General features: G+C 38.1%; 1 protein-coding gene across 1 annotated transcript; it reads left to right on the top strand.

The window, feature by feature from the left end:
* Positions 1-82,284: 82,284 nt before the first annotated feature.
* On the top strand, positions 82,285-202,572 carry LOC149180941 (Acyl-CoA N-acyltransferases (NAT) superfamily protein). The gene is made up of 4 exons (XM_089416392.1): positions 82,285-83,608; positions 83,997-84,049; positions 201,913-202,098; positions 202,188-202,572. Exons 1-4 carry the CDS (start codon positions 83,144-83,146, stop codon positions 202,420-202,422), a joined length of 939 nt encoding a protein of 312 aa, XP_089272518.1. The 5' UTR covers positions 82,285-83,143; the 3' UTR covers positions 202,423-202,572.
* The last annotated feature ends 85,786 nt before the right edge of the window (positions 202,573-288,358 follow it).

Below are 288,358 nucleotides of genomic sequence, written 5' to 3'. Positions count from 1 at the left end.
GCAAAAGTGTAAATCAAGTGAATGACTGTGTCATAATTTGGCCACCAAACCAAGACATTGTTCTTTAGAGAATAAAAAAGGAAAAAAGTGTCAAAATGGGTTTTTCTCTGAAAAGTTGTAAATAGCCTTAAGCAGGATAAAGGATCATTACTGGGTAATAGGTAACCCTGTCGAGGCTATGGACGCCTGCTGGCAGCAGAGGCTCTACCTGCGACAAAGAAGCATATTTAAAAGGCTGCTACACAGGGAAGACTTTATTTTAATTTTCACAAGACCAAGTAATGGCTGATGTAAATGCAAGGACAAGCTGAGGATGCAAGTAATTAAAATAGAAAGAGGTTGAAACAAAATATCATTGACAGTTTGAAGTATAATATGCTTTATCTTTTTATAATAAAGTTTAAGTTTTCTGAGAAAAATTTTGTTTCGGAAGTTTGAAAAACGTCAATAGAAGATCAGAGATAACTAGTTCTCCCAAGTGAATCGCCAATTGTTGCGGCCGGAAACACCCCCCCCCCCCTTTGTTTATTTAAGTGTTGTCCAAAATACTAAATGAATGGGGACCCTTAGTTAAATTTTAGAAAAAAAACAAGAGTTTCCTTTTTTCAAAATAAGGTTACCATCGTAAGCTTAGAAAGGTCTTTTGAATATTTTTAACCTAAGTCTATGATAAAGGAAATGTCTTTAAAGCCATGTTGCAAAAAGATAGGAAATGCCTCCATTTCTCTATAAAATCGGTATGCGCAAGACTCTCGTGTTAAGCATAATATCGCATCGCAATAAAGTAATACTCATAAGGAAAAAACTTCAAGATTTACCGATCTGCGATAACACCAATCGCAAGATCGCATATCGCAGAAATGAGCTGACAAGATTCGGCAAACATTAAACTTCTGTGACCTGCGATGTTGCGATCGCTGCGATATTATATTCGTATGTTTGCGCGACCTGCGATGTTGCGATCGCTGCGATGGTGCGATTTGCGATGGCGCGATCTGCGATGTTACGTAAGCAAATCATAAATCACTTCATCACGAATCCTTCGGGCACGCTATTCAAAGAAAAGCCACTTACCATAATCTGACTCAAGATCATGCCCTTTTAATGATAGTAAATGAATTAGTTGTCAGCTATTAAATGAAATGAAGACGCGTGCTTTTGTAAAGAATTACTTCACGTAAGGTGGCATATTTGATATATCTGTTGCATTTAAAACTCTCCCATCACCTTTCTTGATCAGTCATTTCCATTTCACTCGTAATCTGCAGGAACGAAGAACTAAAGACGATTCAAAGCCAAACGCAGGAAGAAATGGGAAAGAAAAATGAAGCTCAAGGCTCTGAGGCGAAGGAAAAGACGAAGGAGATGGCGCCTTTGTATACAGACACAGCCTGTAACAGAGACGCAGGGATATCGACATGGGAAAGCATGTACAGACTGCTTGAAGAAGAGAATCCTGGAATAATGAAGGTTGCTGCTGTCGCGGGCTCACAACGGTCTTCCGAGGCGTCCTTAGAGGAGCTAGCATGTTCATTTCTTCACCGGATAGCAGCAAGGCCCAAAATTCTACCATATACGGATATGATCAAGTGGATACTTGACAATGCAGAGATGAACAACAAACAATTCAAGGTTCAAGGACATGGGCTCATCAGATCATTCGTTGCGCAAGATTTAAAGCTTATGTACCATCTTCCTGAACCGCAGGTGACTTACAATGCACAATTCGTTAAGAAATTTGTGGCAGAGAACCCAAACCTAGCAGAGACCACTAAAGATTGGTCCAGAAAAGAGGAGCCGCTCAAAAAGGACAAAAACGGTATGTACAGCACTGGTTCCCTCACCTCTCCGTATTATTTTGCTGCGGCCATGCTTTGTAGATTATTTGGAATGCCGGATATCAATAAGTTTTCATCTGAATGGCTACCATTAATAGATGCTGCCACAAATGCCGATATTATGGATTGGGCCAAGATATTTTCTGATAATCTATACATGGCTATTATCAATTACCGGTCTAAAAGATCCTTGTCTCAAAGGATATATCCTCCTTTTTATCTGTCTGCTTATGTTATGGATTCTATTTGTTATGTGTCTAAATTTCCCACTATGGGTTGGAAATGGACTACCCAGGACCCATTACCTATCCATGTTTATCATAAGGTGTTATGGGATTCTCAGTTCGTCCCGCACTTCTACCAGATTTGTCACGGGCTTATCTTACCCTTGTATAGAATGATGTATGATGAAGACCCCCCGAGGTGCTCACCCGAGGCACAGATAGACATCATCCCCATCGCAAGATGGTTCGGGGAAGAATGGTTCACCTATATTAGAGTGTTTGGAAGCACTGTACCTCCTCATGTCCTGCCTCTGTATATCCCCGATAAACTTTTGGCTCGGGAAATTGCATATCAAACCTGTTCAGAAGGCGGCCTGACTAAAGACCTAAAAGACAAAAAGAAGGCCATATGGCCTCAGTTTCCTATAGCTTGTGGGGCCTTTTCATTGTTCGATGTAGGACACGCTTTCACCGAAGTGGAGAATGTGACGTGTCTACAATTATTTAAATTCCCAGCGAGGCCATTTGACCCAAATGATGTTTCCCAAGATTTCACAACGAACGTCAAAATAAAAGTATTCGTTGGAAAGAAGGATTTGTTTGATGATTTGTTTCAGAGTATAAGCTCACTCCAAGAAATTTTGCAGGAAGCTCGGTCGAAGTTGTCTCCAGATGACTTCCAAAGATTCATGTTATATAGGGAAAGAAGACTGGCCAGTGTTCCTCTAGAGAAGCTGCGACTGCCTGCCGGAGAACCAACTCCAAGCGTTAGCCTCAGTGGAAACTCTAGCACTTCCAGATCTAAATCTAACACTGCGCAAGGAGTGCCTGAACATTCTAAAGGGTCTGGAAGCGACCAAGGAAAAAACGAAGAAACAGCTAAAGATACAGCTCAGTCAAGTGCAATGTTGCAACAGCAAGTTATCGCCTCCCCGCCAAGAGATGTCCCCCCTCCTGTCATTGAAGCGCCACTCGTCACAATAGAACTGGACAAAGAATGGGAAGCCTTCAATGAGCTGATCAATCTTGAAGGGCAAGCCCCAAGAACACCTATGAATAATACATAGGCAGCGCAAGAAGTGGTTTCGACCATAGTCAGCAGTGTCATAGAAACGGAGCACATTCCTATCGCTCCACCTTCTGAGCTTCTACTTAATGTAGAAGAAATTCCCCCACTGGATGTATTCTATAGTCCCCAACATAAAGCAGTTGTAAGGAGACAGAGGAAGAAAAGAAAACTAGAAAATACACTGTCACAAGATGCTGAACATTTGGACGTCTTATGGAAAGACCCCAACAATAACCCAACTGAAAATCTCACTAAGTTGTCTCAGATCGCATGAGCATATGCTTCTGCAACTATTGACAAGGCATCGGAAGTTTAGCAACTGTTGAAAGAACAAGAAGATCAAATACAGCTACTACAATGACAATTTCGACAAGCCAATGCTAATATTGAAGCTTCCAAACAGCTCGAGAAGTTGCAGGAAGACTTTCAGTAGATGCAGATAGGCTATCAAAGAAATCTAGACGAGAAAGGAAAACAATTGCAAATTTTACAAGAAATGCATAAAGATGAGCCTAAGCTGGCGGAATTTATTTCAGAATCTATTGGCTTAAATGAGCAACTACTGCAGCAACAGGAAGAGTTGGGATGTAAAATATCACAGTGGAGTCACTGTTGCGAGCTGAGCGATAAAATCACCAATCAAGTGGTAGACTTGTGGAGTGACTATGATCAAAGTGACAAACGAGTGACGGAATACTTAGCTTGGAAAGATGAAGATGAAGGGAAAAGAGCAAGTGCACCCAGAATAAACGAGAATCATAAAGAATTGCTCTTTAATAAATGGGACGATCAAATCAGGCAGGCGGAACAAGCAGCGGAGACAGCGGCCACACAAGCAAGCATTCTAATCGACTGTGTAAATGAGAATTTACACAGGGCCAATTTAATCGAAGAGACCACCCCGGGGTACCTACCAAATAAGCTACAACTGGAAGCAGAATGGAAGCAGAAGGCACAGGAAAAGGGAAAGGCGATCCAAGCATTAAACAGGTTGAATTGGGAGTGTTACTGGGCATACTTGGTCAAGCCGCATAGTCAATGGATGACTGTGAAATGCATCATAAACGTGGCCGAAAAAGTAGTGCCAGCTCTCATAGATTTTGTTTTCGCAGCCCAGCTCAGCGCAGAAGTCAGCCAGCCGACTCTCCTCAAGCCTATGATGAACACTTGCAGCTTTAAAGACCAAGTTCAGAAGTAGCCTTATTTTAGAATGTTGTTTTTTCTTTAAAATTAGATTAGAAAAAGGACGGTCATTTGAAAACCGCATCCTAAATTTTGTAAAAACACTATTATTAGAATTAGGAAGTAGTATTTTAACCCTTCTCATGCATTTAGAGAATGGTCCAGAAATTTGTCAAAAACTTGTCCTCGAAACATGCACTTCTGCACCCTCAGAGGAGGTTTTGATGAATGGATGGATCAAGATTTATTAATGTTTGCATTTGATGTCTGCTACTGATGTTGCACTTTTGTACTCTTAGTAGATGTTAGAACAAGTAGAGATAAATCGTTTTTGCTTGAAGCTTATGAGTAGGATTAGTCATAAATGGTACTTTTATCTCTTGGCCATTTCTGCTTATATTCTTAAAGTGATATACAGTTTTCAGTTGTTTATATGTTACTGCATGAATGTATGAGTTACCATTTGGCACTTCTGTACGGTGGAGTCATGTATTTATGTTTAATATATGAATAACTTATTATGCGATATGCTGTTCACAACTGTTTTGCCTAACTTTTTATGCAAAGTGGTTTATCTTAATTGATTTCTATTCTTATGATAGCTGAATGATCTTTATTACCAGTTATTGTTTTAAATCTCTTTAGATCGCATAATAGAAGAAATACACCCCGGGTTAGCGTAGATTAGATGTGTTGTTTCTCATTAGATTACAATAGCATAGAGTTAGTTTAGAAGTTTGAATTAAATTAGCTTTAAGTACTCTTAGATCAGCATCATCCAACTCTACACACACACACACCCTTAAATTGGGAAACTGGTCCCATTATCCCCAGTCGCACCCGCTATACCAAACGGATAAGGAGCTGCTAACCAAGGTCCGGACCGGGTGGGTATCCCCCTTGTTGTCGACCCGATTTTCGGGGCTTCAACACCTCTCTACATAAGAATCCTTCCTCTTCTTTCGCCTTTATTTATTTATTTATATAGGATTGTGCATCGACACTTATTTATTTCATGTGTGGAAGAGGGATCTCGAATTATTGAGAGAAAAAGAGGTTGTCCCTTTAGAGAAGCATGTATAAGACATGTATAAGACCTCTGATATTGGTTTTCTTATTGATATTTTCCCCTTGTCCTTATCAACTTGATTGGATCATCCTGAAAACACGAAAACATAAAAACCTGAGTGCATGCATGAGATTTCCATAATAGACATGGAGGTCATGATTCAACACAAGGCTTTCTTAATGCAAGGATCATATTTTCCATCGAAACATCATTGACCAAAAGATGTAACCAAGACAAGGAAGAAGGACAGAGAGTTAGCCAAATTTTGCAGTGTTACAAAGTCCTTTTCTATTTTTCCACATTCCCTTTGAGCCAACAGAACGTCTTGATACACTGTCTCACAAAACGAAAGGAAAGACGACACAAAAAGGAAACAAACCAAAAAACAAGACAGAAAATAGCTAAAGGAAAACCATGATATGACACCAAAACCAGAAAACACAAGACAAACTAAAGGAAATGAATGCAAGATGGATGTGCAAGTAAACTAAAATGTAACTAGACCTACTCCTAACCTAACCAGCCAGAAGCTTGGGGTCACATAAAATGGAATTTCCAATGTAGCCATCGTAACTGTTCCTGATATGCAATCACAAAGATGTGATCAATTAAAACAAATATAAAACAATGTCAATATGTAAGAGAAGAAATTGAATAACTTGCACAAAAAATTGAAGGTCTTGCCTATCAACAGAAAGATAGGCCATAGCCACCACTTCTAACCAGTTTATATTCTTACCTATTTTATGAGAACCATCATTAAACAAACCTATTAATCTTACCACGAATGTGTCTCCATCTACACTGAACTTCTTAGCAAGCATGAGGAAATATAGAAATTTTTTATCTGCGACGAAGCTTTGCAAGTAAGACTTTTCCAACCATTAAGTGATTAGATGGTAGAATTCATGATAATCATCCTAAAAACCCCGAAATATTTGAAAAGATGAATTTTAAATTATAGGCATAGGATTACGATGGAAATCTTGTGAGGGAAAATAGATCTAATCATATTCAACAGTCATGTCAAAATAGTGAGGACCTGACATAGCCATCAGTGAAGGCTGAAATGCCTCAACCGTTCGACAAAAATTTGAATAGTGAGATATTGAACGATGAAGATCGAAGGATGTGTTATCACTTAAGAAGCAATTTCTAAATTGTTCGCATCAGTCTGATTGTAAAGGTTAGATGTTTGTCTAAGTTCAGTCTTTCCATGTTTAATGTAGCGTCTAAGCCTTACGAGTCTTGTTGGTATGGTTAAACAAAGGTCAATAATCCATTCTTATTCATCACTGGTCTCATAACTCACATAGTTTCCATGTATCAGCTTTTTTCAAAGGTTCTTATGTGTTACGAACCTGTTTAGGAGTTTTCGTAGCGCATAAACTCTGTTTAGGTGTTTTCGTAGCGCAAAACCCAAATTTTGCACTGGTTGCGCTACGAAATCGGGGATTTGTGTGGATTCGTACCAAATCTTGCTCAGCTGTCATATCTATCAAAATTTGTTATGATTACATCATCATTTTTTAGCTTATACACTTTGCCTATCATGTCCAACCACTTATCCTCATCATTAGAGTTGTTAGGTGCCTTGGTACACTCAGATTTCAAGTTTCAAGAAGAGCCAAGTATTCACAGTCATGATTTGTGGTTGGATTCATGCGTAAGGAATAAATTTTCAAGTGTTCAATTTGAATTCCTTGAACATCATGCGAGCCAACTTTCAAGCGAGGCAGCTTTCAAGAGAGGCAGCGATCGAAAATTGAAACAGTGCCAGTCTTTCAAATTTTCATTCCGTTGGAATCCCATGGAGAGGGCTATAGAAGGAAAGGAGCACAGGTCAGGCAGGTGCTTGAGGAGCGAACCTAAAGGTTTAGACATTATCTTAAAGAACAAAGAAGTTGAACACGCATTCAAGCAGGTTGGCTGTTGGAATTTCTGCGAAAAGCTTCAAGGAGGCCATATGAAAATCACCAAGGAGTTTGTGTTGAATTTCACAGGACTGAATACAAAAGTTCGGATGCTTGAATTGCCAATCACTCCAGAGGTCATATCTACAGTCACTGAGATTCCGCGGGGACAAGAGAAATGGTTTAAAAATTTCAAGTTTGACATGACCCCCTGCAAGGAATTTCTGAAACCGGAGTTTATTGATTCAGATTTAAATAAGTCTATGCCAAGGCATTTTGTCAAGGACTCATATGCTAATTTACTTACCTGCATGCATAGGTACTTTACCTATGAGGGAAGGTATCATAAGGTGTATTCATATCACTTCAAGCTTATACTGCATTTCACAGGAAAGGTATCTCTTGATTTACCTTTCTACTTGTTTCGTAGCATAGGCAAAATGTGTGACAAGGTGCAGTTAAAAAGGGAAGCCTGTGAGACCTCATTGTTTCATCACGGCTTAGTTAAATTAATCGTTTTGCATGAGCTCCAGAAAGTAGGTAGGGACTGGCCCACGTTCATGTTTATGTCTAGTTTCAAGAACGAGATTGGTCTCAGTCCTCAAGCTGCAAAATATTCTTCAACAGCGACTGGCCAATGTGCAGAAACAAGATCCAGGAGATTTGTAAAATTGAAGGCTAGGAAACAGGTAAAGGAACCCATCAAACCACTGATAATCCAAGACACACCCCAACAGTCCCAGAAAGAGAAAACTCAGATCAGAGAGGGTGTACATGAATCATCTACAGGTGAAGTAGTCCAAAGAAGAATGACAAGGAGCCAATTAGCTAAGGAAAAAGGTAAGACAATGGTTACTGAGGAAAGCCCGGTTTCAAAGGGAAGTCTTAATGACTTACTGCAAGCTATTTATGTTGAAGAATCTCCCTTGGTTCGAGTAGATTTGATAGAATCTAAAAAGGACAAGACCAAAAAGATCAAAGCCTCGAAAAAGCTCAAGTTTGAGGATCTGGTTGCTAAATTTGTCTTAAAGCCAAGAAGACCTGTGACGAGGCATTCAAGATAGGTACAAGAGACACTACTAGAATCAAGTGAAACAGAGGAGATAGCACAGTCTCATGAAGGACTCGTGACTTCATCAAAAATATCATCTCAGCTACATAAAAAAGATAAAGGTAAGGCAGTTATCCCTCAAGAGGAATATAGTGTTGAAGAGTTAAAAAAGAAGTTGAAATTAGCAAACTTGGAAATTGTTAAACTAAAGAAAGCCTCAAGGAAACATGCAATCAAGGAAGCTCATTTTAACAAAATGGAGGCTCTGTGGGAAGACAAAACAATTCAAATACCCGAGGTGGTCGACTGTCATGCTCAATACTACACCTGGTCAGTTCCTGCAATAAAGGAAGCAAAATTCATCAGAAGAGTTAATACGAAACTGAGAGCTGGGATTAGAGTTATGAAGAGGAAAATTGAGGATTTGAAGATGCAGCTAAGCCAGCGAGAAATATTTCCTTAAGGAAATCACACAGCAAGTAAGGTTATGTCCCAAATTTTGATGATTTACCTTGTTGCAGTTTTTCTTGAAGAATGATGCATCTCCATTCAGTTTTGAATAGCTTCAGGGCAGTTGAAAAGTACATTTCAATATAAAGAGGCTTAAAACAGTCAAATTTTGGTATTAAAACTGTGTTTTGTGATTACACAGCAGTTTCGTAGCGCGCTACGAAACTGTTGTAGCTGCATATCATAACTCAGTTGACAAATTCTGAGTGACCAAAGGGAAAATTTTTGAAAAGAAATCTTAGAAAAGGATCATTTACAATATGCAAGCATCCAGCAAGGGAAAAACAAGCGGAGGAACTCTAATCTTTTTGTTATACAAATGATCACAATTAGTATTGTCCATGACATTTCAAACGGCTTTGAAGAGGTTTGTCTTCATACGAGTATATGGGAAGGGTCTACAGCACATGAAGAATGTGGCACTCAAATACAATTTTGTGTAATCAAAGAAGAACAACATGGTCAATTGGTTTCAAATATCCTTGAGGAAACCAAAAGCAGAAAAACAGGGGCAGTTTCCTACTTTTCAGGAGCAGTAAAAGAGATGAGGCATTAAGGGCCAACAAGGAGTTTTGAACATCCACCAAAGCTAAACTGAAGGAGACCACTTGTCAGAGAACGAGTTTTGATTGTAATAAATACTATTACCAACATGATGTGGAGTTAGATTCCTAATTGTCTTAGGTCTCTAAAAACTTCCAGTTAGTAGTATGTTGCATTTAATAGTTAGTTAAAGTTTGAGTAGGTGTCATAGCAAGCAGAATTCGAGTTCCCCTCATGCTGGAGGAGGAATCTCAAGAATTCTATATATAGGAGAGAGAGCAATGTACCAGGGGTTGGAAAATTATTGAGAAAAGCTCTCATATTGTGCTTTGTGTAAAGACTCTGTTTTCTAGTAATACAGTATTGGCCTTGCTTCTCAGGAATCAAAAGGAATTCGATGTTCTGAATGTCTTGTGTTGTCTTTTTCCTATTATCTACAGTGTTATGAATGTCTGATTACTTAGAAATCACTAACAGTGCTCTAATTTCCTTCATACATTTGTAAACTGTGTTGGTCCTCTATGTGTTTGGTGTGTTTACATATGTTGGATTCTGAATGCCCTGACTTCTATGCAAAGCTAACCTTACTATCAATACTGAAACATATCTGACTCCATAAGCCCAAAGGATACTTTTTAATTGTGTTTCAACCTCTTATACTTGTTCATTTTGTTTCATAGAGTTAGCCATTTTATTCATTATCCAAATCGTTAATCTTGTGAGAGAGCCCTCTTAGGTTGGGGAGGCTAAGCCTCAGCCTAAAGTAGGTTTGAAATAGTTACTTAAAGTCTACCTGATCACAGCAGCCTATCAGGGTCTGATTTTGAGATAACAGGATGTAAAACAGGTTTCATTGGATATACTTGTGGGAATATGATAAAACGAACGACTATCATTAAGGATAGAAAAATGATCAGGTGGGTTGATTAAAGCATCGGATTCCCAATTCGCAGTATACGAAGATAAATCAATTTGAACAATTCCACAAATGCTCTGAATAGTAGAATCACCTTCCTCTCGTGATGAATGTGAGAAACTATTTCTTTTTAACTGGTAACATATTACACTAGCATCATAATCATTGAAATAAGTGAAAAGGAATGCAAGTAAAATAAACACATGAGACTAGCTAGGACATGGTGAATGGAGAGGAATTTGATTCGCGCAATGCTTCGTGCATTCATTATCATTCAAGAGGAATTTGGGTGCGATGAAGGGAGAGATTTTCCATATAACATTTGCAAGAAAAACTGAGAGCTAACTATTAAGAGATGAATCTGATAGGCATGATCCCTTCAGCCTAAAATGGTCTTTGGAATAATTAATTTCGCAATTCCATGACTCTATGAGAGATACACATTCCAAACTCAAGTTTGATGTGATATATTTGCATGAATGTGAATCAACTAAAGAATATTCCTGAATATGATCAAAAACCAAATATCGAAAGTTTGAAAGATTACATCTGAAATACCAAATATCTTTCAGAAAGAGATTTACATCAAGTAAAACCATGTAAAGAGAAGGATTGTTTAAAAGAAAATAGATTTGGCTTAGTCCGGGGGGCTTACCAAAGTCGCAAGATCTTGACATAACCATCAATGGAAGTTTAAGTGCCTCGACTCCCTGACAAGTCCCGAAACTATCAAGGATAGTGAAATCGCATTTTGAAGACTAGACCAGATCAGGCATGGTGTGAGGATAGTTGCTACCACTGGTTCCAATAAGACCACTTCTCAACAGATGGAAGCCATCTTTGTCACTGATTTTATCGGAGTTTTCAACTTCAACAACCAAATTACTCAAGTCGAAAGATTCTTCTGATCGCAAATTCAAAGATGGATGAATCGGGGAAATTTTGTGAGAAATTTGATTGGAAGAGTTATCTTCATGCAAGAGAGGATATGATGAGGGATGGGATGAGTACTCAATGATTCGATTGTTTGTAATTGAATCAAGGATAATCTCATCACCTTGTGCTAATTGAGAATTTAACTCATCAGATGAAGGACTTGAAGAGCATGGAGTATCTTTGTTGTGAGTAGATTCATCGCCAACCGTAGAGCACAAGCGATAGTGAGATGAAGAGGAAGTTTTTATAGGCACATCTTTGATCGAATTGTAGAAATTTTGACTGTAGATTAACCTGATAATGCAATTTACTAAAGCAAAATACTTAATCTACTTCTACAATCAAACTTGCGGAAGCTTAATCGATTTGAGCAAGATCAAATAGAACACATATAACAGAGAAGAAGAATCAATACACATGAAACACAGAAGAATACTCTGGGGAAAGCCTCAGCTAAAAACCCCACTGTCTGTATTATCATACAAGTGGAAATATCTTTGGATTACACCAAGCTTTAGCTCTCACAGTTATCTAGCTCTCAGTACAATCCCTCACTGCTGCTCATAAACAGGATAGACAACTCATATGCCTTTCTTTGCCCTCCAAACCTCTTATTTCCTTGCGTAGTTTTCCCTGGGTGTTCCTGTTGTAACCTTGTGCGACACTAATCTCACGCACTGCTCCAACACACTGTAAAAGTACGCAAATCTCAAGGAATGAATTCCTTCTGCATGCAAGATATTTTCTTATAGGAAAATTCTTGCAACTGATAATACACTATCCCTGCCTTTAATCTCAACTAGGTCTTTGTCTGAACTAACATGCATGAGTTATTTATGAGAGAATATTTAGTTATATGGAGTACACTAGTTTCATGCATGCATGCATTAATTGACTGAACCCACAATTAGTTCCTCAAATAGTTTGGAACTAATCTAACTAGACTTAACTCAGTTAACTGAGCTAAATAATTACAACTCAAATACAACTCTTCCTTATCTCCTTAATTAAGGGATAATCTCCTCAATCAAACGGATAATTGTTGCATGACTTCACAAAGACTTCTAGCTTGAATTTCTCCAACTAATTAATCCATAATGAATTAATTAATTATTTTTCAAACATATGGTGAGACTAAATTCGAATTTTTAATTCTCAATTTTAATTCAAGGACAAATTAAAATTGGAATATTCTTGTTGCCACATTTCAACACTCCCTCTAAACAAGAAAGGGATTATCTACCACCCTGATCTTGTCTCTATGGAACTTGAATTTACACTTTGAAAATGCCTTAGTCAAAATGTCAGCATCTTGCTCCTCGTTCGAAATATATTGTAACAACATGATCCTCCTCGCGACATAGTCCCTATGATGATGATACTGAATGCCAATATGCTTTGACCTATCATGAAATACTAGATTCTCAGAGAGTTTGATAAAACTCCGATTATCACAATAGATCACAGTTGGATCCCATCCTCTGATCAAACAAGCCAACTAGAATTTTCCACATCCAGATGGCCTCACATGCTGCCTGACTTGCAACCATGTATTCAGCCTCTACCGAGCTAAGTGCAACTGACCTCTGTTTCCTGTTGTACCAAGAAACTGTTGCTGACCCAAGGTTGAAAATTCCTCCTGATGTGCTCTTCTGATCTAATGGACTCACTACCCAATCTGCATCAGTGAAACCCTGTAGCTTCACTCCCTCTGTCTGTCTATACCATAATCCATACTAAGATGTGCCTCTGAGGTATCTCGAAACATGCTTTGCCACCTTCCAAAAAAGCTTGGTAGGTCGAACCATAGCTTGACTCAGCTGGTTCACCGCATAGCACAAATCTGGTCATGTGTTCACTAAGTACATCAGTGAACCCACAAGCTGCCTATACATAGTAGCTTCTACTACTTCTCCTGAAGTAGCATCCTCCTTCCTCCAGTTACCTGCTAGAGGAGTCTGCATGGGCTTGCATTTCTCCATGTTGAATCTCCTGAGTATCTCATTGGCATACTTGCCCTAAGACACAAACAACTCCCCATCCTTCTACCACACTTCCATACCAAGGAAGTAGTGCATGAGACCCATGTCTTTCATCTTGAATTCTCTTGCAAGGTCCTCCTTGCAAGACATGATCAACTAATCATCACCTGTCAATATGAGATCATCAACATAAAGAACAATGGTCAACTGCTTACCTTCCACCATGATGTGGTATAGTTTTGCATCTGCTTCACTCTTTGTGAAGCCCAACTCAGTGAATTAGTTGTCGATCCTGGTGTACCAAGCACGAGGTGCTTGCTTCAGCCCATACAAATCTCTCTTGAGTCAGAAAACATGTGACTCACGATTGAAGGTCTCAAAACCTTCCGGCTGCTCTATGTACACCTCCTCCTCAATCTTGCCATTGAGGAATGCAATCTTCACATCCATATGATGGGTCTTCCAACCCATCTATGCTAGTAGTGCCAACATCGATCTGATAGATGAATACCTTGCGACAGGAGCAAAAGTCTCATCATAGTCAATCCCCTCGACCTGTGAGAAACCACGGGCAACAAACCTTTCCTTATGTTTCTCCACACTACCATAAGCAGCTTGCTTTACCTTGTAAAGCCAACGGGAACTCACAACTAACTTATTCTCTGGCCTTGGAACCACATCCAAAACATTGTTCCGAACTATGGATTCATACTCCTCCACCATAGCATCAACCCAAATCGGCTGCTGCACTGCTCCCTCAAAGGAAGATGGCTTAGTCTCAATACATTCCCCAATAAGGGCCATGTATCCAGCGTACCTATTAGGTGACCTCCTCTGTCTGCGTGAGAATATGGTTCTCCCACATTCTCTCTCGCATCCGAAAAAAATCTGACAACTTCTCTTGAGCGCTCCCGTCCATATCTGGAAGACTCTACTTGCATGGATGCCTCCAATCTTGGAACCTCTGCATGTGGCTACTCTGCATTAGTCTAAATATCCTCCTCCTTAGGAACCAAAATTTCCTCAACAGCCTATAGTTGGAGCTCCCTCTCAAGAGAAACTCACATGGCCTTCTACTCATCAAACTTTAGATCTCTGTGTACCACTGTCCTCCGACTAGTAGGCAAGTACACCCGATAGTTGTGAGGTGTATCAGTGTACCCCACAAGTATCCCCAACTCAGCTGTTGGCTCAAGTTTCTTCCGAGCATCTTTGGTCACATGGAAAAATACCGATGAGCCAAAGATCTTGAAGTGACTCACATCTGGTCTCTTCTCGTAAAAAGCTTCTTCTGGTGTCTTCATCCCAAGTATGTGATGTGAGCTTCTATTCTGCAAATAGACTGTTGTCTTGCATGCCTCAGCCCACGAATGAAGTGGTAGGCCTCAATCATGCAACATCGTCCGAGTTGCCCCCACAATCGTTGTGTTCTTCCTCTCGGCCACCCCATTCTGCTGTGGGTTATGAGGTGCCGTCACTTCCTATTAATTCCTTCTACTGCACAGAAGTCATTAAACTCTTGAGAGACATACTCTCCACCATTGTTGCTCCTTAAGGCCTTGATCTTCTTCCCTGAATCTTTCCCAACCAAAACTTTGAACTCACAAACTTTGAGTAGGTTTGATCCTTCTTCTGCATGAAATAGATCCAGCATTTACGAGAAAAATCATTAATGAAAATTGCAGAATACCTTTGTTTCGTAGTGGATGCTGTCAAGAATGGTCCACACACATCCGTATGAACTCGCTCTAAGATCACCTCAGCTCGATTGTCTCGATCATGAAAGGAAGACTTGGCATACTTTCCCAAGGTACAACCTTTGCATGTGTCCACTTGCTCAAGTTTACCTTTGGGAAGTCTGGTAGAGATCTGCTGCATTATCTTCAAGGCCCCATGATGCAAGTGGCCCAATCATCTATGCCATAACTCGCCAATGTCTTGGCTTTGCACCAATTCTGCTTTCGAACTCAATGCAGCACAGTCATCTACCTCTAGTTTGTAGAGATTCTTCACTCGAATCCCAATCCTCTTGGTCTGACCCGTGGCTATGTGTCTTAGGAATGCCTTTCCTTTACTGAAGACAACATCGTAGCCTTTGTCTTCCAACATCGCGACCGATACCAAGTTCTTCATCATTCCAGGCACATACTTCACATCTGTCAAGGTGAGAGGAGCTCCATGCTCCCTCTGAAAAGTAACTATGCCCACTCCTGAAACACTGTACTTCCTATCATCACCCATCTCTATGCACATCTTGAGGTCTTTCTCCTCCAAGGTATTGAACAAACTCTTATCGTCGATCATGTGGAATGAGGCTCCACTGTCAAGGTACCAAACACAACCCATCATTAATGAAACCATACATGCAATGAGGCTAAAATCCAATTCGAACTGAGAGGCCAGTGCCTCACCTTCTGATCCTTTCGACGATACCTTCTTGGATTTCTTCAATGGACAATTAGTTGCATAATGGCCCACCTCATGACAATTCTCACTTTAGATTTGTCAATATTCTTCCCACCATGAGAAGAACTAGATTTGGAATGGGAAGCCTTCCCTTTCCCTTTCCTTTCCTTACTTGCTAAGGCTAGATTTTATTCATCATCATGCTTAGATGAAGAACCATCTCTGGTGCTCCTCTTGATCTCCTCCTGCATCAGATCTGACCAAATCGTTCCCAATCCGGCAGTTTCTCTCTTCCATTCAGAGAGTCCTAGTAGCTATGCCAGCTCTTAGGAAGACTCACCATATCATCATCGGCTGTAGTTATTCCTACACTACCAAGCTCATCTCTACAAGTGGTGAGCTTGTTCAGATATGTAGAAATAGTGTCACCCTTTTCACACTTGATTTTCCGAAGCTTGTCCTTGAGCGCCAGTTTCCTCTGGTCGTTGTTGTTCTGATAGAGATCCTTCAATGTCTTCCACATTGAAAACGAAGTCTCCTTCCCATGGAGACTCGAGACAATATGGTCTCGAACTCCCTCCAGAAGAATCTGCCTCGCCTTCGCCACACACTTCTTCCATTTAGCCAATTCTTGGGCATTAGCTGCAGCCGGCTTGGGGATTTCTTGATCAATGAAATCCTTCAAACCATTGTCTTCTAATACCACTTCCATGTGATCCTTCCATGCTATATAATTTGAGCTACCATCCAGTGCATACTCGAGTCTCAAGCCATTGAACGCCATTGGTGAACTTAGAGGTATGATAAGAATTCGATTTTACTTCTCCAACCAAGAACTTCAAACTTCGAATTTTTCCTTCTTCAGTATACTGTTTACTGCTTCGATCACCTTTTCTCTGATACCATGTAGAAATTTTGACTGTAGATTAACCTGATAATGTAATATACTAAAGCAAAATACTTAATCTACTTCTACAATCAAACTTGCGGAAGCTTAATCGATTTGAGAAAGATCAAACAGAACACATATAACAGAGAAGAAGAATCAATACACATGAAACATAGAAGAATACTCTGGGAAAGCCTCAAATAAAAACCCCACTATTTGTATTATCATACAAGTGGAAATATCTCTGGATTACACAAATATTTAGCTCTCACAGCTATCCAGCTCTCAGTACAATCCCTCACTACTGCTCATAGAAAAAATATACAACTCATATGCCTTTGCTCTGCCCTCCAAGCCTCCTATTTCTTGTGCAGTTTTCCCTGGGTGTTCCTGTTGTAACCTTGTGTGACACTGATCTCACACACTGCTCCAACACACTGTAAAACTGCGCAAATCTCAAGGAATGAATTCCTTTTGCATGCAAGAGATTTTCTTATAGGAAAATTCTTGCAACTGATAGTACATTGTTCCTGCCTTTAATCTCAACTGGGTCTTTGTCTGAACTAACATGCATGAGTTAAATCTCAAGGAATGAATTCCTTTTGCATGCAAGAGATTTTCTTATAGGAAAATTCTTGCAACTGATAGTACATTGTTCCTGCCTTTAATCTCAACTGGGTCTTTGTCTGAACTAACATGCATGAGTTATTTATGAGAGAATATTCAATTATCTGGAATACACTAGTTTCATGCATGCATGCATTAACTGACTGAACTCACAATTAGTTCCTCAAACAGTTTGGAACTAATCTAACTGGACTTAACTCAGTTAACTGAGCTAAATAATTACAACTCAAATACAAGTCATCCTTATCTCCTTAATTAAGGGATAATGTCCTCAATCAAAGGGATAATTGTTGCATGACTTCACAAAGAATTCTAGCTTGAATTTCTCCAACTAATTAATCCATAATGAATTAATTAATTATTTTTCAAACAGCTGGTGAGAATAAATTCACATTTTAATTCTCAATTTTAATTCAAGCACAAATTAAAATTGGAATATTCTTGTTGCCACATTTTAACACGAATCATATTTTCGATCTAAAGTAATGTCCTCATAAGAGACCAAACTATCAGATGATGCACCTAGGCATTCGTGATCACATACGTCGATAAATTCATCATCATCGCAATGATTGTTTCCCAAGGCCGCATATTGATTGAAATAATTGAATGCATTTGATTCACTACCGAGATTAGCAAATTGAGAATCATCCAAGAATGGAAGCGCATTTTTTGACATGGAGGATCTTGAAAAAGAGAAGAAATATTGAAAGCATCTTCACCTTCCCACTCCTCTACCTGTATATTGTGACTGCCTTGTATCTAATCGCAATTTCAACCAACAACTCAAGAATCAAGACAGTGTGAAAAACTAGTTGGTGGAGCAGGTTGGTCGGGTAGATCATGGTACAAAGAGTCATGGAATGTAGACGATAGAGGATAACATAAATACAAATCAGATTTGAGACTAGAGTTTTTAACAACAACATCATCTTGTGGAACGGAGGAGTTATTCCTCACCATGGGCTTTATGAGCCATTATGGGATTTCCTCAATTGAATCTGAGGCATGACAAGCAGAAGAAAAATGAGAAGATGGATTAGGAATTTGACTTGCATATTTACCAACATTATTATCACTGCACAGAAACACCCTCACCAGAACTGGAAAAGGAGGAGGACAAAGAACAAAAGAAGTAGTAAATTCCTCCTCTGAAATTAGAGGTGTCTCATGATTCGCAAGAGTTAGGGAAGTAGAAACAACAGGGGGTTCAGGTTCACCGTGCAAAGGGACATGAACCAAACACTGAAACTTTTGTTTAAATAAATCCCAATCCACATCTTCTTCAAGAAATTCATAACAAAGGTGAAGGAATCAATTAGAGAAATCCTCAATTGATTCATCAAGCTTCATTCTTAATTGATTAATTCTTTTATAAACATATCAGTAATCATACCTATCAAAGGCTTGATAAAGATCCTTGAGGAAATGATGGAAAGAATGGATGGAGGCAAGTGGTAAGGTATGACACCATTGATTAACATGACCTTCAAGGGTGAGGAAGAAAAGAACACAAGCAAACTCTTCATCATCGATTTTGTAAGATTCACAAAATTTAAGAAAATCATAAATGTGCGCGATTATGGATGTTCCATCCTCACCATCAAACTTTAACTAAGACAAGTGATAGAAAGGCTCATCGGTGATTGAAAATTGATAAATGAATAAATTAGAGAAACACCCAAGGAGTAAGATTTGAGGATGAGATATTTGAGATAAGAGGTTCAAAACAGACTCAATGAACACAGCTTGTCATCTGGCCCTCCTTCTAGCACCATTGTTGACAGTGTTGGAAATCCATCAACCAAGGGATCTCCCCAATGTGAAGTCCCAATTAGACCTCACACCGTTTAGAGTAGGAGACCCATCCAGAATATCGGCCTAGTTTCCATGTATTCTTAAAGATATGCCTTAACTCTTGCTATCAACAAGAGAGAGGAGTGCGATTGTGCCTTCGAAAAGTAAGGGAGTGTGCCTAGTGAGTGTTTGATCATATGTGTGTCAAATTTATTTCACTGCAGAGGGGAGGAGAAGTGAGCCTCTAAGAGAGAGGTAGCAGTACCAACCTAGTAGAGACACACATGAACAAGAAGGATCTGTACAACATCAAGCGAAATAGTCCATAGAGATGTGACGGTCATTGCAACCAATGTAACAAGGAACGTCTATCTAATATCCAGTGGAATAGTCCACGAGGATACGATAACGATCATAGCAATTACAACACATTCATGATATGATAAGTACCAAAATAACCGAAATAATTCAACTACTTTAGCACGGATGATAGAAAACACGAATTACAAACATTCACATAACAGTCTTACAAATATCCATAATCCATGCATGAAGAACGTGTTGGTCCATAAGGCTTCTTATATTAAGTAAAATTTCCAAGACACATGTATACAATGAACATCACTAGGTCCAATAGTGGAGCGTTGTAGTCACTCCTTTCTCTTCAAAAGAATTGATTTGTCTCTCTAATGCCTTGCGGGAGGAGCCAAGGTGAAAAGTCCTGTGTTCATACAATGAGGGTGTATATATAACCAAGATGTGATGCTTCATCTTCCTTGTGACTCTTTGACTAACCTCGTGATTATTTTACTTCATGTGACTTTTTTATTTTACATGACTCTTCATATTCTAAATGTGTCCTTTGGACTTCCACTTTACCATAGATTTTGAATAAGTAATTACATAATCCACAATAATTATGTGGCATATGATGAATTGTGACAAGACATGACATGACACTGATGACATGGATTGCATGATGATGTGACAATGCCAAGATTTCATTCTTGCTACTTCTTTCTTTGTGTCTTCTTGAAAAGATGGTAGATGTTCTTCTTCTTTCTCCTCCTTATGACTTGAAGATGAGGAGTCTTCCATGTGATCTTAATTTTGATATTTTGTTATAGTCTGGTGTTCCTTCATATTTTCACCCAATGATCATCTTACCTCTTCAGCTCTATATGTATCTTCTAGCATGTCCTCCTTCTCCATCTCCCTCTTCATCATATTTCCATGGCATGATAAGGTACCTATTTATGAAATTCACTCATGATGAGACGACACCAACTCAAAAAACCCCTAGTTTAAGATTGGGCATATTGATCCATTGACTGAGCTAGAACCAAATGGAAAGTTGGGAAAGGGGTTCACTGACTACAGAGTTCAAGCAGTCAAGGGGAGCCTTCAGACTTGAGACTGCACAGTGCGCAGTTCAAGCTGGGTTGAGAGAGAAAAATACGCAATTCTAGAGATCAATGTGATAGGTTGAGGGGATGAGCACTGGGAGAGCACATTGCGCAGTTTCGAGAGACAAGGGAGACTAGGCCATCGCGTAGTTGCGTAGTTCAAGATCTCAAGGATGAGCTTAAGTCTAGAGATTGCACAATGTGTAGTTTAGACTTGGATGGAAGGCATGATTGTGCATTTCTAGGCTTAAGCAATAAGGATGTGAAACGCACAGTTTTGGGCTTGAGCACTAAGGATGTGAAACGCACAGTTCTGGGCTTGAGCACTGAGGTTGTGAAATGCCTAGTTTTGGGCTTGAGCACTGAGGTTGCAAAATGAGCAGTTTTGAGATTGAGCACTGAGGTTACGAAATGCGCAGTTCTAGGCTTGAAACAAAGTTACTGATCAAACAAGAACAATTCCCTCAAAACAAGAACTCTAGCCAAAAAACATGAAAAAACAAGCTGGAAACAAAAAGTGTTGATGCTGGAATAACAGTATTCTTTTTCGGGGTAAATTTTCAACATTTTTTAAAAAATGGAAATAAAAACCAATTTTTTTTGTACAAAAGACACCCTGAAAATGAAAAGTGTTGATGGTGGAATAACATATTTTTGTTTCAAGTTAAATTTTCAACATTTTTTATAAATGATGTTAAAGTTCCAATGATTTTCAAGCATGACATTAAAGATAAAATATCACGTTTTTGAAAAGCCTTAAAATTCCAACAATTTTTAGGCATGACATTAAATATAAAATATCACGTCTTTGAAAAACCTTAAAATTCCAACAATTTTCAGTCATGGTGTTAAAGAAAAAATACTTATAATTGTTTTCAACCATAGCATTAAAAATAAAATATCATGACTTAGAAAAACATTAAAATCTTGACAATTTTTCAACCATGGAATTAAAACCAAAGATTATGACTACAAAAAAACCTTAAGTTTTCAAAATATTTCAAGCATGACATTATGGAAAAAAATTATAACTAAAAAAACTTTAAAAATGAACACCTGAATGAAAGAGTCATTATACCAAGAGTAATTTATTTTTTAAATGCTAAATGTATAGTGATTTTAAAATCTTAGCCTAAGACAACTTGATACATTGCAACAAAAAATTAAAAATCAACCATCAAATTGACACCTAGTGCAAGTGAACTCGACCCATTGTAATGAAAACTTAAAGACCAACCATGAAATTGACACATTGTGGGGTCAGTCTTGATTCATTATAATGAAAATTCAAAATCAATTATCAAATTGCACATAATGGGATCGGGTTGTTAGTCGAGCATCAACACCTACCCTGCAAAAAAATAAAAATAATAATAATAATAATAATAAATTCAAACATTGAAAAAAATTTAAAACACCAACAATAATTTTAAAAAAAAAAAAAACACATTTTTTTTAAATAATAACAAGTAATAAAACATTAAATAATAATAATAATAATAATAATTTAAAAATATGACCCAAATAAAAAATCAAATATATATATATATATAACAATAAAAATGTAAAAAAAACAAAATTAACTTGTAAAAATTAAAATATATATATATGGGAAAATATTTCAAAAAAACATATAATTTAAGAATAAATAAATAAAAATTAACCAAAAAAAAACATCAAAAACATTCTCTTTCAAGTTAAAAAAAAAAAAAAAAATTTGCCCCTAGCGGCCTAGGTCGATTCCAGGAATCGACCTAGGCCGCCCTTAGCCATGCTCGAGCACAACCATGGCCGCCCAGGTCCGCGGGGCCTCGGGCTAGGGAGGGGCGGGGCCAGGTTCGCAAGGCATCACCTTGCCCAGGCCCAAAGCCCTGTGACCATGGTCGAGCACAACCATAGGCCCTACGGCCCTGGGCGACCTAAGTCGATTCCCAGAATCAACCTAGACCACCCAAGGCAAAAAAAAAATTGACTTTTTTTTGGTTAATTTTTTTTTTTTCTTAAATTAAGTGTTTTTTTGAAATATTTTCCCATTTATTTTATTTTTTATTTTTTATTTTTACAAGTTAATTTTGTTTTTTAACATTTTTATGGTTTTTTTTTTCTTTTCTTTTTTATATATATTTTTTATATTTGATTTTTTTTGTCATGCTTTTTTTTTATATATTTTTTTACCAACATGAAAATCACCAACATTTAAAAAAAATTATCCACACTTAACGCATTAGAAAATTTAAAGTGTAAAAAATAAGTCCTCTAAACAAAAAGGGTTGATGTTGCATCGACACTTTTAAAAAACAACATGAAAATCACTAACATTTAAAAAAAATGTTCATACTTGATACATAAAAGTGTCAAAAATAATCCCTCTGAAAAAAATGGGTTGATGTTGCATCAACGCTTTTCAAAATCAACATGAAAATCACTAACATTTAAAAAAAAATGTTACATAAGAAAATTTAAACTGTCAAAAATATGCTCCAAAAGAAAGGTGTATTCTAAATAACCACTTTTCAAAATCGGGTGATTTTTTTGCCACCTCAAAAAAACGGATAATTGGTAATTTTCTCGTTTGATTGGTAACTATGTTTTGAGCACTGAGGTTGTGAAATGTGCAGTTCTGGGCTTGAGCATTGAGGTTGTGAAATGAGTAGTTCAGGGTTTGAGCACTAAGGTTGTGAAATGTGTAGTTCTGGGAGGCAGAGATTGTGCATTAAGTAGTACCAAGAGGCAAGGTCACTACTCGAGGGCTGAGACTGCGCAATGTTCATGAGGGCTAGATGAGGCTAGGTTGCCAAGAATTTTTTTGAAATTTGGCTAAGTGTGGGACTGAAAAGATTGTTGTGAATCAATGATATGAATTTACTATGATCACACACTTAGACACTTTGACGACACAACAACATAGATCATCCACAACATGTTAAAAACATATTCCCCTCAATGCGACAACTTTACGACAAGTGTGACACTAAAGGTAAACTTTGTGAAGATTGTGACGACACTTGTGCAATAGTGCTTAAAACTTTGGGAATGAGTGTGACTGATGTTTACATGGTTATACCAACTCATTCACACAAAGATAACCTGTTGAAACCACCAGAACAAACATACATAGTTTGTGGGACAACTAACATGTGAAAAGACGACAATTGCTAAAGTGTGAACGGCTCTTGCGATATGTGAGTCAACATTGAAAGTAACACATGCCAGAGAAAATATAACATGAAAACACCACTAATTAAAGTAAAAACAAGTGAAAGCAACAACTAAAAACATTAGAATGATTCTCATGGAAACAAAGGTGCGTGGGAGCGACAGTTTACAAAACTCATCGAAACAAAAGTACAATTACAACTAGAATGTGAGAAACTGTCGTTTTCAGTGCACACTAATTATCGACATGGATTGGACATCACACAGGAATAGTCTTGATGGAACGTGTTATGCTTGTCCAAGCTTGTGTAAAATAATGCACTCATGCATTGGTTACAGACTAAGCATGCGTGAGTAAATGACTTCGACAAATCCAGTCCAAGAAGGGAGCTCAAAAACCACCAGTTGACCAAGAAGTGACTACGGAACAACTCTCGCAAGATCCACAGTACGCTTCAAAATTCGAGTGTACGCAAAATTTTGGAGGGTGTTTGTCGCAATGACAACAAATAGGGACTATGAATGTTTTATGACACTGAAATTGGATTGATCCTTTTCATGTTGTTTCTTAGAATCCCTCTCGATTTGTCGATTTCCCCTTTGATCTGACCTCTGAGTTAGAACCTCCATCTTCTATGAATATCCCAAACTTATTGGTCACTACCACGAGGATTCTCACATTATGTTTTATATATGTGACTTGTTCTTCCAACTACACAAACACTCCTTTATGGGACCTTGAGGGCTGTTTATAGGTTCATAGGCCATGAGTGGGGTTTTGTGACTTTCAACTTAACCAATCTAGATCCCCTATAACTCCACAAAATATACTCAAAGAATTCGTGCTCTAATACCAATATGATTCATAAACTTCCATGGATATTCTACTAGACAATTGGTCACATCATATCTACTAAAATGTATTAGAAAATCTGAAATCTATAGCATGAGGGTTTATTTCTCCTTAAATTTTTCGATATGTTAATTACTGTTTATTACACATGCATGCAAATTATACTTATGAAAAAAGTAGCAAAAAATATAGAAATCACTCACAAACTAGATTAACACAATATCTGACTTGGTAAACCATTTCAGGAGAAAACCTAGCTGGAAGGTGAGGTTTCTCTTCTCTCTCTTTATTTGAATGGAAATGGATGCGTGTAAAAAGAAGCGAGGCATGTGGCCCATGGGATGCTACAGTGCACAAACACTCTTTGGTTTCTCTCTTTCCCTATCCACTCTTAGCTACTCTACTCATCTATGGAATAACATGCACTCTAATATAATGAATCCCCTTTTCCTCCTAATGGCTCAGTTATAACATAGCTTGATAACCTACTAGTAGTTAAGTTCGACTCCTTTAAATCTTAACTAAAGTTACAATGTTGACCCTTTTAGAGTCTTCCTCGTCATGATCAAATGGATAACCCATTTTCCATGAAAAATGGGGGATGACGTAGTATCCTCTCAAATCACGGTGGTCAAAACAAGATGGTCAACTTCTATGTGGCATAACTTTTGCATATGGACTCTAACTGAGATGATTATTTTGTCGTCAAAAAGGTATTTGTGTGTAGAATAATGTTAGGGGGTGTGGTATGTTTTAATCCCCAAATTTCCAAACTAAGACCTACTAGTAAAAATGCTCTTGTGAGTTGATTCCTCCAGTTTTTCCACAATAAAAAACATCAATATCGATGAAAATGGATATAATTATCCAATATGGATCAAGAGGAGGGGCATTTTAATCCCTATATAAGCCCCATGTAACCCCAAAACCCCTTATTAAGCCTTAGATATTGAGTGATTATAATTATATTGTTATATTGTTATATAGGCTAGATCTAGCATAATTGTACCATTTTTCTCCTGTGTATATACTAATAATACCTGGTCTTAGGATCAACAAATATTGTCTTGTATATTGTATTCATTGTAAAATGAGGTTTCGCCCTCAAATAAGATTGTAATTATTTGTTTCTTATCATTTTTAAGGTGTAAGGTTAATAACATTATGCAAGGAATGAAATGAAAGGTAGGAAAGGAAATGGAACCCGTGCATAGAGAAATATAGTAGAGAGCATGGTAATATAGTGCAAACCCAACTTTTATGGATAAATAGAATAACATAATACTATAGAACACAAACTGGTTAGAATGGTAGTAGTTATCTCTTAGGGGAGAGAGATGGCAACGACATGCATTCATAAAAAGCTATTACAAGAGTGTGAAACAATGGCCTTTTAACATAAATGAAGAACCCTATAGGTCCAAAATGCTAACCCTAGAAAATGAATTGCCAAAAGGGTTGTGGACCTCGAGGTAGTTAGTTGGTACATCAACTTCCCAGTGGTAGAATTTTTGCATACAATGTCCATTTGGGGCGCATAGTAGATCGTTGGACAAAAATATTCAAGTATTACCAACCTTACAAGGAAGAGAAGATGATTTACTCCTTTAGGAATATGAAAATACCTCATTACTTGATTCACCAAGGACTTCGACTCTCTAAATTGAGTGTTTAACTTCAAATAACATTTATTGGAAATGATCATGAATGTAAAGGATTCCTTCTTTACTTATCTAACTATAATGATTGAATCATTGTTTCCATCACATAAATATCACATACTTTATTATCCACCTCAAGCTTAATGTCGAGCCTCCAAAATTTCCTTTTTTTGACAGTTTATCTAGTCCTATATTTCATTCATTTTGCCACTTATCTTCATATCACCATGCCTCTATTTTTCATTTAAAATCCATCAAAGCCATACAAATGAAGTAATTAGATAAAAGTCCATTATTGCTCAAATCTATACATTTTTTTTATGAAATTGACTTGATTATGCATAAGTTATAGATTCTTGCATATTCTGCAGCTCCACTAACATTATGCATCTAATTGGAAGGTTCTATAATATTCTATAAGCTATAAATTAGTTGAAGTATAAAGGAAGTTTCCAAATGGTGTCGAGATCATGATCCACCTATCAAGCACAAATGGAATTCCATGGATCAACCGCAACACTAAAGTCAAACTCTCAGTCAAAGCACTACTCGACGCATCTTTAAAAGGCATAACGTCAAGTGAGCAAGATTCTTGTAAAGTGAGTGATATCTTATGATTTAAAGAAGGCACAATATATGACACTGATGATTTCTTCCTTTCATGATTTGCTTCTTCGATAGCGAATCGTGAAAAGGAAGAACTTTGTTAGGAGTAAAGTACTGAGATATCACTTTATGCATCTAGTTTTTAGCCAATAGACTCTCATAATTGCAATTTTTTTTGTAAGCTTGGTGGTACCTTTCCATTAATTTTTGAAAATAAAGCAGGTTACATCCATATGTCTGAGATTTAGGTGGCCTCAACCTGCCTAGAGGGAAACTGTCAGTTGGCCACCTAACCACAAAATATGCCATCCAAAAACAAAAAATAATAAGTCTAACCAACCACGCTATGTAATCCTAAGAGTCTTTTTTCTTCCTATTTTCTAAATATCTATAAACATAACTGCTATTAAGCCTAGAAATTTGAAACTGGATCATGCAAACTAGAAGCAAGGATGCAATGTCGCTACTCATCATCAGCTGAATCCATCGGTGCAGGATCCTTCACAATGGAACCTGGCAGCTCCGTGTGGGGTATACAGGGGATATGTTGCTCTATTCGACTGAGTCGACCACTCTGCTTCTGTAATTGAAACTGTATAATTTGAAATTCTTTTGTGTAATCCGAATGTCCCTGAGGGGCCAAATGCATGTCAGGAGGAAACTGATCTAGAGCTTTTGCCAGAATGCTCTTCATCATCCAAAAAAAATGGATTGTCTGCTTGTATTGAGATGATCTGCCACAAGTGTGGCTTGGGTTCGAGATCACAATTTTCCACTCGTCCATATCAATTTTAAAATCCTCCTCGGTCTATCAAATCTTAGTCTCCCAATCTGTAATAAGTTTCTTGACCGGGTTGGAGCTGCTAGCATGATATGCTTGAGTCGCTTCCTGAATTATATGAGAGGCTGGCTCGCATCCTCGAGCTACCCTGCCATAGGAGTTAGGTTAACTAGTCGGAGTAGGATATGCCTTCCTCTACTTCCCACGACCATGGCCCCCACAGCCATTCTTACTTGTACCAATGGCCCGAACCATGATTTTTCTGCTGCCTAACAGAAACTACTCTACATCTACTCTGGATGTCAACCCAAACAGGGTCGCAACTTGGATGCTCGGTGCTGCCAAGGGTTGCTCCAATGTTGTAGACCTGTTAAATCAAATTCAAATGAAACCAACCAAGTAAGGAACCCACTTTGAATCTTACTGTCAACCAGCTTCCAACATAGTTTAATGGCGCCACTTTCATCAATATTCCATCTTTTCCCACTGACAAGCTTGAATTGACTAACCATACCATCCATATTAAAGACCCCTGAATTATCCAGGCATGTCCCATAATTTTTTGATTCCACCAGCAAAACGTTTCCCAAAGAATAGAAGATAAATTTAGGTCAATAGCTACTTTGAGCCCGTAACCCAGAAAGCCCCTTCCATCAAAACTCCATACAAAGAACCCAGACTACGGAAACCAAACTTTCTTATCCAAAAGAAAGATTATGATGACAAGAATTAATCCAAGATCAACCCTGATACCAGGACTGTCCCACAACCAAACAATAGCTCCAACCTAATAGACTTTATCCAGCAAGTCCGAACTGACCCTAAAAGGGTCCACTAGGGCTCTCCTAACTTCGACCCTATGACATCACAAGACATGGATGAGGTTACATGCAGCCAAGGCTCGACTTCAGGCTCACCCAAAGCCTACATATCTTTGAACCAAACAAAATTTACCACAAACCCAAATCCTTTATGGTTCATTCTTACTCGAACAGAGAGTACCACCACATATAAAACCCTCTACCAACCAAACATTGCAAGAGCCCATGCGAGACAACCAGATACCATACACTATTGACACCAAGACATACAAAATGAGAGACTCAACCCAAACCAGAAACCAATCGAGGCCATGCCTCAGGTAATTCTAATTACAGTCCCACAAAACTACGAACCCATGCATCTCATTGTTTGAAGGTCGAATAGACTCCTCCATACATGTAGAAAATGCTAAATTAAGGTCAAAAACATACTCGTGAGTGTTGCCAACACCAAGAGTAGACGACGACCACAAGATGCCTAGAACCACCAACTCAGACCAAATCCACAGAAGCCTAAGGTCGCAAACAAACTTACCTAACAAGCGAGATGGAAACCTCGCTTGTACAATTGTCATTATAACGTTGCCACCCTCAAGCAGGGTCATTAAACTATGCATGTGCACCGCCACCTCTCCAAGTGCAGCATGCATGAGGAGGGTGGCCAAAAAAGTCTGATGGATGTGCATTAAATGTTGGGCTAGGAAAATCCTAATGGAGCCAGCTCACAGCCCGATCAAGGGCTCATAATTTCTATTTTGAAAACCTTATAAATTGCTTCATTTAGAAGCAAAGAAGTAGACTTGATAGCCAATTAATTTCTAGACTTATTATTTTTTGCAAAACTTTATGTACGTACTTCAATAATATGATTTTAGTTATGGTTGCACTTTTATAAGTATTGGTGGTTGATTAAAGTTCATGATCTAAGTTTTACAATTACTCGTACATCTCAGGAGGGCCCCATGAAGAAGTACGAGCTAGATTAGTTTGATTTTCATTTAGAATTTGCTTGATTTCTAATGATTTGTTTTATTTAAAGCTTTAGATTTAAATGCTCTATTTTCATGCACTGTTTTCATACTCTTTCTATGCTCATTTATTTCTTGTCCTTTTGTAGATCAAGCACTTGAATAAAAACTAAACAACCAAAATATTTATTTAGTTGATTCTTGATTTAAATAGTCTCATATTTATAGATAATGAACAAACATGAATGGTTCTAATTTTGAATGTGCACATCAGTAATCTCAATTTGCCTTGATAGATGTAAATTTCAATTCAATCTTTTGCTTAATGCCATAGAAGAGACTGCCTTTACTTTACATAGCACATAGTTCATTTGATTTCTTAGAAATAGAATTTCATTAGCCTTCTTAGAAATATAATTTCATTTCTTTCTTAGAAACAAAGTTTTATTGCTTTCTAGAATAGAATTGTCAATTGAATTTTCATAAAATAAAGTTTATGGTTTTCATAGAATAGATTGATTTTCATGGCTCATTAGAATAGAATCTAGAATAAGAACTTAGATCTTTAAAATGCTTTCATAGCATAGAATTGTTTTCATAAAATCATATTTATTCTTGTTAGAATAGACCTGTCATTTCAATTCAATAGATTAAAATTCCATTGCTTTCTAGTCCATAATTTACTACTTTTCCTAGATGCCTTTTAGAAGTTGTGCTTGCTTTCTTAGAAAGTGTGTGTGCTCATTTTTAGATATTTTCATGACTTCAATTTCCTTCAAAAGATCAGATTTCCTTTTAAATAAAGAGTTAATTTCTTAGCATATATTGTGCAAGTGTACTTCACAAGTGTACGAACTTGGATTGACAATTTAATGTCAAGTAATTTAACCAGCAATTAAATTACCCAACATTTTGGTGTCCTTTCCAGGGAGGTATAGATAGGCACTTACTTTCTATTTAGAATGTCTTTTTGTTTCTACGAATTTGTTTAGGAGTGGTAAGATGAGAGGTAAGAACCTATGCATCACAAGTGTGGGGTTCTTCCTAACTAGAGTTATTGTAATCACATCTCATTTTAGTTGCATTCATTATTAGATACATACTTAAAAATTCATATTAAAATCATTTAGGATGCATGTATAGGGAACGAGATTTTAGGGGTAGATTTGTTAGAGGATGTAGTTCAATTCCATCATCACCAACCACCCCCATTAGACCACGTGATGTTGTAAGAGCCACACCATGTTCCATATCACACATTCCATATTTTGTAAGTAAAACAAGGCTTCCTAAGGTGAAAATATCATAAATTATACCTTGAGAAGAACCAACTTCATCTACAAAAATAGTGGTAGAAGAACATACAATCGAAGGAGTCATATTCCTTTCTTCAACAGGTGAAAAAATTATTAGACAAGAATTAGAAGTACCTAGTGAAGAAGGAGAAGAAGAGGAAGAAGAAGAAACTTCTACCATTAGATATCCTATGAATAAAACAATAATTAATGGCAGGATTACTAGATGACTTTTAATATTGCAGGAATTCAATATTATTGTTTTAGCTAGGCCAGGAAAAGAAAACACAGTTGTTGATTTCCTTTCCACGATGAAAAATGATAATATTAATACTCCTGCAGTAGATAATTTTCATGATGGATATCTTTTTGCAATATCTACTAAAACTCCTTGGTTTGCATATATTGCTAATTATTTGGCTATAGGAATGTTTCATCCTCAGCTATCAACAAAACAAAGACAAAGAGTCATCAAAGCCAACACACCTTATTCTTGTATAGAAGGAGAACTATACCGAACAGGAGTCAATCTGATCATTAGAAGATGAAGTACCTAAGATACTTAAGATCCTTGTTCTTGTGGGACCCCCAATGTCAGTGAGATTGGTCACTTTATTAATCAGAGGATTCATGAGCACTCAGCCGACATAAAACATGGGAGGACCCGGTCTTCCGCCCTGGCAGAACACGCAGAAAAGACCAAGCATCACATATGCATTGAGGAGGCCCATGTTATTGCCAAGATTGCACCCTTTCATCACCGGAAATTTAGGGAAGCCATAGAAATTGAAAAAAGGCCGATCAATATCAATAGAGATGATGGCTGGAAAATTAGCAGTTGTTGGATCCCTGCCCTCTCCTCCTAGCCTCCCTTTGCCCCCCCCCCCCCCCCCCCCCCCCCCCCCCCCCCCCCCCCCCCCCCCTGTCCCCCGCCCCTTGTGTGGTCCTTTCCCCCTCATCCTCTGGATTTTTTTTCCTTTTTTCCCTTTCTTCTCTTTGGTTTTTTCTGTAATTTAGTTATTCATTTTAATCTAAAATTCTTCTTAATAAAAATCCGTTATTCCTAAACATAGATGAAAGTATTAAAAATAAGTAATAAAAAACTTTTTAATTTAACATAATGTATAAATAAATAAAGATCTTTTCACCAGAACATGAATGAAGGTATTTCAAAGATGGGCACTAATTTATCCCGTTACATTTAATTAAATAAAATTAATTATGAATTAACTAACTAATTAGTAACAACTATTTTCTTTCTCAATAATTCTTCAATGACTTAAATCTATTTTCCTAGTGGTTCTAATTAGAAGAAATTGTTGCATTTTCAATTATTTAACTAAGTAAATTAGTTACACTTTTAATAAACTTTTATTAATTTTTATTATTTCATATACTATTATTATTATAGTATTAATATTTACGCCTTTGAATATAATTAAATAAAGTTAATTATGAATTAACTAACTAATTAGTAACAACTATATTCTTTCTCAATAATTCTTCAATGACTTGAATCTATTTTCCTAGTGGTTTTAAGAAATCGTTACATTAATTAACTAACTAAATTGGTCATACTTTTAATAATCCTTTATTAACTTTTATTATTTCATATACTATTAATATTATAAGTTTTTATTTTTCTATATAATTAAATACAATAAATTACTTTTAATTAGAAGAAATCGTTACGTTCATTAACTAACTAAATTAGTCATACTTTTAATAATCCTTTATTAATTTTTATTATTTCATATACTATTAATATTATAAGTTTTTATTTATCTATATAATTAAATACAATAAATTATTTTTATTCAATTATGGTAATAAATATAACATAACTTATAAATTAACGAACTTATTTCTCCTTATCCCTATCCCTTGGTCAAGTCCAATCAAATATAGTTGTGGATGGTCTGCTCTCTCTATTTAACATGCAGCCATGACCTGGTTCTTCAACTTGTCCTGACGATGAACCAAACTTGTTTGTTCGAAACGCATTGACAAATGAATTATAATGTGATTTCCGCCGAAAACTCTTCTCAAAATATTGATATGGATCACAAAAGCCTAAATTCAACATACTTAAAGCATGTCATAACGAACCTTGTGGAAGTCATTTTATTGACAGACAAACTACATACAAAGTACTTCTTTTGGGATATTATTGGCCTTCAATTTTCAAGCATGCCAAGGAATATGTCAAAAGATGTGATAGTTGTCAAAGAATGGGGAGACCTATTCAATCTGATGATATGCCTCTACAACCATAGATACTAATATATCCTTTTGTGAAGTGGACTCTATATTTTGTTAGACCATTAATCCTCCATCCAAGAAAAAGAGGTATATACTTGTTTGCACTGATTATGTTACTAAATGGGTAGAGGCTAAACCAATAAATTTTTCTACTAAAAATGCTGCTATTACATTTATTTTTTAGGATGTTTTCACTTGTTTTGGTGTACCAAGAGAAATTGTGATAGATCAGGGTGCGCAATTCACATCCAAGCTAGTGCAAAAGATCACGGAATAATGCAAGATCAAGCAATATAAATCCACTCCATATCATCCACAAGATAATGGATAAGTGGAATACACAAACAGATATCTTGAAGTCATATTAACTAAGGTTGCGCATCTACATAGAAGAAATTGGGCAGAGAGACTTCTAGAAGCACTCTAGGTATATCGGACCACATGGAGGAATACCACAGGACATACTCCTTATAATATTGTCTATGGGAAGCAAGTTTTACTTCACATTGAATTCCAAGTGGAGACCTACATGATAACATAAAAATTGGGGCTAGATCTCTTTGAGGCCGAAAAGCAAAGATTAACTCAGCTGAATGAATTGGATGAGATTATACAAGATCAATTCAAAGGACAAGCCTAATTAAACAACAAAGGACAAGATGGAATGACAAGTTTATCAAGGTCAAAAAGTTTAAACTAGGTGATTGGGCGCTTCTCGTTGATTCCAAATTTAAAGATTTTCAAAGGAAATTTAAAACACATTGGTTAGGCTCGTATGAGATAGAAATTATTTTCGACAATGGAGAAGTAAGGATTAAGACCATTTATGGAGAAGGGGTCACTTTTCTTGTTAATGGGAATAGATTAAAACTCTTTCACAAGCCCCTAACAAGAGAGGAATTTGTCCAAAATCTACAAGAAAGTTCTAATTTGAAATTGGTAGAAAAAGGGGGTTATTCTCTTCAACTACTAAAAGCAGTTTGATTTATTTTCTACATAAATTTAAAAAAAAAAAAAAAAAGGAAAATGAAAAAGGAAAAAATGCATAGATATGAAAAATATCATTGCTGGCATAAACTATGCAGAAAATTATGGTTGAAAACCAAGACTTTTGGCAACTTCGCTTTCCCCTTTTCCATTTCCTCTTTGCAAATAATTTTTTAGTTCAAACTAATTTGTTTAAAGAATTATAATAATATATTAATGAGATTCATCAACATCGTCAGTATCATCAACATGCATCGAGATCATCAGTGTCATCAGCATTCACCAAGATCATTAGTATCATCAACATTCATCAGCATAATCACCATTAGTAGCAGCAAGTATCCGAGAAGAATTCAAAAAATTTCTAAAGACTAATAACATTTCATAGCCAGTTGTACATTCCGTAGTTGATTCATCAGGAAAATACTTTGGACCTACAAAGAAAATCAATTTCAAAGCACAAATGTGAGGTAATGCAAGAAGGTAACATTATGTATAGTCAATCAATTTTATTGAAGTATAAACTATAGAAATTTGAGTTAATATATGGACTAGTTTGTAAATATTTAAAAGGCTCATATAAAACCATGTATTTCAATGATGACACATTATAAACCCATTTCCTACCATTTTGTTCCATCATATCCCAAAGATCTCCTTATCCTATTTGGAAAACACAAAGTTCCAAAGCCTATCTCGCAAATCAAGGATCTTATCAATAAATCAATAGGAAAATATGATTTAAACAGGAGAGTCCTATCACAACACCACCACAAATTCTCCTATTCCCATTAAAACCATTACCCCTCACTTATTTCATTATAACATCCATTTCCCCCTAATCTTTGTGATAAATTGTCAAATAAGCAATTTGAGGTCAAGGCTTCCTTCAAAGCAATGGGATTCATAATCAAACATCAACATGTAGGGGAAATGTTCTTGGTTGCCTATCCAAAAGTCAAAAGACAGTTTCAAAAAGTAGGTTGGTTGAAGTTATTTGAAAAATTCAGGGGCTATGAGACATAGCTATCAAGGGCGTTTGTAAGAGCATTTGACAAGGTCGACATAGAGATTGGAGATATCAAGTTGAAGTTGACTAAGTTAGCCCTAACAGAAGAAACACAGCTCCCCATAAACAATGAAAATTGGTTTAAAAATCAGAAGTTGAAGGATGAAACATGGAGATATTTCTTGCACAATCCAAGTATGGATATCTCAACATTTAAAAAGGGCATTCTAGTTTCTGTGTTAAAAAGAAAATGTCTCAATCTACTATACAAACATTCCTTACTTGTGATGGAAGATATAGAACTCTGTTATTTTATCATGCCCAGTTAATAATGCATTTCATAAAGGGAAAATAACTAAACTTTCCATATTATTTATTGTATAGTCTAAAGAAAATGGATTTTAATATTCAACGAGAGGCTTTGTATCATCATGGGTTAGTCAAAATACTTGTCAAGGAAGAATTAAAAGATAACAATGATAATTGGAAAGGTTTCTTGGTTAGAAATCAATTTATTGACAGCTCAGATGAAGAAAAGCTTATGAAGTAAAGAAGAAGCCAAAGAAGGGTTTCCTTAAACCCTAACCCTAAGCAAGAAATAAAAGAAAGTTAGGGTTTGGCTGCCAACGATTTGATAGAGATAGAAATCCATAATGCCGAAGATTTGGAGCAGGATATTACACCCAAGGAATGAGTAACTCAAGAAAAAAACTCAAGACGAATACATAAAAAGAAACAAGGTAATCAGGAGCAGAAGAAAAATGAACCAAAATATGTTAGAAGAAAGAAAGCAGGCAAAACAAAGGAACAAGAACAGTGGTTGAAAATAAACACTAGTAATTCATCAAAACCTTAGAGATAGAGTGCCAAAAGAAGAAATGTACAAAGAATAATGGAACTTGAAGAGAAGGGGAGAAAGAATAGAAGAATTGCAAGAAGTATGGCAAAGAAATTAGTACAAGTTTGCCCAAAAATATATAGATCGAAGAAACAAATTTGCCACCAACGTATTCTACAGCAAAGAGTCTAGAAATAGACATTATCCAATAGCATGCATATCACTACTTTGAGTCATTAGAGAAGGAGACACAACAAGAAGAGGTAAAATCTCCCATTGAGCAAGACTTATGTGATGATATTCCAATTTTTGATAAGCCTGAACCGGAAGTGAATATTCATCCTTAAATAGAATAAGGAATTAATAGAACTTTGAAAGAGGAAACATTTGAGCTTGAGTTATTAAATAATCATATCAAAGTTTAAAATCAAATTATCAAGGAACAGAATGAGAAAATGCTTACATGCATGTGTTATTAATACAAAAAGAATAAAAACTCAAGAAAACCAACATGCTACTTCAACAAAAGATCAAAGGGTTGAAAGCTAAGCTACTAATGAGGAAACCAAGATGTTTAGTAACTGTGCAGAACAAAGGAGTCCAGCATAATTTGGAAATCTTGGTCTAAGCTTCAGAAGTAGTTCTCTGGAAAAAACTACTGCAATTTTGAATTTTTGTCACCCAAAGGTACATGAGGACATGAAAAACCCTAAGAGTGGGGGAATGTCAAGCCTCCAAAATTTACTCTTTTTGACAGTCTATCTCTTATATTTCACTCATTTATCCACTTATCTTCATATCACTATACCTCTATTTTTTATTTAAAAGCCATACAAATGAAGTAATAAGGTAAAAGTCCATTATTGCTCAAATCTATATGTTTTTCTTTATGAAATTGACTTGATTAAGCATAAGTTACCAAATCTTGCATATTTCATGGCAACACTAACATTTTTCAACTAATTTGAAGATTCTATAAGATTCCATAAGCTAGAAATTGGCTTAACTATATAAGAAGTTTCCAAATGTTATCATGATCATGGTCCACCTATCAGGCACGGATGGAATTCCATGGATCAATCGTAGCACTAAATTCAAACTCTCGATCAAAGCACTACCTGTAACATATTTAGAAGGAAAAACATCAAGCAAGTGAGATTCTTGTTAAGCGAGTGAGATCTTATAATTTAAAGGAGGGACAATATATGAAACTGATGATATGTTCCTTTCACAATTTGCTTCTTTGATAGTGAATCATAAAAAGGAAGAACTATTATAGGAATAAACTACTCAAATGTCACTTTGTGTATCTAGTTTTTAGACAATAGACTCTTAGAATTGTCATTTTGAAAACCTTATAAAGTGCTTTTTTTAGTAGCGAACAAGTAGTCTTGATAGTTAATTAATTTCCAGACTTATTATTATTTTGCAAAACTCTATGTACACACTTAAGTAATATAATCTAAGTTATGGTTTCACTTTTATAAGTATTGGTGGTTGATTAAAGTTCATGATCTAAGTTTTACAATTACTCATGCATCTCAGGAGGGCCCCCTGAAGAAGTACAAGCTATATTTGTTTGATTTTCATTTAGAATTCACTTGATTTCTAATGCTCTATTTTATTTAAAGCTTTAGATTTAAATTATATGTTTTCATGCACTATTTTCATAGTATTTCTATGCTCATTTCTTTCTTGTCATTTTGCAGATCAAGCACTTGAATACAAACTAAAAACAACAAATTTTTTTATTTAGTTGATTATTGATTTAAATAGTCTTAGATTTATAGATAATGAACAGACATTAATGGTTATAACTTTGAATACGCACACTAATAATCACAATTTTCCTTGATAGATGCAAATTCTAGTTCATAGAATAAGTTGTCTTTACTTTCCATAACACAGTTCATTTTCTTTCTTAGAAATATAATTTCATTTGCCTTCTTAGAGATAGAATTTCATTGCATTCTTAGAAACATGGTTTTATTGCTTTCTAGAATAGAGTTATCAATTAAATTTTCATAAAATAAACTTTATGGTATCCATAGAATAGATTGGTTCTCATGGCTCATTAGACTAGAATCTAGAATAAGAACTTAGAACTTTAAAAAGATTTCATAGCATAGAATTGTTTTCATAAAATCACATTTATTCTTCCTAGAATAGAACTGTCATTTCAATTCAATAGATTAAAATTCCATTGCTTTCTAGTCCATAATTTATTGCTTTTCCTAGATTCCTTTTAGAAATTTTGTCTTGCTTTATTAGAAAATGTGTGTGCTCATTTTTAAATATTTTCATGACTGCAATTTCCTTCAATAGATTAGATTTCCTTTTAAATTGCAAATCAAATTCCTAAATGTATTGTCCAAGTGTACTTCACAAGTGTCTGAACCTGGATTGATAATTTAATGTAAAGTAATTTAACCAACAACTAAATTACCCAACACTTACACTCACATTTCTCTTACCATTGTACTCATATAGCAGTGGAATTTGTCACCCTACAATGAGATTCCACCACTCTTTTACACTATTGGAGGATACATTGAATCTCACACACATCACACAAAACAAAACATTTATGACAAAAATAGCAATGCCCCATAATTTAGTTGGAGGAGATAATTACGAAGTTGATAAAGGCATCTCTAAGGGTTCAATTGAATTTGCACTAGTTATGACACCAACATACCCTAGCACCCCTCCTATAGAACAACTAAAACCAACCATGAATGGAACATAATAAACCACATCAAAATACACCACAATGGGTGGAGGCCTATGCTCTCCTTTAATGAATAATAATGGCTAAAGATGCTCAGGTAAAGCATCTTAAGGATATAGGCAACCCTATGATGATAATTAAATCAATGTTAGGTTTAATCCCCCCATTATATTTTGTTCTTTGTCATGATTTCTAGAATAAATAAGGAATTGCACTCTTTCATTGATGTATTTGTTTTTGTGTATTTGGAAGCCTTAATTTAGTTGTTGACTCTTGGGATAATAAGGTTCTAGATATTGGGGACACAATTAAAAATGGGGTTCTCCATCATAGTTAATTACCCTAGAGAATTCATGGATGCGCATATACACCAGTAAATATTAGTTACATGTGATATGAAGACAATTAATCAAGTTAATGGCATCGAAAAGGGTGACCAAAGGGAATTAATTGGTACATTTTAATGCCCATAGAAATCAATTTGTACTTGTTTCATGTGCACAATGAACAATACCTAGTGTGAAGAAGAGTCTAGTTTGATTTTGTACAATTATAGCGGGATAATGGTGGATTCAAGGTGGAGTACTGAGAAAAATTTAATCTTGAAATTTGCATTGGCAAAACCCATCATGAGTCTCCCTATCATTGGCCTCATATTTGGTTTATTATGAAATTCTATGAGTCATTGGGCAGTTAATTCAATGATTAGTTAGGAGCCTAAGGTTAAAGACAAGTATACCTCTACTTACACAAATTGATATCAACCCCTATTTGGATTGCTTTCTTTGCTTTTAAAGGTTGTTTAATGTTCTATTCCATTGGGAATTATTGAAAAATGTAATTTATGCCTTGGGTTTTACTTTTGAATTCAAACTTAGTTTAACACTTGTTGGAATAATGAACTCACTTGCAAAGGAATGGAATCTATCTTTAAACATATTATGTATCTATCATTTCCAACTCTAGTTCCTAGTTTTAAGTTTTTTCCATTTTTCCATTTATAATCTTGCAGAAGTATATTCCTCTTTTTTCTATCTTGTTTCAAGTATAAATTACAGGGTATTATAGTGGCACAAATGATTTCATTTAGGTACAACCTCCTTCTAGTTAGCTGAGACAGAGCCCATCAAAATGGACAATAGAGAAATCATGGAGTTCTAATGCATTATGAGAAAGGAATGAGGAGATTACTAGTGCAAACAAGAGTACAATGTTATCCATGACAAAGAATATTGAGGAAATTTAGCAACATTGCATTTCTTAGCATGACAATATATTAAGGCTCTTGGTTCAATAGAAGTAGAGAACACATATTCTTGAAGTGGAATGCAACATGTTGAGAAACCTGGCTTGAACCTTCACAAGGAATCTCTATCTGTAGTCTCCATCGATAGGGTACATGTTATATCTACTCAAGCGAAAGGAAAAGAAAAGGAGATATCCCATCAAGAAAAGGAACCTATGGACACATAATAACATAATTCACTATTCTCAAATCCAAGCCAATGAGAAGCCAATAGCAACCAATCTTTTCAATAAGTTAAAAACCTATTTATGTCCTTTAGAATTATTAGTATTTTAGGAATTCTTATTAAGTATCTTACTTGTAAGAACACTTGGAACCAATGTTGTATGATATTTTATGAAATTCTATAGGTAGTAGCATAAAATTGTTGTTTGTGTCCTTTTTAATCTTCGGATAAAAATATGAACTTGATGTTAGCTTTCCTATAGAATTTAGCATTTTTTTCAAAGAAAAAATCATAATATTATTCAACCTGAAAACAAGGAACAAAATTACATTTTGCAGATGCTCGAAAGCATTTGATCATGTCATCTTGTCGACTGATGCACAATAAGAAAGAACAAAAAAAAAATTGTAATTTGTTGGGACTAAGTGTGACAGAAATCACTTAGTTTCCCCTATTTTCCTTTAATTTTGTCCACCTTTCACCAAACTCCTTGATTGGGAGTGGTTGTTACTATTTCTAGTTGATTTCCATTTACTTTCAGAGGGATTTCTTTATCTCAGTTCGAGCTCTTATATACATGGGATCTCTTTATGCTCCTTTATTCCTTTTCCGTGGATGTTTAAATTTTCTGCTACTATGATACCACGATCTCTATTGATTTAGGACCCCTATGGCAAGGAGCCATTGTTCTTGAGTGATCCCCCACTCTACCATTTGATTGGTCGTTAGGCTGTGTCTGTGCTTTTGTATTTTGAGTATTTTCCTTGGGCTCTTCTTTTTCATCTTTTGAAGCGTCAGGAAACTGCCATCCCCTTGGCTTAGGGGCCTACCTCTTTTTCCTTTTTGGGGCATTTTTAGCTTGTGGACAGGTGTTCTACAAGTGTCCTATTTGATGACAAGTTCGACATATGAATTCCATATTCTCATAATTTAAAACTTATGTCCACTAAAATTTTTTGTGTTTTATAAGAAGACTCAAGAAGACTTTCTCTAAGGTCGATCTCTACATATATCCTAGTAAATGTAAAGGTATCTTTTGTTGTTTTATCTAGGTCCATTTTTTTGGATTTTACCAAAGTATTTTCGGTATCCTCCAAGACCCGATGGTGCCAAAAAGGAAGAGAGAGGTTTGGTAACCTCACCCAAAATGGCAATGTTGTTACCACCATGCTTGTAGTGTCAAAATCTAAGAACCATGAGGTAAGAAAATGACCATCTCTGCCTCAAAACCATGGCCCTTAGTTTACATTTTTTTCTGTAGAAATTTCTCATTTCCCACCCCGGTTTTCAGTTTCTCCTTATTTCTCCCATATAGTTAAATGCTCTTTCCCATAACCATACATTTAACAAGCTGAAAAAAATAAATTTGCTGAAAACACAATTTCTGGAAATTTTACAGAATGCTGGAAATTGCAGAAATAAAAATCAGCAGTAATAAACAGCCATTAAAACACATTTAAACACTGAGATTTTTTGTCAATGTGACCCTGGAAAAACCCCCTACAACTCTTGGGGAAAACCAGTTTGAGAGCTCTTCTTTATTTCTGGAAAATGCCTTTTTACAGTAGGAGAAATGTTCAGCAAAAAAAAAATCAGCAAACAGAATTTTACAACTTATCTCAGCCTTGCTGATACACCGCTGCTGATACTCCGCAGCTGTTACACCGTTGCTGTTGCTGATACACAGCTGCTGATACACCGATGTTGTTGCTGATACACCGTTGTTGTTGCTGATACACCGCTGTTGTTGCTGATACACAGCTGCTTATACACCGCTGCTGTTGCTAATACACAGCTACTTATACACCGCTGTTGTTGCTGATACACAGCTGCTTATACACCGCTGTTGTTGTTGATACACAGCTGCTTATACACCGCTGCTGTTGCTGATACACAGCTGCTGATACACCGCTGCTGTTGCTGATACACAGCTGCTTATACACCGCTGCTGTTGCTGATACACAGCTGCTTATACACCGCTGCTGTTGCTGATACACCGCTGCTGATACTTCGCAGCTGTTGCTGATACACCGCCCAGAAATCTCCCTTGCTCTCTTTCTCTCCTTCTCTCAATCTGCTCATGAAAGAATTGAATCGAATGTGATCTTTTCCTCCTTTTCCTCCCTTAATATAACTCCAAGTGACTTTTGGGTGATCCAAGTGACTTTTGGGTGATCTCTAAATCCAATGGCTGAAATAGATTTAGATCAATGGCTGAGATTAAATGCTCATATAAATCTCACTTTTTATTTTTTAATTCACCCCACTTTAATAAAGACCCACTTAGTCATTTATTTCCAAAGTCTCGGCCAGAAACCATTAAATGGACAAATTAATGCCTTATTTTGTAGATAAACAAAGTATGATTTTACCTATGGGTTTTTTACATCCATAGTTGGTACCCTATCCATTTGCTTCACAGTGTAAGGTCATGGCAAATTTTGGATGTAATCGACTGGAATGACAATCTTCCCTTTCAGTGCATCCTTGAAAGACATAGAACCATTTGAGTTCCTAGGATTTGTATTAGGGTTTTTGAATATTGTAGAACCCCCCCTCACCCTCCCCCCCGCGTCCTTAGAATTAACATTATGGTAGAGTCATTTTCCATGCCATAATATTTCAGCTGGAGAGAGTCCTAGGGTACTTTTCCTACATATAACAAAACTTGATGTGTTTATGGTATTCCCAAATAATTTTTCATGCTTTGCTTCAATTGTTTCACTAGATATATGCCCCATATCCATTGGATTATGACCTTTCCATTTAAATTATTGACAAATATATGGTATTTTTCTCTTTCTTTCTGGATTTTGTCTTGTCTGGATCTACAAAATAGTGAGGAGACCAATAGAATAGAAGATTTGGAGATAACATCTGAGATTTAGAAGTTTTGCAAGTTGGATCCATATAATGATGAATATATGTTGTGAACTTATCCTTCGTCATCCCCTACTCTAAGAAATGAGCTTGTGTGCCCAAGGGAACTGAAATCCTAATGCGCAAAAGGGGAGGTGTATGTTTAATGGCCCTGTAGAGCAAGCCAAACAAGACCATAGCAGAAAAACCCAACCGTCGTCATAGATCCAACCTTCAGTCTCCTTTTTGATGTGCACTTCATTCACTTTGCATTCAAAGGGAGCCTTGATACCAATGAATTTAACAATACCATGTGTTCACTTACCCTCCTGTATAGAAAGGGAAAGCGAGGGTTTGGCCCATTCGCAGGATAACAAAACTAAATCTCCCTTCAATCCTCACTGCATAGGGAAAGCATGGCTTCATCATCGCACCATGTCTCGTCTACACATCATCTCTTGATCAAAAAACTAGACGCAACACCAGGAAGAAGGTGATCAGAAGCCAGAACCCTAGTGCAATGTAGAAGCTCCATTGTTCTCTACTAATTCCAATTCTCCTATAACATTTAGTAATATACAATATTTCAATTTTTTTTAGAAAACAAAAACAAAAACAAAAACAAAAAAAAGAATCATTTCAAAAAGCTCTCCATATTAAAACCACACTCAATCATCTGGATGCATAGTGTATCACTTATAAGTTCATATGCTAGAAAAGGAATGGCATGTAATGGGGCATGCATGAAAATTAATTGTTCGTCACTTTCAAGGTACGTTGGTGGTATTGGAGTTTGGAAATTCCTTACCATAAATGAATGTATTATGGGAGGGGTAAAAAGGTGAGCACCCCCACCCACCCCCTTGATTAACCTTTACAAAACCTACCTCTGAATGAATCCCTATGTTGGCTTGACGTTCAATAATGCTTTTTAAGCTCAAGGCACATGATAATATATGATTTTTCAAATCCTTGACTAACTCAAATGATCCTTCATGTCAACTATGATAAATTGAGATTTTGCAAAGATAACATTTGATACATAGATATGATGATGATGGATTAGTCATTGATAAAATGTCTTTTTTCTTGAGTATACTATGGCCTTGGTAGACTACCAATGCTTCTAATTAATTGTTAGTATCCCTCATCACCATAAAACATTCTAATTCTTTATCTCCTTCAAGATTAAAAATACCCTCTCCCATCTTTATCTCTCTCAAGATTAATTGTTATTTATCAAACCAATTTGTAGTATTTGTTCCCAAAGAAAAAAAGACTTGTAAATTTATTTATATAAACAAAACTGCAGTTGAAAAATGTTATAAGTATTCATATCAAGCCTCTCAAGCTTAGTAATGTTTGAATTTATCCAATCTCATGACACAATTAGTACAAAATTCTACTCTTCTCCCATAGTTGATATACTTTTCTTCCAAAAACACATTTCATATTTACTTACATATTTGTCATGATTAAAACTTTTTAGCTAACAAGCCTTGTATACTCCCTAAAAATTTAAATACTAAAAAAACTTAGAATTGAAGTACAATAATGTATTTATCAAAGTCAAGGACCATGAATGTATTTTGAGATGGTCACTCTATTCCTTTGAAACTATCTATATGCCATGATCCAACTCAAGCCTTTCTCTAGATAAGTTATCCAAAAGGATATTTCTATCCATGTAAATATGAGAAAAATAAATATGTGTAAATGCTAATTGTAGATTCAAACATAAAAGAATAATGGTTGGACTGTGAACTTTCTCATATCAAATTCTTGTTTCATCGACTTTATAACAAGAAGATAATTCAAGGAAATTTGAATATATGATACTCCATGTTCTTGAGCAAGAGTCAAAACAAACTTGAGTGCCACATGTTTAGAGAAATTGTTTGATCCATGATCAACTCCATCTTTGAAAGAGATATTGTGAGACTAATAGATGAAGAATCCCCCCTCAAGCCTTTCTCTAGATAAGTTATCCAAAAGGATATTTCTATCCATGTAAATATGAGAAAAATAAATATGTGTAAATGCTAATTGTAGATTCAAACATAAAAGAATAATGGTTGGACTGTGAACTTTCTCATATCAAATTCTTGTTTCATCGACTTTATAACAAGAAGATAATTCAAGGAAATTTGAATATATGATACTCCATGTTCTTGAGCAAGAGTCAAAACAAACTTGAGTGCCACATGTTTAGAGAAATTGTTTGATCCATGATCAACTCCATCTTTGAAAGAGATATTGTGAGACTAATAGATGAAGAATCCCCCCTACCCTCCCCTAGTGTTATCACCAAAAAATTGATCATCTAACCTAATTTACTAGATGGATCGAAGTACATCATGTAAAGCCAATTTTACCATAGTAAAATTGCTTTCACTGTGAGAAATTACCTAATAAACCACCTTTATTAAGTAATTTATAGTTAAACCCATGAAGAATAATTAAATAAATCATTATTTATTTGATTTTCTTCTAGGAATAATTAATTTAACCATTGTTTTATTATTATTCCTTGTCAAATTTGACCTAATCATGAAAAATAAACAGATAAATCATTATTTATCTTATTTTTCTCTAAGAATAATTAATTAATCACTAATTAATTATTATTCTTTGTCAAATTTGACTAAATCCCTTAGGAATAATTAAATAAACCATTATTTGTTTATTATTCCTTAACTAATTCCTTGAGATGATAAATAAATGATTTATTTATTTATTATTTCTAAATAAAAGTTTAAATACTTTTTCCCTCCTAAACAAATATAATAAAATATTCCAAATGGTAATTCCAAGAATGGGATCAATAATATTTTATTATTGTTCATTATTCGAGGATAACTCAATATTTTGTTATAAATAGGAGGGTTTTCCATCCATTATTCACTTTTTATTATTTTCATTGTTGCACTCACTGTTGTAACTCTCATTATTTTCATTGTCACACACCATATTTTTGTTGGGCTTATGCATTATAGAGGAGAGAGACTCTACAGAAGTTGAAAGCGTTTGAGGATTGCCAAGAACCCATCCCATAGAGGGGGACTGGTAACATATATTTGTTCCCTTCATAGGTGTTATAATAAAATCATTCTTTACATATCTAGTTTCCATTGGATGTTTTGGGGTTATTACTCTTTATTTCACTGTTTAACTATGATTACAACATAGATCAGAATTTTGGCAGGTTTTGTTTCTATCAATAGCTGCAGATCTACAATGTTTAGTAGTCATTTCTATTGTTGAGATCGTTTGTCATCCACGATCTTAAGTGGGTTCTTTTCATACATCATTGAGAAGAAAACACTACAATAAATTGGCGACTCCAATGGGTTTTATACTTCAGATCCAGAAACCTGGGTGACCTTTGGTTTTTAGCTTAGGGTTTCCTATTTTTTCTCTTCTATTAATGTTTCCTAGTGTTTTAACCCTAGATCTAATAAATTTCTGACTTACGCAAACTTTCAGGTCGTTTCGCAAGTCACAGGAACCAGCCGCAGCAAAGGCAGCGCTTTTTCTAAAATTTGCAGACTGGAAGTCTCAGAGCAAAAATCATAGTTTTAAGCCCAAACGGTGCGATCTAGGCTCCATAATGTAGCTTTCTGCCCAAAAAGTACGGTTTCATAAAAAACAAGTCAGAATCTGCGATTTCTAGGTTTTAGGGTTTTCTCAGATCTATTTCTGGGTTTTGCTGAGAGCTGTCTACTAGGAGTCTAACCTCTGTCTCATCCCACTTAGGCCTTGATCCATTATGTTTTACCCGTCGAAGTCGAATTTATCCTCCCTTAGGGCTTCTAGTACACTTATGCCTTTCTAGGAGGAGTTTTGCTGAGTGAGAATTCTGAGTTTCTGCAACACTTTCAGCCACATTTTCCATATCTGTAACCTTTTGTTTCAGATTTGATAAGATAGGTTGCTACCATCCATAGTTTCACATTCAAACTTGTCTGGTCATTCCCTTAGGGTCCCATCGGTTGCCCTAGGTGTTTCACCCATCTCCCTATCTTTTTGCAGCGATCTTCCACTCTAGTTTTTTGTTGTTGTTACACCACTTTCAAGCAGCTTAGATTCACTTGATCCCAATCACACCGACATTCAGATCTCTTGACTTTTTCAGTGTATTTTCCATCGGTTTAGCCACCTAGAAGTACAATGTTTGCAAACCTAGTTTGGGTGGGATTTAGTTAATTGTTTTGATGTTTATTTTCTGTTATTTATTTTAGTTTATTTGCAACAAGCTTTTTTATTTTTTACAAACACGACCTGGGCTTAATTAATTAATACACTTGCACACACAAGCATACCTTAAGCGAAGGGTGCTTGGTTTACACCGCCAAGCCAAGACTTAACATAATAAAGTTATCTCACCACATCAGAGACAAAATATATATTGTTGATCTCACTTCACCCTTTCTGTGTTCCGTGTGTCCTTCCATCATTGCACCACCAAGACGTCAATCGCGGAGACTATTAGGCCTTCATCCCCAGTTTCCGCTTGGGCGTATTACACCTCCCCATCGAGTTCGAGTTCATAACCCTTCAAGTCCCCATTCTGACTCTTCTCCTAGTCCTTCTGATTCCTCATTTAATTCCAAACCTCCTTCACCGCATATTGTCACCATGTCTAGACCCACAACAGGTTCATAACATTTAATGCTTTAAACTAATACTAGCATTAGTTTACTTTTCTAAAAAATGTGAAAGGAACATATTAATATAAAATATGATTTTAGTCTCTTATAGCCTCCCCATTTCGAGAAGAGGCCAAATAAGAATACTAATATAAGATATGATTTTAGTCTCTTATAGCCTTCCCACCTCGGGAAGAGGCCAAATAAGATGATTAAACAGATTTCCACGGATTTCCTTATAAAACTACAGTGTGATGTCTAAAGAATTTGGATAAAGTTAGCTTATCCATGACAGTGACCAACTAGAACTAATGTTAACCCACATTTTTCGATTGCTATAGTCCCTGGCCATTACCAAATGGTAGGGACTAATAAGATACATAAAGACTTGAATATTATTTGAAAAATCCACTCGGGTATGTAAAATAGACTATAAAGATAAAATAATGAAATGAAAATAAGACCTTTTAAGAGAAGTTGGAATAAAATAGATGATAAAGATAAAGTAGTGAAAAAGAAATCTAGTTTTTATTGGATGTAATTCATCGAAAAGCCATCAACAAAAATCCGTTTTTTCTTAAAAATTTGAAAGTCCCTTTTCATTTTATACTTCCCATTCAAATGAAAAAAATGGTTTTTTTTTTAAGAATTTAAACCTCCCTTTTCAATAGGAATCAATTCTTGTGATTCTTTATGATAACTGTGGCAATTACTCTGTGTAGACGTTAAAACACGAGGCAAGAGGATGACAAAAAGTTATTTATGAAAAAGGAGGAATACGAAAATTTGTAGAATTATTTTATAGAAGATAATAAATAAATGTATATTTTTAATATAATTTTATTTTATAAAGATAATATATTTTATATTTATATAAAATTATTTTATATATATATTCATAGCTTTAATAACACTTTCCTTAAGGATTTTAATTAGTACCACTCTGTCTCTATATTTACTTGTCGTGCATGCTACTTGTTTTACCATTTTTTTCACTTGCTACTGTCTTTACCATAGGACAAGGGAGGGAGGCAATGTGAGTTCCAACCTGTCACACCCACGAGTCGTGCGTGCGATGTGTGATGAGGTGGGGTGACGCGCCCTTGGTTAAACGCGATGAGCTAGCATGCGACGAGTCGATGGGCAACGAGTTGGAGAGTGGCGAGTTGGTTGCGACAAAAGTTGCGACATTTGGACGAGTTGGCATGCGACGAGCCAACGAAGATGGAAATTTGGCTAAGTGTCAAGACTCATGAGGAGGTGACCTTATACGCAGTGCGGTCAGGCGAGTGAACCCGGCGGGGCGACAAGATGGGCAAGCCAATGTTGAGTGGGGGCATGGTTGACTGGATTGGGAGGTCAGCCTGGGCAGACTGACCCACATTGAAACCATGGTGATGGGTATAAGAAGGATGAACGCATGGTTGGAGAAGACACACAACAAACTCACACAAAACATTCACAAGTGTAACTTGAAGTGCGAGTGGATGGCCATACAGAAGAAGCCGAGGTGTAGGAGGTGCGAGGCCGTGAGGAAAAGGTGCAACAGAACCGCAGAACGGACGAGTCGCGGTTCGAGTGAACCGAGCGAGCCACAGGGCGGGTCTACCCGTGGGTGGACACAGGCAGGTGAACCATGTGGAGGCGAGTTGGGCGGGCAGTTGGATTGGCGAGTCAGCGGACTGGGCGAGCGGGTAGGCAAGCCGAGTGAACGGGCGGAGTTGATGAGTTGGAGTTTGTTGGAACGATTGAAGGTGGGCAGACGAGCTGGGTGCACCGCACGACAGTGCGATGAGCTAGGCGGGTGACCCAAGCTCAGGCAGAGCTGCACGACCTCAAGCTAAACGGTGAATGGGGACGACACTGGGTGACACGATCTGCGACCGGGTAGACAAGAGCGCTGGGTGACACGAAGAATCGGTGGAGATGCAAGGTGAGAACGGGCAAGCGACACAACAACTTGCTGAACGGTGGGCAAGGCCGCACAACAAGGCGGACCACCCCAGGACAAGGCTGCACGACAGTGCAGATAGGTTGAACGGTGGTTTAAGGTGAATTTTCTAGAATTGCAATTTGGCATTGTTTTGGCCAAAGATATTTTGGGGTTGCCTTGGAGAGGTTGTTTGTATATGAACTTGTAAAATATATTGTTATATATTGTGGGCAAGCTCTTATCAGGGAGTTTCCCCTCCCTTTAAAAAAAGACTAAGTGTACTTGTATACTTGTGCATATGAATGAAGTTTAAAATGAATGTTTCTGCTATGTATTATAACTGATGAATGCTTAGTGAAGTGAAAATATTCTAAGTATTGGATGTTAGGCGTAGTCCACACTTGAAAGTATTAGTGAAAAGAAATCGGGTGGTGGTGTCGCACCTGCCTATGAGCGGTTGAAAGACTACCGCCAAGATAGGGGCGTGACAGTTGGTATCAAAGGCCTGATTCAGTCGAACGAGATTGCAGAAGTAGAGAGGTGTACCTCTACACAAGTAACGACGGAGGCTTTTGATCGGTTTATGGTCTATACTAGACTACAAAGGAAGCGAATGGCAGAACAGGCAGAGGAAGCTCAAGTCATGAAAAGCGAGTCTAGCAAGGATGCCGAGACAGCTTTCATGGATAAAGTGTTGGATCGAATGGAGGAGCTAGCTTCTAAAGTAACTTCTATGAAGGCCGAGAATGTTGAATTTCAGGATGGCTACTCGAAGTTGAAGGAAGAACTTGATGAACTCAAGGTCTGATACGAGTATACAGAATGGATGTATAAATAAACAAAAAAGGAAGTCAAAGAGATTGGAGTTGAAAGGGACCAAGGTTTGGCAAAAATCTTGAAGTTGCAGAAAGATCTTGGAGATGCTCGGAATGAGATAGCGGTTTTGAAGAAGGTTATTGGGCAGAACTCTGGTGGAGGAGTGGCTCATGTGAAAGTCAAGGAACCTGATTCTTATGACGGGACGAGGAGTGCAAAAAATCTTGGAACTTTCTATCAATACTTGGAAAATTTGAGGATGTCTGATGAGGAGGCCAAAGTCAAAGTAGCTGCTCAGTTCTTGACGAAGGATGTTAAGATGTGGTGGTGAAGGAAGATGGACCACATTGCTAGTGGCAATGCTACGAAGATCACTTCATGGGATGATATGAAGAAGGTTTTGCAAACTCATTTTAGTCCACAAGAAGAAACATTGGATGAAAGGATGAGTTGTAATTAGTTAGCTCAGTTAACTGAGTTAAGTCCAGTTAAATTAGTTCCAAACAGTTGGAGGAACTAATTGTGAGTTTATTTAGTTAATGCATGCATGCATGCAACTAGTGTTCTCCATATAACTGAATATTCTTTCATAAATAACTCATGCATGTCAGTTCAGAGAAAGACCCAGTTGAGATTAAAGATAGGGACATTGTACTATCAGTTGGAGGAATTTTCCTATAAAGGAAACTCATCCATGCATAAGGAATTAACTCCTTCAAGATTGCGTAGTTATTTTAGAGGTCGGTGTTGTGTGTGAGGTGAGAATCACACAGGTTGCAGCTAGAGGACCCATGAGAAACTGTGCAAGGAAATAGGAGGCTTGGAGGACTGAAGAAAGGCATATGTGTTGTCTATTCTATCTATGAGCAGCAGCGAGGGATTGTACTAAGAGCTGGATAGATTGAGAGCTAAAGCTTTGTGTAATCCTGAGATATTTCCACTTGTATGATAATACAGATAGCAGGGTTTTTAGCTGAGGCTTTCCCTAGAGTATTCTTCTGTGTTTCATGTGTATGATTTCTTCTTCTCTGTTATATGTGTTCTGATTGATCTTTCTTAAATTGATTAAGCTTCCGCAAAGTTTGATAGTAGAAGTAGATCAAGTATTTTGCTTTAGTACATTGCATTATCAGGTGATTTATAGTGAAAATTTCTACATGGTATCAGAGGAAGCTGATCTATAAAGAAATTTCTACATGGTATCGGAGCAAAGGTTATCATAGTTGTGAATAGTTCACTGAGAAGGATTCGAAGTTTGAAGTTCAGGGTTGCAGGTGAAAACCGAATTCACAAGATGGGACATTATGCAACTAATTGTCCTTTGAAGAAATCCAAGAAGGGATCCTCGAAAGGATATGAAGGTGAGGCATTGGCCTCTCAGTTTGAATTGGATTTTACCCTCATCGCATGCATGGTTTCATCGATGATGAGTTGTGGTTGGTTTCTTGACAGTGGAGCCTCATTCCACATGACCGGTGATAAAAGTTTGTTCAGTACCTTGGAGAAGAAAGACCTCCAGATGCGCATAGAGATGGGTAATGATGAAAAGTGTAGTGTTTCAAGAGTGGTCACGGTTGCTTTTCAGAGGGAGCATGGAGCTCGCATTACCTTGACAGATGTGAAGTATGTCCCTGGACTGAAGAAGAACTTGGTATCGATCGCGATGCTGGAGGACAAAGGCTACAATGTTTTCTTCAGTAAGGAAAAGGTTTTCCTTATACACATCACCGCGCGACAGGGGAAGCAGATCAGTTCACGAGTCAAGAACCTGTATGCTCTTGAGGTTCAAGATGCATGCAAAGCCTTGAGGAGTAAGGCAACTGTTGGAGACTTGGTGGTTGAGAGGGAGAGTACATTACCTCTCAACATGCAGCGTCAGAAGAAGTCTCAGACAATTGTGGAGGAGCCACAATTGGTGCAGCAGCTTCAGGAGGTTGTGGAGCAGCCACAACTGGAGAAGTCAAAAGGAGACCGAGTGGAGGCATCCACTCATGCAGAGACCTCCAGTAGGGGGGAATTTTGAGCCAAGTGGGCAGAGGGATCACATGCAGCCATACCTCCAGGTGTGAGGTGGGGCGATGTGAAGAGATAGTCCCAAGAAGGCTGAAATAGGGACAGGATCCTTGAGGTACCCAACATCTTTGATTAGACCTTGCTACGGGAGCCCCGACGAGGAGTAACAGGACTGGTTGAGTGGGTAGAGACAGATGCAGATAGAGTGGCATAGGGAGCTTCAACATCAAAGGGTGTTTCTAGCCCAACAGGGAGGTCAGTTGGAAGATCAATTACTTACTTCTCAGTAACTGAGTTGTAGTGCAGCAGTGGGCAGCACAATGTAACATGATGAGAGGAGGTGCAGTGCGGATGCATGCTAGGAGATAGGACTAGCAGCAGCACGGGTGCAGCTATAGGAATCAGTGTGACTGATGCAGTCATAGATCAAAATGACAGAGGTTAGTGCAGTCAGATACTGAAGAGCATAGAGGTGCAGAGTTTTCACTCGACAGAGGCAATAACAGTCAGAGACTTTGACGACAGAGGCATCATTCTGATTTAGGTTGGATATTTTTTTTGTTTCTAAGTTGCTGGAGCAACAACACTTGAGAGAAGTGTTGCATGCAAAACATTCCAAAGGTTCAGGATCGGGATCGAGTTGAATTCCTTTCTTGTTGAGAGGGAGTGTTGAAAATAGCAACAAGAAATGATAAAAATAGAAATGCTAAAAATAGCATTGCTATAAATAGCATTTCAGGATATACTCCAACTCTGTTGAAAATAACATCAAGAAATGATAAAAATAGAAATGCTAAAAATAGCATTGCTATAGATAGCATTTCAGGGTATATTCCAATTTTGATTTGTCCTTGAATCAAAATTGAGAATTAAAATTCGTATTTAGTCTCATTAGTTGTTTGAAAATTAATTAATTAATTCATCTTGAGTTAATTAGTTGGAGAAAATCAAACATGAAGTCTTTTTGAAGACATGCAACAGTTATCCCTTTGATTGAGGAAGTTATCCCTTAATTAAGGAGATAAGGATGAGTTGTATTTGATTTGTAATTAATTAGATCAGTTAACTGAGTTAAGTCCAGTTAAATTAGTTCCAAACAGTTGGAGGAACTAATTGTGAGTTAAGTCAGTTAATGCATACATGCATGCAACTAGTGTTCTCCAAATAAATGAATATTCTCTCATAAATAACTCATGCATGTTAGTTTAGAGAAAGACCCAGTTGAGATTAAAGACAGGGACATTGTACTATCAGTTGGAGGATTTTTCTTATAAAGGAAACTCATCCATGCAGAAGGAATTAACTCCTTCAGGATTGCGTAGTTATTTTAGAGGTCAGTGTTGTGTGTGAGGTGAGAATCACACAGGGTGCAGCTGGAGGACCCAGGAGAAATTGCGCAAGGAAATAGGAGGCTTGGAGGACTGGAGGAAGGCATATGTGTTGTCTATTTTGTCTATGAGTAGCAGTGAGGGATTGTACTGAGAGTTGGATAGCTTGAGAGCTAAAGTTTTGTGTAATCCTGATATATTTCCACTTGTATGATAATACAGACAGCGGGGTTTTTAGCTGAGGCTTTCCCCAGAGTATTCTTATGTGTTTCATGTGTATGATTTCTTCTTCTTTGTTATACGTGTTCTGATTGATCTTGCTCAAATTGATTAATCTTCCGCAAAGTTTGATATTAGAAGTAGATAAAGTATTTTGCTTTAGTACATTGCATTATCAGGTGATCTACAGTGAGAATTTCTACATGGTATCAGAGCAAGCTAATCTATAGAGAAATTTCTACAGCATACTTGCAGAGGTTAGAAGTAGAGAATCCTGATAGATGAATTGAGTTGATAAGTGAGGAAGAGGGAGAGCCTTCAGGCTCCACTTCCTCCCAATCTTCTTAGACGATCGTGGAGATGAGGCTCATTGTTAGCTGCTCATGGCGGTGAGTTTTCAACATTTTGAGCAAAGATCTGGGGTGAGATGACACAGATTGGTAGGAAGTGTGCATTGATGAGTCATGATGATGTAGGGGCATGAGTTCTTATGGAGGTGATGCACGCTTAGATTAGCTGCCCAACTAGTCACCAACATGAAGGGTATCAACACATGATTTCTTGCAGAGTTTGGAATATCTATGGCATGAGGCAGGTCGAGAGGTGGACACATCTGGATTACCCATACACACATTTGTGTGGATTGACAGTCTTGGCGATGGTGGTTGTCGGGATGGAGTTGTCGAGGACGACAACCATTTAGAGTGGGGGAGTATGTCACGCCCACAAGTCATGCATGCGATGTGCGACAAGGTGGGGCAACGCGCCCTCGGTTAAATGCGACCAGCTAGCGTGCGACGAGTTGGAGAGCGACAAGTCGATTGCAACGGAAGTTGCGATGTTTGGAAGAGTTCGCGTGCGACGAACCAACGAAGATGGAAATTTGTTTAAGTGTCAAGAATCATGAGGAGGTGACCTTATACGGAGTGCGGTTGGGTGAGTGGACCCGACGGGGTGACGAGATGGGCGAGCCGACGTTGAGTGGGGGCATGGTCGACTGAATTGGGAGGTCGGCTTGAGAAAGTCAACCCACGTTGAAACCATGGCGATGGGTATAAGAAGGATGAATGCATGGTTGGAGAAGACACACAACAAACTCACACAAAGCATTCACAAGTGTAACTTGAAGTGTGAGTGGGTGGCCATACGAAGGAAGTCGAGGTGCAGGTGGTGTGAGGCCAAAGTATCGAGGGAAGGCAAAGGCGCAACAAAACCGCAAAACAGATGAGTCGCAGTTCAGGTGAACCGGGCGAGGCGCAAGGCGGGTCTGCTTGCGGGTGGACGCAGGCGGGTAAATCGGGCGAAGGCGAGTTGGGCGAGAGGTTGGATTGGCGAATCGGTGGACGAGCGTACCGGGCGAACGGGCAGAGTCAACAAGTCAAAGTTTGGTGGAACAGTCGAAGGCGGGCGAATGAGCTGGGCGCACCGCAAGATAGTGCAACGAGATGGGCGGGAGACTCGAGCTTGGCCAGAGCTGCACGACCGCAAGTTGAATGGTGAATGGGCATGGCGCGAGGTGACATGTCCCGCAACCAGGTAGACAAGAGCGTCGGGCGACACGTAGAATCAGTGGAGTTACATGGTGAGAACGGGCAGGCGACACGATGACTTGCTGAACGGTGGGAAAGGCCCCATGGTAGGGCGGACTGCCCCAGGGCAAGGCTGCACGATAGTGCGGGCAGGTTGAATGGTGGTTCAAGGTGAATTTTCTAGAATTGAAATTTGGCATTGTTTTGGCCAAAGATTTTTTGGGGTTGCCTTGGAAAGGTTGTTTATATATGAATTTGTAAAATATATTGTTATATATTGCGGGCAAGCTCTTATCAGAGAGTTGCCCCTCCCTTTAAAAAAATACTAAGTGTAATTGTATACTTGTGCATATGAATGAAGTTTAAAATGAATGTTTCCGTTGTGTATTATAACTAATGAATGCTTAGTGAAGTGAAAATATTCTAAGTATTAGATGTTAAGTGTAGTCCACACTTGAAAGTATTGGTGAAAAGAAATCAGGTGGTAGTGTCGCAACTGCCTATGAACAGTTGAAAGACTACCACCAAGATAGGGCGTGACACAACCAATTCAATCCATGAGGAAGATCAACAATACAACAATATGGTGGATGACAGGATATGAAAAACCCACCTTACCCTTGACTTTCTTTACTGCTGAAAGACTAGAACATGGAGGGTTGTCCAACTCTTTCATTTTTCCAGGAGGAATAGTCAAACCCCAAATTAAGGTGGCTTTATGACAAGTCGATGTTTTTCTTTAATTAGAGATAGAGTCATCAACGATAAAGGCATGACACTGAGTAATGATCAAGTTAGCGGTGGGTCACTAGGATTGGTTCTTCATTGGAAAGTTGAGGGGATCTTACATTTTTTATCCCGCCCCTTAGATAGATAAGAGGTCGAGGGAGCAAATAATATCATTTAGATACTTACGCTCGTTAGTTCTTATCACCAAGCTAGTTGTTCTAAGCAGTGAGACAAGGCTACCAGACTCCACTTACTAATGAACTTGCTTTCCACTTGAAATTACTTACCTTCTAACTTCACGTCCCTTAGAAGCGTGCCTTAGAAACTAGCTTCAGAGCTCCAGATAGAGAAAGCGTAGAGGGAAGGAAGGAAGGACAAAGAGAAAGAACCCAGACTAGTTAAAGGAGCTTTCACTTCAAGCTCGAGAGTATTGTAAGCTTGGTAGGTCTTTTCCATTAATTTTCTATCAAAAGAGTAGGTTACATCCATCTTTCATATGGTTAGGTGGCCTCAACCTGCCCAGTGGGAAACCAGGTCTGTTGGCCACCTAACAACATTATAAGCCATCCAAAAACAAAAAATATTGGGTCTTGGTAGCCATGCTAAATACGTCTCAGTGTACTTGTTCTTCCTACTATCTAGATAACTATAAACATAACTGACGACATTCCTAAAAGTTTGAAATTGCTGCATACAAAAACTACAACCAGGGGTGCACTATCACTCTATTCATCATCAGCTGAATCAAAAGGAGCATGGTTATTAACAGTAGAGCCTGGAAGCTCAGTGTGAGGGATACATGGGATGTGTTGCTCGATGCAGCTTATGCGACCATTTTGTTGCTGCAATTGAAATGGATCTTCTGAAACGCCATGTTATAATCCAGGTGTCCATGGGATGACATATGCATGTCTATTGGGAACTGCTCCAGAGCTTTAACCAGAAGGCTCTTCATCATCCAATATAAGTGGACCATTTTCTTGTATTGGGTGGATCTTCCATGAGTATGTCTGAGGTCCGAAACCATTATTTGCCACTCCCCTAGATCAATATGGAGACTTTCCTCTTTCTGTTTAATCTCCTCTTCCCATTCTACAACAAGTTGTCTAACCACAGTTGAACTACCCGAATGTTAAGCATGGGTTGCTTTATTAATAATCTTAGATGTCAATTTACGCCCACACACGGTCCCCCCTGATGAGTTGGGCTGACTAGCTTGAGAAGGGGATGGTTTCCTCTGTTTCCTGCGACTGCGGGTTCCCCGACCATTCCTTCCTTTACCAAAGGTGGCATGATCCATTTTGTTGAACCTGCAAGTCAGATAATTGACTACGTTTATGTTTGGAAGCTGGCCCAAACAAAGTCTAAACTCGAAAGCAAGAGACTGATAGGGGTCGCTCTAACCTTGAACAGTTGCCAACGAAATTGCATAAGAGATCGAGAAATTCAGATCCAAATTGAGAGCCTATTATCGACAGGCGACCAACATAGAATTAAGGTCCTGAGACATCCATTGCTCTGACCGTGCTCGCGACGGTCGGGCCTGTAATTACAAACGAAATTGTCCACTAGGCAAAACCTAGAAGGATCCAGGTTAAGCCCACATATATTCAGTTCAAGAAAGAAACATGTGTGTCAAATATAAAGAGAGCAACGGAACCTTGAGCTGCCCATAGACCAGATCCCATGCAAAACCATGCGCGTAACCAAATTCCATAGACCATTAACATAAGAACACAATTGACGCGAGACACTTCACACAGTTCTGACCAGACCATGACATTGTGCCCACTAAAGCCGAGCTTGTAATTACAAACAGAGGTGTCCATAGACCAAAACCTTAAATGTCCAAGGCCGAGTCCACCTATACTCATTTCAAGTAAAAATTTAGCACATCGGAGGCAGAGATCACAGCGAAACCGTGAGTGGCTCATAGGCCATACCCTGCACAAACCCATGCGTGATAGCCAAATTCCACAAACCATTGACACATGGACACCATTAACTAGAGACTCTGCACACAGAACTGACCCAACCATGTCGCATTCAAAGAAATCCCCTTCCATACCCACCCGACTAACACATTTCCATTCACCCCAGAGACCCGCAGACAAAGACGGTGATCCATAGATGTAGGGATAACAGAATTAGGATTGGAGACATACCCATGACAGAAACCTTGAACAAGAGGGGACTGAGATAGTGCCTTCCCTAGGATGATGAGCAACCCGAACCAAATCCACAACGAACGGAGCATGCATACCAACTTACCAGACTTGACGGGGGGTAAACTAACCTTCACCACCTTGTTAATGTATTTGCCAACTTCCGGGTTGGCATTAAACCCTCACATGCACACCACCACCTCTCCAAGTGATTTGTGCATGTGGAGGGTGGCACACGATTGTCTTGGGATCTGCATATTAGATGGTGGGTTGGAGCATACCCATAAGATCCAACTCACACCCCGATTGGGGATAAATTTATTTGTAACAACCCCAAAACTAAAATATGCAACTAATTAGACTAATCATGTGATTAATAATCAACAACAACTATTTCACTAATTCACATAGAATTTTCTGAAAACATGAGTAGAGACGACTTACCTGTGGCGATGATATTCCTTACTTGTGAGATTTCGAAGTTGAAAGTTATTTGAATCCTACTAACCACAATGAAGTTTTGAGGATGACTCTCCACCCAACCGTAGGCTTGGTTGCACATAATCTTTCTACAGTTGGTCACCCCTGAGCCCTCAATCGACATACCACTGTCAGGGAATCCTTTGTCTCACAACACTTTTCTCCCAAGAGAATGATCACAGGAATGATGAATCTCATCTTCCTCATCCTCTGTTAAATAAACCAAACAATGGAAAGGGGTCTGCATGCACACATTCCATGTGTCAACATGCAACTTTTATTTCTTTATTTTACATTTTACTTAGTTTAATATTTCTCTTATTTAATTCTTTCTTATTTTATTCCTTTTACTTTTTGTTAACTTTACTTATTTTGATTATCTTTATAGTTCGCTTAATTTAACTCTTTCTTATTTTATTTTACTTTTTGTTAACTTGACTTATTTTTACTATGTTTATATATATTTATTTAGAACTCCAAGGTTATTATTTACTGTTTTATTTATTTATTATTATTATATTCCCTTCATTATTTATTATTTATTTACTATTATTATCTCTTCTTTAATTTTTTATCATTTATTTATTAATTATTATTTTTTCTTTATTGTTTATCATTTATTTATTATTATTAGAGGACATGACATACTCCCCCTCTTTAAAGAACTTCATCTCGAAATTAAGTTGAATCATTTAACATTTTATTTATTTAGTTATTTATTACATCATGTTTGCCCTACACCATTTGTTGAACTCGTATAACCAACAGACATCGAAAGTTTCTACAACACCCAAGAAATCTCAAGGAATCTTTGTCCTTTTTCCTATTTTCGGAACCAGACATAAGCCTCATCGGTTTGTACCATAGCCCAAGGCTCGCGCTCAACTCAAACTTCTTCTGCCCCAAGGTAGACACCTGGCTCAATACTCCATGCAGTAGTACTCCAAGTATCTCGAAAGGTTGGACCACTCCCTCCACACTCACTAAGGTGCATAACCCTAAGCATCAAAGTCCTTACACTCCCACTAGACTTCAATATCTCAATCCAATATTAGGCACTTGGTCTATGATATCAAGTACTTGGCCTCCTCAGGATGGTCCAGAGCCCCTCAAGAGCTATCCATTAGAGGCTATACACGACAAATGAACCACTGACATATGTGGTGTTGATTGAGTGTGTCCCCAACCCATGTGGTGTTACATATTCTCCCTCGCAGGTATGGGCTCCCACGAGATCATCAAATAACCCGGCCCTCTCGACCCATTTGTGGAGTTCCTGTGAGTCACCACATCTCAACATGCAACCATGCATTAGTTATAACATCATAATATCATAGAAAATAATCCACATGCCAACTCTTGCATGTCATCATGATAACATAATATCATTCTTAATCACCACATTCTGAATAGTAAAAAAAGATGAATACTCATGTATGTCATAAAATCTGCATGCAATTACCACATGCTTCACCTTATGAAATACCATCATAAGCTATAACATCAACATAGTTGTATCAAAGATATATCATAAGTTATAACATCAACATAGTTGTATCAAAAATATATCATGACATCACATAATAAATTAACCACATGTCAATATAACTTCACATCATAACATCATAATCCCTATGCCATATTATGCATATCATATCCATCATGAGTATACAACATTATTATCATAACAAAATAAGTAAATAAACACCACTTATGCATGTCATCATTAACCTCTCATCAAAATTATGTCCAATTACTGCAAATCATCACATCATAAAATATCAATATAATATTATAATTCTATATTCCTTGTTCACATAACAAATAACTAAAATCATAACCTCAATAATCTATTTAAATTTTAATCTAGACCATCTTTACGCTACATTACTATTTATCCTAAAAATATATTCAAACTCAACAATTATATGTAATATTACATATAGCCATATAAAAAATCTGATTCCTTATTTTCTATCCTAATATATATATATATATAATTTAGTCATCAAATATATCAAAATCTTAATTATATCATTAAAATATTTTATATATTAATATATAAACATTACATTTATTATTAACAAAAAAAAATCTATTAACAATATATTCATACAATTTTTATATTTAAATTTCATTTCATTTTCTATATTTATTAGAAATATATTTAACATACCTATCTTTAAACCGCACTTTTCATAACCTCACACTCCATTTTCATTCACGTGTTAATTGGTATTGGCTAGAATTAATATATTATACTCAATATATATTATGCTATTCATGTTTTAATAGTCAATATATATAGTCTACGCTTATCCAAATTAAAATATATCATTCATATGCCTTATTAAATGGAGTGGAGTGGGTATAATATTATAATAATCAATTTCTTGCAGCTTTCGTTATCAATAACAAGCACGTGCACAATAATTTAGGTTTTTTTTGTTTTGTTTTCTCCAAAGCAGTAATAACTATCAATAATTTCATATATGTAACTACACATCTAGTGTAGTGGTTGGTTTCATTATACTTTACCACGGTCTTGAGTAGAGTTTGATTTCTCGTTGTTGATTATTCTTATGGCACCATGATCATGACTTAGATTATTTTAATTTTCAAGATCATAGAGTAGAATCGTTGCCTATATGTTATACGTGATCTTTTTTTAATTTTTACTTTTATTTTCTTTTTTCTTTAATAAAGAAAAACAAATCCTTCTTAAAAAGAACTAAACAATGCTCCTTTAAAAAAAAAATCCTTTTACAAAATTCTTTTATAGATTAGAACGAATTTTCATCAGCTCTATAGTGAAACAGGTCGTTGGGCAGTTCTTAAAATGCCATGGAGGGAAAGGATTTGCTATATATGTGAGAATAGGAACATCGAGGATGAAAACCACTTCCTCTTAGAGTGCCCCGCGTATAACCACATTAGATCTCAGTTTCACAATCTTTGTTACAATACTGACCTTCCTAGCCTTTTACAATGTCAAAATTATAGTGAGCTCGGGAGGCTTCTCTCCAAGCTTTTTGAGCATAGGAATAAAATCTTAAATCAAAATAGATAATTTGTTTCTTTAGGTCCGATAGACCATTATTTGATCTCAATAGACATTAACCATCATCATCATCATCATCAACAACCTTTTATTATTTTTCTTTTATACAATAACTTTTTATAAAAACTAATTATTTTTCTTTTATATATTTAAAAAATCTTTTGAAAAAGAGATCTCACGTATTAGTTAATATCACTTTAACTTACCCTTTAAGGACTCAAAAATCCATGTGACTTTAACTTACCCTTACGCTTTGCTTTTCGACTTGCCCTTAGTCTTTTGCTTTTCACTTAAATTTTTTAATGAACCTTTGACGTTGCGGCATGTGATTTTATCATTATCCTTTTTGGGATTTTTAAAACCCTTGCTGCGTGACTGTGACTTGCCTTCATGGATTTCTTCTACTCTGCTTTAATTAATAGAACACCCACACCTTTCGATAGGGAGCAACGCCCACAGAAACCCAAAATCCGTTGTATTGTATTAAATAAGAATTTTCACTTTTATTAATAATAAAATATTTATATAAAATTTATATGACATACTTAACTATATATATATATAAAACTAATTATTTTATTGAAAAATAACTTAATATTATTTACCATCATTATAAATAACAACCAGGGAAAAAACTTAGAGTTGATAATACAAACTTTCTCTATTAAATTTTTAGATAATATTTTCTCATGGAAGTAGTAAATGGAAATTCAAGAAATAATCAAAGTTTTTTACATTGAAATGTCCATAGGTCTTAATTGTTTGAGTCTAAGCTTTGATACCATATGTAACAACCTCAAAATTAAAATATGCAGCTAATTAGACCAATCATGTGATTAATAATCAACACACAACCATTTCACTAATTCACGTAGAACTTTCTGAAAACATGAGTAGAGATGACATACCTGTGGCGATGATATTCTTTACTTGTGAGATTTCGAAGTTGAATGCTAATCGCAACAAAGTTTTGGGGATGACTCTCCACCCAACCATAGGCTTAGCTGCACATTACCTTTCTACAGTTGGCCACCCCCTAGCCTCAATCAACGCACTACTGTCAGGGAATCCTTTATCTCACAACACTTTTCTCCTAAGAAAATGGATGTAGGAATGATAAATCTCATCTTCCTCGTCGTCTATTATATAGACCAAACAATGGAAAAGGGTCTGCATGCACACATTCTATGTGTCAACATGCAACTTTTATTCCTTTATTTTAAGTTTTACTTAATTTAATATTTCTATTTTTTTTAAAAACTTGGTAGGACTACATCTTCATCATGTCCAACTTCTCGCCCTGATCAGAGGGATAACACAAGATTTGAACCCAAGACTTCTGGTTCAGTGAGACTTCATTTCCAAGGCAATTGCTAATTGAGCTACCCCAAATGGGCAATATTTCTCTTAATTTAATTTTTTCTTATTTTTTTCTTTTTTACTTTTTCATAATTTTACTTATTTTTACTATCTTTATAGTTATCTTAGTTTAACTCTTTCTTATTTTATTTTACTTTTTGTTAAATTTACTATTTTATAGTTTACTTTTATATACATTTATTTATAAATCCAATATTATTAATTACTATTATTATTTATTATTATATTCATTTTATTATTTATTTACTATTATATTTTTTAAGTATTTATTATTTATTTAGCATTATTATCTTTTCTTTACTGTTTATTATTTATTTGTTTATATTTTAATATTATATTATAATATTTATTTTTTATTTTTTTATTATAACTAAGAGACATTATATTATTTTATATTTATATTTATATTTATTTATAAAATAAATTGAAAATAAGAAGTATGACTTTTATATAAATAAATTAATATTGATTTCTTTTAATTACTTTTAAAATTATTATTATATTCCAATTATATATATGTATGCATGCTTCAAAATTTTCTATTTTCTTATTATTTTTACTTCAAAGTTCATATTAATTATACAATTCTAATTATGTACTTATATAAGGAGGTCATCAACTCCATCCTAGAAGATCAAAAGTATCTCTCTGTTTTAACTAGCTCAAAGAAGAAAATTAATATAGCCAAGATTAGAATGAACTCTCATGAGCTTTATAGTGAAACGAGTAGTTGGGCAGTTCCTAAAACACCATGGATGGAAAGGATCTGCCATCTCTATGAGTATATGAACATCGAGGATGAAAATCACTTCCTCTTAGAGTGCCCCGCGTACAACCACATTAGATTTCAATTTCATAATCTTTGTTGCAATACTAACCTTCTTAGCCTTTTACGATGTCACAATTATAGTGAGCTCGAGATGCTTGTCTCCAAGCTTTTTGAGCATAGGAACAAAATCTTAAATCAAACTAAATAATTCGTTTCTTTAAGTACGATAGACCAAAGTTTAGTCTCAGTAGACGTTAACCACCATCATCATCAAATATAATATAAATTTAAATATAATTTTGGACATTAAAAAATAATTTTAAATATATATATAAAATCGATATTATATCTAAAAAAATGAATATTAATTAAAATATTTTTAATAGACCATGAGGGTAAGTTTAAATAAATTTTGGAGATTTAAAAATTAATTTTAAATTTATATAAAATAACTATTATACTTCCAAAAAATAAATTTTAATTAAATGTTTTTTTAATATATGGTATGACTAACAATATTAAAATTAAAAGGAAATTTAAATCTCAAATTTTATGTTTCTGTGATTCATGATATGAACAATTTTTTGGAGAAATCACATAGAGAACAAAGGGTCGACGCGTTTCAAACCTAGATTTAGGTTCATCATCAGGACCAGGATGAAGAGCAAGATCAATTGATCAATATTATATAAATCTCAGAGATGCAATGTGTAACAACTCCGAAATAAAAACATGTAATTAATTAGATTAATCATGTGATTTATAATCAACATGCAATTTATCAGCTAATTAACATTAAATTTCAGAAAAAAAAAATGTGAGTAGAGACAACTTACCTGTGGCGATGACGTTTCTTACTTGTGATTTTAGGGTTGAATGCTAGTTGAATTCTGCTAACTGCAACAAAGTCTTGGGGACGACTCTCCACCCAACCGTAGGCTCAATTGCACAAAATCTTGCTACAACTGGCCACCCCCGAGCCCTCAATCAACGTACTACTGCCAAGGAATCCTTTGTCTCACAACACTATTCTCCCAAGAGAATGGATGATGGAATCATGGAATGATGGAATGTGTCTCATCTTCCTCCTCATCTATTAAATAGAGCAAACATTGGAAGGGGAACCACATGCACACACTCCATGTGTCAACATGCAACTTTACTGCTTTCTTGTTTTATTCTTTTGTTTTTACTTTTTGATAGTTTTACTGATTTTTACTGCTTTCTTGTTTTATTTCTTATTTATATATATTTATTTAGAGCATGTAATTAATTTATTAATTTATTATTATTTATTATTTATTTACTATTACTATTTTTTATTTATTGTTTATTATTTATTTAATATTATATTATATTATTTATTATTTATTATTAAGGGACATTACATTTATTTTGTTATTTATTACTTCATGTAACAGTCTCGACACCCTCTACTGAACTAGTATAACCAGCAGGCATCGAAAGTTTCACAACACCCGGGAAATCCCAGGGAATCTCTATCCTTTTTCCCACTTTCAGAATCAGGCATAAGCCTCCTCGGTCTGTATCTTAGTCCAAGGCTAGCCCCAAGCCTCGCGCCTGACTCAAACCTCATTTGCCCCAAGGCAGGCATCCGGTATAGTGCTTAATGTCACCGAGCATCTCGCAAGGTTGGCCCGCTCCCTCCACAACTCACTAAGGCGCACAACCCCAAGCATCAAAGTCCTTACACCCCCACGAGACTTCGGCATCCAAATACAATACTAGGCACCTAGCCTTCAATATCAGGCACTTGGCCTCCTCAAGATGGTCCCATAGCCCTCAAGAGCTATACAAGACAAAGGAACCACTGGCATATGTAGTGTTGATTGAGTTTGTCCCCAACCCATATGGTGTTACTTATTCTCCCTCATGCATATGGTCTCGCATGAGATCATCAAATAAACCGGCCCTCTCGGCCCATTTATGGAGTCCTGTCAATCATCACACCTCAACATGCAACCAATGCATTAGCTATACCATCATAGTATCATAGAAAATAATCCACATGCCAAGTCTTGCATGTCATCATGAGAACATTCATCATTGTTAATCGCAACATTATGAATAATAACGAACTGCATGCTCATGCATGTCATAAATTTGTATGCAACTATCACATGCTTCACCTCATGAAATACCATCATAAGTTATAACGTCAACACATTTGCATCAAAGACATATCATGACTTCACATAATAAATGAACCACATGTCAATAAACTTCATATTATAGCATCATATTTCCTATGCCACGTTATGCATATCATATGCATCATGAGTATTCAACATTAAATACCTATCATCATGTAGTAAATGAATATGTCAATATACCTCGACATAACATCATAATCATAAGGATACATCATCACTATAAGAACCACATGTGCATCATTATCCTCCTACCATTATATCACGAAACCAAATCATAGTGTACGATTTAGATGTATCATAAAGTTTAAACAATAAAACATGATTTAGATGCTCCATAAAAGTATATGTCTTAGCTAATTAAGCACTCCTAATTAGTTCACCACACTTTTTAATGATGTAAATAAGGAAAGTCATTAAAAATAACATCTGCATCTTCCCAGGTAGCTGACCCTGGGCTATATTGGTCCCACTGGACCTTGACTTGCTCAAACTCACGGTTCCTAAGTCGACAAACCCGGCAGTCTAGTATACAGAATGGTTCGACTTGAAGGAGGTTTACATTGTAGGGTAGTTTGTGATAAGTTTATTTATGGAAATATGGCTTAAATATGATGCATTTCACTGTAATGTCTCAGAACCGTTTTAATATATCAGCCACAATAAATTAAAACCACAGAGCCTTATGAAAATGACTGGTGATATAATTCTAGAGAATTTTCAGATAGCTATAACTTTGTCCTGTAATATGAAGCTTAGAAACTTGATAGAATTTCATTCTACATACCAAGAAGCTGCCTCAAAACAATGATCTAAATGAGGATAATTTATGTTTTCCGACCCAGAATGCAATATTCACTGAGGACATTTTCCCTCATCATTTATTGGGTGTTCAGAAGACTAATATAGTAATAAACAACAGAACAGGGATATCGCAGGATCAAATTCATTCAACCCTTCAATCATTCGTCTAATTTGATTCTCCACTACCATTGAAGCTTCATTTTTGCCTCTACAGACTGAAATATTATGTTGCCACTTCACGTTTTTGGCAACATAACATCATGAATTCAAAACCCAAAAAATTACAGAAATACCTCTTTACCCAGATACTGAGACCCTACACTATATAACATATGATTAGGACCCCTTCTTTTGTTTCTAACATCTTCTTACAATTGGGTGCTACAACTCTAATACATCCGAATGCCAATACTACAACACATGACATGCTCTTTTTTTTTTTAAATAAAAAAGAAAGTTGTATGGCCTCCATTTGAAGGCATTTATGCCCAAAGACACCAGTCATTGGTATCCATCTTTGACTTCTCTACCCATATTTAAACACCTGCTTACAAAACTACATAGTTCCCAACTAGCTATATCTGCACCAAGTGATTATGCAGATCAGTGGTACATGATACATCAATGTACAGTATAAAGCTGTCGTGAAACTGCCATCCCAAAATAGGATATATATTGTATATCCTGTCAGCCCTTTATGGACATCTTCCTCTGTCCATGGTTGGGTTTCAACAACTGAAAAAACAAAAAAAATGCAGAGGTTTAATGCAATGCATTCATCCAAACCTTAAAAGTAATTCCTTGTCCTCTGCCTTCCAACTGACTCCGCAAGCTGCAATATTCATTCTCTTGTATTCAACATTGCCATTAAAACACTGATTTTAATAAACCCAAAACCACTGGAAACGCCTCTCTAGCCCAAACATTGGCAACCCACCCATACAATACAATATAATGAAAGACCAAAAAATGATATAACCTTGCCACTTGTTGACTGACAAGTTTTCAAGAAATTATAATATACAATATACTCCAGATCAACCAAACTACCAGTATAACACGACATTTTTTCTTAGAACCTTCCCACAAGAATCCTAAAGCAAATTAATAGACCCCAAAATCACTGAGCCACATTACTTCACAGATATAGCCTTTCTCCACCTTTTTTTTTTAAACTAGCTATTCTTACAACTTAATAAAATTCATTATATTTTTCCACCTCTTAAATCTTTAGAAAATCCCCTTAACCGTATGGCTCATCTAAATGATATTCTCGTGTAAGTTCCTATAACCATGACAACATTAGTCCTATTTCTGTCTGAAGAACTTATAGGCTTCATTACACTCACTTGTATTACTGAAAAGCAATACCGCAACTTGACAGAATAACTGGGATGTACATTCTGCTGTATGGAACATAAACCTTTCTCTGTACTGTCACAAAAGCTCAGGAACATATTCCATTCTAATTTTTCAAATGCATATACATCCTCACAAGTATCTTGCTATGGTCAGACTTCTTGCTGATGCAGGGTTCAATCTAGAAGCTATCACCTCTTTTGCCCCTCTCTGGCACGCCTATGAAGGGTGTGCTGATATAATCTATGTTCTAAAGCTTGGGAGAAAAATATTAGAATCTTATCACCTGTCCTCCAGAAAGATTAGTTGTGTGTGCAGCATTGAAACCCAAATTCAATGGTAACATTTGTCACTGAAGCCCTTTTTGGACCCTTAAAATGAACCACTGATTGGATTTAACTTTTCTTCTTTCCACTAATTAGCCAATAAAACATAAATGCATTCCAACTTAAAATTCCTTAACCTGCAAAATGAACATATCCACGAACCCATCACAAATTTTCAACCAGGCAACAGTCTTGATCAAAACATGATGCACACCATTGCCATGAATTGGTGGGATATTCTCAGTAGCAAAACATATTAACTGCAAAATTACCCGCATCTTAACTGCACACTTACCCACATCACTCTTTCCAGTCCAGTAGCTCATCCATTGACCCATGCAGGTCCGAAACACATGGAATACGCTCCAGGAGATTGGTTGCTAAAGGCATAAACAATGTAACTGCCACTTAAAGAGCATTTTTCAATTCCAGGATCATCCGCAAAAAGTCATACAAGACTAGAGGGTCTACTCAAACTGTTATCCAGTGGCATAATCACTTATCAGGTCACAAGTTAAAACCCGGAGAGTGATTACTTGGACACGTAATATAATCACTGATGGAAATATTGAATGCACATAGGTCATTTAAGAGGATCTTGATATCTTAGTACTCCAAACTTAATCTGCTTTCCTTCTGTTGATATGCACACTAGATCCCCATAATTGGTTGCTTGTAGGCTTCTTCAAACATCCATTTATGAGCTTAAATAGGTAGCCACTAGGCAGCACATTTGATCCATTATAAATTTGAAGGGCGTGTATCAATACCTCCTACAATCCATTCGTCAACTTATAAAAACCTCTCACTCACTCACCTAGAATCTCTGATATAGCTGTGAAACTACTTCAATGTGCTAATTTACTGCATACATTTTAATTTAAACACACAAAGTTCCTGCTGCATGTATTTCAACAATTATTAAGCCTAAAGCAATATTTGTGAATGTGTGGTGAGCACTAGGCCCCTGATTTCCCTCTACCAAGAGCTCTGCTAATCTAGAAGCTGGCTTCGGGATGAAATCCCCAGGTTGATTATGTAGCATCCTCCTTCATTCCAACACTAACATCGCCTGTCGTCTGTGTGCTTTGTCGGTCCCCAAAAACCGTACCACTAAAATTGGACAGGAAACCACCACCATAATTTAGACTCCCACTTTTTCCTTACAGACTGTTATGTAACAAGTTTTCAATAGCTCAGAAATGTTATTCCTCTGTGGATGCACATCACAAATGCTTAATAGGGGCAAGTCTTTCTTGGTCATGTGAACGGTGCTTTAATGTATATTTTATTTGAATGGAGCAATACATAGTTGACTATAAACAGTAGCTACTATTTACACGCTAAAATGTTTAAGCTCTGTTTTTTCTTTAAATATGTTACAAAGTTGAAGTGACACCTGTATCTTAGGGCTGGATTTTTATAGCTAATACTACCAAAATTTATGGGTTGGGGCAATAAGTCAGCATACCAAGAAAATTACCTATTATGGAGGCAGACCTTAAGTCAAGAAAAGCAAGTAAAAAAATATCCCTTGGTCAAGATGGAAAACAGTTTTTGCAAGAGATTTCAAACATTCATGTTATTTAACATATAAATATTTTTAATCTGAATTTATTATTATTCAAACTAATTTGATTCTTCAATCTTTATTTGCCCTAACCGTAGCTAAATGGATTTGGATTTTCCTTTTATGATGTCAATGTTAAAAGAACCTCAACTCAAAAATCAAATGGAAAAGTTTACTCACCTAAAATAGATAAGGTCAACTGCAGAATATCTATCGACAATTATGAGATTAACATAGACATCATTGGGTTTTCCAGAGATGAAGTATAATGAAAGAAAGGTAATTGACCGAGATTTTATTGTCACTAAAATTCAATGAAAATTGGATCTGGAGTTGATTCTAAGACTGGCACGCAGAGAGAAGCATCTTCATCTCAGGACATGTCAAATTTTCGGTATTCTTGTTTTAAGAGGATAGCATATTAGCAAAGAAACATCTTCTCTTGTAGGTAAAGCCTTCAAAAAATGAAGCTTTCATTATGTACCAACTTTTGTAGACTTTTCAATCTCAGATGTTCTTCATGGAACTCAATTTCCTTCCAATGGCTTCTTAAAATTCAGTTACGTTGTTTATTTCTACCAACAGTTTAGAAATAGAAATCGTGTGCAAATTCATTGGTTTTGTTTTTCCATACTCTCAAGATGCATTGATAGGATCACGAACACACATATTTGATTTTTATTTATTTCTTATCACACGCGGTTAAGGCTCTCCATCCCCTCACCGGGGTGGATCTTACCACAAGTTTAACAAAATGGACAAATAAATACAAGTCAGTTTATTTCGATTGCATTCCTTATCAAATTCTTTGAGCGGGTTGTGAGATTTTCCATACCTAATAGAATTACCTCGGCGTGTCGTGGTAGGGCTTTACGAAATCAAAAATTGATTGACAGTTAGCCATATCAAACAACCAAAGAGAGATTCCAACAAAAACACACAATAAACAAGAAGAGACACCGACACCTGACCAAAATCGGATCGGATGACTGGAAAGGCTATCCCTCCCTTAAAAACACAAAATAAAATCATTTTATTAATAATATGGCCCGCCTGCAAGCGCACCCGCGAAGGCCACACCATATCAAACCCTAACAAAGCTTTAATGGCTACCGGGTTTTACATTCATCAATTACCTTTTCACTTCTAAACAAAAACTTCTTTAAGAGTGAGGATTCAAGATCGAATCGAATCCCCGCTCTTTGAGACCTACTATACACAATTTTCCATCAATTTACCACTACAGATTTCGAGATCTCGAAAAATAAATGTCCAAGATTATACCATGACAACGCTCTCTAATCCTCTTCACAGGGTTCGAAAGGAAGATCAAATCCGAAGCCTGCATTAAATAAACCACGTCCGAATACAGCAGTAAACTCTCACATGTCTTTATTTCTGGATTATCCCATCATATACCGTCATCGCATGGAAAAAGGCCTCTGGCCCCTGCACTCTGATTGCAAGTACCAAATACCCAGTTCTCCAGAAAAAGGCATTTATGAGCGATGTAAATAATAACAACATAAAGATCGAAACAAAACCAGGAAACTCTAAACAAACCTATTAGCTATAATACATCGGCATCGGCATATTTTTAGAAAAAAAATTATGAGGAATTTCCTTAAAATTCCCATGTCCAAACCCGAAAAAATAAAATAAATAAATAAATAAATAAATAAAATAAAATAATAATAATAATAATAATAATAATAATAATTCTACCTCTGTAATACGTCCAAAAGGGAATTTTCAGTCAAGTAAATATGACGGCCTCTTAATGCTTGCGACTCCTCCAAAAAAAAAACCAAAACAATTATTTTAGATGTGAGGAATGAGCTTGAAAAAAAACACTGAAACCCTAGCCGTATGGAAGAAAATTATGAAGGAATTGCAAGCAAGAACCCTCAACTTTGTAAGATCTGCAAAATTCCAAAAGACAAACAGAAGATACATGGGAAATCGACTATATACAATGAGGGTTAGGAAATCTATATACAAAGAATATTTATAAATTTACAGATTTATTATATCTAAAACGTATGAGTACACCAACCCTTCTTTTTTTATCAGTGGAAATAAGCTCTAATTTAGCCAGATTTATTTAATAAAGCACAATAGTTCAGAGAAATGGGAAGATAAATATTTTTTTTTCACTGACAATTGTCAAGAAACCTCTGCATCCCTTTTAATATTCCCTTTTAAGTGGATAGAATCATTAGGATGTGACTGTAAATTTTCTAAGGAATAACCCTCTTAAATAGTAAAAAAAAAGGAATTTAAAGCTCTTAGATAATAAAAGAGGAATTTAAAGCTTTAAGGAAAGTTTACAAATAAGAAGAAAATTTAAATACCCCTCAAAATATTAATGAGAAAAATTCTTTACAGTGATTTTATAAAAATTAAAATGATAACCTTTCTCCCAAAGGAAATTGATTTTCCTCTAAATAAAAAAAAACTCAAAGCAATTGACGTCAAAGCTCAATGATGAAAATTACGCACTAGGTAAAGTGAATAACAGCCTCAGAAATTAAATTATAGATTCCAATGCTCTGAATAATTTATTTCTCAAAATCGACTTCAAATACTGTAGAGATTTTTGCTCAGAAATGTTGACGGCTTCCCAAAAGAAATCAATAAATCATTTAGATCGAATTTTTCTATATTAAAATGTCTATAGGCCCTAAGAGTTGAACCTAAGCTCTGATACCATATGTAACAACCCCGAAATAAAAACATGTAATTAATTAGATTAATCATGCGATTTATAATCAACATGCAATTTATCGACTAATTCACATTAAATTTCAAAAAAAAAAAATGTGAGTAGAGACAACTTACCTATGGCGATGATGTTTCTTACTTGTGATTTCAGGGTTGAACGCTAGTTGAATTCTGCTAACTGCAACAAAGTCTTGGGGACGACTCTCCACCCAACCGTAGGCTCAATTGCACAAAATCTTGCTACAACTGGCCACCCCTAAGCCCTTAATCAATGTACTACTGCCAGAGAATCCTTTGTCTCACAACATTATTCTCCCAAGAGAACGGATGATGGAATCATGAAATGATGGAATGCCTCTCATCTTCCTCCCCATCTATTATATAGACCAAACATTAGAAGAGAAACCACATGCACACACTCCATGTGTCAACATGCAACTTTATTGTTTTTTTGTTTTATTTCTTATTTATATCTATTTATTTAGAGCATGTAATTAATTTATTATTATTTATTATTTATTTACTATCACTATTTTTTTTATTTATGGTTTATTATTTATTTAATATTATATTATATTATTTATTATTTATTATTAAGGGACATTGCATAATGGTAAATTCCCAACGGTTAAAGAATAAAATATAAAAGTTTTATAAAAATAAACATTAAAGAAGGAGTCAAATTAGTTAATTTTGAATTTTATTTGGATTTATTTTATTTTGAATTTTAATTTTAAAAATTGATAGATTCTAATATTTTGTTATATTATAATTTATTTATTATATTTTTAAGATACAAAAAAATTGATATTATTAATAAATATAGTTATATTAGAATTATATTAATTTAATAAAGGATTGCTTAAAGTAAATAAATAAATGATATTATCAATTAGAATTATATTTAAAAAAAAAAAACTTAAATACTCCAAGACAGAAGAAGGAAACTAATGGGGGAAAGAACAAAGAGAAGGGACCCATGAGCTGCTTAACTTCCATCCATCGTCCCTATTAAGAGTTTTACTCCTCTTTTCAATTTCAATGGCTTCTCTTAATTTTCGGTGATGGAAATGATCAACCCTTGCGAGGACCTTAGAATCCTCTAAGCAAATATGGTGCTTCATTAATTCAGCATGTTCAACTAGAGCAGAGGAGCGGGTCCTACAGTGCCTAAGGTCCGCTGCGTGCTCCTGAATCCTTTGTGAAATGGAATGACCAGTCTCACCGATGTAGGGGGTTCCACAAGAACACAGAATTAAATAAACACCTTTCATGCATTTGGGATCAATAGGGTCTTTGACAGATCTTAAAGAGCTACGAATGGTTTTAAAAGGTCTAAAGGTGGAGCCAATCTTTTGCTTCTTAAGAATTCTAGCAATCTTGTCAGTCGTCCCTTGGATAAAGGGAAGCTGGACATTAGAGGCCACCCCAACCTCTTTTTTAGTTTTAGGTCCCCGACTAGCTTTTAAAAAGGCTCTGAAACCTTGCAACTTACTATAACCATTCTTCTTGAAGACATTAAAGAGATGGTTTTTCTCATCCATCAAATGGTCTTCATCCGAAACCCGAATAGCCCTAGTAGCCAGAGTATTGAGAACACCTAGTTTCTGGGCTGGAAAGTGATGAGATTTAGCATGAAGATACTGCTCACTATGGGTTTTCTTACGAAACACCTGGTGGGAGAAAGAACCATCATCTTTCCTTGAGATGAGAACATCAAGAAAGGGTAAGCTTCCATTAACCTCACATTCCATGGTGAATTTAATGGAATCAGACTGATTATTAAGATGCTCAAAGAAAGAAGCTAACTTTTCCCTACCATGGGGCCATAAGTTGAAGGTATCATCAACGAATCTCTTCCACAATTTTGGTTTAAACCGAGTAGAAGCTAAAGCCCTGGATTCAAAGTCTTCCATAAAAAGGTTGGCAACCACAGGAGAGAGGGGAGAACCCAGTGCTACTCCGCACATTTTGTTGGGTCCCTATAATACTAGTGATTACCCCATTACTATTGTAGTTATACCCCTTATTTATATTGTTGTGCCCCTATTACCCCCATATTGTTATTTCTGTGCCCCATAGAATCCCTCTATTGTTATTTTTTGTGGCTTTATATTATTATTGTTAGGTCGGCTGGATTATATTGTGACTCCTTAGACTCCTATATATAGAAAGGAGGTTTTGTCATTTGTATCATCCAAGAATTGTTCATTTATGTAATGTAAATGAGGTTTCCCCCTCGAAGAGGCTGAATTCTAAGGCGTTGATCTATATTTTCTATATTTTCTTGAGCTGGTTTCATAACATTTGGTATCAGAGCTTTGGATTCTAGGGTTTCGCTGCTCCAAACAGGTCATCGTGGCATTTTTGCTATAACTTTTTTTCTGTGACGTTTCAGAAGTTGCAAAAAAAACCCATTTGAGAAGAAATCACGTTGAACCTTGGGTCCGAATTTCAGAACTTTTCGCGCGATATTTGCAGAGATATGATCTGAGCAAGTTGGTCTTTTTGCAGACCCTTGAATTACATTCAAAACAGGTGACCTGGGGAAAATCGTCATAACTTTCTCTCTGGGGATCGGATTGAAATTTCATAAGAAGGTACAGAAAGAGGACGGACTGTAGTTTCTTGTGTGTGTGTTTCAGATTCAAAGGTTGAAACATTGACTCGTGGCACATCGTACAAGTTTGCTCTACTGAACGAGTCTAAAAGCAAGTCACTGTGGGAGATTTCACATAACTCTTCCTTGGAGAATCCAATTTGGATAAGACTTGTGGCATTGGAAAGAGGACACAGAAGGCTACTACAGGTAGCAATTTCAGAACTAGATGATCAGCAATTACAGAGATACATCAGATTCAATATCATGCTTCTATAAAGTGAAAAAAGGTGTGTAGTTTTTTTTTTAATTTTTGTGTAAGCTTGGTTTAACGGAATTCAAAGGGCATAGTAAAGCATTATTATCGGTAATTGATGCCCCGAGGAAAGAAAATGCAAACACCTAGTAAGGAACCTGAAAGCTCTAGCATGACTCATGAAGAAGAGGAAGAAATGCTACATGATATATCAAAATTACAAGAACAAGTGCAACAAATGTCACGCTCACAAAAGCTAACAAAAGCTAAGATAAGTGGCGTGGAATCTAAGATAAATGGCGTGGAATCTAAGATAAATGGCATGCAAGCTAAGATGGAGGACTCGATGGCAGATTTGAAGATAGATTTGAAGACAGACATGGAAGAATTGAAGAAGTTGCTACAAGAAAGGGTCACTAATGGTGAAAAGGTAGTAAAGGAAACTCATGATGAGAACAAAAGAAATGTTAATCATGATTCCATAGACGCTAATGTTGGATCGAAGAATCACCATATTCCAAAAATCGATATGAGGAAGTTTGATGGCAAAGATCTCGCCACATGGATATTACAGATGGAGCAATTCTTCGATCTCAATAATGTGCAAAACACACAAAAGGTACGTATGGCAACTGTATATTTGGAACCAAATCAGTTTGTATGGTATCAATGGCTTTGCTCTCGTAAACAATTTATCACTTGGGCAATTTTTACGGAAGAATTGATAGCACATTATGAAGATACAAAAAGCAACACTTTTTTTAGCCAATTGATAAGTCTCAAACAAAGGGTTCAGTAATGGAGCACATTGAGGAGTTCCAAAAATTGAACATAAGGGTAAAAGATATTCCAGAGGAGCATAGGATTGATTTGTTCATAGGGTCTTTAAAGGATAATATCCAACATGATGTTCGCCTTTGGGAACCTGATTCATTAGAGAAGGCATTCAGGTTAGCAAGAAAAATGGAAAGCAAAATTATGGCAACCAGGAAGCATACCACTCACAACTATAAAGACGGAAGTGTTGTTGCCCCTAGTCTTCCACAACCTATAAGGTTGACACCACAACAATTGGAAGAAAAAAGAGCAAAAGGGCTTTGTTACAGTTGTGATAGCAAATACACTAAAGGTCATAAGTGTGCTGAGAAGAAATTATTCTACATAGATTGTGAAGAGGAAGAAGAAAAGGAGCAAGAAAGGTCAAAAGAAGAAGATATACTCCAGGAACAAAGCCTAGATGAAGAACAAATAAATCCGACCATATCTTGTAATGCATTGGCGGGAATTACCACTCCTCAAACCATCAAGATAGAAGGAAAAATCAAGAGGGAAAAGGTAATAGCGTTGATTGATTCAGGAAGCACCCACAAATTTATTCATTGTAGGGTAGTAAAAGAATTGAATTGCTTCCTATATCCAGCACCAGAGTGTCAAGTGATGATTGCAAATGGAGGAACAATAAATTGCTCTGGAAAGTGCCATAATATCAAGCTATCCATGGGAGAATATGTATTAACTAGCCCAATGCTTTCCATTCCAATGGGAGGTGCTGATGTTGTACTAGGAGTCCAATGGCTACAATCCTTGGGTACAATAGCTTTTAATTTTCAAGAACTTTTCATCAAATTTTCTACGGAAGGAAAGGAAGTTGAATTAAGGGGTATTGCAGGGAAACCAGGAAAGATAATCAGCTCTAATGGCATGACTAAGCTTCTTAAAAAGGAGCAAAGAGGTGTAATTGCACAATTATGTTCGCTAGATGTTTCCACATTGGAATCATCTATTTCTCCAGATCTCCAAAATGTCCTGGACAATCATTCCAAGGTATTTGAGACTCCCAAAGGTCTCCCACCTATGCGTGATCATGATCATGCTATTCATCTGATTCCAGGAAGTGTTCCTCCAAACATCAGGCCGTACAGATATCCCTATGCCCAAAAAAGTGAAATTGAACGTATGGTTGCAGAAATGCTAGAGGCTGGTATAATTCAACCAAGTCAAAGTTCTTTCTCAGCTCCAGTAGTATTGGTGCACAAGAAGGATGGATCATGGTGCATGTGTCCGGATTATAGGGAGCTCAACAAGCTCACTATTAAAGATAAGTTCCCCATTCCTGTTATTGATGAATTATTGAATGAATTGCATGGATCAATTTACTTCACCAAGTTGGATCTTCGTTCAGGATATCATCAAATCAGAATGAAGATTGAAGACATTCCGAAAACGACATTTAGAACTCATGAGGGTCATTATGAATTTTTGGTCATGCCTTTTGGCCTTACCAATGCACCTTCAACATTTCAAGGTTTGATGAATTCAATTTTCAAACCATTCCTTAGAAAATTTGTGTTAGTATTTTTTGACGATATACTAATCTACAGCAAGTCTTGGAAGGATCATGTTGAACATGTTGACAGGGTGCTACAACTATTGGAGGAGAAACAATTATATGCAAAAAGATCCAAATGTTTCTTTGGAGTCCAGGAGGTGGAATATTTGGGTCATATTGTATCTCATGAAGGAGTTAAGGTAGACCCTAGCAAAATTAAAGCCATTAAGGAATGGAAAATCCCCACATCCATAAAGCATCTGCGAGGATTTCTTGGGTTGACAGGGTATTATCGCAAGTTTGTTAAGAATTATGTGAGAATAGCAGCACCTCTGACAACATTATTGAAGAAAGATTCATTTTCATGGACTCCGGAAGCAACAAAGGCCTTTGAACATCTTAAAGAGGCAATGTGCCAAGCACCGGTCTTAGCTACGCCGGACTTCACAAAAACCTTTATTGTGGAATGTGATGCTTCAGGAAATGGAATTGGTGCTGTTCTAATGCAAGATGAAAGACCCATTGCTTTTGAAAGTCGTCCAATCAAGGGAAAGTTTTTAAGCAAAGCTATTTATGAGAAGGAAATGTTGGCAATACTCCATGCACTTAAGAAATGGCGACCCTACCTAATGGGAAGACACTTCAAGGTAAAAACGGATCATGATAGCCTTAAATACTTTTTAGAACAAAGATTATCCTCTGAAGAGCAACAAAAGTGGGTCACAAAGATGTTGGGTTATGACTTTGAAATCATCTACAAAAAAGGGAAGCAAAATATGGTGGCAGATGCACTCTCAAGAAAGGATGAGGATGTGGAAGCATTGTTGTGTGCCATTTCTATTATCCAACCAGATTGGATAAACGAAGCAAGGGAGGAATGGAAGAACGACGAAGAAGTGTGGGCACTTATTCGAAAGCTACAACAAGATTCCAGTACTTCTGATACATTTAGCTGGCAAAATGATTCGTTATGGTACAAAGATCGCTTATACCTCTGTAAGAATTCCCAGCTAAAACAAAAGATTCTTATGGAACTGCACACTTCTCCCTTAGGAGGGCACTCAGGATTTTAAAAATTTACCACAGGGTTAAGAAGGAATTTTTTTGGGATGGCCTTAAATCAAATATTCAAAAGTTTGTGGTGGAATGTTTGGTTTGCCAGCAAAATAAAGTTGAAACAATTAAGACACCAGGTCTATTACAACCTTTATCCATTCCAAGCCAACGTTGGGAGGAGGTTTCAATGGATTTTATCACAGGTTTACCCAAGTCTGAGGGAAAGAGTGTCATCATGGTGGTAGTTGACAGCCTTACCAAGTATGCACACTTTTGTGCATTATCACATCCATTTAAAGCCAGTACAGTTTCTACTGCATTTATGGAAACAGTTCAAAAGCTACATGGAAACCCAAAGATTATTGTAAGTGACAGAGATCCCATTTTCACTGGAAATTTTTGGACAGAATTATTTTCTTGTCTTGGTACTCAGTTAGCTCATAGCTCATCTTATCATCCTCAATCTGATGGGCAAACTGAGATAGTAAACAAATGTTTGGAAGGATATCTTCGTTGCTTTGTATCTGATAAACAGACACAATGGGTCAAATGGTTGCCTCTGGCTGAATGGTGGTATAACACTTCCTTCCATACAGCAACAAAAATGACCCCATTTATGGCACTTTATGGGTATCAACCACCATCCATCACATCATATTTAAGAGAAAATTCTAAGTTTCAGGCAGTGGAACATCACATCGAACATCAACAACAAGTCCTCCAACTCTTAAAGGATAACCTCGTGTTGGCACAAAATAGAATGAAACAACAGGCAGATCAACATCGCAGTGAAAGAAGTTTTGATGTAGGTGATTGGGTATTCCTACGGCTACAACCATATAAGCAAATGTCCCTAAAGCAAGCTAAGAAGGATAATAAATTATCACCAAAGTATTATGGTCCGTACAAGGTGTTGCAAAAGATTGGTACTATGGCATACAAATTGGAGCTTCCTGCAGCTTCTCGATTGCACCCAGTTTTCCATGTTTCATGTTTAATGAAGGTTATAGGTGACAAGCTCCCAATTCAAACAATATTGCCAGAACTTGACGAGGAAGGAAAAATTATATTGGAATCAGAAGCAGTCACAGAAATAAGAACTCGACAGCTACGAAATCGATCAATTTCAGAGTATCTTATCAAGTGGAAGAACTTATCCGCTGAAGATTCCACATGGGAGGATGAGAATTTTATGCAGAAGTATCCAGAACTACTCAAGCATTGAGGACAACACTTTTTTGAAGGAGAGGGGCATGTTGGGTCCCTATAATACTAGTGATTACCCCATTACTATTGTAGTTATACCCCTTATTTATATTGTTGTGCCCCTATTACCCCCATATTGTTATTTCTGTGCCCCATAGAATCCCTCTATTGTTATTTTTTGTGGCTTTATATTATTATTGTTAGGTCGGCTGGATTATATTGTGACTCCTTAGACTCCTATATATAGAAAGGAGGTTTTGTCATTTGTATCATCTAAGAATTGTTCATTTATGTAATGTAAAGGAGGTTGCCCCCTCGAAGAGGCCGAATTCTAAGGCGTTGATCTATCTTTTCTATCTTTTCTTTAGCTGGTTTCATAACACATTTGCTTATAGAATTCACCTTCGAAACTAAAGAAGGTCAAGGTAAGGAAAATCTCTACAAGCTTAGCAGAATCAGGATCCGTTATGTGATTGATAACTTCAATAGCCTCTTTAATCGGGATGTTAGTGTAAAGAGAAACAATATCAAAACTAACCATAAAATCATCAGGATCAAACTCAATATCCTTCAACTCATTAACAAAGGAGAAAGAATCTTTAACAAAGGAACTAGACTTACCTACTAAGGGTTTAAGCTTCCGAGCTAAATACTTAGCTAGGAGATACGTAGGCCCACCTATGGTATTGACAATAGGTCTATGGGGGACCCCTTCCTTATGAATCTTAGGAAGCCCATAGATCCTAAGCGTGAGAGGGTTACTTTCTATAAGCTTGTGACTAATTGAGCTTATAGATTTATTAGACTTAATAGCCTCTGCAACAACCTTTGAAACCTTTTTAATGGGGTTCTTATTAAGCTTTCTATAACTCCCACTATTGCACATGTGATCTAACATTGTATTATTTTATTTAAAAAAAATAATTATTAGTGTATTTAATTTTGGTTAAATTAAAACTTTATATTATAATTTCATTTTAAATAAAGTACATGTTAACTATAAAACATTTAATAAATATTCAATTTATTATCAAAATTAAAAATAAAAATAAACTTATAATGATGATTAATTTTCTACTAATATTTTTTCATCTTTAAAATTGTATTTTTAATTATTTATAGAAATTAAATTATAAAAATTAAGATTTGGAAAAAAAATTATATAATTCAATTCCAATTTTTATGGACAAAAGAAATCTAATTACATTGAAGGTGTTTCTTTGCAGGGTTGGGCTAGGTTGGGCATACATTGTTCATCCTAATCAGTAACCAATCAGTAAAACCCATCCATTTTCGTCTTCCTTCATAAAACCACCTTTGACCACATGGCATTCTAGAGAGTCCAATACATCAACCTCACTGCTAATAGCTCTTGGTGCTCTGAAAAATGCAAAGTCGTCAACCTCACCACCAACAACTCTAACTTGGTCACTGTATAGCTTTCCAAGAACACCCGAAAAAGGAAGTCGGGAAGTAGTCTCACACAACAAATCTTAAGACCTGGCCTATCATTTGAATCCACATTCACTCCTATAATCCTCTCAGGAATGATTTTCTTATACTCTTGTGTAGTATCCAGAAAAGCAACATGGGGCCCTCCAAATGCCATCAAAACCCCAAACCTCTGAGCAGAGCAAATCCCATAGCCATATTTGCTCTAAACTCTCTGGGAGACTTCGATATCATCAAAGCCAACAAATATGGCTATGACAACCTTAACACACATGTGCATTCATGATGAAATCAAAGTAATCCCAAACCTCCCCTTTGATTTCAAGATACTAGACCAAGACCACGAAATAATGTTGAATAGACTAGTGAAATTTCATATAAAGATCAATTGTACAACCTGAAAAACAAGTTGCTTCGCTGGGATCTAAGACCTCGACCGATATCAATCTTGAACACTGACCAAAATCCAGGTCCGTCAACAACTTGTGATACAGAGAAAATACAATTGACTAACGATGACACAGTTGCGAGCAATAAACTTACATCATAGTAATTAACTTTATGCGAATACATTTAACAATGGGTCATAAATTTGTGACGAGATGATTTTCCCATTAGGTTCGCACTTGATGAAAATTTCTATTTTTTACTTCCCTATGTTATAAGGGGGCAACGAAGTCTCGTAAGGCATATCCACGCTTGTGTAATACGCCACGCAGTACCATTTCAACCACGCCAAAAGGCTATCCAATGCTAATCGAGATTTATGCTTGTGGAGGAGAAGAGGCGTCTCATGCTCTCTACCAGTGTGGTAACGTGGCAAATGCGTTGCTTTTTAATTCTCATGCCGTTTCACCTCATTTGACTCGAGCAAACCTGGTATATCCAGGATTGTGATTGCCGTTCAGTGTTGGATTAGTAGTCCACTCTCCCGTTTGCTTAGAAGGCTTGCTAAGTTTGTTCAGGATGCCAACTAATCAAGTTTCAACTTAAACGCATGCAAAGCCATTCAAAATTTCTGGAGATGTTATGCTGGAATTGCTCTATTCATATGGATTAGGCTCAAACTAATAGGGGATTTTGTGGTGCAGCTTCTCAAAAATCACAGAGGAAAAAACTTTGATGCTGTTTCATACTTATACTATGGAAATTCGAGAGACATACATCTTTGAAAAACAGTAAATATAGCCTAATATATATTCCATGACCAATTCATCCATGACTTTGTTTCTTCGCAGCAGTCTATCACGGAATCTGTTATAGTATATCACAGTAGATTTGGGTAAACCGAAGTGCATTTTTACCAATTTTCAAATATCCCGGAACATTTTTTAAGAATATTGCAGGCATTGAGTTTATTGTATCTTGGCAGTATATAATAGACGAGCGCCAGCCACAGTACATTCATTGTCGAAAGTGTCATCGTCAGGTTTTCTGAATGAATAAACTTACCCATGACAATTCTCTAACTGGCTGACATTTTTTCCTGATGCATTTGCACTTGGGTCAGCTGTTGCCATAAGCGGCGAGAACATTGCTGAAATTTCATTAATTGTGCCTAACATGGTCCAAATTAATGTAAAGCATGTTTCTGCTGTGCTTATGAAACTGAATAGCTCTTTGAAGACAGGTGAAAGGTGCACCTCATGGAATCCCACCCCAGTTTGTAGTCTGAAATGCCCTAATGCATTTTTGGGACGTGTCACAGATCCCAACAGCAGTGGTTTTCTCCCAATTAGACACAATTCTTTATTAGCTTTTCCTAGATCACCCACAAGTAGGATTAAGACAACGTTCAGTTATTCTGCAAAAGATGTGACTGTTGGAGGTAGAAATGAATTACAAGAAGCTCAAGTTTCAAACCAAGAAGAAGACAATGGATTGCAGTATTTGACAAGTGGTCATGGATGGAAAGTTCGATTTTTAAATCAAGAGAGGGAGGAAATGGATGAGGTGGCAGAAATTCAAGCTTCAGCCTTTCACTCTCCATCACCTATTTGGGACAGTTTTGTCTACAAGATATTCAAGGTCAGGGTTAAGTCTGTATTATGCTTTTCAGGTTTTCTTGTTTTTTGCTCCTTTTTTGGTTAGATTTATTTTTCTTTTACCGTCAAGAACCAATGAAGTTTTGAACACTCTATAAAGCAATGTCTATGGTTAGGGAATAAAACTGAGAGTACTTAATGCTTCGTCTGTGCATTCCAGGCCATCTGTGGTGATCAGTACCAATTAATGTGTTTTTGTGAACAAGTTCTAAATTCTAATTTGTTCAATCTTGCCGTTCTTAGTCGAAGGAGTGACTTGACCTCTGTTTTATTTTGGTTGAAAGTAGGGTTCTATTGATTCCTGTATCTGATTAATTAGAACAATTAGATGTTCATTTTCTCATTTCAATCAGTGTTGATCCATGAAACAGGCGGAAGTACTCAGTGCTCTCCTGTACAGGATCAGGCATTCCCCACCTGACAGGTCAGATGATATTGCCTTTGAATTCATTTTTTACATGTGAGTAATGCTTGAAGAATCATGAAAGCCATTATATGATTTAAGCTTCCGATGTTTTGAACTATCAAGACATAGTCCATCCCCGGGAAGAATATGATTACTCGAGGATGCACTGTCTTAATAGTCCAAAACGTGGGAAGGGATATCATACACAGGTTTCCATAATTCTTCTAGTTATTGTCTTTGCTATCAATGCGTTCTTCATTTTCTTTATTTTGATGGATGCACACTCCGCTTTTCATTCTATCCCTTCTGGAGAAACATTTCACAGTTGTCAAAAAAATTGTAAGCTCACATGAAGCCACTGAATATTTTCCTCTTGTTCAGACCATTGATAACTTTGGGTCACTGGCTAGTTTTAGTGGGCCCGTCACTAGCAGAATTTCTAACTTGATTTATCTCAAGCAGGAATATTTTCCCCAGTTTCAAAAGAATTGATGATTTAATTCCAAAGTTTTTGTACTAGAAAATTATGAAGTTGTTTTTTGATGGACTCTATATCTATTGCTTGTAGTCTAAATGTTCTATGTTTTTAACCTTTTTCTGGGCTCATTTTTCTGACCAGTTTTGTCCAAAATCCAGTAAGAAATTTAGAAGGATCACTGGAACTGTAACTCACAGTTGTTGAGATTGCACAAGCTGAGTGCTCTAAAGGTTTTTTAGGGTGCTGAATCAATTTATGCATTCAAAAATGCAATTTAAGCAATGCAAAATTGCCATTTCACCAACAATTACATAGCTCCATAGCTCCATGCTGATGATGGTTGCTGAAAAAAGTAAAAACATAAAGTGTTTAGACTTATTGCATCTATTGTTGAAAATTTTAGTTCTTGAAGTCAGCACATTTAATTGATAGAGATTTACATTTCTTCTATGCTAGTAGATCATTCCCACCTCTTCCCTGGATACTCCCAAATATATATTAGATCCAGATCTTTTGGATACGTCTTGAATCCTTCATAGTTAAATATCTTCAAAGATAGATCTGCACGGGATCCACTCTGGATAGTTATAGGGTTCCCAGTTGTTTTATGTCAAAATTGAAAGTACAGTTGGAACTCAAGAGAAACAGGGTCGAACAGTGTACAGAAGGATCTTTGAATCCACAAATGGCAACGGATTTTTCTCACAAAGAATGAGGATCTTTGAGCAGCAAACCATATTATATTTGTTCATAGTTGTGAGATGACTTGCATGCATATTTGGTAATGAAAAATATGTGATGAAAAACTATAGTATAGCTCCAATACAGAAGTATGCATCTATAGATACAAAAAATATGCATAATGTTCCAAAATTTAGAAGAATTCCAGTGTCTGGAACATGCAATAAATAAGAAGCAATAATTCATTCCTTGAAAGTTTTTATGCAATCTATATTTATGAGTTTTTTATTAATATTTTTGAGGTTCTTGGGATATTCCTTTAGGTTTATAGGTAAATGGGTATCAAAGACATAAGTATATTATCAGAGAAAATGTTGACTGTACCATATCATACTTTAGGAAAAATTCACCTAATTTCGTACCACTGCTAAATGTCCATACAGCAAAGACCAATGCAGCCGGATCTTGCATACTATGTTTGTATGCAACCTTCAGTGTACATTTCAACTGATTGAGTTGTTTTCTCTCTTAAATAATTAAGCAGATCATGTAACTATCCAGTGAAACAGCTTATGTAATATGTATTGCTTTCCAGCACAAATAGTCTTCTACCCATTAACTGATCTCACAGTGGTGTGGATTTGAACTAATGTACCTAACCATTTGATTCCTTTTTTGGATCCAATCTACGAAGATTGCATTTGTTATCATGATATTTGCCCCATAGCAGAACTTGCTGAGTTTGACTTTGGACTCACGAGTCAACACGTCTTGGCTCAGAAAATGAGCCGTTCAGATTTACAAGAGAAACAATATTGCTGCCTGTGTGTCTGACTGGATGGCAGTGAGTTTGATTTGCAAGTATTCATTGGTCTAGCTTTATCCTAAAAGTACTCATTAAGATTTTCATTGTCTGACAAGTTTGACTTGTGAGCCTGTTACCACACAAACTATCACATTTAGCTTAAAGTCCCCAAAATAGGGTATTAGCCTTGTGGAACTTAGGAGGTTTTCCACACTCACCTCACCAACACTCCTCTGCACTTTAGACTTAAGAGAGGGTTCCTAGTCAAGGGGGTTTCCTTATTGGTTACTAGGCTTATTTCTTGTAGTAATAAGTGGGAGTAAAGAAAATCTAGCAACAATGTAGATGGAAAGGATAAAATGAAATGGGCTTTATGTGATGAGTAGAAGGGAGTCCAGCATCTTATCTATTTGGGCCATGAAGTCATTTAAGCAATCTTAAGAGGGCAAGTTAAGGCCATATAAGCAGCTGTCTGATGTGCTCTGCACTCCTTGACTTGGCTCAGCAATTTACATAGGGTCAACAATCAATCTAAGGATGTGAATTATTGAACACTTAAGTTTTGGTGATTAAAACCTTACAAGGTTATGAGGGAGAGGGTCTGTCTATATCCACAACTCAAAGCAACAATAAGGTGGCCCCTTACCCCAAGACTGTCTACAGACACACCTAATCAAGAGATGTAGAATGTGTAATGTTCTGACCTATGAAGGCAGATGACCAAAGACTATAGGATAAGAGTTAACTTTATCAGTGTATGCTCCTCCAGTTTAGCATGGTGCTCCTCTATGGCCTTATGTTTCCTTTGGCATTTATAATCCTGTAAAATGTAATCTTCAAATGGTGCCCTAGAACATATATCTGCACATAAAAATTACATGTAAACAACACAACTTACATAGATAAGAAACTGAGTCCTCCAAAACTTGGAGCTAGCTCGCTCATAAGTTCTTCCATTCATTACTCAATCCAATCCAAGTTGCAATTGGAGTGTGGAAATCCTTATATAGATTTGAGATCCAAGTCCTCATACAATTAAACATGATTTATTTTAATAGATCCACTTTTCTATCCAACGAATACAATAAAAATAACATCCTCAACAACTTGCTTTCTAAAAGTAGTTAGAAGTTTGTGCTGATTTTTTGTGTAGCATCGGGAGGTATTCCCGCATGCCGAGAAGCCTCCTATGTCAGCCAATTATGGAAATTAAAGTATTTTTTTTTTATTTTCTGGGCATCATGTAGGCTCAAAATGGTCAAGTCAGCCCCACCATGAAAGGGTGTGTCCCTGGATCAAAATTTACCCATTTTGACAAGTATATATACACAATGTGACATCTTCATTTGACCAAATTGGATCATTACATCTTCTCTTCAAATCAGCCGTACATGTGAGCAAAAAGAAGGCTGAGTTGACTGAAATTTGACCGAACTTGATTTAAGTGAGTTTGACCATTGACTGCAGTATGGATTTGACTGCAGGTTCGAGCTTGACTAAGGGTTGAAATTCTGACTATTGACCAGTATTGACTTCTGTATTTTTTGATTGGTTTGACTAATGTTGGCTGGCTGGAATTTTGACTAGGTTTGAATGGTATTTGGACTTGGATTTTGACACAGATTTCCAGACAATTTTTGTAATTGTAAACCTTGTGAAAAAATAATTTATCCTAGAAGAAAATTTACTAGGTTTTCTCCCAAGTTTGGGTTTCTTAGGGTAAATTTGTTGTCTCTATTGTGCATGGTTGTCTCTTTATGATCTTAGTGTTTTCACTGCATTATATTTGAAATCTTCTGTGTATAATTGCTCAATAATATCAGTGGCATAAGATAAACTGTATGAAGATTATTAGGTAGTAATTATCAGATTAGAAGATTGGTTTCTACTATGAATCTTGTAGAAAATTCAACATGGCATTAGAGCCTTGTTAATGGAGCAACCATTGAAGTCAGCCTAAGAAACAATGAGATGTCACTTCACTTGTGTAAGAGAACAAACCCTAGAGGAACCACAACTATCTTGAAGAGACCGAGTTTGCATCTGTTTTGCTGTTTGTGCAGGGCCAAATCAAGGAAAGTTTGTTGAGAGGATCCGCAACCAAGGAAAAGGGGCTGCAGACCTTGCTGCAGACCTTGTGTAGACCCAACCAAGGAAAAGGGGCTACAGACCTTGTGTAGAGTCTAGACCTTCTCTTGGAGGGCCGGGATAGTTAGGTGCTGACTGCAGTCAAGAAGAGGACTAAACCGAGGTCTGTGAGGAGTTTTAAAGAGAAGCCAAGGTGGAAAAGGCTACAAGGAAAGTCTGGTGTGAGGGCCGCAGTCAATCTGTGTCTAGGCCACAGCCTTAGAAGAGGGCCGAGGGCCTCAGAAATTGTGCTCAGGCAGGCTGAAAGGCCTTAGGATCATAACTAACAGTCCAAGAGCCTTCTGGGGAGGGCCGAGTACCCTTAGGCTTGTGGTAAGGCTAGTAGAAGGTGGCTGTAGTGGATTGTAGTGGACAGCAAGGAAGGAAAGGATGAGAAGTGAAATTTGGGGGCTAATAACAAGGTGATTGATATAGTACATGTGACTAAAGAGAAGCCTACCTGTGAGTAGCAAGTTGACAGTGATCAAAAGGAGTTGATCTCTATGTGAGCATTGGAGGCAAAGGACAACCTGGTACAAGAGTTGGAAGACTTAGGGTTTGTAAACCCTAGAGAAGACTTGGAGGTTACAACTTATATTGAAGTCTTGGATAAGAAAGTCCCAAGGTTTGTGGGATGAAACCCTAGAGCAAGACTTGGAGTGCTAAATGCAAGTGGAGTTGGTGTGATGCATACTTGTTTTATCTCCTCGATAGCATGTGGAATGACTTTATGTTGATGCTAGCTTGTTGTTAAACCTTTAGTGTGGCTAGGTAACTCGACGAATGGCTTGCTATGCCTAATCTACAGTGTTGTTTCTTTGTAGATAGTTCCAGGCTCGGGAACTGTGCCAAAGCATCTAAATAAGGATTTATTTAAATGGATGATAAATGAATCAAATCATTCACATATACGTAACCCAATATCTTAAAGATTTCTCAAAGTGTTGATCCAGTACTAACAACATGCTAATCTTTAAATGTTTATGATAAATGAAAAAGAAAATATTTGATAATTAAATATCCTTCCTGAATATTTATATTATCAAACAAAGCAGAGGCGTATAGAAAGATTTCTATAGCTAACAATTATACATTTGAGAGATGACAAAAGGAAATAATTTAATGATGCAGAGGTACTAATTTAAACAAACTGTTTAATTAGCTAATCTCAATGATGATAATAACTTTGCAAGGGCTATCAGGGAGGTCAAAACTCAACCTAGCTTTACCTAGTACTTTTATATTACCTCAAATATATGAAGAATAACAAAAATGATTACACAAAGGAGACTCACATGAACACAAATGCTGCTAGAAACTGAAGCCAGAAGCCTTTGATTATCTTCAAGATTTCCAAAAATACAATAATGTCTCTGGTTCTATCAAAGTATCAACCCTTCTTACTTCGAATTACAATGTGTATATAGAGTGTAATTCAAAAATATCTAATCTGTTACAATCTTTTACATAAAATAAGTTTTATCCAAAATAATTTGGATACTTCTAATTAATACAACTCAAAATAGAAATTATGGCACTAATTTGCTGGAATTTGTACATTATTTGAGGATCTAGTTTCTAATTGTTGCCTTTAAATTTGCTTCTGTTGATTTCGCTCTTGTCTTTGCTGTACTATTCCTTGAAAGGATTCATTCTTTTTACTCAATAAGTTCTAGGAACTTATCCCACTTCTCATCATCTGGTGTTGAAAATTTAATTACCCTTCTGTATGCCTCATCTACCTCCGTGTACTTTTCAAAAGTAGGCTTACAAAGAGATGGTGAATTTCATTTGAAATAAATAAATCATTTTCTAGAACGTGAATGAAAGTATTACCATCAATGATTCCTTTTACTTTAACCAATCTTGAATTGTCTTTTGCTATATCATGTAACTTCTGCTGGTAATCTTCCCGCTGTATCAACTGGCCATGAGAACCTCTCAATGATGGAAGTCCTTTTTGCTAGAGAACAAAGAACTTTTTATGAAATCTTTTAATTTGAACTTCTAAGCTTTGACATTTATTTTCCAGCTGTAGCATCAAATTTCTCTTTGTCAACACTTTTCTTACTTCTAGGACTGCATCTGTCCTGTCTTCTATCCCCATGTCTTCAAGTTTTTCTCTAGTTTTTGAGTTCAAAACCTTAATGATCCTTGTTTCTTCTCAAGGTCTATGGTCCAAATCTTCTTTGATCTCTGCAATGGCTGCTTTTTCTTTTTGTGCCAGTTGTTTCTGTTCAAAGATAATCTCTAGATGACCAAAAATCTGTAATGACTGCATTAATATCAATCCAAATCTTCTCTGTAGCTTCTGATAAATTCTGTTTACTGGTAGATTCATCCATATATTTTTCAAGTTGTCTAGTAAGCTTGAAATTTTTCTGTACCTCGGAGATATATTCATTATCAACTTTGATTTTACTATCTTCTGCTCTTTGTAGTGATGTTTTAAGTTTCTCAATCTCAATGTTTCTCAGTGATAGATCTCCCATAGCTTATGAACATTGTTCAGTGGTCTCTTGGTTGGTTGACCCTATTTCTGCTATAAAGGTTTTTGTAATGATTGGTTGTTCTCTCTCCATCTTTGCTTCCATTTTCTGAATTTGGATGTTCTGCTCAACGATCATATGCAACATATTCTCTTTCTCCTTTTCTAATTTCCCTACTTGAGCTTGAGGATGCTTTGTTGTAGGCAATTTCAGTGGTTTCCTTAATGTTTGAATGTCTACGTTTCTATTCTTAATTATTTTTTGAGCAGCATTTACATCATTAGGATCTAATCCTAATTTAATTACAATATCTTCCAAAGATTTGATTCTAGTATCCTTAGCTAAAGATGCCATCTTTTCTAGTTTAAGCTGAGAATGAACATTATTTAAAGAAGCTAGCAACTTTGAAGCTGCCATGGCAAAATTTGTCAAGGAAGAATAAATCATCTCACCAGCCTGTTTGTGTAGATCAATCTGATCTATGGGGTGGGTTTGTTTAGTGTCAAAAGAGAATACTAATGTCTTGTAATCCTTAGCCGTTTTTGGACTTGGGACCTTTGGCTCAATAAATGCTAGCTGAAATTGTTTTCTGTCAGGGTCTAATGTAGATAATAATCTAGTTTGAGTAGTAGAGGTTTGCTTCCAAAACTCAGAATAGGTAGCAGTCTTTAACATTTCATTCTTCTTCTTCATTTCTTTGAACCTAGCAAAAATACTTTGCTGATCGGAAGAAGGGGAAGTAGATGGATAAAGAATTATTTCCTCAGTTTGCTACAGAGAAAGTACAAGCTTGCTTGATAACACAACTATTGTAGACATCTCAGTATCTCTGACCTCTGATAATTCTTCTTCTGTGTTCTTTGTCTTTCTCCTATTAAAAACTCTGAATTCTGCTAACTTAAACCTGAACTAGTAGGAGACATACTTTCACTTGGTCTATTCAACTCTTTCTCTTGAAGTTTCCAGAGCTGTTTGACTGGGAATTGGTTCTTCAACCTCCTGCAAAGTGTTCTCCGCCCATACCTCCTGATTGACATATTGTTCAATTTCTGGTTTTGAGATATGAGTGTAGGGAGCAAATTTTTGTTCAACTCTGATAGATGAAATGATTCCCAGAGGATCATAAGTCCAACTAAAACTTGACTTAAATTTCATTTAGGCTAATAAATGTAAAGTCCCTTCCTAAATTAATGTCACTGATTCATTTTCCACAATTTTGACATTTTTGGAGGCCATGGGACCCACAACATTTTGGGAAAACGACTTAGGAGGAGAAAGGGGGCCGAATGTTTTGTTCATGAAGAGTGGGGGCCACCCACATGAAGAAACACACATTGACTAAGGAAAAAATTCGAATAGCCAAGGAGGGAAGTCAATAGGCTAGATGGAGGGGTCCATGTGGGGAAAGGAGGCCCACGAATTATAAATAGAGGAGGCTTAGCCTCATTTGGTATCATTTGCCTATTGAACTCAATTTAGTTGCTCAAGTTGTTTAGTCGGGTCACTTGCTGTTTAGCAATGAGTTTTCCAAGCGGAGAACTCACCCTTTCTTCGGTGGACCACGAGTGCCACCCTAGTGAGGTTCCATTCTACCATTTTGGAGTAGTGTTGGAGAGGATTCAGAGCATAACACTCAGCCATTACCTAGCTAGTGCATATTCCAGGAGGACGTAGGAAGGGAACACGTGGGAGCTATTTCAGGGGTCTTTTGGGGTGCAATTGTCGGGAGAATTTTGGTGAAGGAGTTTCAGTGGGACACTAGCCTTTGGGAGAAGTTTGGGAGCAAGAGCTCGTTGCTTGAGAGTAGTACGACATATAGCATTCAGGGCCAGTGCAAAAGCCTTTCACTGGGAACACGTGGGAGTTTGTGGGTCAAGTTGTGGGGCAAGTATTTGCTGGGAGAGACAAGGAGAATTTTGGGGAAGTGTATCTCAACATTTTTGGATTGTTTTGGAGGGTTTTACTGCAGTTCCAGGCAGACCATACTTTCCAGCACTTGGAGGAGGATGTGTTACTTGGAGGCCGAATTTCCGGGGTCAAAACCATGTCAAAACCCTTTTGGGTTTTGGTGTGTTTTGTTTGAGGAGCTTGGTGTTATTTTGGTGGGTTTTGTTTGAGGATCTTGGGGTTATTTTGGTGGAATTTTTTGAGCACCAGAGGTGGGGTTTCTAGCAACATCTTTAAAACAGACAACATAGTTTTACTGGGGCAACGCAGGGCATTATTGTAGCCGTTGTTTCTATCATCTGGGCTTGACATTTTATCACCCGGGCTTTGTCACACTTGCCATTGAGGCAACCCCAGGTGCACCTCTTCCACATTATTGTACTTTTGCTCCCATATCATAATAAAATGGCTCAGTTGGTTATTATTTCTAGACTTTACATGGGTGTGCACTGAATATTTAAATTTTATGGTGTTGTATTTATTGTGTGCTTTGTATATCATTGTTTTTCCTAGTCTGGGACATTACAGTGGTATCAAAGATTAGATCTTGGCTCAGTTGTGGTGGACTTTTCCTATGAACAAGGAAGACAGGCAGAACATCACTTACTGGAGGCAGAGGTATAGGAGCAGGAAAAGAGAGTTGGAGATTACACATGATCTGGAGGCACATGGGAAGGTAGTAGTTGTCGCTGAGATGGGGGAACCCAGGAGTAAGGAAGAAGCAACATTCGATAGCCTCTTAAAGGCCTTGAATGACTTGGCTAAGGGACAAAAAGAGATGTTGGAGGAAATCAAACAACAGAATGGGGACAAGAGCCTTCATCGTGAGTTCCTGTTTGGAGAGACCTTAGGGGCCTCACCACAGTATGACCACCCTTCACCAACCACTCACCCACCAACTTTCAGTGGGCCATCTAGAACCATGCTGCCTGCTTTCTTATCATCAACACCCAGTGAGCATGGAGGACCAGATGATCAGATGCCCATGGGAGATTTCTTCAGGGAATGGCAAGCCATGGGGGAAGACTTCAAAGCATCCCTGTCATTCAGGGACTATTGCCAGCTCAAACAGAATGAGAAGAGCAGTTACAATGGGGGACTGAGTTCACATAAATTAGAGTTACAATGTACCATTGGGAGGATGTATTTCCCCACATATGATGGCTCTACCAAGTGCGCAACTTGAGCTTGGGTGGAGAAGTTGGATACTTATTTCCAGCTTAATCGAATGATGAAGGTGGAAGCCATCAAAATGGCTACCTTGGACTTGGAGGGGGAAGCGCCTCAATGGTGATTTCATGGCTTGTCCACATTGGGGCATGCCAACGTGACCTCTTATGAGGACTTCACACAGAGAGTGGTGGAGTGATTTGATAAGAGGGACTCAGAGGCTTACTTCAGGGAGTGGACCCAACTTAGACAGATCGGCCACCCAGAGCATTACATATTAGAGTTTTTGAGGGTTTCATTTATGGTGCCGAACCTATCTGAGGCTAGGAGGGTGTACACTTTCATAGAGGGGTTACTGGAGCCATTGCATGGACTGGTGAAGTCACGCAGGCCCTCGACCTTGTAGGAGGTGGTGACTTGTGCTAGAGATTTGCAGGGGGCAATCCCCAAGACCAGAGCACCTTTTCCATCATGGACTCCCAACTGGCAGAAGGGAGGTGACACTAGACCCCCACCACAGTGAGCAACCCAGGGGCGTGGGTAGTTGGATGAGGGGACCAGGAGAGACCTTCGGAGGAGGAAACTATGTTTTACTTGTCGGGAGCCATGGGCGCCAAGCCACCAGTGCACAGCTGGCAAGGCCCACTATATCGAGGTCTTCTCAGAGAGTGATCAGGAGGATGATGTGGAGTTGGAGTTTGGTGGGGGAGATAGCGAGGGTCAGGCAGAGAGGGGACCACCACCACCACCACGACTCGGGGTAGCACCTTTTGCACCAACTGGGGGAGTCCTTGCTTCTTTGCATGGACTCCCCAAAATTTTGACTTTGAGGATACGAGGCCAAAGTGTAGGGTAAACATGTCTCAGTTTTAGTAGACAGTGGGGCCACCCACAATTTCATTAATTCCCACATGGTCCAGAGGTGAGGCATCACTACAGAGGAGTTCAAGGGGTTCTTAGTTTTGGTGCCGGGGAATAGGACTATGCAGTGCACCCAATACATTCTCGCATTGGCAGTGACCATGGGGAACTATTCGGTGACTGATCATTTCTTCGTTGTGGATGTGCTAGACACCAACATGGTGATGGGTGTCCAGTGGCTCTACTCCCTTGGCCGGGTCACCTCTGACTAGAAGAAACTGGAGATGGAGTTCACAGGGCCAGATGGCAAGTTGGTAGTTCTTTGGGGCATGCACTCGTACTCTCCACAAACAGTTTTAGCGCACGGGATGGAGGCCGACTTGAGGCATGGGGACATAGCGTGGGCAGTGGAGCTGAGGATTTTGGAGGTTGGAGGACAGCCCAAGCCACCTCATCCAAACATACAAACTATTTTGGATAGATACCTGGTAGTTTTTGGGGACATACCACCAAGGCAGCCACCTGATAGGGGTTTTGAGCACACCATTGAGTTAGAGCCTGGGGTGTAAGCGGCCATCACCACTCCTTATAGGCATCCTAAGGCCTACAAGGACGAGATAGAGTGGGCTATCAAGGAGTTGATGGCATTGGGGCATATTAGGTCAAGATCTAGCCCCTTCACTTCATCAGTAGTACTGGTGAAGAAGAAGGATGGGACACTACGCATGTGCATTGATTACATGGCGCTCAACAAGAAGACCTTGAAGAACAAATACCCCATCCCGGGCATTGATGAGTTGATGGATGAGCTTAGAGGATCGAAGTACTTCTCTAAGATAGATTTGTGCTTAGGATACCACCAGATCAGGGTGAGGGATCAGGACATCCCCAAGACGGCTTTCAGGTGCCACTATGGTCACTTTGAGTTCTTGGTCATACCCTTGGGCTGACCAACGCACCGACCACTTTCCAGTCATGTATGAACCATGTACTTCGTGGGCAGTTGTGGAAGTTTGTATTGGTATTCTTTGATGATATCTTGATTTATAGCCGCACATGGGAAGAGCATTTGCAGCACTTGGAGATGGTGTTGCATATTCTAGAGGAGCAACAATTTTATGCCAAGCTGTCCAAGTGTGAGTTTGGGCTGACAGAGATGCTTTACTTGGGACACATCATTGGTGCAGATCGAGTGAGAGTGCACGAGGAGAAGATGAGGGCCATCTGGGATTGGCTTGAGCCCTAGAATGTGACCGATTTGAGGGGATTCATAGGTATATGCACCTACTATAGGAAGTTTGTAAGGGGCTTCTCACCGCTAGCAACACCCCTCACAGATCTGATCAAGAAGGGGGCTTTCACATGGACGGACAGAGTGCAGTCAACATTTGATCGCCTCAAGTAGGTGATGAGAAGTTGCCCAATTTTGACACTTCTGGATGTCACGCAGCCATTCACATTGGAGTGTGATGCATCTGGCGAAGGGGTTGGCGCAGTATTGTCTCAGGATGGACACCCCATTGCCTTCGAGAGCCGGATGTCACACAACCATTCACATTGGAGTGCGATGCATCTGGCGAAGGGGTTGGCGTAGTATTGTCTCAGGACGGACACCCCATTGCCTTCGAGAGCTGGAAACTCCTACCTAGTGGCTAACAGATTTCGGGAGAAGACTGACCACAATAGTCTTCGCCATTTCGTTGGACAGCAAGGCCTCAGTGACAGGCAACAGAGGTGGGTCCGCAAGGTGCAGACCTACGATTTTGACATTGAGCATGTCAAAGGGCAAGCACAACATAGTAGCAGATGCATTATCCAAGAGGCCCACGACACTTTCACTCATGAGCATTTGACATGATTGGAAGGCGCAGTTGCTAGTGGAGTACTCCAAGGACCAGAGGGCATGCGAGATATTGGAGGGCATTCATGCTGATGTGCTATAGGGTGATGGCTGAGGTCATCTACTACAAGGGGCGTTTATTATTGGTGTTCGATTCGCAATTGAAGGAGAGGATTTCCATGCAGCTCATGACTCCCCACTATTGGGACATCAGGGGTTTCAGAAGACATACATGACAGTCAAAGAGCGGTTCACATGGAAAGGCTTCAAGGGGGCTGTGTTGAGATATGTGTAGGATTGTGAGGCTTGCCAAAGGAACAAGGGGGAGTTGACTCACCCAGTTGGGTTGTTGCAGCCCCTTCCCATTCTTGAGGGGAAATGGGAGATTATCTCCATGGATTTCATCATGGAGCTCCCAGTGGTGTAGGGGAAGGATTGTATATATGTGGTGGTAGACCAACTGACCAAATATGCCCACTTCTTCGCCATATCGACACGGTTAGTGTTACTTGGGAGCGGGAGCGAATCTCGGAGCATGTTTTATAGAATATATTTATTTTTTATATTTTGATACATATATGTCAATAAAAACATGTAGAATAATGAATTAGATATAAAAAACATAAAAAACATAGATTGAACCATATAACAACAATCATCTAGAAGTTATAATCTTCATCAACCACGTCCACAAGTTAGTAACATAGTAACATACAACATATTGAGTCTCATGATTCATCAATCTTAAAGTTTCAAGCTTTCAAAATTCAATATATAACATTTATCATCCTTGATCACCAAAGTTGTACTTGTAAGCTAAGTGTAACCATTACAACAAATAATATCTAACATGAAATGAAATGTTATAAAATGAAACAACTTTCAACTTTCGTGAAGCATCATATTCATAATTCATTACTAATGAGTTATAATTGCCAACTTCAAACTTAAGTTGTCATATATTGTTTAAAAAAATATCATAATAAATATTAAAGAGTCAATAGTTATAAAAGCTACTAGAAACTAGAAAAGAGAAGTAAATCTATTATCTATTTCTTATGCTTGGGCCTCTTGCCACCACGAGAAATGTCTAATTTTTTAGTCTTGTTGGAAAATCAGGATCTTTGTCATTAATATCACCCTCTAAGCATTAATTTCCAGAGGTATCTTTGTCATTACCTCTGTATCTACATAGAGATCTTTGTCATTAATATCACCCTCTAAGCATTAACATAAGATAGAAAAAGCATAGCATGTCAAGTCAAGATTTTGTTTGAGTGATGCGTACATTTTTAGGAGGGTCATGATAGAGGAGTTCGACAACCAATTTCACTAACATCAAGGTACATAGAGGGATTGGTGCTCTTGATTAAATACGAGTTCCATACCCTAATACATGACAAAATTCAATGGAAACATTGCAATCTCCCAATCCTGAAATCCTGAAAAACTAATAAGTCTGCTGGATTTTGAATGAAATCACAAATTCTACTTTCTCCATATGAAATCCAATGAGGCTGGAACCACTCTCAAACATCCTGAGCCATTTCATGGTAATGTTAAAAATTTAAGTAAAAGGATGAAAATGAAGATTAAGGAGAATGTCATGTTTACTTTAAGAATTTAACATTACCATGAATAGCATATCAATACTAGGGCCTAGACTTGATCATTAAGCTGCCCCACTCAAAAATTATTTGTTTCTTTAAAAAGAAATTGCATTTCGAACATTATTACAAAAAAAAATTGCAAAAAAGGCAAAACGCTCCCGAAAAGGCATGGAGCGAAATTTTTTTAGGGAGTGTGCTCCCGAAATTGCTCCCTTTTCGGGAGCGATTTTTGGAGTGCGCTTTCGAGTCGCTCCCGCCCAGAGCGCGGATTGGGAGCGGGATCGGGGGGGGGGGGGGGCTCCCCCGCAACACTGGACCCGGTATATAGCGTCACAGGTGGCCAAGTTATTCTTCAGGGAGGTCTTTCGCTTGCATGGACTCCCTAAGACCATAGTTAGTGATATAGATAGTTGGTTCATGGGAGCATTTTGGCAAGAGCTTTTCAGATTAGTGGGTACTGAGCTCACCCCCAGAATGAGTTACCATCCACAAACTGATGGCCAAACTGAGAGGGTCAACAAATGGTTGGAGGGATATCTTCGGAACTACGTGACCGAGCAGTAGAGAGCATGGATTCAGTGGCTACACCTAGGCGAGTACTACTACAACACCACCCACCACATGTCCATCAATATGTCACCCTTCCGTGCCTTGTATGGATATGATGCTTTGCCTTTTGCTGACATTTTTTTCTAGATAGTAGGGCCCCAAAGGCCAAAGATTGGATCCAAGAGAGACAAGACATCCTCAAGGCTCTCAAGGATAACATACTGATAGCTCAAAATCATCAGAAGATGTATGCAGATAGGCACTGGGTTGAGAGGCAATTTGAGGAGGGGGACTTGGTTTACTTCCGATTAAGCCATATCGCCAGTTCACCTTGAAGCAAAAAGGGGTCGAGAAGTTACAACCACGTTTTTATGGGCCGTACAGGGTGATTCAGAGAGTTGGAGAGGTGGCTTATGAGTTAGAGTTTCCCCCAGGGAGCAAAATCCACAATGTCTTCCATGTGTCGTGCCTCAAGAAGGTGTTGGGACAATAGGTGACGACAGTTGTGGAGTTGCCACCATTGGATGATGAGGGGCATCTAGTTCTGGAACCGGAAGCCATTTTGGAGACTAGGGAAAGGAAGTTGAGGAGAAAAACTATTAGAGAGTATTTGGTGCGTTGGAGGAGCTTACTAGATGAGGATGCCACCTAGGAGGGTGAACACATACTTGAGCACCCAACGCTGAAGTTGCTTGGGGACAAGCAACATTTGGGAGGGGAGGACTGTAATGTCCCTTCCTAAATTAATTTGTCACAGGTTCATTTTCCACAATTTTGACATTTTTGGAGGCCATGGGACCCACAACATTTTGGGAAAATGACTTAGGAGGAGAAAGGGGGCCGTAATGTTTGGTTCATGAAGCGTGGGGGCCACCCACATGAAGAAACACACACTTGCCTAAGGAAAAAGTTCAAATAGCCAAGGAGGGAAGTCGAAAGGCTAGATGGAGGGGCCCACGTGGGGAAAGAAGGCCCACGAATTATAAATAGAGGAGGCTTAGCCTCATTTGGTATCATTTGCCTATCGAACTCACTTAGTTGCTCGAGCTGCTTAGCTGGGTCACTTGCTGTTTAGCAACGAGTTTTCCAAGCGAAGAACTCACCCTTTCTTCGGTGGACCACGAGTGCCACCCTAGTGAGGTTCCATTCTACCATTTTGGAGGAGTGTTGGAGAGGATTCAAAGCATAACACTCAGCCATTACTCAGCTAGTGCGTATTCCAGGAGGACGCAGGAAGGGAACACGTGGGAGCTATTTCAGGGGTCTTCTGGGGTGCAATTGTCGGGAGAATTTTGGTGAAGGAGCTTCAGTGGGACACTAGCCTTTGGGAGAAGTTTGGGAGCAGGAGCTTGCTACTTGAGAGCAATACGACTTACAACATTCAGGGCCAGCGCAAAAGCCTCTCACTAGGCACACATGGGAGTTTGTGGGTCAAGTATTTGCTGGGAGAGACAAGGAGAATTTTGGGGAAGTGTATCTCAGCATTTTTGGAGTGTTTTGGATAACTTTTACTGGAGTTGTAGGCAGGCCGTACTTTCCAGCACTTGGAGGAGGACATGGTACTTGGAGGTCAAATTTCCTGGGTCAAAACCACACCAAATCCTTTCTGGGTTATGGTGGGTTTTGCTTGAGGAGCTTGGGGTTAATTTGGTGGAATTTTTTGAGCACCAAAGGTGGAGTTTCTAGTAGCATGTTTACAACAAACAACAAAGTTTTATTGGGGCAATGCAGTGCATCATTGTAGCAGTTGTTTCTACCATCTGGGCTTGACATTTATCACCCGGGCTTTGTCACGCTTGCCATTGAGGCAAGCCCAGGTGCACCTCTTCCACATTATTGTACTATTTCTCCCATATCATAATAAAATGGCTTAGCTGGTTATTATTTCTGGACTTTACATGGGTGTGCACCGAATGGTTAAATTTTATGGTGTTGTATTTATTGTTTGCTTTGCATATCACTATTTTTCCTAGTTTGGTACATTACAATAAACTTTCAACTTCCTTATCAACTGCTCTAGTGTTTACTTAAATGGACCAATTTGAGCTTTTAGTTTGAATTGGGCCTTTTGTTTTTTGGATAGAAAATGAATCTCATCCATATTCACACTCTGTGTAATGAATTCAAGAGCAAAAATCCTCATGGGAACAAAAATTGGGAATTTGTATGGCTGTAACTCAGAACCGTAAACTCTGATTTTTGTGAACTTCTGATATAAGTACTAGTCTCCTACCTTTGATTGCTCACTCAGATGCAAAATCCTTTTAATTTTTGTTGATATTCTCGGGACAACATCACTGCTAAGGAGACATAATGACAAATATAAAAACTGATCTACAAAATCAATGAAAGAGTAATCTTCTGAATTTCTTATGACTAATGAAGTCCAATGAATAACATACTGTGGCTTTCCCTGTGAGTCAAGCTTTTGCAGTGGCATTTTAAACCTTTCAGAATGATGATATAAAAACAAATACACCAATACAACTTGGTGCTTGAAAGATATTTTTGCACTAAACGTCAAAAAATTCTCATGAATAATATCTAAGATAAATTGGGAAAAATTAAAAAGAATAGAGGGCTTTTTACCAGGTGAAAAGACTGACAAAATCCCTAAAATAACCTCATCAACCCTCTCATCACTTCGGTAACCTAATAGACAACAAGCCATAGAAATTACTTGTCTTGACATTTCTAGAAAAGTTGCTGAAGAATAAGGTGGATTGTGACGAGCTAACTCAAAACCTTATAGCATGAAAGATTCAAAAATACTGATTCTCTGCTGAAAGGTGAGCTTTTGCTAAATTTCCATTCATGAGTCAATCAAAAATGTATGAAGAGAAGTTGGAGGAATAATTTGCAGGGCTTGGCAAATAGATTCCAGAGTTATAGAGAACAAACATTCCCCATTCCTAGCTACAATTGCCCTTTGGTTAGGTAGGTATCGATTCTCACACCAGGTAATAAACTCAGGGAAATGATAATTTTGGGGAAAAACAAACTGTGGCAACATGGTCTCCCAAAAGTTGAATTCATCATTGACATCTTCGAATTTCTGAAATGCCCAATTGTGGAGTTCATACAGATCGAATTCACATTTGGTTTCAAGGATTTTAAAGTCTGTGTCTACCAGAGGGAATTCATCTAGATTAGGAACTGGAGAGCATAGTGTTTTCAACAAATATTTTGGCTTTTCCCTTCTTATTAGCCATTTCAAGTTTAAAGAGAACAAAGGTTTAAGAATACCCAGTGATTTGTTGGCTAATTGAAGTGGTCGACTGTGGAATTTTGATACCTTTTGTCGCTGAGCACCTGGGCAACATTAGAGAAACGAAGGAAAAAAGGTAGGCGAATGAAGGATAGAAAAGATTATCAGATGCTTTGAAATAACCATTATTGGTGTTAATCTTTGGCGCGTCACCATTTAAGTATCTGGACATTGGCGGGAAGAAATAAATGATAGCAATGGTTAATTTACTAAATTTATTGGAAAGATGGCGGGGGTCATTTTGGTGGTAGAAGTGCCAAGTTGGCGGAGGTGGTAGTAGCGGGAGAGAGTGGAGGGAAGGTGGTTTGCGGGGGGGGGGTGTGTGTGTAGCGGTAAGTGGTATATGAGAAGGGGGCTCCTACAATGGATGAGTGGCCGACACGTCATAGCTGATGGTTTTAATAAAACAGCTTTGCGAACCCATCCCCCCCACCCTTCATTAAACGTTGAGAGTGCGGGGGGTCTCGCAATTCATTTTCGTTTATTGATGGCGGCGGGGAAAATCAAAGCCGTTGAAAGTTGCTTGGTAGATAACGCCGACAACTTTATTTTAAAATAACCAATAAAAACTTTATTTGCTTCTGATATTTATTTAGAGTAGCATTTATAAAGAATATGCCCACTTTATTTACAAAGTGCAATAATTAATTTTTGTTTTGTTTTGTTTTGAATACTATACAATCGAAGAATAAATTGCATAGGTAAAAATAAGTTACAACACACAAGATGAAGAAAACCTAGCCCCTATAGATCATGCAAAAAAAAACAACATGGATTAGCATGATGTGATTGTCTTTGCATGATGTCTTGGAGAGTTCATGATGTGGTGTTCATTGATGTTGGCCCATGATGCTAACTTGGAGGATGATTGAATTTAGTAGGTTGCTTTTTCTCTAGGGAGATAATTCTTTATATTCAGAGAAGGAGATTATTCATTGGAAGATCAAGATGCTATGATAGTGTGGCCGACAACTTTGTTGCAAATGACAATGGTTGATTCCAAGGCTATAGTTAGTATTTGCAAATAGTAGATTTGGTGGAGTTGTAGAGGGAGTGGACAAGTGTCGATATATATACTTTCCGCATAACAAGGGAGTGTCAAATTTTCATGTTACTTCAAAAGTATTTACACCATGTTTGGGGGTGCTTCATGAGATTTGATACGTGGTGTATGTTCAACACCTGATGGTCTAAGATGGATTGTAACATGAGAGATGGTCCATGATGGATATGCATAGTTGAGATAGCTTACTTAGTGGATGCTTGACCTTAGTTGATTGCAAGGCCAATGTTCTTCTCTTGGGTGTTGGAGATCTTGTGGAATTTTGGTGGGTGCCCTTCATTGAGGCCTTATGGAGGAGCCACTTGTTTGGAGCGTGTCCTACAAGGGATGTGGAGCATTGTGCATCATGGAGAATGGCTCCAAAGTTCAAACCCTAGTTTGAATGTGGCAACCTAGTTTCCTACTTGGAGGATTGGAGATGGCTCGGGTACATCGTTAGCTTCAACAATGTTCTTGTAGGGGGTAGATGACCTAGTGGAGTACATTGCTTTGGAGGATAGATGGAGCCTATGGAGGTTCATGATGGACTAGTGTGGACTTACCATGTGTAGCTACATCACCTTGGAGTCATTAGTGTGCATGACATTGCCATTGAAGCATGACACTTGTACTTTGTGTCACTACATTTGGAAAATTTCAAGCTTGAAATTCAAAATTCGTTGAATTTCATAGTGGGGTGAATTAATTTGAATTCAAATTGGAAAACTCGAATATCCGTGTGAGTTTTTCGCTGTTCATGTGGGTTTTGGATGTCCACAACGCGTGCTCATGGTTTTCATCTTGCATGTGCTAATGGTTTTCTATTTATTTTGTCGATGCCCATGCCTGTGACTGTGCTCGAGTCCCGCTTTGCTTTCTCACCATGCAACTTGTAGGCTATAACAGTGCCAGTCCTTCCCTCTTCGCAGATTTAGTATTACGTCAAATTTAATGCCAAATTTTGTCACAAAAATTTTCAATGTCGAATTTTTGTTGAACTAGAATTTGATTTTGAACTATGTGAGACTGCTTGTACTCTAGAGATGATGTCTCACTTGTGTGGTTACAAGGAGTCTTATAGGTTGCTTATAAGGTTGTAGACTTACATAATATTGTTTTTCCTCCCTTACCTCTCATATAAATAGAGGAAGGAGAGAGTCTTTCTATGTTATATTCATTCACTCACTTGTAATCACTCTTGTGATGAAATTTTGACTAAGAGAAGAGAGTGGACACTTCCTCTCTCTCTCTTAAGTTTTCACTTGTATTCTCTCTCTCTCTTTGGGTGCTAGGGTTTCTTGGTCCTCTTGGAGTTTTGAGAGAAAACCTTAGTGTAGATTTGTGAAGATGAGAAGAGGACGTCTTTTTGGAGGTTGTGTTGGATAGATTCTTGCTTTTGGATCTTCTTGGTTGAGATAGGGTTTGATGATTTACCTTAGCTAGGGTTTTTTGGATTGTTGGAGTAGCCTTGAGAAAAGGCTATGGTATGTACTAGTGTTTCATCTTGAGCTTATATATGAAGTCTCTGGTTGTCTACATCTTGTGTCATTTTTAGATTTGAATTTCAACTACAGGTTATTTTTATGCCTTGCTATTTACAGTTATTTATGTCTTGCTGATAGGACATGTTGCACACATTTTGTCAGAGTTCCAAGGAAGCGGAAGTACCAAATTTTTTCAACAAGATCGGATCATCTATCGGCAATTCACATGTCGTAAAACCATTCTGCAAGTTATGTAATGAAAATGATCCTAGTAAGACCTTGAGTATATGTAACAAACTAGGTAAGCCTATAATTCTGATGATGAATTTCATTCTATGAGATTTTTTAACCTCACTGATTACTAGTGTTTCTAGACACAACTAATCAGAAGAGTTTTTCCCCTCTAGCTTAAACCCCAGAGCTAGGGTGAAATTTATTGTCAAAATCGTAAGTGTGTCATAATGTTTTTAGTTAAGTCTGATGTAAAAGTGATTTGGGAATAATTTAAGCTAGTTGGCTTAATTATTTTATTACAAATCACTTGGTCTACTAGATCATATTGTGTCGCAGATGGGTTATGTGTCTTGAGGGTCTAAGCCAAATGTGTATTCCCCCTTTGAGGGTTGTAAATGTAAAATCTTATGTATTAGAGGGTGGAAAAATAATTAAATCCCCTCATGTGTAAATTAATTATTTTTTTTAGCAAAATAAAATTAAATCCTAAGCCAGAAAATTAATTAATAGAGTCAAAATTAAATTGTCTTAGGAAAAATAATTCTCCAAGTGGAAAAATTCGTGGGTCCTAAAGGAATCAATTTTTAAAGTCCTCCACCAAGGGAATATTGTATATTTCAAGAAAATTTGGACCCTTGGACCTTGGTGGTTAAGTCAAAATCAAATTTTTGAGGAAATTAGCTCAAAATAATTAATTTTGAGCTAATAAAAATGGAATTAAATGATAAATTCGAAAATTCCTCAAAAATAAAAAATCAAGAGCCAAAATTAAAAAATCTTGAAGTGTTTATCAACAACCAAGATTATTTTGACAATGATCAAAGAAACTAGCTATTATTTTTCCACTTGGAGGATAAATCTATAAATTAGAATCATTTGAGTCTCTAGCATCTTGATCTCTGGCTAAAAAATTTCTGCTGAAGCAACTTTGTAACTATTGTCCTGTTGAAAATTATTTTTTCAATCATAATAAAGACTTTGCGGTGCAATTCAAGGTGTTCTTGCTTATTGATTTGTGGTATGTGCTGACTACGTACATCTCTATGTTGTGTTGAATATTGGTAATATTTGTTTTTTCATTAGATGGAGATAAAACCATACTATTGATACGTTTGGGCTAATCTTAGGTGGTTTGATTCCCCATGTGATCTAACAAATTATTTTGAGATAAATTCATAGTGCTTGCAGGTACTTCAGTCCTTGGCTTCCAAGTTCACAAACTTGTGCAAAAATCACTGTTGCTTGGATTCCATATATTTATATGGTGGATTAAATCTTCGCTAAGGTTATAGTATAAATTGCGGTTTCTAAAGTATTTTTAGCCATTCTTCAAAGGAAAAAACTCCATAAAAAATATTTTCTCATTTTTTTTTTTAAAACCCTTGTATATTTGTAGATCTTGTGAACAATTTTGTAGATCTAACTTGTAAATTATTTTTCCTAACTTGGGTTTTGGGTGTCTTATTTTTATTTTTGCAGGTTGGATCAAGGGATCAAGTGGAAAAAGAGTTAGATCTAGGCCCTTGAGGGTAAGATCTAGTCTCTAAACAATTTTGCAGGGATATTCATTGAAGATTTTGTAGCGAAATTCAGATCCGAAGAAGGATTTTTTCTTTTGAGACAAGGGTTTCAATTTTTTGCCTCCCCGGACCAGATCCGACCCCTCCAAGCCCAACGTCAACCTTCTCTTGGCCAACGTCACCCCTAGAGCCCTTGGGTCTCTTCCTCCTCCAACGTTGACCTTTTTTGGCCCTCTCTTGCCATTTCGGCCCCCGATCTGCCTTCCTAGCTTCTTTGTCCCCCAACACTGGCCTTCCTTGGCTTAACGTTGCCCTTCCTTGGTCACTTTCTGCCCTAAATTGCCCTAAACCCTCATTTGAATTTTTAAGACTGATTTCTTGGTGGTTTTGCAGGTTTAAGGTCTCCAAAATTCTGATTTTCAAGTTGCATCTTCATCCAAAATTTTTGGGTCACTTGGACAAGTGCTTCTACAAGGCTCGAGGCCTAGGGTTTGACCTCTAAACCCTAGTTTTATCTCTGTTTTATTACAACAGTTAAATCAACAATAATTAAGCCTTAAAATCACATGCTACATGGTCAAAATTGTTTAAAATTGCAAAATTTTCATTTTCATGAATTTTGGTCACTTGGGCACCCTAGATCTAGCTTAGATCTAACTTTTATGCTTGCTGGAATTTACTGCATAACTGAAGTTTTCAGAGCTGAAATTTCTGAAGCATACACTTGATAAGGGTCTAAAACTTGAAATTTTAAGTTTCCAGTAAATTTTCCTATTTCTAGGCAAATTTGGCATTGATTGTAACTTCATTAGGTTACTGAGCTGTGATTTATTTACTGCTGTAATAAACACATAAGATCTGAAATTTTCTGAATCACACCCTCTAAAAACCCTAAAAATTGATTTTTTCAAGTTGGGTGAACTTTACTACTTTTGGGTATATTGGGCATTGGATCTGATATCGCTAACTTCTTGATCTATGGGTCAATTTATTGCTGTGATAATCTATTACAGATCTGAAATATTACTGAATACATACATCATCATAAAGTAAGCTAGACACATAAATTTACTTTTGTTGGTCATTGGAAAATTTTGTACTTCATGTGTTGGGCAAATTTTATAATTTAGAATGATTTTTCTATTGCAGTAATAACACTAATAAGTGCCGGAATTTTCTGAAGTACTACTGCTAATTTTACTATTGGGATGTAACATTTGTGTGGTTTACTCTAAGTTTGTAAAATTCCTGGAATTTGGCACCTAAAGCACTCCTACATTTAAGCTCTAGATCTGATCTTGTTGGCATCTTTGTATTTGGTAATCACTCTAAGTCTTGGCATCTAAGTTTTCATTTGGCTATCTTGAATGGTGATTGACTTCTCTTAAAGTGGTATCGAACATTGTTGAAAAATTGGCATCTTGTGAGAATTGTTGAAGTTTTGCACTTGTGTCTCTAAAGCAATTTATCTTGTTCACGATTGTCATCTCATCATTTTTAAGTGCTCTCGCTATAAGCTAATTTACACTTAAGTACTTAAGTAACATAAACAATCTTAAATCAAGATAATCTCACTCATAATCTCTTGCACAAGCATCATAGATCTAACTTGCATTAAAACTTACCTCTTAACATAAGCTAGGTTGATAGAAATCTAGGGCAACCCTTCTCACCTAGCTTGAAGTTCGATGGTTAACACAGTGACCTTATAGTTGTTGTTTTTCCATGATCTTGGGTCTAGGATAGAATCTTAAAATCTCTGACTCTACCAAACCAAGAATCTCAACGATACTCCTTTGCACAACGAAATATAAATAACAGTAAATCACATATGCACAAAATATGGACAACTTTTTACAATTTTCAACCCAACTTCGTTATATTAAACAACATATAATACAACAGTCTAGGGCTCCCGTACCAGGGATATGGTCCTCATACATCCACTAGTACAAGATACAACTGGGGCTTGGTGTCAATCCATTGACAACCAATCTACCCTCAACAAGATACTTTGACCATTTGGCTATCACATGCTCTCTCAGCTCCTCTCGGTCGTACATTGTACCTTCCCGGTCCTTTGGCTCTCAATCTGCAACTCCTGCCTCTATTAATGCTCCAAGTCCATTTGGCCATTGAACCTCGATTGCCAATCTGCTCACTAGTTGTGCCTTAATCCATCAAGGGCACAACACATCGAGACTCCTGTCGAGTTGTTCACAGCTCCACTTGTGAACAACTCTTAATCTGCCCACTACTGCTCCTCAGCTACTCAGGGATTTCAGCCCACTATAGTCTTCCTGTGCTGCTCCAATGAAGACTAACATAGGGCACAGAGGGCTGCCACCTATCATTACAAGATGTCCATCTCCCACAATGAACACGAGATAGGAGGACTGCCCATCATCTGTTGTAGAAGTCCTTCTCCACACACAAGTCTAGCGCTCCACAAACTGCTCCTTGTTGATCATACCCTTGAGCTCAACAACTATTACTCTAGCAACTACTTTTGTCCATTAAAGTGTTGCACACCGGGCTCCAACTTGGCACTATCACGCTATCCTCCAACAGACCATAAATGCCCAATCACTTCCACACTTGGTCCACTCTCATGCTGCCCTTCAACACTCCACGAGTGACCAATCCTCGTTGTAGCATCTGCTCCTAGTTAGGGCATCCAACACCTAGGAAACCCCTCCACATGGCTGCTAACAGACTTATACAATCAGTCCTCTTCTACGACACCTACTACTCCACTGCAAGATCTGGTCCTAGTTGGGGTTTCTTAACACCCAAGACAACCCCAACAAATGGCTCCCACAGGTCGCAATATAACTCCCATCCAAACTGATCCAAAACATAGATCCAACACAAGGCAAAGTTCACTCCAAGTCTGTTATCATGATGTTGTCATTTACTATTCTTGGTTAGGGCACTTGCACATTGCAACAATCCTTATAACATCACCTAAACAACCCCTAAATAGCTGCAACTTGCCTTCATTTGCTGTGGCCTTCCCTTGGAGAGCACCTCACCTCCTTTGCTGCTGTTCTGGGCATAGACCAACCCCCAATCTGCCCTACACACCTCTGTTACAGGTTGGTAAGGGCTGTGGCCTACCCACAATAGCCTTCTAGGGTTGCGACTACCTCTTCAAAGGGTTCTCCACCCACAAACGAACCCTCAAACAATCCAGACTTCGACTCCTGTACTTCGACCCTCTCTCCCTGCAATTCGGCCATCAAAAGAGGCTCAGAACAACCTTCCCTTCAACACATGTCACCCTCCTTTGCTGTGGCCTAGACAGAGGTATCTTTCTCCTTCAACGAGCTGCTCTTTTTGTGATGTGTTGCTCACTTGGATGTGTTGCTACATGTGGTGTCAACAAGTCTAATTTGGACACAAGCTGACCTGCTCTTTTCTCCCAAATTAATCGACAACCACATATATTAACTTAAAAAATTCATATCTCCATTTCTACAACTCGGAATCGGATGATCTTCGTTGTGTCGTATTCATCTCGACGAGAGTTATCATCCTCATCCATCACATGTCGAAATGTGCTCATGGTTTTTGCCTAAATCACGATTGGTGCAAAACCCCAAGCTTGGGTTTCAAGCCCACAAGGCCACTTATGGAGCTCCTTCCTCCAAACCCTCGATCCACAAGGCTTGGAGTACCTCCCAAGCTACAAAAATCAACACTCCCTCTTAGCGAGGGAGGTACTTCCAAGACTAGGAAGTAACCATCATCATCCGACGACACTAGCCCATCGGCATCCATCACTGCAACATACCCTGTAGAATGAATTCAACAATCTCGGTAGTGCTTCTGCCTCATCACATCTGAACTTGAAGATCCCAAGCTTCCATAGGGTTGCTCCCTCTGAGGCTAGACTCCCTCTGAGCCTACACGATGTCTACTGGCTCAGTCCTGCAATCACTCATCCTCCTGGATCAAATACTACTCGTGCAAATCCCTCCAATCTCGGATATGCAACATCACAATCCGATGAAGACTCTAGCCTGCAAATCTGAAGTCCATCACATGAAGCCATCTTGATCAACTTGATCTCATCCAAGCCAAAGAACCCTCTGCTCCATGATCTAGACACCCACAAATCCATCTGAGTTGCTTCGTTATGCACACTTTGATTCATTGTCCCTCCAAGTAGCTCAGATACGCTTCGATACCATGTTGTTTTTCCACGATCTTGGGTCTAGGATAGAATTTTAAAATCTCTTACGCTACCAAACCAAGAATCTCAACGATACTACTTTGCACAGCGGAATATAAACAACAGTAAATCACATATGCACAAATTATGGACAACTTTTTACAATTTTCAACCCAACTTCGTTATATTAAACAACATATAATGCAACAGTCTAGGGCTCCTGTACCAAGGATAATGGCTCGCATACATCCACTAGTACAAGATACAAACTGGGGTTTGGTGTCAATCCATCAACAACCAATCTACCCTCAACAAGATACTCTAACCATCTGGATGTTGCATGCTCTCTCAGCGCTTCTTGGTCGTACCATGTACCTGCCGGTACTTCAGCTCCCAATCTGCAGTTCCTGTATCTATCAATGCTCTAAGTCCATCTGGCCACTAAACCTTGACTGTCAATCTGATCACTAATTGTGCCTTAATCCTTGAAGGGCACAACACATCGAGACTCTTGTCGAGTTGTTCATAGCTCCACTTGTGAACAACTCTTAATCTGCCCACTACTGCTCCTCAGCTACTCAGGGACTTCAGCCCACTATAGTCTTCCTGCGTTGTTCCAATGAAGACTAACATAGGGCACGAAGGGCTGCCACCTATCACTACAAGATGTCCATCTCCCACAATGAACACAGGCTAGGAGGACTGCCCATCATTTGTTGTAGAAGTCCTTCTCCACACACAAGTCTAGGGCTCCACAAACTGCTCTTGGTTGATTAGACCCTTGAGCTCAACAACTGCCACTCTAGCAACTACTTTTGTCCATCAAAGTGTTGCACACTGGGCTCCAACTTGGGCACTATCACGTTGTCCTCTAGTAGACCATAAATGCCCAATCACGTCCACAGTTGGTCCACTCTCACGCTGCCCTCCAACAGTCCACGAGTGACCAATCCTCGTTGTATCATGTGCTCCTAGTTAGGGCATCCGACATCGAAGAAACCCCTCCACATGGCTGCTAACAGAGTTCTAAGGACACCTATTACTCCACTGCAAGATCTGGTCCTAGTTGGGTTTTCTTAACACCGAAGACCACCCCAACAAATGGCTCCCATAGGCTGCAATATAACTCCCATCCAAACTGATCCAAAACAAGGATCCAACACAAGGCAAACTTCACTCCAACACTGTTATCGCGCTGCTGTCATTTACTGATCCTGGTTAGGGCACTTGCACATACAACAACCCTTATAACATCACCCAAACAATCCCTAAACAGCTACGACTTCCCTTCAATTGCTGCGACCTTCTGTTGGAGAGCACCTCACCTCCTTTGCTGCTGTTCTGGGCATAGACCAACCCCCAATCTGCCCTACGCACCTTTGTTACAGGTTGGTAAGGGCTGTGGCCTACCCACAGTAGCCTTCTAGGGTTGCGACTACCTCTTCGAAGGGTTCACCCACAAACAAACCCTCAAACAGTCTAGATTTCGACCCCTATACTTCAGCCCTCTCTCCCTTCAATTTGGCCATCAAAAGAGGTTCAGAACAACCTTCCCTTCAACACAGGTCACCCTCCTTTGCTGCGGCCTAGACAGAGGTATCTTTCTCCTTCAACGAGTTGCTCTTTTTGTGATGTGTTGCTCACTTGGATGTGTTCAAATGAACCTCACTCACCTCATCACAAACATCAGGGCTACATGTGGTGTCAACAAGTCTAATTTGGACACAAGCCGACCTGCTCTTTCCTCCCAAATCAATACACAACCACATATATTAACTTCAAAATATCATAACTCCATTTCTACAACTCGGAATTGGATGATCTTTGTTCCGTCGAATTCGTCTCAACGAGAGCTATCATCCTCATCCATCACATGTCGAAATGTGCTCATGGTTTTGGCCAAATCACAATGGGTGCAAAACCCCAAGCTTGGGTTTCAAGCCCACAATGCCACTTGTGGAGCTCCTTCCTCCAAACCCTCGATCCACAAGGCTTGGAGTACCTCCCAAGCTACAAAAAATCAACAACAGTAGTCAAAGCCACAGTCTCTGCAGCGTTGGAGGCAGTGTTACTTGGGAGCGGGAGCGAAAGCGGGGAGCAAGATTGAAAATGGGTGCGGGAGTGACATTTTCAAAAGCTCTCGGGTTGCGAGCGAATCCCGGAGCAATTTTTATATATATATTTATATTTTTTATGTTTTGATACATATATGTCAACAAAAACATGTAGAATGATGAATTATATATAAAAATCATAAAAAATACATAGATTGATCATTGAACCATATAACATCAATCATCTAGAAGTTATAATCTTCATCAACCACATCCACAAGTTAGTAACATACAACATATTGAGTCTCGTGAATCATGATTCATGAATCTTAAAGTTTCAACTTCAAGCTTTCAAAATTGAAAATTCATTATATAACATTTATCATCATTGATCACCAAAGTTGTACTTGTAAACTAAGTTTAACCATTACAAGAAATAATATTTAACATGAAATGAAATGTTATAAAAAGAATTATGAAATGAAATGAAACAACTTTCATGAAGCATCATATTCATAATTCAGAATCATTACCAATGAGTTATAATTGCCAACTTCAAACTTCAAACTTAAATTGTCATATAATATATTGTTTACAAAAAATATCATAATAAATATGAAAGAGTCAAGACTCAACAGTTATGAAAACTAATAAAAACTAGAAAAGACAAGTAAATTGTAATCTATTATCTACTACTTCATGTGGTCCTTGCCACGAGAAGTGTCTGATGTATGAGCAGGTCGTGGTGGTCTTCTAGGAGTCTCCTCTCACATAGACCGATGACCAGAACCAGAAGGCACATGCCCTCCACGTGAGGGTGTAGATGGAGGCGGCGACAGGAAAAGAACAAGACTCGGAACTCGAGCACTGCTACTAGATGGTGGAGGTGGCATGGTTGTTGCTTCATCTTCCTCTCTCATAAGTTTCGCTTCCAGTTATTCAAGATGTATAGTGCCATCCTCCAAATTATCATCCTCTGGGTGGTTGTCGCAAATTTTATATGTTGGATCCTCATAAGCCCGATCACAGTAATGACTCAACAACCTCAAGTTGTAGTGCACATAAACCAAGCTTTCTGCCCAGTTTTTATTGAGTCTATTTCTTTTCACATTATGTATGAAGCTATAGGTGCTCCATATGATTCCCACCACGTGAGAGCATCAAATCTGTCTCTATCTTCCATTGCATGAAAGGTACCAAACAAACCAGTGCAACTGAAGTATTTGCCTAATTCAAGACGCACACTGGCACATTCCTCCCTGTGAGGTATCAACTTTTCTAATGCTTGCAAATATCTTGTAGATACCTCTTCATCTATATGGGGTTTGACCCTAACCCCACCCCCTGTGCAGGTTGGCCCAACCAAGATGCAGAGTAGTATTTTGGCATAAGGATATACGCCAAGCAATGCAGTGGAACATTAAGTTTATCCCACCGTATTACACACATAATCGTGAATCAGTTTATACAAGTTGGGATCATTGTTATGAACAATATTTTTTATTTTCCCCAACATGGTATCCATCTGCTCACACACCTTGCCAATCACTGGTTTATCTGTTTCTGCAAACCGAATCATGTGATAATCGGGCTTGGTGAAATCCAATACTTGCCTCACACGTGCCCAAAACATACCATCAAGAGCGGCCTCCTCCACCTGTTCAAAACCTTGCCTGTTAGCTGCATTTGTAGCCCTTTCCTTTAATACCTGCTAGTGTGGACTTGATATCATGCTAGCCAATGAATCTCTTACCTTCAAAAGGCGCCTGAAGGTGAGGTAATAGCTACCAAATCTAGTCCTTGCAATCTTCAACAACTCCAATCGTGAGTGACTGCAGAAAAGGCCATGGGTATTGCTATGATTTGTAATAAATTTTATCATTCTTTGCCTCTCTTGTACAAATCACCAATCCATTTGTATTGTTCATTTTTGTTCTTAACAATATCATGCATCAAAAGGTTCATTGTGTGAACCAAACACCTAGACCAAAATATGTTGGGGTATTTATCCTCAATAATTGCTCCCGCTGCCTTACAATTAGGAGCATTATCAATGATGACTTGGATGACATTGTATGGCCCAATATGCTCAATTGTTTCAAGTAATGGTTCTGCAATGTTGATGCCGGTCTTGAACTTGTCTGAGTAATCATATGCTGAAAGAAAGATGGCACCACTAACAGACATGGCAAGAACATTTATCAATGGCTTGCCTTTTACATTTTTCCATCTATCAGATACAATGGACACCCCATGGTCAGTCCAAGAACTTGTCATTCTATTCAAAGAATGTCATATTTTTGCTTTTTCATGATCAAGTCCAACGGTTCTTGCCTTGTCATACCCAAGGCTCTTGTATCCTTTAGGGACATCATTTATGGCAGAAACCATTTCGTGCCAATAAGGTGAGCGAAGAACATTGAATGGTACCCCACATGCATAAAGAAACCTGTAAACATTTGAATCCACATCATTCCAACACCCTTCATCAAGGAAATCTGATATGTTTCTACGCCTTAAACTTGGTGACCCTATGCCTCCATATCCACTGCCTTGGGAGGATGCTGAAGGGGTTCTTCGTGCATGTGATTGTGAGCTTGGTTCAAAGAAACCCTTTGATTTTTTAGATTTGTATTGGGCTTCCTCCTCTCCCCTTATGTATTTGGCTTTATCTGCTGCTGACAAACCTGTACAAGTTTTGATTCCTATTTGTTTATCTCCATCCCATGTCCTTTTTCCGCAAAGGTGCTTTCTGGCACGGGTGTATGAACTTGTGTAATTATTGTTGCAATGGGGCAATGAAATTTGGTGGTTCCACCCCCTTTCCCTGCTTCAGGCCTATTAACATATTTTCACAATGGGGTTTGGTCTTGTTTAGTTTTTTGAGCTGACTCATGTTCACTCTCCTCAAGCTCCGCCTCATCGGGGTTATCATCAAATCCACTATGACCCCCTTCTTCATTTTCAACCCTCATTTTTCTACTCTCCAACACCATAATAACCAAAAAAGGAACCAAGAAGAAGAAGATGCCAAGAAATATAACCATGATGTTTGAAATTTGAAGTTTTGAATCTGCAAAAAAATGGAATGGGAAATAGAGAAAATTATTTATTTATTTATTTAGGAATGAAAATTAAAAAAAAAATTGCTAGAATATAGTGTAGAGCCTACCTCTTTGGCCTCCAATCTCCCCTTACAAGCTCTTCAATCTCCCCTTGCTCCTTGCTTTCTCTTGCTCTTTCACCCTCTTGCTCCTTGCACGTTGCTCTCTCTTGCTCTTTCCTTGCTCCTCACTCTCTTGCTCTCACTCTCACTCTCACTCTTACTCTCAAACAATGATGAAATGAATATGAGGGAGGGTCTATTTATATTGCCTCCCTCCCTCCCTCACTTCATTTTCATACCCGTCGTTTTTTTTCTTTATTTCCGACAAATTTTTTATTTTTTCGGTGCTTTTTTTTGTTTTGTTTTGTTCTGAGCGTCGTTCACTGCCACCAGGAGCGGTCGGGAGCAATCGCTTCCGACCACTCCCGAGTTGTAAAAATCGCTCCTAGAGCGATGCTTCCTCTGTCGATTCGAAAAAAAACCAAGGAGCACAAATTTCTTTTAGGGAGCCCCCGACCCGCTCTTGAGTCGCTCCCGCCCAGAGCGCAGATTGGGAGCGGGATCGAGAGGTTGGGGGGGGAGGGCGCTCCCTCGCAACATTGGCCGGAAGCATCGAGTGATAGGAGAACAACAAAAGGTATCGTTAATCAAGCCATAGCCTGCTTCCTGTTGGCCTCCTTCCCACAACCTACCTTGGAGCCTAGCTTCAAAATAGTTAAGGGAAGGTCATACTTAGACTAGGCATATAATTAAAATCAACTAAGATCACTGCACCTCACATAGGTCCTGTTGATCCTGCCGCATACACCTACCTACAAGCTGGTGAGAAAAGCCTTCAACCCCACAAGGTGTGGTTGGTGGCAGAGAATTCAGAGAAGGGGCTGTCACACTAATCACGACTCTCTCCGTTTGAGCTATCTCCTAGGTTAGCTAAGGGGGGTGGTCCCTAATGAAAAGTTAAGTTAAAATATGTGAGTTTCTAGGAGAGTTTTAGAGTGAAAATGGATTACTTTTAAGGATTTATGGGCAAATGTGAAGTGAGCAACTTGAAATAACAATGCTAATCTAATATGATTAAAAACCATAAAACCAGTGCCTTATAAGGAATTTGCTGAACAATTTAAAAATATATTTGTTCAAAGTAAAATGCAATTCTCTCAAAAGAGAAAACAAAGTAACCCTGAAATGTAAATAAGAATTATTAGCACAAGATATGTAAGATACAAAATGCTCTTGAGATAATCAACTTTATAAATCAAAACACGTGAAACATATCTTTGCTAAAACCCAAAAATTAGTAATTAACTTGGAAATGTAAAAGAAAGGAAGTGTTAAACCAAGACATCAATATGCAATTAGAGTTGAAACATGAAAAGAAAACACTTGTTTGAAATGATTACAATACTTGCTTTTGGAATAGACGTTGCATATGAAAACTCAAACCATCAAGAGACAAGTAAAGTAAATGTAATGGAAAGTGCTCTTGGTTAATTTTATTAATTATCTCTATAACAAAATTACAATTTAACTCTTCAATCCTCGGACCTTACCCTCGCCCAATGATATGGATCTCACAATGAAGAGTCAACTAAGATGTCTACTTCAACCAACTTATGTTGGAGGTAAAATTTTAATGAGGCTTGGGGCCTTCCTACACTAAAATGCCTAGATGAAATGCAAAATGTGTTAATTCCCCAAATTAAAATAACGATACATGCAAATGCTTCAAAGATATTGATTTGCAATGCTTGAAAATGAAATGGTGTTCAACATAAGTTGCAATTATAACTTCAATTGGAGGCATAAAATTAGCTTACAAGTGTTGCATGTGTTTCATCAATGAATTAAAATGATACAAGTAATTTTCTTGAAAGTAAAATTTGTTTCAAATAGACAATGACAATAAATTGCTTCACTATTCAAGATAACAATGTAGCATAAAATTGAAGCATGTATTCAAGTGCTCATGAAACAATTTACCAAGGTAAATGGAAACGAATCAAAGTTTGTTATGAATATAAAATGCTTGCATGTAAATGATGAATTGCCTAAAGTAAATTGTAAGCTTGTAGCTCCAAGCAACAATGAGAAAGAAAATGCAAAGCGCAAATGAAATTGTAACAAACTTTAATTTAATGAAATGTGATAGTGAGGTTGTGTTAATTTCCAATTAAAGCATGCAAGTGAATGAAGTATGAAAGCTTAAACCATGCAAATGTCAATCCACCCAAGAGAAACCTCCCTCTAAATGGGGAGATAGGATACCATGGGAGAATTCCCAAGCTCCCACAAGCAAGTTAGCTCTGTTATTAATATTACAATGAGAAGAGGGCCCTTCAAAGTTCTCAACTATACTTCAAGGAGAGTCCTCACAATAATTTCTTGAAACTTGGACACTAGACCTCCTTTCTTGAGAAAGTAGTGACAAGATCTCACAAAACTTATGCAAGAGAAATAAGGTGTGAGCTTTCTCCAAATACCCACGGCTTAAAGAGGAAAATGGGCAGCCCTTTAGTGAACTTGACTTGGCCAAAGTAAGTCTCAAAAGAGCTCATGACATCCTTGGAAATCGAACCTCCAACACTTGCTAAAGATCCTGCAAACACTTGTTAGATGTCGCGGGAAGTTGCTCTTCAAAACCTGTCACACAAGAGTTAGCAAAACAATCCAAACAATGACAGCAAAATAAGTTAAGTATTAATGGAAAAATCAGCAAGATAAAATGTATATGTACAATTATAATTTACAAAAGGCTAAGCTAAAGAGTGAGAGTAAACTCGTCTTTGTTTAGCCATCTTCAAGCTCTTCGATAGCAAATGAGAGAAATGAAGTACAATGTTTTTTTTAAAAGAGATCTAAATTTAGAAGTTCTCGGCTTGTGTACAAGCTATGTGCCGAAATCTCTGCAAAACCACTTTGTAAGATAAGACTATGAAGGTTTAAAGAACAAATGAGAGCTCCTTTAAGAATGTATCAAGAATGGGTTGGTCTCTCCAAAGACTTCCCCTCACGCTTGATTCTGTAATCCCAACAAGATTTTCCTTATAGAAAACTTCAATCAAGAATTAGTTCCATATAGATTTAACACTAAACAATGATAAGAGATTTATTTAAAACCAACTAGAGCATTCTATACCTAGAGCATACTTCTAAATCAAATGTCAATGCAAGATAGCTCTACATTAACAAATCTACAAGAGCATATGGAAGCAAATTAGATCAAAGCATGAGTAAAAGGAATTATACCAATGCTCAACAATTCATCACATTTGAAAAGGAGGAACACCCCATGAATGAAACCCCAAAGTCTTTATTGATATTTCTAAAAGTGTACAAGGCAACAGCGCTTCGGCAAGCACAATAGCTAGTAACAATATTCTGTGATGTGAGAGCCCATGGCTCTGTTATATAGAGAGTTGGGAGCAAATCCCAATGAAGAATGAAAATGACAAATGGCATTGGGTGACAATCCCAAAAAGAAATTCGAATTTGTTGAATGGAGCTCCAATGGCAAGTGTAAAATCGAATTCTGGCAAGTCGACATCATTTTCTTCTTCCCTTATGTGCCAAATTCGAATTTTATGGTGGAATGACAAGTGTATATGGGTGGTAACCCATGTGGGGACAATTTCCCACAAAAATCTCCACCAAATATTTTCCCAAATCCTCCCAAATGTGCATTAACTTCACAAATTTGAATTTCCAAACAGCTTTTTCATTTAATGACAGAAATTCGATTTTATTTGAGCACGTCATTTCCTTGATTTTAGGAGTCCACATCACCTTGAGACTTCACTTTAACTCCCGCATAATTTTCCACCTCATTTTCACAACATTTAGCATGTGTAGATATTTATTTTTCTCCATTTATTTAATTTCTGGCTTAATTAATTACCAGATTTCCCACTAAACTTAGAAAAAGTGGGTTTTGAGGGTCCAAAACACATTATTAACCCCTCAAAGTGTGTCAGTAGAAAGTTGAGGGTGAGAGGTTTACTCATACCCCATACAACTTCTCTAGACTATACTTATTACAATTTAAATACAATTTTATTTGCAATTTTTGACTTGCGGGAATTCTAAAAAAATAAAAAAATGACTACCTAGACCTAACCAAATTCCACGGAATTTTTTGTGTGATCTAGTATGGTAATAAACATAGACTCTAGACACTAAGATGTGTTAGGTTCTCAACCTTCAAACCGTCACCCCGACTTTGGGGTAAAATGTCAGTGAAAAATCTAGAAAATTATCCGTCTCTGAAAAAGAAGGGATAATTAACTAGATAAAAAAACAATCCAAGGTGTGCTCGTTTGCTGATCGAATCCCAACATCCTAGGCCTATTATAGATTCAAAACTCATCATTACTAGTATCACTTAATACAATTCTCCGTAGGGTGTGGAATCTGGGTACAAAGATGATGAGAAGATAAAAGTAGAGTTAAAAAACTCTGTTGACTGACGATATCTGATGGTACAAGTGTCTTCTGGATCATCTTTGGGCATGGAGTCTTTATATAATCATCAGGTGCCACTCCAGTGGTCAACATTTGGCTCCATATGGAAATACATGCTAGATATGAAGTGATGGTGTGCAAGAACCTGGAATCTGCATCCATCGACAAAAGACATATATCGACAGTATCCATTCAAAATATCATCAAATGAAATAAAGTGCAGAAACGAAGAAATGGAAATTTATTCTAAGAGCATAAATGACAATTTATTCATGAAATAAAACTACTTAAACAAAAATGACACAAGATAAGGTTAGAAATATGATACAAAAAGATGCCCCATGGTTGAGAACCTGCCTACTCACAGGCAAGTCCATAGGTTCTTTCTTTGATGTGCCTTGCCCAATTCTGACTATCTTGGGACTATGACTTGCCCCAATATTAACATGTTTGTGGCCATCAGATATACCAAACCTCTTCCTTTTCCTTTTCCGACTATTGATGCGTTGAGGCTTGATCCTGCTCAAAACTGGTGGTTCATTTTTTATATCTTTTTTCTTTTTTCGCTTTTTTCTTTTCTTCTTGGTTAGTTGCGATGGTGATGATGATGCATTTATTGCCAATCCTACTGCTTTGTCTTGAAAATGCTCTGATGGAAAATTTGAAGTACCCAATCTTTTTGAGCTATGCCTTATCTCTTCATTTTGAATCTGCTCTGTTAAGGGGGGAAGGAAATTTGTCAACACTGCATCACTCCTTGTCTGGCATGATCTATAGATAACCTCATTGTTGGGTTTCCTTGGATCTTCAACATGATATCTTTTCTCTAACTTTCGATCAAGTCTGACAAAGGTTTTATCAGCGATGGGGATGGTGGCATATGATAAGTCCATTTAAAGGCTGCCACCTAGATCTGATGCCCATTTTCTTGATAGGAGCATTCCCCATGAATCTGGAACATCTATCACAACAATATCCATAGTCATTATTCTATTTGTGTATGCAGCTAGGAAAACCTATAAATCTTTAATTATTCCACACACTTCAATTCTTTTAGAATCCATTGGTTGTGATAGGGCCTAGAAACCCTTAAATTCAATTGCTCCATGACTTTCTTATTCATGACATTTGATGAAGCCCCTGAATCAAGCATGCAGTTGTGTAAAAGACGATCATTCACTATCAAAGAAACATAAAATGGTAGATGATCTTCATTCCCCACATAACAGTTCATAATTTTCAATACAATTTCCTCATCTTCCGGTTTGTCACTAGGCTTTTCTTCCCTTTGAGTAACTTCAATGGCACTTAGTAACTTGGCCCTTTGAGATGGTATCTTTAAAAGTTGTGTCACTGGAATAGAAACCTTTGCATTATTTACCCAATTCAATTTGAAGTAGGAGGAGAAAAATTTGTGATTATTCCGGTCTTTTATATCCCTTCTCTGATAAGTCATCCCTTTGTGTTTTGCCATGGCAAGAATCTATCTAGATGTAGGTTTTTCCCCCAAAAATCTTAGTGACCTCATCAAAATCTGCAATCATATTGTAAACCCCAAGATTAGGCCTATGGTCAATCTCTTGATTTCTCTCAAAGGTGTATATCTGATCTTCCATTGAGAACATATTGATTTGACCACTTGTCCCTCCTATGATGCCACTTTACATGATTCTCTTCACATATGGGCATGTGGCTTCTTCATGGAACTCATTACATGGCCTACAAAAAGGGGGAATCTGATCTATCATGTTGGTTGATTCCAATGGATTTGGAGGCCTATGCTCTTGTTGAGGGCCTTTATTATTTTGCCATCTATCATTTGGCCTAGTTTGGAATCTTTGCACTTGTGATCTCTCCATGGCCACCAACCTATTTTGCATGGTTTGCATTTCTTTGATGTGATTTGCTTCCATGCTCTTGATGAGTTGAGTTAATTCTTTAATAGGATCATGTGTAGTCTCTTCCTTGGCATTGCCTTTGTAATCATTTGATTTTGATGGCCCTCTATTGAAACCAGGAATTTCAGATTTTCCTGACTGCTTTCTAGCCCTTTCTATCTTCAAGGCTTCAGATTGAGCTACACTTAGATTCGTAGGCTCCTTCCTCCTCAACTCATAGGCAGTGTCAACCCCAAAAGCATCTAGATATGAGCATAAAAGAAATTCATCAGGAGGTTTAACAGTAGCAGGCATGCTTTTTACTAATTCATTGAATCTCTTGTTAAACTCCTCCATGGTCTCATTCTCATTTTTCTTCATGTTGCTAATGGCATTGATCAAATGCCTATTTTCCTTCTTCTCTCCAAACTTATCTAAAAATGCAATCATAATGGCTTGTAAAGAGTTATATGAGTTAGCAGGTTGCTCAGTGAGACAATCAAGAGCATCTTCTTCTAAAGATAAAACAAAAAGCCTCATCTTCACATCCTCATAATTAGCAGTGTTACACCATTTAAAGATACGAACATTAAAGTTTTTCACATGTGATGTAGCACTAATGGCATTGTTGCCTTGAAAGGAAGGCAACTTTTCAATAGCCTTGTTAGGGATATTGTGAGGATAGCCATTTATGTTAGTGAAGTCACAAGGAGCAAAAAGATCATTCATGATGCTAGGCTCTACTTGTTCTTGAAAAAACAAATGAATATCAGAAATAGCCTCTTGCCCAAGACTAGCAAGAGCTCTGCTACGAGAAACTTTATTCAACCTCTCTCTAAAAACCCTTTCAGGATCAGAAGAGGGGCTAACTAGACCACTTGAATTTCTCCTAGTAGAGACTCTTGCAAAATTTGGATTGAGTGGAGTTGCCACTTGAGCAAGAATCTAAATCTAAAGTTCAAAATGCTAAAACCAAAAGGTTAGTCGATTTTTCCCAGGTACAAGAAAGCTTGTCCCCGACAACAGCGCAAAAAGATGTTGACCCTGCCGCTTACACCTACCTACAAGTCAGTGAGAAAAGCCTTCAACCCCACAAGGTGTGGTTGGTGGCAGGGAACTCAGAGAAGGGGTTGTCACACTAATCCCGACTCTCTCCGTTTGAGCTATCTCCTAGGTTAGCTAAGGGGGGTGGTCCCTAATGAAAAGTTAAGTTAAAAGATGTGAGTTTCTAGGAGAGTGTTATAGTGAAAATGGATTAATTTTAAGGATTTATGGGCAAATGTGAAGTGAGCAACTTGAAATAACAATGCCAATCTAATATGATTAAAAACCATAAAACCAGTGCCTTATAAGGAATTTGCTCAACAATTTAAAAATATATTTGCTCAAAGTAAAATGCAATGCTCTCAAAAGAGAAAACAAAGTAACTTTGAAATGTAAATAAGAATTATTTGCACAAGATATGTAAGATACAAAATGCTCTTGAGATAATCAACTTTATAAATCAAAACATGTGAAACATATTTTTGCCAAAACCCAAAAATTAGTAATTATCTTGGAAATGTAAAAGAAAGGAAGTGTTAAACCAAGATATCAATATGCAATTAGAGTTGAAACATGAAAAGAAACACTTGTTTGAAATGATTACAATACTTGCTTTTGGAATAGACGTTGCATATGAAAACTCAAACCATCAAGAGACAAGTAAAGTAAATGTAATGGAAAGTGCTCTTGGTTAATTTTATTAATTAGCTCTACAACAAGATTACAATTTAACCCTTCAATCCTCAGACCTCACCCTCGCCCAATGATATGGATCTCACAGTGAAGAGTTAATAGAGGAGTAGAGGATCCCTAAGATGTCTACTTCAACCAACTTATGTTGAAGGTAAAATTTTAATGAGGCTTGGGGCTTTCCTACACTAAAATGCCTAGATGAAATGTAAAATGTGTTAATTTCCAATTAAAGCATGCATGTAAGTGAATGAAGTATGAAAGCTTAAACCATGCAAATGTCAATCCACCCAAGAGAAGCCTCCCTTTAAATGGGGAGATAGGATACCATGGGAGAAATCCCAAGCTCCCACCAGTAAGTTAGACTTGTTATTAATGTTACAATGAGAAGAGGGCCATTCAAAGTTCTCAACTATACTTCAAGGGGAGTCCTCACAATAATTTCTTGAAACTTGGACACTAGACCTCCTTTCTTGAGAAAGTAGTGACAAGATCTCACAAAACTTATGCAAGGGAAACAAGTTGTGAGTTTCCTCCAAATACCCACGGCTTAAAGAGGAAAATGGGCAGCCCTCTACTGAACTCAACTTGTCCAAAATAAGTCTCAAAAGAGCTCACGACATCCTTGGAAATCGAACCCCCAACACTCGTCAAAGGTCCTGCAAACACTTGTTAGATGTTGCGGAAAGTTGCTCTTTAAAACCTGTCACACAAGAGTTAGCAAAACAATCCAAAAAATGACTGCAAAATAAGTTAAGTATTAATGGAAAAATCAGCAAGATAAAATGTATATGTACAATTATAATTTACAAAAGGCTAAGCTAAAGAGTGAGAGTAAAATCTCGTCTTTGCTTAGCCATCTTCAAGCTCTTAGATAGCGAATGAAAGAAATGAAGTACAATGTTTTTTTTAAAAGAGATCTAAATTTATAAGTTCTCGGCTTGTGTACAAGCTATGTGCCGAAATCTTTGCAATACCACTTTGTAAGATAAGAATATGAAGGTTCAAAGAACAAATGAGAGCTCCTTTAAAAACGTATCAAGAGTGGGTTGGTCTCTCCAAAAACTTCTCCTCACGCTTGATTCTGTAATCCCAACAAGATTTTCCCTCTACAAAACTTCAATCAAGAATTAGTTCCATATAGATTTAGCAATAAACAATGATAAGAAATTCTAGAGATTTATTTAAAACCAACTAAAGCATTCTATACCTAGAGCATACTTCTAAATCAAATGTCAATGCAAGATAGCTCTACATTAACAAATCTACAAGAGCATATGGAAGCAAATTAGATCAAAGCATGAGTAAAAGGAATTATGCCAATGCTCAATAATTCATCACATTTGAAAAGGAGGAACACCTCATGAATGAAACCCCAAAGTCTTTATTGATATTTCTAAAAGTGTACAAGGCAGCAGCGCTTCCACAAGCACAATAGCTAGTAACAATATTCTGTAATGTGAGAGCCCATGGCTCTATTATATAGAGAGTTGGGAGAAAACCCCAATGAAGAATGACAATGACAAATGGCATTGGGTGACAATCCCAAAGAGAAATTCGAATTTGTTGAATGGAGCTCCAATACCAAATGTAAAAATTGAATTCTGGCGAGTGGACATCATTTTCTTTTTCCCTTATGTGCCAAATTCGAATTTTATGGTGGAATGACAAGTGTATATGGGTGGTAACCCATGTGGGGACAATTTCCCACAAAAATCTCTTTCAAATATTCTCCCAAATCCTCCCAAATGTGCATTAACTTCACAAATTCGAATTTCCAAACAGCGTTTTCATTTAATGCCAGAAATTTGATTTTATTTGAGCACATGTCCTTTCCTTGATTTTAGGAGTCCACATCACCTTGGGACTTCACTTTAACTCCCCCATAACTTTCCCCTCATTTCCACAACATTTAGCATGTGTGAATATTTATTTTTCTCCATTTATTTAATTTCTGGCTTAATTAATTGCTAGATTTCCCACTAAACTTAGGAAAAATGGGTTTTGAGGGTCCAAAACACATCATTAACCCCTCAAAGCTTGTCATAGTAGAAAATTGTGGGTGAGAGGTGTAAATTTGATTACTCATACCCCATACAACTTCTCTAGACTACACTTATTACAATTTAAATACAATTTTATTTGTAATTTTTGGCTTGCGGGAAATCTAAAAAATTAAAAAATGACTACCTAGACCTAACTGAATTCCACAAATTTTTTTGTGTGATATAGTATGGTAATATACATCGACTCTAGACACTAAGATGTGTCAGGGGCTCAACCTTCAAACCGTCACCCTGGCTTTGGGGTAAAACGTAAGTGAAAAATCTAGAAAATTATCTGCCTCTGAAAAAGAAAGGATAATTAACCAGATAAAAAAATCCTTCCAAGGTGTACTCGTTTGTTGATCGAGTCCCAACATCCTAGGCCTGTTACAGACTCAAAACTCATCATTACTAGTATCACTTATTACAATTCCCCGTAGGGTGTGGAATTTGGGTACAAGAAAGATGATGAGAAGATAGAAGTAGAGTTAAAAAACTCTGTTGACTGACGATATCTAATGGTACAAGTGTCTTCTGGATCATCTTTGGGCATGGAGTCTTCATATAATCATCAGGTGCCGCTCCAGTGGTCAACAGGTCCTAGGACTTGCATATCATATAGGTTAGTTAATCATTCAAGTAGCGGGTGTCCATTCAGTCATTTAGCCTTGAATTTATCATAAGCAAGAATTGTGACTCCATTAAAGCACTGGTCTCATACTTAAAATCTAATCTAATCATTAATCTTGCTAAATTTAACCAAGTAACTAGGCCACTTATCTGTGTCTCCCAAATAAGTTGGTTTCCAACTTGTTTTCCTTCACCTCTTTCCATAGGGACTACCCCCCATAGCCTGTTGTTGGGAGACAACTAGAATGGAGTGGGCGGGGATCAAAGTGACAGCCCCCGCCCTAAGCGGTTGTCATGGTGCCTGTACAATCCGGGCTACAACAAGACGTGAGTAAAAGGGAAAAATTGTTAAGTGATTTCGCATATAAGAAAAAATATAAGGGGATGATTTCACTCCTGTTATACTACTGTAATTACCACTGTAAAGTTCCATTTTAAGATCTGATTAAGGGCTGTTAAGTTTCCTTAGAAGGGGTTGAAACTTATCTTTTTGTTTGCTATCTTTTCTCCTTGAATTTCTAGCAAGTTTGGGGCTGTTTGAAATTGTGATCTTCTTTTTGCTGATTTTATACTTTAATCTACAGGAGTCCTAAAGACTGAAAATTCTAGGGCTAAGATCTAGGAAGCCTTCTAGGAGGAAGTTGAAATTTCAGTTTCCATCAATTTGCCCATGTGCATGAATTTCTACACCATAAGGTGTCTTCTCCATTGAAGGATTTTATTTACACGGTTAATATTAAATAAGATGCTCACCAAATTCAATCTCTATCCACCTTTGAATGTCTAGAGCCCAATTTCTGCCCTAGTGATCTTGTTGGGTACCTCAGGGAGCGAGATGGTGCTTGCTATGGGGAATGATGTGTCATGACATCTCTATGTGGCTCTTGTTCCACATTAAGGGCAAAAGTTAATATTTGTGATGCAATGACTTCTTTTTGTGCCCCTCTATTCAGCTTAAGGGGGGATGCTGAAATTAAGGTTGTAATTTTCACATTTGGCACGAATGACATTATTAGTAATTTTATATTATGTTCTAGGTTTCGCAAAGGCCAATTTAGTCAACTCAATGTAGGCTCATAATCCCTTTTTGGGGAAGGTGTCATACCTCTTCTGTTGTTTATAAAATTATAAATGCACAAACTCCCATTTGTATTTTTATATATGGTGATAATTCATTGATTCTTATACTAGTGATTTAGCTGAAGCACAGCTTAAAACATTGTACTCTCTTGATTTTGTTTTGGCTTATCTTTATTTCTCTCTCTAGTGCACTAGCGCACTTGTGCTAGGGTTTATTTCTATTTTTGGGGCTACAAGTCTCCTGGCTGCCTTGGTGCTGCTTATCTCTTCTTCATTGCAGAATTTGGGTTGGTTTTGGTTCTGTTTATTCTATTGCTAGCATTTGTGAATCTTAAAAACTTAAAAAGATACTTATGATTTGATGTGAAAGATTTCAAAATATAAGGGGATGGAACTGGATATGTTCACCCCTGTTCATGTGAGGGGTGTATATAAATCATTTATAAATATTGAACACTCACATTATTATGTCAAAAAGATGCAGAGAGGGAAGGGAAACTTGATATTATTCATTTTGTTATAAAAAATGAGATAGCAAGCTCTAATGTCTCATGAGAGAGAGAATCACGTGTACAACCAACTAGCATTGTTTTAATACATAACTAAAGCTTGATGAAGACATTACATGTTTTAAACATATCTATTAATGTGACATACGACTTATACTAACACCTAATAAATATGACGGTATGACGGTATGACTATTAGACTATGCTAATCATAGCACCATCCTATAATGGTCATATGAGAAACGTGTGCCAGAAAATTACAAACTTATCCACATCAAGTGTATTGAATAAGATTCTCACAACCTTGCCCACAGCTCAAGGTTCTCGCTCCTGATCAGTCATTGAATGTGGTGATGTTGATGAATTCAACATCCTGGAAATCTTCCATGTCATTGTCCATACTCTGAGATTTTGAAGTCCCTTCCAAGCACTGCACGCCCCTCTTATCTAAACTCCAAAAATTAGTGTTTACCTCTGCAAGAAAGTGAGAGATAAATCTGACCACAGGACATGTAACTGACTTGGTTGATGCAAAATATGCCGTGTCACCAATCACTTGTCTACCCATTGACTTATTCATTGTATTAAAGTTGATGATGACTAAATCTCACCCCGCCTACTGTAGATGTAGAAATTGAGTTGCATTACAAAAAGTTGGTCTTTTCTACACCTAGTTAGCAAAATATATTGGTTCTAAATAACTATGTGTTTGGGGCTTGCCTTAGCCCATAAAGAGCACTGGCCACAATATTCTTCTCACCTAAAATTTTCAATTCTTTTGGCTGGTTTTTGCACAAGCCATTCTTTATGTCCATCCACTAACAGAATTGTATGGCCATTGGTACCACCCGGATTAGCAGCCTCAGCAAAGTCTGGTCAAGGTGCTAAGCGGTAAGCATATATGAGATGCACACATCATCACTTTAGTGCAATGCCCTCTTACTTTAGGCCAACTCCTACAATGCCACCGGGGGTATCCCAACCTACAAACACTTCACCAACAAGCTTAAAATATTAGTGCCTAAAAACACTAAGTACGATGAAGGTTAGGAGTTAATTGAAACAAAATGCTAAGTATGATATATGAATGATAACTATAGAAAATACAAACCAGCAAGCAAAGCTCACTCAAAATACACAATAGGTGGTTACCTTTAATGCTCAAGAGTGAGGGAAGGGTGCATACATCAAGTAAGATAAGTTGCCCTTAGCTGTCACTTTGTATGGAACCTAATTTGGACAAGCTGGCTACTGTTCTACACTTCCACATCTGCAAAATGACCAAAAAACACAGAAATACCAGATTTGAAGTGTCTTCAAAGCAATCTGGAAGTGTGAAAACACATAGGATGATGGCTTCTTGGGTGCCTAAGCTTGGGCAGTGAAATAAGAATGAAAATACAGCCCAATGATAGTAAAAATGCAAGTAAATGGTAAACTACAACAATCTGAACCAAACTTGCATGAAAGGGGGTCCAATCCACCTAGGGTCAAAATTGGAAAATGCCCTAATCAAGATAAAACCTTTTGCAACACTTAGGGAAGCTTTAAACACTTCCAAATATTGATAATATGCAATTAAAATACTCCATAAATGAAACTAGAGCTTTAAGGGGTTAGAAACAAACTCTTTCTCGAAACCCTAGGCAAGGAGCCTTACCAATCCTTGGGAAGATATTGTTGTAATAGAAATTCAAAATTGTGAAGACATCTTCCAAGCTCTCAAAATGGTGTTAGATAGACATTAAAAGCATAAAACAAGAGGGCCGCTTTTCCTTGGGCTTCTATATTATCAATATGGCACAAATCCCAAGAAAATTGTCTAGATCAAAAATATAATACATGAAATTTCTTTTAGATAATAATGAAAAATTTTCAACGGTTTACTTTTTATTTTTTATGGTTAGATTTTTCTGTTTTTTTATTTTTGTTTTTTCCATTTTTAGGTTTTTTTGAATAATAGAAATAAATAAAAGACAAACTTAAATTTTAGAAAAAAAGTTGGTTGTTGGATTAGGACTTAAATGCTTATCTCCACTAGGGCTATTGGGGTCAAATGAATGCCTCTCTTAAGTTGGTTATTTAATGCTTGTGGATTAGAGCAAAGAGGTAGAACCCTGGAAGTTAAAATCATTGTCTGAATATAATATATGTAGAATAATATAATAATAAAAATAAAAATAATATAATAATATAAATATTAATAATCATAAATAATTGTTAATTAAATAAGGATTAGTATACTGAAAAAACATGTCTGTAAGGACATGACCGTTCATGAAGGGGCACCTGCCTAGGTATATAAGCGAGCCCTCATTTGTAATAATATTTCATATCACTTGTATTAAAAGATTCCTATATGAATATAGTACTCTTCCCACGATGGACATTCTTATATTCTAGATATTTTGATTATTCCATTGCATATACACTTTGTTCATTACATTGGTATTAGAGCCTTGTTCTTCAATCTCGGCCATTGGCCAAGCTTTTACCGCATACTTGATGATTTTGGAGTTTCTTCTATAGCTCGATAGTGAATTTGATTTGGGCCTTTGGCCATCAGAAGTTGAAATTGACCTTTGGTCAATATATATATATATATAAAAGGAACTATAGGAAAAAGAAAAGAAAAGAAAAATAAAGAAAGAGAGAGAAATAGAATTATAAAAAAAGAAAAGATAAAGAAAGAGTATAGACAAAAATAAAAAGAGTTATATATCTAAAATAAAAACTATTATATACTATAAAAAATAAAATAAATTAAAAATAAAAATAAACACAACCATAGACCCCATTAGGGCTGCTCGACACTGCTGCCATCCAACAGAGGGAAGGGAAAACTCTATCTGTCAGTTGCTGCCATCGACCGTTGACATTGCCATTGTCGACCACAGGCACAGTCACTATTGTTGCAGTCCACGTCGCTATTGTCCATAGCAACCGTCGCCATGCCATCGTACCTACTGCTCTCTCCGTTTAATGCATCTATTTCTCCTTGCCACTACTCTGATGTCATCACCAATCAAGGGTATAGGTCACTAAGTTCATGTTCGTTCGTTAAAGGTTTTAGGATATTAAACGTTGATTTAGTTTTGAATGGATAATCGTTGGTAGCCATCAAATGTTGCCATTTGAGAAAGTGTGTGCTGATTGGAGGATAAACTAAGGGATATTTAAAAAGTGATTATATAAGAAGAATTGCCTTGAGCATTATTAATGCGACTATGAGTCACGAATCTCCAAAATATCAATTAGATTTGTTGCATTCAAATTGTTAAAGTTCCGGGGAAGCAGAAGTACCAACTTTTTCAACAAGAATCGGATCACATATCAGCAGTCCATATGTCATGGTCATCCCATTATGCAAGTTATATATTGTAAATGATCTTAGTAAAACCTTGAGTCTATGTAACAACCTAGGTAAGCTTATAATTTGATGATGAATTCCATCCTAGGAGGATTTTTTAACCTCACTGATTACCTGTGTTTTTCGACACGACTAATCAGAAGAGTTTTTTCCCTCCAACTTAAACCCCCAAAGCTAGGGTGAAATTTATTGTTGGATTATTTGGTGAGTCCTATTGTTTTAGTCGAGTCTGATGTAAAAGTGGTTTGAGAATAATTTAAGTTAATTGGCTTAATTATTTTTTTACAAATCACTTGGTTTATTGGATCATATTGAGTCGCAGATGGGTTATGTGACTTGAGGGTCTAAGATGAATGTGTATTCCTTCTTTGAGTCTTGTAGATGAAAGATCATATGTATTAAAGGGTTGGAAAAATAATTAATCCCCTCGTGTGTATATTAATTATTTTTTCTGGCAAAATAAAATTAAATCCTAAGCCAAAAAATTAATTAATTAGAGTCAAATTAAAATGTCTTAGGAAAATCCCCGGATGCGGGTGATTTGTGAGACGGGACAGGAGTGGGTGGCTGGACACATGCCGCCCCTCGGCCATCACGTGGCACCCACAGCGAACAGTTGGAAAGGACGAGGGAGGTTTAAGGCGAGGGGACTTGGGACAGTTAATGCCCGGAGAACGTATTCGACCCAGCGGAAGGCAGCAGTAATGGCGGATGGGATCCCGAGCAGGGTAGGTGAGGAGGCTGAGAATAAAACAGGGTATGAGCAGGGAATGTTGGTAGTTATGCAGTCGGCTGGCCTCTCTGTCGTTGTTGAGATTCCTTCTCAGACGGACGGGTTCATCACGTGGTCGGCTCTGGCAGCAGAAAGTCTGGTTCATTTTGTGGTCTGCTGGAATTCTCATCCCTCAATGGTGAGACCTCGACAGCGTATGCTCAGCCGTCGAGGCTCTTCCAGAGGAGGGGTCTCACGCAGGAATGAAGGGGACAGTGCTGGGCATTGTTGCCACTGCAATCTTGCCAGCTCTATTGGAGCCACCCCCCTACACTCCAGTCAATTCATGGATGCAGGGGCATCAGGCTCGGCCACCTTGCCAGCCTTTGGTTCCACCATCTTCAATTTTACCAGCTCAACAAATAACCCAAGGATCAGCGCGCATGTTTCAATTCTGTTTATTGAGAATGCTCCAGATGATGACGACCCCATGGAGGTTCAGGGGCAAAGGATGCAAGTCAACCCAGGGGAAGCAGAGCAGGCTCCGGAAGCTGATATGGAGCAGGAAGCAAAGGTACCGGCTACAGACCCGGAAAATGCCAAGCATACTCAGAATGTTCCAAAGGCGGAAATTGGGGAAGAGGTAGCGACCTCTCCAACTGATGCTGAACGAGAATACTATGGATGGTGCCCAATTGTGGAAGAGCAACCAGATGAATGAAGGCGCCCGCGCTCAAGGTTCGCCTGGTCGCTCAAGGTTCAGTTATAGTCTTTGGCGTTTTCTGTTTTGTTATCTCTGTCATGTAATTTTTGTTAATGATGTGGGCAAAAGCAGTCTCCCCTGCGAGGGAGGAAATGGATGGCACCCCTTTTTGTCTGATGCCCCTGCGTGGGCCTACGTCTATGGTCAGCCTTGGTTTTTTAGATTGTCGCCCCTGCGCGGGCTTGCAGCGATGGTCAGTCTCAGTCTCGGTCTCAATCTGGTGCCCCTGCGTGGGCTAGAGCATGCTTTTGTGTCTGATGCATTATCGGCTCTCGGGTGGGATACCCAGAGCCTGTCTCACACTGGTTTCGCCATGATGTATTTTCGACCTTTGTATATATTTTAATAGATTAGTTTTTTTACCGAGAAAAAAAAAATGTCTTAGGAAAATAAATTATCCAAATGGAAAAATTCACGGGTCTTAAAAGTGTCAATTTTTAAAGGTCCTCCACCAAGAGAATATTGTATATTTCAAGAAAATTTAGACCCTTGGACCTTGGTGGTTAAGTCAAAGTCAAAATTTTGAGGAAATTAGTTCAAAATAATTAATTTGAGATAAATTCGAAAATTCTTCAAAAATAAAAAATCAAGGGCCAAGATTAAAAGATTTTGAAGTGTTTATCAACGACCAAGATTATTTTGACGAGGATCAAAGAAATTAGACGTTATTTTTCCATTTGGAGGATTCATTTACAAATTAGAGAGTCAGTTGAGTCTCTAGTCATCTTGATCTCTGGTTAGAATTGTTGTTGAAGCATTTTGTAAACAATTGTCCTGCCGAGAACTATTTTTTCTACTATAATAAAAGACTTTGGGGTGCAACTCGAGGTGTTCTTGTCGCTGATCTGTGGTATGTATTGACTACGAGCTTCCTATGTGGTGTTTTATATTGTTATTTTGAGATAATACATAGTGTGTGCAGGTACTCAATCCTTGGTCTCCAAGTTCACAGACTGTGGGCAAGGGTTACTTTGCTTGGATCTCTAGTTTTTATATGGTGGATTGAATCTTCGCTTGGGCTATAGTGAGCATTAATTTTTCTGAAGCGTTTTAGCCATTATTTCAAGGAAAAAAATATCATAAAAATTATTTTCTCAAAATCCATTTGAAAACCCATGTATATTTTGTAAATTTAAATTTGTAAATTATTTTTCTAATTTGGGCTGGGGCTTTAGTTTTATTTTTGTATATATTGAGGTTTGTTATATTTTCAATTTTGCAGGTTAGATCGAGAAACCAACTGGGAGAAGAGCTAGATCTAGGCCCTTGAGGGTGAGATCTAGTCTCTTGGAATCTTTTTGCAGGTTTCCCACAAATTTTTTTTTGGAAAATCAAAGGAGCTGAAGCATAAATTTTTTGAGCAAGGGTTTCAATCTTTTCGAGACATCTGGGCCCGAATTTGCCTTCCTAGGCCTTAGCATAAGCCTTCCTCCCTTCATCGTCTTGGTTTAGGGCCTTGTTTAGGCCTTGTTGTGGGGTTTTGAGTCCTCGGCCCTCCCCCGTTCCCTCTCCTTGGCCCTCGGCCCTCCTCTGCTCCCTCTCCTTGGCCCTCCATCCTCCTCGACTTCTCCTCTTGACCCTCCTCCCTCGGCCTTCCTCCCTCCTCCGTCCTCCTTTGGCCTCCTGCCTCAGCCCTCTTCTCCTCTCTCCCTAGGCCGCAACCCTCTAAGGGCTTGAAACTCCCTTTCCTTGGCCTTTAGGCCTCAGGGCTTGCCCTAGGCCTCCATACCTTTTTCCCAAACGCTAGCCTCATTAAGCATAGCGTTGGCCCTTTGAGGCCGTATTCTTCATCCTTGTGCCCCGATATATCATCCTAGCCCATTTATCCTTGCAAATTTGCCTCCCTTAGCCTTGTTCTCCAATTCTTGGCTTCTTTTGCCCAAAAATTGATCCAAAATCCTAAGCTGAAGTTTTAAAACTAAGTACTTGGCGATTTTACAGGCTTAAGGTCTCAAATTTTTTATTTTTCAAGTGGCAATGTGATCCCAAAGTTTCAACGGTGGGATCTTCAAGGCCTTGGGCCTAGGGTTTGGCCTTTAAACCCTTGTTTTTTGCAGTTTTATTACAACAAGCAAATTACTAATAGTTAGGCCCTAAAATCACAAACTAAATAGTCAAAGTCATTTAAAATTGCAAAATTTTCATTTTCACAAATTTTGGCCTCTTGGGTATTTGAGTTTTGGCCTAGATCTAACATTTAAGCTTGCTGGATTTTTCTGCATAATTGAAATTTTTTGCAGATCTGAAATTTCTAAATCAAATACTTAATAAGGGCCAAAAACTGAAATTTTTTCTATTTTTGGAAATATTGGGCATCATCTTAAGTTTGATTAATTTTCTGATCTGTGGTTAACTCACTGCTGTAATAAACATATCAGTTCTGAAAATTGCTGAGTCAAACTCTCTAAAAGCCCTAAAATTGAAATTTTCAAGTTCTAGTGCATTTTGCTATTTTTGGGCATATTGGCCATCTATTTTTGGCAGTTTTATCTTGCTGATTTGTCTTTATTTACTGTTGCAAATCAAGAAATCAGATCTGAAATTTTACTAAATACATCATCTTAAAGTGATCTAAACAAGCTGAATTACATTTGCTGGTCATTAGAATTTCGGTGTTGGGCAAGTTTCATCATTTGAAGTGGTTTATATAATAATAATAAATAATAATATCCATTTTTAAGTTTATATAATAATAATAAATAATAATATCCATTTTTAAGGTCACGGCCAAGCCAAACACCAAATTTGTGTATGAGACCCCCTTGTTTGTGGGACAAAGGACCCATCTCCACACATCGATTTGACTGCTAAGTCTACGAAGGCATACATACTCTACCCCCCTCTGGTTTTGAACCTGTGACCTCTTAGGAGGAAACACATGCTCTTAACCATTAGGCCCACTTAAGATGTATGCACTGCTGTTACAACATTGATAAGATTTGAATTTTCTGAAGTAGTATTGCGGGCATAAACTATCATAACTCTATGATCAACATCTTGATTGACTATTTTAAGCATTTGGCATTTTGGGTTACTTGGTATCTTGTGGAATATTGTTGAAATTTATACTTGTATCTCTAAGCATTTTATCTTGTCTAAGATTGCAATTCACTATTGTTAAGTACTCTTAAAATGATTCTAATTAAGTACTTAAACAACTTAAGAAAATCTTAACTCAAGATAAATATCACTCATAATCTCTTGCACAAGCATACTAAATTTATATTTGCACTAAAAATTTACCTCCTAGCATAAGCTAGGTTGATAGAGACATTGGACAAGCCTTCTTATCTAGCTTGAGGGGCCTCAAAAACTCTTCGGTGGTTAACACGGTGACCTTGCAGTTGTTAGAGCCACAATCTCTGCAGCGCCGAAGGCATCGGGTGATAGGAGCACAAGAGAAGGTATCGTTAATTAGGCCCTAGCCTGCTTCCCACAACCTATCTTGGAGCCCAACTTCAAAATAGTTAAGGGAAGGTTACCCTTAGACTAGGCATTTAACTAAAATTTACCAAGATCACTGCATCTCACATAGGTCCTAGGATTTGCATATCATATAGGTATCATTCAAGCAGCGGGTGTCCATTCGGTCATTTGGTTCCAATTTATAAGAAGCAAGGATTTGTGACTCCATTAAGGCATTGGTCTCATAATAGAAAATCTAATCTAATCAATAAATCTTGCTTAATTTCAACTAAGTGGCTAGGCCACTCATCCATGTCTCCCTAGTAAGTTGCTTCTCAATTTGCTTTCCTTCACTTCATTCCATTGAGACTACCCCCCATAGCCCGCTGTTAGGAGACAACTAGAACGGAGTGGGCAGGGATCAGAGTGACAACCCCTGTCTTGAGTGTTGTCATGGTGCTTGTATAATCGGGGCGACAACAAGACCATTACAATAAGAAATAAGGTTAATCCTAATTTAAAGCACAAGTTACACTGAGTTAAAGATCTTATATTGCAAAATAAATTAAAATAAAAAGATTGTATTTATTAAAAAATATATAGGGTATTTTACTTAAAGTTCCCAAGTTCTAATTTGAATTTTAAAAGGTCAATTAAAAATAAAAGGGTATTTATTAAAAAGTGCGGTGAATATATTACCCTTTTATAAAGAGAAAAATAATATAAGGTGGAAATATATTTTATAGGTTAAGAAAAAGGTGAAAGAGCATATAAATATATTAAGAGAATCTTCAGCGGTGAAAGCAAAGAACACTGAAGGAAAAATTCAATTCAAAGGAATTTTTAAGTAGTTTAAGTATGAAGTTATAGCTCAAGTATGAAGTTATAAGGGAAAATATGAGCTCCATTAATAAGTCAATATTTTGTGAAATGGAAATTATGTATTGGTGGATTAAAAAAAAATGCAAATTATATTGTACATGTGATAAATTATTTAGTACGAAAGAACGACAAGGTAATGAGCAGATGCAAATGAAAAGATTAGAGGAAGAACTCACCAAACTTGAAGAAAAAATTGAGGTATTAGAAAAGAAACATAAAGACCTTGAAGATATATTTTACAACGTGTCAAAAGAAAAGGGCGAGGAAATTTTGTGCCTAAGGGACCATAGTAAAAAAATATTTGAAAAGGTCAAGAAGTACAAAGCTATAGAGAAAAAGTTACAAAAAGAAAAGGAATATGTCGAGAAGAAATTCAATGAGAATCTATTAGAGAAGGAAGCATAAAATTTGCACTTAAGAACCCTTAATCAAAGGTTGTTAGGACAAATCAAAGATTTAAAAAATGAAAAGCTTGAACATCAAAACACTGAAAATAAGGTTGATGAATTAGAAACTGAAGAACTCTTATGTCACATAAATCATAATCAAAGTTTACACACTCAAATTAAGAAACTTAAAAATGACAAGAAATCATTGAAAAACAAATTAGAAGAACTTGTCATGAAAGAAGTATCAAAGTCTTTAGACGTAATAGTTCAAGTTGAAGAAATATGAGCAAATACTAATCCAATCAATATCACAACTCAAGAAGACAACAAACTAGTTGAAGTAAAAACATATTCAGATGTTGCAGTTCACACGATGAAAAATCCAAGTGAATATTCTGTAACCAACTCAACAACATCAGTGCTCGAAGTAAATCAGGAAATTGCCACATGTATGGTAAGGGAAAATCAAATCACAAGAACTCCTTATCAACATCCAAATCACAACAACAAACATCTCAATCAATCTGCTTATTTGTCTCACTCAGAACATAAACAATAGACTTACCTTTCGAAGAATACTGATGTCTGCACAATCCAATCTTTTGATAACAATTTATCTTAGCTATCAAATGATTGCAAAGTTCCACAAAAGATAGATTTGGGATGGTCAGATCTCTTCTCAATTTGACAATTTTGTTTATCACTCAGAGGATCATATCATCTTGTATCATCGAAAATGACAACTTAAAGAACTCCAAAAGAGGCAAATAGATTATAATATAGAGAAACAAATGACACATCTTGTCAACAATAAGCTTTTAGGACAAAGCTTTTTTGAAGAGGAAGGCAATGTTATGAATATAATATATATATAAATAATGTAATAATATAAATAATAATAATCATAAATAATAGTTAATTAAATAATGATTAGTATACAAAAGAAGCATGTCTATAAGGACACAACTGTTCATGAAGGGGCACCTGCCTAGGTATATAAGTGGGCCCTCATTGTAATCATATCTCATATATCTCATATCACTTGTATTCAAACATTCTTAGATGAATATATTACTCATCCCATGATGAAATTTCTTATATTCCAGATATTCTAAATATTTTGCTATGTATACAAACCTTGTTCGTTACAATTACTCTGTCTAACCAAGACAAGTTATGAAACCAAGTCCTACTAGAAGGAATCCCTCCAAGGGGAAAGCCTTCAACCATAATATTAACTATGGAATGAAATAAAATCAAACCCTTGTTGAAAAACCTTAGGGTATGGCCCAACATAATCCTTACTCACACCAACAAAGGAAGTGAGAGATTTTCCCTAGATGTCTCCCTCCAAGTGACAAAGTTTCCCTTCAAATGGATCGATCTTGATAGCCTTCTAGTGGTTTTGAATTAACAAAAAAATGCCTTTGAAAAATATTTGAAATAGCTAAGAAAAAGAGACTTCAAATTTGACACCAAATCTTCATGAAAATTATTACATTATGGAAAATGATCTTAACAATCTGCAACAATTTGGGACGAGAGTGAGCTCTTAATTTTTAGACGAGGCTCTCAATATCTCTTTCCCTTGTCCTCCTTAGAAAATGTCTAAGAAACCTTAAAGAAATATTAACTTGTCATCCATAAAAGGCTTGGAGACTAAGTCATTACAATAATTTGATTGCACACTGCTTAAAACCCTTAAAAAGGAGGTGACGTCCCACTTTAGAGGCTCAAGTGACTTCAAGGAGAGGTTGATTTTCCTTAAAGGTTCAACGCTCCTTTGAAAAGCGACTCGAATTGACTTGGAGGAAAATTAGGAGGCCTAATTCTTTCCTCTTTTTTTGTTTGTTGGTTGGGTAGGTGGGACTACCCATGGGTTTTGAACCGGTGACCTTAACATCAAGGAGTTCCTTAATAGTACACCCAATCATCATATATTCAAATCCCCATGGGTGCCCAACTCTCTCAAGATGCTCAATGTTCCTTGATTTTTGACCTTTGGCCTCTCAACGGCTAGGAAAGGTGGACAACTTCCTTGATCTTAGTCCAATGCTTGCTTGTTTCAATGATTTTAGGCTTGCCTTTCTTGCTTGTATCTTGATTTTGGTCCATTGGAGTGGCCTTCACTTGATTTATCCTTTGCTCAAATTAAGTGTCATATTGCTTCTTTTACACCTCACAACTGCCCCAAGAGAAGTCACCCCCTTTTAATGGAGAAATAATTCTTGAAATGGCATTTTGCAAAAGCTGTCTTGAGTGCTTTGACTTGGAGATGATTTGGCATACCTTGGAGGGACCTCTTTTTTGCTTTGGAGAATGTGGGATGTTTCTTTGGGGAGCACAAATGCATCATGAATTGAGACTACCATGAAGAATGATGGCCATGGCCAAAGAGTTGTGCATACATAAGAGAAATGGTCCATGCGGGGAATAAATAGGTGTGCTAGTACAATATCAAGATGGGTGTTTCTACCCTCACATAGTGCGATCTTCTTTACAAGGCTAATGCAACAAGTGTTCCTTTAATTTATATGTCCTAATAGATCCACCTCCATGATGCCTACATACCAACCCAAGACATAGGCATGTCCATCAAGGGGAGTCACTGCCACCAGGGGGCACTCAACAGAACCATAAAATCAAGTATGAAGATGAACTACGGGGATCAATCATTGTCGAATGGTGTTGTCATTGATGCCAACATCAATTCTTGAACACTCTTAATGTTTGTTTGTTTTGCATCAATTGAAGCTCCAATGGTTGAGAAGCCATGGAAACCCTAGAAGCCTCGCACTTATTGAAGATGAAGATCAGTGTATTCGCCTTCGTGACCATTGCCAAGTGATTCTTGTCATGTTAATTCTGTTGATATGTGGAGCGCCTCGTGGACCCTCACAGTTTGAGAGATATGCTCAGTCAAAGATCTTACGCCTAGCTTGTGGTCAAAATCCTCAAGCAGTGATGATGTGACAATTAATAATGGTTAGCAATGGCACATTTCATACGAATAGAAAGGACCTACATCAAAAGGATATTTTATTGAGTAATTAAAATTAAATTATTGTTGAGGATAAATTTAATTTTAATATGGTTCAAATTTTGAAGGTAACATTTGGGTCCAATATTAAATTAAATTTCCCTACATGTTGGCCTCATTATAGTTTTGGCTCCATTTTAATTTTGAATTTTAAATTTAAAGTATTTCCCTATTATTGCATAAGTCATTTCTTTTGAGAAACCCCTCTAGGGGGGATAATATGGGGTACCAAGGGAGGTACCCAAGGTAATAATGTAATAATGGAATGGGCCATAGTAATAAATAAGGTGGTTAACCCAAATCATGTAAGGGACCACAAGTAGTTAATGGGCCCATGGTATTAGTTGATGGTATGAGGGAAACATGGTAATGACCCATGGTATTGTATGTATGAGGCCTATATAGAAGCTAGAGACTCCATATCAAGGGATAGTCAAGGATTATTGTATGAACAGGCATATGGCTTGTGGAGTGTTCTCCTTCCTTAGGGAGTGAATGTATGGTGTTGCCCTACCTTAAGGGTTTGATATCAATAAAGAATCATTTCATATTATTTCTGGGTTTATTTGCATTGTCTTATATTTTCATATCAGATCTATAATATTTCTGGGTTAGATCTATAACAAGTGGTATCAGAGCACTTTCTTGGGCAAAAGTGGAGAATTTTTTTTTTAGTTTTTGCAGGATTTCGGGGGCGGCGAGTTTGCAGATCAGATCTGTACATTTTGGTGCAAGATATGAAAAATATAATTGCAGATCTGGATTCTTTGTGAAAAAATAGCTGATTTCAAAAAAAAAATCAGTTGAATCGGAGTTCAGATGAAGGAGATATCGCTGATCTAAAAATCAGTGGGGTTGCAGACAATTTTTCAAGGCAGCGAGTTTGCGGTGCAGATCTGGACGTCCTGGTGCAAGATCTGCAAAATCTAATTGTAGATCTGGATTGTTTGAGAAAAATTACCTAATTTCAAAAAAAAAATCAGTCGAATCGGAGTCCGGATGAGGGAGATATCGCTGATTTAAAATCAGTTTTTTTTTGCAGAAATTTTGGTGACGACGGGAGAGTTGCAGTGCAGATTTGAAATTTCATTGCCTGGATCAAAATTTCTATCATATGGGCAGATGCAGAATGGTTGTTCCATTTCCAAAAACAGGTCATAATAGGGATTCTGAGCAATATTGACTAAACTGTGACAATTTCAAATTTTCGCCAAGTAAGTGAATTTTTTTCAAAACTCTCTTCATGGCTTCTAGCAAGGTTCTATATTTTACAGGAAAAGATGATGGTCCTACTATTGAAGAATTCATACAAAGATACAAGTCCACACATGGGACATATTGGAAGCTTCCAATGGTGCTTAATATGAGAGATGAGGCTCAAAAATGGAATTTATCACTTGACTACAAGCAGTTGACCAAACTTTCAGATGCAGAATTTGAAAAAGTCTTTTTGGACAAATGGTCTCGGGCTAGAAAAAAGGAGAATGAAACACATAAGGGGTTTATTGCTACGGGTGTCTCCTTACTGCAGGTTCATGGATTGATTCAGAAAGAGAAAATCATGGTTTCTATAAATCCTAGTTGCAAGCATAATTTCATCAATGTTAATTTGGCAAAAAAATTGCAAGTTCCAACAAAACACATTGAAAATACACAGGTTGATGATGAGAATGTTCAAGTGTACAAGGATTTGAATATTTCTATGGATAAGTATGTGTTGCATAGTGATTTTTATGCTTTAAATATGGATAACATAGATGTTGTTTTGGGATACCCTTGGATGGAATCAGTGGGTACTATCAATATTAATGTACAGAAGAAATTCCTGAAGCTCTGGTATAAAAAGAAGAAAATTACATTACAGGATATTTCCATTCTTAAACAGGTAGAGTGCAAGGAGGCTGAAGCAGAAGATGTTCCAGGGTTTGACATATTAAATGATGAGCCAGTGATGATAGACAATCAAACACAAACAGAGGCGGAAGCAGAAAATGTTATAGGTGCTGGTACATCAGAGGAGGGCTCAGTGGTTGAAGTCATATTGGAAAAGAAGACACCACAACAGGCATCAGAGCAGGGTGAATTAAAGAAAAAGACACCGTGGGTTAAAACTTCAACATATCATCACCCACATCACCCCGCAAGAAAACAACCAACAAGATGGCAACCAATTAGCCACAAGGACAAAAACCCCCGTATGACGGATAGCGAGGAGCGAAGATCCACCTACTACACATCAACACAGAAGAGCTGTCATGGTCAACTTCCATCTCAAGCGAGCGAGGCACCAGCGAGATCGAGGGTTCACCTTTCTCTTGGATGGCTAGATGCACATGCATGGTACCAGTGGACTACTCTTTTGAGTAGATCTTATTATTTGTGTTCTTCCCATGTTTCGGGGACGAAACATGCTAAGGGGGGTGGAGTGTTATATACCTAGGGGGGATAATATGGGGTACCAAGGGAGGTACCCAAGGTAATAATGTAATAATGGGATGGGCCATAGTAATAAATAAGGTGGTTAACCCATATCATGTAAGGGACCACAAGTAGTTAATGGGCCCATGGTATTAGTTGATGGTATGAGGGAACCATGGTAATGACCCATGGTATTGTATGTATGAGGCCTATATAGAGACTAGAGACTCCATATCAAGGGATAGTGAAGGATTATTGTATGAACATGCATATGGCTTGTGGAGTGTTCTCCTTCCTTAAGGAGTGAATGTATGGTGTTGCCCTACCTTAAGGGTTTGATAATAAAGAAGCATTTCTATCTATTTTGATCTTGTTATTCTTGGGTCTATTTATATTATCATATATTTTTGGGTTAGATCTATAACACAATCACTATAAAAGGTGGCACTCAGCTAATCACAATGATATGAATTAAAACTTCTATATAATTTCGTCTATATTTTGCAGCGTTGTTTGATGAATCTGGTCAAACATAAGAAGAAGTTTGGGTTAATTTTCTTTGGGTATTGGTTGGAGTTTTTGTTTATTTACACAAGGGTTTCATTGGTGCTGATCTAGGTTGATATTGGTGGCCAGCCGCCTATTCCACCTAGACCTCTAGTCAGTTTCATCTGTTTCTTTGATTATAGCAGCATTTACTATTTTTAGCAGTTTTTTGGGACTTGAACTTCCGGAGCTGTTTTGACCCCCTAAAAGGCATCTTTTTGAGGTCCGCAATAGGCTCGTAGCTGTAGGCAGGATCTTATGGCAAATCGTGTAGTACTCGGAGAGATATTTCCAATGAGGTATCATACGCACCAAACGGAGATCATATGACCAATTTACGACCCCCAAAAGTTGATTGCCCAACTAACCCCAACGGGGCCTGTTACCACTCAAACTAGTAGGGGACCTAAAGGGGGGTTCCTAAGAGGGAAACTGCTAGGTCAAGGGCAATGGTGGAGGCTTAGCCCACTGCCACCACAACTAAGTCTCCCTGCTCTTTACGAACTTTCATCAATGGGAGGAGTCCCAGTAGTGTAGGGATCACTTGTAAAGTATATGTCAATGGATAGGTGAGAAGTGACCCTGAAAACCCTTTCCCAAGGATGGAATGAAAAATGGAACTTGCTTGCTCTTTAAGCAAGGGATTTGGTCCACTGGGGGTAAGGGGTGAGCATTGGAGGGTTGAGGGAGAAAGAATAAACTTGTAAAGGAGTTTTTTAAGCCCTATAATCGTTGGAAACTTGGACTCCCAAATGGTCTTTGACAAATAGTCTTTATTGAGAAGTGGGACCACACGAGGCCAAGTGGACCCAACCCAGGTTTGGGGATGGAATGTAACAACCAATGATGTTCCTATCCTAGACAAGGTGAGGGGAAAGGACCAAACAAGAATATTCACTTTAAAGGGTTGAATTGATCCTATTAGTGTCTAGCCTTGGGGATGCCTAGGCAAGATTCGGTCCTAGAGCTAGGGCTTGGGATTCCCAGAGATTCCACCATCAGAATGGCCTCAAATTTGGAGGAGAGGGAGGGGACCCACCAGCGTAGTAGCCTAGAGGAGATAAAATTTTTTCCTTGGGCCAATTGCCGGGAAATTGATGCCCTAGGTGACCTAATGGGGCTAGACTTGGGGAAGAAGGGGAAAATGGTTAAAAAGGGGGTTGAAATGAGAATTCAAAGTTGAAGCAGAGAACCTTACATAAAGAAGAATCAAGATGCTAAGATCTGATAATGGAGGAGAATATACATCCAAAGAGATTATAACATTCCGTAAGGAGTCTGGGATTAAGAGGGCGCTGATAGTCCCGTAAAATCCCGAACAAAATGGAGCTGCAGAACGAAAGAATAGATCCATTGAATAAAGTGTAAAAGCAATGTTACACGATCAGGATCTACCTAAGTTTCTGTGGGGGGAAGCCACGAAGACAATTGTCTACATTCAGAATTGAAGTCCCCACAGATCTCTAGACAATAAAACTCCGGAAGAAGTGTTCACTGGAAAGAAGCCATCTGTAGATCATCTTCGGATCTTTGGGTGTCCTGTATATATCCATATACCAAAGGACAAAAGAAAGAAGCTGGATCCTTTCGACATGAAGGGAACATTTGTTGGGTATAACAACTCATCAAAAGCTTATAGGATCTACATGAAAGATTGACATCACATAGAAGTTAGTCGTGATGTCATATTTGACGAGAGCATAGAATTCAAGAAATCAAAGGAACTTTCCATAGACTCTGATGATGAAGAACTTCCGATATTTGAGGAGGAAGTTGACAAGGGGGAAGAAGAATCACACCATGAAGAAGAGGGTCCCAGTGAGCTTGTTCAACCTATGGTCATCCCTGAAACAAGAAAAAGTCCTAATTGGTTGAAATCTACTCTATTTGATGCAGAAGGTCATGAGGTAGTGAAAGGATATTTTAGAGAAAGCAAGAAACCTAAGAGATATTCTAGGTATGCTGCATACATGACAAAACTAATAGAAGCAGAACCATCCACTTTTGAAGAGGATGTAAATAATCAGGAATGGAAAGATGCCATGAATGAAGAGTATTAATCTATAATGAAGAATGGAGTCTGGGAGATCGTACCTAGTCCTGAAGACAAATCTATGGTTACTTCCAAGTGGATCTATAAGATCAAACATGTGGCTGATGGAAGTATAGATAAAAATAAAGCAAGATTTGTGGCTAGGGGCTTCTCTCAACTTGAAGGCATCGACTATGAAGAGACATTTGCTCCAACAACAAGATATACAATGATTCGATCATTAGTCTCTCTGGTAGCATTGATGGGATGGAACATCCACCAAATGGATGTCAAGATTTAGTTTCTGAATGGCACAATAGATGAAGAAGGCTATATAGAGAAACTCTTGGGATTCAAAGTTGAAGATAGGAAGGCATATGTTTGCAGATTGAAGAAAGCATTATATGGCCTCAAGCAAGCACCAAGGGCATGGTATGCTAGAATGGATGCATACCTACAAAGAATAGGCTTCACAAAAAGTTCTGCTAACTTGAACCTTTATATTAAGGTTGTAGATGGTGACATTTGCTCTAACAACAAGATATACAATGATTCGATCATTAGTCTCTCTAGTAGCATCGATGGGATGGAACATCCACCAAATGGATGTCAAGATTTAGTTTCTGAATGGCAGAATAGATGAAGAAGTCTATATAGAGCAACTCTTGGGTTTCGAAGTTAAAGATAGGAAGGCATATTTTTTCATATTGAAGAAAGCATTATATGGCCTCAAGCAAGCACCAAGGGCATGGTATGCTAGAATGGATGCATACCTACAAAGAATAGGCTTCACAAAAAGTTCTTCTGACTCGAACCTATATATTAAGGTTGTAGATGGTGAACCTGTAATCATTCTTCTGTATGTAGATCTTCTCTTGACAGGTGTAGAAGGTCGAATTGAAGAATGTAAGAAGCAACTAGCAACAAAATTTGACATGAAGGATCTTGGGTTGATGCATCACTCTTTGGGACTATAAGTCTGGCAAAGACCTCATGAAGTTTATTTGGTTCAAGGAAAGTACATGATCAAGACGCTGAAAAGGTATGACATGATGGATTGCAAACCGACCACTCCGATGATCACAAACTTGAAGAGACTAAGGAGGTCCGAATCTAGCCTTGTGGATCCTTCCAAGTATAGACAACTTATTGGATCATTGATGTACTTGGTGAATACTGGACCAAACATATGCTTTGCAGTAAATGTTCCCAGTCAATTCCAAGTGGAGTCGAAGCATGATCATTGGGTAGCAGTAAAACATATTCTGAGATATCTGCGAGGAACCATCCACTATTGTCTGAAGTATGAAGCATGATCATTGGGTAGCAGCAAAACATATTCTGAGATATTTGTGAGGAATCATCCTCTACTTTCTGAAGTATGATAGGAATGATGTCCAACCGATTTGATATACAGATTCTGATTGGGGAGGCAGTGAGAAAGATGGAAGGAGCACTACAGGAGGATGTTTTAGTTTGGGATCCTCCATGGTCTCATGGATAAGCAGAAAGCAAGACACAGTTGCTTTGAGTAGTGCTGAGGCTGAATATGTTGCAGCGTGTGAAGTAAGCAGAGAAGCAGTATGGTTGAGGAAGCTGCTATTCGACCTGTTTGAAGGATCAATGAACCCTATAGTGATACTTTGTGATAACACCAGTTGTATACGTTTGTCTGAAGATCTAGTGTTTCATGGAAATACAAAGCATATAAACAACAAGTATCACTATATTCGAGAGCTAGTGCAAAATGGTGTGCTGCAACTACAGTATATCTCCACTGATGAGCAGGTAGCTAACATATTGACAAAGTCACTTCCAAACAAGAAGCTTGTGTACTTGAGAGACAAGCTTGGTTTGGTTGATGTATCTGTTATCACTCCAAAATTTCTCTAGAGTTGATGTGAAAGAAATGATAGAGGTAACCACAAACCTACTTTGGAGATTAGGATCTAGCCTTCCTAATGCTCAGAGAGAGCTCTCTCTTTATGATTTAACTTTGTTTAGTTAATTGATTTTAGGCTAGTTATGATTGTACTTGGGTTTTGATTTTGATTTGGTGGTGGGATTACTAACTTAGATGGATAGAGGGATGTCTTTTACCATTGGGCTATGGGGTCAAGTGTTAAGAAAACAGGACTGGATCAAGTTCTACAGATAGTGTTTACAGGGCAAGGTAGCTGAGTAAATTTTAGATCTTAAGGCGGGATGGTGAAGTGGTTTTCAGTTGGATCCAAGGAGCAATTTAGGGTTTCTTAAATTGGATAATGAAGGAAATGGTAGGGGTCAATCGAAACTAAGGAGCAATGAAGGGTTCCCTAATCTAGATATCAAAAGAAAACACTAAAATGATTAGCTGTTCAAGACAGAGTGTACTTAAACAAATTCTGTAATATAATTCCAGTTAATTCATTCAATTTAGATAACATGCAATTTTGTGAAACACTTAAGAAAATAACAAATTTGACAAAGAAAATACTCCACTAAAGTAGCTCAACACATGAATCCTGTAATGCAATCTCTTTATCACTCAGTCCAGTCTGCTGACTTGAAAACTTGGTACAATGAACCCTTAGGTTACAAATCAATACAACTATAGAAATGTTTAGCCATCCACCACTCTAATACGTCAAAAGCAGAATTATTTATACAAAATTTACAAATTGTTTACAATAAATGATGTCTCTAACAGACATGACATTTTTAGACTATATATGAACTAAAAGCTCTAACTGTTGCAGATTAATAGTTCTGGTGGAATGTGCTGTGCAAATGTTGTTGTTGTGGAAGTGGGAGCAGGTAGGATGTGGACCCAAATTTGTGGCTGTGCTGGCAGATGAACTAGCAGATGCAAATGTATCTCTCTTTTTCTTAGTAATTCACTCAACTACTTGCTGATCCTCTGACTTGATAATCTGATACTTCTCTCATTGATCGCTGATCCTGTGACTGCCCTGCTGTTTTATCATCCATTAATGTCACAAAATATTTTGGAAAATATATAATAATATATATATTTGAATAATATTTCCAAAATATTTTAAATGAAATTTATAATTAAATTTCTACAAAACCATGTGTTGTTTCCAATCTGTGGTTTTGTTTTCTCTTTCCATGAATTCACAAACACGTGTAGTTTTGTTCCTATTACTCCTTCCTCTCTAAATTCATTTTATCTGTATGTAAATTCCTTTTACCCTTGTAGAACACCTAGATGGTTTTGCAAAACCATGTGTTGATTTGTATGGTTGGAAGAGTATTCTCACTTTACTCTTTTACTTTTACCTGCAACATGTTTTTACACCTGTAAATTGATTTCACCACACTTGTAAATTGATTTCACCTTGTCTGTAAATTGGTTTCATGTGAAACTTTGCCTTTTATTTTCTTTGATAAATTCATGGCATCCGTGAATTTTATTTCATGTGTCGCTGTAAAACCATTTTACCTTTGAATCTCATTCCACAACCTTAGTCTCATATTCCCTGTAGCTATGTAATTTTACCTCAAGTATGGTTTCACCTGTAGTTCTGAAATATTATACTTAATCCACCCTATATTCCCGTAACATTTATAAGATTTAAAATCAAAACAGTTAATGGTTTATGGCACCACTTTTGAGTGGTAGGTGGTATTTTTTCATAGGACGTGATATAACGTGGGGCTGCCACGTAGCAAAAAGGTGGGCTGGGAAAACCACTAATCTCGCGTGCTTTTTGAGTGTTAAGTGTTGGATGAGATATGGAATTTTAACCGTTCATTTATTTTTACGAATCTCGAGGCAAATAAAAACGAAGGGGGTTTAATTCTTAGTGTGGGTGGGCCATTGGTTGACTTTGTAGGGGGAAGAGGTAGTATAGGCTTGCGGGGAGAAATTAATGTAAAGTCCAAAACATTATATTAATAGGGTTTTGTAAAGTAAGGGGTAAAAAGAGGGATTTTATATGTATATTTTTCTTTTTTACTTTATGGAATTTATCTCTGTTTTAACCATTACTGCCTTTGTGTAAATGATTTCTTCTTGCTTTGTGATAATTGTCTTTTCCTTCTAAATAAAGCTTTGAATACATTTCCTTGTGAATCTTGGAGTAAATAGGTTTTGGAACTAGTATCAAAACTGTTTGTCCAAGCTCCTGATTTGCTAATCACCGCACAACAATGGATGATAGGGCTTCCGGGGATACACAGTGAAATAGTCAGAGGAGGCTTTCGGGCAAGAGGAGACAGTTGGAGGTCGGTCTTCTGAGGGGGTTTCCGTGGAATGGGAGGTGGTTTTGTGGCATATCGCACCGCTTTTGAGTGGAGGGCGGTATTTTTTGAGAGCACGCGATATAACGTGGGGCTGCCATGTAGCAAAAGGGTGCTTGGGCAAAACCACGAATCTCGCGTGCTTTTGGGATTTTAACTGTCGGACGATGGGAGCGCACGATATGGATATGGGCCGTCGGATTTGGAGGTGGGAGATCGGAGGGTTATCGCACGACGGAGTTGCAAAGTTGAGTCGGGGTGTGGTTGGCGGGGTCCGGGGATTAATAATGCGGCGGGTTACATATAATCAAAGGTTTAGTGAGGGTCGGGGATTTATACAATGGGGGGGTAATATACATAAAGTGGAACTATAAGTTGGGAAATAACTTAGGATAAGGGGGTTTAGTGGGTTTTTAAGGGGAAAAGGGAAATTAATAAGGAGGAAAGTATTATTTGTGATGGAAATATGTTTCACACTAGGGAAAGGGGTTTTGGGAAGGGGGAATGATTTTTTGAAGGGTAAGGTGTAGGGAAATGTGTGAAACAAAGGGATAAAAGGTCAAAATGAAGGGAAAGGGTTTTTATGAGTAATGAAGGGATAATGAGGGGAAATTAGCAAATAAGTATGTGGGGGTGTAGTGAAATGAGGGGAAATTAGTAAATAAGCTTTAGTGAATATCCTTTCTTTTTCACAATTCCTCCTGCACATGAAACATAGGATTAAGCATGATGAATGTGCTTTTTGACTTAGCAACCTTGTGCACTTGCAAAACTTCTTCTACCTACCCTTTATTTACCCTAGCATTTTTTCTTCATTCATTGGGTGCATTTGAGCTTGCTGACCCTTTATTCCTTTTCTTTTGATAAGCAAACTATCTAATTCCAACCTTATAACTTCTAATGGCTCAGATTAAATTGATAAGCTCATTATTATTCACTACCTGAATAATGATCTGCCAAGATTAAACAGTTTGGCTAGATCTTTATTCTCTATCTATCAACATGAAATTTAAAGCATGAATGAGTCAATAATAAACTATTTGACCTTCATGGATTGTGGCATTTTTGACAAGCTATAGACAATCTTATTTTGCAAAGTAAAGTAAAAGGTAGTGGCATTTGAATTTGTACACTTTCATGATCTATTTTTATCTCTTTTTTGGGGGTTCATATTTTTTATTTTTTTTTTGTCCTTTGATTATTCTTTTAGGACATACCCTCTTTACATTTTTTAATTTTAATATGGGAAAACATTTTGCAGAAAGCAAAGATATGTACAATTTTACAAGGCTTAACATAGTCAATTCAAAATTATGATCCCTATTATTATAGAAACCTAACAGTGGCTCCACTTGGGGATGGCATCTCCTTGTGAGATGTCAAGAACACCGTCGACTAGTGGCCTGATCCATTGGGCCGATCCCAAGCTTGCACATGCTTTGTTGTATAATCTCTGTGACTGAAAATCTTGAACTGAAATCTTAACCTTTTCTGCAAACTGAAATTTGACACATGCTGCATTGAAATCTGATCTGAAATAAACTTGCTGCTGAAAAACTGAATTTAATCAAATTGAAATCCTACCTACTTACTCTAATCAGCTGTCCAACTGCTGGTTAGGTAAAATGAAACAACCAATGCAACCATTCAAGCATGATATACATTGGTGGATTTTGCTGCATTAGCTTGTTTGTGATCAAAACTAAGATTCTAAAACCCAATAGAAATTTGTCAACAAATGAAAAGATAAGGAAATACTTGATTTCCATTGTTGACTCTAGGAACTTTTCAAAAGGATCTTCCAAAATATATACACTATTTTTCAGCTGATTTAGGAAACTGTACATTTGTTCTTGATGGCCTCTATGCCATGAAACTGAATTGTCATTTTCATCTTTATCACCCTGCAGATTTTTGGATAAGCTTTGTGATGATATTTCTACTGATTGAAATGTTTCGCTGATAAAGCCTTTATCATCTTGATCCTAAATCTCATAGTTAGTTAATGGAGAAAAATTTTAATTGCATCCATCATCTAATATATCAGCGATTGGATCATAAAAAACTTGGAAGGATTGCTGCAACTTATTGCACATAGGTTTGAATGGAACTTCATAGATTTCTACAAGCTGCTCATCCTTTTCTTTAGAGATTTTATACCACATTTCCTTTAAAAACTGAAATGATTCAAAAGATAGTAGTATAGAACTTTCCTGTGTCATTTGATCAGGTGTTTCAATGAAATTTGATAACTGTAGTTGTGAAACTGAAGAATCTTGATCAAGAGTTTTATTGTCTTCTTTGTTATCAATAACAATACCAAAAGACTGTTGATTTTTGATTGCTTTAAAGTTTTCTCTGATGAACTGAAATGAAGCAAAACAAAGAGGCAAAGAACCTTCACTTATTTCCAAATTTTCTGCACTTTCTTCCTCACTTTCATAGCTGATATGAATAAGCTGATCACTATTTTCAAGCTGCTGAAACTGAATTTCCTTATTTCCCAAACTAGCTTCTGATTGCTTTGTTAAGTTAGCTTGAAATCGAAGAACATAATTATCATCATACTGATCATATTTAGGCAAATCATTAAAAGAAGGAATGTCATCAAACATACACATTAGATCAGTAGATTCCTCTTCCACATATTGATCTGTAAATCCATTTTCTGATCTATGGTAGTTGGAATTAGCAGGAATTTGTTCATGGATATCAACCTGTTCTTTTTCTGAAATAAATAGGTCATGTTGATCTTGCACAAAAATTTTATCTTGCATGGTGATCTTCTTTATCATTTCCTCTATTTTTCTTACTAAAATGTCGAGTTTCTGCAATGTTGTTCTTCTCTGCTTCTGCTTTCAAATTTTCTCTTCTAATTTGCAGATTAACTTCTACATCTATTGCAATGTTCTGCATCTGTTCAAGAGTTGCTGGGTTTCTTTCTCTTAGCTGAAATTCTATTTTTGGATCAAATGCTTTTGGATAATGCAAGAGAGCTGAATCAAGAGGAGGTCTTATATTTGATGGCATTGAATAATAGATTTGATTAAATCTGTCAGAAAATTGTTGTATTGTTTCATTTGGCTGTCTTTTCAACTGATTATATCCTTCTATGATCTAAAAAAGATTGACTTTGATTATCCATCTATCAAGGAAAAATTTGACAAACTGTTGGAAATTTGAGATGGTTGCAATAGACAGGTTCTTGAAACAATTCTTTACTTTAATTTGCAAAGAAAGAGCAAAAAGCCTGATAATAACATCATCTTCATTAATCTCAAATAGGTCCAGATAGTTCTCAAAACCTTGAATGTGTTTCTGGGCAGTGATACCATTCTCTCCATCAAAATTGGGGAGATATTTGTAATAGTTATCAAGAAAATCATGGAGTATAGGAGGTAACATGAGGGGCTTATATCTATTAGGAACTTTACAAGGTACAGGAATATGTACAGGGATTGTAAGATTAGTTTTGATTGCTTGAGGCTTCTCAATTGAAAAATGATCTTCATAAGATTCAAAAGAAAGCTGCTCAAATGGATATGGAGAATATATATTTACAATCTTCAAAGGAAAATAATAAAAAATTAATCTAAGATCTTTAGAATGCAATATACATTGAAAAACCTTCTTGATGAGAAAGAACATGATGTCTTGGATAACAATCCAAGTTAGAAACCTGATTTTCCCATATTGTTCTTTCAGGTTCATTCCTCCAGTGGAGTCTTGATTTTGAAATTGATTTGGAGCTGGAGTCGCCAGGTGGATGATTTTAACCTTTGTGTGTCTGATCAATGTCCACCATCATAGCTCAGATCTGAAGAAATTTTCTCGTCCCCAGTATGGTCGCCAATATGTTATCACTCCAAAATTTCTCTAGAGTTGATGTGAAAGAAATGATAGAGGTAATCACAAACCTACTTTGGAGATTAGGATCTAGCCTTCCTAATGCTTAGAGAGGGCTCTCTCTTTATGATTTAACTTTGTTTGATTAATTGATTTTAGGCTAGTTATGGTTGTACTTGGGTTTTGATTTTGATTTGGTGGTGGGATTACTGACTTAGATGGATATAGGGATGTCTTTTACCATTGGGCTATGGGGTCAAGTGTCAAGAAAACAGGACTGGATCAAGTTCTACAGATAGTGTTTACAGGGCAAGGTAGCTGAGTAAATTTCAGATCTTAAGGTAGGATGGTGAAGTGGTTTTCAATCGGATCCAAGGAGCAATTAAGGGTTCCTTAAACTGGATAATGAAGGAAATGGTAGGGGTCAATCGAAACTAAGGAGCAATGAAGGGTTCCCTAATCTGGATATCAGAAGAAAACATTAAAATGATTAACTGTTCAAGACAGAGTGTACTTAAACAAATTCTGTAATATAATTCCAGTTAATTCATTCAATTTAGATAACATGCAAGTTTGTGAAACACTTAAGAAAATAACAAATTTGACAAAGAAAATACTCCACTGAAGTAGCTCAACACATGAATCCTGTAATGCAATCTCTTTATTACTCAGTCTAGTTTGTTGACTTGAAAACTTGGTACAATGAACCCTTAGGTTACAGATCAATACAACTATAGAAATGTCTAGCCATCCACCACTCTAATACTTCAAAAGCAGAAGTATCTATACAAAATTTACAAAATGTTTACAATAAATGTTCTCTAACAGACGGGACATTTTTAGACTATATATGAACTAAAAGCTCTAACTGCTGCAGATTAATAGTTCTGGTGGAATGTGCTGTGCAAATGCTGTTGCTGTGGAAGTGGGAGTAGGTAGGATGTGGACTCAAATTTTTGGCTGTGCTGGCAGATGAACTAGCAGACGCAGATGTACTTCTCTTTTTCTTAGTAATTCACTCAACTGCTTGCTGATCCTTTGACTTGATAATCTGAGACTTCCCTCACTGATGGTTGACCCTGTGACTGCCTTGCTGTTTTATCATCCATTAATGTCACAAAATATTTTGGAAAATATATAATAATATATATATTTGAATAATATTTCCAAAATATTTTAAATGAAATTTATAATTAAATTTCTACTAAACCATGTGTTGTTTCCAATCTGTGGTTTTGTTTTCTGTTTCCATGAATTCACAAAACCATGTGTAGTTTTTGTTCCTCTTACTCCTTCCTCTGTAAATTCATTTTATCTGTATGTAAATTCTTTTTATCCTTGTACAACACCTGGATGGTTTTGCAAAACCATGTGTTGATTTATATGGTTGGAAGAGTATTCTCACTTTACTCTTTTACTTTTACCTGCAACATGTTTTTACACTTGTAAATTGATTTCACCACACCTGTAAATTGATTTCACCATGCCTGTAAATTGGTTTCATGTGAAATTTTCCCTTTTATTTTCTCTGATAAATTCATGGCATCCGTGAATTTTATTTCATGTGTCACTGTAAAACCATTTTATCTTTGAATCTCATTCCACAACCTTAATCTCATATTGCCTATAGCTATGTAATTTTCCCTCAAGTATGGTTTCACCCGTAGTTCTGAAATATTACACTTAATCCACCCTATATTCTCGTAACATTTATAAGATTTAAAACCAAAACAGTTAATGGTTTATCGCACTGCTTTTGAGTGGTAGGTGGTATTTTTTCAGAGGACGCGATATAACGTGGGGCTGCCACGTAGCAAAAAGGTGGGCTGGGAAAACCACTAATCTCGCATGCTTTTTGAGTGTTAAGTGTTGGATGAGCTGAGCGCATGATATGGAATTTTAATCATTCATTTATTTTTATGAATCTCAAGGCAAATAAAAATGAAGGGGGTTTAATTCTTAGTGCGGGGTGGGCCATTGGTTGACTTTGCAGGGGGAAGAGGTAGTATAGGCTTGCGGGGAGAAATTAATATAAAGTCCAAAACTTTATATTAATAGGGTTTTGTGAAGTAAGGGGTAAAAAGAGGGATTATATATATATATATATATATATATTTTTTTTTTTTTCTTTTTTACTTTATGGAATTTATCTCTGTTTCAACCATTACTGTCTTTGTGTAAATGATTTCTTCTTGTTTTGTGATAATTGCCTTTTCCTTCTAAATAAAGCTTTTGAATACATTTTCTTGTGAATCTTGGAGTAAACAAGTTTTGGAACTAGTATCAAAACTGTTTGTCCAAGCTCCTGTTCTGCTAATCACCGCACAACAATGGATGATAGGGCTTCCGGGGATACACAATGAAACAGTCGGAGGAGGCTTTCGGGCAAGAGGAGACAGTTGGAGGTCGGTCTTCTGAGGGGGTAGTTGTGGAACGGGAGGTGGTTTTGAGGCATATTGCACCGCTTTTGAGTGGAGGGTAGTTTTTTTTTGAGCATGCGATATAACATGGGGATGCCATGTAGCAAAAGGGCGCTCGGGAAAAACCATGAATCCCGTGTGCTTTTGGGATTTTAACTATCGGACGATGGGAGCGCGCGATATGGATATGGGCTGTCAGATTTGGAGGTGGGAGATTGGAGGGTTATCGCACGACGAAGTTGCAAGGGCTGAGTCAGGGTGTGGTTGGCGGGGCCCGAGAATTAATAATGCAGCGGGTTACATATAATCAAAGGTTTAGTGAGGGTTGGGGATTTATATAGTGGGGGGGTAATATACATAAAGCAGAACTATAGGTTAGGAAATAACTTAGGATAAGGGGGTTTAGTGGGTTTTTAAGGAGAAAAGGGAAATTAATAAGGGGGGAAAGTATTATTTGTGATGGAAATATGTTTCACACTGTGGAAAGGGGTTTTGGGAAGGGGGAATGATTTTTTGAAGGGTAAGGTGTAGGGAAATGTGTGAAACAGAGGGATAATAGGTCAAAATGAAGGGAAAGGGTTTTTATGAATAATGAATGGATAATGAGGGGAAATTAGCAAATAAGTATGTGGGCGTGTAGTGAAATGAGGGGAAATTACTAAGTAAGCTTTAGTGAATATCCTTTCTCGTATGTGGGCGTGTCGTGAAATGAGGGGAAATTACTAAGTAAGCTTCAGTGAATATCCTTTCTCTTTCACAATTCCTCCTGCACATGAAACATAGGATTAAGCATGATGAATGTGCTTTTTGACTTAGCAACCTTGTGTACTTGCAAAACTTCTTCTACCCACCCTTTATTTACCCTAGCATTTTTTCTTCATTCATTGGGTGCATTTGAGCTTGCTAACCCTTTATTCCTTTTCTTTTGATAAGCAAACTATCTAATTCTAACCTTATAACTTCCAATGGCTCAGATTAAACTGATGAGCTCATTATTATTCTCTACCTGACTAATGATCTGCCAAGATTAAACAGTTTGGCTAGATCTTTATTTTCTATCTATCAACATGAAATTTAAAGCATGAATGAGTCAAGATTAAACTATTTGACCATCATGGATTGTGGCATTTTTGACAAGCTGCACACAATCTTATTTTGCAAAGTAAGGTAAAAGGTAGTGGCATTTGAATTTGCACACTTTCATGATCTATTTTAATCTCTTTTTTTGGGGTTTATATTTTTTACTTTTTCTTTCTTTTTGTTCTTTAATTATTCTTTTAGGACATATCCTCTTTACATTTTTTAATTTTAATATTTTGCAGAAAGCAAAGGTATGCACAATATTACAAGACTTAACATAGTCAAAAATTATGATCCCTATTATTGGAACCTAAAGTGTCCTCCCTAATTGAGAGGGAGAGATAGACACTACATTCTTGTCTTCACTTGGGAAGGAATGGAGGATTGGGTAACCATTCGACATTCGATACTCTTTGAGAATGTGGTAGGACATTCAAGACAAAAGTAGTTGTGGACCGATATTCTTTGAGAACTAGCTATCCAAGATAAGAATAGTCCAAAGCATAGTTTTTAAAACCGGAACCGGTGATCGGACCGGTCCACCTAATGAACCGGTTTACCGACCGGAACCGGTCTAACCGGGACTGGTTTGGTCTAAACGAACCGGTTTTAGAAAAATACATTAAATAATTATTTTTTAATGAAAAAAACTATTTTTAAGATTTAAAACCATGATTCCAAGCCAATAGAGACAAAATATGCAAAGATTGCTCATTTATATACCATGTAAAGGTGAATATATCAAAATGGCATCGAGTGCAATACATATCGTCGACAAAATACATAAGCAATGAGGCTCTAAATGGCCTCTAGAGTGCAAAAACAAAGCCTACAAACTATGGGGCCAGTGGCCTACTACAAGACTTCAGTGTAGACTCTACATATATGATAATAGTAATACTATAATAGTGATCAACATTATCACTTGAAGTTGAAACTTCTCGTGAGTCTCAGTCATCATGATCAAACTCGGTTGAGTTTCGACTCCCAAACTTTGCAGTCACAAACTTCTCTATTGGTTCAGTGACTTGAGTCTCAAACTTCTGAAGGTATTCTGCCCTAATATGCCCTATTATTTCATTTGGTGCTCCACATGGCTTTACATGGCCTCCTATCCCAGCCAAGTGTTGCTTGAACCTGTTAATACCCCCTCCTTGAATGGATTTTTGGCAATATTTGCAGATCATTTTGCCATCAATCATATCACAATGAGCCCATGCAGTGTCTTTGGCTTTTGGAGGCATGATGACTCCTTGGATGGTAGATCATAGAAGTGAGAAGTTTATAACACATAAAAAAAATTCATGGACAGCAGACTCAAATGAGGAATTATCAAGTGCAAATCCTTACCTGGAAATGCAAACTAGCTCCCTTAGCCTCCTCTTGAAGATGGCAACTCCACTGACAGCTACATATCTCCAAAATAGCTCCAACTCCAACTCCAAGATGACTACTTCAGCAAAAACTCAACACTCTCCAAGCTCACAAACAAACTCACAAACACTCACAAACACTCCAAATCAGTTGTGTGAGACAAATGAGAGTGAGAGGGGCCTCTTATAAGCTTGGAGAGGGTGTTTTTGGAGGGAAAACACCCTTAGTTCCCCCCCAAAACCCCTAAACCACAATCAGAAAACCGCTTTTTGCAAGTTATGGTGGGCTTGCCATAAACCGGCCGGTTTGCTACAAACCGGCCGGTTCCGTCCTAAACCGGCCGGTTTTTACCGGTTAGGTCAAAAAAACGGGCACATGGTGGTTCAGACCGGGTTTTTAGGCCGGTTCCGACCGGCAGGCTAGCTAACCGGCCGGTTTGACCGGTTACCGGTTTTTGTAAACGGTTTTTAAAACTATGGTCCAAAGGAAGGTCATACTCAGTGAACACGCGGGTGGAGTATGTACTTTGAGAGAAAATGATGATGGTATCTATAAATCATTGGTCTCGCCACCATTGTGCTTTGATCTTGTGGAGAGATAGGGCTGTTAGTCAAGGCCTTGCTATGTGACAATGTTGGTTAAATATGATGCTAGACAGATGGGTTACCAATCTGACTCTTTTTTTTTATGAAATCTCTTCAGATTGAGGATGACCATGTACCTCTTATGAATACCTCCCTAGTTAAGAGGGAGCATTGAAAAATGTGTAACTAGGGCCGGTCTTCATAAGCATGAAATGTATTCTTGTAAATTATAAAATGAAAATAATTTATTATTATTGGAACATGGGTTTCATGCTCAAGTTCTTTTATTTTATAGGTCAAGCACCCATTGAGTACTTCTAGGGTTTGTCCTAGGTTTAAGAGTCATTGTCATATATTGAAGATCTTATGGGCATATTGTATCTTGTAAAGAAAAATTTGTTGTCTTTAAAGTGTCGAAATACCTCCAAGATCAAGTTGGTCTAAAAGCTGTCAAGTTGGCCTACATGAAGAGCCACGTCTACCCCTGAAGAAGCCTATATATATAGAGGAACTCGTCCTCCATTAGACACACTTGCTCACATCTCAGTCTATGCGAAGAAGAGGACTAAGAAAGGTCGAAGAAGAAGGACGAAGAAGAGGTCGAAGAAGGTCGAAGTGCTTGGGCTAGTTCTCTCTCTCCCACGTGCAAGTTGAAGCTAGGGTTTTTGCGTTGGGGCTATCTTTGGTTCGATCTTGGAGGAAAGAGTAATAAAGTCAAGCGAAGGTTACTTAGGTTGTCTCACTAGCCTTAATTCTGAAGGAAAGGCAAGTGAAGGGAAGAGGGGGCTATACGAAGGAGATCAAAGTCTCTAAGAGGAGAAACAACAATTGTCAGGAGATAGAATTTCAGACCTACAGTAGGTCGAAGTTCTTGCAGTAGGAGGTCGAGTTGATCTTGATCTTGGAGGGTATTTGTCTGAGTCACTAGGTCATGGTATTTGTCAATTGAAGGATCTATAAGAAGAGGAGATTTAAGGGTTTTCCCCTCAAGAGGAGGGGTTTTGGCCCTGGCTTGCAACCTATATACTGTGTCATTGTTCTTATTGTTTTGGTAGCTGTTTGATGTATCTCACACTGTAATAATAAGGAACAAAGCTAATAAGGTAAAAGGTAACACAAACAGTTATCAAGTTAAAGAGAATTAACATATTCACTGCCCTATTGAATTCTCAACAAAAAGAACCTCATTTCAGCAGAGGTCGTGAAGTGGTTAGGCCTATTGAACACACCACACCCACAACCGTACACCATCGGGTGGCTTCACTAAGGGTAAGATCTCTGTGTCAGCCAACAGTGTTGCCTTCCCTACAACATCAAGCCCTTCACAGATGAAGTACTATGTGATGTTGTTCCTCTTAAAGTTTGTGATGTATTATTAGGCCAACCATACTTGTGGAAGTGTCATGCTATGTATAAGTCTAGGCCTCGCACTGTCATTATTTCTTTGGGAAATAAATTATACAAGATACCAGAGGTAGTATCGTCTACTGCCATCTCTTTGATCTCTGCGAAGGAATGCAGTAAGATCATTTCCCAGACCAGGAAATTTGTCTTCCTTATGATTCACCCTCAGGGTAAGAAGAAGACTGTGGCCACATCCATAGCCTCTAGACAAAGCTCCTCAGCATAGCAACAAAAGATGGACAAGGTCGTGGAAGAGTACAGGGATAGCTTCACCTCACCCACATGGGTACCCCTACATTGTCAGGTCAAGCACTCAGTCGATCTAACCCCGGGCTTGTTGCTACCGAACGGACCGATCTACCGAAGCTCTGTTTTGGAGAACGATGAAATTAAGAGGCAAATTTAGGAGCTATTGTAGAAAGGGAACATCTGACCAAGTTCATCATCCTGTGGGAGCCTGATCGTGTTGCTACAGAAGAAAGACGACACTAGGAGACTCTGTATTGACTATCGGGCGCTGAATAAGATCACAATTCGGAATAGGTTTCCAATCCCATGGATTGATGACCTTCTAGACCAGCTTAAGGGGGCCAAATATTTCAACAAGATTGACTTGAAGTCTGGTTATCACCAGGTATCAATTGAACCCTTCGATGTGTGGAATACTGCTTTCGAATCGAAGGAGGGCCTTTTTGAATGGCAGGTCATGCCTTTTGGGTTGACAAATGCTCCCGTAACCTTCATGTGGCCGATGGACAACATCTTGCGACCCTTTACCAACTCGTTCGTGGTAGTGTACTTGGACGACATCCTGATTTTTAACCGGAGTTGGGAAGAACACATATACCATATCGACAGGTCCTTCAAACCTTGCGACAATAGAAATTGTGTGCCAATTTGGAGAAATGCACTTTTGGTATGACCAAGGTTCAATATCCATGGTACATCATTAATGAGCCGGGTGTGCATATGGACCCAACTAAGATACAAGTTATTCGAGATTGGCCAACCCCAACTACTCTAAGAGAGCTCTACAACTTTCTGGGTCTTGCCAATTTCTATCGCAGGTTTATGTTGGGATTTTCTCATATCACTTGGCCCTTAAATCAAGTCACTAAGGGTGGAGCGAAAGAAAAGTTCTTTTGGTCTGAATCCCAACAGAAGTTGTTTGTCAAGTTGAAGCGTTGCCTCTGCTCTGCACCAGTGCTCACATTACTAGACCTGCAACAACCATTTGAAGACAGACGCCTCTGACTATGTTATTGGTGCAAATTATACCCAACAGGGGCATCCGGTGGTATATCGCAGTGAGACACTTTTAGATGCAGTCTAAAAGTATTGCACTTATGACAAAGATACGTATTCTATTGTGCAGGCTTGTCGGGAATGGAAGCATTACATTCTAGGGAAGGAAACGGTCATCGACACAGATCACCAATCCCTGCAGTGCATACAGACATAAGGGAAGTTGCAGAACGATCACCATAAAAAATGGTCCACATATCTGCAACAGTTCCATTTGAACATCAAGTACAAGAAGGGCAACACCAATAATGTTGCAGACTGTCTCAGTCGACCACTAGTTATGGCGCTGACCACTGTGCTCGACTCTTGTGGACACGCAACTTTGGGGTGGTCGCATCTTTACAACAACGATCTAGTCTTCGGCAACACATACCAAATGCTCTTGGAAGGCAAGCAAGTTCCAGATTTTCACCTCCAGGGCGCATTGTGATGCCACCTGGGACACCTTTGTATTCCTACAAGTGAGCGTGTCAAGATGATTTGGGAGGTGCACTATAGTCAGGTCGCTGGACATTTCAGAGTAGAGAAAATAGTGGCAGTGTTGCAAAAGTATTTTATTGGCTGAACCTTCGATAGGATGTTGGAAAGTACATCACACCCTGCACTGCCTGCGCCATTACCAAACCAACAACCAAGAAGCAAGGCCTATATACTCCTCTTCCTACTCCTAGTCGGCCTTGGGAATCCATCTCCATGGATTACATGTCAGGCCTTCGTTGTAGTATAGTGGTGAGTATTCTTGCCTGTCACGCGGGTGACCTAGGTTCGTTCCCCAACAACAACACCAAAATGTTAGCGCTCAAACTAGCAGGGGGTCCTAGAGGGGCACTTTTTAAGTCGAGCAACAATGAAGCAAGCAAGTCCCATTCTTGAGTCTCTCCTAGGAAAGGGTTATCGAGATCAATTCACATTCATCTTAGTTGATCTATCCTTTATAAGTGATTCTCTATATATCGGGTCTCCTCCCATCGGTGAAAGTCTGTAAAGAGTAGGAAGCTTTAGCTGTGGTGACAGTGGGCTTTAAGCTTCATTGTTGCTCTTGACCTAGCAAGTGCCCCTCTAGGACCCCCTGCTAGTTTGGGTGGTAACATTTTCGACTTCGTGTTTGTGGTCGTCAACAAATTCTCTAAGATGGCCATTCTGGCAGCCCGCAAGAAGAACATCACAACAAAAGCCATTGCTAAACTCTTCTTTGAACGAGTGTGGGTACATTTTGGGCTCCCACTGTCTATTATCTCAGACCGGGACAACAGGGCCCTGATTACATTTTGGTCAAGCCTCTGTTCGATGTTGGATACCAATCTCAGTAAGTCCACGACCTTCCACCCCCAAACTGATGGCCAAACAGAGGCCATCAACAACATGATCGTGCACATTTTGCACATGTACAATTCGAAGCATGCACGCACATGGGATGAAAGCCTCCCCTATGTCTAGCACAACTACAACAGAGCTCTCCATAGCTCAACTGGCCATAGCCCCTTTCAGGTGGGGTTGGGATTCCAGTTACTATGTCCCATTAATGTGGTCATACCATTTGCAGCTAATCAAGCAGATTCGACTCATGTTCAGTTCGAAGTTGATCAGGCTAACAACTTTATTGAGCGCATTCAGCACATCTGCCAGTAGGTCCATGACATATTGGACAGAGCCAATGCTAAGTACAAGCAACGTCATGATCAACATTAGTTCCACACAAGTTCTAGTTGGGTGACAAAGTTTGGTTACATTTGCAGAAGGAGCGCCATGCTGGGCCCCACCGCAAGCTTCGCCCACTCCAATATGGGCTGTATACCATCACTAAGGCTATAGGGGACAATGTCTTGGAGCTCAGCATTCCGCCGTTCCTTGGTCTACACCCAGTATTCAATGTGGACCGGTTGTGACCATACTTTCCTCTATCGTTGGACACATCCGACGTTGCTGAGCAACTGACACCAACAAAGCTCAACTCAAGCTGCATCAACCAGTCCACAACTGACAGGATCGTGGACACACAGATCAAGAACACTCGATAAAAGAGGATCCAACTATATCGAGTTGTCAAAGCAGGCCAACTCCTTCACCAGGGCAAGTGGTTCACCAGGGACTATGTTTAACAGGAATTTACTCACCTTAGGGAGGTTCTGCATGCAATGGGGACCATTGCTTCCTAAGGGGGGAGGACTGATCTAGGTGGATATTGATGGCCACTTGCCTATTCCACCTAGACCTCCAGTCAGTTTCATCTGTTTCCTTGATTATAGTAGCATTTACTATTTTTAGTAGTTTTTTGGGTCCTCAACTTCCGGAGTTGTTTTGACTCCCTTTTAGGTTCGCAGCAAGCCTATTGTCGCAAGCAATGCAGCTAATCTTGTAGTACACGGAGAGATCTTTCAAACGAGTTATCGTACCTGCCAAATGAAGATCATATGACCAAGTTACGACCTTGGGAAGTTGGTTGCCCAACTAATCCCAATGGGGCTCACAAACTCTTGGTGTTTCATCTCTTGGGGTTAGGGTTTTGGTTGTTTAGGGTTTTCCTTTGTTGTTTAATAATAAAAAGGCCCTTGAGCCTCATTGTAACACATTTTAGAGGCATGTAGCCACCACATCTCTTCTCAGAGATAAGCTACCATCGCCCGAGCTAGTTTATTTCCATTCTATATGTAAACATATTTTAGTTATTTGATGTTAATGAAATGAAGTTTTATTTCTGCTGCATCTCTGTGTTTATGTTTATATTTGTTTATATCTTTGTGTTTATGTTTATGTTTGAGTAATATCATCATTCTCTTTTCCTGAAATGGAGAGATCTCTAGCTTTCCCGAGAGCAGTGTCTTCATCGAATGTAACATCATGAGTTACTTCCATATCTCATTGACCAGACACAGATTCTATATGCCTTTGAATTTTCACTGTAGCCTACAAATGTTCCTTTCTTCCCACATGCTCCCAACTTGTTTCTCTTCTCTTTAGGCAAATGAAAATACACCGGACAACCAAATATTCTAAAATGAGAAACATCAGGTTCCTTACCAGTGAAAACTTATTCTGGTGTCTTCAAATTCAATGATTGATGTGGACACCTTTTTTAAACATATACGACAATATTTACAGCTTCTCCCCATAAGAATTTTGGTAGACCTAGATCATGAAGCATGGCACGGGTGGCTTCCATGATTATTCGATTCTTTCTTCCAGCAACTACATTTTTCTCAGGAGTGTATGCAACGATTGTCTCCCTCTTAATGGCAACCTCTCTGCAAAAGTCATTGAATTCATTTGATTCATATTCGGTTCCATTGTCGATCTTCAATATTTTGATCTTCTTCCCCTTGGATTGTCCACCAAGGCTTTGAAAGCACGAAACCATTTGAACACTTCCTCCTTCTTCTTCAAGAAATAGATGCATGTTTTGTGAGAGAAGCCATCCACAAAGATAACATAATATAAGTATCCTCCTAATGATGTTACGGGAAACATACCAGATAGGTCAGAATGGACTAGTTGAAGAATATCATAAGTTTGAATTTCGCTTGAGGGGAATGGTCCCCTTGTAAGTTTCCCAGCTGTACAACCCTGACAAACACCTTCATGATTCATGTTGAAATCGGGCATACATGTGATCATCTTTCGTACCCTAGGTAAGGATTTGTAATGAAGGTGAAAAAATCTCCAATGCCACAATTCAAATTGAAGAGAAGTGTTGCGGGACATGGCTCCCAGAGGACTTCCTCAAACTTGATAAGGACCATAAACCCTAAATCCAAGTGTAAATTCATCTTTAGGGTTTCTTTGCCAAAGGCGTACCTTTCCATCAATGAATTCTACCTTGAAGCCTTTATATTCCATTGCAGAAATAGATACCAGGCTCTTCTTCAAATTGGGCACATACAATACTTCTTGTAGATGAATGGTTTGACCTTGATTCAAGTGAAGAATGATAGTACCTATACCTTTCAACGGATAGGTGGCATTATTTCCAAGTATGATTTGCAAGTTAGTCTTCTTTGCAACTAAATTCGAGAGGGCCTCTTTGTACCTGGTGAAGTGCCTTGAGGCTCCACTATCAATCAACCAATGATCGAATGTGTCTGGAGGAGAGGCAGTAGACAAAGCGAAAATAAGATAAAATTAATTTTGCTTTTCTACAACATTACTTTCCTTGTACCTAGAATTTCTTGATCTTTTGGGAGGATGACCATTTCCATATCGATTAGTGGGAGCATTCCTCTTTCCTTTATTGTTGAACTTGGTGTTCCTTTGATTGCCATTGCCTTTGTAGTTGTTGTGGTTGTTGTTGTCATCATCCCTTGGAGTATCCTTCTTGTGAGGACACTCTCTAGCATAGTGGCCAAACCTGTTGCAATTGTAGCATCTTCCTTTTCTTCCTTCTTTGAATCTCGACTTGAATCCTTGACCTTGTTTCCTTGGACCAACATTGTTCTTCCTCTTAGCATGAGCGGAGAAAGCAGTAGGATCATTTCCATTTGAGGGCTTATCTCTCTCCATCATCCTTATTTCTTCTTGAGTGTATCTAGCCAATAATTCATTAAAACCTAGAATTTCGTCATTGTTGAGGATGTTGGTGTTAAACACATCCCATGCTCTTGTAAGACCTCCAAGTGCAATAAGGGTGAGCTCCTTGTCACCAACAACTTCTCCAATAGATAGAAGATCATTCTTGATTTTGGTAATCCTCATGAAGTAGGATTGAATGGACTCTCCTCTATCCATCTTGATGTCTTTCAACTTGTTCTTGAGAAAGAGAACTTGATTTGCATTGTTTACTTTGAAGTTTTGAACATCCCAACCAACTTATCATACATCTCCTTAGATGTTTCCAAATTAGAAATGTAGGCAACCGAATGATTTTGAATGGAGTCTACAATGATTTTCTTAGCTTTGACCTCACCTTTATTGTACTTTGTTTTTGCAGCAGCAGGGGCATTTTAAGGAGGCCCCAACACTCTTCCCTTTACATAGTCCATAGCATCATTCTCTTCCAAAGTCATCTTCCATGCATGATAGTCGGATTTGTTCCCGAGCTTGTCCTCAGATTTGAAGTATGATGTAGTCGTCATTGAAGCTAGACCAATATTCTTGTCCAACAACTTTCCCTTAGTGATTGTTTTTCTCACTCTTGCTTGGGCTTTATCTTCACCTGGGCTCTGATACCATGTTAATTTTAGTTAACAGTGGTATGTTCTATGCTTATCACAATTTACTTCAATGTTCCTTAGTAGCCCAATAACAATTTCCAATAGCAATCACAATAATCACATTGACAGTAAAAGCAGATAGAACATGAAACAAAATGTAGAAGACAAGCCAAGACAAGAGGACACCAAATTTGGTGGATGCCAGGGAAAAACCCCAATGTGGGGAAAACCCTTTGATCAATTCTTCTTATTATTAAATCTAAAGTTCAGCAGAGAGAGTACAAAAGTCAAATTGACTTGCCCAATACAAAGTCAAAAACCTTATAAATTTCTGCAATCAACTGTAGTGAAACTTCAGCCCTAACCAGAAAACAACAACAAATTGTCCTCAAAGCAACTCGGTCTTCCTCAGTCAAACTCGGCCTGATTAGGACAAATTCAACCTAAAACAGCTTGGTCAAACTTGGTCAAATGAGAGAGAAAATTGCTGTAATTTTTATGCGGTCAAACAACAGTCAATCCTGAAGTCAATGTAGGTCAAACAACCCAAAATTTCTCATTTTTTGTGTCTAGAGATGCGGCCTAGAAAAATCGAACTTTTGACCCCAAAACGCAGTCAAACTTGGTCAACAAACCCTCGGTCAACGCTGGTCAAATATCTCCCAAAACTCTGAAATTTCAGCCTGTATTTTTGCCTAGAAAACTTGTCCTCCTTGCCACACGTGAGAGAGAGAGAGAAGCTGCCCAATAGTTGTACGAACCAATCAAATGAAGAGAGAGAAGATTGTGTGAGTGATGAATGTGCCAAATGAGGTGAGAGGTCTCTTGTATTTATACAATTTGTTGTGGGTGAAGAGACACATCCATTGGGCTTCTTGAGCCTACATAATGACGAGGCTGACTTGAACAATTTGCACATGTGTGGGCATAAATTTAAAATCACACTTTTCCGAACCCTCGAAAAGAGGAATCCAATGCAATCATCATCTCCATCAAATGCGTTGTCCGAAGTTGGAATTTGGCCTAGTTTCTAATTTTAACACAAATTAAAATAAAACTATTCCCTCCTATACTAAAGTCAGCCTCTCTAAATTACAAGGGTTATGATTAATATAAATACATATTGATGGGAGCCCATTAAAGATCATCGAATTGGTAATTATTCAGACGTTTGTGTCCACCTTCGCACAACATCGAAGTTTTGAAGTTCTTGGTTGCCCACAATTTGTCTCTCACGGATCACATCACTATCTTGCCAGACTGTGGCTACAAGATTATCTTTCTTGCATTTATTTTTCCAGATCTCTCTCTCGCTCATATGATCTCGCTCTATTGCATAAGGTTTCGCTGTTGTATAGTCTCATTGGGATCGACTACAGGATTCTCACAACTGTTGATCTCATGAACTTTCGCTCTTGGACTCTCGCATATAACGACATATTTTTTGATCTTGTGATAGCAATTCTCTCACTGTTGTGGCATTAATCTCACACACCTATGAACTTGTATTTGTATCTCTGTAATGGTATGGCACTCACAATGGTATAAGATAACATCTCTGTATGGTAAATGATTTCGTTCTAGTATATTATGGCAATGATCTCAGATCCATGTAGATCGTATATATGTATGGTCTCAACATTGTATCCTAGTGGACAACAGATTCCGGGTGAAGACTGACCACAATAGTCTTCGCCATTTTATGGGGCAGCAGGGCCTCAGTGACAGGCAACAGAGGTGGGTCAGCAAGGTGCAGGCCTACGATTTCGACATTGAGTATGTCAAGGGCAAGCACAACATAGTAGCAGATGCATTATCCAGGAGGCCCGCAACACTTTCACTCATGAGCATTTTCCATGACTGGAAGGCACAGTTGTTGGTGGAGTACTCCAAGGACTGGCGGGCATGCGAGATATTGGAGGGCATTCACACTGATGAGTGCTATAGGGTGATCGCTGAGGTCATTTACTATAAGGGGCACATATTCTTGGTGCCGGGTTCACAGTTGAAGGAGAGGATTCTCCATGCAGCTCATGACTCCCCACTATTCGGACACCAGGGGTTCTGGAAGACATACATGACAGTTAGAGAGTGTTTCACATGGAAAGGCCTCAAGGGGGACGTATTGAGATATGTGCAGGAGTGTGAGGCTTGCCAGAGGAACAAGGGGAGTTGACTCATCCAATTGGGTTGTTGCAGCCGCTTCCCATTCCTGAGGGGAAATGGGAGAGTATCTCCATGGATTTCATCACGGGGCTCCCAGCAGTGCAGGGGAAGGATTGTATATATGTGGTGGTAGACCGGCTGACCAAATATGCCCACTTCTTTGCTATACCGACCTAGTATACAACGTCACAGGTGGACGAGTTATTCTTCAGGGATGTCTTTAGTTTGCATGGACTCCCAACGACTATAGTCAATGACAGAGACAGTCGGTTCATGGGAGCATTTTGGCAGGAGCTTTTAAGATTAGTGGGCACTGAACTTATCCTGAGCACGAGTTACCATCCATAGTCTGACAGTCAAATTGAGAGGGTTAACAAATGGTTGGAGGGCTATCTTCGGAACTACGTGACCGGGTAGCAGAGAGCATGAATTCAGTGGCTACACCTAGGCGAGTACTGCTACAACACCACCCATCACATGTCCATCAGTATGTCACCCTTCCGTGCCTTGTATGGTTATGATGCTTTGTCTTTTGCTGACGTTGTTTTTGGAGACAATTGGGCCCCAAAGGCTAAAGATTGAATCCAAGAGAGCCAACACATCCTCAAGGCCCTCAAGGATAACATATTGACAACTCAAAATTAACAAAAGATGTATGTAGATAGCCACAAGATTGAGTGGTAGTTTGAGGAGGGGGACTTGGTTTTCTTGTGATTACAGCCATATCGCCAGTCCACATTGAAGCAGAAAGGGGCCGAGAAGCTACAAGCGCGTTTCTATGGGCCGTACAGGGTGATTAGGAGAGTTGGGGAGGTGGTCTATGAGCTGGATCTTCCCCCGAGTAGCAAAATCCACAATGTATTTAATATTTCGCGCCTCAAGAAGGTGTTGGGGCAGTAGGTGATGGTAGTTGTGGAGTTGCCACCACTTGATGATGAGGGCCATCTGGTTCTAGAGCCAGAAGCCTTTCTAGAGACTAGGGAAAGGAAGCTGAGGAGCAGAACTATCAGAGAGTATTTGGTGCGTTGGAGGAGCTTACTAGATGAGGATGCCACCTGGGAGGGTGAACACATACTTGATTATCCAACGTTGAAGTTGCTTGGGGACAAGCAACATTCCTGAGGTGAGGACCGTAATGTCCCTTCCTAAATTAATTTGTCACAGGTTCATTTTCCACAATTTTGACATTTTTGAAGGCCATGGGACCCACAAAATTTTGGGAAAAAGACTTAGGAGGAAAAGGGAGGCCATAATGTTTTGTTGATGGAATGTGGCGGCCACCCACATGAAGGAAAAATGCACTTTCCTAAGGAAAAGTTCGAATAGCCAAGAAGGGAAGTCAAAAGGCTAGATGGAGGGGCCCACGTGGGAAAGAAGGCCCACGAATTATAAATAGGAGAGGCTTAGCCTCATGTGGTATCTTTTGCCTATCAAACTCACTCTAGTTACTCGCGCTGCTTAGTCGGGTAACTTGTTGTTTAGCATCAAGTTTTCCAAGCAGAGAACTCATCCTTTCTTCGGTGGACTACGAGTGCGACCCTAGGGAGGTACCATTCTATCATTTTGGAGGAGGGTTGGAGGGGATTCAAAGCTTAACACTCAGCCATTTACCCAGCTAGTGCGTATTCCAAGAGGAAGTAGGAAGAGAATGCATGGGAGTTGTTTCAGGGGTCTTCCGGGGTGCAATTGCCGAGAGAATTTTGGTAAAAGAGCTTCAGTGGAATACTAGCCTTTGGGAGGAGTTTGGGAGCAAGATATGGCTACTTGAGAGCAACATGAATTGCAACATCTAGGGTCAGCGCAGAAGCCTCTCACTGGGCACATGTGGGAGTTTGTGGGTCAAGTTGTGGGGCAAGAGTTTTATGGGATAAATAAGGAGAAGCTTGTGGGAGTGTATCTCAGCATTTTTGGAGTGATTTGGGAGGGCTTTTACTGAAGTTGCAAGCAAGCCGTATTTTCCAGCAGCTGGAGGAGGACGTGTTACTTGGGGGCCGAATTTTCGGGGTCTAAACTAGGCCAAAGTGGGTTTTGTTTGAGGAGCTTGGGCTTAATTTTGTGGAATTTTCTGAGTACGAGAGGTGGAGTTTCTAGCAACATCTTTCAAGCAGATAGTGCAGTTTTATTGGGGTAGTGCAGTGCATCATTGTAGTAGCTGATTCTACCATCTAGGCTTGTCATTTGATCACCTGGGCTTTGTCACGCTTGCCATTGAGGCAAGCCCAGGTGCACTTCTTCCACACTATTGTACTATTGCTCCCATTTCTTAATAAAATGGCTCAGCTTGTTATCATTTCTGGTCTTTACATGGGTGTGCACTGAATGTTTAAATTTTCTGGTGTTGTATTTATTGTTTGCTTTGCATATCATTGTTTTCCTAGTTTGGAACATTATAGTGGTATTAGAGCTTAGATCTTGGCTCAGCTGTGGGAGAAGTTTCCTATGAACGAGGAGGACAAGTAGAACATCACTTACCAGAGGCAGAGGTACAGGAGCAGGGAAAGAGAGTTGGGGATTACACTTGATTCAAAGGGATGTGGGAAGACAATAGTTGTAGTTGAGATGGGGGAGCCAAGGAGTAAGGAAGAAGCAATGTTCGATAGCTCTTGAAGGCCTCTTTCGATGGACCCTGTTACACGAAAAATGAGAAATCCATGAAAAATGTGTTTGCAATCATGTTTTTTCATGTATTTCTCATTTTTCATGTAGTAGGGTCCATCGAAAGTATGCAACATGGGTACTGCTTGGATGGGGAATTAAATTTTGCATCCAATGAGTACTCCCGCTTGAAATTTTAGTAAAAAATTAGGGAGATTAGTTGAAAATATTAGTTGAAAAATTAATTTTATTATTTTTTAATTTTTTTACTTTATTACTCCAGAAATGGTGAATCATCCCCCATGGTTGACATCATCATCTTGAATCCTATTGGTTTTTATAAAGTTTATTTTGTTAAAATTTGGGTACCAGAGGACAAGTGGTTCCCCAAGACTTTGATCTTTGGCCTAGGGAAAAGTGTCCAAATTTATTTTTTACTTATCTCCTAAAGTGACTTTATAAGTGGTAAAGTCAATTTAATTTAGAAGTGACTTTATAAGTGGTAAAGTTACATTCTAATTTAAAAGTGACTTTATAAGTGGTAAAGTTTCATTCTACTTTAAAGGTGACTTTATTAAAGTGAATGAAAAATTAGAAAGTGAAAAAGTGACTATGGAAATAAAAGGCTAAGTGGGTCTTTATTTAAGTGAGTGAGTTAAAAAATAGAAAGTGAGAATTAAATGCACATTTATTCTCATTCCTAGATCTAAATGAATCTCAGCCATTAGATCTTAGGGTAACCCAAAAGCTCATTTAGAGAATAAAAGGAGAAGAGAAGAGGAAAAGATCAATTCATTCTTTCATGAGCATTTGAGAGAAAGAGAAGAGAGAGCAAGGAGAGAATTTCTGAGTAGTGAGGAAGTGAAGGAGAGCAGCAAGAAGACATTTCAGCAAATTTGGCTAGCAGGATTTATTGGCACACATCCCAAGGAAAAACCGTACAGCAGGAGAAAGGCATCTTTGAGGAAGCAGAAGTCTGGGGCATTATGGTAAATACCACACATAACCCAGTAGTAGTACCTGCTGACCCTGCAAAGTTGGCAGAGTTTAACAAAAAGAATGGCATCTTTGAGAATTTTTGAGTAGTGAGGAAGTGAAGGAGAGCAGCAAGAAGACATTTCAACAAATCTGGGCAGCAACATTTATTGGCACGCATCCCAAAGAAAAAACGTACAACAGGAGAAAGGCATCTTTGAGGAAGCAGAAGTCTGGGGCATTATGGTAAATACCACACAGAACCCAATAGTAGTACCTGCTGACCCTGTACAGTTGGCAGAGTTTAACAAAAAGAATGCTAAGGCAAAAAGATTGATTCTGGAAGGAATCAAAGACCATGTCATTCCTCATGTGAGAGGAAAGACTTATGCACATGAGATGTGGACAGCCTTGACCAGTCTTTACCAGAGCTCAAATGAAAACAGAAAAATGGTCCTAAAGGAGAAACTGAAGGCCATTAAAATGGCTAACACTGACAGTGCTACAACATACCTCACAAAGATCACTTCAGTGAGAGATGAGTTGGCAGCCGTAGGTGAGATCATTGCACCCACTGAGTTGGTGAGAATTGCTTTGAATGGTCTTCCCAAGACTTGGGAGAATTTTGTGGATGGCATTGTTGCACGGGAAAACCTTCCCAATTGGGAGAGGTTGTGGGATGATTGCATTCAGAATGAGATCAGAAAGAACCATCTTGGGGCAACCAAACAGGTGGAGGAGGATGACAATGTGGCATTGTTAGCAAAAGGCAAGAAGGGCAAAGCAAAGAAGCAAGCTTCCAATAGTGGAGGCAAAAGCAAAGGTAAAGGCAAGCAGTGAAACAAGGAGAAGGACTATTCCAAAGTCAAATGTTGGAATTGTCAAAAGTTGGGACACTATGCTATTGTGTGTCCAGAGAAGAAGAACAAGAAAAGGAAAGACAAACCCATGGCAACTTCTGCAGAGATAGAGAGCTTCTCAGAGAGATTTGATCGGGAGTTTGGGTTCATAGCTTGTGAGGTCACTAGTGCAGGATCACTTGCCATACAGGTTCAGAGGGAGTGTGCATTCCCCTCTACTAGCAGAGCGTCTTCTAGCATTTGGTATGTTGACAGTAGTGCTTCTCGCCACATGACAGGAGTCAGAGAGTACTTCTTAGAGCTTTCAGAGGGTGATACTGATATGGAGGTAGTATTTGGTGATGACAGCGTTGTTAGAGCAGTTGGTGCAGGGACATTGACATTTGATAGGGGACCCAAACCTCCCTTGAAAGTGTCAAATGTTCTATATGTGCCTAGAATGAAGAAGAACTTGATATCCATCTCAGCACTTGAGGATAGAGGGTATGATGTGTTGTTCAGGAGAGGGCAAGTGCTTATATATCCTACGGGAACTCCAACTTCTTCAGCTAGAGAGATTGGTGTGCGCCATGCCAAGGTGTACAAGTTCTCATTCCAATCTCTGATGGCATTGAGTAGCAGCTCCTGAGACAGGACTGGCAGCAGATCTAGCAGTTCAGAGTTGTGTGAGATTTGGCATTGCTGGATAGGGCACATGTATCATGGGGCCTTAAGTACATTGCAGGAGATCACCACTGGTGTGCCAGATTTCAGTTTTGATCACCGTGATGTATGTAGAGGATGTGCTATGGGGAAGTTTGCTAGATCCCCTTTTGCCAGCAGTGACAGTAGAGCGATCGGGATCCTTGACTTGATTCATACCGATGTGAGTGGTTGGATGTCTCATGTATCATTGAGTGGCTATGAGTACTATGTTTTATTTATTGATGATCACTCTAGGAAAACCTGGATTTATTTCTTAAAGACCAAGAGTGAGGTCTTCAAGCGGTTTCAAGCAGTGTTGTTAAAATCGCGATAAAATCGCGATTTTATCGGAAAATCGCGATTTTTTCCTCTGCCCGATCAAATCGCGATTTTTATCCGTAAAAATCGCCACTTTTTTTTTATACCGATTTTTATCGAAAAAATCGCGATTTTTTCGAAAAAATCGCGATTTTTTGCGTAAAAATCGTGGGAGGCGCGGGCAGCGGGGTTTTATATGGCAAATTCGATTTTTTTTTAATTCATTGTGCTGTCGCCGCGCGGAGGAGGAGGAGAAGAGGTGAGGGAGAGGAGCTGAAGGGTTTCCGTCGGATTTGGGAGCGAATCCAAGCGTTTTTAGGAGGAATCCAAGCCAAGATCACCAATTTGTCCATAAAAGAGGTATGTAGATTAATTTTTTTTGGTTTTGCTTCTATAAAAACTTTGGTTTTCATTGTTTTTAAAGAATTTTTTGAAATTTTTCATTGATTTGGGATGGGTAATTTGTTATGACTATAAGAACCAATTTTTTATTTTTATTTTCTCATTTTTTTTAAACATTGTTTATTTTTTTTGAATTTTCATTGTTTTTTGGCATTTGCCATTGGCATTTGGTTGGGTAACTTGGGTTTAGAAATTGGGATTTTGGAAATAATTAACTTGTAATTTTGCAAATGCTAAATTGTAATTTGTATTATGTAATCCTAAATTCCTATTTCCTAATCCTTATTTTTCCATAGGTTTGCAAATTCAAAATTCAAAAACAAACATGCCAAGGAAATTGGATCCTTTCTGGGAATATGGTGACCCTAAAACTCCGAATGATAGACAAAACTTGTATTGCAAGTTGTGTGGAAAGGAAATATTCGGGGGGGTGTACAGGTTGAAGTTCCACCTTGCACAAATCCCTGGACATGATGTGGGGCCCTGTCTAAATACAAATGCTGAAATTATCCAAAAAGCCATGAGAGCATTGGGAGAATTAGAGCACACTAGAGATGCCAAAGAAGAACTCAAAAGGCAACTAAAAAGGTCAGTTGAAGGAAGTGGGCCAAGTGGCACTGGTTCTACTGCAGCGTCAGTCAATCCAGTAGCTGCATCATCATATTTTGTTCCTCGAACCACACCTGGTTCACAACCAACTATTGGTTCAATGCTAAAAAGAACTGAAAAAGAACAAGCTGACAAGTTGATGACAAAATTTCTCCTTTGGAGTGATATTCCTTTCAGCATTGTAAGGAGTAATCCATTTTTCCAACCTACTGTTGATGCTATTGCCAGTGTTGGCCCGGGGTACAAAATCCCTTCTCTTCATGATTTCAGAGGCCGGCTTCTTCAAGATGAAAAGCGTGACTGCACCCAAAGATTGGAGGATTTTAGGGCATCATGGGCACAAACAGGATGCACTGTTATGTCAGATGGTTGGACTGACCAAAAGGGGAGAACCCTTATAAACTTCTTGGTTAGTTGTCCCAAGGGGACTATGTTTATCAAATCTGTTGATGCAACTCATCAAATCAAAGATGCAAGAACTTTATGTGATTTGCTGGATGTGTTTATTTTGGAGGTGGGTGCAGAAAATGTTGTCCAAGTCATAACGGACAATGCTGCAAATTATGTTGCTGCTGGTAGAATGCTTATGGACAGGCATCCTGCTTTATTTTGGACACCTTGTGCTGCCCATTGTATTGATTTGATGTTAGAGGACATAGGGAAAATTCCCTTTGTCAAAGAGGTTGTTGACTCATCAAAAAGCATCACAAAATTTATTTACAATCACACATCTGTGCTTAGCTTGATGAGAAAATGCACCAACAACAAAGAGTTGGTGCGCCCCGCCATTACACGGTTTGCGACGAGTTTCATATCTCTTCAATCCCTCTTGAATTCTATGTGGGATTTGAAGAGAATGTTTCTTTCAGAGGAGTGGCGTGCTTCGTCAATGAGCCGCAAACCAGAAGGAGAGGCCGTCTGCAGACTAGTTTCATACCAGGAAGACTTCTGGGCGGGAGTGCAGGAGGTGTGCGCTGTTACAGAACCTTTGGTAAAGGTTCTTCGGTTGGTTGATGGTGAGAAGCCCGCAATGGGCTATTTGTATGAAGCCATGGACAGGGCCAAAGAAGCCATTCGGTCCTACTATGATGATAAGGGAGATGATGGGTTTCAGAGACAACTCCTTCTATGGGAAGTCATTGATGAGCGATGGAACAACACACTCCATCGTCCCATTCATGCTGCTGGGCTTTTCCTGAACCCTGCATTTTCTTATGCATGTGGGTTTAATTTTGATGTTGAGGTCGTGGAAGGATTATTAACCTGTGTCCAGAAGATGGTGAGATCTCCAGAAGAACGTATGGAGATCTCTAGACAAATTGAGCAATATAAGTTGTCAGGTGGCACATTTGGCTTTGAGATGGCTGTCATTGATAGGACGATTAAAATGCCAGGTATTTTTTAGTTTGTAGTATGTACTTTGTAACTTTGTTTCAACTTTCAAATTTCATTGTTTCTTCAAATTCCATTTTTTTCTTATGTTTATTTAAAATTTTATTTGTAATTTTGTTGTAGACGCATGGTGGAAGATGTATGGTGGCAGAGTACCCCTTTTGCAAAATCTTGCCGTACGCATCCTCAGCCAAACATGCAGCTCCTCGGGATGTGAGCGCAATTGGAGTGTATTTGAAAAAATACAAAACAAGAAGCGCAATAGGTTAACACTTAAACATTTAAAATATTGCAAATTTCCAAATAAATTTTTGAATTCCTTAAAGTTTTAAACAATATTTTTTTTATAATATTAATTATTAATTATTATTTCATGAACTTTGTACAGGTTGGAGTCCCATAGACTTAATGACATGGTCTATGTCTACTACAATCTTCGATTGTGGGTGAGACAACTAGAGAAGAGTAAGACACCTGATACGGAAGCCATCTCATTGGATGGGATTGACACCACTGCTGAATGGAGGGTTGAGACCGAGAGGCCTCTCATGGATCCCACTGAGGATTGGTTAGTGCAGGATGAGGGGGAGGAGGAGGGGGAGGAGGAGGAGGAGCAGGAGCAGGAGGAGTTGGAGGAGCAGGAGGAGGAGGTGACACCGCCTACCCGGGCTACCCGGGCTACCACTACCACCAGTAGAGGACGTGGTCTCCGTCCACCTAAGCCTCCTGTAGCTGCTACTACTAGTTCTTCAGCTTCTAGAGCACGTCAGACTCCACTGCCATTTCCACCAGCACAGGCACCAGCTTCTACATCTAGAGGGAAAGAGAAAGCTGTGCCATTTTCTCGCAAGAGGGGCAGAGGAAATCAATAGGATTAGACTTTCATTTTATTGTATATGACATTATGACATGATGAGATACATTATCATATTTTTTGTTGATATTTTGAGGCTGAGTTGGACTTGGGACTCAGGACTTACTATTCAGGACATGATTCAATGTTATGTGTGATTTTAGCGCTAGAAATGATATTAAACATCTTATATATTAGTTTTTTTATCATATTTATGTGTCAATGTATTTATTTTATGTTGTAGATGGTTTAGATATTAAAAAAATTGAAAAAAAATGAAAAAAAATGAATATTTTTGTGCCAAACGCTTTTTTCCCGCTTTTGTCGATTTTTTCCGCTTTTTTCCCGGCGCCGATTAAATCCCGATCGCGCTTTGTGCAACATTGGTTTCAAGAGTTCAAAGCTGTTGTGGAGACCCAGACAGGTAGGAAGATCAAGGTCCTCAGGTCGGACAATGGAGGGGAGTATACCCTTGGTGAGTTTGTTGATTTTTGTGCTGAGGTAGGCATTAGGAGGGAGTTCACAGTTCCTTACTACCCCCAGCAAAATGGGGTTGCAGAGAGGAAGAACAGATCCATTGCAGGGGCTGCCAAAGCCATGCTTCATGATCAGGGGTTACCTTTATTTTTGTGGGCAGAGGCCTACAACACTGCTGTGTACTTGCAGAACAGGAGTCCACATCATGCCTTGGGGAATGTGACTCTGGAGGAGGCTTTTTCTGGGAAGAAGCTTGATGTTGGGTACTTTCGTATCTTTGGGTGCATTACATATTCCTCTGTCCCCAAGGAGAACAGGACCAAGCTAGTGCCCACTGCAGACAAGGGAATCTTTGTGGGTCATAGCGAGACCTCGAAAGCTTATTGGATTTATATTCCTACATAGAGGAAAGTGGTTGTCAGGTGGGATGTGAAGTTTGAGGAGGAGAGAGCTTTCAGGAGGTCACAGGAGTTAGAGTATCTAGAGTCACCAAACTCTCAGGAGCAGTTGAGTTAGTCACAGGGATCCAGTGGTCAGGGATCAAGAGGTACGTCGATTACAGTGTCAGGGCCACCCGTGAGTAGTGGCTCTCAGAGTCAGGTGGGTGGTTCTTCAGGCAGCATGCATGGCAATCCGCAAAGCAGTTCACAGGGTAGTCCACTAATGGACAGTTCGCACGGTACTTCAGCATCTATAGGCACAGGTTCAGGCATGAGGTCAGTTGACAGGGCTTCAGGAGTTTAGGATTCTGATGTTGAGGATTCTTTCAATCCAGTGGGAGAAGTATGCTCAGGGAAGAGGAAGCCCAAGTGGCTTCAAGATACCTTGCGCGAGGCCACATCAGTTGCTGGGCCAAAGAGACAGGTTAGAGAGAGTAAACCACCTGAGTGGTTTTGTAGTTACATGGCATTGGTAACAAGCATTGTTGACTCCGAGCCTTCTAGTTATGAGGAGGCAGCCAGCCAGCAAGTCTGGAGAGAGGCCATGATGGAGGAGTATTCTTCTATTATGAAGAACGATGTTTGGGAGGTAGTGCCGAGGCCTGAAGGTAAATCAGTTGTTACTTCCAGATGGCTCTACAAGATAAAGCAAGCTGTAGATGGCAGCATTGAGAAGTTCAAGGCTCGATTTGTGGCGAGAGGGTTCTCACAAGTAGAGGAAGTTGACTATGAGGAGACCTTCGCTCCCATAGCTTGGTATACATCTATTCGCTCCATTATATCGATTGCAGCAGAGATGGGTTGGAAGATCGATCAGATGGATGTGAAGACCGCATTTCTCAATGGCTTCATTCAGGAGGAGGTTTTTATTGAGCAGCCGTAGCGCTTTGAGGTGCATGGGAAGGAGTCCCATGTATGCAGATTGAAAAAGGCACTCTATGGCCTGAAGCAAGCTCCTAGAGCTTGGAACTCGAGGATTGATACATACTTGCAGTAGTTGGGTTTCACAAAGAGTGAGGCTAATCCGAAACTATATTTCATTGTGGTGGGTGAGGAGCCTCTCATTCTAGTGTTGTATGTTGATGACTTGATCATCACTGGTGCAGAGAGACTCATTGAGGGCTGCAAGAGAGATCTTGCTTTAGAGTTTGAGATGAAGGATATCGGCTTGATGCATTATTTCCTGGGATTGGAGGTATGGCAGGAGGAGGGGCATTTCTTCTTGGGACAAGGGAAGTACATTGTGGATATTCTTAGTAGATTTCACATGGAGGACTACAAACCCATGTCTACACCTATGATCACTAACTGGAAGAAGCTTCACGCTTCTGATTCCGAGTTGGTGGATCCTACTCTATACAGACAGTTGATTGGTTGTTTGATGTATTTGGTCAACACTTGACTAGATATATGTTTTGCAGTTAACACTATGAGTCAGTTCATGTGTGAGCCCAGGAGAGTGCACTGGGTAGCTGCAAAACACATTCTTCGTTACTTGTAGGGGACTGTGGATTTTGGTCTGGATTATAGACAGGGTGATGGAGTGAGACTGGCAGGGTACACGGATTCAGATTGGGCAGGTTGTGCTTCAAATAGGAAGAGTACTTCCGGGTGTTGTTTTGGGTTGGGTTCGACAGTTGTGTCGTGGATCAGCCGGAAACAACAGTTAGTTGCATTGAGCTCAGCTGAGGCAGAGTATATGGCTGCTAGTTTGGCTAGTTGTGAGGCCATATGGCTTCGCAAGATGTTGTTTGGTCTATTTGGTCAGGCATTGAGACTTTCAGTAATTTACTGTGATAATCAGAGTTGCATAAAACTCACGAAGAATCCAATTTTTCATGATAGGTCAAAGCATATTGAGATCAAGTATCACTTCATTAGAGACTATGTCCAAAAGGGAGCTGTCAAGCTTGAGTACATTTCTACATATGAGCAGGTAGCAGACATTTTCACCAAAGCCTTACCACGGGGCAAGCATGTATACTTCAGAGTCAAGATGGGAGTGGTGAGAAACACTTTCCTCAATAAGAGGGAGTGTTAAAATTTGGTTACTAGAGGACAAGTGGTTCTCTAAGGCTTTGATCTTTGGCCTAGGGAAAAGTGTCCAAATTTATTTTTTACTTTTCTCGTAAAGTGACTTTATAAGTGGTAAAGTCAATTTAATTTAAAAGTGACTTTATAAGTGGTAAAGTTACATTCTAATTTAAAAGTGACTTTATAAGTGGTAAAGTTACATTATACTTTAAAGGTGACTTTATTAAAGTGAATGAAAAATTAGAAAGTGAAAAAGTGACTATGGAAATAAAAGGCTAAGTGGGTCTTTATTTAAGTGGGTGAGTTAAAAAATAGAAAGTGAGAGTTAAATGCACATTTATTCTCATCCCTAGATCTAAATGAATCTCAACCATTAGATCTTAAGGTAACCCAAAAGGTCATTTAGAGAATAAAAGGAGAAGAGAAGAGGAAAATATCAATTCATTCTTTCATGAGCATTTGAGAGAAAAAGAAGAGAGAGCAAAGAGAGAATTTTTGAGTAGTGAGGAAGTGAAGGAGAGCAGCAAGAAGACATTTTAGCAAAATTGGGCAGCAACATTTATTGGCATGCATCCCAAGGAAAAATCGTACAGCAGGAGAAAGGCACAAAAATTGAGGAAAAGGGGCAGCAAGTTATTGGCACATTTTTCGAGGCTGGCCATACAACATTTAATGTTGTTTTATTGTTGTAAAATTTTTTGTTTTGGCTATTTGTTTGCTGATTGGCACGATTTTCAAGGTGGAGTTCAAGCATGGAAATCGAGATAAGTTGTAATTTGTGGTTGCTGGAATTTTTACTGTGTATTTCAGTTTCTCTATAAAATCATTTTCAGAAATAAAGAAGAGCTCTCAAATTGGTTTTCCCCAAGAGTTGTAGGGGGTTTTTCCAGGGTCACATTGACCAAAAATCAGTGTTATTTTCTGTGTGTGGCTGTCATAATTTTGCTGTATTTTATTTCTGCAATTTCAGCAGTTGTGAAATCTCTAAATTTGTGTTTTCAAAAAAATATTATCATTTCTAGATTTTAGAATTTTTATCATGCTTGGATTTAAAACTAAATGCATGGATTGATAAGGAAAATTGATAACTGGAGTGGGGGTTGAAATTTCTTCATATTTTGGTTGTACATTTTTCATAGGAGGCCCACTTTAGACCTCAAAATTCCCCTAATGCTTACCTCTAGAAGAGCTGAGAAGTTAGTTGTTGTGCATAGTGCCCTACGTCTTGAGCATAGGAAGACACCTGAGTATTTGAAGGGACCAACAACATGATGTGATGTTGATCTAGAAGATGATGCACATGTAGATATGGAGGAGAGACTTGATGAGACATAGATGGGGTTGGTTGGTGTGCCACTTAGCATGTTTGAGAATGCAAGTGATTCAGATTTAGATGATGACATGGTTGATCTTGATTTATTCATGCAGCAGCTGGATGCAGAGACTAGCGGGGCATTACCTTGAGAAATTATGCTCATTTATCATTCGATATGTTCTTATGTTATTAACTTATTTCTTTTCTGTTTCAGACTTCAGTTGTGGACTCCAGTTTATTTTGAATCTCCATATATGATATATTAGACTTTAGTATTGACTCTATAAAAAATTGACTCTTGATGTATCAGACATGAATTTTATTTCAATATTCAGTATTCATAGTTGGGACTTCAATATGGTTTAAAACTTTAAACATTTATTTTCATTGTACATTGTTAGTAGTTACACTGTACAATTAAAACTTACATGTATGATGTGTGATTATATGATATCATGCTTTTCGTTTTAAATTTGTTTCAATTATATGATTCATTGATTTATCATTTATCCTTCATGATGTAAGTGTTATATATTATATAATGATAAAGACAATTACATTATAAAATTTCAATGATATATCATATATTTATATTATAAGTTTTTAATACCCTGAGGTCTCCCCACGTTTTCTAAAAATTGGTGGGGAGCTTTTGCATAGGTCGCTCCTGTGTATCCATGCTCCCTCGTCCCAAAAAGTTGGTGGAACATTGAGAAAACTACATTGTCTTCTGGAACGAAACTGCTGAAAAACCCCACTTTTAGTGCTTAGAAAATTCCATAAAATTAACCCTGAGCTCCTCACAAATAACCCACCAAAACCCAGAAAGGGTTTGGTTTGGTTCTAACCCCCGAAATTCAGCCCCAAACACCATGTCCTACAATAATTCGAAAATACGGCCTGCTTTCAAACTTCTAGAGAAATCCCTCCAATCACTCCCAAAATGCTGAGTTATACTGCCCCAAGGTTCTCCTTATCTCTCTCGGAAAAACCCAACTCCAAAACTCGTCCCACAAATTCCCACGTGTGCCCAATGAGTAGCTTCTACGCTGGCCATGGATGCCAAATCGTGCTGCCTTCAAAAAAAAATCTCTTGCTCCCAAACTCCTCCAAAAAGATGATATCCCATTGAAACTCCTATGCCAAAATTTTCCCAGCAATAGCTACCCGGAAGACCACCGAAATAACCAAGCGTATCCTCTCCTGCATCCTCCTGGAATACGCACTAGTTGAGTGAGTGGTTGAGTTTTCTGCTCTGAATCCCTCCAACTCCTCTCCAAATTGGTACGATTTGGTCTCCCTAGGGTGGCACTCAAAGTCCCTCGAAGAAAGGGTGAGTTCTCTAGTTCGAAAACTCGGTGTGAACAACCAAGTGACCCGGCTAAGTAGCTTAAGCAACAAGATTAAGTTCAATTGGAAAAAGACCCAAAATGAGGCTAAGCTTCTCCTATTTATAATTTGTGTGCTTCTCTTTTCCACGTGAGCCCCTCCATCAAGCTCTTTGACCTCCCTTCCTTGGCTATTCGAATTCCTTCTTTGGCAAGTGCGTTTTAACTTTTTCCTAGTGCATGTGGTCCCCATGCCCCACTAACAAAATATTTCAGCCTCCCTTTTTCTCCTAAGTATTTCTCCCAAAATTTTGTGGGTTCCATGGTCACCAAAAATGTCAAAATTGTGGAAAAATAAACTTGAGACAAATTAATTTAGGAAGGGACATTTCAGTCTAACCCCATACATGCACATTTACTCAATGGTGAATGTAGAGAATCTGAAACTCTCCTTCCATGCTATATCAGGAAGAGGAATAGTCCTACTTTCTATAGAATATTTGGCACTAGCTGCTCAGGTAGAGTTGACAGAGGATATAGTTTTGTAGAAGAGGTCTAGAACTATAAGAATCAATATTATAACTCTAGCCAAGAGTTGAAGGAGTCAAACTTAACCACTAGTAGGCTATTAGGCTGTACCAGGCCATTAGGAGGAAAAAGGGTTCCATTCCATTCGAGTGCATTTTGTTTCATAGATGAGCAGAGTAGTTGAGAGTCGATAGGGAGAGAGAAAATAGAGAGGGTTTGTTCACTATAGTAGCCCAAAGACCACAGGTCTTACTTCTTTGTACTTTCATCCATTTCCATTCAGAAAAAGAGAGAGCGAAGTAGCCTCACCTTCTAGCTGGGTTTTCTTCTGAAAGGGTTTCCTAGGTCATATATTGTGTTTTGTGAATGGTTTTTCTATTTGTTCTCTATTTTCTGCATAATTATAAATTGCATAAATACGCAATGAATATTAATTAACAAATCTAGAAATCTAAGGAAAAATAAACCCTCATAGTGTAGATTTCATATTTCTTAATATATTTTAGTAGATTTGTTGTGACGAATTGTCCATTGGAATATCCACACCAGTTTATGGCTCAATATTGGCATGATATGGTTAAAGTCATCAATGAATCCCCCAAGAGATATAAGAGCCCCAACTATGAGAAAGCTAGAACTGTGCTATTTGATACAGAAAGAGCAAAAAACTACAGAGCTCTAATATGATGAGTCGGGGGACTTTGGGTTATCCATTATGTCTGATGGGTGGGAAAATTTTAGAAACCAATATTTGATAAATGTTCTTGGTGTTAATTCTACTAGTATAGTTTTTCTTGTAGTACATGATGCCTCAATCATTTCATTTGCTCAAAACATTTCAGAGCTCCCATTGAAAACCGTTATTGATGTTGGTCCTTCTAATGTGATTCAAGTAATCACTAATAAAGTAACAAATTCTAAGGGAGTAGGTAAAACCACTGAATGAGTTCATCCACACATCTTTTGGTCTGGGTGTTTGGTGCATAGCTTGAACCTTTTGATGCACGATATTGTAAAGCATAAAGAATGTGGATCGATTAATGACTTGTACAAGAGAGGGAAGCAACTCATCAAATTTATCACCAAGTTCAGAGTTAAGTTTGCCAAACAAATCCTACACTACTGGCCCTTTCGGCATCAACCCGTGGAGCGCGGATTGAAGTCTTACCGGAAGCAGTATGGGGGGATGCTGGAACCAAGTTTCCGCACCCAGAGATGGTTGTGATGTCGTTTCATACCCCTAATCTTCCTTCGTGCAAATCGATAAGCCCTTAAGACTTATCGATATAACTTCCTCTTACCAGCCTCTAGACCTTTGCAAAGGTCTACGATTGTCTTTTGCGGACCCTAAACAGGTGAATCAACTACTTATCCGCCTCTGTAACTGTTCCTATCTTTGTATTTACCCATATTGGCTTAAGTATCTGATAACTTTACTATGCATTAAGATATTCTTCGCGTAAATGGATATTATTACTTGTGTTCATATGACAATACAAATCATGCAGAATCGCAGATCAATACAATATTAAATCATAACCCCATTATTCATCATAACATAAATGCATTCATTCATAAAAGAAGTAAATGGACAAAACATGAATATTCCTGGAATAATCTCTTTATTGATACTTCAGTTCTGCTTACAGACTCAAGACTACCCTGTGCACTCAGCTGCAGGGGTCCGCACACTCAGCTGCGGACTCTACTTTAGGCCTCTGTGCACACAGCTGCAGAGCCTCTCTTCTACTCTAAGATTCTTCGCTCTTTCTGCTAATGACCCCTTACGCTTGTCTTTATCAACTGAACTGCCTTAAGACTCTCTAAGACTCTTCTTTTTATACAATCCCATGGTCTGCGGACCATGTGTAGTGTTTGGTCAATTTAGTGTCCTAAATTGCTCTACATAAATTATCAATCCGGGTATCGTAAACTGATGAAGCGTAGTGCACTGTTTGTGCTAGATGACCCTTTTTACTTCGTTGTTTTTATGTTTTAAGTTGTTTTGGGGGTTTTTGGGTCCTTTAATCCCTAATGATGCACAATGTAACTATCAAAATCTTAAATCTACCTTTTGTAAGGACTGCTAAAAATCTAAAAATGAGAAACAAAAGAGCTTAAGGAAGACTTGAGAGCAAAGTTTAAGTAAGAAATGAAAACAAAGTTTCTATTCCTTTTTTATCATTATTCCCAAATCATGATCTTAAAAACTAAAAGTAAAATTGCAACTAGTGTCTAATCTATCATGGAAACAAAGCTAAACGAAATACTTAATGACCCTGCCTCTCAATTTTGGGAGAAAATCTCCTTGTGACGACATTTGAGGATTTCTACTTCATTATTCTAAGAGAAAATAATTGTAGGAATGCAGAAACGACTCATTGCATAAATGAAGTATTCAACCACTTAGTTTAAGATGAGATATCAACTAGAAGGGCTCTTCAGAAACATTCATTAACACCATGAGTCAATAAACTAGCAATAAAATGACAAGAACAGTAATGGCACTGATCAGTCTATTTGAAAATTGAAAGACTAGTAAAGCAATGAATTAAATAAACTAAATTATACTACTAAATTTTAACTTCTAATTGCTGATAAAAATTATAAAGAAATTAAGCAAGAAGAAACTATTCTGCACTAAAAGAAGCTATTCTGCATTAGTGAGAAAATGATAAAAGTTGCATTATAAACAAGGTTAGTACCAAAATGATTATGAACACTGTGATGAATTTACAGTTTAACTAGAAAAGACAAAACAAAATGAAATAAAACCTCATTCAACGCAGGGGCCCTCTGCAACTGATCAAGTTATGCGTGCTTAATCAATCTCCAAGAAACTCTTTTAGATATCCATAAAACACACGGTCTTCATATTAAAAACAGGGAAATAAGTTTTCAAAAATTACAAAGCGGTAAGTCTGTGCATAATACATGAGGAAATTCAAACTCCTTCTGCATCCTTTGCAATTGATATTTAAAGAAAAATCCTAACTGTCCTTTGAGAGAATATAGCTACAGGTGGTCCATGTATTACAACAGTTTTGCGTGAATGGATTGATTAGTGACAGGTGACTTTAAGTCAGCAAGGTAGTTGCGTGAAACAATTATCACCGGTGGCTGGTTCAAGTAAATCCTGCAACAGAAGTTGTTGGATTTATTAAATAGCCACGAAGAATGGACACAGAGTCTTATTGGACACAGAGTCCTATTGCTCCCGGGTTTCTTCATTTGACTCCACCTTTGACTGTGGTCTTGAGTTGGTTTCTTTGTTGATTTGGGCTGGTTGACTAGGATAGGATCCATGTCGTGACCATTCCAGAGATGCCCATGTGGCTGGTTTCCTCGTTTGACACCTGTAACCTGTTGAAGCATGAAGGTAGTTGCGGAACAGCCGATTAGTTGCAGAATAGGTTGCGTTCTGTAGCTAAAAGACAAAAATTTATTCAAACAACAAAACATAAAAGTATAACATGTAAATCACTAAATGTCATCCTTAAGGCAATATATACTGGTCATTGATGATGAGAATGCATTTTCTTCATGGAAAAACAAAGAAAAGGGATGAGAAGAGTTGCTAGGGAAAGAGTAGTTTTGAGGCTCAACATACCCCCACTGCAAAACTGTTGCATGTCCCCATGCAATAAAAAATGTGAACTTCTCCCTCCTATTGCATTTGTTCTGACACTTCTGCCAGCACATCCAACTTCCTCTTCTTACTTCTCTTTGCATTGACTACCATCCTTGGCTTCCTCATAAGAAGTCTGTATTTGAGGTTAATAAGTGCTCTACTCAGCTTCTTATTTTTCCTTTTTAGCTTCCTGTTTTTCTTGTACCATAATCCCAAGTGTAGCATTGTGTTGTCATGAATAGCTCTATCCAGCTTGTTTTGTTCCCTCAAGGTTTCATTTTCTTTTTGGATGTGCCTGTTCAGAATTTCTAGCTCAAAGATTTCTTGTTTGAGAGAGCTAGTTAAAGTTTCTTGTGGGGTGACAGGCTGCTCTAGATTAGCTGAAGTTCCTAGATCTATCGAGGTATTCTTTTTCTCTAATGACTCTATGTAGTCATAGATTTGTTGTTGTATTGGATCTATGCCAGGAGAAGCTCTACTTGGGCTGCCTTCAAAATTCTGTGGGGGAGAGTTCTGTGGACTGTGTTCAAATGGAATACTATCAGGAGATTGAGCTGGGGTTTCTTCTTCTAAGTTTATGAACTGGGCTTCTTTTGATGTCACCCTCTTCACCTTACCTCGGAGTCTAGAGCTCCTCCTCAAGTTTTGAAAGCTTATGGTTTCTTCCTTTGTGTCCTTCTTCTTCTTTCCTTTCTCCTTATTTTTCTTGATTTGTTCCTTGATCTTGATCAGTGTATCAGAGAGTAGCTGTTCATCTTCTTGAGGTGATGAAGGTTCAGGAATGTCCTCATTGATTTCTTCAGCCCTCTCTTTCATTTTTCTCTTTTGTTTGGTTTGCTTCCTAACCTCTGGTTTAGGAGCTATCTCTGCATCATCTTTTTGTGAGGAGCTTTGAATATGAATGCTGGTCTTTCTCCTTCTACTTCTCTTAACATGACTTCCCTCAGATGAATCTGGAGCATCCTGGAAGAAATTTCTTACCAAGAAATCTTCCCATGTATCCCCTATACTTCTTAAATGGAATTCAACTAGAATCTTCACTAATCCATGATGATACAGAGTTGTTTCTATTGATTCAATTTTCTTTTGAACATTTGTTGCCATCCTTCTCAGACTGTTCAGAAGGAAAAAGGGAAGATTGATGGTTCCATTCTCTAAAAAATTCATTAACAGGCGTATATGGTAAACATACATAGACCCAAATCTTCCTTCACATGTAATGAATTTTTGCAATATTAACAACATGTTACTCCATTTATTCTTGAGAGCTGAAATAGGAATCCCCTTTCTAAATACTGTAACATCCATACCTGGGTTTTTAAGGATCACCTTCCAAGATTCATCATGAAATTCCTTGTTTTTAAACCATCTTTCTCCTAGTCTTGGGAGCTCTGTTGCTTCTGCTATGAAGGATTCTGTGACTGCAAACTTGATATCCCCTATCTCCACTTCTGTGCCATCAAATGATCTTGCAAAAGATTTAGTAATTTCCTTGTGGTAGCCGTCAAATTTTTCAATAAAACATAACCATCCGACCTTCTCTAGCATCCCTTTAAGCTGTGGATAGCCCTCCATATATTTTACTCCTACGGGCTCTGTTCTGACAATAAGCCCCATATCCTCTGTTTTTGGTTACCCTTCAAAATTACTCTCACTGTCTAAGAAATGAAATGACTACGTATATGGAAATAAGAAGACTGTGTATACGAAGATAGGAAGACTGTGTATATGGAAATAGGAAGACTGTGTATACGAAAATAGGAATACTGTGTGTATGGAATGACTGCATGAATATGAGAGAAAAATTAAGAGTTTGCATGCAATAAATAGACAGTAAGGGTTTAGAGAGTCGTAGATAGGTAGGTCACATCATTGTCTTGACCGTTAACAGGTGTAGTTATGGAGGACCGTTTGAGTACAAGCTATGGAGTTTGAAGCGGATATTTGTTATGAAAAATCATTGAGACTGTTTGTCATTAAAGACGGAAGATATGGCGGAGACATCGTGGCGGTCAAATCAAATGATGATTGGTTAAGGAGACATGTGATCATACATACTATACAAACTTATGTTTTCAAATTGCTTTTTGAAATAAATTTTTGCATTTACCTTTGGAACCTTTACCTTCCACTTGCTAATATTTTGATGTTGATCCACAGGTACCTTGAGCTTGATTTCTTCAAAAATTTGATTTTTCTTCAATCCCCTGCATACATGGTTTTATTATGAACTGTACACTTATGCCTGAACTGATAAGCAAATTGTAGCTGCAGAACAAAATTAGCTACAAAACGTGAAACAGAAAGTAAAATATGGCTTATGAATGAATGAAATGGAAATGGCTGTGTTAGTGAAAATAAAATGAGATGTAAGACAAGATAATAAATGAAAATGGAGATGGAAGAAATACTGGAAAAAGAAAATTTATTGGTGAAACATGGCAATGGAATGAAGTGAAACTGTAAAAATAAGACAGAGTGAAGTGAGATGAGATAATGAATTTTGCAGAATACAGAGTGACTGTGGCTTTTTGTCACCACTTATTATAGAAAGGAAATGGAAAATATAGGGTGTCAGAAACCTCTGATTTTCACCCTGTATTTTTTGTATAAGCATGCCAATCAATGATTGGTTTTCAATCTTATACAAATTTATTTATTTATTTTTATATATATATTTTAGATAGGAAAAATAAAGACTAAGTTGGTGAAGAAGAAGGATTCTTCTTCACTAACTTCATTTCAGAATTGTTCTGGAAGATCTTGATGAACTCCTCCTTTGAAATTGGTTTTTGATATATTTTTAATCTATGACCATTCACAAGAAGAGGAGTTTGACTTTCATCTATTGTTCTGATCCTCATTGCTCCATTACTAAAGACTTTTTCAATCTCATATGGCCCAAGCCAATGAGTTTGAAACTTTCCTTGAAAATCTTTAAACTTTGAATCAAATAACAACGCCCAATCTCCCTCTTGAAACCTCTTGTCCTTGATATATTTGTCATGCCATTTAGCCCTCTATTGTTGGACTATACCAGTCCTTTGAACTGCCTCTTGCCTGATTTCATCAAGTTCATTTAATTGCTCCAGTCTATGCTTTTGTGCTTCTGATAAATCCAACCCCAATTGGACTGCCATCTTGAAAGTTCTGATTTGGAACTCTATAGGGAACAAGACTTGTTTCCCATAAACAAGTTCATAGGGTGTATGTCCTGTTGTGTTCCTCCATGTAGTTCTATAGGCCCATAAGGCTTCAAGAAGCCTTTCTGCCCAATCTCTTCTATGTAGATGCACAGTCTTGGTGATGATTCCTTCAATCACTTTATTTGTAGACTCCACTTGACCATTTTCTTGTGGATGATAGGGAGTAGATTTCCTATGCTTGATCTTGTATTCCTCCACAAGCCTTTCCACCATGTTGGATGTGAATTGAGATCCCTGATCTGTCACAATTTCTCTTGGAACACCAAAACGAGTAAAGATGTCCTCAAAAAGAAAATTAACTACAAATTTTTCATTAGCAAAAGGTAATGCTTTGGCTTCTACCCATTTGGTGACATAATCAGTGCATACCAATATATATTTTTTCTGCGTAGATAGAGGATTAATTGGTTCAATAAAGTCTAAAGCCCACTTTTCAAAAGGTTCGATAAGTACCTGAGTTTGTAATGGCATTTCATTTGAGGGAGCAGGTTTCCCTACCCTTTGGCAGCTGTCACATCTTCTAACATATTCTTTAGCATCTTTGAAGATGGATGGCCAATAATATCCTAAAGAAAGGATTTTATAGGCTATCCTCTTGTCAGCCAAGTGTTCACCACACGGCTCATCATGACATGCTTTGAGAATCTCAGGCATTTCATCTTCTCTGACACACCTTTTGATCATAAGATCTCTCCCTGTTTTATACAATTCGTTAGTGATCCATGAATATCTCTCACTTTCCTAAATAATTTTTCTTTTCTCTGTAGGAAACAAATGTGAAGGTAACTTTCCTGTGACCAAGTAATTAGCAACATCTGCAAACAAAGGAGTTTGAGTAGTTACTGCAAAAAGATATTCATCAGAAAAATTATCTTCAACTGGAGAATCTTCTTTGATATTCTGAATCCTGGACAAGAAATCAGCGAATGTGTTTTGTTTTCCAGGTCTATCTAGCACAGTAATGTTGAATTCTTGCAAAAGTAAAAGCCATCTTGTAACTCTGCTATTAGTAATAGGTTTATTCATCAAATATCTAATTGCAGAGTGATCTGTATGAACAAAGGTTTCATAGCCTGTTATATAGTGTCTGAATTTGTTAATTGCATGAACAACAGCGAAAAATTCCTTTTCTGTCATAGTATAATTCAACTCAGTGGGAGTCAAATTCTTACTTGTATAGTAAATGGCATAAGGAATCAAATCTTTTTGTCCCAATACAACTCCCAGAGCTGTATCTGAAGCATTTGTGGAAATATGGAAAGGGAGTGTCCAATTTGGACCTCTTAAAATAGGTGCTTCAGAAATTTTTGCTTTCAAGGTTTGAAATGCTAATTGGCAATCAGGATTCCAACTGAATTCACAATCTTTTGTAAGCAATTTGAAGAGTGGAGATATAAATCTTTTATAGTATCCTGTAAATCCTAGAAAACTTCTAACATATTTTTGGAAATTTGGAATTGAGAACTTAGAGATGACTTCGACTTTAGATTTGTCAACTTTAATCCCATCTCCTGAAATGTGATGTCCTAAAACAATACCTTCTGTAAACATCATAAAACATTTTTCATGGCTTAGTGAATGGTTTGTTTCTTTACATCTTTTAAGAACTTTTTCCAAATTTTCCAAAGCTTCCTCAAATGTGTTTCCATAGACTGTAAAATCATCCATATATACCTCTACACAATCATGTATCAGATCAGAAAAAATTCCTAATACTGCTCTTTGGAATGTTGCAGGTGCATTACATAATCCAAAAGGAAGTACTCGGTAGGAAAAAGTTCCCCATGGACAAGTAAATGTGGTTTTATCTTGATCCTTAGGTGCTACCTGAATTTGATTATAACCACTAAAACCATCCAAGAATGAGAAATACTTCTTACCTGCTAATGTATCTAATACTTGATCTATAAAGGGCAAAGGAAAATGATCTTTAAGGGTTGCTTTATTCAATTCTCAGTAATCAATGCACACCCTCCATTTACCATTCTTTTTAGGCACAATTACCAAAGGAAAAACCCATTGGCTATTTGAAATTGGGTAAATGAAGTTTACATTCGACAATTTTTGGAGCTCTTCTTTTACAATCTCCCTAAGATTTGGATTCATCCTTCTCTGAGGTTGTCTGATAGGTCTACTGTTTTCCTCAATATAGATATGATGGATACAAGTCTTAGGATCAATGCTTTTCATGTCGGTGTATTCCCATGCAAATGCAGTAGAATGTTTTTACAATGTTTTGGTTAGCTCTTCTTGTTGTAGTTTTTCCAAGTTTTTGTTTATGTCCAATGTCCTACCTGGAAAAACTTCAATTGTAGAGCTACCATACTCTTCCATAGAATAGAGAGACTTCTGCCTAGATGACAAGTATTCAACATTAGATTTTTCTTGAAATTGTGCATGATCATATTCTGAAGATGTTTCAAAATTTTCCAATGTATTCAAAATTTGACTATCTTCACTAATTTCTGAAATATTAAAAAGACGCTGAATATTATCTTCATCATCAATCCATTCCTTGTCATCTATTTCTGTGATTGCTTTAGCTGGAGGATACAGAGTAAATTTCTTTGTTGAATTACCATAAGAAATATACATGTCACCAGATCTACAGCTAATAAAAGCATCAGTTGTGGCCAACCAATGTCTTCTTAATATGAGTGGGTGTTCTCCTAGATTATTCTTGGGAGTTAAGATCATGAAATCAACAGGATATTCCCAAGAATCTAAGGATACTGAAATATCTTCTAATACACCATCTGGTTTGATTACTAATCTATCTGCAAGTTGCAATAAGGTAGGTGTGTAAAGAAGATTAGGAAGTTTATGCTGCTCCATATTTTGTCTACTCATATTGTTTATTACTACCCCTAAGTCAATCAATGTATTTGGAATTTCAATTCCATTTATATGTGTCTTGACAATTGGACTTCCTGGATCCACATATTTTTGTAAGGCAATTTTTTCCATCATTATGTCTGCTATTTTTCCTACCAAATGAATTCTTTTTGTTTCTTTTGCTTTTCTTCCTGGCCTTTTTATGCTAAACTCTTTCACTGTTTTAGCTAGAATAGGAATTTCTCTAATGGCTTGTAGCAAAGGTATTTTGATACAGACATTCTTCAATTCATCTAGAAAATCATAGTTGGGCAACAAGATCTGTTTTTCTACCCCTCTATCAATTTGTAGTCTTTCAGGAAAAGGAGGTGTAGAAGTAGATGCTGGTTGCTCAATGATAGGAGTTGTGTTCACTGGTCCTTTTCGTTTTCCTTTTTCAATGTTTTGGTTTTGGAGAGATGTTCTCTCAAAACTTTTATTGACTTTTAGAGAATCCTCCTCAGAAATATCTTGTTCTTGAATAACTACAAAAGGTCTTTCCTTTTCTAATATCCTTCCAGATCTTAGTTGCACATCATTAAGATCTAGAGGAGTAATCATTTAAGTTGGAAATTGTTGTCCTACAATGTAAGCATTATGAGGGTTTTTATTGTTGGGGTTTGGTAATGGTTGGGCAAGTGGCTGATTTGGTTTCTGCTGAAATGGTAGTAAGAGTTGGGGATTTTGGTTTTGTTGTGGAGGTTGTTGTGGAAATGGCAATGAAAGTTGAGGGTTCTGATTTTGAAGTTGTGGCTGCTGATTATGTGGGGGAGGAAAATTCTGATAGAATGGAGGATATTGATAATATTGAGCAAATCTCCCATAAGGATTTTGTATTCCTTGTGGCCACTGTTGAGATTGAAGTTGAGGTTGAGGTTGAGGCCAAGGTTGCTGCCAAGAATACCAGTTTGGTGGGGGTTGAAGATACATTTGATTGTTAAATCCCTGATTTTGTGTCCCCAACCAAGGTCTTCTTGTAACAAAACAAATAGATTTTGCAGAATTTGGCATTGTTTCCTCTTGAAAGACAGCCTTAAGACCTAGGATTGAAGGACAACCCTTGGTCTCATGGCTTTCCGAACAAATCATACAAGTTTCTACAATTTTTGCATCTAAAGGACATTCCCTTAGAGCATGTTTTTTTTCTGCATTTTGGACAAAAAATGGCTAAAGCATCAGCCTCTGTTTTCTGCTTGTTTTGAATTTTAAGGGTGTCTAGTTGCTCACTAAGGCTCCCTAGAATGTCAATTTTAAACTCATCAAGCATATTGCCAATTTCTGCCCTACTTACAGATCCAGTTGCAGATTTGTTTGCTCTAACAAGAGAAGGATCTCTCGGCCCTTTCCCTGTTTTAGATTTCCCTCTTGAGAGATGAACACATAGTTCTCCTATATCACTCAATGGAAGTTGAGAGATATCTCCCTTCCCCATCATGTTAAGGATATCTATCCACTCATCTCTAATGGCTTTTAATAAAAGAGCTTTCAAAGTTTCTTCATCTAAATTGTTCATCTTTGCTCTTTTCAAATTATAGTTGAATCTCTCAATCAAATCTTCTAAGTTTTCATCCTCTCTTTGCATCATTTTGAACACCTCATCTTTATGATTGGTAGGCATGCAATAATCCAAGTACCTATCCAAAAATGTCTTTTTCATGTCATTCCATGTTCTAATGGATTGAGTGACTAACCCCATGAACCATTTCAAAGCAGCTCCTTTTAGTGTTGAAGGAAACAATTTAAGTTTTTGAGAGTCTTCTAAATAGTCATAAGTTCTGCACAAGACTTCAAACTCAAACAAAAATGTTTCAGGGTCCTCACTTCTCAACCCATAGAAGTTTGGGAGGACAGAAGGTGAAATATTTTTCATTGTGGCATGTGTTTCCTCATCCACTATAGGGAATCCGAAAGAGTTATCTATTTCCCTATTTCCTCTACCTCCTCCATTATTACCTCTACCTCCTCCATTATTTCCTCTACCTCTCCCTCTACCCCCTCCTCCAAACAGTGAGAATTCTCCATCTTGTTCCTCTTCTGCCATTATAGTTTCTTCAGAGTCAGTATAGGGTTCAACTTGTAAGGTTATTCCCTCCTCCTCTGGTTCTTCTATTAATGGACTATGGGAGAGAGGTTCTACTTCTTCTCCACCAGGTACTCCTAATTCTTCAACTATAATGGGCTCTCCTGTGGAGGTAAGAAAAACTATCCCTGCTGTTGGAGATTCGAAATTTTTCTCCCCTAGAATAGTCTCGGTAGAAGAAGTAGGAGATTCTTCTGTTTGGATTTCTGCCCTTGGAATTTCAGGAGTCCTATGGCTGGGAGTATGCGTTTGGGATTGAGGTGTGCCTTTTCTTGCTCTCGGTGGAGTGGATGGTGTTGTAGGAATTGAACTTCTGCCCCTAGCTATAAATCTACCCCTAGAGTCTCTTTCTCTATGCATGTCATTGTTTTTTTTTTGTTGAATGTAAGAGATAAGGCTACCTAGTTACACTTCCCCGACAACGGCGCCAAAATGTTTGGTCAATTTAGTGTCCTAAATTGCTCTACATAAATTATCAATCCAGGTATCGTAAACTGATGAAGTGTAGTGCACTGTTTGTGCTAGATGACCCTTCTTACTTCGTTGTTTTTATGTTTTATGTTGTTTTGGGGGTTTTTGGGTCCTTTAATCCCTAATGATGCACAATGTAACTATCAAAATATTAAATCTAACTTCTGTAAGGACTGCTAAAAATCTAAAAATGAGAAACAAAAGAGCTTAAGGAAGACTTGAGAGCAAAGTTTAAGCAAGAAATGAAAACAGAGTTTCTATTCCTGTTTTATCATTATTCCCAAATCATGATCTTAAAAACTAAAAGTGAAATTGCAACTAGTGTCTAATCTATCATAGAAACAAAGCTAAATGAAATACTTAATTACCCTGCCTCTCAATTTTGGGAGAAAATCTCCTTGTGATGACATTTGAGGATTTCTGTACTTCATTATTCTAAGAGAAAATAAATGCAGGAATGCAGAAAAGACTCATTGCATGAATGAAGTATTCAACCACTTAGTTTAAGATGAGATATCAACTAGAAGGGCTCTTCAGAAACATTCATTAACACCATGAGTCAATAAACTAGCAATAAAATGACAAGAACAGTAATGGCACTGATCAGTCTATTTGAAAATTGAAAGACTAGTAAAGCAGTAAATGAAATAAACTAAATTATACTACTGAATTTTAACTTCTAACTGTTGATAAAAATTATAAAGAAATTAAGCAAGAAGAAACTATTTTGCACTAAAAGAAGCTATTCTGCATTAGTGAGAAAATGATAAAAGTTGCATTATAAACAAGGTTAGTACCAAAATGATTATGAACACTGTGATGAATTTACAGTTTAACTAGAAAAGACAAAACAAAATGAAATAAAACCTCATTCAGCGCAAGGGCCCTCTGCAACTGATCAGGTTATGCGTGCTTAATCAATCTCCAAGAAACTCTTTCAGATATCCATAAAACACACGGTCTTCATATTAAAAACAGGGAAATAAGTTTTAAAATTACAAAGCGGTAAGTCTGTGCTTAATACATGAGGAAATTCGAACTCCTTCCATGTCCTTTACAACTGATATTTAAAGAAAAATCCTAACTGTCCTTTGAGAGAATTTAGCTACAGGTGGTCCACGTATTACAACAGTTCTGCATGAATGGATTGATCAGCTACAAGTGACTTTAAGTCAGCAAGGTAGTTGCGTGAAACAGTTATCACCGGTGGCTGGTTCAAGTAAATGCTACAACAGAAGCTATCGGATTTATTAAATAGCCACGAAGAATGGACACAGAGTCCTATTGCTCCTGGGTTTCTTCATTTGACTCCACCTTTGACTGTGGTCTTGAGCTGGTTTCTTTGTCGATTTGGGCTGGTTGACTAGGATAGGATCCATGTCGTGACCATTCCAGAGATGCCCATGTGGTCGGTTTCCTCGTTTGACACCTGTAACCTGTTGAAGCATGAAGGTAATTGTGGAATAGCCAATTAGCTGCAGAATAGGCTGCGTTCCGTAGCTAAAAGATAAAAATTTATTCAAACAACAAAACATAAAAGTATAACATGTAAATCACTAAATGTCATCCGTAAGGCAATATACACTGGTCATTGATGATAAGAATGTATTTTATTCATGGAAAAAAAAGAAAAGGGATGAGAAGAGTTGCTAGGGAAAGAGTAGTTTTGAGGCTCAACAGGTAGATCTACTAAAGCCGACACAACTTACATAAAAGAAGGTAAAAGCCCTTTATGACACTTTACTATCTACACGCTCGATGACGACAACTTGCGGAGACTTTACTTTTTACATAACAAAAACTTGGGCTTTTGCCCCAAAATTGACCTTAGGGGACCCTGTCCCAACACATAGGTTCGAAATGTTTTGCAATTCACTAAGCCAATTTATTACATGACTAAGTTCGCAGATTTAGATCAACCAATCATTGGGGAGGTGTATGACCAAATGGATAGCATGCTAGGGTAGATTAAAGACACTGTTTAGCCTACAAATATCAACTTGTAAAATCATATTTGTGTAGAGGTGGAAAAATGATGGGAAATGCTAAATATTCCACTGCATGCCTTAGCATATGTGCTAACACCTAAATATTATTATGTTCATGGTTTTCATCATCAAAATCTGATGGTGGGTCCAAGAAAGAACCACAGCAAGGTCTAGAGGTTCAAGTTGGTGATATGAAAGCATTAGATAAATTGGTCCCACATGAGGAGTGTGACACTATACAAAGACAATTGAGCCACTACTTCCCAACCATGCGATTAGAGATTAAGGAAATCTAAGTTCTCTAGAGTAGTGGAACATGCATGGAAGTGCTACCCCGCTGCTACAATGTTTTGCAACATGGGTACTTTCAAAGGTGGTGAACACTTCTTCTACATAGAGTTGTTGGAGGACCTATGGTTTCATCCATAGTGTCAAGGTAAATGGGCTGAATGTAAACTAGTCAGAGATCTTGGTTTATGTTCATTACAACTTGTGATTATTATCTCGTTACTACGAGGAGGTAAATGTAGATAAAATCTTGAAGACTTTGGACAATATCCAGGAGGATAATTTGGAGGATGGAGTATTGGTTTTAGAGCAACTGGAGAATGCTCTTATGGATGATGATGATCGCTTTGATATGTCACCCCCATCCATTTCGATGGCCCCAATGTCTAGGACTTCAGCTCTAGCAGTAGGGGCTCCATCTTCAGTTTTGCAAACATCCTCTTCTACATTGTTTTGTTCTACTCTGGCTCCCCTACCACTACATGGAGGGTGACGTAGTAGTTGTAGTTCAAAGAGGAGGATAGTAGATAGGATCATAGATATTAGAATAATTGTTTCTTTTTTCTCACTAATTTATATGTCATAGATGATAGATTCATAGTATTTAGCAACTAGTTCAATTTATTGTTTTGGACATTTTGGTCATCATACTTCAGTGTGATGATGGCCTATTTTGTAAACATAACTATTTGGTCATGTTATTATTGAAAATTGTTGGATGACCTATTTCATTCCATAGGTTAATGTTCTACTTTCTATTATACAGCTTAAAATTTGTATGTTTGTTTGTAATTGCTAGAAGCTCCCCTACCACTACGTGGAGGCTGGCGTAGTAGTTGTAGTGGTTCAAAGAGGAAGAATAGTAGATAGAATCATAGATGTTAGAATAATTGTTTCTCTTTTTTCACTACTTTATATGTCATAGACGATAGATTCATACTATTTAGCAACTAATTCAATTTATTGTTTTGGACCTTTTGGTCTTCATACTTTGGTGCGCTGATGGCCTATTTTGTAAGCAGAACTATTTGGTCACGTTATTATTGAAAATTGCTGGATGACCTATTTCATTCCATAGGTTAATGTTTACTTTCTAATATACAGCTTAAAATTTGTGTGCTTGTTTGTAATTGCTAGAATCTAGATGGTTGATGCTTGAACAATTAATCATTGATGTATTATGGATGACATTTCTTCTTCATTAATGTACAAACATGCATGTTTTCATATGTGCTACAACTAATTTGGCATTCTGCATATCTATATATGTGTGTGTGTGTGTGTGCGCGCGCGTGCTCCAGGGATGCTTAACCCATGAGGTTTTTTGGAAACTGATGCTTTTGATGCTCCCACTCTCTAAAATGCTCCCGCTCCACTAGATGCTCTGGCAACCTTGGTTGTGAGAATTTTCTTCCAAGCTTGTAATCAACAACTAAGTGAAACTGTAAACTTGAGATCACAAGCAGTGAATCACTGCTGATCTAAAGGACTGCAACTACTAAGTGCAAACAACTGAGTTGATCATGATTTTCAACTTGAGGAACTGCAAGAGGCAAAACATCTTCTTTGAAGGCAATCTGTCTTGATCTGTTGATCAACTGGTGGGAATTGCATCCTGAAAACGAGCACAACCTATGAAACCATTCTTTGTTGACTAACCTATAGCACTATGGTGAGTGTAAATACATTTAACGTGTCAATATATTCTGTTGGCACTTCAATTAGAAGTATCAAGTGTATCCTTCTGAAGTCTATGCTCAACAGAGGACATCCCTGCAAGGATCTAATAATATTGGCATGCTGATGGAGTTGATTGAGGGAAGTAACCTATTGCGTTTGGAAAGTATCCATATGGGCTCGTAAGTCTCTGCAAGAGGCCAGAGGGTGCAACAATGTTGACCTTTTTCCAAGGTTTTTAGTGATAAAATAACCAGACATATGGCCCTGAGTAGGACAAAACAACAATGTTAAAAGGAAAGTCCTTTCCATCATTTAAATGCAAGAAAGGTCTTGTTTCATTCAAGCTTTCAGAAGCATAGCCTGGGCGTTGCTGTTGCACATAAGTGGGTGGTTAGAAAATTATATTAAAAAACTAATAACAATGACAATGGACTGATCAGAGGTTTTAATGACAGACCACAGGTTTTTAGAAGTGGTAGAGACCTCCAAAATCCAGTGCACTCCTGTACACTGATACTTTGGAGAGTTCTTTCGTACAAGAATTCAATTCACAGAAAACTGTCAGAATTGGAAACTTTCAATAGGGTTTTCTCTAGGAATCCAATGCTAGGAGATCAAGTGTTTAATGGCAGAAAAATGGGAAATGCACTTCATTCAAAAATCCGATGAAGAAAATCAGCTGACACCATTAGAAAAATGAGACAAGCGTTGATAATATATTCAATGCTTTATTGTAATGGATTTTTAACTGATACATTGACCTCGAATTTCTTATGAAATTGATTTATCAAAAGTCAAGACTCAAAACCAATTATCAAAAACACAATGTCAAAACCACATAAACTTGACCTGTGGCATCTGCAAGGAGTTATGAAGATTTGGGTTCAAAATACCTGAAAAAGGTAAAATATAAAACTTGAAATGTGGAAATATTGGTTAAATTATAGGACTTTTTTTTCTTTATTTTGTGCCATATAAATGCTAAATAAACTAGTCCAAGTGTAGCCATTGAAGGCAATTCAACCATAGAATAACCAGTGCAGGCAAATACATAATGAAAATAGGAGTTTACGAGTATTCTCTGTTTATCTCAACAATGAGGCTTCTATGATCTTGCCATAGATAAGGTTTGGAAATGAGCTCCATATTATTGTACTTCAGAAAGGAGATAACTTCATCAACATCCACAATGAATTTTTGAGAAGGATTATTGCGAGGGGCAGCTGAAAGGGGAATATTACATTTCTGAGTTGTTGCAAGATCATGGAAACTGAGGTTGCTAGTGGCTTATCTGTCTTACCCTTATTTTATCACAGCTGATTTGCATAAAGTTATGGTGGTTTGCGTGCGCTGAATTGTTGTTTTTTACACGATATTATCACCCTATAATAGTATAATCTTATAATAACTCTCCATTGTTAGTGACATTTCCTCATACCTTCTAGTTTTAGTGTGATTTTTAAATATTTTATCTGCTGAAACACATAGGCTCAAGAAAAAAAATACACAGAAAAGATGTTAAAAACACTTGTTTATCTTGATGCAAGTTCTTCCATGCAAAATTCAAATATATAAGTTCAAGGAAAGAGGCAAATCTGGAAACCAACGGTGGGAATTCGATGGAGAGATCAATGATACATATGAACACAAATGTTTAACAAGTTAACGATTAATATCTTGGTATCTAACTGGAATATCTGATCCCAGTTTATATGGTTACTGACTTCATGCCAATTGAAATTAATATGGTGGCTTTCTATTGTTCAATCAACCTCTTTGTTGAGGGAGGTTACTTAACATCAAGACTTCCATTTTTCCATTTATCTGTTTGTCATTTGACAGGAACAAAAGAAAGTGGTTCATCTCATCAGCTTTGACTGTAAACATGGTTTTGGTTTTCTAACTGATGTTCCTTTTCATTCAATGATAATACAAGGCCTGCAAATGTACCAGGTATGCTTGCTTGGTTGCTGAACCAGATTATCATACTGTGGAATCTGGGATGCATGGAATGTCTGAAAACAAACTAGTTGGCGTTGTGGATGCTACAGCATTCGCAGACAAGGATATTCTGTGCCATTTAGAAGGAGCAGAGGAATATCTGTATGTGAGTGGGATAGCTGTCAGTGCGAACTACAGGTAATTGTAATTTGTCACCATAGCATTCTCATTCAGTATTTGCTTTGTGATGGTCTTGTGGGGAAACATTTAACTTTTGTGTAACGCAGGAGGAGAAAGGTAGCAACAGTTTTGCTCAAAGCGTGCGATTTTCTGGCATTTCTCTGGGGTTTTGATTATCTAGTCCTACGAGCTTATGTAGATGATGTTGGAGCGAGAACTCTGTATGCTAGAGCAGGTTACAAGGTTGTCTATAAGGATCCACCCTGGATAAGTACTTGGATAGGGAGAAAACAATGTGTCCTTATGGTAAAAAGAGCTTCAACTGAAAATTTGCAAGGTTAGAATAGCATGCCAGTGAATGAATGTCTAACTAGGACAAGAGTTCATTGCTTATGTAAAAGTATCTTGGTCAATGCAGGCCTCCATGGTCAAGTTTGAAAATTTGGGTCATATTTTATTATTGATGTCAATGTTAATAGGTTCTTGTTTATACATTCTTGTATTGAAAACAGATGTTGCATGCTGATATCCTGGCATATTAAAGTAGTTAGATCATCTCTGACTTTGTGCAGTTCAACTTATTTATTTAGACCTAGGATTGAAAGTCATCAGGGAGTTCTGGTATCTTTCTTGCTTCTTGGGTCTCGTTCTCTATGTTTCTGCCGATGCATAAGCACAGAGCCAACATGGTTGGTTTGTGTTAAATAGGGTTCTGTCCATCACCCATGTTTATGTCTATACAGAAAGTTATATTGCATTTCTTTTAAGAGGTATTCAAATCTTCATATTGTTCAAAGTTTTCGATATCACGAGTAATACTTACAGGGCTATTATGTATCTGGAGTCTGGACTTATACTCAATGTCAACATTTGTAAGCTTGTCTCAATAACATCACGGTGTGTTGATCAAGTCTCTTCAATTTGATAGAAGAAATAAGAGTTAGATGCTATTCATAAGCTAGTTCATACTGCAATTGCAATGTAAATCTACAAGATATTGCTTGAAGCCTCCTCTTGGATTTAGACACCTAAGAACAAATTATTTTATTGCAGATCAAAGTCCTTGAAAATATATATAGTGAATTTATTTTTAGAAGCACTACAAATGACATCATTTTGCGTATTTAGGAACAAGATTGAATAATGTAGTAATGCAATATTCAATTCCAAGACTGAATGATGTTATACAACTTACTCTGAGATATGCTGTAGGACATCACAGTTGGGGAATGTTGTTGGTGGTCAAAATTGCAGTGCAATGCTTCAGGAAAATAATATGAAAGTGATTTGGTCATATACATTGGTCTTGTTACCCACCACCAGTGAGTGACCCCACAGGAGAAATTTTCTCCTATATTTGTCATCAACCCACAACCAGTGGCCTTGACAGTCACCAGTGTAGCCGATGTATGTCAGTTTATATCTGCTCCCTGAGCCAATCGTATTTCTCCTCGCCCATATATCGAGAGTGTATGTTTGAAGATGGGCCATCCAATCCTAAAGGTATGTCTTTCATTGTGCAATTGGGTTCTTATGCTTGTTTTTCCTTAGGCACACTTGGGTATGGATTATTGGGTGACTTGGAAGAAGGAAGAGTTTTGAGTGTAGTCTTGTTCCCTCACCTTAAATGGGGTTAATCCTCAACCCTAGTCCCATGTGATTTCCCCTATTGGCTTATAGCTTCAGGATGGGCACTACTTGGGAAACCCCGATTTTGGTAGCACAGTCCTGTTTTCTCATTCCACATTTTTCAATTCCCTCTGGGCATTACATGCCCTATTTCATCATCTTCCCCCTCTGGGTCCACATGACCACTATTGGAAAATGTAACTAAGTTCGATCTTCATAATTGTACTTATGCCATTATATATTTTATGTAAAATGCAAAAGAAGAAAAATAAATATTATTTTTCACGCATGGGTTTCATGTTCAATAATTATTATTTTATTTAGATAAGCATGTTCTTCATGCTTCTAGGTTTTATTGAGTCAAAGATTCAAAGTCCTATTTAGACCTATTGTAAAGAAAAAGGAAAAATAATTTTTAATATGTAATTTGGGCTAAAAATCCATCTAGATGCCAAGTCAGTCTACCTATCAAGTCGGCCCAGCCCCATTAAACATGTCTATTCACACCCCTCTGGATAGAATAAATAGAGGATGGGTTGGAGGTCATTTGTACACAATTTTGAATGATTTGGTCTGAAAAACGCACACGAAGATGAAGGCTGAAACCTAAAGTTGATAAAGAATGTCTCTTGAAGATTAATTTGTAGAAGATCTGCCTTATCACATCTCTTATTGAAGATTTGATGTTGGTCTCTTGCTGATGGATTTATTATGTAGAAAGAAGGAAGGTTTGATTTGGCATCTAGAGAGTTGGTCATGGGTCTTGGATATCTCACTTTGATCAGATTCTATAAGAAGAGAATTTTTTGGGTTTTCTCGTTGGAGGGGTTTTGCCCCGGCTTGGAGCCTATATCGCTTGTTCTTGTTGTTTCTGTGATCTTCATGCTTATGTTATGGTAATTGTTTGATGAAAGAATCATGATAAAATTAATAAGAAGCCAACTAATTTCAAAAACAGTTATCAAAGAAAGGAAAATTATACTAAACCACAAGCCTCTCGATTTTCCAACATGGTATTATAGCAAGGTTCGATAAAGGAGGCTTGAATATCACATTTTGTTGGCTGAAAGGTTTGAAGTCTGGTGCATTACTGTAGCTTTTGAATTGGACAAGATTCTAGGCATACAAATACATTATCCTAACATCTGTGGATCATATTTAGTATTACAACAATGACTTGATGGTCCATCTCTCACATGATTACACTCGTGACTCGTGGAAATTTACGGCATCAAATTATGTGGCATCACATGTACTGTGGCATAAATTATATGACTTAGAGGCTTACACTATACTTATTGTGACTCACATTATTTTAAGTGGCTCAGATTACCTTTGTTTCCAACGAAATTCGATTTCTCTGAGTCATCATCGTATCAAATCAAAAAGTGGTTTGCATGGCTTACCCTGTAGCATCACATTATATTAATGTATGGCTCTGCTCGCTTTATTTAAATATGGATTAGAACCTACCTTCCAAAGGGCTCGCATCATAGTTCGGTGGCTCAAAACAATGGTTCGCATATTTTTTGTGGAACACATATTCTCATGTTTATGGCTTACATCACTATGGTTCAATTATAATAATCGCTAATGGTGGCTCGCTTAATCTAAAGGGCCCACTGTAATGGCTCGCTCATTGGAAAGGCTTAATATCCTCTCTGTAGCACGTAATTATCACCTGTGACAGTGACATAGTGGCTCGTCTTCATCACATAGGGATCACTCATATTATACTGGCATCAAATTAAACATCAATGGCTCACATTGATTACTTATGTGGTGGCTTAATATTCATGAATCGACTGTATAGTTCTAATCGATCTGTGATTGGAGAGGCATCGCAACTAGACGTATCACTCAGATTTGTGTTCTCATGACCTCCCCATTCGAGTACTTAGTTTGTGCACTCTACAAAGAGCTCATGTCCTAGTTGGAACCAGTTGTTACCCACCACTTGTGGGTGACCCCATAGGAGAAATTCTCCCCTAGATTTGTCTTCATCTGACAACAAAACAACCCAGACAACCACCAATGTAGCTGATGTGTGTCATTTTATCTCCGTTCCTTGAGCCAGTCAAATGTCCCCTCACCCATCTGTTGAGAGTGTATGTTTGAAGGTGGACCATCCAATCCTAAAGGTATGTCTTTCATTGTGCAATTGGTTCCTTATGCTTGTTTTTCCTTGGGCACACTTGCCTATGGATTATTGGGTGACTTGGAAGAAGGAAGGGTTTCCACTGTAGTCTTGTTCTCTCAGCTTAAATGGGGGGTTAATCCTCAAGCCTAGTCCCGTGGGATCTCCCCTATTGGCTTATAGCTTCAAGATGGGAACTACTTGGGAAACCATGATTTTGGTAGCGCAGTCTCGTTTTCCTGTTCCACATTTTTCATTCCCTTCTTCGGATTACATGCCTTATTTCATCATCTTCCCCCTCTAGGTCCACATGACCATTGGGTCCACAAGGCTTTGGTACTCCCCTCCCCTTGTCCACATGTCTGGGTCGGGCCTGGAATGATGCCTCAAAGTTGATGCAACTTAAAAAAAAAAAGATAAAAGCATATCATGGCCACATAGAAAAGGAAATAAAACCATAAAATGCAAAATATGGCCGAGACAAAAAGATTTAACACGTGGGCAAAAACCAAACATGAGCTCTACCCCTTATCTTTATGGCCATCACCCTAGTTCCTAGGGCCCCCTTGAGCGCCCCCTACATCATTAAGGAACCCATGCATGTCTCGACCCATGATGGGTGATGAACTACCCCACCTTAAGGGAGTAATCATTGTTGTGTCATACACAACATGCTCTCATCCCCTAGAGTCCTGAGCAGTAAAAAAAATAAAAAAATCAATAAAAGGCATAAGGAAAATGAAGAAGGTTGGAAAAACAAAGGCCCGGGTAACTCATGTACCACGAGAGATGCTATAATAGAGACAAAAATCCACAATTTAAAGCAGTAAATGCATGCAACAATTAGCTCTAAAAATATCGAAAATCCCAATCCAATCTATATGACAAAATAAAACAAGAATAACATTAAAAACATGTACTTACAAGTTACATGTAACAAAATATGTCCAACCATCCACAATTGACAAAAGAGAAGCTCCAAGATAAGATAGACCAATATCCACAATTCAAAATTCATCCATAAAGCTCCAATTCATCCTCTATAAAAAGTCTGAAATTCTCAAGTGAGAGAAAATATCCAATCTAAAGTAATGATGAGAAAAAATGAACTCATCTCACTTGTATTTATACACTACTTAGGAGTTCGAATTAGCCTCTGCCTACATGAGTCCCAAAAATAGAATAATGTTATAATAATTCAACTTTTGGTGACAAGCCCACCAAAATAGCTCATAAATGAAAGAATAAATCTCTCTAGAGGTCCAATAATAATCCATGCATGTTGTAGGGCCCTTTAAGAGGCCTAATGAGGTCCATGGGTGCCATAATGAAGAGTAGGACTCTCAAAATCAGTGGACAAGGGGTTGGCCCCTTGTAATAACCTGTGGTGCTCCAAATGACTTGTGGGGGCACACAAGTGTCTTTATGGGTTTCCAAACAAATCAAAGATTCCTATAGATTTCTTGCAAGGGGTAGGATGATTGTGTAGGTGATGCCACAACATCGTGAAAGTCCTAGATCAATTTCCAAGTGTATGGTGAAAATATGGGGCTAGCTGGGCATGATGGATCAGGTGCATCTTCTTCGTCCAATAAGTGAACCATGAGAAATCTCTAAATGGTTGTGGGGATCCATTGAATGTTGTCTGCTATTGTGGAGGCCCGTGGCTCTCAACGCACACCCTACATGTGCCAATGTAGCCCTCTGGAGGGTTAGGACCCCGTATAGGGAGACCATACCCAATATGGAGACTATCTGCAATCCTTCATAAGATCCATTACATCTCCAAGCCTTCCAGTACAACAAGTCATTGGAGAAAGCAAGTAAATGAGCTTACCAATCATGGGCCACAAGTGGGGACTTCATAATGGCCTGTGCTTCCATAATGGGCTTTGGGATGTGCCAATGTCTCTTAAACTCCAAATGGGTCAACCAAGAATCCTATTAGGTAGTTTCTACTTTTAAAGGGGATAATATATTCAAGGTGCATCCTTCAAAAGGTGGTGGCAGGTGACAGATAGGTGAATGAAGTAGGGGGATGAGAAGGTGCAACCCTTGGTCACATGTTGGGGTACAAGGGTAACTAATAAGAGGGGAGCCCACACTTAGGTTTATAATGTATAGGAGGGAGAAATCGTGGTACACGAGGTGCATCGACCTTGATTTTTCCACCCTTCTTTATATGCCTTTTGCCTTTCTATGATTTTCTTTGATTAATTGCTCAAGGCTCAAGGGGTAAGAGCATGATGTAAAAGATGTAATGGTGAATACCCCTTTAAAGGTAGGGCGGTCCATTGCCCACTAGGGGTTGGGACAATTATGGTTTCTTATATGATGAAGGGGGTTCATAAAACCTGTAGGAACCAGGGCGATGACCATGATGATGGGGTAGAGCTCATGTATTGTCTGTTGCCCACATGCTAAATGTGTTTGTCCCGACCATATTTTGCATTTTGTGGTACATTTTCCTATTGAATGTGGCCAAATATAATTTTATCTTTCTTGTTAGCTGCATCAACCTCCGGGCTTCATTCCACGCTATGAGCCAAGGTGTGGGCAAGGGGAAGGGGCAAGCTAACCTTATGTGGACCCAGTGGAGGAATGTGGACACAGGTGGGAGAAATGATGAATGGGGTAATAATGAGTGGTGAAAGGGTAATATAAGCAGATAAGGGAGTGGGACTATGCAACCAAAATAAGGGTTTCTCATCAAACACCATCCATAAAGCCAAATGGTCATTAAAATATATCCACGAGACTAGGATGCAAGGTTAATATCCAAATTGGGGCTAGGGGACAAGAGCACAAACCTAACCCATTATTTTCGCCGAATTCCCCCATTAATCCGTGCCCATAAGTGTCCATGATAAGCAAACTACAATGCTCAATTACCAAATGACAAGGTATACCTTTAGGTCAGCCCACCTTCAAACATACGATCATGGCAGATGGGTGGGGACCACATGGTTGTCTTAGGTGGCGGAGAAATGGCACAATGAGCTAGCTGATTGATGCAGGGGCTGCTGGCTGCCGTTTGAGAACCATATTATATATGTCATTATGCATTTTATCTTGGAGATTTTTTTTATCCTAGGGATATCACCCACAAAATGGTGGGTAACATTAGCTCCAACTGGGACGTGATCTCTCGAAGAAGTGGGTGAGGCTACTCGAACAAGGGGTCACGAGAACTCCAACAATCTCTTGGTTACCGTAGACTCATCACCTACACAATAATAGATGGAAAAACACGGGGCAACATGCTTTCACGATGTCTCATGATCGCACATGCTATATGTTAGGCCATAAAATCAACAAAAAATAAAATATGCAAATATGCATCTATCTATCATGAGAAATATCATATGATGTTATTTCTAATGTAGAAATCAATATGCAATCCATCCTACTCTACTATGCATATGAAACAATGTCAAGTCTCAAGGAAGGCAGCGATACGACTTAATTTGATCGGTTCAGGCCAAAGTTCGTCGTTAAGTTTAGCAATGTAGTACCAGTCATCTCCAACCCTTCCATGAATCCTGATAGATATGGGATCTTTATCAACCAAGACTAAATCCCAAACCTTATATTCTTTCATAAGCTTCCACCTTTTGCTTGTTTGAGAGATTGACCGCTTGAGGATTTTGATTTCCTGGGTACGGAGAATATGGGAAGGTTTCTCGATCTTGCATGTCTCATAGTATGGTCCAGGCTTGATTACATGCGGTAAGTAAGTAGGTTCCCTATAAAGGATAAAAGGGGTGCCATCGGATTGCGAGATGGTTGCGTATGACAGGTCCATTTAAACATGCCCCCCACTTCCGGAATAACAACATCCCCCACACGTTAGGAATATCAATAACAATAACATCCATGAGAAGGGATATATCGAGATTCCTAGCTAAAGAAGCCTTAAGGTCTTTGATGATACCTTCCACTTCCACATGTTTGGAATTAAAACCACACACCCTTTTATATGGTCGAGTGATGCTGAGACCCAATTGCTTCATAACAATCAAAGGCATGATATTAGCGGAAGCACCTGAGTCTAACATACAATTGTGTAAGAAGAGGTCATTGACAGCCAAAGTAAGCAAGAAAGGTGCGTGCCCATGGTTTTGGTACAGAATATGAATGTTTTGCAATTCTTCAAGTAGTTCTTCTTGAATCCCTAGTGACTTCTTAAGTTGTTGTTGTTGCTTCAGAAGCTTAGAAATCTCCTTTAGGGGAATATGTATAGTAATCTTTCTTACAACAATCGCTATGTCGATGTCGAGTTTAATTTACTTCCCATTTTCCTTCTTCTTGATGTATTCTTGCCTATGAGGATTTTTATTTGGATTGACTTTTATTGGGGGATCCTTCTTGGGAGGAATTTGTTGGGTGTGGAACCTGATTATCTTCTCTATTCAAAGGTATCGCCGCATTGGACCCCAGTTCGAAACGTTGCCGCCCGTAAAATATGCTTTTTCTGTGTTTATATTTTTGCAATATTTTATGTGTTCCATTGCTCCATAATATATAATTTTCTAACAAAATTTTGGGGATGGATTCTTTAAGAGGGGCTTTCTTAGGTGATGCATCTTTGTCAAATTATGGTATGTTCTATGCTTAAAGCAATTTACTTCAAATGTTCTTATTAGCCCAATATCGATTTCCAGAATTGAAATCACATCAACATGATAGTAAAATGCAGATAGAACATAAATGTGACCAGTAAAAGACAAGCCAAGACAAGAGACACAAGATATGGCACCAGCCAGGGATAAACCCCAATGAGAGGAAACCCTTGATCAATTCTTTTTATATTCTTCAATAATTCAATAGAGAGAGAGAGATAGTATAATTACACAAATATGTGATTTTATGATAGCGGTAATAAAACCCTAACCAGCAAAGTCAAAGTTGGTTAAAAAGGTCAAAAATGACCTCAAGTCAACCTTAGTCTGGTTCTGACCTCCGAAATTCGGCCCCAAATAACATGTCCTCCAACAACTGGGAAATACGACATGCTTGCAAACTCCTAGAGAAAGCCCTCTAATCACTCCCAAAACATTGAGTTATACTGCCCCTAGGTTCTCCTTATTTCTCCCGGAAAAAAACCAACTCCAAAACTCGTCCCACAAATTCCCACGTGTGCCCAATGAGTAGCTACTGCGCTGGCCCTGGATGCCAAATCGTGCTTCCTTCACGCAACAATCTCCTGCTCCCAAACTCCTCCAAAAGGATGATATCCCACTGAAGCTCCTATGCCAAAATTCTCCTGGCAATTGCTACTTGGAAGACCACCGAAATAACCCAAGTGTATCCTCTCCTGCATCTCCCTGGAATACACACTAGTTGAGTGAGTGGTTGAGTATTCTGCTCTGAATCCCTCCAACTCTTCGCCAATTGGTATGATTTGGTCTCCCTAGGGCGGCACTTGAAGTCCCTCGAAGAAAGGGTGAGTTCTCTGCTTGGAAAACTCAGTGCTGAACAACAAAGTGACCCGGCTAAACAACTTAAGCAACAAGATTAAGTTCAATTGGAAAAAGACCCAAAATAATCAAAGAAAGAATTCTCACTTGAAGGTGTTGAATTGATCCTATAAGTTACTAGCCTTAGGGATGCTAGGGAAAAGTTTGTTCTCATAGCTAGGGCTTGGATTTTCTCCCAACTCCACCATTGTAATGGCTTCAAAATTGGAGGAGGCCTTAGGGAGACACCAACGTAGGATACCCTAGGAGGTCAAACTTTTTGGAGGGATAGTTTTTCGGGAAATGATGCCCTAGGTGACCCAACTTGGCTAGACCTAAGAAAAGGTGAAAAAGATGTAATTTTAGGTGACCACCTCTTGGTAAATCAGTGCCTTAGTCTCAGGAGAATGGATTCTATGATGAATATGAGTGAGGGTCTTTAGTTCTTGGTCACGGAAGCCTCAAGGCTACTTCACTAGCTTTCTAGGTCAAAGAGAAGCAATCTTGCAACTTTTATACTTCGATGTGCAAAGGAAATGGCTTATCAAAGTCAATTCATTGATAGAATTACCCCTAGGAGATTTCATTGACATTACATGGCCCATGCATTGAGAGATGCTATAATAGAGACAAAATTCCACAATTTAAAGCAGTGAATGCATGCAGGAATTAGCCCTAAAAATAGTGAAAATCCCAGTCCAATGTATATGACAAATCAAAACAAGAATAAAATTAAAAGCATGTACTTACATGTAACATAATATATCCAACCATCCACAATTGACAAAAGAGAAGCTCCAAGATAAGATAGACCAATATCCACACATCAAAATTCATCCATAAAGCTCCAATTCATCCTCCAGAAAAAGTGAAAATTCTCAAGAGAGAGAAAATGATCCAGGTGGATGTTGGTGGCCACCCACCTATCCCACTTGGACCCCCATCATTGTCTCTTTCATTTTTTCAGTTTCCGTAATTGTAGCACAATTTACTATTTTTAGTAATTTTTTCGGGTCTTGAACTTCCGAAGCCGTTTTGAGGCCCTAAACGACGTTTTCTGGGAAATTTAGGAGCAACATGGGTCCATGCGCCGATGTTCCTCTTCCCAAAGTTGTAGTGATCAGATAGATCTTTCTAACGAGCTATTGTACACGTCAAACGAAGATCGGGTGCCAAAATTATGACCCTGGGAAGTTGATGTACCAACTTATTCAAAACGGGGCCCACAATTTGGCGTTTTATCTTCTAGGGTTAGGGTTTGGGATGTTAAGGGTTTTTGATTATTTCTCAACAATAAATAGGCCTTCGAGCCTCATTGTAACACAGTTCAGAGGCATGTAGCCGCCACACCTCTTCTCAGAGATAAGCTACCATCACCCTCGCTGGTTTATTTCCATTTCTGTTTGTAAGCATATTTCAGTATTTTATATTAATGAAATGAAGTATTATTTCCGCTGCATCTCTGTGTTTATGGTTATCTCTATAATTTGTTGCATTCTTGTTTAAATCCGGATCAGTGGCATCAGAGCGGTCTGCTTTTTCTCTGTTTTTCTTTGCATGTCCCCAACGAGGTCGGGATATAAGGAGTTAGGGCTTGAACTGGTTGAACCTTTGCAAGACCAACCTCGTAAATCCTGATGACCTCCCATGGCGGATGAAAAGAAAGACGAGGGGGCAAGAGATCCTATCAAAATATTGCTCGAAGAAGCCCTCGAGCGACAAAGGAACGCGATGATAGACAACTTTGCCCAGATCCTTCAGCGGCTACCCAGAGGCGACGCATTGGCTTCCAACAACTACTCTGGAAACGACGCACCCTTTAAGGTACAAGTTAATTTTGAAATCCCCATATTCAAGGGTCAAGTAGACGCAAATGCCATAGATAAATGGTTAAATCTACTAGATGGGTATTTTTTTGTTCATGATTTTTCTAGTCGGGAAAAGATTATTTTCGCTCTTCTCAAAGTAGCCCCCCACGTGAAGGACTGGTGGGAAACCTACTGCGAGCAGAAGGATGAAAGTACAGGTTCACTATTTTCAACCGCACCCACTTGGAATTCATTCCAGGATGCCATCAAGGAGCAGTACTACCCTGTCAAAAGCTACAAGGACAAATATATAAAGTGGACCACACTGCGACAGGGAAGGGACCAAGATGTGCCGGAGTTCACAAACATTTTTCATACCCTTCGCACACATTTGGGTATCAAGGATTCTGAGTTATATTTGGTACTCAAATACTGTGGCTGCCTACACGGGTACATCTAGGAAGAGATGGAGTTCCTGAACATCTCCTCGCTCAGCACGATGTATCGATATGCTTTCAAAATCGAGCAGAAGTTTAAACAGAAGAAGCAAGACTTTGGATTTGTGAATTCAAAGACCAAAGGACAAAGCCAAGGCGGGGTGACCCAAGACAACCCGTCGAAGCCGCAAGAAAAGAACAACACCATGAAGTCGAAGAAGGACACAGGAAATTGGTCTAAGTTCCATAAGAGCCCCACTCACAACACAAGTGAGTGTTAGACCAAGCAGCCGCTGGTGGCTGAGCTGAAGGCTTCCGAATCAGATGCATGTTCTGACCCTGAGTCAGAACCCGACAAGGAGAATGGCAAAGGGAAGCAAATCATTGACGTGGAGCCGAGCGCCACTGTTGCCATTGCCAAGATCTAGAAGAATGAGCTTGAAGATCCAGAGGAGGGGGAGCATCTTTTCCACTCACAGATGTGGGTGAAGGGATCGTCGCTGCAATTCATTGTCAACAGTGGCAGCGAAAAGAACCTCATTTCAGCAGAGGTCGTGAAGCGGTTGGGCCTACCGACTACACCACACCCGCAGCCGTACAGTATTGGGTGGCTTCACCAAGGACGAGATCTCCGAGTCCGCCAGTAGTGTCGCCTTCCCTATAGCATCAAGCCCTTTACAAATGAGGTATTGTGTGATGTTACACCTTTGGATGTTTGTGATGTACTATTAGGCCAACCATACTTATGGAGGCGACATGCTGTGTATGAGTCAAGGCCTCGCACTGTTATTATTACTTTGGGGGATTCATTATACAAGATACCGGAGGTAGCCCCACCTACCGCCACCTCTTTGATCACTGCTAAGAAAGGCAACAAGCTCATCTCCTAGACTAGGAAATTCATTTTCTGTCTGGTACGCTCCCAATGTAAGGGGAAGATCGTCACCACATCCATGATCCCTGCGAAGGGTTCCTCCACGCTGCAGTAGCAGTGGCAGTAGAGGGATATGGTCATGAAAGAACACAGGAACAACTTCTCACCCACAGGGGTACCACACAAATTTCAGGTGGGCAACAAAGTCTGGTTGCATCTGCAGAAAGAACACCTTACAAGAGCCCATAAGAAGCTCCGACCATGCCAACATGGTCCTTACACCATTACCAAGGTTGTGGGAAATAATGCTTTGGAGCACAACATTCCTCCATTCCTTTGCCTGCACCAAGTGTTCAATGTGTACCGCCCTTGACCATGCTTCCCACCATTACTAGATACATACGAGATTACAGAACAGCTCACTAGGGACCAAGTTCAGTAGATGGAGGAACTCAACGCAATGGGGACTATTGCTTCCTAAGGGGGCAGGAATGATCCAGGTGGATGTTGGTGCCACCCACCTATCCCACTTGGACCCCCACAACTGTCTCTTTCAGTTTTTCAGTTTTCGTAATTGTAGCAGAATTTGCTATTTTTAGCAGTTTTTTCGGGTCCTGAACTTCCGGAGCCGTTTTGAGGCCCTAAACGACGTTTTTTGGGAAATATGGGAGCAACCTGCGTTTATGAATTGATGCTGTCCTTTCCAAAGTTGTAGTGCTCGGATAGATCTTTCTAACAAGCTATTGTACGTGTCAAACGAAGATCGGGTGCCAAAGTTACGACCCCGGGAAGTTGATGTACCAACTTACCCAAAACGGGGCCCACAATTTGGCGTTTCATCTTCTAGGGTTAGGTTTTGGGATGTTAAGGGTTTTCTATTGTTTCTCAACAATAAATAGGCCTTCGAGCCTCATTGTAACACAGTTCAGAGGCATGTAGCCGCCACATCTCTTCTAAGAGATAAGCTACCATTGTCCTTGCTGGTTTATTTCCATTTCTGTTTGTAAGCATATTTCAGTGTTTTACATTAATGAAATAAAGTATTATTTCCGTTGCATCTTTATGTTTATGGTTATCTCTGTAATTTTTTGTGTTCCTGTTTAAATCCGTATAAGAAAATATCCAATCTAAAGTAATGACGAGAAAATGAACTCATATCACTTGTATATATACACTACTTAGAAGTTCGAATTAGCCTCCTTGGCCTACATGAGCCCCAAAAATAAAATAATGTTCTAATAATTCAACTTTTGGTGACAAGCCCACCAAAATAACTCATAAATGAAAGAATAAGCCTCTCTAGAGGTCAAATACTAATCCATGCATGTTGTAGGGTCCTCTAAGAGGCCTAATGAGATCCCTGGGTGCCATAATGAAGAGTAGGACCCTCAAAAGCAATGGACAAGGGGTTGGCCCCTTGTAATAGCCGGTGGTGCTCCAAATGACGTGTGGGGGCACACAAGTGTCTTCATGGGTCTCCAAAGAAATCAAAGATTCCTGTAGATTGTCTGTAAGGGCTAGGAACATGGTGTAGGTAATGCCACATCATCGTGCAAGTCCTGTCCTGGATCATCTCCCAAGTGTATGGTACAAATATGGGGCCAGTTGGGCATGATGGATCAGGTGCATCTTCCTTGTCCAATAAGTGAACCACAAGAAATTTCTGAATGGCTGTGGGGATCCATGAAATGTTGTCTATTGCTATGGAGGCCCATGGTTCTCAAAGCACACCTTGCATGTGCCAATGTAGCCCTCTGGAGGGTTAGGACCCTGTATAGGGAGACCAAACCCAAGATGGAGACCATCTGCAGTCCTGCATAAGATTCAATGTGTCCCCTAGCCTTCTAGTAAAACAAGTCATTAAAGAAATTGAGTAAATGAGCTTACCAATCATGGACCACAAGTGGGGACTTCATAATGGCCTACGCTTCCATAATGGGCTTCAGGATGTGCCAATGTCTCCTAAACTCAAAATGGGTTACCCAAGAATCCTATTAGGTGGTTTCTACTTTTAAAGGGGATAATATATTCAAGGAACATCCTTCAAAAGGTGGTGGCATGTGACAGATAGGTGAATGAAGTAGGGGGATGAGAAGGGGTAGCCTTGGATCACATGCTGGGGTATAAGGGTAGCTAATAAGAGGAGAGCCCACAATTGGTTTTATAATGTATAGGAGGGAGTAATCGTGGTACATGAGTTGCCCCGACCTTGATTTTTCTACCCTTCTTTATATGCCTTTTGTTTTTTTATGATTTTCTTTGATTAACTACTCGAGGCTCAAGGGGTAAGAGCATGATGTATAAGATATAACAGTGAATGCCCCCTTTAAAGGTAGGGCAATTCATGTTCCACCAGGGGTTGGGACAATCATGGGTTCCTATATGATGAAGGGGGTTTATAGGACCTATAGGAACCAGGGCGATGGCCATGATGATGGGGTAGAGCTCATGTATTGGCTTTTTTCCACGTGCTAAATGTGTTTATCCTGACCATCTTTTGCATTTTGTGGTACATTTTCCTGTAGAATGTGGCCAAATATGATTTTATTTTTATTTTTAGCTGCATCAAGCTCCAGGCTTCATTCCAGGCCATGACCCAAGGTGTGGGCAAGGGGAAGGGGCAAGCTAACCCTATGTGGACCTAGTGGAGGACTGTGGACCCAGGTGGGAGAAATGATGAATTGGGTAATAATGAGTGGTAAGAGGGTAATATAAGTGGATAAGGGAGCAGGAACATGCAACCAAAATAAGGGTTTCTCATGAAATACCATCCCTAAAGCCAAATGGTCAGTAAAAGAGATCTCGCGGGACTAGGATGCAAGGTTAATATCCAAAAAGGGGCTAGGGGATAAGGGCACAAACCTAACTCATTCTTTCTGTCAAATCCCCCCATTAATCCGTGCCCAGAAGTGTCCATGATAAGCAAACTACAATGCTCAATTACCAAATGACAAGGCATACCTTTAGGTTCAATAGGGCCACCTTCAAATATACGATCATGGTAGATGGGCTAGGGACCACATGGCTGGCTCAAGTGGTGGAGAAATGACACAATGAGCTAGTTGGTCGTTGCAAGGGGTTGTTGGATGCTAGCCGAGGACCATCTTGGAGAAAACATTTTTCCCAGGGATATCACCCACAAAATGGTGGGTAACTTCTTCTATATTCATACAACCAAATATGGCGACATACCGCATCATTACCACCCTTGATCCCATGGAATTTGGCCTTAAGATCCTAATGTCCCAATCCACCTCATCATTATCCACATGACACCTACCACTTGAAGAATGTACCTTGGACATGCCTTTCCCTCTAGGGGTTGGGAACACCTAATAGTGTTTTTTATTAGCCACTTCTACCTAGGGAGGTAACACCATTACATGCTTGAAGCCCCAAATTTGGAAGGGAAATCAACTATGAAGTCTCATTTGTGCCTTTGACTACCAAGCTTGATTCACTTAGATGCACTAATGAATTATTGTACCTGAAGGTGAGGAGACACATTGCATCTTATGTGCAATTGGTAGGTGGTTTCATCATGGGTTGGGAAACTTAACTGGGGCTCAAGCCTTTCAGAGGATCATATTGACACTTGTAGGGGATGCGTTGAGATCCATGGGACTCCATCATGAGATATAACATTGTCTCATCTTATGGGCACCCTCAGCACCTTCAACAACTTGTTCATTGCTCCACATTATATGTAGGGTGATGCACTTGAACTAACAATGCCCACAAGTGGCTTAGTAGTATATACATGGTTTAGCATCTGATTTGAGGCCCAAAAGAGGTTTGTCTCATCCTTGAGACATGGGAGGGAAAGAACCATGTTTTTTTCCCTCATCTGGAGCTGTCTACAGGGTTATTTTTCATTAGGAGACCCATGAGACCATTATTTGTGCCCCATAGCCACTTTGGAGCACCACATGAGTATTTGCATAGGGCTTAAGGGGCCAAACCATTTATCATCATTCATGGACCACTCACTCTCATCATGACACCTTGAGGACTCATTTCGGCCTTCCAACAACCCTTCAACACCCTGGTTTCATCATTTCAGCTCACTTATGGATGACGTCTTCCTCACTTTATGAGCTACTTGGTGGGTTTGTCACCAAGGACATGTTATTTGCACATTATTTTATTATTGTAGGGGATACTAGACTAATTCAAATTAGTACGGGGATCATATAAATTAAGGTGGCTCTCATTCGTGAGACCATCATCAACACTTGGAACTTCTCGCTTAGAAGAATTTCACTCTTTTTCTTGGATGCTACTTGGAGATTCTATTGATGCATTTCAATATCTTTGGAGGCTGAAATTTCGATCTTTCTTGGAGGTACTTGTTTGTCTATTGTTGGATATATCTCTTGTCATCTTGTAAGTGCTATTTTGTTGAAGATTTTTATTGGAATAATGTCTAATGTGTGGAATTATTGCAATTAACTAGATCTTGCGTGCCCTAATTTATTGAATATCATTGTGAAGGATTGTTTTATTGCAAATTGCACATGTTACTCATTGCATGACATTAGATGAATGTTCCTAGTGGATGGGATTTGGTTCTTGTTCCATGAAAAGCCATAGATGTTGAGTAGGTAATTGTTGAAAAGTGGTTGCTAGGGCATCATTTTTTGGCCTCCTTGAAGACGATTTTGGCGAATCTTTAATCATCATAGACTCCATAGGCCAAGAATAAGGCATTAGTCCAAGTAAGATTGATGTTCACTTTTCTTTCCCTTCTCTTTTCTCTCCTCAAAATTTTTGGCCCCTTTTCCTAGACGTCCTAGCTAGGGTATCCCGCGAAATTCATTAGATGGGGTATTTTTCAAATTCATTTTGACATGAATTTGCACTGAAGTTTCCTCTAGTGATTCTAAAAGTTTGAAGGAATTCCCACAATTGGTTTGCGAGAAAGATTATGCCCTAGCTGTGATTCTGAAAGCATATCTTGAGTGTCTTGGATTGAGTGGTCTTTTGAGGGTCATAACATTCAAAGAATTGATCATTCTTGACCCTTTCCTTATCCTATCTTGGACTAGTGAGCACATTGGAGGAGCTTCTCCCATGATCACTCATAAACCCTAGGTATCGCATAGGCTTCTTTCTAGATCTCTCTCTAGTAAAGCAAAATTCCTCTTTCAAGTGGTGAATTATCTTGTAATGCTTCTAAAGAGGTCCTATATTACATTGGAAGTCTTGAACCTAGGCATACTCATCATCATTGAATATATTTACCCTAGGTATAAACCTTCATCTGAGGACTTTCATGGAGAGCCCTTAGCTTCTCTTGAAGCATTGAGCCATAATTGAGTTTCTCCTTGAATGGGTTTGGGAATCACTTTATACCTTATCATTGATACCATCATTATTAGTGATTTCCTTCATACCAAGACTCCTCCCATTGGTGAAAGTTCGTAAAGAGCAAGGGACACTGACTGAGGTGACAATGGGTCTTTGTTCCATTGTTGTCATTTGGTCTAGTAAATGTTCGATAGGTAACCCTCCTAGGACCCTTGCTAGATTGTGTGTCAACATTTTTGGCGCCATTACTGGGGAAAAAGCAGGTCTACCTCCTTGGTTAAATATTTTAAGAGGTGATTTCTTCAACGACAATATAAGCCCTCTATTGGCGACTCCATTGGAAGAACAAAGTCCTTGTTCTCCATTGAGCTTCAAAGTTCAATGCTTGTAAGGTGAAGCAAACATTCTTTAAGGCAATTTCCATTCACCCTCGCAACTCCCATGTTGTTGGCATATAGAAACCAAAAGCATGTTAATTGAGAATTTTACCGCCATAGACATACAATGGTGTTGTAGCACACAACAACCCCCATAATAATACTAGGATCAAATGGGTACCCTTTGTGCATTTAGGTCTTTTAAAGCCCTAACATTGACATCCTAGATTTAGACTAAATCCATTTGAACAAACACAATCTTGACGTATGTCGCTCATGCCTCAAATTGATTCTATCTTTATGATCCCTTGTCTCATCTATGAATTGCCTCGGCCTGGTCATAAAATTTACTCCACGTGATATTTCTGTAACTTGCAATATGTGAAAAACAATTATATATCCATGTCTTGTACATATATAACATACTAGCATTTATGCAACATAATAAATATTCATTATTAATAAAGCTTTTGGATATATATATAGTCACTCACTTTATGCACTCACTTTATCCCACTATAATTACACCTGCATCTTGTATTTTTGATGAAACATTAAACATGTATTAATAAACACTCTCTTGGTGAATCCATTGGAAGAACGAAGCCCTTGTTCTCCATTGAGCTTCAAAGTTCAATGCTTGTAAGGTGAAGCAAGCATTCTTTAAGACAATTTCCATTCACCCTAGCAACTCCCATGTTGTTGGCATATAGAAACCAAAAGCATGTTGATCGAGCATTTTTCCGCCATAAACATATAATGGTGTTGTAGCACACAACAACCCCCGTAATAATACTAGGATCAAATGGGGACCCTTTGTGCATTTAGGTCTTTTCAAACTCTAACATCGACATCCTAGATTTAGACTAAATCCCTTTGAACAAACACAGTCTTGACATATGTTGCTCATGCCTCAAATTGATTCTATGTTTATGATCCCTTGTTTCATCTATGAATCGCCTCGGCCTGGTCATAACATTTACTCCACATGATATTTCGATAACTTGCAATATGAAAAACAATTATATATCCATGTCATGTACATATATAACATATTAGCATTTATGCAACACAATAAATATTCATTATTAATAAAACTTTTGGATATATATATGCCCTTTTAATGTATATAATTTAATAAAACACTGACTTTTAAACATGTATATTAGACATTTTATTTTTAATGTATATACTCACTCACTTTATCACTTTCCGCACTCACTTTATCTCATTATAATTACACTTGCATCTTGTATTTTTTATGAAACATTACACATGTATTAATAAACCCTCTCTTGGCGACTCCATTGGAAGAACAAGCCCTTGTTCTCCATTGAGCTTCAAAATTCAATGCTTGTAAGGTGAAGCAAACATTCTATAAGGCAATTTCCATTCACCCTGGCAACTCCCATGTTGTTTGCATATAGAAACCAAAAGCATGTTGATCGAGCATTTTCCGGCCATAGACACACAACGGTGTTGTAGCACGCAACAACCCCCATAATAATACTAGGATCAAAAGGGGACCCTTTGTGCATTTAGGTCTCTTAAAAACCTAACATCGACATCCTAGATTCAGACTAAATCCCTTTGAACAAGCACAGTCTTGACATATGTCTCTCATGCCTCAAATTGATTCTATGTTTATGATCCCTTGTTTCATTTATGAATTGCCTTGGCCTGGTCATCTCATTTACTCCACGTGATATTTCCATAACTTTCAATATGTGAAAAACAATTATATATCCATACCTTGTACATATATAACATACTAACATTTATGCAACACAATAAATTAGCATTATATATATATAATTTAATAAAAACACTCAAATTTAAACATGTATACTAAACATTTTAATTTTAATGTATATAGTCACTTTATGCACTCACTTTATCCCATTATAATTTCACCTGCATCTTGTATCTTTTATGAAACATTACATATGTATTAATAGAACGTTACATGTATTTTACATTGTTATGTGAAATAAAATGATATTTTTATGTCTACGAGACTAAAAATACTCTATGAGACTATTAGTTTTCTGCATTTTGCATTTTGCAATTCAATCATTTTCTTATTCAAATTGATGATGAGCTGGCCCAACTTTCCAACAATCCCCTCGCTGAAAAGACAATGCCAAGAAACTGATGCTAATATATTCTCATAACTTTCTTTGATGTCTTTGAATGCATCACATTCCAAAATGAAATGTTTTTTTTTTTTTTTTTTAATTCCACTGCCCTAGATGTGCAAAATGTACACACCTGTTCTTCCTAGGCTTCTTTAGGCCTTTTCCACTGTCCTGTTTCACACTGAAGTTGATGCAATTTGGTCCTTAATTAAGCAATAAGAACCTTCGTTCTCCACAGAATGCTAGTTCCAATGAACTCTTTTTGTTGTAAATTACGCATAGGGTTGAATTCCTCAATATAATACTTCTTCTTTCTACCCAACTCTTTTTCACAATATAATTATTTAGCTCATTACTATTTATGATAGGTCGTGATTCACCTTTAAAAACCATATCCTTCCCCTTTAAGACTTATGAAAGATACGCCACCACTCTGTTTAATTCATATTCCGTTTAATGAATCAATAAATGTGTTAACTGCTTCTACTTTTGTAGACAGATACGTTATTCAAATTGATAATATTTTGAAATTATGAATATTGTTATGGAGTGAAATTGGGATTATAATATTTTAATGAAATTTCATCTAATTAAAAGGACATTATCACTCTCAGGTCGCAATTATTGCTAGAAGTATGCGAGTGTTCATAATGTAATGTATGACAGATAATGTATGAATAATGTGTTTTTTATTTTATATGTATATAAGAATTGTGATTATAAACCGTGTTGGTCAACTGTTAGTCATTCATGATAACATTATCTTAATGAGTTCTGGTTGGATCTAAATCTGCAATCGGTTCATTTTCTTTTTTCATATATGTAATATTATACAAATAAATATCGTGTGAAGATGCTGTAGATTATGTGAATGTGTTTCAACTATTTGAATAACTTTTATTAATCTACAAAAGTATTTTTTAATAACTATTTGTAATATCATTATCTTTAGAGTTGTTATTATATTTTTCTTGTTCATACACAAATTGAGTCATATTAAGAATCTACATGTGAATGTGTTTCAACTATTTGAATAACTTTTATTAATCTACAAAAGTATTTTTTAATGACTATTTGTAATATCATTATCTTTAGAGTTGTTATTATATTTTTCTTGTTCATACACAAATTGAGTCATATTAAGGATTCTTTATATGTATTGGATTGTTGTAAATTTAACTAGTATTTTAACAAATTGAAAAACTTATTTTGTTTGCAATAATGTTATCATTTTAACCTTTTAATCAATCTATGTTATTATAAGTTTTTCTAATCTTTCTTATTCAAACACATGAAATTTATGCTTGGGTTTGTTGATATATAAATAAATAGTTAGAAGTAGTTATAATTGTCTTTAAATTAGCTTTAGATTAAATCCCCGTGTTCATATCACCTAGTTGTAAAGTTTTCTTTCCTTAAACCAAGTCTCCATATGTTGGAGCACCACTTTCTGAAGGGCAAACTGGGCCCATTATACCAATCAGGGTTGCCATTTCAACGGAAAAGAGTTTAATCAGGACTACGAACGAGCAATTCCTCCCATGTTGAGCTAGGACATTTCCAGGCTTCAACACATGGATTCCACTATGTCCAAGATACAACCATACGAGGGATATTCCAACATTCGATGGGAATCCGATTTCCATAGCCAATCATGTAATAAATTTCATAAACTATATTTCAAGACACAATATAACTCAACTTCATGATATAATGGAATTGTTTGTCATGTTTATTGCTCTGGACACTGATTGGCTTAAATCATGCGAGCCCAAAAGCATTTCCTCTTTCTCTATGTTACTTGTATGTTTCTTATTGCATAAAGGACCAAGTTCTTAAAACATCGAAAAAGCATGTCAAACCTTGGACATGGCATTTAAAATGTTAATTTTTCAGTGTTCTATGCTTATTGTAATCACTTATATCAATTCTGCTTTAACTAGCATCCAATTATCCAATAGAATTCAATCTTCTAGGAATAATAAGCAATTGTAGGTAGAAAAATAAACCAATTTACAATAGAAGACAACCAAGAACAAGAACAAGAGAGACACAAGATTTGGTCAAAAACAAGGGATAAAACCACATGAGGGGGAAAACCCTTTCCAAATTCTTCTTCTATTTGATTGTCATCAAATGTCCATTAGAGAGACACAATGTTCAATTTCATCCACAATGAGTCAAAATGAAGTTGAAAATCAATATCCAATCCAATGATGAGCTCAAAAGTCAAATTTGGTCAACAAGTCAAACCTACAATTATGGTCAAAGTCAACAACAACATAAGAAACCATAACTAGTCAACGGTAAATGGTTAAACCACCTCCAATTTAACTCGATCAACAGTCAAAATATGTGGCTTTCTTTGCTGGTCAAAGTTCATGACTCAAAATAGTCAACAAAGGCTTGATCAAAGAAGAGAGAAAGCTTGCGGTCAAACTTCAACAAATTTGCGGTCTATTGACCACTCCATGTCAACTATCCTGTATCCGTACACATTTTCACAAAGGAATTCCATCATGCTCGAGCATTCAGATCATCTTGGATTCATCATCATCAATCGTCAGTTTATCACAGTTGTAAACCTATTCTGCAAAGGTTTTAATGTAAATGGTTCATTTGTGTTTTTAAACACGGATGATCGGCAAAGTTTTTCCCTCCAACCTCACCCCAAAGCTAGGGTGGAATTTATCGTCAAGGTTTTAGGTGAGTCCTAGTGTCTTAGTAGTCTTTTGTAAAAGTGATTTGGGAATAATTTGAGCTAATTGGTGAGATTATCTTATTACAAATCACTTGGTCTATTAGATCATATTGAGTAGCAAAATTGGGTAATAAATTGTGAGTCTATAACAAACTGGTGTTCCCTTTGAGGGTTGAAATTGTAATATATTGATGTAAAAAATATTTTGGTGCATGGTCCGTCATATTTAGACACCATGGCTAAAATATTAGAGGGTGGAAAAATTTATTGATACCCTTTAGTGTCAATTAATTAATTATTATGGTCAAAATAAATTAAAATCCTAAATAAGAAAATTAATCAATTTTGAGTCAAAAAATAATTTCTCGCAAAAAGTGGCAAAAATATTAGCGAAAAAATGGTTAGAAAATAAAAATGAGGGAAAACTAAATTCTCTCCAAGTGAAAAATTAATTAATTATTGATATCCTATAGTGTCAATTAATTAATTATTCTAGCCAAAATAAATTACAATCCTAAGTAAGAAAATTAATCTAAGTAACAAAATTAATCAATTTTGAGTCAAAAAATAATTTTCTGGCAAAAAGTGGCAAAAATATTAGCCAGGAAATGGTCAGAAAATAAAAATGAGGAAAAACTAAATTCTCTCCAAGTGAAAAATAGTAAAAAAGAGAATGCACACTTTCCAAGAAGGGGATCTCCACAAATCAACCAAACAAAAATTCAAGAAAATATTTTTTGTCTAGAAAATTGAAATTAATTCCTAGAAAAATCGATTTTTCAATGAAATTCGAATTTATGGTCCAAGTTAGTTAAGTGAATGGGGATTTCTTGAGGAGAAAAAAAAAAAAAAATATTTTTTGGACCAAGAAAAAAAGGGTCATCAAGGAATTCAATTTTTTTCTCAAGTAATCAACGATGAAGGTTATTTTGACATGGATCAACCAAGATTAAGTCAAATTTGTGCACCTTTATGGATCTAGTCGTTTTTCATATGGAATAGTCTCTAGATATCTCATTTTTCTATACAAGGAAACATATGCTCCTCATTGTAAGACATCTGATCTTTGGACAATGTACTGAATTTGAAGCTTGTAATTTTTTTTGTGCAATAAAAGCAAAGACTTTGGGGTTGTACTACAATGTCTTCTCATATTATTATAGTAACATGTATCATCATGTGCTTATAATTTCTACTTCGGGTTAAATGCTTGTTGAGTTCATTAGCTATTTTGATCTATAGCTGCTTGTTCGCATCTATTTTTGGATTTGAGCATTGTTGATTAGTTAGACCTGGTGAGTTCTTGTTTGAATCTCTAGGGCTTTCTATCATTGTGTGAATTATTCTTTTTGAGTTTTAACAAGATCTGTTGAAGTTGTTTTGGTAGAAATATTTTTCTGAGCAGATATCGACGACTTGGGGAAATTCTTGCTTGAACCAACCATGTAATCAAGCTAGGAATTTGGGGAAGTTCTTTCTTGAACCACCCATTTATTTAGCACGTAATGACTGAGAACTCGTGGTGGATATCTTGAGAGCTTAATCATCTGGAAATTTTAAAGCAAAGTTTTCTTTACCACTTATTTAAATTTTTTTTAATCATATTTCAAATTTTTAACTTATTCATCTTTACACGATCTATTTGCTATTTTTAGACCTACTCTAGTTGATCTATGGGCAGAGGTGTCCTCATATACCCATAGAACAAAAATTTATAAATAAAAATATTTGGATATTTCGTTTTATAATTTGTAAATAAAATATTTGGATATTTCGTTTTATAATTTGTAAATAACGTTTGAATTGTTTTATTTTAAGTTTTTGTAGATGTCATATTCGCAAACATTTTATTTTTATTTTTATATTTGTAAATATTTAACATTTTGTAAATATATATATATATTAACTTTGTAAATATATTTATTTAAACTTTATGTCCATGACTCTATCTATTTGTGAGGTTTCTTTTTGACTCCCGCAGGTTTAGAGAAAGCGAAGGTGTATGGTTGGTTTTTTTTGGCAGGAGTGCGTAAGGGTTTCCAAGCTCCTTTCCTAGGGTCCCAGAGTCCCAGATATGAGTCCTTGCGTGCACAAGCAGACTACGGTCAAACCCCAGCTTTATCCTACGTTTCTTTGCAGAAAACACAACATTTTTTCAAGTGTTTCCACTGCAAAATTTTTCTGAGATTAAAGCTTGAAGACCAGATAAAAATGAAATTATTTTGCTTTTAAAACTTCATTTTCTCGGACGGCTAGGGTTTCCATCTCATTGTTGAAAGGGTTTTTCACTGATTTTGTGGCGAGGGATTTTCCTTTTGGGGTTTTAACCTAAAATTTTTGCAAATAATTTCTGTGATTATTTCCCTAATTTCTCATCAAAATTTGACCTGGAATTGGCTTTTGCAGGCTCATGGACAATTTTTTTTAACTCAGTTCTGATTTCAAGGCTCATTTGGCTAGCCGTTGGCAATTATTATTATTATTATTTTTTTCCATTCTAGGCTTGGCCGCAAACCTAAACTGGTCTGCTTACATCTCATTTGATTTTAAAGATTAACATTTGTGTTTACAGGGGTAATGCTCCACTGTTGTGAAGATTTCATCATTGGTTTGTGGATAAGGTTTGACCTTTTGATTTTTCACTATCGTTTAATCCTTCTGAGAGCAACGCAAGGCCTAGAGGCCTTGTTTCCTCTTAGTCGTGAGATTACAAGAAGACAGATACTGCTCAGAGATGAAGATACTCTTTTTAAAGGGGTTATCACATTTAAAAACTTCATAATAAAGGGCTTCAAACAATTAAAATTAATCATATATAACTCATAAAATTTTAATAAGTTTTTCTAGCCTTTAGTGGACTAATTTCGCTTGGATGTAAGATTATTTATTTATTTATTTTTGGGTCTGGTGCAGATTTTTTTATCTCTTAGGTATATTGTCCACTGATTTGTGCATCTATTTTTGGAGCAGTTAAATTGTTTTTCTTCGAGGTATTGTGGGGCCCATCTTTTCCCCTTTTTCTTCTTGTCTAGCCACTAAACCTCTGTTGCTTTTTGTTTATATCAGAATCTCACTTCATAGTTTAGATCTAGGCTTTGAGTTGCTTCTTGCATAAATCACTGTTAGCAACCTTTCTCATTAGATAATATAAAGAGCAGTGATTAATGATCTAGTTACTAGTGCTTTCTTGGTGGTTTTCTAGAGAATCCTCTTTAGTGCTTTCTTGGTGGTTTTCACTTGCATTAACTATGATCACTATTGGTAGCCTCATTAAATCCTGAATACTTGTGCTCTCTCACATCTCTCTGGTTTCTAATTGCTGGTCTGCTTGAGGACTTTAACTTTTGGAGTTAGTTAGCTACATCTGATTGCTAGGTACTGCTCACTTAACTTACCTTTACTCAGATGTGCTTGCATTTTATCTCTCACTTGTTCCTAATTGCTATTTGTGAAGTGAAGAACACTCTAAATAAATAACACAACAAAAGGTATTTGGTATTTGGGTGTTTCATTGATCTATCATTAAAAGGAAAGATCTTGTAGCCTGGTGTTTTCAAGCATATTTCATAATATTGGTTGCAAGTTGTTTACATTGGAAGTTGAACTTACTATCTTAAATTGCTAGTTGGTATTATTTCACTTTGCTATATTTGGTTGATCTAAGTATTGATTGTCCTTATTTCCCTGTTATCAATCAATCTCATATACCTATGGTTATTTGTGCTTATTTCACATGTTCCTAATTTCCATTTCTTTAAGTAAAAAACACCCTAAACAAGTAATCTAGTTAAAGGTATATGGCATTGTCATGCTTCATTGACATATCATTGTAAGAAGTATTGTAATCTTGTGTTTCATGTGATATTTTATAAGATTGGTTGCAAATGATTTAACATTTCCTACATTGAAGCATTCCTCCATAAGTGGACATTCAAATAAGCACATTTTTAGAGGCATTTGATATCACTGTCATTATTTACTGTTGGAATCTTGCAATCTTGGCATCTCATTAGCATATCATTGATGCATGAGCACCCTTAACTTGCAAAGTTACATTTCTTTTGTACTTGCCACTCATTTTTATCATATGATATTGCTATATTGTGGAAGTACATTGCTTTATCATTCTCGCAAGTCATCTCTTGCTCATATATCAGTCTTGCATCTTGCACTAACATTTCCTTGCAACATTACTTATCTTGTGGCTTGAGGTATATTGCATCATTGAACAAGTTCTCTAATTTATTTGAGCATTGTATCTAGGCACTAGTCTCTTATGGTTTCATCTTAAGTGTCATATTATTGTAACTGAAGTTATCTATCTCACATTGCTCAATTTAATAACTTGTCCTTTAATCTTAATTCAAGCTACCTAGAGAAGTAATTTCCTTGCTTTAGATCTCCTAGAACTTGTTGTTTCAGTAAGTTTTCCCTTCATTATCACCTTTAGGGACTACCCCCCTTGAATTAGCTAGGAGAGAGTCTAAACATAGTGAGTAGGGATAAAGGTGACAACCCCTACTCTGAGCATTGCGCCTTAGGTGTACACTTTAGGCGGCAACATTTTTTGGCGCCGTTGTCGGGGACAAGTTTCTTGTTGTCGGGGTTTAGCGACATTTTTCAATCTTTCCTCTTCATCTTTCATCTTTCTATCTTTCATTTTAGTCGACAATGCCAACATTTTTTAGCGTCGTCGCCAGTGACCAATTTATTGGACCTTGGCTTTGCGACATTCATCTTAATAATCTTTATATTTTCAATCTTTCATCATTTTCTAGCACCATTGTATTTCTTCATCTTTTCATCACCTTATCTTTTCCTCTCTCTAATCCTTTCATCTTTTCTATTTGCACCTTTAGCTCCTGGACATTTCGGTTGGTTTCTGGTTTGGGTGGTGACTCCACTCATTCATCCATTATTTTTTAGACAAGAAGACCTCCCTTATATCCATTTGCTTCTCCATGGCTAACCTTTCGGTTTTTGGCTTTTGGATCTTGGAGCTAGATTCATGTTCAAGTGGTGACTCCACTTCTTTCATTTCTTACAATAATTTATGCCACAAGCTTGCTTCTTGTGGATCTCTTGATTGTCTTGAGCAAAGATCTCTCTCTCTAGCATCCGTTCGGCCTTTAAGAAAGTCATCATGGATGACTTGTTTGCTCCTTATGATTTTACTAACATTCAAGGAGTTTTGCATGATTATCCTTTTGAAGTTGGTGACACCATCGATGAATTTCCTCCTTTTCAAGGTGACAATGCTTTTAATGCCGAGACTCACCTTTAGAATTTCAGCCTCTGTATAAGCAAGTGTCATCCATATTCTGACCATGAAGATGTGAAGATGAATATTTTCGTTCTCACCTTATATGGAGATGCCTTAGATTGGTTTACTGCGTTTTCTGATAACACTTTTGATTCTTTACAATCAATCATTGAAGCTTTTGAAGATAAATATGGAAATAAGAGAAAGGTTAAAGAGAAAGTCAAAGTAACGAAAACTAAGGAAGCTAAAAATGATCTTATCAAGTAGTTAACTCAAATGGTTAAGGATATGCAACTGAATCAAGCACAAGTAATTAAGAATATGGAGACTAACTAGGTTCAACTCATTAAGAACATGGAACTTAACCAAGCTAGATTAACAATAGATCACACCAGGGAAATGGGTTCTATGTAGAACAAGTTGTTGGCTATAGAAGAAAAACATGTTGAGGAAATGAAGATCATGAAAATTAATCACTATAATCAGAGAACCACCATGCATAATAATTTGATCACCATGGAGGTAAATCATGAGAAAGAAATGATTTCTATTTAAGTAAATCATAACACAATGATAAAGGACATGGAAACTAGTTAGATATCTCTTCAGAACAGATTGTTGGCCATGGAGGAAAAGTAAGTACAATTAATTAAAGCTATGGAATCAAGTCATGCAAAATAAATAAACGCTATAAAAGTTAAGCATGCTAATCAAATGACTGTTATTCAGAATAAGTTGGACAAAATGGAAGGATCACATATACAAAAATTCCAACCCAAGTCAGATAATAAACAACCATCAACAGATCATAAGCCTCCTTGTTTGCTGAAGCAAGCTCCATCCTATTATAAGGAGGTCATTTGTTCCATTGAAAAGTGGCTAATTGAATGCGATCCAGATAAAATGGAAACTGAAGGAAATCATGTTAATACATATAATGTTAATTCATCACCCCTGACATAACAGATGTAGAATGAAAAAAGGCATGTCATGAATATCTTGGATACTTCATTTGAAATTTTTAAAGATCAAGCAGAATGTTTGATAAATCTGATGTTCTTATACAACATAACATTGGAATAAGTTAGAGTCCTAAAATGATTAAGATTGCACATGACACATATGAGAAACAACCTATGGATCTGCCAAAGAGTAGGCAGATGCTTAAGAAGGAATTCATTGAACACATCTGATGCCATAGGGCATCTTATGTATTGTATTTCTAACCCTACTCATTATTTCTATTGTTAGAGTAGTTTTCATTTCAACACTCTGTTTCATAGATTAAGTTTCACTGTTGTCTTTAGGTTAGATTTACATTTCAAAGCTTCTATTTCATGTACTTAATGTTATAAGATGATTTTTGGATTATATTCGTATGGACGCTACTTATATGAACTTGTGTGTAGGTTTTGGATTCTCACATTCCTTCATTGAAGCAACATGTCCCCAAGTAGAGCCAAATGTTAACCACTCCGTGTCAACTACCCTATAGAAATACACATTTTCGCAAAGGTATTCCATCATGCTCGAGCATTAAGATCATCCTGGATTACCCGTATGTGGGTGAATTAAATGACAATTTATGGAATTAATTAAGGTTGCAGGCGCGTGGTCCTGCTAGATGCAGATCAACGTTGTTCTCCAGGCTTACATCCGGCTCAAGTCAGCTCACATCTGGCTCAAATTGGCTCACCTAAGGCGAGAGCGATCCCATCTGAAAATTGACTTAAAGGCTCACTCTGTTTGAAGCATGGCTACGACTGGTACAATCATGGCGCTTTCAGCTCTCCACCCCTTTATTTACTCCTCATCTTCTTGCCTATGCTTGTCCCTTGTAGCTTTTCTCTGCAGCAGATCAGTTTCAACCTTTAGTGGGTCGCTCTCGGAGGCTCTTGCTGTTGCTATTGCGCCCCCCTTTCTCCATTCTCAGGCTAGTTCTTTGATCATTGTTAGAATCCTCCTGGTGCTGTCTCGTCTCCCCTCCAAAGATTCCTGTGTTTCTGAGCCTTCCCTCTGTGGCCTCACCATGGTCCGACATCGCATGAGAAGCTGCCATGGTGGAAGCCGTGGTGGTCGGGGGCGCTCTCAGAGGGCTCAATCTATCGATCAAACCCCGGCTCCTTCTTCTCAGCCCTCATCTCAGGCGAACTCGCCTCCTCTCAGCCCATCCCGCAGGCCTTTCCCGCATAATGCTTTTCAGTCTACCCACTTTAAGTTTCAAAGCAGCCTAAACAGGCCCATTATCTCGGCCAATATCACTGTAATATTTTCTGAAGAAGAGGCTCTGCCTCAAGCTATAGTGTGCAATTTGGCTGAGCTCTCTCAGGGTGGTCATAGTAGGGAGGACAGCCAAGGTGATGAGAAGAATTTGGCAGATGAAGGCAAGATGGACGGGTGCGGCAAGAAGCATGACGAGGGGGGCGCTCCTGGTGACACTCTGCCACCAGGTGGCAGCTCTCATGGTACCTATGTCTTGATGGCCACTGTTGGTTGTTCCAGTGACACCCGTCCCTCGTCGGCTCCTCCTGGCGGCAGTGCTGCTGGTGACGTTGCAAGAGATGAAGGGACTTGGTATGGCAATGCTTGCCCGGTGGTGGAGGAGCTTCTGGACCAGGGCATGGAAATGTAATGCCACCTGGACAATTTTGTGTCTTCCCAGCTTTTTTCTAATGGTTCTTTTGGCTAAAGCTCCGGCGGTTTTTGGGATGGCGGTTCTGGTTTCCCCTCGGCAGACTGGAATTTGGTTCTCTTTCTTGGCAAGGCGCAGCCTGTAGCTCTTCTGCGGATTTGGTCAGCTTCTCTGTTTTTATGTTTCCGATCTTGACAGTTTCAGATTCTTATGATATTATCATTGTATTCAGGTTCCAATGTTCGACTCCTTGCTTTATGTATCTAGTCCTCCCATTCTTGGGATGGTTAGCTGCGTTGAATGCTCTCAGATGCTCTTGCCTGAGGCTTCAACTTGTAACATTATTTTGATTTTCCTTTAATAGAATTAGCCTTTACTGAGAAAGAAAAAAGATCATCCTGGATTCACCATCATCAATTAGCAGTTTATCAGAGTTGTAAACCTGTTTTGCAAAGGTTTTAATGTAAATGATGCTAGTAAGAGCATATATATGTAACGATATAGGTAAGTCTACTATTTTGGTATTAGATTTCATCCTAGGAGGTTTTTCATCTCATTGATTCATCTGTGTTTCTAAACACGGATGATCAGAAGAGGTTTTCCCTCCAACTTCACCCCAAAGCTAGGGTGGAATTTATCGTCAAGGTTTTAGGTGAGTCTCAGTGTTTTAATAGAGTCTTTTGTAAAAGTGATTTGAGAATAATTTGAGCTCATTGGCAAAATTATTTTATTGCAAATCACTTTGTCTACAAGATCATATTGGGTCACAGAATTGGGTAATAAAGTGAAAGTCTTTAATGAATGGGTGTTCTCCCTTTGAAAGTTGAAATTGTAATATCTTGATGTAAAAAATATTTTGGTGAATGGTCCCTCATATTTAGACACTATGGATAAAATATTAGAGAGTGGAAAAATTTATTGATACCCTTTAGTGTCCATTAATTAATTCTTCTGAAAATAAATTAAAATCCTATGAAAGAAAATTAATCAATTTTGAGTCAAAAAATGATTTTATGGCAAAAAATGGCAAAACTATTAGCTAGAAAATGGTCAGAAAATAAAAATGAGGGAAAACTAAATTCTCTCCAAGTGAAAAATATTAAAAAGGGAATGTGCACTTTCCAAGAAGGGAATCAATACAAATCAAGCAAGCAAAAATTCAAGAAAATATATTTGGTCTAGAAAATCGAAATTATTCTCAGAAAAATCGATTTTTTAATGAAAATCGAATTTATGGTCCAAGTTGGTTAAGTGAATGGGGATTTTTCGAGGAGAAAAAATCAGAAAAAAATATTTTTTGGACCAAGAAAAAATGCATCATCAAGGAATTCGATTTTTTTTTTTAAGCAATCAATGGTGAAGGCTATTTTGACATGGATCAAGCATTTAATCAGCCAAGATCAAGTCAAATTTGTGCACCTTCAATAGCTGTTTTTCACTTGGAAGAGTCTCTATAGCTCTCATTTTTTCTATATAAGGAAGCATATGCTCCTCATTGTAAGACATATGATCTTTGGACAATGTACTGGATTTGAAGCTCTGTAATTTTTCTTGTACAATAAAAGCAAAGACTTTGGGGTTATACTACGGTGTCTTCTCAGATTATTATGGTAATGTGTATCATCATGTGCTTATAATTTCTACTTTGGGTTAAATGCTTGTTGAATTCATTAGCTATTTTGATATATCGCTGCTTGTTTGCATCTATATTTGGATTTGAGCATTTTTGATTAGTTAGACCTAGTGAGTTCTTGTTTGAATCTCTAGGGCTTTCTATCACTGTGTGAATTATTCCTTTTGAGTTTTAACAAGATTTGTTGAAGATCTGATCATTGTTGGCAGCCTCATTAAATCTTGAATACTTGTGCTCTCTCACATCTCTTTGGTTTCTAATTACTGGTTTTCTTGAGGACTTTAACTTTTGGAGTTACTTAGCTAGATCTGATTGCTAGGTATTTCTCACTTAAATTACCTTTAGTCACTTGTGCTTGCATTTTATCTCTCACTCGTTCCTAGTTGCTATTTTGTGAAGTGAAGAACACTTTAAATAAATAACACAACAAAAGATAATTGGTATTTGGCTCTGAAACTAGATTCATCCAAAATAGGCGATGTGTCTGAATCCCACGAATCGGACACGATTTGTTGGGAATTCGAATCCAAAAATGGAACAAGACATGTCCTAACGGGACACGATCGAATCTCGGTCGGTGTCTCGATTTTTGGATTCGAATCCCAAAAAGTGAAACCTGCAGGCATAACACAACATTGTTCTTTTACTCATTTACCATTTCTCTCATTCAGTTTTGCAAACATTGAGCTGTGGGCAAAGAGCTAAGGGTTTGGAGCAAGGAGCTAAGGGTGTGGAGCGTTCGGCAAGAAGATTCAAGCACCAGATAAGTGCATTTCATCTCTATTTTTTTGCATTTCTATTACAACAGTTTGTATATGAATTTTTTTTACAAATTTGTGCCTGTTTTGTTTTTTTTTTTTACAGTATTCATGGCTCAATCAAGGGTAGCAGGTAGGGGGCAAAGGAAGGGGAAGAATGTCTCCATTGGAGATGCCCCTCCTTCCCCAATATCATTAGAGTCTGCAGCAAGTAATGTTGAGGGAAGACTTCCTCCTAAAGAAAACATTGAGAAATATCCCTTATGGAAATATGTTATAAGAGAGGATGGGACAAGCACCAAGGGGAAGGGAGGAGGCAATGTGCAATGGAGGTGCAACTTTTGCCACAGTTCTTTCAAAAGCACATATTACCATGTGAAAGACCATTTGTTGGCTTTACCAGGTTGTGGAATTGGAGCTTGTAAAATTGTTCCTTTACAAAAGAGGAAGGAAATGGAAAAAGACTTCACTGTTGGTGTGACAAATGTGGCTGCAAAATCAAGAAAAGCCAAGAATGATGACCCCCTTCCATTTTTGAGGAAAGGCACCACCAAATTTCCATTTGAGAGTTCTATTGGGGGACAAGCAGCAAAAAGAAAATAAATTTCACTTGGTCCAATGGACAAGATTTTTCAAAAAGAGAAACGGGAAGAGCTTGATCTCACCATTGCCTTATTTTTCTATCAAAATTTCATATCATTTAATGTTGCATGCTCACCTCTATTTATTGAGATGTGTTGAGCTCTAACTCACGAGTCTCCATCATGGTATGCGCCTCCTGGTTCAGAGAAGCTTAGAACTACATTGTTGATGAAGGCAAAAAAAGAGGTGCAAAAAATACTTGAGTCTATTAAAGCATCATGGCCAACATGTGGGGTTAGTATTGTTTTTGATGGATGGACAGATCCAGCATGACACCCACTCATCAACTTCATGGTGTCTTCCTTGAATGGTCCAGTTTTCTTGAAAGCAGTGGATACACTTGGAGAATACAAGGATGCACAATTTATGGGTGAGTTATTTATTAAAGTTATTGAAGATGTAGGTGTTGATTCTTGTGTGCAAATCATTACAGATAATGCACCTGTTTGCAAGGCTGTTAGCACGATTATGGAAGCTAAATATCCACAAGTGTTTTGGACACCTTGCATTGTCCATTCATTGAACTTAGCACTGAAATCCATTTCTTCTAATGTGCTTTGGATTGGTAACATTATTGAGGATGCACGACATATCCGTAACTTTGTGCAAAATCATACAAATGCCCTCACTATCTACAAAGAATACAACAATCTATCATTGTTGAAGATTTCTGATACACGGTTCGCCTCTTCATTCATCATGTTGAAGAGGTTGAGGGACGTCAAGACCGCTCTTGGGACTATGGTTGTTTATGAGTTTTGGTCTTTTTGGAGAAAGACAGATCAAGTAGCCTCTAAAAGAGTGAAGGACACAGTGCTAGATGATTCTTGGTGGGAGAGGGTAGATCTAATTATTCAAATCATGGACACTATCATTTCTTTGCTTCGATTTGTAGATACAGACAAACCCATCCTAGGAGAGGTTTATGAGGGATGGGATTCCATGATTGAGTCTGTGAGGAGTATTATTCTACGAAGTGAGTGCCCTGAGTATGAGACATCACCAGAGGCATTCTGTGGTACTATACAGGATATTCTTGTCAACGGATGGGACAAGAATTGCACACCTTTACATTATTTGGCTCACTCATTGAACCCAAAATACTATAGCTATGAGTGGTTGAATGGTGGACCTTCCTACAGATTCCCTCCTCACATGGATGGTGAAATCTCACAGGGGAGGAAAGATGCATTTAGGTGGGTTTTCCAGGATAGAGCATTGCTTGATGAGGTGGAGGATGCCTTTGCAGAGTTTTCCAATGGCACTGGTTGATATGTAGGATATGATGTGATTAGAGACAGGGGGGCTAATAAGCCCTATTCTTGGTGGGAAAATCATGGGGAAATAAGCCCTCCTCTTCAGCAGTTAGCCATGATGCTCCTCTCTCAGGTGACTTCATCCTCTTGTTGTGAGAGGAATTGGAGCACATATGGGAATTTGTATAGTGTGAAGAAGAGCAGGCTTGAGCAGTCCAGGGTAGAGACAATGGTGTATGTACACACCAACCTTCGTTTTATTTATAGGCAGAGGGTGTTGGACACAGATTGTCATTGATATCAATATGGCAATATTCGAGGAGCAAATGGAGCCAAGAGGAGCAGACCAAGCCAGAGGAGCCACATTGGAGCAAAAGGAGAAAACGGAGGAGCCATATATATATATATATATATATATATATATATATATGCCAAAGATGAGGAGCTATCGGAGGAAAAACCCATATATCTATATCTATATCTATATATATATATATATATATATATATATATATATTTGCATGCATTTAAACACTATCGGGAGCGACCTTAACACTATCAGCAGGTAAGCTATGCATCCCCGACAATACACTATTGGAGGCCAAAACTCACGTATATATGTTGTTACACTATCGTAGGTGGAAATCGGACTTGAAAATATATGCATGAGAGATTTGGGATCCTATCGGGCCTGGCACATCGCATCGGCACTTCAGAAGCGGGCGTTACAGTGTGTCAAGCAGCCCTTTTGCGATCGCCGATAACGATTATCACATCGGGAAATAAGAGCAGAGGTAATACAGTGTAAGGCCCTGACCATATGCGACTTGCGATCATCGATAGCAATATCGCATCAGACCTTCGCCAAGGGCAAAACCCGATTGCGATGAATGGTTGCGGACCCGACGAGAATATCAACTGCTGTTTAATACCATATCGCGTCTGCAGGAGGATCGGCCCATCGGCCATCGGCGATGTCATGAGGTCACTATATAAAGAACTCTGGGAAGCTGGGATTGTTGATTGCGATAATGTTGTGGAGGAGCGGACCCGATGTCGTTTAAATGCGGGTGTAATATTTACTGAAGTCTGCCCCTTCAGTCTTTTCGACTGTTTCACACATATTTCCTGTGTAATCAAGTTTTTTGTGTTGTGTGGGGTTTTTGGGCCGAAAGGCCTATGATAACTATTCTGATGAATTAGAAGGCTGAGCATCAGTTACATGGGGTGTATCAGGGCGATGGAGATTACGATTGGAGCATAACATGTCTATTAAACGAAATAGTCTCGGTGGATGCTTGTTATCATTGAAAAAAAGGGGCTTGTGTTACAGTTTTAACACACAGTGATCGTAAAGCCAAGAAGTTGCATGGAAATCCAGCACAGAGGAAGCCATAGTGACCAAGGAGGGAAGCTGAAAGATCAATTGAGTTAGAGGAAACGACAGCGACCGAGGAGGAAGCCAAAAGAGGCGGTGGAAAGCGGAAATGAAGAGTCAGAGGCATCTAAAATACATATAAAACAGTAAAAACAGAGAACTGTTGGTGTTGTTGTTGTGATGAATAACCTGAGCGGGAGATAGTGGAAGCAGTAGAGGCAAAAGAGGCAGCAGAAGCAGTAGAGGCCGTAGAGGCAGCAGAAGTAGTAGAGGCAGGAGAGTAGGAGTGAGAGAACCTCAGCTAAACAGAGTGCAGTAGCATACTTGTGTATACCAAAGTTGGGTTGGAGCCTCAGAACTGAACAGGACTAAAGTCATTAGGGGTAGGTGCTCCTAAGTACAGAACCACTGCTAAACAGAGTTGGTGCTCTGGAGGTTTGAGCCTCACTGAAGTCCAAGTTGGAGCTTGGCAACTATTCACAGTCATATATATATTTATATTGTATTTATTTCATTGCACTGTCTTGAGTTTTAATAAAAGAATTTATTCCAGCTGTTGATTTCTGTATTCTGTGTATACATATACATATCTATATATGCTTTTGGCAATCACTAGAACAATTAAAAAATAATAAGAAATGCTGATTCACCCCCCTTGCTCAATATTTCCAACAATTGGTATTAGAGCAGGCTTCTTCATACTATCCTAATAGCTTGAAGAAGGATCCGCAACCATGATGAGAAATCACGAAGCATCAGGAAGACCTCCTTTGTTCGATGGCACTAACTTTGGTTTCTGGAAGAAAAGAATGACCTACTACTTAATGTCCCTTGGACTTGAAGTCTGGCATTTTGTTCAAAATGAATACCAAACGACTTCCACTCTTCCAACAGACCAAGACGACAGGAAAGCCTACATCGCAAATGCAAAGGCCGTGAACTCCATCACTAGTGGAATCACTGATTCCGAGTTTACAAAAATCATGCATTGTACCTCTGCCAAAGAAATGTGGGAGAAGCTAGTTGGCTTGTACGATGGAGACTCAAAAGTAAAAAAGGCAAAGCTTCAAACTCACAGAAGACAATTTGAAAGTTTGAGGATGGAAGATGAAGAAGATATTGCAACATACCTCCTCCGAGTAGCTGAAGTGGTAAATTCCCTGAAAGGATTGGACAAAACAGTGGAAGAAAGTACCATTGTTCAAAAGGTATTAAGGTCTCTTCCAGACAGATTTGACTCCAAAATAAGCGCTATAGAAGAAGCAAAGGATCTAGATACCCTCAAAATGGATCAACTCCATGGAATTCTCACTGCCTATGAAATGAGGAAAGGTGGCCCAAGCTCCAAAAATGCAGCATTCAACGCCTCAAAGTCAAAGAAAGGGAAAGAAAGGAATGACTGTAGTGCTGAGTCAGATGTGGAATTTGAATTGGCTCAATCTGTGTGAAAGCTGAAGAGAGGATCTAAACTTAAAGGCAAGTATCCTCTTATCTGTTTTAAATGTGGTAAAATAGGTCATTATGTAGCAAGATGTCCTCATAAACATGACAATGATGATGAAGGAAATTCTAAAAGAATGGCACACAAAAAGAAAGGGCTCAATAAGAAAATCTTCCTCTCCAAGCAAGATGAGTCTGATGAGGATGAGTTTATGGTCATCATAAAGAAATCAGATGAGGAAAGTGATCATGATGAAAGCCAAGAAACATTATTCATGGCACTCACAGATGATGATGACTCAGGGCTGGAAGGAAATGTAGATGAACTGTTAATAAGCGCCATTGAAGAAAATGAGAAACTACGGAACAAAGTCATTTCTCCCAAAGTGGAAAATGAGGAAATAAGAAGGAGAGAAGATCTCTTGGAAGCAAAGCTTAAAGAAAAAGAAGAGACTTGTGAAGAATGTGAGGCCGAAAGAGTGTCTCTGAGAAAGGAGTTGGAGCAAATTAAAAAGGGTTGTAAAAGCTCTCAAATACTTGAGACTATTCTAAAAAATCAAAAACCTCAACATGACAAGTCTGGAATAGGTTTCAAAGGAGAATCCTCAAGCACTAAGAATAGTGCGAAAAGCTATGCCAATCCACTTTCCTGCAATCCAAAAGATGAAAAAGTATGTTATCAAAAGTGCATCCTAGATCCCAAGAATGAAGAGAGAATTACTCCAAAGAAGAGTGTGGAGTCGAATCATGGACACTACAGCAAATACAAACCTGTACTCCACCAAGGGCCCATTGCAAATCCAAAGAACGAGGGAAGAGTAATTCCTAGGAAGGAAATCGACTCAAACTGTGGTTGCTTCAACAAGCACAAAACCATCTTTCTTGGACACTGCTTTCACTGTAAAAACTTCGGTCATCAAGCCAGACATTGTATGGCTCGTAGAAGTGAAAAGACAAAGCCAAATGATCGAATAATCAACTCATATGCCCCCAAAAGGCAGGGACAAATCAAAACCTTCAATTCATTTGATCCCTTGACCAAATTTGATCTGATTTTCTCTTTTTGCTACAATAATGGACACTATGAACAAGATTGCCCACTCAAAGGAAGAAAGACGAGTAGCAAGAACTCCAGCATGGACAAGTGCGACCTGGCTCTATTTGCTCAAAATAATGGAAATCAGTGGTTTGTAGATAGTGGGTGCTCCAGACACATGACAGGAGATAGAAGGAAGTTTGTCTCATTGAGCAAAAAGGAAGGGAATGTGCCCTTTGGAAGTGGATCTGGCATAATTGCAGGAAAAGGAACAATTACTCTGATCAATGGAAAAGTAAAAGCTCAAGATGCTCTACTGGTTGACGGACTCAAACACAACCTCCTGAGTGTCAGCCAAATCTGTGATCAAGGACATAAGGTTGTTTTCAGCACCAAAGATTGTGAAATAAGGAACTCTGTCTCAGGGAAACTTGTGGCAAAAGGGGTAAGAACACCAGACAACATTTACATTCTGAACAAGATTCAAGAAAATAAATGCTACTTGAGTCAGACAGATGAGAGTTGGTTGTGGCACAAGTGACTTGGACATACAAGCTTCGAAAATCTGATCAATATCAGCAAGATTAAAGCTGTACGAGATATCCCAAGGCTGTCCAAGCCAAATCAAGTAGTATGCGGTCCATGTCAACATGGAAAGCAGACCAGAATCAGCCACAAGACAAAGGAGCTCTCTACATCGAAGCCCTTGGAGATCATCCATGCTGATGTGTGTGGGCCAACTAGAAATCAAGCACTCCAAGGAGAAAGGTACTTTGTGTTATTTTTTGATGATTATACTAGAATGATGTGGATATATTTCATAAAGTATAAATATGAAACTTTTGAGTGTTTTAAGAATCTAAAAGCCCTTGTAGAAAATGAAAAAGATTCAAAAATTAAGTGCCTCAGAACGGACAGAGGAGGAGAATTCACATCAAACAAGTTTAGTGAGTTCTGTAATATTCATGGAATTAAAAGGGAATTCTCGGCTGCCAGAACAACTCAAAAAAATGGGGTAGTTGAAAGACGAAACCGAACAGTCCAAGAAATGGCAAGAACTATGCTATTAGCAGCAAACTTACAACCTAGATTCTAGAGAGAAGCAGTAGGGACAGTTGTCTATACACTAAATCGAACTCAATTAAGACCAAATTGTGATAAAATTCCTTATGAGCTATGGAAAGGAAGACATGCTTCGGTGAAGTACTTCAAGATCTTTGGAAGCAAATGCTTCATGAAAATAAATGATGGCTCACCTGGAAAGTTTGACTGTCGAGTTGATGAAGGGATACTTCTTGGATACTCTACACGGAGCAATGCTTACAAGTGCTACAATTATCGACTGAAGAAAATAGTGGGAAGAATTGATGTAAAGGTTGATGAAGATCTTCCAGAAAGGGAAATAGAAGAACATGAAGATGACTCTCTCATTGAAGAAGAAGAACCTAAAGAAGAAGTAATAGATGAGGAAGAAGAAGAAGGAGAAGAGGAAAGAGAACCACCTAATACCCCTTCAAAGATGAAGTATGTCCAAAGACATCATCTAGAAGAGCAGATCATTGGAGATAGAGATGAAGGTGTGTAGACCCAAAGAAGGATGACAATCACACCCAAGAGAAAATTCATTGCTCTCCTATCTATGATAGAACTAGAAACATTTGCAGAAGCAAGTAAGGATCCTCATTGGGTAAAAGCCATGGAAGAAGAAATGTCCCAAATTGAGAAGAACAAGACATGGGAGCTGGTGCCTCATCCAAAGGACAAAAAAATAATAGGAACCAAATGGGTGTTCAAAAATAAAATGAATGAGGAAGGACAGGTTATCAAAAACAAGGCAAGACTTGTCTGCAAAGGCTATTCACAAATTGAAGGAGTTGACTTTGAACAGATATTTGCACTAGTGGCCCGTATGGAAGATATCAGGATGTTCTTGGCATTTGCTTGCTCAAAAGGATTCAAAATCTATCAAATGGATGTGAAATCAGCATTTCTAAATGGGGAACTCAAGGAGGAAGTCTACATGTAGCAGCTAGAAGGTTTTGATCTAACAGCAGGAAAGGACTTAGTTTGTAAGTTGAAAAAGGCTTTATATGGGTTGAAACAAGCTCCTAGAGCTTGGTATGCAAGACTGGACCACTATTTACAACAACAAGGCTTCAAAAAGGGAGTGGCTGGAAGCAATCTATACATAAAGACAGATCAAGGTAAGTTACTAGTTGCTCTTGTTTATGTCGATGATCTGATTTTTGCTAGTAATAATGATGAAATGAGCCATGAATTTTCTCAAAACATGTCAAAAGAGTTTGAGATGTCAATGATAGGAGACCTGTCCCACTTCCTTGGACTTCAAATATCTCAAACCAGAGCAGGATTGTGTTTATCTCAAACCAAATATCTAAAAGACATGCTCAAAAAATATGGAATGGAGGATTGTGCACCCATGAACACACCTATGACCACAAACTACAAACTGAGCAAAGATGATGACTCTCCTCTAGTAGATGCAACTCATTACAGGTCAATGATTGGAGCCCTTCTATACTTAACAGCTACACGACCAGACATAATGCAAGCAGTAGGAATGGTGGGAAGATTTCAATCTACTCCCAAACAATCCCATTTTTTAGCTGTAAACAGAATTCTCAGATATCTGAAGGGAACTTCTGGTTTCGGTCTTTGGTATCCAAAGGACTCAACACTGACTGTAACTGCATACACCAATGCTGATTGGGTTGGAAGTATAGATGATCGGAAAAGCACTAGTGGAAATGCATTCTTCCTAGGAGATTGTTTGGTATCCTGGCTCAGCGAAAAAAAGTCATCCATATCATTATCCACAACCAAAGCTGTGTATATTGTTGCAGTAGACTGTTATTCTCAGATACTATGGATGAAGGAAGCCCTAAAAGATCTCGACATATGTACAGATCAACCAATTACCGTTTATTGTGACAACACAAGTGCTATCAATCTTAGCAAAAATCCAGTGATGCACTCAAGAACCAAACACATACCAATAAAGTATCATTTCCTTCGTGAGAAAGTAGCTGAACAAAACATCGTCCTGGAGAAGCATTCAAACATCTACGTCAAAAGATGGGGGTTATTTCTTTATCATCACTCAAGTTCATTCATAAAGATGCAGCAGGACAGGGGGAGTTCGTATGCATTCCTTTGCCATTGATGTCAAAGGGGAAGAGCAAGAGAATATTGCCATCAATAACAAAGGGGGAGATTGTTGGACACATATTGTCATTGATATCAATATGGCAATATTCGAGGAGCAAACAGAGCCAAGAGGAGCAGACCAAGCCAGAGGAGCCACATTGGAGCAAGAGGAGCAAACGGAGGAGCCATATATATATATATATATATATATATATATATATATATTCCAAAGATGAGGAGCTATCGGAGGCAAAACCCAAATATATATATATATATATATATATATATATATATATATATATATATATATATATATATATATTTTCATGCATTTAAACACTATCAGGAGCGACCTTAACACTATAAGCAGGCAAGCTATGCATTCCCGACAATACACTATCGGAGGCCAAACCTCACGTATATATGTTGTTACACTTTCACAGGCGGAAACCGGACTTGAAAATATATGCACGGGAGATTTGGGATCCTATCGGGCCCGACACATCGCATCGGCACTTTGGAAGCGAGCGTTACAGTGTGTCAAGCGGCCCCTTTGCAATTGCCAATAGCGATTATCGCATTGGGAAATCGGAGCGGAGGTAATACAGTGTAAGGCCCTAACCATATGCGACTTGCGATCGCCGATAACGATATCGCATCGGACCTCCACCAAGGGGAAACCCTGATTGTGATGAACGGCTGCAGACCCGACAAGAATATCAACTGCTGTTTAACACCATATCGCGTCTGCAGGAGGATCGGCCCATCGGCCATCGACAATGTCATGAGGTCACTATATAAAGAACTCTGGGAAGCCGGGATTGCTGATTGCAATAATTTTGTGGAGGAGCGGACCCGATGTTGTTTAAATGCGAGTGTAATATTTCCTGAAGTCCACCCCTTCAATCTTTTAGACTGTTTCGCACATATTTCTTGTGTAATCAAGGTTTTTTTTGTGTTGCGTGGGGTTTTTGGGCCGAAAGGCCTATGATAACTGTTCTGATGAATTAGAAGGCTGAGCGTCAGTTACATGGGGTGTATCAGGGTGATGGAGATTACGATTGGAGCATAACATGTCCGTTAAATGAAACAGTCTCGGTGGATGCCTGTTATCATTGAAAAAAAGGGGCCTGTGTTACAGTTTTAACACACAGTGACTGTAAAGCCAAGAAGTTGCATGGAAATCCAGCACAGAGGAAGCCACAACGACCAGGGAGGGAAGCTGAAAGATCAAGCAAGTCAGAGGAAATGACAGCGACCGAGGAGGACGCCAAAGAGGTGGTGGAAAGCGGAAATGAAGAGTCAGAGGCATCTGAAATACATATAAAACAGTAAAAATAGAGAACTGTTGGTGTCGTTGTTGTGATGAATAACCTGAGCGAGAGATAGTGGAAGCAACAGAGGCAAAAGAGGCAGCAGAAGCAGCGGAGGCTGTAGAGGCACCAGAAGTAGCAGAGGCAAGAGAGTAGGAGTGAGAGAACCTCAGCTGAATAGAGTGCAACAACATACCAGTGTATACCAAAGTTGGGTTGGAGCCCAAGAGGTTGGAGCCTCAGAACTGAACAAGACTAAAGTCATTAGGGGTAGGTGCTCCTAAGTACAGAACCACTACTAAACAGAGTTGGTGCTCTGGAGGTTTGAGCCTCACTGAAGTCCAAGTTGGAGCTTGGAAACTATTCACACTCAGATATATATTTATATTATATTTATTTCATTGCACTGTCTTGAGTTTTAATAAAATCATTTATTCCAGTTGTTGATTTCTGTGTTCTGTGTATACGTTTACATATCTATATATGCTTTTGGCAATCACTAGAAAAATTAAAAAATAATAAGAATGCTGATTCACCCCCCCCAGTATTTCCAACAGAGGGAAGAGTGGTTGAGGGGAAAGACAAAGATGTGGGATGTCTTTCCTAATGATATGGGTCTGGACAACAGTGTTGAGTTAGCATTGGCCAAAATGGATCTCAATGATCCAGTGCTAGAGCGTGTTAGATTTGATGACGGTGATATTTTAGAGGGGTCATCCTCCACACCAGCAGATGCAGAGGCGACTATGGATACAAGGGGGGAGGAGGATGCATAGGAGAGTAGTGGTGACCATGATGATGAGGAAATTGATGCTGATTCTGATGATGACTATGAGGATTGATGACTAGTGAGTCATGGGATACCTATTGCCTTGAGGCTTGTATACTTGTAGTTGTTTTATATTTTCTATTTCTATTTGCCATTGGCATTGCACTACCTATGTAACACATTTTGATTTGATGACTTAATGAGAAAACTACAACTGTCAGTTTCTTGATCTTAATATATTGTAAGTTGTCTTTCATTTATGAATCATGATTTATCATTTATGTGACATGTATTTGAATTTTGTATGTACTATGCATGCTATAATGTTACTAAATTACTTTGTAAACAGTAAAACTAACATCTAGATGAAGATCTATGTTTGAAATCAATGAATTTGTATCATTAATGAGAATTTGTGTAAGAAATATCTAATCTTTAATATATATATATATATATATATATATATATATATATATATATATATATATATATATATATATATATATATATATATATATATATATATATATACATATTTTAATAAAATAATATATAACGAATCCTACGTGTCCTGTTATGGGGGATCAACGTGTCCAAATCCGACACTCGAATCCCCATATCCTACAAATCCCGAATCCCCGTGTCAGGTGACTTAGTTATTTGGGTGTTTCGTTGATCTATTATTAAAAGGAAAGATCTCGTAGCTTGGTGTTTTCAAGAATATTTCATAATATTGGTTGTAATTTGTTTACATTGGAAATTGAACTCATTATCTTAAATTGCTACTTGGTCTGATTTCACTTTGCTATATTTGGTTGATCTAAGTAGTGAATGTCCTTATTTCCCTGTTAGCAATCTCATATACCTATGGTTATTTGTGCTTATTTCATGTGTTCCTAATTGCCATTTCTTTAAGTAAAGAACACCCTAAACAAGTAATCTAGTTAAAGGTATATGGCATTGTCATGCTTCATTGGCATATCATTGTAAGAAGTATTGTAATCTTGTGTTTCATGTGATATTTTATAAGCTTGTTTCCAAATGATTTAACATTTCCTACGTTGAAGCATTCCTCCATAACTGGAGGACATTCAAATAAGCACATTTTTAGAGGCATTTGATATTACTGTCATTATTTTCAGTGCTTCATTATTTACTATTGGAATCTTGCAGTCTTGGCATCTCATTAGCATATCATTGATGCATGAGCACCCTTAACTTGCAAAGTTACATTTCTTTTTTACTTACCACTCATTTTTATCATATGATATTGCTATATTGTGGAAGTACATTGTTTTATCATTCTCGCAAGTCATCTCTTGCTCACATATCAGTCTTGCATCTTGCACTAACATTTCCTTGCAACATTACTTATCTTGTGGCGTGAGGTATATTGCATCATTGAACAAGTTCTCTAATATATCATTAGGGGAATTTTGAGGTCTAAAATGGGTCTCCTAAGGAAATTATAAAATAATAGTGGAAATAATAAAATAAGATTAGATTACATCATCAAATTTTAGAGGGAAAAAATAAAAAAAAAAAACTATTTTTTCAACTTATCTCCATATGGGTTTACTCAAATTTCAAGCGGAAACACTTGTTGGATGCAAAATTTGATTCCTCATCCGAGGAGTACCCATATTTCATACTTTCGATGGACCTTCCTACACGGAAAATGAGAAATACATGAAAAACGTGATTGCAATCACATTTTTTCATGTATTTCTCATTTTTCGTGTAGCAAGGTCCATCAAAAGTATGCAACATGGATACTCCTTGGATGATGAATTAAATTTTGCGTCCAAAAAGTACTCCCACTCGAAATTTGAGTAAAACATTAGGTAGATAAATTGAAAATATGTGTTGAAAAAGTTGTTTTATTATTTTATTAATTTTTAATATTTTTACTTTTTTACTCCAAAAATGTTGAATCATTCCCTATGGTTGACATCATCATCTTTAATTCTATTGGTTCTTATAAATTTGATTTTGGTTGTACATTTTTCTTAGGAGGCCCATTTTAGACCTCAAAGTTCCCCTAATGTTGAACATTCTATCTAGGAATTGGTCTCTTATGGTTTCATCTTAAGTGTCATATTATCTTAAGTGAAGTTATCTATATCACATTGCTCAATTTAATAACTTTCCCTTTAATCTTAATTCAAGCTACCTAGAGAAGTAATTGCCTTGCCTCAGATCTCCTATAACTTGTTGTTCCAATAAGTTTTACCCTCATTATCCCCTTTAGGGACTACCCCCCTTGAATTATCTAGGAGAGAGTCTAAACAGAGTGAGTAGGGATTAGGGTGACAACCCATACTCTAAGCATTGCTCCTTGGGTGTACACTTTATGTGACAACATGGTCAATTGTGGTCAAGGTCTGCAGTCAACCTTATTAAACTGCCCAGAAAAATTCAGCCTTTTGACCAATCAATTAAGCCTTCCAAAATAAATATTTTCCAAGTCAAATGAACCCCAAGTCAAAGGCTGGCCAATGTTGTCAAATCTCCAATCAGAAATCTCCTCCTTCCCTTCACATGTATGAGAAAAGACCTGTAATTTCAGAGCTATACGAACCATCCAAGAGAAGAGAGATGTGTGCGATGATGCTTAAAAGTGATGTGACATGAGGTCTATTTATATGTCTCAAGAGGTCGAATTAGCTTGCCTAGGTCGACTTTACTTTTGTACACATGTGGATTTCTCATAAAAAATAATAATTTTCCTTGATCAAATCAAATTCTTCCAAGGGCTAGTAGGGGCTTCTCTGGATGAGGAAGGCTTTCCAATGGAGGGAATTTCTACCTAAGCTACCAAATTTTAACATTCCCTCTTAGCTAGGGAGGAATTACCAACTGCATCATAAGTCCCATCTCAAATGTCTCATCATCGTCACAAATTCATAACTAGTCTCTGCTCATCTACTGAACATTCTCGAATCTAAAGAAGGAGAATCATCATAGGGGAGCTTCAACTACCACCCTATATCCAAGGATCATAGCAAAGATACAACTTATCGGGAAAGGAATACAACCATCCCACTGTCTAAAGACAATAGGCGAGATACAAATTTCCGTGAGAGGGAAGGATTACATCCATCCTATCATCTAATGGTCTTCCCACCTTGATCCTTAAGAACCAAGTGGTAGAACACTTGCATCCCATCGCTTGAGAGAGATACCACTTACCATAAAAGGTAAGGATCACACACACCCAAGTCTGCTCACCCACTGGCTAGATGAGTAGCAATCCCTACAAGCCTTGCTTAAGGGTAGGATGCATAATGGGGTATAGTCTATCATGTAAAAGAACTAACAAGGAGAGATACAACTTGTCATCAATGACAAGGATCACACACAACCTATAGTGACAATAGGAGAGATAAAACTTAATGTAGGGGTAAGGACACACACACCTATTGTCCAGAGGTCCCTCAACCCCATGAGCTCTATGGCTCAATTCCTCTCCTCGTGAGCTCAAACACGGGGCAAGAGAATAGCTCAATGTCCTCTATTAGCATGAACCCTTACCTAGGATGGTCACATCCATCAGTCCAAGTTGCTCTCTGAAGACCAAGAAGTTCTCTTTCGGCAAAGCCTTCATGAGAATATCTACAGTCTCCTCATTAGTCGAAATGTGAAGGAGTCTTACAACTCCTCTTTGTGTAGAATTTTGTAGAAATTTTCCTACAAATCAGCTAGCTTTGATGCCATGTAGAACTTTTTCTACAAATCAGCTAGCTCCGATACCTTGTAGAAATTTCCCACCTGTAGATCAACCTGGTAATGCACTGTACTAAAGCAAAACACTTGATCTACTTCTACAAACAATTTAGCGGAAACTTAATCAACCATGAGCAACATCAATAATAACACATATAATTGATAAGAAGGAATCAATCACACATAACACAGAAGAATTTACCCAGGGAAATCACCTACCTAAAACCCCATCTCTATATTATCATACAAGTGGAAATATAGTCTGGATTACACAAAGCCTTAGCTCGGAAGCTATCCAGCTCTCAGTACAATCCCTCTGCTGCTCATAGATAGTTAAAGGCCTCTCACAAACCTTTTCCTATGCCCTCCAAGCCTCCTATTTCCTTGTGTAGTTTCCTTTGGGTCCAGTGCTGCCACTTGTGTGAATTAGCCTCTTCACACACTCACTAACCTCTGATCTAACTGCACAGTCTTGAAGGAGATAAATACTCATCATGGATGAGGTTCCTTTATAGGAAAAATATTCATCCAACTAATAGTACCCTGTCCCTTCTTTGATCTCAACTGACATGCATGAGTTATCCATGAGTGAATACTCAGTTATCTGAAAATAACAGTTGTCACATGCATGCAAGCATCAACAAACTGTATCTTATTAATTTAACAACTTGTTAAATTAATCTAACTGAACTTGACTAAGTTAAACTAAGTCAAGTGATCCTCTCAATATAGAACTCATCCTTAATTCCTCAATCAGTGGAGCAAATCAAGGACACATTCCCCAATTAGTGGAGAAATTATTGCATGTTCTCACAAAGACTTCAAGTTTGATTTTCCTTAACTAATTAACTCATGGAGAATTAATTAATTACTATTCAAACTATTGGTAAGACCAAATTCGAATTCTACTTCCTATTTTAGACCAGGGATTGTCTAAAAATAGGAATCCAACTTGAACTGCTAAAAATAGAACTATTTTTAGCACTTCCATTTTTCATTCCCTGTTGCCCAATCCAGCACTGGTACCCAAACTGCTATTTCTAGCAGTGCTATATTTAGCACTTCTATTTTTAGCAATTTCTTGTTGCCAATTTTCAACACTCCCTCTCAACAACAAAGGCTTCCTCTCGAACCTGATCTTGTACCTCTGGAATGTTCTGCATGCAACACATCTACCAAGTGTGGTTGCTCCAGCAACTCTCGGAACAAAAAAGCCTCCCAACTGACCTCTCTGTTGGGATAGAAACATACTTTGATGCTGAATCTCTACCTGCTGCTGACAAGTGCTCCCTCTCTGACCTCTGTGATATTGCAACTTCTCCATGCATCTCACACCATTGCACACCTCTCTGTGCTACCCTGCACTGTGCAACACACTTGTGCCTCTCGCATTGTTGCAGCCTGCATGCTCTGCGCTGTCCTGGGATTCCTTGCACTATAGCTTTCTCTGCCGCTCCATCCACATCTGTCTCTACCCAATCAGTTAGTTTTTCTACTCCTCATTGGGGCTCCTGCAGCAAAGTCAAATCAAAGAGGTTGGGTACCTTAAGAATCTTGCCCCTCCTCCTTGGGATGATCACTCCACATCGCCCCACCTCCTACCTGGAGGTATGGCTGCATGTGGTCCCTCTGCCCACCTGGCTCGAAGTTTCCCCCTATTGGAGGTATCTACATGAGTAGATGTGTCTACTCAATCTCCTCTCAGCTTCCCCTGTTGTGGCTGCTCCACAACCTCCTGAAGCTGCTGCACCAATCGTGGCTCCTCCACAATTGTCTGAGACTTATTTTGGCGCTGCATGTTGAGAGGTAATATACTCTCCCTCTCAACCACCAAGTCTCTAACCTTTGCCTTGCTCCTCAAGGCTTTGCATGCATCTTGTACCTCAAGTGCATACAGGTTCTTGGCTAGCACACCAATCTATTTCCACTTTCCCACCATCATGAAATTTTCTAGAAAAAGAGCCAATTTTAAATCAGCGATATCTCCCTCATCTAAACTCTGATTCAACCGAATTTATTATTATTATTATTATTAATTTTTTTTGGGTATTTTTCCACAAGGAATCCAAATCTGCTATTTATTTCTGAAATTTTTGCACAGAAATTTTTAGATTTGCTCTGCAAACTCTTGGCCCAAAACTCAAAACTTTGAAACCTCCTTTCAGTATACTGTTCTCTCCTTGATCACCTTTGCTCTGATACCATGTCGAATTTTGTAGAATTTTTCCTACAAATTAGCTAGCTTTGATACCATGTAGAACTTTTTCTACAAATCAGCTAGCTCCGATACCATGTAGAAATTTCCCACCTGTAGATCAACCTGCTAATGCAATGTACTAAAGCAAAACACTTGATCTACTTCTACAAACAATTTAGCGGAAGCTTAATCAACCATGAGAAACATCAATAAGAACACATATAACTGATACGAAGGAATCAATCACACATAGCACAAAAGAATTTACCCGGGGAAATCGCTTGCCTAAAACCCCATCTCTATACTATCATACAAGTGGAAATATAGTCCAGATTATACAAAGCCTTATCTCGGAAGCTATCCAGCTCTCAGTACAATCCCTCTGCTGCTCATAGGTAGTCAAAGGTTTCTCATAAACCTTCTCCTCTGCCCTCCAAGCCTCCTATTTCCTTGTGCAGTTTCCTTAGGGTCTAGTGCTGCCACCTGTGTGAATTGGCCTCTTCACACACTCACTAACCTCTGATCTAACTGCACAATCCCGAAGGAGATAAATCCTCATCATGGATGAGCTTCCTTTATAGGAAAAATATTCATCCAACTAATAGTGCACTGTCCCTTCTTTGATCTCAACTGGGTCTCTGTCTGAAAAAACATGCATGAGTTATCCATGAGTGAATACTCAGTTATTTGAAAATAACAGTTGTCACATGCATGCAAACATCAAAAAACTGTATCTCATTAATTTAACAACTTGTTAAATTAATCTAACTGAACTTGACTAAGTTAAACTAAATCAAGTGATCCTCTCAATATAGAACTCATCCTTAATTCCTCAATCAGTGGAGCAAATCAAGGACACATTCCCCAATCAGTGGAGAAATTATTGAAAGTTCTCACAAAGACTTCAAGTTTGATTTTCCTTAACTAATTAAATCATGGAGAATTAATTAATTAATATTCAAACTGCTAGTAAGACCAAATTCAAATTTTACTTCCTATTTTAGACCAGGGAATGTCTAAAAATAGGAATCCAACTTGAACTGCTAAAAATAGAACTTCTATTTTTATCACTTCCATTTTTCATTCCCTGTTTCCTAATCCAACACTGGTACCCAAACTGCTATTTTTAGCACTTCTATTTTTAGCAATTTCTTGTTTCCAATTTTCAACACTCTGCACCATGTATTGAATATAGTGATACCTGATCTCAATATGGTTGGACTTGTTGTGAAACACATAATTCTTTGTTAATCAGATCCCAATATGTTTATTGTAATATATCACCATTGTATCCAAAACATGTTCAAACAACTCTCCAAAGAGATCCCTCAACCATACTACCTCACAACTATCCATGCTAGCAGTAATATACTAAGCCTCAATATTGCTAAGGGCAACAAACTTCTGCTTTCTACTCATCCAATATATCATGGAAAATCCAAGGCTAAAGCAATACCCCAATGTTCTCTTCCAGTCGATAACATTTCTAACCTAGTTAGCATCAGTGTAACCATGTAGTCTCACATCTCCGATAGTATATCTCATATCAAGATTAATCTTCCCATGTAAGTATCTCAGAACATGCTTAGCAACGACCTAGTGTGCATGTAGAGTCTCAATCGTAAATTGACTCAGAGTGTTAATTACAAAATTTATGTCCGAATGGGTGTTCACAAGGAACATCATTGCCCCAATAAATTTTTGATACTTAGAGGGATTCACCAAATTAGGTCCAACAACTTCTCCACATAGCTTCTTGAAGTTCATTTCCATCGGTATGGCCATGGACTTGCATTCTACCATTCCAAATCTTTCTAATAATTTGACTACATATTTTACTTTGTGAAATGCAAATATCATTAGGCCTCTGCCACACCTCTAAGCATAGGAAGTAGTGCATCAATCCAAGGTCTTTCATTTCAAATTTAGAGGCCAAATCCCTCTTGCACTCGAGCATAAAAGGCTCACTACTTGTCAAGAATAAGTCATCAACATATAAAACCAAAATAAGGGGCATACCTTGGACAACTTTGAAGTAGATGTTCGAATTGAAATTGCTTCTCTTGAATCCAAGCTTCATCAAGTAGATACCAATGCGCACATACCAAGCCCTAGGGGCTTTCTTTAGTCCATATAGTGCCTTCTTCAACCTTCACACATGAGTCTTTCAGTCTTGTACTTGAAATCCTTATGGTTTCTTAACATATGCTTCTCACTGGAGAATGCCATGAAGAAATGTGGTCTTCACATCCATCTGGTGAAGAGTTCATCCTTGACTAGTAGCTAGAGCCACAATAGATCTAATGGTATTGTAGTGGGAAATTGATGCATAAATGTGATCATACTATTCTCCCTCTTTCTGGGATAAACCTCTAGCCATGAACCTCACCTTATATTTGTTGATACTCCCATCTACTCCATGCTTGATCTTGTACAACCATTTAAAAGTCACAACAGACTTCCCTTTGGGTCTCAAATCACTTCCCACACATCATTCTTCATTATAGATTCACATTCCTCGGCCATAACATCTTTCCAAACCTTCTCTTTCACTGCTTCTTCAAAGGTGGGAGGATTAGCCTAGATGATGGTGCTTGATGAGCCCCAAAAATGGATAATTATATGGGCTCATTCAACCTCCTAATTCGACTTAATCCACCATTCTCATTAGTTTATTGCATGTTTTTGATTATATTTATGCTAATAGAGTGAATTGGGCTAGTCATTATGCCAACAAGTCTAATGGGTGCTTTGTGCAGATTTTTAGTCAATTTTGAGACAAAATCAAAGGTTTTAATGAGCACTTGGCAGCCAAATTCGTGGAAGAACAAGGGAGAGGATTTGTAGGAAGGTGTCCCCTTCATTTATGGGCCCTTACCTTGAATTCTCCACCATCAGCTCGGAGTTCAAGGGCCACCAAATCGATTATCACAAGGGTAGCCGAGAAAGTGCTAGTAAAAGTGTTGTTAACTACAAGTTTTGGCAGCCGAGTTCCTAAAGTTTAGGAGGGCTGTTGGGGTCCTCAATTTGTATAAATAAGAGGGCTTAGGGCCTCATTTCAGTTAGTCACTTTGTAGGCAGAAGTTAGCTAGTTTGTAGTTCGATTTTAGTCATTCTTTTAGTCATTTTTAGGCAGTAGATTAGCTCTGCATTTCAGCACACTTTCAAGCTTTCCCTTATGGATAGTTTTTGATGTAACTATTATTTCTTGCTCAATAAAGATGAATCAAGCTTTTCACCAGCTCTAATCTCTCTTAGGAGGCTGTAGCTCTTGGGGTTGGGCCCAACCCAAGTGCCGAGTACCTCCTTTGTTTATCTTTATGTGTTTTTGCTACATTCTTAGAATAAAATCTGCTATTTAGATTTAAATCTTGCTTTGTTATTTAGATTGTTTTTAATGATTAAAAAGGATTTTTATGTTCAGATTGAGTTGATAGGTTATTAACAGGGAAGAGCTTCAAAAAAAGGCCATCAAGCACCTCTGATTTCACCTCTCCCTCAGTGGGATCAGGAGCTGGGATCAAGGTGACGTTGCTGCCACGAAAAACACTATCTTTGCTTCCCCATGCAATCATTAGTGTTCGATTTTTGTTTGCAGAAGTTGGTTACATGTTCAGATTCTTGATTGCTTAGTTGCACTTATTTCATCTGATTTCAGTGCAAATAAATTTATGTTCCATTTCTTTACTGTTATCTAGGTCATAATAGACTAACATAACTAGGTCTTTGATTTTCCAAATCCTTGTTTGTTTCGTTTGAAAAACAACTTGCAGAGCACCTGTTATCCTTCTTTATCTGCCCATTCTCCATCAATCCCACCTGCTTCATCCTCTACTTAGAATCCTTGCCTTACGTTTTCCATTTGCTCACTCTGCCCTAAGTTCCCATATTGTTGTGCAACATTGCTCTACCTCTCCTTGAACAAATCCAACTATCCTCGCCACTTCTCAGCTTCATTCCCCAAGTCCTAGACCTCCTCACACCCTTATCTCACCTCCATACCCACTCCTTCATCTTTCTTCCTCCATCCATCCTCCAAAATCCCATTTCTGAACATCTTGTAGAAAAGTATAGACATCTTGTAGAACCCCTGTAGATTTCCTGTAGAAGCTCACGAAAGCGGTTTCTTGATCGCCAAACTTTGTGAAACTCTCTTTAAGGGTGCTAGGGACCCCTTAGGCCCTCTCTGAACCTTCCCAACCTCCTCCAAGCACTTCCTCTCAGCAATCCACCTCTGCACAGTAAAAAACAGATAAATCGCATGCATGATAATTCCGTCAACTTATTCAAAAATACAAAAAGATGTTTTCTTTCAGGTGTTACTGTAGAAGTAGCTTAGACACATGCATTTTACCTTCTTAGAAGTCAAGGGAATCTCTTCCAGTAGCTTGCATCCTCTTTCTTGCATCAGTAGGGCTAGCTGGTAAAATTAGGGTTTGCTAGGGTTTGCATTTCCATTCAGCTTTTTAGTTTCTTTCTGCAAGTAGATTAGCCTCCTTTGAGATTAGATTTCTTCCATCATGATTAAAAGCTTCTTCTGTGAACTTATAGAAGCTGGCTTGAGCTTCTAGCGAACTTGTGCCAACCGATCAAGTGATAGCTGCGGCAAGAGCTAGTACTTGTACATATAGCACCGTCGCTTCCAAGTTTGTTACGAACTACCGGGTTGATAAAAGTAAAGAAGGGAGTCCCAGGAGTTGCAGCATTATTGCTGCAATACTGGGGCCCACCACTCTTTTTGGCGCCGTTGCCGGGGAAGCGTCAGAGTATTGGTGATTGCTGCTTTTCTTCTATTTTCCACTACAACCTTCTGCTAAGTAGTTTATTTCATTTCATTTCCGCAAAAGTAGAGTAGATATTTCCTACTTTCATAGATTAGCATTTCAATTCTGCAAGCATAGATTAGCATTTCAATTCCGCAAGCATAGATTAGCATTTCATTCCTGCAATTTCATTTGAGAAAAATAGATTAGTCCTTTACTTCTTTCATTTCAATTCCACATTTTCATTTCAGCAAGATAGTTAGTTGCAATTCAATCTATTTTAGTTTTGTAGGTACAAGCAGAAAAAAGAAAAAATCAACCAAAAAGATTTCCTTTCATGCCTTGTAGGAGTAGAGATAATTCAGAAAAATGATTGCACAACGGCCTCACTGCTTCACACAACCAACCTTCTCTCTTCTTCGATGGCTGTGATTAAAGAACCCTTAGGTGAACAACAAGACATATTTGAAGAACCTTAAGGGAAGAAGAAGAAAACATTCATCTGGAGCAAATGGCTACAAGCAGCAATGTTGGGAGCAGTACCTTGTCCAAAAATGAATTTGCAAATCAGATGGAAGATTTCAAGAGCAATATGAGACAGTTTCTAACCATGCAACTGGATACCTTACAGATCCAAAGGAAGCAAGAGGAAGCCAAGAGGACTTTGGACATCTATTGTCCTAGGTGCACTAGAAAGCATCCAAGGAACGAATGTCCAATTCACTCCCTAGAAGTGTGTTTCGTCTGTGAACAATACCATTCTACGAATCAGTGCCATTCCTTGCCTGAACATAAAGCTGCATATCAGAAAGCCAAAGGAGCCGCTGAATCACTCTATTATATGGACCAAAGGAGGCCACATGGACCCATACCCTACCAGCAGGGAATGCAAGGGACATCCCAGACCTATTATGACCCCTATCAAGCCACTTCCATGCCTTCTTGGGGTCCCCCTGCTCATCCTTCCTGGTCCACACCCCCTCCTTGGTCGTATCCTCCTTAATACCATGCTTCTCCAGTTGCTCATTTGTTTCACTCTTATGCTTAGCCACAGCCTCAGTGGAATGCACCTCATAAGGGGTGGAGGCCCCAGTACAACTCTCCTTCCGCTCCTTTGCCTCCGCCACCTGCCCAAACATAACCCCATCCACATCCATCTCAAATATACACCCCCACTCAACTACCCATACCACCATTTCCAAACCCGCACATTGGAATAGCTCAACCCAATTGCAAAGCTGAGGCACAACATGTCTAAATGACTCCTCTTGAGCTCGATGATCTTCACCATAGCTCAGGAAGAGTATTGAAAAACAGAGATTATATTGACAACATTGAAGGACCAAAGGCAAAATAAGATTCAAAAGAAAAGATCAAAGCACCATGGGCTACACTTGATGAAGAGAAGACATCAGAAGCAGAGATCAAGAAAGCTCCCTCATGGTTACCATCAAACCCTCCATGTAGTCAAGAGAAAAATCAGCAAAAAGAGGAAGATGTGAAGGTCATGATCGAAGAAGATATGGAGAATGATCCAGATCAGCAAAAGGACCAAGGATATCATAGCTATATTGAGATATGGTTTCAGACGGTCACTAATTTGCAGCGGTACTCTCTTCCTCAGCTACGTTTGATCCCTTCAAAGTCAGATCATTTGGTCTCTGAAATCCGGATAGCTGTCAAAGCATGCATTTCAAGCCTCCACATCATTTTGTCTCTAATCTTGATGTGCACATGGCTCCATTGGAAGTATTCTTATACTTGAAAATGATTTTGTTTTTCAAGTAGGGTAGGGTAGGAAGAAAAAGAGAAAAAAAAGAGAAAAAAATGAAAATAAGAGGAAAATAAAAATCTAAGGTGAAAACCTCCTCGGAGGATCCTTAGATTGGCTCATTGATTGAAAACCTCCATGAGGCAGTCAATGGGTTGGGAAAAAAGAGAAAAAAGAATAAGATCCTTGGGTGAAAACCTCCCTTGAAGGCGCCTAGGGCAGGAAATTAGGGTGAAAACCTCCATGAGACGCCCTAGTTGTTTCCAAAAAAAAAAGAGAAAAAGAAAGAAAAAAGAGGAAAAAAATAAACCTAATTTCTATTGAATAATTACAGGTTGCAAGAAGGACATTGTAGGTCAGGAGGATCGCTCAAGACAAAGACAGAGCAAGTTCTGTGCCTTCTACAGGAAGTTCCGTGTCCTCTACAGGAAGCTTACAAACAAGCCAAAATTGATCTCTGAAGAGGACCTGAAGGCCGGGAATCTGTCCATGAGGCCTGAAAGCATCCATGTTTCCATCCCTCACCCTTCTCCATCATTTTTTCCATCTCATTGTGCTTCTTTCCTAAAAACTGCATGTTCTACAGGAAGTTCCTGTAGAAATTACAGGATTTCTATAGGAAGCTAGAAATGGATTTCAAAAAGGTAGTTTGGCGAACATGATAGCTTCCTCAAGGGTTCAGAAGTCCTCCTGCAATTTTCAAGCTCCTCCTCCATCATCTCCATGCCTGCATCACAGTGCAAGCTCATTTTTTTTACCATGCAAAAACTTGCAGAATGCTTTAAAGAAAAAATACATAGAACATAATTTGTTTTTTCCCTAGCTTGAAAAACGTGCATCGATTTGCAAAATTGTTACAGGGGGAGTTGTATAGGGACGATGGAAACATGCCCGAGTAATGTCAGCCAATTCCGGTGCACAGTTTCCGAGAAATCAGCCTCCATCACCTTCAGCCATTTTTGCATTTTCGCCATATCCGTGCATCTGTTTCAAAACCTGTTTCATGGGGATATGCACATGGGTGATAGTAGTCTACCCAAGTAGTTTCAGCCGATTCCGATGCACGGTTTCCGAGAAATTGATCTCTGTAATCTTCAGCCATTTTCCGTTTTTCTCGAAATTTGTGCATCCATTGATCACAATTTTTCTATGGGAGGTGCATAATGATGAGAGGAACATGCTCAGAAAGTTTTAGATCGACCCGATCTATCGTTCGGGAGCAGTGGCGAAAACAAGTTTCTGCCTTGTAAAAATTCAACACCAGCAGCTTGAGGGTGCAGATCTGAACGTGAAGCCAACTCCTGCAGCATGGATCCAGCCAGAGGATACCTGCACAAGAAAAAATAGCCATGAATCAGCCACCAAGCCATCATGCAACCACAGAAACCAATGCATGCAGCAAATGAAAGGCCACAACACCTCACGGCAACCACATTCGACTTCCAGGTATGTGCCTAAAACTCATTCCTCTATTGCATGAATCTAATTTAAGAACTGCATGAATGAATGAAATGGTGGGATTCGGCGATAAAGGTAGCCTGTTTGATTGCACTCATCCAGGGATCACCAACGCACGTGTGTAGTCATTCACGGGAAAAAAAAACAGACAGTGGTGACTGTTTAAACCTTAGTGCAATTGATGGCAGTGATTACAGGTAGAAAACATATAGTTCATAAACAACACTGTCATCTGCATGTGGCCACGTGCACCTGGCCACTTCACTCCCTCACCACGAATCACGCCGAAATTAAATGATGCTCGGTTGAAATTCTCACCACCCTCTGTTCAACTGCGGTCACAACTGGAGCATGCGTCCACCGCGTCCAGATCAGTTAACCAGTGGTCCTCTACAAGATTCCTACCTGATTTCTCGAGATTTCTGCCGTTTTTAAAAAATTCCCACCTATCGGGCTCTACAGGAAGCGCAGTTTCGTTCTACAGGAAGTCTTCTACAAGAAACGCAGAAAACAACCATGCAGAAAGAAAACCTTGGATTTTCGGCGAATTTCAAGCTCCAAATGAGGTAGGATCGGGGAAACTTCGTTGTGCATGATTTGTTGGTGCAAAATGGTGAATTGAAAACAGAATTAAATTAAAAAATGGAGAGTAAAAAGTCTGCTTGTGCATTGAGAACAGTGGAAGTCTGCGTGCATGATTCACTGAGTTTACCCATTTTTTTCTCTTGCATCTGAAATCTCCTCATCAGTTAAAAAAAAGAAGGAAATAAAAAATTCCCTTGCAAGGAAGACATGCAGCAGTAGAGACCAACCTGTGTGTGTAAATGCAAAGCTAACCTGAGCAAGAAAGAATTCTTCCTACCAGAGGAACAGTTTTCAGAAGATAAGAATGGGGTCTGGAGAGCCAGCCTACATCCTTTTTGGAGCGAAGTCAGCTTTCAGATTATGAAATACATTACCTGTGAGGGGCGGTTCAGTATTGTATATGGTTATCACTTCCGGTTGCTAACTGAACTCAGACATAAGATGGATTTACCCACATAACAAAAGTTAAGCATCCCATATTTCCTCCTACAATCCTTAATTGAGTGTGGCACAAAATTGAAGGAAGGGACACTGGACTAGCTGTCCCATCATGGGCTTATCAAGCTTCTAGTGGAAGATGCCCTCCATACCTATACTGTCCCTCTCTCCTGGGATATTTTCCGCAATATGTCCAAGGATGATGATATCTGGATTCTGGCCGAGGAACTCACTTCATCCAGCAGTGAGGAAAGGGAGCATATTGAGGCAGAGGAGAAAGCCAAGGGTAAGGAAACCCAGGACAGACCACCATAGAAAGAGCAAGAAGAGAAATAAGAGAAAGGCCAAGCTACTGAGCCCAAAACTATGGGTCGAATAAAGGCACAAATGCCAAGGGAGAAACGGTTGCAAATCAGGGCAGAGAGGACTGAAAAAGTCCAAGCAAGTAAGGGCACACCCAAGGCAACCACAAAAAAATTAAAAGATAAGGCATCCCTAGCCAAGCAGGCCAAAACAGTGAAGACCTTTTCTATAGGAAGCCAGAATACCGTTTCTACAGGAAGGCAGAAAACAATCAGCATAGGACTTTCTATAGGAAGTATGGAAACAGAGGAACACAAAGGAGAAATCACTTGAGATTTTAGCCAGGGAGGTAGCAGCTATGTTGTCTACCCTTAGCACATCTCCAAAGCAAAAAGGGTAGCGAAAGAGGGAGCCTTCCATGTATTTAAGGCAAGAAGGAGCATGCGGATAAAAACTGGCAGACCCCAACCACAGTCAAAAGAGCCAATTACAATTGTAGACACCCCAGCTACACAAAAGGAAAAGTCTCCCTGAAAGACATCCATCACCTATGAACGGGGAGGCCCGAAGACATCCACCTGGAGAGAAAGAATGAAAATGTTGGACACAACAGCCTCTCTACAGGATGCTGAGACTGTTCTACATGAAACGCTAGCTAAGATAAGAGAGACCGAGAAATTGGAGGAAAACGTGGCCAAAAAATCACAGGAAGAAGGAAAGACAAGGAAACATTTGATGAACAGCGAGGAGAGGACAAGTTGCAGGCTGAGGTTGAAGCTTTAACAAAACGACTACAGGAAAAGGAGCACAAGAAGTGGGAAGAAGTAGAGAGAAAGGCATGGTTTCATGACCGAGAAGAGGGCATCACTTCGGAAGCTTGGCATGACAGGGAGGCCACCAGGGCCATCAAAGATGGAGAGATGGATTAGTTGCTCAGAGGATGAGAAACACTTTCAGTAGGGGGGTGATGATGAGCCCCAAAAATGGATAATTATATGGGCTCATTCAAACTCCTAATTCGACTTAATCCACCATAATTTCTAATTAGTTTATTGCATGTTTTTGATTATATTTATGCTAATAGAGTGAATTGGGTTAGTCATTATGCCAACAAGTCTAATGGGTGCTTGGTGCATATTTTTAGTCAATTTTGAGACAAAATCAAAGGTTTTAATGAGCACTTGGTAGCCAAATTTGTGGAAGAACAAGGGAGAGGATTTGTAGGAAGGTGTCCCCTTCATTTATGGGCCCTTACCTTGAATTCTCCACCATCAGCTCAAAGTTCAAGGGCCACCAAATCGATTATCACAATGGTAGCCGAGCAAGTGCTAGTAAAAGTGCTGTTAACTACAAGTTTTGGCAGTCGAGTTCCTAAAGTTTAGGAGGGTTGTTGGGGTCCTCAATTTGTATAAACAAGAGGGCTTAGGGCCTCATTTCATTTAGTCACTTTGTAGGCAGAAGTTAGCTAGTTTGTAGTTCAATTTTAGTCATTCTTTTAGTCATTTTTAGGCAGTGGATTAGCTCTGCATTTCAGCACACTTTCAAGCTTTTCCTTGTGGACAGTTTTTGATGTAACTATTATTTCTTGCTCAATAAAGATGAATCAAGCTTTGCACCAGCTCTAATCTCTCTTAGGACGCTGTAGCTCTTGGGGTTGGGCCCAACCCAAGTGCCCAGTACCTCCTTTGTTTATCTTTATGTGTTTTTGCTGCATTCTTAGAATAAAATCTGCTATTTAGATTTAAATCTTGCTTTGTTATTTAGATTGCTTTTGATGATTAAAAAGGATTTTTATGTTCAGATTGAGTTGATAGGTTATTAACAAGGAAGAGATTCAGAAAAAGGCCATCAAGCACCTCTGATTTCACCTCTCCCTCAGTGGGATCAAGAGCTAGGATCAAGGTGACCTTGCTGCCACCAAAAACACTATCTTTGCTTCCCCATGCAATCATTAGTGTTCGATTTTTGTTTGCAGAAGTTGGTTACATGTTTAGATTCTTGATTTCTTAGTTGCATAGTTATTTCATCTGATTTCAGTGCAAATAAACTTTTGTTCCATTTCTTTGCTGTTATCTAGGTCAGAATAGACTAACGTAACTAGGTCTTTGATTTTCCAAATCCTTGTTTGTTTCATTTGAAAAACAACTTGCAGAGCACTTGTTATCCTTCTTTATCTGCCCATTCTCCATCAATCCCACCTGATTCATCCTCTACTTAGAATCCTTGCCTTACGTTTGCCATTTGCTCACTCTGCCCTAAATTCCCATATTGTTGTGCAACATTGCTCTACCTCTCCTTGAACAAATCCAACCATCCTCGCCACTTCTCAGCTCCATTCCCCAAGTCCTGGACCTCCTCACACCTTTATCTCACCTCCATACCCACTCCTTCATCTTTCTTCCTCCATCCATCCTCCAAAATCCCATTTCTGAACATCTTGTAGAAAAGTACAAACATCCTGTAGAAATTCCAGAACATCCTGTAGAACCCCTGCAGACTTCCTGTAGAAGCTCACGAAAGCGGTTTCTTGATCGCCAAACTCTGTGAAACTCTATGGAAGGGTGCTAGGGACCGCTTAGGCCCTCTCTGAACCTTCCCAACCTCCTCCAAGTACTTCCTCTCACAAATCCACCTCTGCATAGTAAAAAGCAGATAAATCGCAGCATGATAATTCCGTCAACTTATTCAAAAATACAAAAAGTTTTTTTTTTTTTTTTTTTTTTTTTTTTTTTTTTTTTTTTTTCAGGTGTTACTGTAGAAGTAGCTTAGACACATGCATTTTACCTTCTTATAAGTCAAGGGGATATCTTCTAGTAGCTTGCATCCTCTTTCTTGCATCAGTAGGGCTAGCTGGTAAAATTAGGGTTTGCTAGGGTTTGCATTTCCATTCAGCTTTTTAGTGTCTTTCTGCAAGTAGATTAGCCTCCTTTGAGATTAGCTTTCTTCCATCATGATTAAAAGCTTCTTCTGAGAACTCATAGAAGTTGGCTTGAGCTCCTAGCAAACTTGTGTCAGCCAATCACGTGACAACTACGGCAAGAGCTAGTACTTGTGCATATAGCACTGTCGCTTCCAAGTTTGTTACGAACTACCAGGTTGATAAAAGTAAAGAAGGGAGTCCTAGGAGTTGCAGCATTATTGTTGCAATATTGGGGCCCATCAGTTCTCATAGCTACAACATAACCTTGGAGTTGGAACGGATTCTTACTTTCTATGAAGGTTCCTCTAGTAATGGCATGTCTTTCAACATCCTGTAAGGTATCATGAAGCCAAAGTGGTCTCTTCCTAGCAGGATGATCACATGGAGGAGGATCCAAGGGGTCATGGGGTTATCATCAACATCTTTCTTGGGTTCATGCATAAAAGGACCTTCTAATAGGTCCATGTCATCATCCATCTTCTCAATAGGAGGAGGAGGAGGAATTTCCCTTGATTTTCCAAGGGAAACATATTCATCAAATGTCACATCCCTGCGAAACTCAAAATTCCTTTGACCATACACATATAGTCTAAAAGCTTTAGAATTTTCACAATATCCAAAAAACACAACTTTCTTTCTAGTGGCTTCAAACTTGTTTCACTTGTCCTTCGGAACATGAAATTACAAGGAGAAACTAAAGATCCTTATATGTCCAACATCGAGCTTGATGAGGGGTCCTATTTTGAACATAGAATGCAGTGTTTGGAGCTTCATCCCACAAAAACTTTGGCAACTTTTGATCATGCAACATGGATTGCATGACTTTCATGATGGTCTTGTTCTCTCTTTTAGACAATCCATTTTTTTGAGGGTTGTAAGGTACAATAGTCTCTTTCTTGATCCCAACTTTCTTGCAAAAGTCAATGAACTCGTTCAAACTGAATTCTCCACCATTATCATACCTAAATACCATGAATCTCTTCCTTGTTTGATTCTCTATTAGTGACTTGAAGTCTTTGAAAATGTCAAATAACTCTTCTTGGTGCTTCAAGAAGAATATCCATTTCTCTCGTGAGAATGCATCCATAAAGGTTATATACTATAAATATCCACGTAAGTATTTCATTGGCATGGGTCCACATAAGTCAGAATGTATGAGTTGTAGAATGTCATTTCTCCTACTCTTGCTAGAAGGGAATGGCCCCTTTGATTTATTCCCACTTGCACATCTCAGATAAACCCCATCATTATTAGCTTGAACCTCAGGCATTCCAGAAACCATCCTCCTTACTTTAGGTAGGGCTTCATAGTGGAGATGAGAAAACCTTTGGTGCCATAGCTCACTTTGATGATTGCGATCATATACCAATGCTCGGATTGGTATTGCATTGAATCTATAGATTCCTTCAATTCTAGATCCCAAAGTAAATGCATTCCTCATATGAGATTACATAGTTCAGGTGAGGACCTTTCCTTTTATGAAGACAACCCTCACCCCTTTGTCTTCCAAGGAAGATATAGATACTAGATTTTTCTTCAATCCTGGAACATACATAACATCATGTAGATGTATAATATCACCATACTCCAAATGAAATGAAACATAAACAAAGTCCTTCACAGGATAAATATAATTGTCCCCAAGAATGATCTTCAAATTAGTCTCCCTCTTAACTAGATTTGAGAGGACTTACTGATACGTAGTGAAGTTTCTAGAGGCCCTACTATCTACCAACTAGCTATCAAACATATTCAGAGGAGAGGTACTAGAAAGAGCAGAAAAAATAAAATATTTAGATTGAGTAGCAACTTCATTATTTCCATACCTTGAGTTCCTTGATCTCCTTTGAGGATGATGGCCTTCTTCACGATCATCAAGAGCATCTCTTCTTCTTCTATCATATGACCTGTTATTGTTGTAGCCATCATTGCTGTTCTAGTTGGTCCTAGGAGCTATTCTCTTTTCTAGATATTAGTGAGCATAGTGACCATAATTGTTACAATTATAACATTCAACTTTCGACATATCCCTATCCCTTCTTGATCTTGCATTAGAATCCCTGGATGCTAGAGTAGGCTTTTTTGAATTAGATGGACCTCCTCTTCCTTTCCTCTTCTTGTCTTGAGCAAAAAATGCAGAGGGATCTCCTTCTTAACGATTTTGAATCCTCCCTCTGGAAATCATCCTGGTATCTTTTTGAGTGCACTTTCCCACTAATTCATCAAATGTCAGAAACTTGTCATTGTTGCTAATAGTTGTAATGGATGTCTCCCAAATAGGAGGAAGATCTTGAAGTGTAATGAGTATCAATTCTTGATCAAACATAGATTCTCCGATAATCAACAATTGATCCTTTAGTTGGGATATCCTCATAAAACATGATTGCATAGTCTCTCCCTTATTCATTTTGATGTCATTGAGTTGATTTTTCAAGGAGAGAATATGATTCAAATGGTTGACCTCATATATCCTAACTAATTTATCATAGATTTCCTTCAGGACTTCTTTAGCTTAGAAATGTAAGTAAGCAAATGAGCTCTCAAAGAATCAATAATTATTTTCTTGGTTTTTATCCCTCCTTTCTTGTACTTGGCCTTGATAGTAGTAGAAGCATTCTCCAAAGGCTTAGGTACTTTTCCTCCAGATATTCCAAGACATCATTCTCATCCAAGGTCACCTCCAACCCGATTTTCCAAGAAACAAAATTTGATGAGTCATTCAACTTATCTCCCTCCTTGAAGTATGAGGTAGGCATCTTGACCAAGTCAAATAAGCTTTTTCAACTCTTTCAAAGGTGATTTATTTTGTCTCTTGTCTCCTTGGGCTTGTTTTCACCTCAACTCTGATACCATGTTAATTTTCCAGTGGACTAGGCTTAACGCAATCACTTATATAAATTCTTCTTGAATTAGCAACAAATTATCCAATATAATTCAATCTTCCAACAAAAATAAGCAATTGTAGATAGAACAATAAACCAATGCGTGATAAAAGACAACCAAGAACAAGAACAAGAGAGACATAATATTTGGTCAAAGAGTAGGGAACAAACCCCACAAGGGGGAAAACCCTTTCCAAATTATTCTTCTATTAGATTGTCATCAAATGTTCAACAAAGAGATACAATGTTCAATTTCATCCATAATGAAGAAAGGGGTCAAGCCCTTGAATAACCAAGTCAACAATCAATATCCAATGCAATGATGAGATGAAAAGTCAAATCTAGTTAACATGTCAAATATGCAATTCTAATCAAAGTCAACAGCAACAACAACAATAACCATAACTAGTCAACGACCAACAACCAAACCACCTCCAAATCAGCTCAGTCAATAGTCAAAATATGTGGCCTTATTTACTGGTAAAATTTTAGTCAAAACAATCAACAAAGGCTCGATAAAAGGAGAGAGAAGGCCTGTGGTCAAACTTCAAAAAATCTGTGGTTAACTATGATCAAGGTTTGCAGTCAACTTTGGTCAAACTTCCTAGAAACATTTGGTCTCTTGACCAATCAATTCAACCATCCAAAATAGATATTTTCGAAGTCAAACAAACCCCAAGTCAAACCAAGTCAAAGGATGGCCAATGCTTTCAAATAAGAAAGTCAACACACCAATAAGAAAGTTTCTCCTTCCCTTCACACGTGTGAGAATAAACTTACAATTTTAGAGCTATACGAACCATCTAAGAGAAGAGAGATGTGTGTGATGATTCTCCAAAGTGATGTGACATGAGGTCTATTTATATGTGTCTCAAGGGGTCAAATAATCTTGCCCAGGTCGACTTGCAATTTTGTGCACATGTGGGTTTCTCAACAAAAATAATATTTTTCCTTGACCAAATTAAATTCTTCCAAGGGATAATTGGGGCTACTATGGATGAGGAAAGCTTCCCAAAGGAGGGAATTTCTCCTCTAGCTTCCAAAGTTTAACATGAGGGAGCCTTCAGTAAACATGATGATGGTAAAGAGCAAGAGCAACGTCTCGTTTTTGAGGTCATTGATGAAGACCTCGATGAAGAAGAGGATTATGAGCTAGAACGTGTGTCTTCCCAGGATGATAAAGAGGTTTTATATCTCTTAAGACTCCAAATACTATAAGAAAGGATGGATGAATATAAGAAGCATTGTAGGAAGCTAATAGAAGTATGTGAAGGAAATGATCTCCTATTCCATTTTTGTGACCAAGGAGGAAAACTTTATGAGATGCAATGTGAATATAAAGAGAATCCTATAAACACCCTTCTCCTAGAACTTGATTACCAGAACTATGTAGTAAACACTTTGGGTGATATCATTCAAGAAAAGGATAAGCAAGCCATTTTAGCCTCATCAACATGAAATTAATAATGAAGAAAGGAATGATCCCGAGGAGGCTACAAATGTAAAAGAGCATGATAGTGAAGCTAATGAAGATTATATGGATGAATTTTGGTTTGTAGGTTGGGGAATTGAATAATATTATCAAGGAAAGGGTAATGTTATTCCACTTTGGGAATATAATGTTGATCAATATGAGGCATCTCTAGAGGCACCAAGTCATGAATCCCACCTTGATGAATTCAAGGGTTTCTTCTTTATGTTTCAAAATGATGCCAATCTTACCAAAAGGGATGTTGCCATTGTTAAGGAAGAGTCCAGTAGCCTATGTAGGATTGAGGAGGATATTTCTCCTTATTATGTCATCGAAAAGGGGTTGTCCTTCATGTTCAAGCAACATATTCCTTAGCATATCAATGATGATTATTGCCGTGAAGTGGATGCATACCCTGGAGCTCATTTCCCTAGTTTTGAGGAATATTTGATTTCTCCGCTCAAAGGAGGGGAATTGTGGTTTTTACCAAGATATGATGTAGCTACCAATGGAGAGAAGGTTGATAGGTATATAAGCCCTTTTCAGTACGATTATAGTATCGAAATACCTTGTTTTAGTAACTCTTTCCCCCCCACCCCTTTCAGCATAAACTTAGGAACATCAAGTAGGAAGATTTTAAGACAAGGTTGTTGGATTTGATCATTGAATTTTCCATATTTAGGATTAAGGGAATGTCCCAATGGGTTAAGTCTGAATCAAATTAATTACCTTTTCCCATGGTCCCTCCATGATTCTTTTTCATCTTATTTTCCCACATCCCAACCTTGTGACCCAACGCATGAGTACCATGATTTTCATGTTTTCTCTCATGAATATATCATAATAAGTCACCGGAGTAGGAAATATGATATTGATTTGATGTGTTGGTTGCATTGGATATATGATTACACTTAGCATAATGTAATATGAATGTTGGAATAGGATGCATTGCATATTGAATTTTGCATAACTAACTGTTGAAAAGGTTAATCCTCTTTGCAGACAGAGACGAACCCTCTAGCCCAATGAGTGGGTCTAGCAACTGAAGGGACAATCAACTAGACATCTTCTTACATTATAATTGAAAATTAGAACAAGAGAGGTGGCCTACCTTTCTCTGATGCTAATTCGATTTCCTTTGTTGAGATCCTTGAACCGCTTGTGTCATGGACTTGTTCCTGCTTCTTTTAGCACTTATATATCTGCACAAATGACCAATAGAACAAAGCATGCAAAAACCAATAACAAATCCAATAATAACCTACTTAGCTAATCAAGGAATGCCAAGCCAATACATACATGAGCATATATATTTTGGGAAGATGAACTAGCAGTTATATTATTATTTAAAGAATAAAGGGAAGCTTACAATCATATCCATGATGTTGAAAGGATCTCCTTGAGTGGTAATCCAAGTCCAAGCCAAGAAACTCTCCAACACTACTTCTCCAAGTCTAATGAATAGCCTCTAAGCACAAGCTCAACATAGGGGTGAAAATGGACATAGATCAACCATTTGAGAATGGTAGAGGGGGAATTTATAGGTTGGGAGAGGGAGTTAGGACTTCTCCAAAGATAGGATTAGGCCCACATATCAAGGAGGTATCTCATAGGGATGAGACCAAGAGGTCAAATTAGAAGGATTTGACCTCATCTACGCGAAACCACCTCCAGCTCGCCGCTCTGGAAGCTTCTAGACCACGAAGCTTCTCATACTCTTTGGGATAACTTCCTTTATGAGACCATCGCTGTATGAGAGAGAACATAGCGATGCCATCACTAGCTTAACAAGGTGCAACAAGCGATCATCATGGTTTTGAGCTTCATAAGGGAGATGACTCTCATTTTAGGGATTTAAGAGCTATTTCTTGAGGGAAAGCTCCAAATATTTCCCAAGCAAAGTTAAAGGAGGGATCTAAGTTGTATACATGGATGAGTATACTGTATAATGACCATGTTTTAGGCACTTCAGGGTATGTCACAGGGAAGTGCAAGAGGCGTGATAAAATACTGTGTAACAGATGCCCCCTAAAGCATGAAGGCAGAACAAGGAGTGATGGCTAAGATGCTTTACAAGCTTTTGGCAAGGACGAGGACACACAATGTTAGGAGGCCTAAAAATCAAGGACACATACACATATACATATATGAGATCAAGACATGAATCCATGGCATGGACGCAACCATGCGGATGATGAAGACTAGATAAAAGATCCATGGTATGGGCACAACCATCCAAATAACAAGGATCACCATAAATATGAAGTCTCACAGTATGGTCACAACCATCCGTATAGTAGAAACACATGTACAATCATGAATGACATATAACTCCATGCAGCCTGAGTCATAACAAACAAGACTCAGGGTCTTGCGCTCCATCCTGACCCGATCAATGTACAAATTCTAGCATGTGAATAAATGTGTTGAAGTCAAACATGCTAGAAAACCACCTGATTAATGACCAATGATGTGGATTATTAACAGGTAAGAGAGAAACCACTAATAATGACAATGGCTCTCAAGGTACAACAACACAATCCATGAATGTGATAATGAAGTTGAGGTCAAACACTCGTGGAATCACCCGATCGAAAGCCAATAATGAAGACCTGTCATCGGATGTGAAGAACTGGCCATTAGGGCATGCTAGCTCTAAGGTACTGAAAGGGAGTTCCTAAGTCATCTTCTTGGATAATGAGCTGAAGTTGACAGGAAGTGACCCGTCGAAGGAGGGCAATGATGAATCCCCCATCATCGACATGAAACAAGGAATAAAGTGGAATAATATTCAGGACTGTAGTAATGACTCAAACAATGTATAGGTAAATAACTGCAGATTGGACTTCTCTTGAACATATTGGCGACATGACTCCGGAGTGTGGAACTTGACTAAACATGGGACTACAGGTCATGATGACAGTATGGACTAGTCAAATGAGAGGCAAAATGGATCACCCAAACCCAGGAGGACAAGTGACTGAGTGAGGATATCCCAAACCTGACATGAGAGCAGAAGAGTGTCATGTTCAAGAGCGACATGCTGCCTATACAAAGGATTTCTCATATTCATTTTTCTCCGCTATTTCTAGCAAGTACCCCAATTATTTTTATTAGAAGCTTGAAGGGGATAGCATGTTCTTGTTATGTAAGTTCATTCTTCAAATGAATCCATCCTAGTAAATTTTACGAGCCCTAGGAAGGAGAAGCTTAGTATCGTCATGGTGACAAGTCTTTTGTTGTAAAGTTTTAACGAGCTCGATGTAAGAATAGCTCGATATAATTTTCATATTTAGAGAGTTTGAAAAAGAAATGAAAAAGAAAACTCCATCATGTCCCTTTTTGTAATTTGTCCCTCGAATCCGAAAAGGTAGAAAACAATACCCGAGAGAACCTCTTGACCATGTCGACCAAGGTGTACCTTTTTTGTAAATAGTCAGTCTCAACCCGAAAAAGGGGTAAATGTATACTGAGGTGACGTCGATTCATTTACTTTAACAAGTTCAAAATGACAAGTACTCAACAATCTTTTCAATTTTCAAGAGTCAAAAAAGAGCTAAAAGATGACTCTAGGGGGTTCCTCTTTCGTTTATTTAATGAGTCCGAAAAAGAGATAAAATAAAACTCCTAGAATCAACCAATAATGATCATTTTTCACATTGAAGGCACCTATAACTTCACAAGAAACACAGCCATCACCGATATCGAGAGAAAATATTAAAATAATATGAAAATATTTGACAAAATGACTTTCAAAACTTATAAATAAGTAAAAGTAATTTCATTTTTTACCATTTTACCAAACTGAGCTTTGAAAGTGCTTTTGTGCCCTAATTCTCTTGATTTTCAAGTGGCTTCTATGGGAGATCCAGGGTACCATTTCACAATCCATCTGCAACAAGTAAGAGCCTCATCCCTGCTCTTGCATTTCATTACTTTTTTATGCAATTTAAATGGTAAATTTCATGCTAGAAAGGAGGATTTTGAAACTTTATGTTGCCGGTGACCATCGCAGGTATCATCATCAGACCCATGATGGTCGCGCTCGAGCCTAAAGGCTCATGCGATGCCATCACACTTTTTAGAAACATAGGCGCGATGGCATCGAGAGTGATATTTTGAGATTAAAAACTCTCTTTTAAGCTAAAAATGTGTATTTTTATCCATGTAAAAAGCATTAATAAGTGTTTAAATGTTGTTTTGTAGGAGAATATGGTCTTGGAGTGGAATGAAAGAGGCCATGAGGCCAAATATTTCCAAGAATCTCAGGATCCGACATGCATAAATGCTCTGAGGGATTATGGATTGCTGAAATTCTTCAGGACCACAGGGTTGAGGACTCAGATGGAGTTACTACCTTATCTGATCAGCCTTTGGGATGTAGATCAAGAGATATTCATCATCAAAGGGAAAGAACTAGAACTTGAGGAGATGGACATCTATTTCATCATGGGATTATCCTGTCAAGGAGAAGCAGTTCAACTCTTTGGATCTCGCCAAGGAGGTGAGAGTACTAGGAGTCTAGTCCATAGATACTGTCCTGGTGCCAAGATAACCAACAGAGGTAAGGTGAAGATAGCAACAATCACCAACAACCTCATTTTGAGAACAATCTTGTTCACCATGGTGTAGAAATTCTGAAAATTCTCTACAAATCTCGCTCTGATACCATGTAGAATTTTCTCTACAAATCCAGCTCTAAGACCATGTAGAAAATCTGCCTGTAGGTTAACCCGATAATGCAATATACATCAAAGTGGAATACTATAACCTAATTCTACTATCAATTTGCGGAAGCTTAAAGATTGAGCTGAACAATATAACTAGAAGAAGAAGAATCAATTGCACAATACACATGAAAATACTTTGGGGAAAGCCTCAGCTAAAAACCTCACTATCTATATTATCATACAAGGTGGAAATACATAGAATCATACAAAGCCTTAGATCTCATAGCTAGCAAGCTCTCAGTACAATCCTCACAGATTCTCACAGGAAATCTTGGCTTCTCTCAAGCCTTCCTCTCTGCCCTCCAAGCTCCTATTTCCTTTCGCTGTTCCTCTGGGATGATTCTCCTTCAACCAAGTGGAAAACCTCTTCTACCTAGTGGATGATCTCTTGATCTCACACACTGTTAGAACTGCGCAACCCTCAAGGAATTATTCCTTCTGCATGCATCGGTTTTCTTTATAGGAAAAGACATGCAACTGATAGTACACTGTCCTTGACTTTAATCTCAACCAGGTATTTCTCAAAATATACATGCATGAGTTTCTGATGAGGGAATCTTCAGTTAACTGGAGTACACTAGTTGAGTGCATGCATGCATCAACCGACTGTTAACTCTCTATTAGTTCCTCAAACAGTTTGGAACTAATTTAACTGGAGTTAACTCAGTAAACTGAGTTAACTAATTATAACTCAAATATAACTCAATCTCATCTCCTTAATTTAAGGGATAACTCTTGCATGACTTCAGAAAGACTTCTAACTTGAATTTCTCCAACTAATTAAGTCAAAATAACTTAATTAATTATTTCCAAGTAGCTGTTAAGACTAAATTCAATTTTAATTCACAATTTAATTCAAGAACAAATTAAATTGGAATATTCTTGTTGCCACATTTCAACACATGGCGCGTGTATCTAGCATGGAAGCTTTGTATGAGGCTTCAAAGTCTCAATTCCAGTATGCGATCACATGTTTGACCCCCACCATCTTCAACTGGTGTGGAGGCCTTTTGGAGAACACGAAGCGATAACTGACCAAGGGTAAGCATAGACACCTGAAGCAATTTGGGTTCGGTTCTATACTGATGACCTTATTTTTGGAGCGAGTGCCCCTCTTCTGGTATCATTGAACAAAAGTACCACATCCTTCCCCCCAAGATCCGAGACTCCTGAGATGGAGTCAGCTCATGCCTCGAGGAGGCACGAGTCAACATATGCACTATCCACCACAGTTCTTCGCTTGGATTGAACGCCAACTACTCATGGTAAATGACTACACTTATGTTGGCACAAATTTTAGGGGGGATCCAGATCTACCTCTGCCACCAGGAGAACAATGGACCGACGCATGTAAAAACTTATTTTTTGGATTTTTTTCAAGTTTTATGACTTTTATAGAAGTGTAAACTGATACTCAACTTATGATAAATGTACAGATGTGGGACTAGAGAGACCACCAGGCATGTCGCCAATAGTACGATGAGTTTCCCATCTAATAGTGGGTGCAGACTACGAGGAAGGGGCTGACCCCTTAGCTGAGATGGAATGCAATCTAGAGGCAATCACTCGAGGGGTTCTAGATTATGCTACTATCGACAATGTTCCATTGTGTTGGTAGAGAAACACTGTGGGAGTCTCTACGAGACTGCATCAGCTGCTAGGTCGAGTGATCAGGGCGGTATCGTGCTACCATGAGCACCGTGCAGTTTGATAGTTCATCTAGTCTTTAACACATTTTGTAGGCTTTGAAAGCCAAACACTCTATTTTTTGACATTTTGATGTAAAAAATCCGGCAAACGTGATATATATATATATATATATATATATATATATATATATATATATATATATATATATATGTATGTATGTATGTATGTATGTATGTATGTATGTATGTATGTATGTATGTATATGTATGTATGTATGTATGTATGTATGTATGTATGTATGTATGTATGTATGTATGTATGTATGTATGTATGTATGTATGTATGTACATACATACATACATACATACATACATACATACATACATACATACATACATACATACATACATATATATATATATATATATATATATATATATATATGCATGCTTTATTTCTACTTATGTGTTCATAACATGATCAAGTTTTATAAAGGTCAAGATTTGCTAATGCATCAGTTAATGTATTTAAATTACGTGGAATATGTTGATATGTAACGTAATCAAAATTTCTTTCCAGCAATCTAACACGTAGATACATACGCAATATTTTTGGATTTCATACTGAGTAATGATTGCTGAATTGTAACACAACGAGCTGTGAATCCAACTTGACAACTAAATCCCTAATGCCAAGAGCAACTGCTTCTGACAAGAGTTCAATAGATGCACTATATTAAGAAATATTATTGGTTGTTCGACCAAGGCAGATACCTTGTAAGTTAATTAGATCACGATTAGGGTCATAGAGTATCCATGCCGTGGAAGAGAGGTTCTGTGTGCTACGACAAGAACCATCAACAAAACCAATGTAATGACCTGATGACATTTGCAAACTGAGTGGACCACAAGATAAGTAGAAAAAAATATGTCTGCAAAGAAAACAAACACCAAAAATAAAAAACACACACTAATGAATTAACACACTAATGTACAGTAGTAGATTTTCATGGATGACCTCGTGTAAAAGTTCAGATGGAGTCCATTTTCAAACTCGGGTAATCAATCAACAGAGAATAAAACCAGAGTTTCACCGTTAACATGACGTGTAAGCATTGAATTGGTCAAACAATAGAGTAAAACTCATAAAAGGCTATGCCCCCATGCCCCCCGGGCGAGTGAGGGTGACGGGTCATAAGATGAAAACCCCATTGCGATAATGAGATAACGATAGAGACTCGTTGAAACAATCTCATAAAAGAAGGCAAGAAAAACTTGAACTCATGATGAGGAAAAGGTGCCCCCAGTCGAAACATTTTGACAATTTCAGGGTAAACTGAAATGTCAATAGATAGGGTTGCAGTGATGTTCCTCATATTAACCTTCGAGAAGACTTCACATACCCAGATAGGTGTTTGAAGTGGAGGTGTAGAAAAATGAGAAATAAATGCTTCAAGACAAGAAGGCATCTCATCGAGGCTAGGAAGAAAAGAAGAGCGATGATTGTAGACCGTTCCATGGAATTTCATCGAGAGACATGACCTCCACGATACTCTCATTAGTGGGGAATGTCTCATTCAAAGGATTCGGAGAATCCCGAGAACCAAGCCAAGGAGATGGCATGTAAGTGTCCAGGTTCATACTAAAGACAATATGACTTTCTGAAGCAGCCATCGAAGCTAAAACAATTTCTTGATAGTTTATCTCCAATGGACTTAAAGGCATAGCATCGCCAAATGAGTCAATTTGGTCGTTGGTAGGGATAATCCAAAGATCCATAGAGCCGAAGATCATATTGACTAAATGAACATTCGGAGGTGGGAGAGAAAAGGTACCCATTAAAGCAGAGCCTTTGAAGAGACCCACTCCCACACTCTCATAAGGAATCTCAGTATTGCCCACATAAGAAACATTACAGTTCGATGAACCAGAAGAAAAAAAAGACAGTTGATCAACCGTGACTATTTTTCCTTCATTAGGAAAATGAAGTATGAGGAACAAAGAGGACACCACAAAAAACATGGCGTGAGTCCATCTTTGCCTGAGAAGAAGTTTGTAGTTAAGATTGGCATCTACAAATTCTACTTCTAATTCAACAATCTTCCCTTCTAATGTAATCGGTAAGCTCGTGAGAATACCGTATGGTCGTGAACCTCTGCCATCAAAGGCTTCCAAGGTGTTCAGAGATTGGTTAAGAGGAGGAGAGACAATGGCTTTCCAACACGAAACTGACATGATGCAGGTAGAGGCACCTTCATCAATAACTGTTCGATGAATCATATTTCCCTTGATAAGGACTCGTATTAGAAATGAAATCCGATGAGGAAGATGAGGTACATGATTCTCTAGATCGAAAGTAATCAGACTCGAATCAGAAGGATCGATAACACATATAGCAGACAATAGTGACTTCCGCTATGTTGGACATGATTGAAGAACCTCCAAGGCAGACATCACCAAAGGTGCCTGAGCTAAATCCTCAACAATATTGTAATGTTGCGCAACTATAGCATTCAGATTGAAATATGACTTCCGAAGAACACCGTTAGGAGGTGGTCGGATGACAGACTCACTGTTAGGGTGCTTGATATGGAGCAGACCAAAATTGGATGGAGTAGAAGTAGAGGGAGTATCGACGGCTTCTTTCTCCATCGTCTGCTTAGATGTGGCTTGATAGTCCTTAGTTCAAGTGTTGATCGAGATAGGCGATGAACCTTGCATCATGAACATTTGGGAACCTGAGGAAGCAGAAGACTGAGGTAGGTCTACCAATTGGGTCTGTTGTGATGGAAAGGGTTATTTTAAGACAACGAGAGTCCCTTTTAGCAAGCGACTAACTTTAGATCCTCAGGGACAATCCTTTATGTAATGATCCTACTCATAGATGAGGTAAGGATATTTCTGTTTTCTTTGAGAAGCATCATCAACACAAGATTTACAAGGGTCCTATTTTGGGGCATCGATTTTGGCCTTACCTTTGCCCTTCTTTTACCTTTAGAGGTCTTATCTGTTGTGGTAGACTGAACAACATGAACCTTAGAGGTTTTACTAGGACTGGATGAATTTTTGGAGGGATTATTGGAACCAGTGTTCGAGACATATTTATGCTTCAAAGAAGCATTTGTGGGAGTCTGAGACACAGAACCAATCACACTGTCAACAGGTGGTGTATCAGGGACTTCGATGCAGTCATATCCGATGATGGTCTTGAAGCATCAGGTAACATCTCATACAATTTTCCAGATTGCGAATAAACCAAGTCTAAATATTGGGCACGGGCAATAGCTTGTTCTCCAGTAACACATCCACCCATGGCTATGTCCTTAGCAATTTTGCTGACGAATGATTTTTTGAACCATTATGTCAACAACTCATCAACAATATCAAACTTGATGAGGTGACGTTGATGTCTCCATTCATGGATATGATCGAAAATGTGGGTCGCTGTGTCTTGCTTAAGGGACGTAATCAAATGAGTGCTAGTTTCATAGCGAATTGGCAGTTGGAAATGAGTGAGGAAAGCCATAGAGAGAGAGTTGAAGTTACCGTAGGTACCTCGAGGCAATTTGATGTACCATTTAGCAACAACACCCATGAGAGTTATTTGAAAGAGTCAACGATGGATAGAATCATCGACATATGAATTGGAGGAGCACCAGAGGTGATATGTCATCACATGGGCTTATGGATTGTCCTTCTCTTTTCCCTCGAATTTTGGGAAATCCCTCAAAAATTTCGTCGGAACTGGAGGCCAGTAAGACAAATGAAGAATGGGATCATTCATGATCCTCGAAACATCATGAAGCTCTAACGTTGTCAAGAAAGGAAATTGTGTCTTAAATGACATATAGGGCCTTTAAGGAGACCCAAATTGCAGAGTCCATCCTTGTTGGTAAGGAGTTTTCCCCTACAGTGGAGGATTTTGTCCCCATTGAGGGTTACCTTGCCCGTAAGAAGGATTCAGCCCTAGGTAGGTTTGATACTGCCCTACCATAAGTCGTTGATGAGCATTGTACACGGCATACGGTTATAAGGCTGTTGAATCTGTTGACTCTAGACGTAAGGAGATTGACCTAGTGATGCAGGGGTTGAACTTGACCTTGCAAAGGATGACCTCACTGATACACATATAAGGCTTGCTGCTTCCAAGGTTGACCTTGTTTCTGCAAAGGTTGACTTTGCTGCTGCAAAGTTTTGCCTTGCGAGGAAAAAGGTTGAGAGGACTGCTGCACAAACTGAGTTTGCGGCTGCAAAGGTTGCTGTGACTGTTGCGAAGGTTTCCCTTGCGGTTGTAGCAGTTGTCCTTGCTGCTGCAAAGATTTCCCTTACTACTGCGAAGGTTTCCCTTGTTGCTGCAAAGGTTGTTCATGTTGCTAGAAGGGTAGTTGGACAGTTTCTGGGGTTATACCTTGAGGGTATTGATAGTTCCTAAATTGGATCTGGCCATACCCACTAGGAATAGCCAGTTGACCAGGCTGAACACAAGGTCCAGCTTGAGGAATGTAAGGCGAATTAACCAAGGCTTGCGAACCATATGGGACATGAGCCTGTTGGAATGGGACCTAAGCCATATATGGCTGTTGGTACTGGATGCTACCTGACCCAGATGGACCAATAGGGTTAGGGATAATGCCATAAAGAGGTTGATTCATTCCAACCATGTGAGTTTGTAATCCACTCACACTAGTTTCACCTGACATGAGAGGAATATTCAAATCTTACCCCCCAGGAGGTGGCACAATCTGTCGAATTGATGGAGGGATAGAAGAACTTACCAAGACCTGACCTGAGACCGTCGGTTGAAATGATGAAACAGGTTGAGACAGAATGGTAGGTTGAACAAGAACTGAAGTGACTGCATTTTGCACAATTGGCCGAGAGGCCATGTTCTGAATGAACAAACCTGCTGTAGGCATATCGTTAAGAGAACAGATGGGGTTCTAATACAATGACGAGGCACTAGGAGTATTTGAGACTAACTGAGCTAACGTGGTATAACCATGCGGAAACATGGGTCCACTAGTCTTAGGATAAGAGAGCGACAAGACTCTCCCTATATAAGGAAAGCCTTTTGGAGGGAACACATATCCTTGCTCATCATCTATGTAAGGAGTATGGATAGCGGAAACTTCCGAATGACCCGGAGAGGAGACTGGGATCTCGCCTTCTAACTCCATAGATCGAAATAAATGGTGATGAGGAACCGAAGATGTACGAGGAGATAACTCCAAAGGAATACCAAGCCGATCATACAGAATATAAGGACGCCTAGGAGATATCAAAATAGGATCAAACAAAGGGTTTGGATTATAAACAACCAACCTTTGCAGACTTTCAGGAGTCAGCGGGCTCTCGGGGGCTTGAATAGGATTATCAAAGGAATTCGGATCAGATTCTTAAGTTGACTAGGAATCTAATGGAGGCGGATGAGAAGATAAAGGTTGAATACTCAAAACAATTCCGAGTTCAAGACCTTGTTCCTCAAGCGACTGAGGAAGTTCTGTATGAACTCCTTGGAAGGACCCTTTAGTATCAGACAACGAAGGGGAATTGTGAAATGGACTCAATGGTTCAGCCACGATGGCTTCCTCTCAACAACAAAAGGAGGAAAAATTCATTTAGGGCTTTAACAATCTTGAAATTAATAGGACATTGCTCAATTTGGTCTAAGAAGCAACTGCTTGGGATCGACATGTTTATCGTGGGCAGTATTATTTTAGAAACAAAAATATTTCCTTTTCATCTTTTAAGAGTCGAGAAAAGGGCGAAAACGTGACTCTAGTCACTTTCAATATTTTTGAAAGCTTAAAAGGACAAGGTGCTCGATGATCTTTTCAAATTTAGAGAATCAGAAAAAATCAAATGACTGCTCAGGTGAATCTAGGTAAAAGGAGTACCAAGTAACCGTGAACTGCAATATACACGTTAGCCAATAAATTGGCCAAGGACTTGACGTACGTGTAGGCAATCTCCTCGAATGTTGTGTTTGGTGTATCACGTTTATAGGGCGGAAAACTCAGCTTCCTATGCATAAAGGATTGCAACCTAGGGGGTCTCCCTTTATATACGTGATGGTACGGGGAGAACAGGTCTGTGCTAGCACTGTCTGATGCTGAAGCGAATGATATCTGCTAAGTTTTTAAGACGTCGGAACACGTCTCTAACCTAGACCACTAGATATGATCGTTAATGTTTCAAATGATCCTTAGGTTAACTGATAGATTTTAAAGTTGATCTTGTAATTAAGTCTCAATTTCAAGGCCTTAATGATGTTACATGTTCCTAAAATGCAAACTGGATGATGAAATGAAATCCTTCAATTTGATGAAAGCTATCTATGCAGGGAAGAAGATCACTCAAATCATGCATCAAACCAAATGCAAAAATGCATCCATGACAATATTCAAATGCTAAAAGCAAAATATGAAATCCAATCTTTCATATGATAAGCAAGTAGAATGCCAAAACAAATATTAAAGAAAAAATTTCCTTAAGATATAATGATGATTTTCTCTTTTCCAAATGCAACTAATGTAATATAGTGCAAAGTAGAAGAGAATGCAATAAAGCCAAAAAATATGAAAATATCTTTCACATCAATTATTTGAATGAAACTCAAAATGCTTGGAAAACTATGAAATGAATAACACTTTAACTTTCACTTCGAAACACAAAAAACTTCAAAGCAAACACTTCCTTTTGATTCCAATGAGACAATCGATTTGTAATCTATCATTCGTCAAATGAAGCTTAAGTAAATTTCACCATATTCACTAATGAAAACAACTTAAGGCATAAGAACCAAAAAATGATCTGCAAAGTAAGTCTGAAAACACAAAGACTCTTTAATACAGGAAATGGATCTCTGATCTCTGATGGGAAGACCGACGAGTGGATGAAGGTTGACCTAGAAGACCTAGAACCCTAAAAGGATAATCAATACTTCAAGCACGCTCAAGTCGAGTTGAAAGACAATTGAAACTAGAAAATGAGAGAGCCAATGAACAACACACTGGTAAATCACAAGAAGAAAGCAAATTGAATCGAAAATAAGAGAGAAAAACCTAAGTTTCTTAATTCTCTGCAATCATTGCACATGTCAGGAGTAAAGTAGCAATCATCACTGTAACTACAAAACCCGCGATATCATTGCGACTGTCAGGGTCAAACCTACGATGGTTGAGAAAAACAAAAAATAACTCAAAATTTTTAAAAACAGCTCAAGTCAACAATCTTCATACATCTACCAGACTGGGACACTGACTACAAACAAGCAATGAAGTCCAAAAATCAATGGTTGATCAAACCTATCAGAAGACAAGTTGAAGGAAGGGAAGGAAAGGGTCATAGGCTCCCTTAGTGGAGTCATCATTTTGTTGACTAGGTTAATCCTCTTTGTAGACAGAAACGATCCCTCTATCCCAATGAGTGGGTCTAGCAACTGAAGGTACAATCAACTAGACATATTCCTAGGTTATAATTGAAAAGTAGAACAAGAAAGGTGGCCTACCTTGCTCTAATGCTAATCTGATTTCCTTTGTTGATATCCTCGAACCGATTGTGTCATGAACTTGTTCATGCTTCTTTCAGTGCTTATATACCTGCACAAGTGACCAAGAGACAACAAACCATGCCAAAAGCAATATCAAATCCAATAATAACCTACTTAGTTGATCAAGGAATGCCAAGCCAATACATACATGAACATATATATTTTGGGAAGATGAACCAACAGTTGTATTATTATTTAAAGAATAAAGGGAAGCTCACAACCATATCCTTGATGTTGAAAGGATCTCCTTGAGAGGTAATCCTGTTGGAAATAATACTGAGAGGGAGGGTGAATCAGTATTATCAAACTAATAATTTTTCATTTCCATAATCAGATTCATATACGCTACTTCAGTTAAGGGAACTCGCGTGTACATGCAACTGTGTTTAAAACAACTAGCGTATATCCAATAAACTTATGATTCAGTTAATTCATCATATATTGATCTTTAATCAGTGTATCAGAACCATATAAACAGTAACCAAGTGCAGTAAAAACAGAACAGATCATCACACATAAGAAACACACATGAACACCAAGATATAAGGTGGAAACCCAATGTGGGTGAAAACCACCTGCTGCAATCGTCTCTGTCTTCTTTTAATAATAAGAGAATTCTGTTTACAATTTTTGTAATGGTGCAGTCTTATACTAGTATGCTGATGTCTACCTACACAAGGCTACAACCTTCTCTCGTTCTCTAGCTTCTACTGGAAGGGAGCTACAACCCCCTAGCTCTTGTACTAGCTGATATGTTTACTAGTACGTAGGTGCCAGCCTACAGAAGGCTACAACCTTATCTTTTCTTCCAGGGACCTCGTTTCATTCAGACTAGATCCATCAACAACATCATTCAATCATCAAATATATCTGCATCAACCAATCTCCTTTTGAACCAACCACAACCGAATCAATCAATCACTCCATCAATCTAATCATTCAGAATGCTGTCACCAGAATACAGTAACCAGAACCCAAGCAATAACCCAGAACTTTGTAACAGCAAACAAAAGAAACTGAAACATATTTTATAAGATATATGCTACTTCCATGTGTCGAACCTGTGTGTATACACGCTTTCCTCAAAGCGAACTAGTGTACATATCTACAAATCAAATTTATGCCGTATACGTTGTTTTGATATGCAGAACCAGCATGTATACGCTTCTTTTCTAAATTGAACCTGCGTCCAGTTCTGTAAAAGATGATTTAAAGATAACAACTGTTCCAAACTTCAATCATACCTAGATCATCATATTTACAGACTACAACATGTGCCAGTTATTCAGATACATGATCAAACCACATAGAGATAATTCACTTCAAGCCTTAAGATCCTGAAACATCATTAGATCTTATCCTTCATCAAGCGCTAAGGTTCTTCCTTGGTTCAGATCAAGCACGACACCATAAGCCAATAACCTGCATATTAGATCTCACACTATATCAGATATTCGATACTTGCACCCTTGGCCTAATGATCTTCTCCTCCTTTTATAGTTTTAGGCCTTTCTCAATACCATGGACCAAAACCACTTAGGACCAATACCTTGGACCAAATACCTGGGATCAATACCTCGGACCCGATACCTTGGACCAATACCATGGACCAAATACTTCAGACCAAACATTTAGTTTTCCAAGGTATACACGCTTTTCCTTTTGTGAAAGTGCGTGTGTACGTATATGCGACTTGTATACAGTGAACCCGTGTGTATACACAGCTTAGTCAATGGTGAACCTGCGTATACCTCTCTTTCTTCATTCTATGAAGTCTGATCTATAACTATGTGCTGTTAACCTGTAGTACTGTGATCTGTCATTTGAGCGAGTTTCTTTCTGAACTGATTCCTTGAAGCTGCCCTGCATTTCATCACACTTGTAAACACTCCTGTCCTGCATTCTGTCACATATGATATCTCTTCTGTAGATTCATCTAGTTACCATATACAAGAGAGTTGTTCTGCTACAGGTGGGTTACCATCATGTACAACACATACATCATAATGCCAACAATCTCCCCCTTTGGACTTGATGGAACCAACCACACCAAGTCACTCTCCCCCTTTGACATCAAGGGAAAAGGGTCATGCTCCCCCTAAGTGCATACTGAATTCTCAGATATGCTGAAGTGCTAAATGAGCTCCCATGATCAAGTCCATGCTCCCCCTGAGCATAAGCAAAGTCTACAAAAGGATGTTCTAAAAGAAGAACATGACTCTATACATACATCACAATTGACCTTTCTATCACCAATGACTCATACATGCATCCATCTCCCAACCAAGTGGGGATATACTAAATTTGACTCATCCACCCAACCAAGTGGGGATATACCAATTGTTTATACGTGACTGAAATATTACATCGTCCTTCCCATGCGTAGTGGGTGTACAAATTACATCATATGACCAAAAGGGACTCATCAAAGGACTACAACAGACAAAGACTAATTATTACATTATGAGTCTTGATATGACCTTTACATTGAATGATATACATGAAATTTATAACAGAGACAAAATGTATTAAACAAGATCATGATAGTTATCAGAAACTATCATTAGCAGCATCTGTTAACAGCATCTAGACTAGCAACTTGTATATGTCCTTCATTAGTTCCCAAAATATCATCAACCATGTTCTCCTCCTGAACCTGTGCCACATGTTCACTGTCAAATCTGATCATTGCATATGCCAGTAAGAGATATGAAAGCATCATCATCAATCAGATATGCATCAAGTGATCAACAACATTGTGAGGACCAATATATCAGCAGATTGAAATCATCATCAAGAAGACCCCCTTTTTTTTGAGTCTGGCCCACTGTTTTTCTTCAAACCAACATATACGTGACTGTGTCCACAGAAACTCGCATATGTATGCGACTACACTTCATGAAACTCGCGTATAACCACCTTTCTCTGAAAAATAGGATTTAACAGCAGGATGATGCAGAAACTACTCCCAGCTTTTGTTTGAGATATTCAAATGTCTCTCTGGGTAGTGGTTTAGTGAATATATCAACAACCTATTCTTTGGAGGGAACATACTCCAATTTGAATTTTTGTTCAAGCACTTGTTCACGTAGGAAATGATATTTGATGGGTATGTGCTTGGTCTTGGAGTGCATGACTGGATTCTTTGAAATACTGATGGCACTTGTATTATCACATAGAATGGAGATGGGTGGAGTACATGTGATCTAAATATCTTGCAAGGTTTGCATCATCCAAAGTAATTGTGTGCAACAAGATGCAACAACCACATATTCTGCTTTAGCTATAGATAATGCAATTGAGCTTTGTTTCTTGCTGAACCAAGACACTAACCTGGAACCCATATAGAATGCACCACCACTAGTGCGTTTTCTATCATCAACACTTCCTGCCCAAACTGCATCTGTATATGCATGAAGTGTAAGATTTGTATCTCTAGGATACCATAAGCCAAAGTTCTATGTTCCTTGAAGATATTTGAAAATTCTTTTGACTGCCTGAAGATGTGATTCGTTTGGATTTTCTTGGAATATTCCAACTATTCCCACTGCATGCACAATGTCCGGTCGGGTACCTGTTAGATAAAACAAACTGCCAATCATGGATCTGTAAGTTGGTTTATGTACTGCTGCTGATTCATCATTTGAGCTGAGACTACATCCTGTTACCATTGGAGTACATACTGGTTTAGAATCTTCCATGCCATACTTTTTCAGGATCTGTTTGAGATATTTGGTTTGTGAGAGAAAAATGCCATCTTTATTTTGCTACACTTGTAGACCAAGAAAGTAGGTAAGCTCACCAAGAAAGGACATTTCAAACGCTTACTGCATTACTGAAGAAAAATTCTGACTCATGGATTCTTCATTGCTACCAAAAATGATATCATCAACATACACAACAATTATTATAAATTTATCAGTGTCAATCTTTGTATATAGATTGCTATCTGTTGACTGCTTTGAAAAACATTGTTGATGGAGATATTTGTCAAGACGGTAATACTATGCCCTTGGAGCTTGTTTTAGACCAGAGAGAGCTTTTCTGAGTTTGCATACAAGTTTTGCATCATTTCCAAGAATGAATCCTTCTGGTTGTTCAATATAGACTTCTTCTTCTAGGTCTCCATTAAGAAAGGCGGATTTTACATCCATTTGGTATACTTTGAATTTCTGAAAACTAGAAAGAGCAAGAAACATTCTGATGGCTTCAAGTCTAGCAATGGGTGCAAAAGTTTCTTCAAAGTCTATACCTTCTTATTGAGCATATCCTTTACAAACAAGTTTGGCCTTGTTTCTAATAACTTCTCCATTTTCGTTCAGCTTGTTTTTGAATATCCATTTAGTTCCTATGATATTCTTATCATGAGGTCTAGGAACTAATTCCCAAGTATTATTCTTTTCAATTTTCTCAAGTTCTTCATTCATGGCCTTGACCCAACATTCATCTCTGCATGCTTCATTTACATTTTGAGGTTCATCAGAAGATAGTAATTCTAGATAGCTTGAAGCTTCGACAATGGTTCTTCTAGTATGCACACCTGCTCCTTTTTCTCCTAAAATTTGATCTTCTGGATGATTTTTCTGAACATACCTGGAAGGAGTCTTTTCTTCTATCGTTATCTCTTCTTCTGGTGCTTCATTGGTTTCTTTTTCTGAATCAGTGTGATTTGAAGTGGGAAAATGGTCCTCATCTTCTTCATTGTCATAATCTTCGGTTTTTATCTATTTTGGATTTTTGCATGCTTCATCAACCACAACATCAATACTTTCAATAATTTTCCCAAGTCTTTTATTGTAACATTTATATCCTTTACTTCGGGAGAAGTAGCCAAGTAGAATAACTTCATCTGCTCTGGGTTCAAACTTACCAAGTTTTTCATCAGTCCTTTTGATGTAACATTTGCTTCCAAAAACTATGAAGTATTTTACAGTAGGAGTCTTATCATACCAAAGTTCATGTGGAGTTTGAGTGCTGTTTACCCAAACATTTTCTTGGTTGAGAATAGTGATAGCGGGGAATGTAGCTTCATCCCAGAAGGTTGCAGGAGTTCTAGATTCATCTAGCATAGCACGAGCCATTTGTTGAACAGTTCTGTTCATCCTTTCTACCACTCCATTTTGTTGAGGATTCCTTGCAGTGGAGAACTACCTTTTTATTCCATGTTGTTCACAAAAGTCAAAGAATTTGTCTGAGATAAATTCCCCTCCTCAATTAGATCTGAGGCATTTGATTTTGCGCTCTAATTCATTCTCAACCAAAGCTTTAAAGGCTTTGAAATTTTCAAATGCTTCATATTTATGCTTTAGAAGACCTATCCAACACATTCTGAAAAATCATCAATGGACAATATAAAGTATTCTTCTCCACGAGGTGACTTTTCCCTTGATGGACCACATAAATCAGTATGAACAAGTTCAAGAGGCTTACTAGCTGACCCTTCCTTTTCGATGAATTGAGATCTAGTTTTCTTACCGAATTGACATGATTTACATATAGTATTTTCAGGAATGTTGATATTTGAAAGATCACGAACAACCTAGAGTCTGCATGCTTTTCTTATTTGAGAAAAGCTTATATGTCCCAATCTTCTGTGCCATAGCCAGTTTTCATCATTTTTGCTTAGATAGCACTGTTGTTTTCCTCCCTTGAGTATGTATAGGTTGTTTGGAGTT

The sequence above is a fragment of the Pinus tabuliformis genome, chromosome 3_2 (assembly GCF_031772625.1).
Source record: "Pinus tabuliformis cultivar Carrire ecotype Pingquan chromosome 3_2, CPIR1, whole genome shotgun sequence".
Classification (NCBI taxonomy): Eukaryota; Viridiplantae; Streptophyta; class Pinopsida; order Pinales; family Pinaceae; genus Pinus; species Pinus tabuliformis.
Note: the sequence above shows the minus strand (reverse complement) of the source record. Positions and strands in the feature narration are given on the sequence as shown.

What these genes read in the sequence shown, in the direction of transcription:
- LOC149180941 (XM_089416392.1), top strand. Translation starts at nt 83,144, where the DNA reads ATGGTCCAAATTAATGTAAAGCATGTTTCTGCTGTGCTTATGAAACTG. An exon ending in TTGTCTACAAGATATTCAAG is followed by an intron (nt 83,609 to 83,996) that starts GTCAGGGTTAAG and finishes TCCATGAAACAG; the next exon opens with GCGGAAGTACTCAGTGCTCT. An exon ending in AGGCATTCCCCACCTGACAG is followed by an intron (nt 84,050 to 201,912) that starts GTCAGATGATAT and finishes CAAATGTACCAG; the next exon opens with GTATGCTTGCTTGGTTGCTG.